Source organism: Coregonus clupeaformis, unplaced genomic scaffold (genome assembly GCF_020615455.1).
Source record: "Coregonus clupeaformis isolate EN_2021a unplaced genomic scaffold, ASM2061545v1 scaf0691, whole genome shotgun sequence".
Taxonomy (NCBI): Eukaryota; Metazoa; Chordata; class Actinopteri; order Salmoniformes; family Salmonidae; genus Coregonus; species Coregonus clupeaformis.
In genome coordinates this window covers 6,566-265,543 of record NW_025534146.1, presented here as the reverse complement: position 1 = coordinate 265,543, position 258,978 = coordinate 6,566, and the positions used below count along the sequence as shown (strand labels likewise).

The window sequence follows — 258,978 nt, the reverse complement described above, 5'->3', positions numbered from 1 at the left end:
TACTCCAGCCCAGTTTCTAGTCCATTACAGTTTAGTGACTTACTCCAGCCCAGTTATAGTCCATATACAGTTTAGTGACTTACTTCAGCCCAGTTCTAGTCTGTATACAGTTTAGTTTCTTACTCCAGCCCAGTTCTAGTCTGTATACAGTTTAGTGACTTACTCCAGCCAAGTTCTAGTCTGTATACAGTTTAGTGACTTACTCCAGCCCAGTTCTAGTCCATATACAGTTTAGTGACTTACTCCAGCCCAGTTATATTCTGTATACAGTTTAGTGACTTACTCCAGCCCAGTTCTAGTCTATATACATTTTAGTGACTTACTCCAGCCCAGTTCTAGTCCGTATACAGTTTAGTGACTTACTCCAGCCCAGTTCTAGTCCATATACAGTTTAGTGACTTACTCCAGCCCAGTTATATTCTGTATACAGTTTAGTGACTTACTCAAGCCCAGTTCTAGTCTATATACAGTTTAGTGACTTACTCCAGCCCAGTTCTAGTCTGTATACAGTTTAGTGACTTACTCCAGCCCAGTTCTAGTCTGTATACAGTTTAGTGACTTACTCCAGCCCAGTTCTAGTCTGTATACAGTTTAGTGACTTACTCCAGCCCAGTTCTAGTCTGTATACAGTTTAGTGACTTACTCCAGCCCAGTTCTAGTCTGTATACAGTTTTGTGACTTACTCCAGCCCAGTTATAGTCTGTATACAGTTTAGTGACTTACTCCAGCCCAGTTCTAGTCCATATACAGTTTAGTGACTTACTCCAGCCCAGTTCTAGTCCATATACAGTTTAGTGACTTACTCCAGCCCAGTTCTATTCTGTATACAGTTTAGTGACTTACTCCAGCCCAGTTCTAGTCTGTATACAGTTTAGTGACTTACTCCAGCCCAGTTCTAGTCTGTATACAGTTTAGTGACTTACTCCAGCCCAGTTATAGTCCATATACAGTTTAGTGACTTACTCCAGCCCAGTTCTAGTCTGTATACAGTTTAGTGACTTACTCCAGCCCAGTTCTAGTCTGTATACAGTTTAGTGACTTACTCCAGCCCAGTTCTAGTCTGTATACAGTTTAGTGACTTACTCCAGCCCAGTTCTAGTCTGTATACAGTTTAGTGACTTACTCCAGCCCAGTTCTAGTCTATATACAGGTTAGTGACTTACTCCAGCCCAGTTCTAGTCTATATACAGGTTTAGTGACTTACTCCAGCCCAGTTCTAGTCTGTATACAGGTTAGTGACTTACTCCAGCCCAGTTCTAGTCTGTATACAGTTTAGTGACCTACTCCAGCCCAGTTATAGTCTGTATACAGTTTAGTGACTTACTCCAGCCCAGTTATAGTCCATATACAGTTTAGTGACTTACTCCAGCCCAGTTCTAGTCTGAATACAGTTTAGTGAATTACTCCAGCCCAGTTCTAGTCTGAATACAGTTTAGTGACTTACTCCAGCCCAGTTCTAGTCTATATACAGTTTAGTGACTTACTCCAGCCCAGTTCTAGTCTGAATACAGTTTAGTGACTTACTCCAGCCCAGTTCTAGTCTGAATACAGTTTAGTGACTTACTCCAGCCCAGTTATAGTCCATATACAGTTTAGTGACTTACTCCAGCCCAGTTCTAGTCTGAATACAGTTTAGTGAATTACTCCAGCCCAGTTCTAGTCTGAATACAGTTTAGTGACTTACTCCAGCCCAGTTCTAGTCCATATACAGTTTAGTGACTTACTCCAGCCCAGTTATTGTCTGTATACAGTTTAGTGACTTACTCCAGCCCAGTTCTAGTCTGTATACAGTTTAGTGACTTACTCCAGCCCAGTTCTAGTCCATATACAGTTTAGTGACTTACTCCAGCCCAGTTCTATTCTATATACAGTTTAGTGACTTACTCCAGCCCAGTTCTAGTCTATATACAGTTTAGTGACTTACTCCAGCCCAGTTATAGTCTGTATACAGTTTAGTGACTTACTCCAGCCCAGTTCTAGTCCATATACAGTTTAGTGACTTACTCCAGCCCAGTTCTAGTCTGAATACAGTTTAGTGACTTACTCCAGCCCAGTTCTAGTCTGTATACAGTTTAGTGACTTACTCCAGCCCAGTTCTAGTCCATATACAGTTTAGTGACTTACTCCAGCCCAGTTCTAGTCTGAATACAGTTTAGTGACTTACTCCAGCCCAGTTCTAGTCTGAATACAGTTTAGTGACTTACTCCAGCCCAGTTCTAGTCCATATACAGTTTAGTGACTTACTCCAGCCCAGTTCTAGTCTGAATACAGTTTAGTGACTTACTCCAGCCCAGTTCTAGTCTGAATACAGTTTAGTGACTTACTCCAGCCCAGTTCTAGTCTGTATACAGTTTAGTGACTTACTCCAGCCCAGTTCTAGTCCATATACAGTTTAGTGACTTACTCCAGCCCAGTTCTAGTCTATATACAGTTTAGTGACTTACTCCAGCCCAGTTCTAGTCTGTATACAGTTTAGTGACTTACTCCAGCCCAGTTCTATTCTGTATACAGTTTAGTGACTTACTCCAGCCCAGTTATATTCTGTATACAGTTTAGTGACTTACTCCAGCCCAGTTCTAGTCTATATACATTTTAGTGACTTACTCCAGCCCAGTTCTAGTCCATATACAGTTTAGTGACTTACTCCAGCCCAGTTCTAGACCATATACAGTTTAGTGACTTACTCCAGCCCAGTTATATTCTGTATACAGTTTAGTGACTTACTCAAGCCCAGTTCTAGTCCATATACAGTTTAGTGACTTACTCCAGCCCAGTTCTAGTCTGTATACAGTTTAGTGACTTACTCCAGCCCAGTTCTAGTCTGTATACAGTTTAGTGACTTACTCCAGCCCAGTTCTAGTCTGTATACAGTTTAGTGACTTACTCCAGCCCAGTTATAGTCTGTATACAGTTTAGTGACTTACTCCAGCCCAGTTCTAGTCTGTATACAGTTTAGTGACTTACTCCAGCCCAGTTCTAGTCTGTATACAGTTTAGTGACTTACTCCAGCCCAGTTCTAGTCCATATACAGTTTAGTGACTTACTCCAGCCCAGTTCTAGTCCATATACAGTTTAGTGACTTACTCCAGCCCAGTTATATTCTGTATACAGTTTAGTGACTTACTCCAGCCCAGTTCTAGTCTGTATACAGTTTAGTGACTTACTCCAGCCCAGTTCTAGTCTGTATACAGTTTAGTGACTTATTCCAGCCCAGTTATAGTCCATATACAGTTTAGTGACTTACTCCAGCCCAGTTCTAGTCTGTATACAGTTTAGTGACTTACTCCAGCCCAGTTCTAGTCTGTATACAGTTTAGTGACTTACTCCAGCCCAGTTCTAGTCTGTATACAGTTTAGTGACTTACTCCAGCCCAGTTCTAGTCTGTATACAGTTTAGTGACTTACTCCAGCCCAGTTCTAGTCTATATACAGTTTAGTGACTTACTCCAGCCCAGTTCTAGTCTGTATACAGGTTAGTGACTTACTCCAGCCCAGTTCTAGTCTGTATACAGGTTAGTGACTTACTCCAGCCCAGTTCTAGTCTGTATACAGTTTAGTGACCTACTCCAGCCCAGTTATAGTCTGTATACAGTTTAGTGACTTACTCCAGCCCAGTTCTAGTCCGTATACAGTTTAGTGACTTACTCCAGCCCAGTTCTAGTCTGAATACAGTTTAGTGAATTACTCCAGCCCAGTTCTAGTCTGAATACAGTTTAGTGACTTACTCCAGCCCAGTTCTAGTCCATATACAGTTTAGTGACTTACTCCAGCCCAGTTCTAGTCTGAATACAGTTTAGTGACTTACTCCAGCCCAGTTCTAGTCTGAATACAGTTTAGTGACTTACTCCAGCCCAGTTCTAGTCCATATACAGTTTAGTGACTTACTCCAGCCCAGTTCTAGTCTGAATACAGTTTAGTGACTTACTCCAGCCCAGTTCTAGTCTGAATACAGTTTAGTGACTTACTCCAGCCCAGTTCTAGTCCATATACAGTTTAGTGACTTACTCCAGCCCAGTTATTGTCTGTATACAGTTTAGTGACTTACTCCAGCCCAGTTCTAGTCTGTATACAGTTTAGTGACTTACTCCAGCCCAGTTCTAGTCCATATACAGTTTAGTGACTTACTCCAGCCCAGTTCTATTCTATATACAGTTTAGTGACTTACTCCAGCCCAGTTCTAGTCTATATACAGTTTAGTGACTTACTCCAGCCCAGTTATAGTCTGTATACAGTTTAGTGACTTACTCCAGCCCAGTTCTAGTCCATATACAGTTTAGTGACTTACTCCAGCCCAGTTCTAGTCTGAATACAGTTTAGTGACTTACTCCAGCCCAGTTCTAGTCTGTATACAGTTTAGTGACTTACTCCAGCCCAGTTATAGTCCATATACAGTTTAGTGACTTACTCCAGCCCAGTTCTAGTCTGAATACAGTTTAGTGACTTACTCCAGCCCAGTTCTAGTCTGAATACAGTTTAGTGACTTACTCCAGCCCAGTTCTAGTCCATATACAGTTTAGTGACTTACTCCAGCCCAGTTCTAGTCTGAATACAGTTTAGTGACTTACTCCAGCCCAGTTCTAGTCTGAATACAGTTTAGTGACTTACTCCAGCCCAGTTCTAGTCTGTATACAGTTTAGTGACTTACTCCAGCCCAGTTCTAGTCCATATACAGTTTAGTGACTTACTCCAGCCCAGTTCTAGTCTATATACAGTTTAGTGACTTACTCCAGCCCAGTTCTAGTCTGTATACAGTTTAGTGACTTACTCCAGCCCAGTTCTAGTCTGTATACAGTTTAGTGACTTACTCCAGCCCAGTTCTATTCCGTATACAGTTTAGTGACTTACTCCAGCCCAGTTCTAGTCTGTATACAGTTTAGTGACTTACTCCAGCCCAGTTCTAGTCTGTATACAGTTTAGTGACTTACTCCAGCCCAGTTATAGTCTGTATACAGTTTAGTGACTTACTCCAGCCCAGTTCTAGTCCATATACAGTTTAGTGACTTACTCCAGCCCAGTTCTAGTCCATATACAGTTTATTGACTTACTCCAGCCCAGTTCTAGTCCATATACAGTTTTTGACTTACTCCAGCCCAGTTCTAGTCCATATACAGTTTAGTGACTTACTCCAGCCCAGTTCTAGTCTGTATACAGTTTAGTGACTTACTCCAGCCCAGTTCTAGTCTATATACAGGTTAGTGACTTACTCCAGCCCAGTTCTAGTCTATATACAGTTTAGTGACTTACTCCAGCCCAGTTCTAGTCTATATACAGTTTAGTGACTTACTCCAGCCCAGTTCTAGTCTGTATACAGTTTAGTGACTTACTCCAGCCCAGTTCTAGTCTGTATACAGTTTAGTGACTTACTCCAGCCCAGTTCTAGTCCATATACAGTTTAGTGACTTACTCCAGCCCAGTTATAGTCCATATACAGTTTAGTGACTTACTCCAGCCCAGTTCTAGTCTGTATACAGTTTAGTGACTTACTCCAGCCCAGTTATAGTCTATATACAGTTTAGTGACTTACTCCAGCCCAGTTATAGTCTATATACAGTTTAGTGACTTACTTCAGCCCAGTTCTAGTCTGTATACAGTTTAGTGACTTACTCCAGCCCAGTTATAGTCCATATACAGTTTAGTGACTTACTCCAGCCCAGTTCTAGTCCATATACAGTTTAGTGACTTACTCCAGCCCAGTTCTAGTCCATATACAGTTTAGTGACTTACTCCAGCCCAGTTATAGTCCATATACAGTTTAGTGACTTACTCCAGCCCAGTTCCAGTCTGTATACAGTTTAGTGACTTACTCCAGCCCAGTTATAGTCCATATACAGTTTAGTGACTTACTTCAGCCCAGTTATAGTCTGTATACAGTTTAATGACTTACTCCAGCCCAGTTATAGTCTGTATACAGTTTAGTGACTTACTCCAGCCCAGTTCTAGTCCATATACAGTTTAGTGACTTACTCCAGCCCAGTTCTAGTCTATATACAGTTTAGTGACTTACTCCAGCCCAGTTCTAGTCCATATACAGTTTAGTGACTTACTCCAGCCCAGTTCTAGTCCATATACAGTTTAGTGACTTACTCCAGCCCAGTTCTAGTCCATATACAGTTTAGTGACTTACTCCAGCCCAGTTCTAGTCCATATACAGTTTAGTGACTTACTCCAGCCCAGTTCTAGTCCATATACAGTTTAGTGACTTACTCCAGCCCAGTTCTAGTCCTTATACAGTTTAGTGACTTACTCCAGCCCAGTTCTAGTCTTTATACAGTTTAGTGACTTACTCCAGCCCACTTCTAGTCTGAATACAGTTTAGTGACTTACTCCAGCCCAGTTATAGTCTGTATACAGTTTAGTGACTTACTCCAGCCCAGTTCTAGTCTATATACATTTTAGTGACTTACTCCAGCCCAGTTCTAGTCCATATACAGTTTAGTGACTTACTCCAGCCCAGTTCTAGTCCATATACAGTTTAGTGACTTACTCCAGCCCAGTTATATTCTGTATACAGTTTAGTGACTTACTCCAGCCCAGTTCTAGTCCATATACAGTTTAGTGACTTACTCCAGCCCAGTTCTAGTCCGTATACAGTTTAGTGACTTACTCCAGCCCAGTTCTAGTCCATATACAGTTTAGTGACTTACTCCAGCCCAGTTCTAGTCTGAATACAGTTTAGTGACTTACTCCAGCCCAGTTCTAGTCTGTATACAGTTTAGTGACTTACTCCAGCCCAGTTATAGTCCATATACAGTTTAGTGACTTACTCCAGCCCAGTTCTAGTCTGAATACAGTTTAGTGACTTACTCCAGCCCAGTTCTAGTCTGTAACAGTTTAGTGACTTACTCCAGCCCAGTTCTAGTCCATATACAGTTTAGTGACTTACTCCAGCCCAGTTCTAGTCTGTATACAGTTTAGTGACTTACTCCAGCCCAGTTCTAGTCTGATACAGTTTAGTGACTTACTCCAGCCCAGTTCTAGTCTGTATACAGTTTAGTGACTTACTCCAGCCCAGTTCTAGTCCATATACAGTTTAGTGACTTACTCCAGCCCAGTTCTAGTCCATATACAGTTTAGTGACTTACTCCAGCCCAGTTCTAGTCTGTATACAGTTTAGTGACTTACTCCAGCCCAGTTCTATTCTGTATACAGTTTAGTGACTTACTCCAGCCCAGTTCTATTCTGTATACAGTTTAGTGACTTACTCCAGCCCAGTTCTAGTCTGTATACAGTTTAGTGACTTACTCCAGCCCAGTTCTAGTCTGTATACAGTTTAGTGACTTACTCCAGCCCAGTTATAGTCTGTATACAGTTTAGTGACTTACTCCAGCCCAGTTCTAGTCCATATACAGTTTAGTGACTTACTCCAGCCCAGTTCTAGTCCATATACAGTTTAGTGACTTACTCCAGCCCAGTTCTAGTCCATATACAGTTTTTGACTTACTCCAGCCCAGTTCTAGTCCATATACAGTTTAGTGACTTACTCCAGCCCAGTTCTAGTCTGTATACAGTTTAGTGACTTACTCCAGCCCAGTTCTAGTCTATATACAGTTAGTGACTTACTCCAGCCCAGTTCTAGTCCATATACAGTTTAGTGACTTACTCCAGCCCAGTTCTAGTCCATATACAGTTTAGTGACTTACTCCAGCCCAGTTATAGTCTGTATACAGTTTAGTGACTTACTCCAGCCCAGTTCTAGTCCATATACAGTTTAGTGACTTACTCCAGCCCAGTTCTAGTCTGAATACAGTTTAGTGACTTACTCCAGCCCAGTTCTAGTCTGTATACAGTTTAGTGACTTACTCCAGCCCAGTTCTAGTCCATATACAGTTTAGTGACTTACTCCAGCCCAGTTCTAGTCTGAATACAGTTTAGTGACTTACTCCAGCCCAGTTCTAGTCTGAATACAGTTTAGTGACTTACTCCAGCCCAGTTCTAGTCCATATACAGTTTAGTGACTTACTCCAGCCCAGTTCTAGTCTGTATACAGTTTAGTGACTTACTCCAGCCCAGTTCTAGTCTGAATACAGTTTAGTGACTTACTCCAGCCCAGTTCTAGTCTGTATACAGTTTAGTGACTTACTCCAGCCCAGTTCTAGTCCATATACAGTTTAGTGACTTACTCCAGCCCAGTTCTAGTCTATATACAGTTTAGTGACTTACTCCAGCCCAGTTCTAGTCTGTATACAGTTTAGTGACTTACTCCAGCCCAGTTCTATTCTGTATACAGTTTAGTGACTTACTCCAGCCCAGTTCTATTCTGTATACAGTTTAGTGACTTACTCCAGCCCAGTTCTAGTCTGTATACAGTTTAGTGACTTACTCCAGCCCAGTTCTAGTCTGTATACAGTTTAGTGACTTACTCCAGCCCAGTTATAGTCTGTATACAGTTTAGTGACTTACTCCAGCCCAGTTCTAGTCCATATACAGTTTAGTGACTTACTCCAGCCCAGTTCTAGTCCATATACAGTTTATTGACTTACTCCAGCCCAGTTCTAGTCCATATACAGTTTTGTGACTTACTCCAGCCCAGTTCTAGTCCATATACAGTTTAGTGACTTACTCCAGCCCAGTTCTAGTCTGTATACAGTTTAGTGACTTACTCCAGCCCAGTTCTAGTCTATATACAGTTAGTGACTTACTCCAGCCCAGTTCTAGTCTATATACAGTTTAGTGACTTACTCCAGCCCAGTTCTAGTCTATATACAGTTTAGTGACTTACTCCAGCCCAGTTCTAGTCTGTATACAGTTTAGTGACTTACTCCAGCCCAGTTCTAGTCTGTATACAGTTTAGTGACTTACTCCAGCCCAGTTCTAGTCCATATACAGTTTAGTGACTTACTCCAGCCCAGTTCTAGTCCATATACAGTTTAGTGACTTACTCCAGCCCAGTTCTAGTCTGTATACAGTTTAGTGACTTACTCCAGCCCAGTTCTAGTCTATATACAGTTTAGTGACTTACTCCAGCCCAGTTATAGTCTATATACAGTTTAGTGACTTACTTCAGCCCAGTTCTAGTCTGTATACAGTTTAGTGACTTACTCCAGCCCAGTTCTAGTCCATATACAGTTTAGTGACTTACTCCAGCCCAGTTCTAGTCCGTATACAGTTTAGTGACTTACTCCCAGCCCAGTTCTAGTCCATATACAGTTTAGTGACTTACTCCAGCCCAGTTCTAGTCCATATACAGTTTAGTGACTTATTCCAGCCCAGTTCCAGTCTGTATACAGTTTAGTGACTTACTCCAGCCCAGTTATAGTCCATATACAGTTTAGTGACTTACTTCAGCCCAGTTATAGTCTGTATACAGTTTAGTGACTTACTCCAGCCCAGTTCTAGTCTGTATACAGTTTAGTGACTTACTCCAGCCCAGTTCTAGTCCATATACAGTTTAGTGACTTACTCCAGCCCAGTTCTAGTCTATATACAGTTTAGTGACTTACTCCAGCCCAGTTCTAGTCCATATACAGTTTAGTGACTTACTCCAGCCCAGTTCTAGTCCATATACAGTTTAGTGACTTACTCCAGCCCAGTTATAGTCTATATACAGTTTAGTGACTTACTCCAGCCCAGTTCTAGTCCATATACAGTTTAGTGACTTACTCCAGCCCAGTTCTAGTCCATATACAGTTTAGTGACTTACTCCAGCCCAGTTATAGTCCATATACAGTTTAGTGACTTACTTCAGCCCAGTTCTAGTCTTTATACAGTTTAGTGACTTACTCCAGCCCACTTCTAGTCTGAATACAGTTTAGTAACTTACTCCAGCCAAGTTCTAGTCTGTATACAGTTTAGTGACTTACTCCAGCCCAGTTCTAGTCCATATACAGTTTAGTGACTTACTCCAGCCCAGTTCTAGTCTATATACAGTTTAGTGACTTACTCCAGCCCAGTTCTAGTCCATATACAGTTTAGTGACTTACTCCAGCCCAGTTATATTCTGTATACAGTTTAGTGACTTACTCCAGCCCAGTTCTAGTCCATATACAGTTTAGTGACTTACTCCAGCCCAGTTCTAGTCCATATACAGTTTAGTGACTTACTCCAGCCCAGTTCTAGTCCATATACAGTTTAGTGACTTACTCCAGCCCAGTTCTAGTCTGAATACAGTTTAGTGACTTACTCCAGCCCAGTTCTAGTCTGTATACAGTTTAGTGACTTACTCCAGCCCAGTTATAGTCCATATACAGTTTAGTGACTTACTCCAGCCCAGTTCTAGTCTGAATACAGTTTAGTGACTTACTCCAGCCCAGTTCTAGTCTGAAAACAGTTTAGTGACTTACTCCAGCCCAGTTCTAGTCCATATACAGTTTAGTGACTTACTCCAGCCCAGTTCTAGTCTGAATACAGTTTAGTGACTTACTCCAGCCCAGTTCTAGTCTGAATACAGTTTAGTGACTTACTCCAGCCCAGTTCTAGTCTGTATACAGTTTAGTGACTTACTCCAGCCCAGTTCTAGTCCATATACAGTTTAGTGACTTACTCCAGCCCAGTTCTAGTCTATATACAGTTTAGTGACTTACTCCAGCCCAGTTCTAGTCTGTATACAGTTTAGTGACTTACTCCAGCCCAGTTCTAGTCTGTATACAGTTTAGTGACTTACTCCAGCCCAGTTCTAGTCTGTATACAGTTTAGTGACTTACTCCAGCCCAGTTCTAGTCTGTATACAGTTTAGTGACTTACTCCAGCCCAGTTCTAGTCTGTATACAGTTTAGTGACTTACTCCAGCCCAGTTATAGTCTGTATACAGTTTAGTGACTTACTCCAGCCCAGTTCTAGTCCATATACAGTTTAGTGACTTACTCCAGCCCAGTTCTAGTCCATATACAGTTTATTGACTTACTCCAGCCCAGTTCTAGTCCATATACAGTTTTTGACTTACTCCAGCCCAGTTCTAGTCCATATACAGTTTAGTGACTTACTCCAGCCCAGTTCTAGTCTGTATACAGTTTAGTGACTTACTCCAGCCCAGTTCTAGTCTATATACAGGTTAGTGACTTACTCCAGCCCAGTTCTAGTCTATATACAGGTTAGTGACTTACTCCAGCCCAGTTCTAGTCTATATACAGTTTAGTGACTTACTCCAGCCCAGTTCTAGTCTGTATACAGTTTAGTGACTTACTCCAGCCCAGTTCTAGTCTGTATACAGTTTAGTGACTTACTCCAGCCCAGTTCTAGTCCATATACAGTTTAGTGACTTACTCCAGCCCAGTTATAGTCCATATACAGTTTAGTGACTTACTCCAGCCCAGTTCTAGTCTGTATACAGTTTAGTGACTTACTCCAGCCCAGTTATAGTCTATATACAGTTTAGTGACTTACTCCAGCCCAGTTATAGTCTATATACAGTTTAGTGACTTACTTCAGCCCAGTTCTAGTCTGTATACAGTTTAGTGACTTACTCCAGCCCAGTTATAGTCCATATACAGTTTAGTGACTTACTCCAGCCCAGTTCTAGTCCGTATACAGTTTAGTGACTTACTCCAGCCCAGTTCTAGTCCATATACAGTTTAGTGACTTACTCCAGCCCAGTTATAGTCCATATACAGTTTAGTGACTTATTCCAGCCCAGTTCCAGTCTGTATACAGTTTAGTGACTTACTCCAGCCCAGTTATAGTCCATATACAGTTTAGTGACTTACTTCAGCCCAGTTATAGTCTGTATACAGTTTAATGACTTACTCCAGCCCAGTTATAGTCTGTATACAGTTTAGTGACTTACTCCAGCCCAGTTCTAGTCCATATACAGTTTAGTGACTTACTCCAGCCCAGTTCTAGTCTATATACAGTTTAGTGACTTACTCCAGCCCAGTTCTAGTCCATATACAGTTTAGTGACTTACTCCAGCCCAGTTCTAGTCCATATACAGTTTAGTGACTTACTCCAGCCCAGTTATAGTCCATATACAGTTTAGTGACTTACTCCAGCCCAGTTCTAGTCTTTATACAGTTTAGTGACTTACTCCAGCCCACTTCTAGTCTGAATACAGTTTAGTAACTTACTCCAGCCAAGTTCTAGTCTGTATACAGTTTAGTGACTTACTCCAGCCCAGTTCTAGTCCATATACAGTTTTAGTGACTTACTCCAGCCCAGTTCTAGTCCATATACAGTTTAGTGACTTACTCCAGCCCAGTTCTAGTCCATATACAGTTTAGTGACTTACTCCAGCCCAGTTATATTCTGTATACAGTTTAGTGACTTACTCCAGCCCAGTTCTAGTCCATATACAGTTTAGTGACTTACTCCAGCCCAGTTCTAGTCCATATACAGTTTAGTGACTTACTCCAGCCCAGTTCTAGTCCATATACAGTTTAGTGACTTACTCCAGCCCAGTTATATTCTGTATACAGTTTAGTGACTTACTCCAGCCCAGTTCTAGTCCATATACAGTTTAGTGACTTACTCCAGCCCAGTTCTAGTCTTTATACAGTTTAGTGACTTACTCCAGCCCACTTCTAGTCTGAATACAGTTTAGTGACTTACTCCCAGCCAAGTTCTAGTCTGTATACAGTTTAGTGACTTACTGCAGCCCAGTTCTAGTCCATATACAGTTTTAGTGACTTACTCCAGCCCAGTTCTAGTCCATATACAGTTTAGTGACTTACTCCAGCCCAGTTCTAGTCCATATACAGTTTAGTGACTTACTCCAGCCCAGTTATATTCTGTATACAGTTTAGTGACTTACTCCAGCCCAGTTCTAGTCCATATACAGTTTAGTGACTTACTCCAGCCCAGTTCTAGTCCATATACAGTTTAGTGACTTACTCCAGCCCAGTTCTAGTCCATATACAGTTTAGTGACTTACTCCAGCCCAGTTATATTCTGTATACAGTTTAGTGACTTACTCCAGCCCAGTTCTAGTCCATATACAGTTTAGTGACTTACTCCAGCCCAGTTCTAGTCTGTATACAGTTTAGTGACTTACTCCAGCCCAGTTCTAGTCCATATACAGTTTAGTGACTTACTCCAGCCCAGTTCTAGTCTGAATACAGTTTAGTGACTTACTCCAGCCCAGTTCTAGTCTGAATACAGTTTAGTGACTTACTCCAGCCCAGTTCTAGTCTGTATACAGTTTAGTGACTTACTCCAGCCCAGTTCTAGTCCATATACAGTTTAGTGACTTACTCCAGCCCAGTTCTAGTCTATATACAGTTTAGTGACTTACTCCAGCCCAGTTCTAGTCTGTATACAGTTTAGTGACTTACTCCAGCCCAGTTCTATTCTGTATACAGTTTAGTGACTTACTCCAGCCCAGTTCTATTCTGTATACAGTTTAGTGACTTACTCCAGCCCAGTTCTAGTCTGTATACAGTTTAGTGACTTACTCCAGCCCAGTTCTAGTCTGTATACAGTTTAGTGACTTACTCCAGCCCAGTTATAGTCTGTATACAGTTTAGTGACTTACTCCAGCCCAGTTCTAGTCCATATACAGTTTAGTGACTTACTCCAGCCCAGTTCTAGTCCATATACAGTTTATTGACTTACTCCAGCCAGTTCTAGTCCATATACAGTTTATGACTTACTCCAGCCCAGTTCTAGTCCATATACAGTTTAGTGACTTACTCCAGCCCAGTTCTAGTCTGTATACAGTTTAGTGACTTACTCCAGCCCAGTTCTAGTCTATATACAGGTTAGTGACTTACTCCAGCCCAGTTCTAGTCTGTATACAGGTTAGTGACTTACTCCAGCCCAGTTCTAGTCTATATACAGTTTAGTGACTTACTCCAGCCCAGTTCTAGTCTGTATACAGTTTAGTGACTTACTCCAGCCCAGTTCTAGTCTGTATACAGTTTAGTGACTTACTCCAGCCCAGTTCTAGTCCATATACAGTTTAGTGACTTACTCCAGCCCAGTTATAGTCCATATACAGTTTAGTGACTTACTCCAGCCCAGTTCTAGTCTGTATACAGTTTAGTGACTTACTCCAGCCCAGTTCTAGTCTGTATACAGTTTAGTGACTTACTCCAGCCCAGTTCTAGTCCGTATACAGTTTAGTGACTTACTCCAGCCCAGTTCTAGTCCATATACAGTTTAGTGACTTACTCCAGCCCAGTTATAGTCCATATACAGTTTAGTGAATTATTCCAGCCCAGTTCCAGTCTGTATACAGTTTAGTGACTTACTCCAGCCCAGTTATAGTCCATATACAGTTTAGTGACTTACTTCAGCCCAGTTATAGTCTGTATACAGTTTAATGACTTACTCCAGCCCAGTTATAGTCTGTATACAGTTTAGTGACTTACTCCAGCCCAGTTCTAGTCCATATACAGTTTAGTGACTTACTCCAGCCCAGTTCTAGTCTATATACAGTTTAGTGACTTACTCCAGCCCAGTTCTAGTCCATATACAGTTTAGTGACTTACTCCAGCCCAGTTCTAGTCCATATACAGTTTAGTGACTTACTCCAGCCCAGTTATAGTCCATATACAGTTTAGTGACTTACTTCAGCCCAGTTCTAGTCTTTATACAGTTTAGTGACTTACTCCAGCCCACTTCTAGTCTGAATACAGTTTAGTGACTTACTCCAGCCAAGTTCTAGTCTGTATACAGTTTAGTGACTTACTGCAGCCCAGTTCTAGTCCATATACATTTAGTGACTTACTCCAGCCCAGTTCTAGTCCATATACAGTTTAGTGACTTACTCCAGCCCAGTTCTAGTCCATATACAGTTTAGTGACTTACTCCAGCCCAGTTATATTCTGTATACAGTTTAGTGACTTACTCCAGCCCAGTTCTAGTCCATATACAGTTTAGTGACTTACTCCAGCCCAGTTCTAGTCCATATACAGTTTAGTGACTTACTCCAGCCCAGTTCTAGTCCATATACAGTTTAGTGACTTACTCCAGCCCAGTTCTAGTCTGAATACAGTTTAGTGACTTACTCCAGCCCAGTTCTAGTCTGTATACAGTTTAGTGACTTACTCCAGCCCAGTTATAGTCCATATACAGTTTAGTGACTTACTCCAGCCCAGTTCTAGTCTGAATACAGTTTAGTGACTTACTCCAGCCCAGTTCTAGTCTGAATACAGTTTAGTGACTTACTCCAGCCCAGTTCTAGTCCATATACAGTTTAGTGACTTACTCCAGCCCAGTTCTAGTCTGAATACAGTTTAGTGACTTACTCCAGCCCAGTTCTAGTCTGAATACAGTTTAGTGACTTACTCCAGCCCAGTTCTAGTCTGTATACAGTTTAGTGACTTACTCCAGCCCAGTTCTAGTCCATATACAGTTTAGTGACTTACTCCAGCCCAGTTCTAGTCTGTATACAGTTTAGTGACTTACTCCAGCCCAGTTCTAGTCTGTATACAGTTTAGTGACTTACTCCAGCCCAGTTCTATTCTGTATACAGTTTAGTGACTTACTCCAGCCCAGTTCTATTCTGTATACAGTTTAGTGACTTACTCCAGCCCAGTTCTAGTCTGTATACAGTTTAGTGACTTACTCCAGCCCAGTTCTAGTCTGTATACAGTTTAGTGACTTACTCCAGCCCAGTTATAGTCTGTATACAGTTTAGTGACTTACTCCAGCCCAGTTCTAGTCCATATACAGTTTAGTGACTTACTCCAGCCCAGTTCTAGTCCATATACAGTTTATTGACTTACTCCAGCCCAGTTCTAGTCCATATACAGTTTTTGACTTACTCCAGCCCAGTTCTAGTCCATATACAGTTTAGTGACTTACTCCAGCCCAGTTCTAGTCTGTATACAGTTTAGTGACTTACTCCAGCCCAGTTCTAGTCTATATACAGGTTAGTGACTTACTCCAGCCCAGTTCTAGTCTATATACAGTTTAGTGACTTACTCCAGCCCAGTTCTAGTCTATATACAGTTTAGTGACTTACTCCAGCCCAGTTCTAGTCTGTATACAGTTTAGTGACTTACTCCAGCCCAGTTCTAGTCTGTATACAGTTTAGTGACTTACTCCAGCCCAGTTCTAGTCCATATACAGTTTAGTGACTTACTCCAGCCCAGTTATAGTCCATATACAGTTTAGTGACTTACTCCAGCCCAGTTCTAGTCTGTATACAGTTTAGTGACTTACTCCAGCCCAGTTATAGTCTATATACAGTTTAGTGACTTACTCCAGCCCAGTTATAGTCTATATACAGTTTAGTGACTTACTTCAGCCCAGTTCTAGTCTGTATACAGTTTAGTGACTTACTCCAGCCCAGTTATAGTCCATATACAGTTTAGTGACTTACTCCAGCCCAGTTCTAGTCCGTATACAGTTTAGTGACTTACTCCAGCCCAGTTCTAGTCCATATACAGTTTAGTGACTTACTCCAGCCCAGTTATAGTCCATATACAGTTTAGTGACTTATTCCAGCCCAGTTCCAGTCTGTATACAGTTTAGTGACTTACTCCAGCCCAGTTATAGTCCATATACAGTTTAGTGACTTACTTCAGCCCAGTTATAGTCTGTATACAGTTTAATGACTTACTCCAGCCCAGTTATAGTCTGTATACAGTTTAGTGACTTACTCCAGCCCAGTTCTAGTCCATATACAGTTTAGTGACTTACTCCAGCCCAGTTCTAGTCTATATACAGTTTAGTGACTTACTCCAGCCCAGTTCTAGTCCATATACAGTTTAGTGACTTACTCCAGCCCAGTTCTAGTCCATATACAGTTTAGTGACTTACTCCAGCCCAGGTATAGTCCATATACAGTTTAGTGACTTACTTCAGCCCAGTTCTAGTCTTTATACAGTTTAGTGACTTACTCCAGCCCACTTCTAGTCTGAATACAGTTTAGTAACTTACTCCAGCCAAGTTCTAGTCTGTATACAGTTTAGTGACTTACTGCAGCCCAGTTCTAGTCCATATACATTTTAGTGACTTACTCCAGCCCAGTTCTAGTCCATATACAGTTTAGTGACTTACTCCAGCCCAGTTCTAGTCCATATACAGTTTAGTGACTTACTCCAGCCCAGTTATATTCTGTATACAGTTTAGTGACTTACTCCAGCCCAGTTCTAGTCCATATACAGTTTAGTGACTTACTCCAGCCCAGTTCTAGTCCATATACAGTTTAGTGACTTACTCCAGCCCAGTTCTAGTCCATATACAGTTTAGTGACTTACTCCAGCCCAGTTATATTCTGTATACAGTTTAGTGACTTACTCCAGCCCAGTTCTAGTCCATATACAGTTTAGTGACTTACTCCAGCCCAGTTCTAGTCTGTATACAGTTTAGTGACTTACTCCAGCCCAGTTCTAGTCCATATACAGTTTAGTGACTTACTCCAGCCCAGTTCTAGTCTGAATACAGTTTAGTGACTTACTCCAGCCCAGTTCTAGTCTGAATACAGTTTAGTGACTTACTCCAGCCCAGTTCTAGTCTGTATACAGTTTAGTGACTTACTCCAGCCCAGTTCTATTCTGTATACAGTTTAGTGACTTACTCCAGCCCAGTTCTATTCTGTATACAGTTTAGTGACTTACTCCAGCCCAGTTCTAGTCTGTATACAGTTTAGTGACTTACTCCAGCCCAGTTCTAGTCTGTATACAGTTTAGTGACTTACTCCAGCCCAGTTATAGTCTGTATACAGTTTAGTGACTTACTCCAGCCCAGTTCTAGTCCATATACAGTTTAGTGACTTACTCCAGCCCAGTTCTAGTCCATATACAGTTTATTGACTTACTCCAGCCCAGTTCTAGTCCATATACAGTTTAGTGACTTACTCCAGCCCAGTTCTAGTCCATATACAGTTTAGTGACTTACTCCAGCCCAGTTCTAGTCTGTATACAGTTTAGTGACTTACTCCAGCCCAGTTCTAGTCTATATACAGGTTAGTGACTTACTCCAGCCCAGTTCTAGTCTATATACAGTTTAGTGACTTACTCCAGCCCAGTTCTAGTCTGTATACAGTTTAGTGACTTACTCCAGCCCAGTTCTAGTCTGTATACAGTTTAGTGACTTACTCCAGCCCAGTTCTAGTCCATATACAGTTTAGTGACTTACTCCAGCCCAGTTATAGTCCATATACAGTTTAGTGACTTACTCCAGCCCAGTTCTAGTCTGTATACAGTTTAGTGACTTACTCCAGCCCAGTTATAGTCTATATACAGTTTAGTGACTTACTCCAGCCCAGTTATAGTCTATATACAGTTTAGTGACTTACTTCAGCCCAGTTCTAGTCTGTATACAGTTTAGTGACTTACTCCAGCCCAGTTATAGTCCATATACAGTTTAGTGACTTACTCCAGCCCAGTTCTAGTCCATATACAGTTTAGTGACTTACTCCAGCCCAGTTCCAGTCCATATACAGTTTAGTGACTTACTCCAGCCCAGTTATAGTCCATATACAGTTTAGTGACTTACTCCAGCCCAGTTCCAGTCTGTATACAGTTTAGTGACTTACTCCAGCCCAGTTATAGTCCATATACAGTTGAGTGACTTACTTCAGCCCAGTTATAGTCTGTATACAGTTTAATGACTTACTCCAGCCCAGTTATAGTCTGTATACAGTTTAATGACTTACTCCAGCCCAGTTCTAGTCCATATACAGTTTAGTGACTTACTCCAGCCCAGTTCTAGTCCATATACAGTTTAGTGACTTACTCCAGCCCAGTTCTAGTCCATATACAGTTTAGTGACTTACTCCAGCCCAGTTCTAGTCCATATACAGTTTAGTGACTTACTCCAGCCCAGTTATAGTCCATATACAGTTTAGTGACTTACTTCAGCCCAGTTCTAGTCTTTATACAGTTTAGTGACTTACTCCAGCCCAGTTCTAGTCTGAATACAGTTTAGTGACTTACTCCAGCCAAGTTCTAGTCTGTATACAGTTTAGTGACTTACTCCTGCCCAGTTCTAGTCCATATACAGTTTAGTGACTTACTCCAGCCCAGTTATATTCTGTATACAGTTTAGTGACTTACTCCAGCCCAGTTCTAGTCTATATACATTTTAGTGACTTACTCCAGCCCAGTTCTAGTCCATATACAGTTTAGTGACTTACTCCAGCCCAGTTCTAGTCCATATACAGTTTAGTGACTTACTCCAGCCCAGTTATATTCTGTATACAGTTTAGTGACTTACTCCAGCCCAGTTCTAGTCCATATACAGTTTAGTGACTTACTCCAGCCCAGTTCTAGTCTGTATACAGTTTAGTGACTTACTCCAGCCCAGTTCTAGTCTGTATACAGTTTAGTGACTTACTCCAGCCCAGTTATAGTCTGTATACAGTTTAGTGACTTACTCCAGCCCAGTTCTAGTCTGTATACAGTTTAGTGACTTACTCCAGCCCAGTTATAGTCTGTATACAGTTTAGTGACTTACTCCAGCCCAGTTCTAGTCCACATACAGTTTAGTGACTTACTCCAGCCCAGTTCTAGTCCATATACAGTTTAGTGACTTACTCCAGCCCAGTTATATTCTGTATACAGTTTAGTGACTTACTCCATCCCAGTTCTAGTCCATATACAGTTTAGTGACTTACTCCAGCCCAGTTCTAGTCCATATACAGTTTAGTGACTTACTCCAGCCCAGTTCTAGTCCATATACAGTTTAGTGACTTACTCCAGCCCAGTTCTAGTCTGTATACAGTTTAGTGACTTACTCCAGCCCAGTTCTAGTCCATATAAACTATACAATAATAATATATGCCATTTAGCAGATGCTTTTATCCAAAGCGACTTACAGTCATGCGTGCATTTTGTTTTTATTTTTTATTTATTTATTTCACCTTTATTTAACCAGGTAAGCCAGTTGAGAACAGGTTCTCATTTACAACTGCGACCTGGCCAAGATAAAGCAAAGCAGTGCGATAAAAACAACACAGAGTTACATATGAGGAAAAAAAACATAAAGTCAAAAATACAACAGAAAATATATATACAGTGTGTGCAAATGTAGCAAGTTATGGAGGTAAGGCAATAAATAGGCTATAGTGCAAAATAATTACAATAGTATTAACACTGGAATGCTAGATGTGCAAGAGATTATGTGCAAATAGAGATACTGGGGTGCAAAAGAGCAAAATAAATAACAATATAGGGATAAGGTAGTTGGGTGGGCTAATTTCAGATGGGCAGTGTACAGGTGCAGTGATCGGTAAGGTGCTCTGATAACTGATGCTTAAAGTTAGTGAGGGAGATAAGAGTCTCCAGCTTCAGAGATTTTTGCAATTCGTTCCAGTCATTGGCAGAAGAACTGGAAGGAATGGCGGCCAAAGGAGGTGTTGGCTTTGGGAATGACCAGTGAGATATACCTGCTGGAGCGCAGACTACGGGTGGGTGCTGCTATGGTGACCAATGAGCTAAGATTTAGGGTTAGCAGTCATTTGAGAAACCAAGGCTATTTAGTCTGCCAATAAGAATGCGGTGGTTGACAGAGTCGAAAGCCTTGGCCAGGTCGATGAAGACGGCTGCACAGTACTGTTAGTATTTTTTGAATGGGGCATGTTTATTTAAGATTGAGAGGAAATTACTTTTAAGGAACAACCAGGCATCCTCTACTGACGGAATGAGATCTATATCCATCCAGGATACCTGGGCCAGGTCAATTAGGAAGGCCTGCTCGCTAAAGTGTTTTAGGGAGCGTTTGACAGTGATGAGGGGTGGTCGTCTGACCGCGGACCCGTTACGGGACGCAGGCAATAAGGCAGTGATCGCTGAGATCCTGGTTGAAGACAGCTGAGGTGTATTTAGAGGGTATGTTAGTCAGGATGATATCTATGAGGGTACCCATGTTTACAGATTTAGGGTTGTACCTGGTAGGTTCGTTGATCATTTGCGTGAGGTTGAGGGCATCTAGTTTGGATTGTAGGATGGCCGGTATTAAGCATATCCCAATTTAGGTCACCAAGCAGTACGAACTCTGAGGATAAATGGGGTCAATCAATTCACATATGGTGTCAGGGCACAGCTGGGGGCTGAGGGGGTCTGTAGCAAGCGGCAACAGTGAGAGACTTATTTCTGGAAAGGTGGATTTTTAGAAGTAGAAGCTCAAACTGTTTGGGCACAGACCTGGATAGTATGATAGAGCTCTACAGGCTATCTCTACAGTAGATTGCAACTCCACCCCCTTTGGCAGTTCTATCTAGATGGAAAATGTTATAGTTGGGGATGGAAATTTCAGAATTTTTGGTGGCCTTCCTGAGCCAGGATTCAGACACTGCTAGAACATCAGGGTTGGCGGAGTGTGCTAACGCTGTGAATAACTCAAACTTAGGAAGTAGATTTCTAATATTTACGTGCAAGAAACCAAGACTTTTGCGATTACAGAAGTCAGCAAATGATAGCGCCTGGGGAGTAGGAGTGATACTGAGGGCTGCAGGGCCTGGGTTAGCCTCTACATCACCAGAGGAACAGAGGAGGACTAGAATAAGGATACGGCTAAAGGCTTTAAGAACTGGTCTTCTAGTGCGTTGGGTACATAGAATAAAGGGGGCAGATTTCCGGGTGTTGTAGAAAAGATTCAGGGCATTATGTACAGACAAGGATATGGAAGGATATGAGTAAAGTGGAGGTAAACCTAAGCGTTGGGTAACAATGAAAGAGATAGCATCACTGGAGGCATCAATTGAGTCGGTCTCCGCGTGTATGGGGGGTGGGACAAAGGAGCTATCTAAGGCAGGTTTAGCTGGGCTGGGGGATCTACAGTGAAATAGTACAATTAGAAATAACCGAAACAACAATAAGCTAACCATGTTTGGGCTGAGGCTAAACATAAACAGGATGTAGTACCGTAAAAGGAACAGTCTAGCAGACATCAGCTGTATAGCTGAGTTATCATAAGGTCCGGTGAACAGCAATAGGATAGTTCGGAGGCTGCTAAAGCACTAGCGAGTAAGAGGCCACGGCTAGCGTGTGCTAGCGGGCGGGGGCTAGCAGATGGAATCTTCGTAGTCGACGTCGTAACCACATCAGACGATTTCGTCGGCAGACCAGTCGTGTAGGATCGGCGGGGGCTCCGTGTCAACACTAGGTGGTCCCGTCCGGTTGACAGAGGTAGATAGCGGAGATGGGCCTAGCTCAGGATGATTAGCCAGACCACAGCGTCCATTTTGTTGCAGCTAGCTGGTAGCGATGAACCCGGAGTTAAAGGTCCAGTGATTCAGTGATTCCGGCAGAAAACTGATATGTTCTGGGTCGATAACGCGCTGTGCAGACTGGCCGAATATCCGGTGATTAATGTCCAGTGATTAAATTAATCCCGCAGAAAAAAAAATCCAATGTTCTGGGTGAAATACCGCTAACTGTGGCTAATAGCAAGTAGCTAGTTAGCTGGCTAGCTAGTTTCAACTGGAGATTCTAGATAAAAGGTAAGTCAATAATAGAATCCGTTCCACATTGAGTGAGGCGGGTTACAGGAAAGTATATTTTGTAGAAGGATGAAAAGTCTGATAGGGAAATATGTACGAAAAATACAAAAAAAACAGGGTATTTACAGGCTATTTACAGACACACGACAAAAACAGGACGGCACTACTACGCCATCTTGGATAGGGGTAAAGGGACTATATACAGGGTCAGTTCCAATATCATGCGTGCATACAGTGGGGACGTATGTTGTTTATGTATGGGTGGTCCCAGGAATTGAACCCACTATCCTGGCATTGCAAGGCTCATGCTCTACCAACTGTGCTACAAAGGCCCACAGATAGGGACTTTACAGAACACTGAAAGGAGTTGTACTTGAATGTGGTGAGCAATGATATATTAGGTTGATAGTTGTGCAATTGGTTTCAATAGCCATGTCTGTTCTATAAATGCTATTTCTATGGATGCTTGAGGCTGCAGTCCATTGACATGGTTTCACTGGGCCTGTTCTTTGTGATATATCTAGTTCAGTTTAGTGCTGTTCTTTCAGCTTGGCCACTATAGCAGAGCAGGTTCACCGCTGAGTGCTTCCGTTCAGCACAGCAAAGAACTTCCCCCTCTTCCCGTAATAACACTAACCCTGAGGCCACAAGCACAGGGTCAGTCTAGTTACATTGGAACCAGGCTTAGTAACGTTGTCTTCAAGACTTCCTAGAGGGCCCGTCTTGCGTAAATACCAATACATTTACTGTACAAGAGCAAGTGGCCAAAACACATGCCTGAATATAATATACACGTATAATATACACATTAAAGAATTGACTTTAATGGTTGAGTTTGTTCTGATACAGAGGCAGACTCTGAGAACACTGGGGAGTGTTGTGTTGAACTGTAGTCAGGGTCAGGACAGGGAAGAGTGATATTGAGAGAGAGGTAGAGGGTTGGAGGGAGGGGGATGGAGGGAGGGGGGATGGAGGGATGTAGGGAGGGGGTGGAGGGATGGAGGGGAGGGGGGTGGGGGATGGAGGAGGTGGTTGGAGGGATGGAGGGAGGGGGGTGGAGGGATGGAGGGAGGGGGGTGGGGGGATGGAGGGAGGGGGTGGAGGGATGGAGGGGAGGGGGTGGGGGGATGGAGGGAGGTGGTTGGAGGGATGGAGGGAGGTGGTTGGAGGGATGGAGGGAGGTGGTTGGAGGGATGGAGGGAGGGGGATGGAGGAGGGGGTGGGGGATGGAGGGAGGGGGTGGAGGGGTGGGAGGATGGAGGAGGGGGTGGGGATGGAGGGAGGTGGTTGGAGGGATGGAGGAAGAGGGGGGTGGGGATGGAGGGAGGGGGGTGGGGGATGGGGGAGGGTGGGGATGGAGGGAGGTGGTTGGAGGGATGGAGGGAGGGGGTTGGAGGGATGGAGGGAGGGGGATGGAGGGAGGGGGTGGGGGATGGAGGGGGGGGGTGGAGGGATGGAGGGAGGGGTGGGGGGATGAGGGAGGTTGTTGGAGGGATGGAGGGAGGGGGATGGAGGGATGGAGGGAGGGGGTGGGGGATGGAGGGAGGTGGTTGGAGGGATGGAGGGAGGGGGTGGGGGATGGAGGGAGGTGGTTGGAGGGATGGAGGGAGGGGGGTGGGGGAATGCCATTTAGAATCTCCTCCTTAATGATGATCCTCCCTTTCCCTTCACCCCATATCTCTCTTCCCTCCCATCTCATCGGCCCGGTGTCTCTCTGGACGGAGGGGAGGAGGAGGAGAAGAGAGGAGATAGAGAGGAAGATATATCACTTTAGTTGATGAATGTGCAGTAATGCTGTGTGCTTGGCTGTGTGAGGGGAGCCGGTCCCTGCTAGGAGGTCAGCTATCTGAAGGATTGGCCATTAGAGGCAGTAGCAATCAGAAAGAGCCTGGGGCCGCCAACCTTGTTCAGGATTCTGACCCACTTTTTTAAAAAAATACCTTTGTTTGAGCTGTAGGGAGATGCTGTGGAAAGACACTCATCTAGCACCAGGGACTTAGAACTGGCCTTTCATTTTGCTCCTAAGATAGGACAATACATTTCTAATCAAGCAAATCAAATAAAAATCTAATTGTATTTGTCACATGCACCGAATACAACCTTACAATGAAATGCTTACTTTCAAGCCCTTAACCAACAATGCAGTTTTAAGAAAATAGAGTTAAGAAATATATTGAATATAATATCCTCAATGTGTTGGACGGTGGTACACCAGCAGGTATTGAATATAATATCCTCAATGTGTTGGACGGTGGTACACCGGCAGGTATTGAATATAATATCCTCAATGTGTTGGACGGTGGTACACCAGCAGGTATTGAATATATTACCCTCAATGTGTTGGACGGTGGTACACCAGCAGGTATTGAATATATTACCCTCAATGTGTTGGACGGTGGTACACCAGCAGGTATTGAATATATTACCCTCAATGTGTTGGACGGTGGTACACCAGCAGGTATTGAATATATTACCCTCAATGTGTTGGACGGTGGTACACCAGCAGGTATTGAATATATTACCCTCAATGTGTTGGACGGTGGTACACCAGCAGGTATTGAATATATTACCCTCAATGTGTTGGACGGTGGTACACCAGCAGGTATTGAATATATTACCCTCAATGTGTTGGATGGTTGTCAGTCCTTTCTGACTGTTGTTATGTTTGTTTCCAGTCTGTTGGACAAACAGTCAAAGTAGATGTCTCTCTCTTTCTGATAGTGAGCAGTCTAGGACAACATATCTACCTTGGCATAGTTTTAAAGCTGCTTTACAGTTCGTCTAACTACATCATATTTCAATCAGACTCATTTTGACAGTGGCCTGTGTCGCAGTGACGTCATGAACATTGTCCTTGATGTTACGAAGTGTAAATACAAAACCTGACCTCATCAGCCAGGTTTTCCTAATCAGCCAGGTTTTCCTCATCAGCCAGGTTTCCCTCATCAGCCAGGTTTTCCTAATCAGCCAGGTTTCCCTCATCAGCCAGGTTTTCCTAATCAGCCAGGTTTTCCTAATCAGCCAGGTTTCCCTAATCAGCCAGGTTTCCCTAATCAGCCAGGTTTTCCTAATAGCATACTTGTTCTCTTTTAACACCAATAAATCCATCTGTTGAAAAACTATATTTAGGATATGTCAATGTAGCAAGCCAGAAAACGTAAAGTAACTTTCTAAACAGTGTTATGGTTCGTTGCTAGCTTGTTAGCTATAGTGATATCTTCCTCTGCTCCTAACCCTGTTCTACCAGTGGTCTGAGGCTGTTATCTTCCTCTGCTCCTAACCCTGTTCTACGAGTGGTCTGAGGCTGTTATCTTCCTCTGCTCCTAACCCTGTTCTACGAGTGGTCTGAGGCTGTTCTACCAGTGGTCTGAGGCTGTTATCTCCCTCTGCTCCTCCCTCTCTCTAACAGAGTTGATCACATACAGCCAGATAGAGAGCGGTCTGCTGAAGGCGGAGCTAAAGGACAAGGTGATTTACACGTTGCTCCGGAAACATCGCCACCAGACGAAGAAGTCCAACCTGCGCTCGCTAGCTGACATCGGCAAGACGGTCTCCAGTGCAAGTAGGCTCTTTACCAACCTGGATCACGCTCATACAGGCTGTTTACCAACCTGGATCACGGGTCTAACATAACAGATCCAATGTAACTATAGTGGATTAACATAACAGATCCAATGTAACTATAGTGGATTAACATAACATATCCAATGTAACTATAGTGGATTAACATAACAGATCCAATGTAACTATAGTGGATTAACATAACAGATCCAATGTAACTATAGTGGATTAACATAACAGATCCAATGTAACTATAGTGCATTAACATAACAGATCCAATGTAACTATAGTGGATTAACATAACAGATCCAATGTAACTATAGTGGATTAACATAACAGATCCAATGTAACTATAGTGGATTAACATAACAGATCCAATGTAACTATAGTGGATTAACATAACAGATCCAATGTAACTAAGTATGTCCAAGCCTAAGCTCTGTTCTTTCCATATAACCATCTTTCCCTCTGCTTCACCAGTTAACCTTTCAGTCCCCGTTCTAACTTCTTCTCTTCTAACCCTCCCCCTTATTCATCAGATTCTGTCTGTTTAACAAACCCTCTATTATTCCACTGCTTCTGTCTGTCTAACTAACACTTGCTCTTGCTTAATCCACTCTTTTTCTCCTTCCTTCCTTCCTTCCTTCCTTCCTTCCTTCCTTCCTTCCTTCCTTCCTTCCTTCCTTCCTTCCTTCCTTCCTTCCTTCCTTCCTTCCTTCCTTCCTTCCTTCCTTCCTTCCTTCCTTCCTTCCTTCCTTCCTTCCTTCCTTCCTTCCTTCCTTCCTTCCTTCCTTCCTTCCTTTCTTCCTTCCTTCCTTCCTTCCTTCCGTTCCTCCTTCTCCCTTTGCTTCTGTCTTCTTTGGGTTGGGTTCTGCGCGCTTTGCCACTAAAGCCCGTAGTCCGCTTGAAAACTCAGTGCCTTGTCTAACAGTCCGTACCTCAATGGAGGAGCTGCAGACCCAGCGGAGCACCAGCATGGACTGGCTTAGTAAGTCATGCTACTGTATTGTGGACCTCCAGCACCACTGACTGGCCAAGTATGTTCTGATTCTAATTCTGTAGCTACTGTTGGCTCATTGAGCCAAACAACCAGCTGGCCCCTTCCCCCACTGTATCCTATCACACATAGACTAGTGATTTTCTTTCATGAGGAATCTGCCGCAACAGAGTGTCCTCCATGATAGATCTTAGATGACTGGAATTCAATTCTGACAGTTGTCATCCAAACTTAGTGAATTCACTCTACCCAGTCCACACTTCAGTCTACTAAATCCACACAGATTAACACCAAGTCTGACTGTGGTTCACACCTTACCTTTTGAGAAGTTATTTTCCCCCAGTGACAACATAGAAAAGGTCATTTTCCGCTGGCTGCATCAAACTGACTGTCATTACCCCATTATCTATCAAGAGGAATGAGGTAACAAACTGTTGAATCACTACAGGGACATCAGATTTACATTCACAGATGTATTGCCTTCAACAGTAATTTGAAGGGTAGGCTGGTACACTGTGTGTCCTGAGGTTCAGTCCAGTGTTTAACAGCAGAGTAGGTTGTTAACCTTCAAGGCTGTTGTTCTCTCATAGGCAGTCCAGCCACCACACATCGGAACCTGGCCTCAAGCAGCATGAACGACATCTCCGACAAACCAGACAAAGACCAGGTGAGTTTCTATTGGTTGACCTCTCTGTTCAATGTCTCAAAACAGTGTCAGTAACTGTGTTTTGTAGAAAATGTTAGCTGTTTCACTTTAGCTGTTTCATGTTAGCTATTTTAACTTGAATAGTTACCTAGTTGCCTAGGGAGAAACCAAACATTTTTATTAGCTAGGTTTCCATCCAATTGGCAACAGATTTTCATGCAAATATTCTAAAATCGGCATAAAGAAAATATTTTCAACGCTACCGATGGTTATGTCACAACAACTGTTGTGTTAAATAGCAACTGTGCCCACCCTGGTCTTGGCAGGTGCGCTCTAGCCAGCAGCTGGCAGATACAGTGCTGGTAGTTTAGTCTACATGATGGGATTATGATGGATAAGAGCGAGAATATTTATATTTGTCAAGTATGGATCATCATGTCACCAGTATAAGACCCTCCATATTTATTGGAAAGGAGCATCAGGCTCGTCACAGTGGTCTGGTAGAAGACCAGTTCTTAAAGCCTTTAGCCGTATCCTTATAGCATCAGGCTCGTCACAGTGGTCTGGTAGAAGACCAGTTCTTAAAGCCTTTAGCCGTATCCTAATAGCATCAGGCTCGTCACAGTGGTCTGGTAGAAGACCAGTTCTTAAAGCCTTTAGCCGTATCCTAATAGCATCAGGCTCGTCACAGTGGTCTGGTAGAAGACCAGTTCTTAAAAGCCTTTAGCCGTATCCTAATAGCATCAGGCTCGTCACAGTGGTCTGGTAGAAGACCAGTTCTTAAAGCCTTTAGCCGTATCCTAATAGCATCAGGCTCGTCACAGTGGTCTGGTAGAAGACCAGTTCTTAAAGCCTTTAGCCGTATCCTAATAGCATCAGGCTCGTCACAGTGGTCTGGTAGAAGACCAGTTCTTAAAGCCTTTAGCCGTATCCTAATAGCATCAGGCTCGTCACAGTGGTCTGGTAGAAGACCAGTTCTTAAAGCCTTTAGCCGTATCCTAATAGCATCAGGCTCGTCACAGTGGTCTGGTAGAAGACCAGTTCTTAAAGCCTTTAGCCGTATCCTAATAGCATCAGGCTCGTCACAGTGGTCTGGTAGAAGACCAGTTCTTAAAGCCTTTAGCCGTATCCTAATAGCATCAGGCTCGTCACAGTGGTCTGGTAGAAGACCAGTTCTTAAAGCCTTTAGCCGTATCCTAATAGCATCAGGCTCGTCACAGTGGTCTGGTAGAAGACCAGTTCTTAAAAGCCTTTAGCCGTATCCTAATAGCATCAGGCTCGTCACAGTGGTCTGGTAGAAGACCAGTTCTTAAAGCCTTTAGCCGTATCCCTAATAGCATCAGGCTCGTCACAGTGGTCTGGTAGAAGACCAGTTCTTAAAGCCTTTAGCCGTATCCTAATAGCATCAGGCTCGTCACAGTGGTCTGGTAGAAGACCAGTTCTTAAAGCCTTTAGCCGTATCCTTATAGCATCAGGCTCGTCACAGTGGTCTGGTAGAAGACCAGTTCTTAAAGCCTTTAGCCGTATCCTAATAGCATCAGGCTCGTCACAGTGGTCTGGTAGAAGACCAGTTCTTAAAGCCTTTAGCCGTATCCTAATAGCATCAGGCTCGTCACAGTGGTCTGGTAGAAGACCAGTTCTTAAAGCCTTTAGCCGTATCCTAATAGCATCAGGCTCGTCACAGTGGTCTGGTAGAAGACCAGTTCTTAAAGCCTTTAGCCGTATCCTAATAGCATCAGGCTCGTCACAGTGGTCTGGTAGAAGACCAGTTCTTAAAGCCTTTAGCCGTATCCTAATAGCATCAGGCTCGTCACAGTGGTCTGGTAGAAGACCAGTTCTTAAAGCCTTTAGCCGTATCCTAATAGCATCAGGCTCGTCACAGTGGTCTGGTAGAAGACCAGTTCTTAAAGCCTTTAGCCGTATCCTAATAGCATCAGGCTCGTCACAGTGGTCTGGTAGAAGACCAGTTCTTAAAGCCTTTAGCCGTATCCTAATAGCATCAGGCTCGTCACAGTGGTCTGGTAGAAGACCAGTTCTTAAAGCCTTTAGCCGTATCCTAATAGCATCAGGCTCGTCACAGTGGTCTGGTAGAAGACCAGTTCTTAAAAGCCTTTAGCCGTATCCTAATAGCATCAGGCTCGTCACAGTGGTCTGGTAGAAGACCAGTTCTTAAAGCCTTTAGCCGTATCCTAATAGCATCAGGCTCGTCACAGTGGTCTGGTAGAAGACCAGTTCTTAAAGCCTTTAGCTGTATCCTAATAGCATCAGGCTCGTCACAGTGGTCTGGTAGAAGACCAGTTCTTAAAGCCTTTAGCCGTATCCTAATAGCATCAGGCTCGTCACAGTGGTCTGGTAGAAGACCAGTTCTTAAAGCCTTTAGCCGTATCCTAATAGCATCAGGCTCGTCACAGTGGTCTGGTAGAAGACCAGTTCTTAAAGCCTTTAGCCGTATCCTAATAGCATCAGGCTCGTCACAGTGGTCTGGTAGAAGACCAGTTCTTAAAGCCTTTAGCCGTATCCTAATAGCATCAGGCTCGTCACAGTGGTCTGGTAGAAGACCAGTTCTTAAAGCCTTTAGCCGTATCCTAATAGCATCAGGCTCGTCACAGTGGTCTGGTAGAAGACCAGTTCTTAAAGCCTTTAGCCGTATCCTAATAGCATCAGGCTCGTCACAGTGGTCTGGTAGAAGACCAGTTCTTAAAGCCTTTAGCCGTATCCTAATAGCATCAGGCTCGTCACAGTGGTCTGGTAGAAGACCAGTTCTTAAAGCCTTTAGCCGTATCCTAATAGCATCAGGCTCGTCACAGTGGTCTGGTAGAAGACCAGTTCTTAAAGCCTTTAGCCGTACCCTAATAGACTAAACTACATGCAGTGGGAAAACGACACAACATATCATCATGTGAATCAGAGTTTACTCCATTTCTGAAATTGTAACGACCTTTCCTGTTTCCTGTTTCCTGTTTCCTGTTGCCCGGTTGGATAGAAACCTGGTTATTGATATGAAATAGATCAAATCGAATCAAATCAAATGTTATTTGTCACATGCACCAGTTGGTCAGTGCATGCTCAGACGTAGGTCGGGGTGCCTTGTAAGGATCCGACGGCGAGCGAGTAATCTGCCTCTACCATCAGTCCTATTAGCCAACGTACAATCATTGGAAAACAAAATAGATGACCTCCAATCCCAGATATCCTACCAACGGGACATTAAACACTGTAATATCTTATGTTTCGTAGCTGAACGGCGACATGGATAACATACAGCTGGCGGGATATACGCTACATCAGCAGTATAGAACGGCTGACTCCGGTACGACAAGGGGTGGCGGTCTGTGTACATTTGTAAACAACAGCTGGTGCACGAAATCTAATATTATGGAAGTCTCAAGGTTTTGCTCGCCTGAGGTAGAGTATCTTATGATAAGCTGTAGACCATAATATCTATCAAGAGAGTTTTCATCTATATTTTTCATAGCTGTCTATTTACCACCACAAACCAATGCTGGCACTAAGATTGCACTCAATGAGCTGTATAAGGCCATAAGCAAACAGGAAAATGATCATCCAGAGGCAGCGCTCCTAGTGGCCGGGGACTTTAATGCAGGGAAACTTAAATCCGTTCTACCTAATTTCTACCAGCATGTTAAATGTGCAACCAGAGGAAAAAAAACTCTAGACCACCTTTACTCCACACACAGAGACGCGTACAAAGCTCCCTCCTCGCCCTCCATTTCGCAAATCTGACCATAACTCTATCCTCCTGATTCCTGCTTATAAGTAAAAACTAATGCAGGAAGCACCAGTGACTCGGTTAATAAATAAGTGGTCAGATGACGGAGATGCTAAGCTACAGGACTGTTTTGCTAGCACAGACTGGGATATGTTCCGGGATTCTTCAGATAGCATTGAGGAGTACACCACATCAGTCACATCAGCTTCATCAATAAGTGCATCGATGATGTTGTCCCCACAGTGACTGTACGTACATACCCCAACCAGAAGCCATGGATTACAGGCAACATCCGCACTGAGCTAAATGGTAGAGATGCCTCTTTCAAGGAGCAGGACTCTAACCCGGACGCTTACAAGAAATCCTGCTATGCCCTCCGACAAACCATTAAACATGCAAAGAGTCAATACAGGACTAAGATTGTATCGTACTACACCGGCTCTGATGCTCGTCGGATGTGGCAGGGCTTGCAAATTATTACAGACTACAAAGGGAAGCACAGCTGCAAGCTGCCCAGTGATACGAGCCTACCAGACGGAGCTAAATAATTTATATGCTCGCTTCCAGGCAAGCAACACTGAAGCATGCATGAGAGCATCAGCTGATCTGGATGACTATGTGATCACGCTCTCCTTAGCCGATGTAAGACTTTTTAAGCAGGTCAACATTAACAAGGCCACAGGGCCAGACGGATTACCAGGACATGTACTCCGAGCATGCGCTGACCAACTGGCAATGACTTCACTGACATTTTCAACCTGTCCCTGACTAAGTCTGTAATATCAACATGTTTCAAGCATACCACCATAGTCCCTGTGCCCAAGAACACTAAGGTAACCTGCCTAAATGACTACCGACCCGTAGCACTGTCTGTAGCCATGAAGTGCTTTGAAAGGCTGGTCATGGCTCACATCAACACCATTATCCCAGAAACCCTAGACCCACTCCAATTTGCATATCATCCCAACAGATCCACAGATGATGCAGTCTCTATTGCACTCCACACTGCCCTTTCCCACCTGGACAAGAGGAACACCTACGTGAGAATGCTATTCATTGACTACAGCTCAGCGTTCAACACCATAGTGCCCTCAAAGCTCATCACTAAGCTAAGGACCATGGGACTAATCACCTCCCTCTGCAACTGGATCCTGGACTTCCTGACGGGCTGCCCCCAAGTGGTAAGGGTAGGTAACAACACATCTGCCACACTGATCCTCAACACGGGGGCCCCTCAGGGGTGCGTGCTCAGTCCCCCTCCTGTACTCCCTGTTCACCCATGACTGCATGGCCAGGCACAACTCCAACACCATCATTAAGTTTGCCGACAACACAACAGGGGTATTCCTGATCACAGACAATGATGAGACAGCCTATAGGGAGGAGGTCAGAGACCTGGTCGTGTGGTGCCAGGACAACAACCTCTCCCTCAACGTGATCAAGACAAAGGAGAAGATTGTGGACTACAGGAAAAAAAAGAGGACTGAGCACGCCCCCATTCTCATCGACAGGGCTGTAGTGGAGCAGGTTGAGAGCTTCAAGTTCCTTGGTGTCCACAACACCAACAAACTATCATGGTCCAAAAACACCAAGACAGTCGTGAAGAGGGCACGGCAAAGCCTATTCCCCTTCAGGGGACTGAAAATATTTGGAATGGGTCCTCAGATCCTCAAAAAATGATATACAGCTGCACCATCGAGAGCATCCTGACTGGTTGCATCACTGCCTGGTATGGCAACTGCTCGGCCTCCGACCGCAAGGCACTACAGAGGGTAGTGCGTACGGCCCAGTACATCACTGGGGCCAAGCTTCCTGCCATCCAGGATCTCTATACCATGCGGTGTCAGAGGAAGGCCCTCAAAATTGTCAAAGACTCCAGCCACCCTAGTCATAGACTGTTCTCTCTGCTACCGCACGGCAAGCGGTACCGGAGCGCCAAGTCTTGGTCCAAAAGGCTTCTTAACAGCTTCTACCCCCAAGCCATAAGACTCCTGAACAGCTAATTATGGCTACCCAGACTATTTGCATTGTCTCCCCACCCCACCCCCTTTTTTATGCTGCTACTACTCTCTGTTTATTATCTGTGCATAGTCACTTTAACTCTACCCACATGTACATATTACCTCAATTACCTCGACTAACCTGTGCCCCCGCACATTGACTCTGTAACGGTACCCTCTGTATATAGCCTCACTACTGTTATTTTATTTTACTGCTGCTCTTTAATGATTTTTACTTATCTATTTTTTACTTAACACTTATTTTTATTAAAACTGCATTGTTGGTTAAGGGCTTGTAAGTAACCTCTTGTATTCGGCTCATGTGGCAAATAAAATTTTATTTGAATCATTCAGTCTGGTTCAGTCCTAGTCAGTTCAGTTGAATCATTCATTCTGGCTCAGTCCAAGTCAGTTGAATCATTCATCTAGTTCAGTCCAACTGAGTTATAATAATAATAATAATACGCCATTTAGCAGACGCTTTTATCCAAAGCGACTTACAGTCATGCGTGCATACATTTTTGTGTATGGGTGGTCCCGGGGATCGAACCCACTACCTTGGCGTTACAAGCGCTGTGCTCTACCAGCTGAGCTACAGAGGACCACAGAGTTCAGTTGAGTAATTCCCCCTGACATCAAGGCCAGCTCCTCTGATATTCCACTGGCTTTCTTTCCATCTGAGATCATTAAGGAGAAACTGATAAGGACGTCTCATGTCATTTATCTGGAAGATGGATGTGATAAGGACAGTCTTTCTCACGCCTCCTCTCTGGACTTTAGGTACTTGTAAATGGCTTCTCAGTAGGTCAATGACATTGCAAATGAGTGAAGTGTGGAGTAGGAGGGGACTTTAATCTTCATGTCTCAACCAGAATGTTCAGGCTGTAATATACGTGTGGAGGTTCTGTCAGTGTAGAGTGTTCTATGTTCTGTCAGTGTAGAGTGTTCTATGTTCTGTCAGTGTAGAGTGTTCTATGTTCTGTCAGTGTAGAGTGTTCTATGTTCTGTCAGTGTAGAGTGTTCTATGTTCTGTCAGTGTAGAGTGTTCTATGTTCTGTCAGTGTAATGTGATATATGTTCTGTCAGTGTAGTGTGTTCTATGTTCTGTCAGTGTATTGTGATATATGTTCTGTCAGTGTAGTGTGTTCTATGTTCTGTCAGTGTAGTGTGTTCTATGTTCTGTCAGTGTAATGTGATCTATGTTCTGTCAGTGTAGTGTGTTCTATGTTCTGTCAGTGTAGTGTGTTCTATGTTCTGTCAGTGTAGTGTGTTCTATGTTCTGTCACTGTAGTGTCTTCTATGTTCTGTCACTGTGGTGTGTTCTATGTTCTGTCAGATTAGTGTGTTCTATGTTCTGTCAGTGTATAGGTTCTATGTTCTGTCATTGTAGTGTGTTCTATGTTCTGTCAGTGTAGTGTTTTCTATGTTCTGTCATTGTAGTGTGTTCTATGCTCTGTTAGTGTATTGTGTTTTATGTTATGTAAGTGTAGTTAATTTAATGTTCTGTAAGTGTAGTGTGTTCTATGTTCTGTCAGTGTAGTGTGTTCTATGTTCTGTCAGTGTAGAGATTCTATGTTCTGTCAGTTTAGTGGGTTCTATGTTCTGTCAGTGTATTGTGTTTTATGTTATGTCTGTGTAGTGTGTTCTATGTTCTGTCAGTATATTGTGTTCTATGTTCTGTAAGTGTAGTTAATTTAATGTTCTGTAAGTGTAGTGTGTTCTATGTTCTGTCAGTGTAGTGTGTTATATGTTCTGTCAGTGTAGAGATTCTATGTTCTGTCAGTTTAGTGGGTTCTATGTTCTGTCAGTGTATTGTGTTTTATGTTATGTCTGTGTAGTGTGTTCTATGTTCTGTCAGTATATTGTGTTCTATGTTCTGTAAGTGTAGTTAATTTAATGTTCTGTAAGTGTAGTGTGTTCTATGTTCTGTCAGTGTAGTGTGTTCTATGTTCTGTCAGTGTAGAGTGTTCTATGTTCTGTCAGTGTAATGTGATATATGTTCTGTCAGTGTAGAGTGTTCTATGTTCTGTCAGTGTATTGTGATATATGTTCTGTCAGTGTAGTGTGTTCTATGTTCTGTCAGTGTAGTGTGTTCTATGTTCTGTCAGTGTAATGTGATCTATGTTCTGTCAGTGTAGTGTGTTCTATGTTCTGTCAGTGTAGTGTGTTCTATGTTCTGTCAGTATATTGTGTTCTATGTTCTGTAAGTGTAGTTAATTTAATGTTCTGTAAGTGTAGTGTGTTCTATGTTCTGTCAGTGTAGTGTGTTCTATGTTCTGTCAGTGTAGAGATTCTATGTTCTGTCAGTTTAGTGTGTTCTATGTTCTGTCAGTGTATTGTGTTTTATGTTATGTCTGTGTAGTGTGTTCTAGGTTCTGTTAGTATAGAGGATTGATGTTCTGTCAGTGTAGATTGTTTTATGTTCTGTCAGTGAAGAGGTTCTATGTTCTGTCAGTGTAGTGTGTTCTGTGTTTCGTCAGTGTAGTGTGTTCTATGTTCTGTCAGTATAGATGTCCGATATTCTGTCAGTGTAGTGTGTTCTATGTTCTGTCAGTGTGGTGTGTTATGTTCTGTCAGTGTAGTTCGTTTTATATTCTGTCAGTGTAGTGTGTTCTATGTTCTGTCAGTGTAGTGTGTTATACAGTGGGGGAAAAACTTTCATCATAGGTACACGTCAACTATGACAGACAAACTGAGAAAGAAAAATCCAGAAAAACACATTGTAGGATTTTTAATTAATTTATTTGCAAATTATGGTGGAAAATAAGTATTTGGTCACCTACAAACAAGCAAGATTTCTGTCTCTCACAGACCTGTAACCTCTTCTTTAAGAGGCTTCTCTGTCCTCCACTCATTACCTGTATTAATGGCACCTGTTTGAACTTGTTATCAGTATAAAAGACACCTGTCCACAACCTCAAACAGTCACACTCCAAACTCCACTATGGCCAAGACCAAAGAGCTGTCAAAGGACACCAGAAACAAAATTGTAGACCTGCACCAGGCTGGGAAGAATGCATCTGCAATAGGTAAGCAGCTTGGTTTGAAGAAATCAACTGTGGGAGCAATTATTAGGAAATGGAAGACATGCAAGACCACTGATAATCTCCCTCGATCTGGGGCTCCACGCAAGATCTCACCCCGTGGGGTCAAAATGATCACAAGAACGGTGAGCAAAAATCCCAGAACCACACGGGGGGACCTAGTGAATGACCTGCAGAGAGCTGGGACCAAAGTAACAAAGCCTACCATCAGTAACACACTACGCCACCAGGGACTCAAATTCTGCAGTGCCAGACGTGTCCCCCTGCTTAAGCCAGTACATGTCCAGGCCCGTCTGAAGTTTGCTAGAGTGCATTTGGATGATCCAGAAGAGGATTGGGAGAATGTCATATGGTCAGATGAAACCAAAATATAACTTTTTTGGTAAAAACTCAACTCGTCGTGTTTGGAGGACAAAGAATGCTGAGTTGCATCCAAAGAACACCATACCTACTGTGAAGCATGGGGGGTGGAAACATCATGCTTTGGGGCTGTTTTTCTGCAAAGGGACCAGGACGACTGATCCGTGTAAAGGAAAGAATGAATGGGGCCATGTATCGTGAGATTTTGAGTGAAAACCTCCTTCCATCAGCAAGGGCATTGAAGATGAAACGTGGCTGGGTCTTTCAGCATGACAATGATCCCAAACACACCACCCGGGCAACGAAGGAGTGGCTTCGTAAGAAGCATTTTAAGGTCCTGGAGTGGCCTAGCCAGTCTCCAGATCTCAACCCCATAGAAAATCTTTGGAGGGAGTTGAAAGTCTGTGTTGCCCAGCAACAGCCCCAAAACATCACTGCTCTAGAGGAGATCTGCATGGAGGAATGGGCCAAAATACCAGCAACAGTGTGTGAAAACTGTAATGTGATCTATGTTCTGTCAATGTAGAGTGTTCTATGTTTTGTCAGTGTAATGTGATCTATGTTCTGTCAGTGTAGTGTGTTCTCTGTTCTGTCAGTGTAGAGTGTTCTATGTTCTGTCAGTGTGATGTGTTATATGTTCTGTCAGTGTAATGTGATCTATGTTCTGTCAGTGTAGAGTGTTCTATGTTTTGTCAGTGTAATGTGATCTATGTTCTGTCAGTGTAGTGTGTTCTCTGTTCTGTCAGTGTAGAGTGTTCTATGTTCTGTCAGTGTGATGTGTTATATGTTCTGTCAGTTTAATGTGATCTATGTTCTGTCAGTGTAGTGTGTTCTATGTTCTGTCAGTGTAGTGTGTTCTATGTTCTGTCAGTGTAATGTGTTCTATATTCTGTCAGTGTAGTGTGCTCTATGTTCTGTCAGTGTAATGTGATCTATGTTCTGTCAGTGTAGTGTGTTCTATGTTCTGTCAGTGTAATGTGATCTATGTTCTGTCAGTGTAGTGTGCGCTATGTTCTGTCAGTGTAGTGTGTTCTATGTTCTGTCAGTGTAGTGTGTTCTATATTCTGTCAGTGTAGTGTGCTCTATGTTCTGTCGTTGTAATGTGTTCTATGTTCTGTCAGTGTAGTGTGTTCTATGTTCTGGCAGTCTAACGTGTTCTATATTCTGTCAGTGTAGAGGTTCTATGTTTTGTCAGTGTAGTGTGTTCTATATTCTGTCAGTGTAGAGGTTCTATGTTTTGTCAGTGTAGTGTGTTCTATATTCTGTCCGTGTAGTGTGTTCTATGTTACGTCAGTGTGGTGTGTTCTGTGTTCTGTCAGTATAATGTGTTCTATGTTCTGTCAGTTTAGCGTGTTCTATGTTCTGTCAGTTTAGTGTGATCTATGTTATTTCAGTGTAGAGGATATGTGTTATTTCAGTGTAGTGTGTTCTATGTTGTGTCAGTTTAGGTCGTTTTATGTTCTGTCAGTGTAGTGTGTTCTATGTTCTGTCATTGTAGTGTGTTCTATGCTCTTTCAGTGTAGAGGTTCTGTGTTCTTTCAGTGTAGAGGTTCTATGTTCTGTCAGTGTAGAGGTTCTATGTTCTGTCAGCGTAGTGTGGTCTATGTTCTGGCAGTCTAATATGTTATATGCTCTGTCAGTGTAGAGGTTCTGTGTTCTTTCAGTGTAGAAGTTTTATATTCTGTCAGTTAAGTGTGGTCTTTGTTCTGGCAGTCTAATATGTTCTATATTCTGTCAGTGTAGTTTGTTCTCTGTTCCATCAGTGTGGTCTGTTCTGTGTTATGTCAGTATAGTGTGTTCTATGTTCCGTCAGTGTAGACATTATATGTTCTGTCAGTGTAGTGTGTTCTATGTTCTGTCAGTGTAGACATTCTATGTTCTGTCAGTGTTGTGTGTTCTATGTTCTGTCAGTGTAGACATTCTATGTTCTGTCAGTGTAGATGTTCTATGTTCTGTCAGTGTAGTGTGTTCAATGTTCAGCCAGAGTAGTATCTTCTTTGTTCTGTCAGTGTAGTGTGTTCTATGTTTTGTCAGTGTGGATTGTTTTATGTTCTGTCAGTGAAGAGGTTCTATGTTCTGCCAGTGTAGTTTTTCTATGTTCTGTCAGTGTAGTGTGTTCTATGTTCTGTCAGTATAGAGGTTTGATGTTCTTTCAGTGTAGTGTGTTCTATGTTCTGTCAGTGTAGTGTGTTCTATGTTCTGTCAGTGTAGTGTGTTCTATGTTCTGTCAGTATAGAGGTTTGATGTTCTTTCAGTGTAGTGTGTTCTATGTTCTGTCAGTGTAGTGTGTTCTATTTTCTGTCAGTGTAGTGTTCTTCTATGTTCTGTCAGTGTAGAGGTTCTATGTTCAGTCAGTGTAGTGTGTTTTATGTTCTGTCAGTGTAGAGGTTCTATGTTCTGTCAGTGTAGTGTGTTCGATGTTTTGTCAATGAGTGTGGTCTATGTTCTGTCAGTGTAGTGTGTTCTATGTTCTGTCACTGTAGTGTGTTCTATGTTTTGTCGGTATAGTGTGATCTATGTTCTGTCAGTGTAGAGGTTCTATGCTCAGTCAGTGTAGTGTGTTCTATATTCTGTCAGTGTAGAGGTTCTATGTTGTCAGTGTGTAGTGATTTCTATGTTCTGTCAGTGTAGAGGTTCTATGTTCTGTCAGTGTAGTGTGTTCGATGTTTTGTCAATGAGTGTGTTCTATGTTCTGTCAGTGTAGAGTGTTCTATGTTCTGTCACTGTAGAGTGTTCTATGTTCCTTCAGTGTAGTGTGTTCTATGTTCTGTCAGTGTAGAGGTTCTATGTTCCTTCAGTGTAGTGTGTTCTATGTTCTGTCAGTGTAGAGCGTTCAATGTTTTGTCAGTGTAGTGTGTTCTATGTTCTGTCATTGTAGTGTTTTCTATGTTCTGTAAGTGTAGTGTGTTCTATGTTCTATCAGTGTAGTGTGTTCTATGTTCCTTCAGTGTAGTGTGTTCTATGTTCTGTCAGTGTAGAGCGTTCAATGTTTTGTCAGTGTAGTGTGTTCTATGTTCTGTCATTGTAGTGTTTTCTATGTTCTGTAAGTGTAGTGTGTTCTATGTTCTGTCATTGTATAGGTTCTATGTTCTGTCAGTGTAGTGTGTTCTATGTTCTGTCAGTGTTGTGTGTTCTATGTTCTGTCAGCTTAGTGTGTTCTATGTTCTGTCAGTGTAGTGTGTTCTATGTTCTGTCACTGTAGTGTCTTCTATGTTCTGTCACTGTGGTGTGTTCTATGTTCTGTCAGATTAGTGTGTTCTATGTTCTGTCAGTGTATAGGTTCTATGTTCTGTCATTGTAGTGTGTTCTATGTTCTGTCAGTGTAGAGTGTTCTATGTTCTGTCAGTGTAGAGTGTTCTATGTTCCTTCAGTGTAGTGTGTTCTATGTTCTGTCAGTGTAGAGGTTCTATGTTCCTTCAGTGTAGTGTGTTCTATGTTCTGTCAGTGTAGAGCGTTCAATGTTTTGTCAGTGTAGTGTGTTCTATGTTCTGTCATTGTAGTGTTTTCTATGTTCTGTAAGTGTAGTGTGTTCTATGTTCTATCAGTGTAGTGTGTTCTATGTTCCTTCAGTGTAGTGTGTTCTATGTTCTGTCAGTGTAGAGCGTTCAATGTTTTGTCAGTGTAGTGTGTTCTATGTTCTGTCATTGTAGTGTTTTCTATGTTCTGTAAGTGTAGTGTGTTCTATGTTCTGTCATTGTATAGGTTCTATGTTCTGTCAGTGTAGTGTGTTCTATGTTCTGTCAGTGTTGTGTGTTCTATGTTCTGTCAGCTTAGTGTGTTCTATGTTCTGTCAGTGTAGTGTGTTCTATGTTCTGTCACTGTAGTGTCTTCTATGTTCTGTCACTGTGGTGTGTTCTATGTTCCTGTCAGATTAGTGTGTTCCTATGTTCTGTCAGTGTATAGGTTCTATGTTCTGTCATTGTAGTGTGTTCTATGTTCTGTCAGTGTAGTGTTTTCTATGTTCTGTCATTGTAGTGTGTTCTATGCTCTGTTAGTGTAGTGTGTTCTATGTTCTGTCAGTGTAGAGGTTATATGTTCTGTCATTGTAGTGTGTTCTATGTTCTGTCAGTGTAGTGTTTTCTATGTTCTGTCAGTGTAGTGTGTTCTATGTTCTGTTGATGTAGAGGTTCTATGTTCTGTCAGTGTAGAGGTTCTATGTTCTGTCAGTGTAGAGGTTATATGTTCTGTCAGTGTAGATGTTCTATTTTCTGTCAGTGTAGAGGTTCTCTGTTCTGTCAGTGTAGTGTGTTCTATTTTCTGTCAGTGTAGAGGTTCTCTGTTCTGTCAGTGTAGATGTTCTATTTTCTGTCAGTGTAGAGGTTCTCTGTTCTGTCAGTGTAGTGTGTTCTATTTTCTGTCAGTGTAGAGGTTATATGTTCTGTCAGTGTAGTGTGTTCTATTTTCTGTCAGTGTAGAGGTTATATGTTCTGTCAGTGTAGATGTTCTATTTTCTGTCAGTGTAGAGGTTCTCTGTTCTGTCAGTGTAGTGTGTTCTATTTTCTGTCAGTGTAGAGGTTCTCTGTTCTGTCAGTGTAGAGGTTCTATGTTCTGTCAGTGTAGAGGTCTCTGTTCTGTCAGTGTAGATGTTCTATGTTCTTTCTCTGTTGTTAGTGTGTTCTATGTTTTGTCTGTTTAGTGTGTTCTATGTTCTGTCAGTTTAGAGGTTCTATATTCTGTCACTGTAGTGTGTTCTTTCAGTGTAGTTATGTTATGTTCTGTCATGGCCCACATCTGTCACCAGGAAGTGGCTTGTACTCCTGGGAACAGGGAATTGGGTTGGTGGCCTAACAGGCGTTGCTTTGTGACAGATTTGGTTTCAGAGGCAGATTGGAGAGTGGGGGGGGTCATGTTTGGGATCTTTGCTGCTCCCTGGGGGATGACTTTGGGATGTGGGTCTCTGTCTTTCTGTCTTTCTGTCTGTCTGTCTGTCTGTCTGTCTGTCTGTCTGTCTGTCTGTCTGTCTGTCTGTCTGTCTGTCTGTCTGCCACAGCCATAGACAAATAGGCAGTCCAAATTTGACTAGTTTTGGTTTTAGTTTGTCTTGCCCTGTTGACTAACAGCATTATTACATTGTGATTATCTTAATAGGGAGGGTGGATATGACCAGGAGTATTTTTATTTGACATATTTTTCTGTGACATATGAATTTTGGCCAGAGCATGTTTGACCAATATGCACTCTGACCAATTGGTTGACTTCACTTACATAGTTGGTTGTCTTTCTGTCCAATGGGTTTACTTCTGTTTTATAGTTGGTTGACTTTGTGACGTCTCCTTCTCATTGGCTGCTGTTCACGTCACAGTGTATTTCATTGTGTATCTGAAAACGAAACTGTATTAGATGCACTTAGATTCACTGAATGTCTATTCTGAAGGTCTATTGGGTGAAATATAATGCACAGACAGCCTGAGAGGTGTTCTCTGATCTCAGATCATCTGATCTGACTAGATGTTAATGTCTGCTAGACAGTCTGAGAGGTGTTCTCTGATCTCAGATCATCTGATGTGACTAGATGTTAATGTCTGCTAGACAGTGTGAGAGGTGTTCTCTGATCTCAGATCATCTGATGTGACTAGATGTTAATGTCTGCTAGACAGTCTGAGAGGTGTTTTCTGATCTCAGATCATCTGATCTGACTAGATGTTAATGTCTGCTAGACAGTGTGAGAGGTGTTCTCTGATCTCAGATCATCTGATCTGACTAGATGTTAATGTCTTCTAGACAGTCTGAGAGGTGTTTTCTGATCTCAGATCATCTGATCTGACTAGATGTTAATGTCTACTAGACAGTCTGAGAGGTGCACTAGTCTCCATGAGAGAGTTGATCTTGCGTTAGAGTCAGATGTTTGATTGTATATAACTGATTTAATTTAGTTGGACCCCAGGAAGAGTAGCTGCTGCCTTGGCAGGAACTAATGGGGATCCATAATAAACCCCAGGAAGAGTAGCTGCTGCCTTGGCAGGAACTAATGGGGATCCATAATAAAGGACCCCAGGAAGAGTAGCTGCTGCCTTGGCAGGAACTAATGGGGATCCATAATAAACCCCAGGAAGAGTAGCTGCTGCCTTGGCAGGAACTAATGGGGATCCATAATAAACCCCAGGAAGAGTAGCTGCTGCCTTGGCAGGAACTAATGGGGATCCATAACAAATACAAATACACATGTGTACAGATCAGCTATAGGACAGGACATGTGGACAAATCAGCTATAGGACAAGACATGTGAACAGATCAGCTATAGGACAGAAATGTGGACAGGTCAGCTATAGGTCAACGATGGGACAGGACATGTGGACAGGTCAGCTATAGGTCAACGATAGGACAGGACATGTGGACAGGTCAGCTATAGGTCAACGATAGGACAGGACATGTGGACAGGTCAACGATAGGACAGGACATGTGGACAGGTCAACTATAGGACATTACATGTGGACAGGTCAGCTATAGAGTTGGCCCTTAGTCTCACTGTTGATTAACTCTCTCACTGCTCCTTGACCTCACATTGACATATCCTTGACCTCACTTTCTCCTTACCCACACTGTCCTCCAGAGGTCCCTCCCTCTCTCAGGGATGAATGGAGGTCAGTTAGCAGTGTGTGATAGCAGACAGAAACAGTAGTGACTGCTGGAGGACAGTTAGCAGTGTGTGATAGCAGACAGAAACAGTAGTGACTGCTGGAGGTCAGTTAGCAGTGTGTGATAGCAGACAGAAACAGTAGTGACTGCTGGAGGACAGTTAGCAGTGTGTGATAGCAGACAGAAACAGTAGTGACTGCTGGAGGTCAGTTAGCAGTGTGTGATAGCAGACAGAAACAGTAGTGACTGCTGGAGGTCAGTTAGCAGTGTGTGATAGCAGACAGAAACAGTAGTGACTGCTGGAGGTCAGTTAGCAGTGTGTGATAGCAGACAGAAACAGTAGTGTCTGCTGGAGGTCAGTTAGCAGTGTGTGATAGCAGACAGAAACAGTAGTGACTGCTGGAGGTCAGTTAGCAGTGTGTGATAGCAGACAGAAACAGTAGTGACTGCTGGAGGTCAGTTAGCAGTGTGTGATAGCAGACAGAAACAGTAGTGACTGCTGGAGGTCAGTTAGCAGTGTGTGATAGCAGACAGAAACAGTAGTGACTGCTGGAGGTCAGTTAGCAGTGTGTGATAGCAGACAGAAACAGTAGTGACTGCTGGAGGTCAGTTAGCAGTGTGTGATAGCAGACAGAAACAGTAGTGACTGCTGGAGGTCAGTTAGCAGTGTGTGATAGCAGACAGAAACAGTAGTGACTGCTGGAGGTCAGTTAGCAGTGTGTGATAGCAGACAGAAACAGTAGTGACTGCTGGAGGTCAGTTAGCAGTGTGTGATAGCAGACAGAAACAGTAGTGACTGCTGGAGGTCAGTTAGCAGTGTGTGATAGCAGACAGAAACAGTAGTGACTGCTGGAGGGCAGGTTAGACAGTGTCTGCAGATTAATCCTGTCATTTAGGAGATTAAGACACACGGAATGATCCAGATGTAGAAATTGAGAACTAATATTCTGTAATTTAATAATGCGGTCTGATGGGATAGAAAGTGGAATTTCAGATGTTGCTTACTGGACCTGATCTAGATTGTGTTACACCCAGATCAGATCAGACCAGTGATTTAATCAACTTTAATGCCTCAGCTTAATCACCCCCCTGCAACCTGCTGCCAAGACTGAAGACAACATGACAGTCTGTGATTGGGGAGAGGGGTTAGAGTTAGAGGTGTGGTCATTCAGAAACATGCCAGAATGTCTCCTAGATTTGGAATCTCACTGAGTTAAGAGGCTCTCCTTGCGTCACAGTGTTTTTGTAATTAGTTGCCACAATGTTTTTCGCTAAACCAACTAAATTGCTTCCAGTTAATTGGGAACTGGCGATCAGATTCAGATTCGTAGTAATTTGGCAACAATTACTGTGGCAGAAGCTAAGAAAGACTAGAAAAAAAAAGACAAGAGAAGGATTCTAGCACTGCTTGAAATGTTCTACACGTGTTCTGCAGTTAACATGTTACATGTTAACATGTTACATGGTGATGTAGCACAGCTTCAAGTGTTAACATGTTACATGGTGATGTACCACAGCTTCAAGTGTTAACATGTTACATGGTGATGTACCACAGCTTCAAGTGTTAACATGTTACATGGTGATGTACCACAGCTTCAATTGTTAACATGTTACATGGTTTTTCTCCAGGGTCGAAGGTTTATTACAGGGTGTGTTATGGGTACTCTATGATGCTTGCTTTATAAATTGCACGGATCGTTATCCAAGTGTACAGTCGTTTTTGGAAAGGAAATAACCGTAGCTTAAACAGTCAAGTATATGTGATAGCATTCATCAGGGTTTACATTAACATACCTGTATCTAGTGAATGCTCTGTAATTCAGTCTCAGACAAGGCAGTAGACCACCTGCAGCTTGAATAAGGATCCACTATTCAGGAGGATTCATTGTTGGACTTTTGTTAATACAGGGTAGGCCACAGTGTTAACTGATGGGTATTGTTAAAGGGTAGGCCACTGTGTTAACTGATGGGTATTGTTAAAGGGTAGGCCACAGTGTTAACTGATGGGTATTGTTAAAGGGTAGGCCACTGTGTTAACTGATGGGTATTGTTAAAGGGTAGGCCACTGTGTTAACTGATGGGTATTGTTAAAGGGTAGGCCACTGTGTTAACTGATGGGTATTGTTAAAGGGTAGGCCACTGTGTTAACTGCTGGGTATTGTTAAAGGGTAGGCCACTGTGTTAACTGCTGGGTATTGTTAAAGGGTAGGCCACTGTGTTAACTGATGGGTATTGTTAAAGGGTAGGCCACAGTGTTAACTGATGGGTATTGTTAAAGGGTAGGCCACAGTGTTAACTGATGGGTATTGTTAAAGGGTAGGCCACTGTGTTAACTGATGGGTATTGTTAAAGGGTAGGCCACTGTGTTAACTGATGGGTATTGTTAAAGGGTAGGCCACTGTGTTAACTGATGGGTATTGTTAAAGGGTAGGCCACTGTGTTAACTGCTGGGTATTGTTAAAGGGTAGGCCACTGTGTTAACTGATGGGTATTGTTAAATGGTAGGCCACAGTGTTAACTGATGGGTATTGTTAAAGGGTAGGCCACAGTGTTAACTGATGGGTATTGTTAAAGGGTAGGCCACTGTGTTAACTGATGGGTATTGTTAAAGGGTAGGCCACTGTGTTAACTGATGGGTATTGTTAAAGGGTAGGCCACTGTGTTAACTGATGGGTATTGTTAAAGGGTAGGCCACTGTGTTAACTGCTGGGTATTGTTAAAGGGTAGGCCACTGTGTTAACTGCTGGGTATTGTTAAAGGGTAGGCCACTGTGTTAACTGATGGGTATTGTTAAAGGGTAGGCCACTGTGTTAACTGATGGGTATTGTTACAGGCTAGGCCACTGTGTTAACTGTATGTGTATTGTTAAAGCGGTAGGCCACAGTGTTAACTGATGGGTATTGTTAGAGGGTAGGCCTGTGTTAACTGATGGGTATTGTTAAGGCAGTGCCACTGTGTTAACTGATGGGTATTGTTAAAGGGTAGGCCACAGTGTTAACTGATAGGTATTGTTAAAGGGATAGGCCACAGTGTTAACTGATGGGTATTGTTAAAGGGTAGGCCACTGTGTTAACTGATGGGTATTGTTAAAGGGTAGGCCACTGTGTTAACAGATTAGTATTGTTAAAGGGTAGGCCACTGTGTTAACTGATGGGTATTGTTAAAGGATAGGCCACAGTGTTAACTGATGGGTATTGTTAAATGGTAGGCCACAGTGTTAACTGATGGGTATTGTTAAAGGGTAGGCCACAGTGTTAACTGATGGGTATTGTTAAAGGGTAGGACACTGTGTTAACTGATGGGTATTGTTAAAGGATAGGCCACAGTGTTAACAGATTAGTATTGTTAAAGGGTAGGCCACAGTGTTAACTGATGGGTATTGTTAAAGGGTAGGCCACTGTGTTAACTGCTGGGTATTGTTAAAGGGTAGGCCACTGTGTTAACTGATGGGTATTGTTAAAGGGTAGGCCACTGTGTTAACTGATGGGTATTGTTAAAGGGTAGGCCACTGTGTTAACTGATGGGTATTGTTAAAGGGTAGGCCACTGTGTTAACTGATGGGTATTGTTAAAGGGGTAGGCCACAGTGTTAACTGATGGGTATTGTTAAAGGGTAGGCCACAGTGTTAACGATGGGTATTGTTAAAGGGTAGGCCACTGTGTTAACTGATGGGTATTGTTAAAGGGTAGGCCACAGTGTTAACTGATGGGTATTGTTAAAGGGTAGGCCACTGTGTTAACTGATGGGTATTGTTAAAGGGTAGGCCACTGTGTTAACTGATGGTATTGTTAAAGGGTAGGCCACAGTGTTAACTGATGGGTATTGTTAAAGGGTAGGCCACTGTGTTAACTGATGGGTATTGTTAAAGGGTAGGCCACAGTGTTAACTGATGGGTATTGTTAAAGGGTAGGCCACTGTGTTAACTGATGGGTATTGTTAAAGGGTAGGCCACTGTGTTAACTGCTGGGTATTGTTAAAGGGTAGGCCACTGTGTTAACAGATTAGTATTGTTAAAGGGTAGGCCACTGTGTTAACAGATTAGTATTGTTAAAGGGTAGGCCACTGTGTTAACTGATGGGTATTGTTAAAGAGTAGGCCACAGTGTTAACAGATTAGTATTGTTAAAGGGTAGGCCACTGTGTTAACTGATGGGTATTGTTAAAGGGTAGGCCACTGTGTTAACTGATGGGTATTGTTAAAGGGTAGGCCACTGTGTTAACTGATGGGTATTGTTAAAGGGTAGGCCACTGTGTTAACTGCTGGGTATTGTTAAAGGGTAGGCCACTGTGTTAACTGATGGGTATTGTTAAATGGTAGGCCACTGTGTTAACTGCTGGGTATTGTTAAAGGGTAGGCCACTGTGTTAACAGATTAGTATTGTTAAAGGGTAGGCCACTGTGTTAACTGATGGGTATTGTTAAAGGGTAGGCCACTGTGTTAACTGATGGGTATTGTTAAAGGGTAGGCCACTGTGTTAACTGCTGGGTATTGTTAAAGGGTAGGCCACTGTGTTAACAGATTAGTATTGTTAAAGGGTAGGCCACTGTGTTAACTGATGGGTATTGTTAAAGGGTAGGCCACTGTGTTAACTGATGGGTATTGTTAAAGGGTAGGCCACTGTGTTAACTGATGGGTATTGTTAAAGGGTAGGCCACTGTGTTAACAGATTAGTATTGTTAAAGGGTAGGCCACTGTGTTAACTGATGGGTATTTTTAAAGGGTAGGCCACAGTGTTAACAGATTAGTATTGTTAAAGGGTAGGCCACTGTGTTAACTGATGGGTATTGTTAAAGGGTAGGCCACAGTGTTAACTGATGGGTATTGTTAAAGGGTAGGCCACAGTGTTAACTGATGGGTATTGTTAAAGGGTAGGCCACTGTGTTAACTGATGGGTATTGTTAAAGGGTAGGCCACTGTGTTAACTGATGGGTATTGTTAAAGGATAGGCCACAGTGTTAACAGATTAGTATTGTTAAAGGGTAGGCCACTGTGTTAACTGCTGGGTATTGTTAAAGGGTAGGCCACTGTGTTAACTGATGGGTATTGTTAAAGGGTAGGCCACTGTGTTAACTGATGGGTATTGTTAAAGGGTGGGCCACTGTGTTAACTGATGGGTATTGTTAAAGGGTAGGCCACTGTGTTAACTGATGGGTATTGTTAAAGGGTAGGCCACTGTGTTAACTGATGGGTATTGTTAAAGGGTAGGCCACTGTGTTAACTGATGGGTATTGTTAAAGGGTGGGCCACTGTGTTAACTGATGGGTATTGTTAAAGGGTAGGCCACAGTGTTAACTGATGGGTATTGTTAAATGGTAGGCCACAGTGTTAACTGATGGGTATTGTTAAAGGGTAGGCCACAGTGTTAACTGATGGGTATTGTTAAAGGGTAGGCCACTGTGTTAATTGATGGGTATTGTTAAAGGATAGGCCACAGTGTTAACAGATTAGTATTGTTAAAGGGTAGGCCACAGTGTTAACTGATGGGTATTGTTAAAGGGTAGGCCACTGTGTTAACTGATGGGTATTGTTAAAGGGTAGGCCACTGTGTTAACTGATGGGTATTGTTAAAGGGTAGGCCACTGTGTTAACTGATGGGTATTGTTAAAGGGTAGGCCACTGTGTTAACTGATGGGTATTGTTAAAGGGTAGGCCACAGTGTTAACTGATGGGTATTGTTAAAGGGTAGGCCACAGTGTTAACTGTTAACTGATGGGTATTGTTAAAGGGTAGGCCACTGTGTTAACTGATAGGTATTGTTAAAGGGTAGGCCACTGTGTTAACTGATGGGTATTGTTAAAGGGTAGGCCACTGTGTTAACTGCTGGGTATTGTTAAAGGGTAGGCCACAGTGTTAACTGAGGGGTATTGTTAAAGGGTAGGCCACTGTGTTAACAGATTAGTATTGTTAAAGGGTAGGCCACTGTGTTAAATGATGGGTATTGTTAAAGGGTAGGCCACTGTGTTAACTGCTGGGTATTGTTAAAGGGTAGGCCACTGTGTTAACAGATTAGTATTGTTAAAGGGTAGGCCACTGTGTTAACAGATTAGTATTGTTAAAGGGTAGGCCACTGTGTTAACTGATGGGTATTTTTAAAGGGTAGGCCACAGTGTTAACAGATTAGTATTGTTAAAGGGTAGGCCACAGTGTTAACTGATGGGTATTGTTAAAGGGTAGGCCACTGTGTTAACTGCTGGGTATTGTTAAAGGGTAGGCCACTGTGTTAACTGATGGGTATTGTTAAAGGGTAGGCCACAGTGTTAACAGATTAGTATTGTTAAAGGGTAGGCCACAGTGTTAACTGATGGGTATTGTTAAAGGGTAGGCCACAGTGTTAACTGATGGGTATTGTTAAAGGGTAGGCCACTGTGTTAACTGATGGGTATTTTTAAAGGGTAGGCCACAGTGTTAACTGATGGGTATTGTTAAAGGGTAGGCCACTGTGTTAACTGATGGGTATTGTTAACAATAGAACTGCCATAGGCCAACTGCCACTGACGTTTGATTTTGTAAAAATCAGCCCCCCAAAAAAGCTATGTCCTGCTCCTTCCCTGACTTTTCCTAAATGTTTGTATTCCTGACTTAATCCGCCAAGACAATGTGCTGTAGGACGTTGGTACCCAGCCAAGACAATGTGCTGTAGGATGTTGGTACCCAGCCAAGACAATGTGCTGTAGGATGTTGGTACCCAGCCAAGACAATGTGCTGTAGGATGTTGGTACCCAGCCAAGACAATGTGCTGTAGGATGTTGGTACCCAGCCAAGACAATGTGCTGTAGGATGTTGGTACCCAGCCAAGACAATGTGCTGTAGGATGTTGGTACCCAGCCAGCCACTAATGAGTCTCTCTCTCCTCACTGAATGAATGACAAATGGATGAATGGGCGATAATTGTGCACCTTACTTCACAGTTGAATTTAAATTAGGCCTACCTGAATGATAAAGAGGGTGAAGAGGTTAATTAAGAAAGACAATAGTGTAATGATGAGTTTGTGTTATGCCTATTGATCAGCAGCAAATAATATGACCGAACACCTTGCAGGTTGAGACCATTCTCTTTTATGTTTTACTTGACTGTTTTATGTACTATAACTCTATTACTAATCAAATGTATTGTGGGAAACGAAACCATGCTACATGTTGCAGTAGGCCTTTAGAATAATGCAGAACATATCCCTTGACAGACAGACATTGGCGCCTTAGGAGATGGTTGCAGTTTTCGGGCTCTTAACCAATTCTGCTATTTTGTGTGTTTTTTCGCATTGTTTGTAACTTATTTTGTACATAATCTTCTGCCAGCATCTCTTATGACCTAAAAGAGCATTTGGATATCAGAACAGCAATTACTCACCTCGACTAAGATTTTTCTTTAACGAATCGGACGCGAAGGATTTACTGCTGACACCAGACCAGGCCCAAATCCCCGTCATTCGCATGAAGAAGAGAGGCCGATACAGGGGACACAGGTCCGGGTGCCTTGTGAGAATTCGTCGGAGAGTGGTTAACCCGCTTCTACCATCTGTCCTATTGGCCAACGTGCAATCATTGGAGAATAAACTGGATGAGCTCCGTTCAAGACTATCCTACCAACGGGACATTAAAACGATAATATCTTATGTTTCACCGAGTTGTGGCTGAACAACGAGATGGATAATATACAGTTGGCTGGGTTTTCCGTGCATCGGAAAGACAGAATATATGTATGTATGTGTATATGTATGTATATATATTTATATTTGCGAGAAGAAAAAAAAAACATATGGGGGATTGGAAGTGATGCAGACAATTACATTGATGGAAGTTACAATCTATCTGCAATATTAAAGCTGATCTACCCCCTAAAAAAATAATATATATATATATATATATATATATATATATATATATATATATATATATATATATATTGAGTCTTCTTGGGTATGACACTACAAGCTTGGCACACCTGTATTTGGGTAGTTTCTCCCATTCTTCTCTGCAGATCCTCTCAATCTCCATCAGGTTGAATGGGGAGCGTTGCTGCACAGCTATTTTCAGGTCTCTCCAGAGATGTTCGATCGCGTTCAAGTCCGGGCTCTGGCTGGGCCACTCAAGGTCATTCAGAGACTTGTCCCAAAGCCACTCCTGCGTTGTCTTGGCTGTGTGCATAGGGTCGTTGTCCTGTTGGAAGGTGAACCTTCGCCCCAGTCTGAGGTCCTGAGCGCTCTGGAGAAGGTTTTCATTGAGGATCTCTCTGTACTTTGTTCCGTTCATCTTTGCCTCGATCCTGACTAGTCTCCCAGTCCCTGCTGCTGAAAAACAATCTGAAAGCATGATTCTGCCACCACCATGCTTCACCGTAGGGATGGTGCCAGGTTTCCTCCAGACGTGACGCATGGCATTCAGGCCAAAGAGTTCAATCTTGGTTTCATCAGACCAGAGAATCTTGTTTCTCATGGTCTGAGAGTCTTTAGGTGCCTTTTGGCAAACTCCAAGTGGACTGTCATGTGCCTTTTACTGAGGAGTGGCTTTCGTCTGGCCACTCTACCATAAAGACCTGATTGGTGGAGTGCTGCAGAGATGGTTGTCCTTCTGGAAGGTTCTCCCATCTCCACAGAGGAACTCTAGAGCTCTGTCAGAGTGACCATCGGGTTCTTGGTCACCTCCCTGATCAAGGCCCTTCTCCCCCGATTGCTCAGTTTAGCTGGGCGGCCAGCGCTAGGAAGAGTCTTGGTGGTTCCAAACTTCTTCCATTTAAGAATGATGGAGGCCACTGAGTCCTTGGGGACCTTCAATGCCACAACCATTTTTGTGTAACCTTCCCCAGATCTCTGCCTCGACACAATCCTGTCTCGTAGCTCTGCAGACAATTCCTTCAACCTCATGGCTTGGTTTCTGCTCTGACATGCACTGTCAACTGTGGGACCTTATATAGACAGGTGTGTGCCTTTCCAAATCATGTCCAATCAATTGAATTTACCACAGGTGGACTCCAATCAAGTTGTAGAAACATCTCAAGGATGATCAATGGAAACATGATGCACCTGAGCTCAATTTTGAGTCACATAGCAAAGGGTCTGAATACTTATGTAAATAAGGTATTTCTGTTTTTGTTTTTTTTATAAATTTGCAAACAATTCTAAAAACCTGTTTTTGCGTTGTCATTATGGGGTAATGTGTTTAGATTGCTGAGGATTTTATTTTATTTAATCCATTTTAGAATAAGGTTGTAACGTAACAAAATGGGGTCTGAATACTTTCCGAAGACACTGTATGCATAGCCACTTTACCCCTACCTTCATGTACATATTACCTCAATTACCTCCGCTAACCTGTACCCCCACATTTACTCGTGCAGTACCCCCTGTATATAGCCTCATTATTACCTGGACTAACCTGTACCCCCACACATTGACTCGGTACCAGTACCTCCTGTATATAGCCTCATTATTACCTGGACTAACCTGTACCCCAGCACATTGACTCGGTACCAGTACCTCCTGTATATAGCCTCATTATTACCTGGACTAACCTGTACCCCAGCACATTGACTCGGTACCAGTACCTCCTGTATATAGCCTCGTTATTACCTGGACTAACCTGTACCCCTGCACATTGACTCGTACGTACCTCCTGTATATAGCCTCATTATTACCTGGACTAACCTGTACCCCAGCACTTGACTCGGTACCAGTACCTCCTGTATATAGCCTCGTTATTGTTATTTTATTGTGCGCTTAAATTTTTTTTACTTTAGTTGATTTAGTAAATATTTTCTTAACACTAATTTTTCTTAAAACTGCATTGTTGGTTAAGGGCTTTTAAGTAAGCATTTCACGGTAAGGTCTACACCTGTTGTATTCAGCGCATGTGACAAATACAGTTTGATTTGATTTGATTTTACTCTATCCAGCAACGCAAACGATGGCAGCCCACTGAATAAATTACAAATTGATAATTGTGCAAGTTACTTCACAATCAAATTTAAATTAGGCCTAACCGAATGATGAGGGTGAAGAGGTTGATTTAACTTAGAACAACAATAGTGAAATGATGAGTTTGTGTTATGCCTATTTATCAGTGTTGGCGCTCATTTTAATCATTTGACCGCGCTCCTTGCGCAGGTTGATACCATTCACTTTCCGTTTTACTTTGTAAAAATAAGCTGTTATGGGACTGATTTATTGACTATAACTCTATTACTAATCAAATGTATTGTGGGAAACGAAAACATGCTACATGTTGCAGTAGGCCTTTAGAATAATGCAAAACATATCCTTGACTGTCACGTTGTATAATGATTAGAAGACAGGCGCAGGAATACGTATTAGGGGATGTATTACTCCACCCAACACAAACACGTATATACAGTGGGGGAAAAAAGTATTTAGTCAGCCACCAATTGTGCAAGTTCTCCCACTTAAAAAGATGAGAGAGGCCTGTAATGTTCATCATAGGTACACGTCAACTATGACAGACAAAATGGAGAAAAAAAAATCCAGAAAATCACATTGTAGGATTTTTAATGAATTTATTTGCTAATTATGGTGGAAAATAAGTATTTGGTCAATAACAAAAGTTTCTCAATACTTTGTTATATACCCTTTGTTGGCAATGACACAGGTCAAACGTTTTCTGTAAGTCTTCACAAGGTTTTCACACATGTTGCTGGTATTTTGGCCCATTCCTCCATGAAGATCTCCTCTAGAGCAGTGATGTTTTGGGGCTGTCGCTGAGCAACACGGACTTTCAACTCCCTCCAAAGATTTTCTATGGGGTTGAGATCTGGAGACTGGCTAGGCCACTCCAGGACCTTGAAATGCTTCTCACTGAAGCCACTCCTTCGTTGCCCGGGCGGTGTGTTTGGGATCATTGTGATGCTGAAAGACCCAGCCACGTTTCATCTTCAATGCCCTTGCTGATGGAAGGAGGTTTTCACTCAAAATCTCACGTTACATGGCCCCATTCATTCTTTCCTTTACACGGATCAGTCGTCCTGGTCCCTTTGCAGAAAAACAGCCCCAAAGCATGATGTTTCCACCCCCCATGCTTCACAGTAGGTATGGTGTTCTTTGGATGCAACTCAGCATTCTTTGTCCTCCAAACACGACGAGTTGAGTTTTTACCAAAAAGTTATATTTTGGTTTCATCTGACCATATGACATTCTCCCCAACTCCTCTTCTGGATCATCCAAATGCACTCTAGCAAACTTCAGACGGGCCTGGACATGTACTGGCTTAAGCAGGGGGAGCCGTCTGGCACTACGTCCCTGGCGGCGTAGTGTGTTACTGATGGTAGGCTTTGTTACTTTGGTCCCAGCTCTCTGCAGGTCATTCACTAGGTCCCCCGTGTGGTTCTGGGATTTTTGCTCACCGTTCTTGTGATCATTTTGACCCCACGGGGTGAGATCTTGCGTGGAGCCCCAGATCGAGGGAGATTATCAGTGATCTTGTATGTCTTCCATTTCCTAATAATTGCTCCCACAGTTGATTTCTTCAAACCAAGCTGCTTACCTATTGCAGATTCAGTCTTCCCAGCCTGGTGCAGGTCTACAATTTTGTTTCTGGTGTCCTTTGACAGCTCTTTGGTCTTGGCCATAGTGGAGTTTGGAGTGTGACTGTTTGAGGTTGTGGACAGGTGTCTTTTATACTGATAACAAGTTCAAACAGGTGCCATTAATACAGGTAACGAGTGGAGGACAGAGGAGCCTCTAAAGAAGAAGTTACATGTCTGTGAGAGCCAGAAATCTTGCTTGTTTGTAGGTGACCAAATACTTATTTTCCACCATAATTTGCAAATAAATTCATTAAAAATCCTACAATGTGATTTTCTGGATTTTTTTCTCTCAATTTGTCTGTCATAGTTGACGTGTACCTATGATGAAAATTACAGGCCTCTCTCATCTTTTTAAGTGGGAGAACTTGCACAATTGGTGGCTGACTAAATACTTTTTTTCCCCACTGTATACAGTGAGGGAAAAAAGGATTTGATCCCCTGCTGATTTTGTACGTTTGCCCACTGACAAAGAAATGATCAGTCTATAATTTTAATGGTAGGTTTATTTGAACAGTGAGAGACAGAATAACAACAAAAAAATCCAGAAAAACGCATGTCAAAAATGTTATAAATTGATTTGCATTTTAATGAGGGAAAGTATTTGACCCCCTCTCAATCAGAAAGATTTCTGGCTCCCATGTGTCTTTTATACAGCTAACGAGCTGAGATTAGGAGCACACTCTTAAAGGGAGTGCTCCTAATCTCAGTTTGTTACCTGTATAAAATACACCTGTCCACAGAAGCAATCAATCAATCAGATTCCAAACTCTCCACCATGGCCAAGACCAAAGAGCTCTCCAAGGATGTCAGGGACAAGATTGTAGACCTACACAAGGCTGGAATGGGCTACAAGACCATCGCCAAGCAGCTTGGTGAGAAGGTGACAACAGTTGTTGTGATTATTCGCAAATGGAAGAAACACAAAATAACTGTCAATCTCCCTCGGCCTGGGGCTCCATGCAAGTTCTCACCACGTGGAGTTGCAATGTTCATGAGAACGGGTGAGGAATCAGCCCAGAACTACACGGGAGGATCTTGTCTGAAAGGACTGAAATCCTGCAGCGCCCGCAAGGTCCCCCTGCTCAAGAAAGCACATATACAGGCCCGTCTGAAGTTTGCCAATGAACATCTGAATGATTCTGAGGGAGAACTGGGTGAAAGTTTTGTGGTCAGATGAGACCAAAATCGAGCTCTTTGGCATCAACTCAACTCGCTGTGTTTGGAGGAGGAGGAATGCTGCCTATGACCCCAAGAACACCATCCCCACCGTCAAATATGAAGGTGGAAACATTATGCTTTGGGGGTGTTTTTCTGCAAAGGGGACAGGACAACTTCACCGCATCAAAGGGACGATGGACGGGGCCATGTACCGTCAAATCTTGGGTGAGAACCTCCTTCCCTCAGCCAGGGCATTGAAAATGGGTCGTGGATGGGTATTCCAGCATGACAATGACCCAAAACACACGGCCAAGGCAACAAAGGCCAAGGCAACAAAGAAGCACATGAATGTCCTGGAGTGGCCTAGCCAATCTCCAGACCTTAATCCCATAGAAAATCAGTGGAGGGAGCTGAAGGTTTGAGTTGCCAAACGTCAGCCTAGAAACCTTAATGACTTGGAGAAGATCTGCAAAGAGGAGTGGGACAAAATCCTTCCTGAGATGTGTGCAAACCTGGTGGCCAACTACAAGAAACGTCTGACCTCTGTAATTGCCAAAAAGGGTTTTGCCACCAAGTACTAAGTCATGTTTTGCAGAGGGGTCAAATACTTATTTCCCCTCATTAAAATGCAAATCAATTTATAACATTTTTGGCATGCGTTTTTCTGGATTTCTTTGTTGTTATTCTGTCTCTCACTGTTCAAATAAACCTACCATTAAAATTATAGACTGATAATGTCTTTGTCAGTGGGCAAACGTACAAAATCAGCAGGGGATCAAATACTTTTTTTCCCTCACTGTACATACACAAGGGATGTAACCCAAACAAAGAGTGAGGTGTAACCTCTACACAATACACAGGACGAGACCCTTAAACCACCAGAGCACAATACACGGTACTCATGAGACCAACGGACAAGGGACATATATACACATACTAATCAGGGGGAATGGGAACCAGGTGTGGTAATAAGACAAGACAGTCCGGGGTTGGTGGTAATGAACCAGATCAGTGACGCCTAGAAGACCGGTGACGTAGACCTCCGGAACTGGTGAACGGAATGAGCAGCAGTACCGGGGGGATCCGTGACATTGACGCTATCCAAGTTGATGAGCGGGAAACAAACAATGCTAGTCAACTTGCACAGCCGGCCCATCGTAACTACCCTAAACTATACCAATTCTAATTTCAAATGTAATAAGAGTTAGCCTATAGACAAGATGAATTGACAATAATCTGATGAGCGACAATGTTAGGCCTATCAGTTGTCAAATTGTACATGAAGAGATGGGCGAATCTTGTAATTGACAGATGCAGGGAAAGGAGCATCGGTTTAACAAATCATCCTTCAGAGTCACATGCAGGTAAAACATTGTGATTTCTATATAGAATCTGAAAGAGCATATTCTGCCGTTTCTATGACACTTACCTTTGTCAAATAACTCTCAAAATTCCCTTTTTACCAAATTGCACTTTTTCCAAGAATAACCGTGCTTTCCATGCATTCAACACATGACCATTCACACAGCAACATTGCTCTGGTTACATCCATGCATTCAACACATGACCATTCACACAGCAACATTGCTCTGGTTACATCCATGCATTCAACACATGACCATTCACACAGCAACATTGCTCTGGTTACATCCATGCATTCAACACATGACCATTCACACAGCAGCATTGCTCTGGTTACATCCATGCATTCAACACATGACCATTCACACAGCAACATTGCTCTGGTTACATCCATGCATTCAACACATGACCATTCACACAGCAGCATTGCTCTGGTTACATCCATGCATTCAACACATGACCATTCACACAGCAACATTGCTCTGGTTACATCCATGCATTCAACACATGACCATTCACACAGAAACATTGCTCTGGCTACTATGCAAAAACTAGTAACATAATAAACGTAAAATTAAAATATGCTATTCTGTCGTCAATGGATGAATGGATGAATGGATGAATGGATGAATGGATGCCAGCAACCAGATAGAAACTGATAATGGTGCATGTGACTTCAGTTACATTTTGGGAAGCCGCCGATGTCCAAACCAAGTAATTGCTCAATGGCTTTCCATATCTGTGGAAAGATGACACCAGGCCAGCGGGTGAGCGACTGTCTGAGACTGTTGTTTTGAGACTCGTTGAGCCTTACATGGGCAAAGGCAGAAATGTGACCATGGGCAACTTCTTCACATTCTTTCCCTGTCAGACAAGTTGATTGCAAAGAAGACTAGCCTGCTAGGAACAGTGAACAAACAAAGGCGGGAGCTGCCCCATTCTGCGCAAAACAACATACCAGTAGAGCTGTACTCCACATCAGTGATGGAGAGTGGTAAAGCAACACTCACGGTGTACAGATGTAAAATAAATAAGAACGTTTCATCCTCAGCACCATGCATCCCACTGGATCTGGCATGTGAGCTTCGTGAGAACCACATGAACGCCAAGAAAGAGGCTACAGCTGCCAAGCAGGCCGCCAAGGCAGCAGGTCCTGCTCTCCCTCTTCCCCAAGCACCACAGCTCCCACTGGGGAAAAATAAGACACAATGTCAAGTGGGCTGGTTTCACAGGAAACAAGGCCCATGAAAACTGTGTGCAGTGCAACTGATTTCTTTGTGGGGCTTGCTCACACAAAGCCCCAAGCTGTGTGCTGACTGTGGACCCCATAAAGAGAAGACTGAAGCTGTGTGCTGACTATGGACACCATAAAGAGAAGACTGAAGCTGTGTGCTGACTGTGGACCCCATAAAGAGAAGACTGAAGCTGTGTGATGACTGTGGACCCCATAAAGAGAAGACTGAAGCTGTGTGCTGACTGTGAACACCATAAAGAGAAGACTGAAGCTGTGTGCTGACTGTGGACCCCATAAAGAGAAGACTGAAGCTGTGTGATGACTGTGGACCCCATAAAGAGAAGACTGAAGCTGTGTGCTGACTGTGGACCCCATAAAGAGAAGACTGAAGCTGTGTGCTGACTGTGGACCCCAAGAATAAAGAGAAGACTGAAGCTGTGTGCTGACTGTGGACCCCATAAAGAGAAGACTGAAGCTGTGTGCTGACTGTGGACCCCATAAAGAGAAGAGTGAAGCTGTGTGCTGACTGTGGACCCCATAAAGAGAAGACTGAAGCTGTGTGCTGACTGTGGACCCCAAGAATAAAGAGAAGACTGAAGCTGTGTGCTGACTGTGGACCCCAAGAATAAAGAGAAGACTGAAGCTGTGTGCTGACTGTGGACCCCATAAAGAGAAGACTGAAGCTGTGTGCTGACTGTGGACCCCATAAAGAGAAGAGTGAAGCTGTGTGCTGACTGTGGACCCCATAAAGAGAAGACTGAAGCTGTGTGATGACTGTGGACCCCATAAAGAGAAGACTGAAGCTGTGTGATGACTGTGGACCCCATAAAGAGAAGACTGAAGCTGTGTGATGACTGTGGACCCCATAAAGAGAAGACTGAAGCTGTGTCCTGACTGTGGACCCCATAAAGAGAAGACTGAAGCTGTGTGCTGACTGTGGACACCATAAAGAGAAGACTGAAGCTGTGTGCTGACTGTGGACACCATAAAGAGAAGACTGAAGCTGTGTGCTGACTGTGGACCCCATAAAGAGAAGACTGAAGCTGTGTGATGACTGTGGACCCCATAAAGAGAAGACTGAAGCTGTGTGATGACTGTGGACCCCATAAAGAGAAGACTGAAGCTGTGTGCTGACTGTGGACCCCATAAAGAGAAGACTGAAGCTGTGTGCTGACTGTGGACACCATAAAGAGAAGACTGAAGCTGTGTGCTGACTGTGGACACCATAAAGAGAAGACTGAAGCTGTGTGCTGACTGTGGACCCCATAAAGAGAAGACTGAATCTGTATGCTGACTGTGGACCCCATAAAGAGAAGACTGAAGCTGTGTGCTGACTGTGGACACCATAAAGAGAAGACTGAAGCTGTGTGCTGACTGTGGACCCCATAAAGAGAAGACTGAAGCTGTATGCTGACTGTGGACCCCATAAAGAGAAGACTGAAGCTGTGTGCTGACTGTGGACACCATAAAGAGAAGACTGAAGCTGTGTGCTGACTGTGGACCCCATAAAGAGAAGACTGAAGCTGTGTGCTGACTGTGGACACCATAAAGAGAAGACTGAAGCTGTGTGCTGACTGTGGACCCAAAGCATAAAGAGAAGATTAAATTGATTCATGTGTAAAGGCATGGGTATAAGGGCTCAATACAGTGTCTGATACAATCAACAAATGACTGTTTTTATATCTTGTCATAAATATATTTCCACAAATATTAGAGAACAGGTTCCATGCTGGGTGGTACATCTTCCCAGGCTTGCTAGGAACAGGAGGGCTGGCTTCTGCTGATCATCCTGGTTTGGTATTTGGCTGGAATGGGATTTAATGATCCGGGGTCCCAGCTAATGTTGAACTCCCTCCCTGGGTTTCTGTTAGCTGGGCTGAAGGTGTCCTCTGTTATTATCTGTTTCAGCTGAAGAACAAGTTCATGAAGAAGCTTCCCCCAGACGCAGAGGCGTCCAACGTTCTCGTTGGAGAGGTGGACTTCCTGGACGCCCCCTTCGTGGCATTTGTCCGTCTACAGCAGGCTGTGATGCTGGGAGCCCTCACCGAAGTCCCCGTCCCCACCAGGTTAATATATAAATATATATTTTTAAATGTAAACTAGAGTTGTTGCGGTTTGACATCATAGTGTAATTTCTCTGGTCTTTCCTCCTCAGATTCCTTTTCATCCTTTTAGGACCCAAAGGAAAAGCCAAGTCCTATCATGAGATAGGAAGAGCTATCGCCACCCTCATGTCAGATGAGGTAAGCAGAGCAAGGTTTCAGAGCAAGGTATCAGCTATGATGTCAGATGAGGTAAGCAGCACAGAGCAAGGTGTCAGCTAAAGACATATCTGAGTCCTTACTGAATACTATGCTGCCTGTATAAGTCAGTCAGATGAATGCTGTACAGGTATATGCAGTCTACTAGTTGAACATTCACATTCAGTCCCTTTCCAAGCCAGCTGAGATGTACTTGTTCACAACTGCTTTGTTTTTCCCAGCTTTTTCTAACTAACTGAGAACTCACTGAGACCCCCTACAGGACAATAACTGCCAGCTCTAACTTCATATTTAATTTAATCAGTAGACAATTTGAACAATATCTTTCTACTTTACAAGAGACAAAACAAACTACGTAAATTTGTCAATAAAAAGCCAAATCAAATCCAAGTGTTGTTGAACTGACCGACTTTGTCTTGTGCAGGTGTTCCATGACATAGCGTACAAGGCGAAGGACAGAGAGGATCTGCTGGCTGGCATCGATGAGTTTCTGGATGAGGTGATCGTTCTACCCCCGGGGGAATGGGACCCGGCCATCAGGATAGAACCGCCCAAGTCTGTACCCTCTGCTGACAAGAGGTTAGCATCTATCTGCTGACATCATATGCTGTTTTATAGTCTCTATACTATAGTCCTCTATATTGTGCTTCTCAGGAAGAACATGTATGCAGGAGGCGACAGCGGCCATATGAACGGAGACACGCCCCATGATGGGGGAGGGGGGGGAGGGGGGCACGCAGTGGGAGACGAGCTCAAGAAGACAGGCAGGTGAGTCAACTAATAAAACACAATAAAACACTGTACTGATGAAGGCCATTGATGAAGGCTGATGAAGGCCATTGATGAAGGCTGAAACATCAAGCTTTTAATAGTTGCTTGAATAAAATAATATATTTTTTAAGGTGAGTGAGCGTTACACCTTATCCTTTTCAAAAAACAGGTAGTTACACCTCGACTCCTGTTTCTTGAGCGCCCAAAAACTTTATTTCTAAAACCAATAAAACTGAACCTCTGATCAACCAATGAAACACTTCAGAACCTCTGGAGTCTCAGGATAGGTAAGTGAGTCAGGACAGGACAGGACAACCAGAATGTTTTCCTTCATAATTTTCAGGTTTTGTGGCGGCCTCCTACTTGACATCAAAAGGAAAGCTCCATTCTTCGCCAGTGATTTCTACGATGCGTTCCACATCCAGGCGCTGTCGGCCATCCTGTTCATCTATCTAGGAACCGTAACTAATGCCATCACCTTCGGAGGGTTGCTAGGAGATGCCACCGACAACATGCAGGTCAGGCTATCTCTTCTGTCTGACAAGCATGTTGAGACCTTCGTTATGAACTGTATTAAAGGTGCACTCTTTGATTTCAGATACCCAGTAAAAATTAATAAAAACTATCAGGATGTAGATCAGGTGTGTTAAACTATCAGGATGTAGATCAGGGGTGTTAAACTATCAGGATGTAGATCAGGGGTGTTAAACTATCAGGATGTAGATCAGGTGTGTTAAACTATCAGGATGTAGATCAGGGGTGTTAAACTATCAGGATGTAGATCAGGGGTGTTAAACTATCAGGATGTAGATCAGGGGTGTTAAACTATCAGGATGTAGATCAGGGGTGTTAAACTATCAGGATGTAGATCAGGGGTGTTAAACTATCAGGATGTAGATCAGGGGTGTTAAACTATCAGGATGTACAGTTGAAGTCAGAAGTTTACATACACTTAGGTTGGAGTCATTAAAACTCGTTTTTCAACCACTCCACAAATGTCTTGTTAACAAACTATAGTTTTGGCAAGTCGTGAGGACATCTACTTTGTGCAGGACACAAGTAATTTTTTCCAAGAATTGTTTACAGACAGATTATTTCACTTATAATTCACTGTATCACAATTCGAGTGGGTCAGAAGTTTACATACACTAAGTTGACTGTGCCTTTACACAGCTTGGAAAATTCCAGAAAAATATATCATGGCTTTAGAAGCTTCTGATAGGCTAATTGACATAATTTGAGTCAATTGGAGGTGTACCTGTGGATGTATTTCAAGGCCTACCTTCAAACTCAGTACCTCTTTGCTTGACATCATTGGAAAATCTAAAGAAATCAGCCAAGACCTCAGAAAAGAAATTGTAGACCTCCACAAGTCTGGTTCATCCTTGGGAGCAATTTCCAAACGCCCGAAGGTACCACGTTCATCTGTACAAACAATAGTACGCAAGTATAAACACCATGGGACCAAGCAGCCGTCATACCGCTCAAGAAGGAGACGCGTTCTGTCTCCTAGAGATGAATGTACTTTGGGGAGAGAAGTGCAAATCAATCCCAGAACAACAGCAAAGGACCTTGTGAAGATGCTGGAGGAAATAGATACAAAAGTATCCATATCCACAGTAAAACGAGTCCTATATCGACATAACCTGAAAGGCCGCTCAGCAAGGAAGAAGCCACTGCTCCAAAACTGCTATAAAAAAGCCAGACTACGGTTTGCAACTGCACATTGGGACAAAGATCATACTTTTCTGAGAAATGTACTCTGGTCTGATGAAACAAAAATAGAACTGTTTGGCCATAATGACCATTGTTATGTTAGGAGGGAAAAGGGGGTGGCTTGCAAGCCGAAGAAAACCATCCCAACCGTGAAGCACGGAGGTGGCAGCATCATGCTGTGGTGGTGCTTTGCTGCAGGAGGGACTGGTACACTTCACAAAATAGATGGCATCATGAGGAAGGAAAATGATGTGGATATATTGAAGCAACGTCTCAAGACATCAGTCAGGAAGTTAAAGCTTGGTCACAAATGAGTCTTCCAAATGGACAATAACCCCAAGCATACTTCCAAAGTTGTGGCATCACAAAGCCCTGACCTGAAAAATGTGTGGGCAGAACTGAAAAGGCGTGTGCAAGCAAGGAGGCCTACAAACCTGACTCAGTTACACCAGCTATGTCAGGAGGAATGGGCCAAAATTCACCCAACTTATTGTGGGAAGCTTGTGGAAGGCTACCCGAAATGTTTGACCCAAGTTAAACAATTTAAAAGCAATGCTACCAAATACTAGTGTATGTAAACTTCTGACCCACTGGGAATATGATGAAAGAAATAAAAGCTGAAATAAATAATGCTCTACTATTATTCTGATATTTCATATTCTTAAAATAAAGTGGTGATCCTAACTGACCTAAGACAGGGAATTTTTACTAGGATTATGTATTTATTTATTTTATTTAACCTTTATTTAACCAGGTAAGCCAGTTGAGAACAAGTTCTCATTTACAACTGCGACCTGGCCAAGATAAAGCAAAGCAGTGCGATAAAAACAACACAGAGTTACATATGGGGTAAAACAAAACATAAAGTAAAAAATACAACAGTAAATATATATACAGTGTGTGCAAATGTAGTAAGTTATGGAGGTAAGGCAATAAATAGGCTATAGTGCAAAATAATTACAATTTAGTATTAACACTGGAGTGATAGATGTGCAGAAGATGATGTGCAAATAGAGATACTGGGTTGCAAATGAGCAAAATAAATAACAATGTAAATAACAATATGGGGATGAGGTAGTTGGGTGGGCTAATTACAGATGGGCTGTGTACAGGTGCAGTGATCGGTAAGCTGCTCTGACAACTGATGCTTAAAGTTAGTGAGGGAGATAAGTGTCTCCAGCTTCAGAGATTTTTGCAGTTCGTTCCAGTCATTTGCAGCAGAGAACTGGAAGGAATGGCGGCCAAAGGAGGTGTTGGCTTTGGGGATGACCAGTGAGATATACCTGCTGGAGCGCATACTACGGGTGGGTGTTGCTATGGTGACCAATGAGCTAAGATAAGGCGGGGATTTGCCTAGCAGTGATTTATAGATGGCCTGGTGCCAGTGGGTTTGGCGACGAATATGTAGTGAGGACCAGCCAACAAGAGCGTACAGGTCACAGTGGTGGGTAGTATATGGGGCTTTGGAGACAAAACGGTTGGCACTGTGATAGACTACATCCAATTTGCTGAGTAGAGTGTTGGAGGCTATTTTGTAAATGACATCGCCGAAGTCAAGGATCGGTAGGATAGTCAGTTTTACGAGGGCATGTTTAGCAGCATGAGTGAAGGAGGCTTTGTTGCGAAAATAGGAAGCCGATTCTAGATTTAACTTTGGATTGGAGATGCTTAATGTGAGTCTGGAAGGAGAGTTTACGGTCTAACCAGACGCCTAGGTATTTGTAGTTGTCCACATATTCTAAGTCAGACCCGCCGAGAGTAGTGATTCTAGTCGGGCGGTCGGGTGCAAGCAGCGTTCGATTGCCATTTAAGAGCAGTTGGAGGCCACAGAAGGAGTGTTGTATGGCATTGAAGCTCGTTTGGAGGTTTGTTAACACAGTGTCCAATGAAGGACCAGATGTATACAAAATGGTGTTGTCTGCATAGAGGTGGATCTGAGAGTCACCAGCAGCAAGAGCGACATCATTGATATACACAGAGAATAGAGTCGGCCCGAGAATTGAACCCTGTGGCACCCCCATAGAGACTGCCATAGGTCCAGACAACAGGCTCTCCGATTTGACACATTGAACTCTATCTGAGAAGTAGTTGGTGAACCAGGCGAGGCAGTCATTTGAGAAACCAAGGCTATTTAGTCTGCCAATAAGAATGCGGTGATTGACAGAGTCAAAAGCCTTGGCCAGGTTGATAAAGACTGCTGCACAGTAAAAAAAATTGTTTAAATGTATTTGGCTAAGGTGTATGTAAACTTCCGACTTCAACTGTAGATCAGGGGTGTTAGAATATCAGGATTTAGATCAGTGGTGAACTTTACTATCAGTGATAATATGTACATCAGTGGGGTTAAACTATCAGGTTGCAGATCAGGGTTGTTAAACTATCAGTCATATTATGTAGATCAGGGTCGTTAAACTATCCGGATGTAGATCAGGGGTGTTAAACTATCAGGATGTAGATCAGGGGTGTTAAAATATTAGGATGTAGATCAGGGGTGTTAAACTATCAGGATGTAGATCAGGGGTGTTAAACTATCAGGATGTAGATCAGGGGTGTTAAAATATTAGGATGTAGATCAGGGGTGTTAAACTATCCGGATGTAGATCAGGGGTGTTAAACTATCGGGACGTAGATCAGGGGTGTTAAACTATCAGGATGTAGATCAGGAGTGTTATACTAACAGGATGTAGATCAGGGGTATCAAACTCTTTTCCCCCAATTGGCAGCATTCAGTTTTCACTGTTGTCCAAAGATCGTTTTCCCCCGAAGACAGGAAATTTACTTTTGTATTTTTACTGAAACCTCCCGCCAGTGCCCCTCCCCTTCCCAGTTGGATGACAGTGAAGTTTCAGAGAGAGAACAGATATTTCCTGTCGGGCAGGAAGCCCCCTCCCCCCTCTCCTCTCCTCTGTAGCCCACCACCATGAGCACGGTTCATCTCCCGGTTGCACTCTTACACTCTGCTTCTGTGTTAGGGTTACACTCTACACTGTGTTCTAATGTATTAAAGATCTGTTCTACTGTGTTCTACTGTGTACTCCAGGGGGTGTTGGAGAGCTTCCTGGGCACGGCGGTATCTGGAGGGATCTTCTGTCTGCTGGCTGGCCAGCCTCTCACCATCCTCAGCAGCACTGGACCTGTCCTGGTCTTCGAAAGGCTCCTCTTCAACTTCAGCAAGTTAGTGTCTTTACTTTACTCCTCTATCATGGAGTTCTAACTAACCATGTGCAATGACTTTGACTACCTGGAGTTCTATCTAACCACGTTGAATTCTGGTCATGGTTACTGTTGTTACAGTAACTAACCATGGCCATTCCCTCTCTCCTCTCTCTGTCCCTCTCTTTCTCCTCTCTCCTCTAGAGACAATGACTTTGACTACCTGGAGTTCCGGCTGTGGATTGGTCTGTGGTCTGCGTTCTTTTGTCTGGTGCTGGTTGCTACTGACGCCAGCTATATGGTTCAGTACTTCACCCGATTCACAGAGGAGGGTTTTTCCTGCCTCATCTCCTTCATCTTCATCTATGATGCCTTCAAGAAGATGCTGAAGCTGGCTGACTACTACCCCATCAACTCTGACTACCAGATCGACTATGTCACCCAGTATGACTGTATGTGTATGGCCCCTACCATCTTAGGTAAGACCTACCTACCAACTTAAGCTTTCATGGCTGGGATACGTTCTTTCCGCCTCTGGCGCACAGCTTCAGAAAAGTCCTCAATGAGGAAGATGTTGGTTCCTCTGAAGTTCTTGGCTCTCTCCAGAACAGCCATCTTGTCCTTAAAACTCAGGAACTTGACCACTATCGGCCTGGGTCTGTCACCTGACCACTATCGGCCTGGGTCTGTCACCTGACCACTATCGGCCTGGGTCTGTCACCTGACCACTATCGGCCTGGGTCTGTCACCTGACCACTATCGGCCTGGGTCTGTCACCTGACCACTATCGGCCTGGGTCTGTCACCTGACCACTATCGGCCTGGGTCTGTCACCTGACCACTATCGGCCTGGGTCTGTCACCTGACCACTATCGGCCTGGGTCTGTCACCTGACCACTATCGGCCTGGGTCTGTCACCTGACCACTATCGGCCTGGGTCTGTCACCTGGGCTGGTTACATGTTTTCCAGACCTGTGGGTTAGGGTTAGGGCTCCAGACCTGTGGGTTAGGGTCAGGGCTCCAGACCTGTGGGTTAGGGTTAGGGCTCCAGACCTGTGGGTTAGGGTCAGGGCTCCAGACCTGTGGGTTAGGGTCAGGGCTCCAGACCTGTGGGTTAGGGTCAGGGCTCCAGACCTGTGGGTTAGGGTCAGGGCTCCAGACCTGTGGGTTAGGGTCAGGGCTCCAGACCTGTGGGTTAGGGTCAGGGCTCCAGACCTGTGGGTTAGGGTCAGGGCTCCAGACCTGTGGGTTAGGGTCAGGGCTCCAGACCTGTGGGTTAGGGTCAGGGCTCCACCTCAATCTTTGTATGATCCAGCTGCAGCTTTTCAGTGATAATTTTTCTCACTTTCTCCTCAGACTCGGCCCAGTTCTCATGTGAAGACTGGTATGCCATCCACAACAATGTTATTCCTCCTGGATTGTCCATCTAGATAGTCTGTTTTCCCAATAATCTGTAATAATGACTCACAGACAGTGCTGATGTCATCTCGCGTGGACTTACAGTTTGTTGTCATCTTGCTGCATTTCTATTTCAGGACATCCAACTCTCCTTGGGAGCAGTGCAAACATATATATTGTATTTTTGGTAGATTTTCTTTTGTATTTTTTCTTAAAACTGCATTGTTGGTTAAGGGCTTGTAAGTAAGCATTTCACTTTAAGGTCTACACCTGTTGTATTCGGCGCATGTGACAAATACAATTTGATTTGATTTGAAACTGTTCTTAAGGCCATATTGTCCATTCATCCACCTCTCCTTGGGAGCAGAGCAAACATTTCTTAATGACCTCACTGGCCAGATCGTCCATTATTTTGGTAGTTGATTCCATCAGTATTTGGACAAAGCTGTTAAAGCTATTTTCCTGTTGTTGTAACAACTGTTTCTAGAACCCTTTTTGTTTGTTTAAAAGATTATTCACCTTTGATAAAGAAACACTATCCTCTCCATTATTCCCGCCTCTGGCTTAGGATGCTATGGTAGCAACATAGGCTAACGCTGGTACTCCACGCAGTCCGTTCCAGACAGGGGAGGTCCCAGGGCAGATTTAAACAAACAGCAGGGCTTTAGACAGCCACAAGCCTGGTACCATCCATGGTCCCAGGGCAGATTTAAACAAACAGCAGGGCTTTAGACAGCCAGAAGCCTGGTACCATCCATGGTCCCAGGGCAGATTTAAACAAACAGCAGGGCTTTAGACAGCCAGAAGCCTGGTACCATCCATGGTCCCAGGGCAGATTTAAACAAACAGCAGGGCTTTAGACAGCCAGAAGCCTGGTACCATCCATGGTCCCAGGGCAGATTGAAACAAACAGCAGGGCTTTAGACAGCCAGAAGCCTGGTACCATCCATGGTCCCAGCCACAAGGGCTAACTGTGTCGCGGGCTGTGTTCAAGCTGTCAATGAAACCTGGCTAGCTTGATAGCTAGTTAGCAGTTAGGCTAGCTGCTACGCCAAGCAGCTCTTCACACTTTTGGTTGGCAGGATCCCTGGACAGATAGTAGCGGTCCCAGCAGCTATGGCTAACTGCGTCGCAGGATCCAAATTCAAAAGGTAGCTAGTAACCAAACTTTTTCAATAGAACACTTTTTCAGAGACATTCAAAACTTTCAAAACAACAAACCGAGCTCTCCCTTGTTCAAAGTGTGTGTGCGTGTGTCATAGTTAAGCTCCTATGCATGGCTGAGCTAGGAGGAGGAGGGGAAGGAGGAGGGGAAATGCAGACCAAGCAGGAAGCAAATGAACCAGTCAGTGTTTCAGAAGACTGATGCATGGTAGATTCTCACTGAAGCAAGCTGAAACATGTCAGCATTCTGCTGCTTTTCAAGGTTGTTGCTATAAACATATACAGATGCAATGTTCTGAAGAAAGGACAACATCAAGGAGACACTTATTGAATATATCTGATAGCTGTTGTTTTGTCCCATTAAGAAGAGGTTAGGGTTATGAGTTGTTTTTTTAAGGAGAATCAGGAGTTAGGACCACAGTCATGAGATCACATTACGTTCCTGAAAGGGCCTTAGCTTGCAGAATGCTTGTGTCCTGGTGTTCACCCTGCTGGTATAACCTTTAGACTATACACATCTCCTCTGGAGGGGAATAGTCACTAATATACTGCATTCAAACTGGTGAAATTGTCACAATACTCTAGTCAAAATGAAATAGTCAAAATGATACTGTAGTGAAACTAGTGAAAGTCAAAATGATACTGTAGTCACTACTATAACAAGTTAAATAGTCAAAAGGATACTGTAGTCTCTAGTGAAACAAGTGAATTTGTCCAAATGATACTGTAGTCTGTAGTGAAACAAGTGAAACAAGTGAAATAGTCAAAACGATGCTGTAGTCTGTAGAGAAACAATTCAAATAGTCAAAATGATGCTGTAGTCTCTAGTGAAACAAGTGAAATAGTCCAAATGATGCTGCAGTCTGTAGTGAAACAAGTGAAATAGTCAAAATGATGCTGTAGTCTCTAGTGAAACAAGTGAAATAGTCAAAATGATGCTGTAGTCGGTAGTGAAACAAGTGAAATAGTCAAAATGATGCTGTAGTCTCTAGTGAAACAAGTGAATTTGTCCAAATGATACTGTAGTCTGTAGTGAAACAAGTGAAATAGTCAAAACGATGCTGTAGTCTGTAGAGAAACAATTCAAATAGTCAAAATGATGCTGTAGTCTCTAGTGAAACAAGTAAAATAGTCCAAATGATGCTGCAGTCTTTAGTGAAACAAGTGAAATAGTCAAAATGATGCTGTAGTCTCTAGTGAAACAAGTGAAATAGTCAAAATGATGATGTAGTCTGTAGTGAAACAAGTGTAATAGTCAAAATGATGCTGTAGTCTCTAGTGAAACAAGTGAAATAATCAAAATGATGCTGTAGTCTCTAGTGAAACAAGTGAAATAGTCAAAATGATGCTGTAGTCTGTAGTGAAACAAGTGAAATAGTCAGAATGATGCTGTAGTCTGTAGTGAAACAAGTGAAATAATCAAAATGATAATGCAGTCTCCAGTGAAATAATCAAAATGATACTGTAGTGAAACTAGTGAAAGTCAAAATGATACTGTAGTCACTAGTATAACAAGTTAAATAGTCATAATGATTCTGTAGTCTGCAATGAAACAAGTAAAATAGTCATGATGATACTGTAGTCTCTAGTGAAACAAGTGAAATAGTCAAAATCATGCTGTAGTCTGTAGTGAAACAAGTCAAATAGTCAAAATGATGCTGTAGTCTGCAATAAAACAAGTCAAATAGTCATGATGATACTGTAGTCTCTAGTGAAACAAGTGAAATAGTCAAAATCATGCTGTAGTCTGTAGTGAAACAAGTCAAATAGTCAAAATGATAATGCAGTCTGAAGTGAAATAGGTGAAATATCTAAAAAGATTACGCATTTTTACAACATAGCCAATTTTGATTTTGTGGCTGTGGTAACTAGTGGAAACCGTTGTGCCTGTTGTACACGCATTCGGAAAGTATTCAGACCCCTCGACTTTTTCCACATTTTGTTACATTACAGCCTTATTCTAAAATGGATTACATTGTTTTTCCCCCTCATCAATCTACACACAATACCCCATAATGACAAAGCAAAAACAGGTTTTTATAAATTTTTACAAATGTATTAAAATAAAAAAAATGCAAATATCACATTTACATAAGTATTCAGAGCCTTTACTCAGTACTTTGATGAAGCACCTTTGGCAGCAATTACAGCCTCAAGTCTTTTTGTTTTTACAAATATTTCTAAAAACCTGTTTTCGCTTTGTCATTATGGGGTATTGTGTGAGGGGAAAAAAACAATTTAATCCATTTTAGAATAAGGCTGTAACTTAACAAAATGTGGAAAAAGTCTGAATACTTTCCGAATGCACTGTATCTGCCCTCTCATTGGCTAGAATGGTCCCACCTGATCTTGCCTCCTCCCGACTGCCTTCCATTTTTGAATACTTTTATTTTCATTGTTAGAGCAGCCACTAGAGTATCTGGTCAATATAATGGAGAATCTGTGGTGTTAGTCTGATCCTGAATGATTCATGTGACAGACATTACATTTATATTCTGTCCCATGGTGCTTTTCTCTGCTGTTGCTTGGGTTGTATCTATCACCCTGTCCTCCCCCTCCGCACCACCCCTGCCTTGACATCCTCCCCCTCCCCACCACCCCTGCCTTGACATCCTCCCCCTCCCCACCACCCCTGCCTTGACATCCTCCCCCCTCCCACCACCCCTGCCTTGACATCCTCCCCCTCCCCACCACCCCCTGCCTTGACATCCTCCCCCTCCCCACCACCCCTGCCTTGACATCCTCCCCCTCCCCACCACCCCTGCCTTGACATCCTCCCCCTCCCCACCACCCCTGCCTTGACATCCTCCCCCTCCCCACCACCCCTGCCTTGACATCCTCCCCCTCCCCACCACCCCCTGCCTTGACATCCTCCCCCTCCCCACCACCCCTGCCTTGACATCCTCCCCCTCCCCACCACCCCCTGCCTTGACATCCTCCCCCTCCCTTCCACCCCTGCCTTGACATCCTCCCCCCCCACCACCCCTGCCTTGACATCCTCCCCCTCCCCACCACCCCCTGCCTTGACATCCTCCCCCCTCCCTTCCACCCCCTGCCTTGACATCCTCCCCCCCACCACCCCTGCCTTGACATCCTTCCCCCTCCCCACCACCCCTGCCTTGACATCCTCCCCCCACCACCCCTGCCTTGACATCCTCCCCCTCCCCACCACCCCCTGCCTTGACATCCTCCCCCTCCCCCACCACCCCTGCCTTGACATCCTCCCCCCACCACCCCTGCCTTGACATCCTCCCCCCTCCCCACCACCCCCTGCCTTGACATCCTCCCCCCTCCCCACCACCCCCTGCCTTGACATCCTCCCCCCTCCCCACCACCCCTGCCTTGACATCCTCCCCCCACCACCCCCTGCCTTGACATCCTCCCCCTCCCCACCACCCCTGCCTTGACATCCTCCCCTCCCCCACCACCCCTGCCTTGACATCCTCCCCTCCCCACCACCCCTGCCTTGACATCCTCCCCCCTCCCCACCACCCCCTGCCTTGACATCCTCCCCCTCCCCACCACCCCTGCCTTGACAGCAACCACCTCTGCCTCCACCCCTGCCTTGACAGCAACCACCTCTGCCACCACCCCTGCCTTGACAGCAACCACCTCTGCCACCACCCCTGCCTTGACAGCAACCACCTCTGCCACCACCCCTGCCTTGACAGCAACCACCTCTGCCACCACCCCTGCCTTGACAGCAACCACCTCTGCCACCACCCCTGCCTTGACAGCAACCACCTCTGCCACCACCCCTGCCTTGACAGCAACCACCTCTGCCACCACCCCTGCCTTGACAGCAACCACCTCTGCCACCACCCCTGCCTTGACAGCAACCACCTCTGCCACCACCCCTCCCCACCACCCCTGCCTCCAGCTAAAGGCCAGGAATCTCCGGAGGGAAACAACAGATGTTTAAATGAGTTCCCAGTTGCTGCTGGCAGGGGTCATAGTGGGATGCCAGGTTGGTTGCTGCTGGCAGGGGTCATAGTGGGATGCCAGGTTGGTTGCTGTTGCAGGGGTCATGGTGGGATGCCAGGTTGGTTGCTGCTAGCAGGGGTCATGGTGGGATGCCAGGTTGGTTGCTGGCAGGGGTCATGGTGGGATGCCAGGTTGGTTGCTGTTGCAGGGGTCATGGTGGGATGCCAGGTTGGTTGCTGTTGCAGGGTCATGGTGGGATGCCAGGTTGGTTACTGTTGCAGGGGTCATGGTGGGATGCCAGGTCGGTTGCTGTTGCACGGGTCATGGTGGGATGCCAGGTCGGTTGCTGCTGGCAGGGGTCATGGTGGGATGCCAGGTCGGTTGCTGCTGGCAGGGGTCATGGTGGGAAGCCAGGTTGGTTGCTGTTGCAGGGGTCATGGTGGGATACCAGGTTGGTTGCTGCTGGCAGGGGTCATGGTGGGATGCCAGGTTGGTTGCTGCTGGCAGGGGTCATGGTGGGATGCCAGGTTGGTTGCTGTTGCAGGGGTCATGGTGGGATGCCAGGTCGGTTGCTGTTGCAGGGGTCGGTGGGATGCCAGGTCGGTTGCTGTTGCAGGGGTCATGGTGGGATTCCAGGTCGGTTGCTGCTGGCAGGGGTCATGGTGGGATGCCAGGTTGGTTGCTGTTGCAGGGGTCATGGTGGGATGCCAGGTTGTTTGCTGTTGCAGGGGTCATGGTGGGATGCCAGGTTGGTTGCTGTTGCAGGGGTCATTGTGGGATGCCAGGTTGGTTGCTGCTGGCAGGGGTCATGGTGGGATGCCAGGTCGGTTGCTGCTGGCAGGGGTCATGATGGGATGCCAGGTTTGTTGCTGCTGGCAGGGGTCATGGTGGGAAGCCAGGTTGGTTGCTGCTGGCAGGGGTCATGGTGGGATGCCAGGTTGGTTACTATTGCAGGGGGCATGGTGGGATGCCAGGTTGGTTGCTGTTGCAGGGGTCATGGTGGGATGCCAGGTCGGTTGCTGTTGCAGGGGTCATGGTGTGATGCCAGGTTGGTTGCTGTTGCAGGGGTCATGGTGGGATGCCAGGTTGGTTGCTGTTGCAGGGGTCATGGTGGGATACCAGGTTGGTTGCTGCTGGCAGGGGTCATGGTGGGATGCCAGGTTGGTTGCTGTTGCAGGGGTCATGGTGGGATGCCAGGTCGGTTGCTGCTGGCAGGGGTCATGGTGGGATGCCAGGTCGGTTGCTGCTGGCAGGGGTCATGGTGGGATGCCAGGTTGGTTGCTGTTGCAGGGGTCATGGTGGGATGCCAGGTTGGTTGCTGTTGCAGGGGTCATGGTGGGATACCAGGTTGGTTGCTGCTGGAAGGGGTCATGGTGGGATGCCAGGTTGGTTGCTGTTGCAGGGGTCATAGTGGGATGCCAGGTCGGTTGCTGTTGCAGGGGTCATGGTGGGATGCCAGGTTAGTTGCTGTTGCAGGGGTCATGGTGGGATGCCAGGTTGGTTGCTGTTGCAGGGGTCATGGTGGGATGTCACGTTTGGTGCTGCTGGCCGGGGTCATAGTGGGATACCAGGTTTGTTGCTGTTGCAGGGGGCATGGTGGGATGCCAGGTTGGTTGTTGTTGAAGGGGTCATGGTGGGATGCCAGGTTGGTTGCTGTTGAATAAGTCATGGTGGGATACCAGGTTGGTTGTTGTTGAAGGGGTCATGGTGGGATGCCAGGTTGGTTGCTGTTGAATAAGTCATGGTGGGATACCAGGTTTGTTGCTGTTGCAGGGGGCATGGTGGGATGCCAGGTTGGTTGTTGTTGAAGGGGTCATGGTGGGATGCCAGGTTGGTTACTGTTGCAGGGGGCATAGTGATATACCAGGTTGGTCGCTGTTGCAGGGGGCATGGTGGGATGCCAGGTTGGTTACTGTTGCAGGGGGCATGGTGGGATGTCAGGTTGGTTGCTGTTGCAAGGGTCATGGTGGGATGCCAGGTTGGTTGCTGTTGAAGGGGTCATGGTGGGATGCCAGGTTGGTTGCTGTTGAATAAGTCATGGTGGGATACCAGGTTTGTTGCTGTTGCAGGGGGCATGGTGGGATGCCAGGTTGGTTGTTGTTGAAGGGGTCATGGTGGGATGCCAGGTTGGTTACTGTTGCAGGGGGCATAGTGATATACCAGGTTGGTCGCTGTTGCAGGGGGCATGGTGGGATGCCAGGTTGGTTACTGTTGCAGGGGGCATGGTGGGATGTCAGGTTGGTTGCTGTTGCAAGGGTCATGGTGGGATGCCAGGTTGGTTGCTGTTGAATAAGTCATGGTGGGATACCAGGTTGGTTGTTGTTGAAGGGGTCATGGTGGGATGCCAGGTTGGTTGCTGTTGCAGGGGTCATGGTGGGATGCCAGGTTGGTTGCCTCTATTGGGGGTCATGGTGGGATGCCAGGTTGGTTGCATCTATTGGGGGTCATGGTGGGATGCCAGGTTGGTTGCTGTTGCAGGGGTCATGGTGGGATGCCAGGTTGGCTGCTGTTGCAGGGGTCATGATGGGATGCCAGGTTGGTTGCCTCTTTGGGGTCATGGTGGGATGCCAGGTTGGTTTCCTCTATTGGGGGACATGGTGGGATGCCATGTTGGTTTCCTCTATTGGGGGTCATGGCCTTTAACCCTTGAAGGAAAATCAATGTCTTAACATCTAGATTAATTCTGAAACTGATTTTTTTCTCTTGTTGTCATCCAGAAAACAGTACGGGGGTGTTCGGAGATCCTCTGGATGCTGATAGCACTGCTGTCTGGTACTTCAACAACACTGATCTAGTAAGTCCCCCAACCCTAACCCCTAACTCTAAACCCTCAGGATGCTGATAGCACTGCTGTCTGGTACTTCAATAACACTGATCTAGTAAGTACCCCAACCCAAACCCTGACCCCTAACCCCTAACCCCTAAAATGAAAAAGGGGGACAAAATACTAAGTCTGACGTGCATATTGTTTTGTCTCTTCATCCTCTCATATTGTTTTGTCTCTTCATCCTCTCATATTGTTTTGTCTCTTCATCCTCTCATATTGTTTTGTCTCTTCATCCTCTCATATTGTTTTGTCTCTTCAGCCTCTCATATTGTTTTGTCTCTTCAGCCTCTCATATTGTTTTGTCTCTTCATCCTCTCATATTGTTTTGTCTCTTCAGCCTCTCATATTGTTTTGTCTCTTCATCCTCTCATATTGTTTTGTCTCTTCAGCCTCTCATATTGTTTTGTCTCTTCATCCTCTCATATTGTTTTTTCTCTTCAGCCTCTCATATTGTTTTGTCTCTTCAGCCTCTCATATTGTTTTGTCTCTTCATCCTCTCATATTGTTTTGTCTCTTCAGCCTCTCATATTGTTTTGTCTCTTCAGCCTCTCATATTGTTTTGTCTCTTCAGCCTCTCATATTGTTTTGTCTCTTCAGCCTCTCATATTGTTTTGTCTCTTCAGCCTCTCATATTGTTTTGTCTCTTCATCCTCTCATATTGTTTTGTCTCTTCAGCCTCTCATATTGTTTTGTCTCTTCAGTCTCTCATATTATTTTGTCTCAACAAATCAAATCAAATCAAATTTTATTGGCCACATGCTCCGAATACAACAGGTGCAGACATTACAGTGAAATGCTTACTTACAGCCCTTAACCAACAGTGCATTTATTTTTAATAAAAAAGTAGAATAAAACAACAAAAAAGTGTTGAGAAAGTTGAGGTAGTTGAAGTAATATGTACATGTGGGTAGAGTGACAATGCATAAATACTTAACAGAGTAGCAGCAGCGTAAAAAGATGGGGTGGGGGGGCAGTGCAAATAGTCTGGGTAGCCATGATTAGCTGTTCAGGAGTCTTATGGCTTGGGGGTAGAAGCTGTTGAGAAGTCTTTTGGACCAAGACTTGGCGCTCCGGTACCGCTTGCCGTGCGGTAGCAGAGAGAACAGTCTATGACTAGGGTGGCTGGAGTCTTTGACAATTTTGAGGGCCTTCCTCTGACACCACCTGGTATAGAGGTTCTGGGTGGCAGGAAGCTTGGCCCCAGTGATGTACTGGGCCGTACGCACTACCCTCTGTAGTGCCTTGCGGTCGGAAGCCAAGCAGTTGCCATACCAGGCGGTGATGCAACCAGTCAGGATGCTCTCGATGGTGCAGCTGTAGAATCTTTTGAGGATCTGAGGACCCATGCCAAATCTTTTCAGTCTCCTGAGGGGGAATAGGCTTTGTCATGCCCTCTTCACGACTGTCTTGGTGTGTTTGGACCATGATAGTTTGTTGGTGATGTGGACACCAAGGAACTTGAAGCTCTTTACCTGTTCCAGGACAGCCCCGTTGATGAGAATGGGGGCGTGCTCAGTCCTCTTTTTTTCCCTGTAGTCCACAATCATCTCCTTTGTCTTGGTCACGTTGAGGGAGAGGTTGTTATCCTGGCACCACACGGCCAGGTCTCTGACCTCCTTTCTATAGGCTGTCTCATCGTTGTCGGTGATCAGGCCTACCACTGTTGTGTCGTCAACAAACTTAATGATGGTGTTGGAATCGTGCCAGGCCATGGGTGAACAGGGAGTACAGGAGGGGACTGAGCTCGCACCCCTGAGGGGCCCCCGTGTTGAGGATCAGTGTGGCAGATGTGTTGTTACCTACCCTTACCACCTGGGGACGGCCCGTCAGGAAGTCCAGGATCCAGTTGCAGAGGGAGGTGTTTAGTTTCAGGATCCTTAGCTTAGTGATGAGCTTTGAGGGCACTATGGTGTTGAATGCTGAGCTGTAGTCAATGAATAGTATTCTCTAGGGGTGTAACGATTCGTTTTAACAACGATTCGTTTTGTATCACGATTCGTGGTTGTCGATACGATTCAAGGACGATATTGGTTCATTTAGAACGATACGATCCGAAACGATTCAGTGACTTGAAATCGATTCAGTAACCTTTTAGCCAAAAATTCAACCAGTGTGACTGAAATAAATACCTGGATACTGGACAGTGCAGGTGAAGTTTCCTAGATTCCTGTTTCTTGTAAGGACCGCAATGGTGGCTTGATAATTTCTCGCTCGTCGGTTTCTCCTCTGTCGTCCGCCATGCTATGTTTTGTTGTCTTTGCGCCTTTGCGCTAGCTGCTGGCGCGGCGATGACGTCACAGATAGGCAGACTGAATCAAGTAATGTTTAAAGCCTTTATCATTAAAAGTGCTAAGAAAAAACATCCATATAAAGTCTGACGTGCTTAAATCCAATGGGTTATTTCCTAGTATCGATACAATCGATTTATTACATTTTAAAACGATGTTAGATTGATATATGTTGTCCAAAAGGCCAACTCGCCGAGCACAGATCGATGTAGTTGGATCATAGGAATATAAATCGATACATCGATGTAGTAGATGGATCGTTACACCCCTAGTATTCTCACGTAGGTGTTCCTCTTGTCCAGGTGGGAAAGGGCAGTGTGGAGTGCATTAAAGATTGCATAATCAGTGGATCTGTTGGGGTGGTATGCAAATTGGAGTGGGTCTAAGGTTTCTGGGATAATGGTGTTGATGTGAGCCATGACCAGCCTTTCAAAGCACTTCATGGCTACAGACGTCAGTGCTACGGGTCGGTAGTCATTTAGGCAGGTTATCTTAGTGTCCTTGGGCATGGGGATTATGGTGGTCTGCTTGAAACATGTTGGTATTACAGACTCAGCCAGGGACATGTTGAAAATGTCAGTGAAGACACTTGCCAGTTGGTCAGCACATGCTCGGAGTACACGTCCTGGTAATCCGTCTGGCCCTGCAGCCTTGTGAATGTTGATCTGCTTAAAAGTCTTACTCACATTGGCTACGGAGAGCGTGATCACATAGTCATCCGGAACAGCTGGTGCTCTCATGCATGCTTCAGTGTTGCTTGCCTCGAAGCGAGCATAGAAGTGGTTTAGCTCGTCTGGAAGTCTTGTGTCACTGGGCAACTCGTGGCTGTGCTTCCCTTTCTAGTCTGTAATAGTTTTCAAGCCCTGCCACATCCGACGAGCGTCAGAGCCGGTGTAGTACGATTCAATCTTAGTCCTGTACTGACTCTTTGCCTGTTTGATGGTTCGTTGGAGGGCATAGCGGGATTTCTTATAAGCGTCCGGGTTAGAGTCCCGCTCCTTGAAAGCGGCAGCTCTACCCTTTAGCTCAGTGCAGATGTTGTCTGTAATCCATGGCTTCTGGTTGGGGTATGTACGTACGGTCACTGTGGGGACGATGTCATCGATGCACTTATTGATGAAGCCAGTGACTGATGTGGTGTACTCCTCAATGCTATCTGAAGAATCCCGGAAAATGTTCCAGTCTGTGCTAGCAAAACAGTCCTGTAGCTTAGCATCTGCGTCATCTGACCACTTTTTTATTAACCGAGTCACTGGTGCTTCCTGCTTTAGTTTTTGCTTATAAGCAGGAATCAGGAGGATATAGTTATAGTCAGATTTGCCAAATGGAGGGCGAGGGAGACTTTGTATGCGTCTCTGTGTGTGGAGTAAAGGTGGTCTGGAGTTGTTTTCCTCTGGTTGCACATTTAACATGCATTTAAGTCCCCGGCCACTAGGAGTGCTGCCTCTGGATGAGCGTTTTCCTGTTCACTTATGGCCTTATACAGCTCATTCAGTGCAATCATAATGCCAGCATTGGTTTGTGGTGGTAAATAGACAGCTATGAAAAATATAGATGAAAACTCTCTTGGTAAATAGTGTGGTCTCCAGCTTATCATAAGATACTCTACCTCAGGCGAGCAAAACCTAGAGACTTCCTTAGTATTTGATTTTGTGCACCAGCTGTTGTTTACAAATATACACAGACTGCCACCCCTTGTCTTATCGGAGTCAGCCGTTCTATCCTGCCGATGTAGCGTATAGCCCGCTAGCTGTATGTTGTCCAGGTCGTCGTTCAGCCACGACTGTGAAACATAAGATATTACAGTTTTAATGTCCCGTTGGTAGGATAAGCGTAATCTTAGGCCATCTAATTTATTTTCAAATGATTGAACATTGGCTAATAGGATTGATGGGAGCGGCAGTTTACTCGCTCGCCGTCGGATCCTTACAAGGCACCCCGACCTACATCCACGATATCTCCGTCTCTTCCTCATGCGAATGACGGGGATTTGGGCCTTGTCGGGTGTCTGTACGATATCCTTCGCGTCCGACTTGTTGAAGAAAAAATCTTAGTCCAAGAAGAGGTGAGTAATCACTGTCCTGATATCCAGAAGCTCTTTTTGGTTATAAGAGACAATGGCAGAAACATTATGTACAGAATAAATTACAAATAACGCGGAAAAACACACATAATAGTACAATTGGTGAGAGAGCTGTAAAACGGCAGCCATCTTCTCCGGCGCCATTCTATCTTGTTTTGTCTCTACAGACTCTAAGTCATATTGTTTTGTCTCTACAGCCTCTCATATTGTTTTGTCTCTTCATCCTCTCATATTGTTTTGTCTCTACAGCCTCTCATATTGTTTTGTCTCTACAGCCTCTCATATTGTTTTGTCTCTTCAGCCTCTCATATTGTTTTGTCTCTTCATCCTCTCATATTGTTTTGTCTCTACAGCCTCTCATATTGTTTTGTCTCTACAGCCTCTCAGTCATATTGTTTTGTCTCTTCAGCCTCTCATATTATTTTGTCTCTTCAGCCTCTCATATTGTTTTGTCTCTTCATCCTCTCATATTGTTTTGTCTCTTCAGCCTCTCATATTGTTTTGTCTCTTCAGCCTCTCATATTGTTTTGTCTCTACAGCCTCTCATATTGTTTTGTCTCTTCAGCCTCTCATATTGTTTTGTCTCTTCATCCTCTCATATTGTTTTGTCTCTACAGCCTCTCATATTGTTTTGTCTCTACAGCCTCTCAGTCATATTGTTTTGTCTCTTCAGCCTCTCATATTGTTTTGTCTCTACAGCCTCTCATATTGTTTTGTCTCTTCATCCTCTCATATTGTTTTGTCTCTTCATCCTCTCATATTGTTTTGTCTCTACAGACTCTAAGTCATATTGTTTTGTCTCTTCAGCCTCTCATATTGTTTTGTCTCTTCAGCCTCTCATATTGTTTTGTCTCTTCAGCCTCTCATATTGTTTTGTCTCTTCAGCCTCTCATATTGTTTTGTCTCTTCAGCCTCTCATATGGTTTTGTCCCTTCAGCCTCTCATATTGTTTTGTCTCTTCATCCTCTCATATTGTTTTGTCTCTTCATCCTCTCATATTGTTTTGTCTCTTCAGTCTCTCATATTGTTTTGTCTCTTCAGCCTCTCATATTGTTTTGTCTCTTCAGCCTCTCATATTGTTTTGTCTCTTCAGCCTCTCATATTGTTTTGTCTCTTCAGCCTCTCATATTGTTTTGTCTCTTCATCCTCTCATATTGTTTTGTCTCTTCATCCTCTCATGTTGTTTTGTCTCTACAGACTCTAAGTCATATTGTTTTGTCTCGTCAGCCTCTCATATTGTTTTGTCTCTACAGACTCTAAGTCATATTGTTTTGTCTCTTCAGCCTCTCATATTGTTTTGTCTCTTCATCCTCTCATATTGTTTTGTCTCTACAGACTCTAAGTCATATTGTTTTGTCTCTTCATCCTCTCATATTGTTTTGTCTCTTCATCCTCTCATATTGTTTTGTCTCTTCAGCCTCTCATATTGTTTTGTCTCTACAGACTCTAAGTCATATTGTTTTGTCTCTTCATCCTCTCATATTGTTTTGTCTCTTCATCCTCTCATATTGTTTTGTCTCTTCAGCCTCTCATATTGTTTTGTCTCTTCATCCTCTCATATTGTTTTGTCTCTTCAGCCTCTCATATTGTTTTGTCTCTTCATCCTCTCATATTGTTTTGTCTCTTCATCCTCTCATATTGTTTTGTCTCTTCATCCTCTCATATTGTTTTGTCTCTACAGCCTCTCATATTGTTTTGTCTCTTCAGCCTCTCATATTGTTTTGTCTCTTCAGCCTCTCATATTGTTTTGTCTCTTCATCCTCTCATATTGTTTTGTCTCTTCAGCCTCTCATATTGTTTTGTCTCTTCAGCCTCTCATATTGTTTTGTCTCTTCAGCCTCTCAGTCATATTGTTTTGTCTCTTCAGCCTCTCATATTGTTTTGTCTCTTCAGCCTCTCATATTGTTTTGTCTCTTCATCCTCTCATATTGTTTTGTCTCTTCAGCCTCTCATATTGTTTTGTCTCTTCAGCCTCTCATATTGTTTTGTCTCTTCAGCCTCTCATATTGTTTTGTCTCTTCACCTCTCATATTGTTTTGTCTCTTCAGCCTCTCATATTGTTTTGTCTCTTCACCTCTCATATTGTTTTGTCTCTGCAGCCTCTGAATGCCACGTGGTCGTCCCTGTCTAAGAAGGATTGTCTGAAGTATGGAGGAGAGCTGGTGGGGAAGGCCTGTAAATATGTTCCTGACATCACTCTGATCTCCTTCATCCTTTTCCTGGGAACCTACACCACCTCCATGATGCTGAAGAAGTTCAAGGCCAGCCCCTTCTTTCCTACATGGGTCAGTACCTAACCCTAAACCTAAACCTAAACCTAAACCTAACCCTAACCCTAACCCTAACCCTAACCCTAACCCTTTCCTACATGGGTCAGTACCTAACCCTAACCCTAACCCTAACCCTAACCCTCCATGATGCTGAAGAAGTTCAACACCAGCCCTTTCTTCCCTACATGGGTCAGTACCTAACCCCTAAACCTAACCCTAACCCTACATGATGCTGAAGAAATTCAAAACCTTTCTTTCTAACCCTAACCCTAACCCTACAGGTGTCAGTATCTAACCCTAACCCTAACCGTACCCCTACTCTACACACCTAACCCTAACCCTACTGTACACACATTTACATTTACGTCATTTAGCAGACGCTCTTATCCAGAGCGACTTACAAATTGGTGCATTCACCTTATAGACAGTGGGATAACCACTTTACAATGTTATTTTTTTTGGGGGGGGGTGGGGTAAGGGGGGGGTAGGATTACTTTTTATCCTATCCCAGGTATTCCTTAAAGAGGTGGGGTTTCAAGTGTCTCCGGAAGGTGGTGAGTGACTCCGCTGTCCTGGCGTCGTGGGGGAGCTTGTTCCACCATTGGGGTGCCAGAGCAGCGAACAGTTTTGACTGGGCTGAGCGGGAACTGGTGTATAGCGAGAATAGGAGAGGGCCTATAACGGAGCCCTGGGGGACACCAGTGGTGAGAGCACGTGGTGCGGAGACAGATTCTCGCCACGCCACTTGGTAGGAGCGACCTGTCAGGTAGGATGCAATCCAAGAGTGAGCCGCGCCGGAGATGCCCAACTCGGAGAGGGTGGAGAGGAGGATCTGATGGTTCACAGTATCAAAGGCAGCAGACAGGTCTAGAAGGACATTTACATTTACATTTACATTTACATTTTAGTCATTTAGCAGACGCTCTTATCCAGAGCGACTTACAGGAGCAATTAGGGTTAGGTGCCTTGCTCAAGGGCACATTTACGTCATTTAGCAGACGCTCTTATCCAGAGCGACTCACCAATTGGTGCGTTCACCCCTATAGCCAGTGGGATAACCACTTTACAATTTTTGGGGGTAGAAGGATTACTTTATCCTATCCCAGGTATTCCTTAAAGAGGTGGGGTTTCAAATGCCTCCGGAAGGTGGTGAGTGACTCCGCTGTCCTGGCGTCGTGAGGGAGCTTGTTCCACCATTGGGGTGCCAAGAGCAGCGAACAGTTTTGACTGGGCTGAGCGGGAACTATGCTTCCGCAGAGGAAGGGGAGCCAGCAGGCCAGAGGTGGATGAACGCAATGCCCTCGTTTGGGTGTAGGGACTGATCAGAGCCCGAAGGTACAGAGGTGCCGTTCCCCCTCACTGCTCCATAGGCAAGCACCATGGTCTTGTAGCGGATGCGAAGCTTCAACTGGAAGCCAGTGGAGTGTGCGGAGGAGGGGGGTGACGTGAGAGAACTTGGGAAGGTTGAACACCAGACGGGCTGCGGCATTCTGGATGAGTTGTAGGGGTTTAAGGCACAGGCAGGGAGGCCAGCCAACAGCGAGTTGCAGTAGTCCAGACGGGAGATGACAAGTGCCTGGATTAGGACCTGTGCCGCTTCCTGTGTAAGGCAGGGTCGTACTCTCCGAATGTTGTAGAGCATGAACCTGCAGGAGGCGGGTCACCGCCTTGATGTTGGCGGAGAACGACAGGGTGTTGTCCAGGGTCACGCCTAGGCTCTTCGCACTCTGGGAGGAGGACACAGCGGAGTTGTCAACCGTGATGGCGAGATCATGGAACGGGCAGTCCTTCCCCGGGAGGAAGAGCAGCTCCGTCTTGCCAGGGTTCAGCTTGAGGTGGTGATCCGTCATCCATACTGATATGTCTGCCAGACATGCAGAGATGCGATTCGCCACCTGGTTATCAGAAGGGGGAAAGGAGAAGATTAGTTGTGTATCGTCAGCGTAGCAATGATAGGAGAGGCCATGTGAGGATATGACAGAGCCAAGTGACTTGGTGTATAGGGAGAAAAGGAGAGGGCCTAGAACTGAGCCCCTGGGGGACACCAGTGGTGAGAGCACGTGGTGCGGAGACAGCTTCTCGCCACGCCACTTGGTAGGAGCGACCGGTCAGGTAGGACGCAATCCAGGAGTGAGCCGCGCCGGAGATGCCCAGCTCGGAGAGGGTGGAGAGGAGGATCTGATGGACAAGAGCAGAGGAGAGAGAGTTAGCTTTAGCAGTGCGGAGAGCCTCCGTGACACAGAGAAGAGCAGTCTCAGTTGAATGACCAGTCTTGAAACCTGACTGGTTTGGATCAAGAAGGTAATTCTGAGAGAGATAGCAAAAGAGTTGGCTAAAGACGGCACACTCAAGAGTTTTGGAGAGAAAAGAAAGAAGGGATACTGGTCTGTAGTTGTTGACATCGGAGGGATCGAGTGTAGGTTTTTTGAGAAGGGGTGCAACTCTTGCTCTCTTGAAGACGGAAGGGACATAGCCAGCGGTCAAGGATGAGTTGATGAGCGAGGTGAGGTAAGGGAGAAGGTCTCCGGAAATGGTCTGGAGAAGAGAGGAGGGGATAGGGTCAAGCGGGCAAGTTGTTGGGCACACACACACCTAACCCTAACCCTACCCCTACTGTACATAGCTAATCATAACCCTAACCCTACCCCTACTGTACATAGCTAATCATAACCCTAACCCTACCCCTACTGTACATAGCTAATCATAACCCTAACCCTACCCCTACTGTACATAGCTAATCATAACCCTAACCCTACCCCTACTGTACATAGCTAATCACTAACCCCTAACCCTACCCCTACTGTACATAGCTAATCATAACCCTAACCCCTACCCCTACTGTACATAGCTAATCATAACCCTAACCCTACCCTACTGTACATAGCTAACCCTAACCCTACCCCCTACTGTACATAGCTAATCATAACCCTAACCCTACCCCTACTGTACATAGCTAATATAACCCTAACCCTACCCCCTACTGTACATAGCTAATCATAACCCTAACCCTACCCCTACTGACATAGCTAATCATAACCTAACCCTACCCCTACTGTACATAGCTAATCATAACCCTAACCCTACCCCCTACTGTACATAGCTAATCATAACCCTAACCCTACCCCTACTGTACATAGCTAATCATAACCCTAACCCTACCCCTACTGTACATAGCTAACCCTAACCCTACCCCTACTGTAAACACCTAACCCTACCCCTACTGTAAACACCTAACCCTACCCCCTACTGTAAACACCAATCCTACCCCTACTGTAAACGCCTAACCCTAACCCTACCCCTACTGTAAACACCTAACCCTACCCCTACTGTACATAGCTAATCATAACCCTAACCCTACCCCTACTGTAAACACCTAACCCTACCCCTACTGTAAACACCGAACCCTAGCCCTACTGTAAACACCTAACCCTAACCCTACTGTAAACACCTAACCCTAACCCTACCCCTACTGTAAACACCTAACCCTACCTCTACAGTAAACACCTAACCCTACCCCCTACTGAAACCCACCTAACCCTACCCCTACTGTAAACACCTAACCCTACCCCTACTGTAAACACCTAACCCTACCCCTACTGTAAACACCTAACCCTACCCCTACTGTAAACACCTAACCCTACCCCTACTGTAAACACCTAACCCTACCCCTACTGTAAACACCTAACCCTAACCCTACTGTAAACACCTAACCCTACCCCTACTGTAAACACCTAACCCTACCCCTACTGTAAACACCTAACCCTACCCCTTCTGTAAACACCTAACCCTACCCCTACTGTAAACACCTAACCCTAACCCTACCCCTACTGTAAACACCTAACCCTACCCCTACTGTAAACACCTAACCCTACCCCTACTGTAAACACCTAACCCTACCCCTACTGTAAACACCTAACCCTAACCCTACCCCTACTGTAAACACCTAACCCTACCCCTACTGTAAACACCTAATCCTACCCCTACTGTAAACACCTAACCCTACCCCTACTGTAAACACCTAACCCTACCCCCTGTAACACACCTAACCCTAACCCTCTGTAAACACCTAACCCTACCCCTACTGTAAACACCTAACCCTACCCTTCTGTGAACACCTAACCCTAACCCTACTGTAAACACCTAACCCTACCCCTACTGTAAACTGACCAACTCAACCCTAACCCTACTGAAAACACCTAACCCTAACCCTGCTGTAAACACCTAACCCTACCCCTACTGTAAACACCAACCCTAACCCTCTGTAAACACCAACCCTAACCCTACTGTAAACGCCTAACCCTAACCCTACTGTAAACGCCTAACCCTAACCCTACTGTAAACACTTAACCCTAACCCTACTGTAAACACCTAACCCTAACCCTACTGTAAACACCTAACCCTAACCCTACTGAAACACCTAACCCTAACCCTACTGTAAACACCTAACCCTACCCCTACTGTAAACACCTAACCCTACCCCTACTGTAAACACCTAACCTACCCTACTGTAAACACCTAACCCTAACCCTACCCCTACTGTAACACCTAACCCTACCCCTACTGAAACACCTAACCCTACCCCCTACTGTAAACACCTAACCCTACCCCCTACTGTAAACACCTAACTCTACCCCTACTGTAAACACCTAACCCTACCCTCACTGTAAACGCCTAACCCTAACCCTACTGTAAACACTAACCCTAACCCTACCCCTACTGTAAACACCTAACCCTACCCCTACTGTAAACACCCTAACCCTACCCCACTGTAAACACCAACCCTAACCCTACTGTAAACGCCTAACCTAACCCCTACTGTAAACACTTAACCCTAACCCTACTGAAACACCTAACCCTAACCCTACAAACACAACAACCCTACTGTAAACACCTAACCCAACTAAAACTAACACAAACCCTACCCCTACCGTAAACACCTAACCCTAACCCTACTGTAAACACCTCTAACCCTAACCCTGCTGTAAACGCCTAACCCTAACCCACTGTAAACACTTAACCCTAACCCTACTGTAAACACCTAACCCTAACCCTACTGTAAACACCTAACCCTAACCCTACTGTAAACACCTAACCCTAACCCTACTGTAAACACCTAACCCTACCCCTACTGTAAACACCTAACCCTACCCCTACTGTAAACACCTAACCCTAACCCTGCTGTAAACACCTAACCCTACCCCTACTGTAAACACCTAACCCTAACCCTACTGTAAACACCTAACCCTACCTGCCCTGAAACACCTAACCCTAACCCCTACTGTAAACACCTAACCCTACCCCTACTGTAAACACCTAACCCTACCCCTACTGTAAACACCCAACCTACCCCTACTGTAAACACCTAACCCTACCCCCTACTGTAAACACCTCCAACCCTACCCTACTGTAAACACCTAACCCAACCCTACCCCTACTGTAAACACCTCAACCCTACCCTGAACCCTACCCCTACTGTAAACACCTAACCCTACTACCCTACCCCTACTGTAAACACCTAATCCTACCCCTACTGTAAACACCTAACCCTACCCCTACTGTAAACACCTAACCCTACCCCTACTGTAAACACCTAACCCTACCCCCTGCTGTAAACACCTAACCCTACCCCTACTGTAAACACCTAACCCTACCCCCTACTGTAAACACTCTAACCCTAACCCTGCTGTAAACACCTAACCCCTACCCCCTACTGTAAACACACTACCCTAACCCTACTGTAAAACACCTAACCTACCCCCTACTGTAAACACCTCTTAACCCTACTACTGTAAACACCTAACCCTACCCTTACTGTAAACACCCTAACCCTACCCCTACTGTAAACACCTAACCCTACCCCCTACTGTAAACACCTAATCCTACCCCTACTGTAAACACCTAACCCACCCCTGTAAACACCCAACCCTACCCCTACTGTAAACACCTAACCCTAACCCTACCCCACTGAAACACCTAACCCTAACCCTACCCCCTACTGTAAACACCTAACCCTACCCCTACTGTAAACACCACCCTACCCCTGCTGTAAACACCTAACCCTACCCCCCCTACTGTAAACACCTAACCCTACCCCTACTGTAAACACCTAACCCTAACCCTGCTGTAAACACCTAACCCTAACCCACACCCTACTGTAAACACCTAACCCTAACCCTGCTGTAAACACCCTAACCCTAACCCTACCCCTACTGTAAACGCCTAACCCTAACCCTACTGTAAACACCTAACCCTACCCCCTACTGTAAACACCTAACCCTACCCCCTACTGTAAACACCTAACCCTACCCCTACTGTAAACACCTAACCCTACCCCACTGTAAACACCTAACCCTACCCCTACTGTAAACACCTACCCTACCCCTACTGTAAACACCTAACCCTACCCCTTCTGTAAACACCCAGCCCCTAACCCTACTGTAAACACCTACCCAACCCTACCCCTACTGTAAACACCTAACCCTAACCCCTACTGTAAACACCTAACCCTAACCCTGCTGTAAACACCTAACCCTACCCCTACTGTAAACACCTAACCCTAACCCTACTGTAAACACCTAACCCTAACCCTACTGTAAACGCCTAACCCTAACCCTACTGTAAACACTTAACCCTAACCCTACTGTAAACACCTAACCCTAACCCTACTGTAAACACCTAACCCTAACCCTACTGTAAACACCTAACCCTAACCCTACTGTGAACACCTAACCCTACCCCTACTGTAAACACCTAACCCTACCCCTACTGTAAACGCCTAACCCTAACCCTACTGTAAACACCTAACCCTAACCCTACCCCTACTGTAAACACCTAACCCTACCCCTACTGTAAACACCTAACCCTACCCCTACTGTAAACACCTAACCCTAACCCTACTGTAAACGCCTAACCCTAACCCTACTGTAAACACTTAACCCTAACCCTACTGTAAACACCTAACCCTAACCCTACTGTAAACACCTAACCCTACCCCTACTGTAAACACCTAACCCTAACCCTACTGTAAACACCTAACCCTAACCCTACTGTAAACACCTAACCCTAACCCTGCTGTAAACACCTAACCCTACCCCTACTGTAAACACCTAACCCTAACCCTACTGTAAACACCTAACCCTAACCCTACTGTAAACGCCTAACCCTAACCCTACTGTAAACACTTAACCCTAACCCTACTGTAAACACCTAACCCCAACCCTACTGTAAACACCTCCAACCCCTAACCCTACTGTAAACACCTGGCAACCCTGACCCTACTGTAAACACCTAACCCTACCCCTACTGTAAACACCTAACCCTACCCCTACTGTAAACACCTAACCCCTAACCCTACTGTAAACACCCTAACCCTACCCCTACTGTAAACACCTAACCCTACCCCTACTGTAAACACCTAACCCTACCCCTTCTGTAAACACCTAACCCTAACCCTACCCCTACTGTAAACACCTAATCCTACCCCTACTGTAAACACCTAACCCTAGCCCTACTGTAAACACCTAACCCTAACCCTACCCCTACTGTAAACACCTAACCCTAACCCTGCTGTAAACACCTAACCCTAACCCTACCCCCTACTGTAAACACCTAACCCTAACCCTGCTGTAAACACCTAACCCTAACCCTACCCCTACTGTAAACACCTAAGCCTAGCCCTACTGTAAACACCTAACCCTACCCCTACTGTAAACACCTAACCCTACCCCTACTGTAAACACCTAACCCTACCCCTACTGTAAACACCTAACCCTAACCCTACCCTACTGTAAACACCTAACCCTACCCCCTACTGTAAACACCTAACCCTACCCCTACCGTAAACACCTAACCCTACCCCCTACTGTAAACACCTAACCCTACCCCTACTGTAAACACCAACCCTAACCCTACCCCTACTGTAAACACCTAACCCTAACCCTACTGTAAACACCTAACCCTACCCCTACTGTAAACACCTAACCCTAACCCTACCCCTTCTGTAAACACCTAACCCTAACCCTACCCCTTCTGTAAACACCTAACCCTGCCCCTACTGTAAACACCTAACCCTAACCCTACTGTAAACACCTAACCCTACCCCTACTGTAAACACCTAACCCTAACCCTACCCCTTCTGTAAACACCTAACCCTAACCCTACCCCCTGAAACACCAAACCCTACCCCACTGTAAACACCAACCCTACCCCCTACTGTAAACACCTAACCCTACCCCTACTGTAAACACCTAACCCTACCCCCCCTACTGTAAACACCTAATCCTACCCCTACTGTAAACACCTAACCCTTTAACCCTAACCCCTACTGTAAACACCCTAACCCTACCCCTACTGTAAACACCTAACCCTAGCCCTACTGTAAACACCTAACCCTACCCCCCTACTGTAAACACCTAACCCAACCCTACCCCTACTGAAACACCTAATCCTACCCCTACTGTAAACACCTAACCCTACCCCTACTGTAAACACCTAACCCTAACCCTACCCCTACCGTAAAACACCAACCCTACCCCTACTGTAAACACCTAACCCTACCCCTACCCCTACTGTAAACACCTAACCCTACCCCTACTGTAAACACCTAACCCTACCCCTACTGTAAACACCTAACCCTACCCCTACTGTAAACACCTAACCCTAACCCTACTGTAAACACCTAATCCTACCCCTACTGTAAACACCTAACCCTAACCCTGCTGTAAACACCTAACCCTAACCCTACTGTAAACACCTAACCCTACCCCTACTGTAAACACCTAACCCTACCCCACTGTAAACACCTAACCCTACCCCTACGTAAACACCACCCTAACCCTACCCTACTGTAAACACCTAACCCTACCCCTACTGTAAACACCTAACCCCTAACCCTACTGTAAACACCTAATCCCTACCCCTACTGTAAACACCTAACCCTAACCCCGCTGTAAACACCTAACCCTACCCCCCACTGTAAACACCTAACCCTACCCCTACTGTAAACACCTAACCCTACCCCTACTGTAAACACCTAACCCTACCCCTTCTGTAAACACCTAACCCTACCCCTACTGTAAACACCTAACCCTACCCCTACTGTAAACACCTAACCCTACCCCTACTGTAAACACCTAACCCTAACCCTAGCCCTACTGTAAACACCTAACCCTACCCCTACTGAAACACCAACCATAACCCTACCCCCTACTGTAAACACCTAACCCTACCCCTACTGTAAACACCTAACCCTACCCCTACTGTAAACACCTAACCCTAACCCTACCCCTACTGTAAACACCTAACCCTACCCCTACTGTAAACACCTAACCCTAACCCTACCCCTACTGTAAACACCTAACCCTACCCCTACTGTAAACACCTAACCCTACCCCTACTGTAAACACCTAACCCTACCCCTACTGTAAACACCCCAACCCTACCCCTACTGTAAACACCTAACCTACCCCTTCTGTAAACACCTAACCTACCCACTGAAACACAACCCTACCCACTGTAAACACCCAACCCACCCCCACTAAACACCAACCCCAACCTAGCCCTACTGTAAACACCCAACCACCCCTACTGTAAACACCTAACCCAACCCACCCCCTACTGTAAACACCTAATCCCTACCCCTACTGAAAACACCTAACCCTAACCCCTACCCCTACTGTAAACACCTAATCCTACCCCTACTGTAAACACCCAACCCTAACCCCACCCCCTACTGTAAACACCTAACCACCCCCTACCCCCTACTGTAAACACCTAACCCACTCAACCCTACCCCCTACTGTAAACACCTCAACCCCAACCCTACCCCCTACTGTAAACACCTAACCCTACCCCTACTGTAAACACCTAATCCTACCCCTACTGTAAACACCTAACCCTAACCCTACTGTAAACGCTCTCAACCCTAACCCTACTGTAAACACTTAACCCTAACCCTACTGTAAACACCCAACCCTAACCCTACTGTAAACACCTAACCCCAACCCTGCTGAAACACCTAACCCTACCCCTACTGTAAACACCCAACCCTAACCCACTGTAAACACCTAACCCTACCCCCTACTGTAAACACGTAACCCCTAACCCTACCCCTACTGTAAACACCTAATCATAACCCTACTGTAAACACCTAACCCTACCCCCACTGTAAACACCCAATCCTACCCCACTGTAAACACCAACCCAACCCAACCCTACCCTACTGTAAACACCAACCCTACCCCTACTGTAAACACCTAATCCCTACCCCTACTGTAAACACCCCAACCCTACCCCTACTGTAAACACCCTAATCCTACCCCTACTGTAAACACCCCAACCCTACCCCTACTGTAAACACTCCAACCCTACCCCTACTGTAAACACCTAATCCTACCCCCTACTGTAAACACCCCAATCCTACCCCTACTGTAAAACACCTAACCCTACCCCCACTGTAAACACCTAACCCTACCCCTACTGTAAAACACCAACCCTACCCCTACTGTAAACACCTAACCCCAACCCTAACCCTACTGTAAACACCTAACCCTACCCCTACTGTAAACACCCTAACCCCACCCCCACTGTAAACACCTAACCCCAACCCTACCCCTACTGTAAACACCGAACCCTAACCCTGCTGTAAACACCCAACCCCACCCCCTACTGTAAACACCTAACCCCAACCCTAACCCCTACTGTAAACACCTAACCCTACCCCTACTGTAAACACCTAACCCTAACCCTACTGAAACACCTAACCCTAACCCTACTGTAAACACCTAACCCTACCTACTGTAAACCAACCCCCCCTCAAACACCACCCCACTGTAAACACGTAACCCTACACCCTACCCCCACTGTAAACACCTAACCCTACCCCTACTGTAAACACCTAACCCCACCCCTACCGTAAACACCCAACCCTACCCCTACCGTAAACACCTAACCCTAACCCACCTACTGTAAACACCTAACCCCACCCCCACTGTAAACACCCAATCCTACCCCTACTGTAAACACCCAACCCTACCCCTACCGTAAACACCTAATCCTACCCCTACTGTAAACACCTAATCCCTACCCCCTACCGTAAACACCCTAACCCCACCCCTACTGTAAACACCCCAATCCTTACTCCTACTGTAAACACCCAATCCTACCCCTACTGTAAACACCTAACCCTACCCCCTACTGTAAACACTCTAACCCTACCCCCTACTGTAAACACCTAACCCTAACCCCACCACTGTAAACCACTCCAACCCTACCCCTACTGTAAACACCTAACCCTAACCCTACCCCTACTGTAAACACCTAACCCTAACCCTGCTGTAAACACCCCAACCCCACCCCCACTGTAAACACCAACCCCTACCCCTACTGTAAACACTCCCTAACCCTAACCTACTGTAAACACCTAACAATAACCCTACCCCTACTGTAAACACTCTAACCCTACCCCTACTGTAAACACCTAACCCTAACCCTACCCCCTACTGTAAACACCCTAACCCCAACCCTACTGTAAACACCTAACCCCTAACCCTACCCCTACTGTAAACACCTAACCCTACCCCTACTGTAAACACCAACCCCAACCCTACCCCCTACTGTAAACACCTAACCCTAACCCTACTGTAAACCCAACCCCTAACCCTACCCCCTACTGTAAACACCCCAACCCCAACCCTACTGTAAACACCCTAATCCTACCCCTACTGTAAACACCCCAACCCTACCCCTACTGTAAACACCTAACCAACCCCTACCCTATGCCACCAACCCTACCCCTACTGTAAACACCCCAACCCTACCCCCTACTGTAAACACCTAACCCTCAACCAACCCCTACTGTAAACACCCAACCCTACCCTCTACTGTAAACACCCCAACCCTACCCCTACTGTAAACACCTCAACCCCACCCTACCCCTACTGTAAACACTCCAACCCTAACCCTACTGTAAACACCCAACCCTACCCCCTACTGTAAACACCTAACCCCAACCCCTACTGTAAACACCCAACCCCACCCCCTACTGTAAACACCTAACCCCAACCCCACCCCTACTGTAAACACCCAACCCTAACCCTACTGTAAACACCCAACCCCAACCCTAACCCTACTGTAAACACCCTAACCCAACCCTAACCCCACTGTAAACACCAACCCACCCCTATGAAACACCCAACCCTACCCCTACTGTAAACACCCAACCCTACCCCTACTGAAACACTAACCCTAACCCCACCCCTACTGTAAACACCCAACCCTACACTGTAAACACCTAACCTACCCCTACTGTAAACACCCAACCCCCATAACCCTACCCCACTGTAAACACCTAACCCAACCCTACCCCTACTGTAAACACCTAACCCTACCCCTACTGTAAAACACCTAACCCTAAACCCCACCCCTACCGTAAACACCCAACCCTACCCCCACTGTAAACACCCCAACCCTAACCCTACCCCTACTGTAAACACCTAATCCTACCCTACTGTAAACACTCCAACCCTACCCCTACTGTAAACACTCTCCAACCCTACCCCCTACTGTAAACACCTAACCCTAACCTACTGTAAACACAACTAACCCTAACCCTACTGTAAACACCAACCCTACCCCTACTGTAAACACCTAACCCTACCCCCTACTGTAAACACCCAACCCTACCCTCTACTGTAAACACCCAACCCTAACCCTACTGTAAACACTCTAACCCTACCCCACTGTAAACACCTAACCCTACCCCTACTGTAAACACCAACCCTAACCCTACCCCTACTGTAAACACCAACCCTAACCCTACTGTAAACACTTAACCCTACCCCCTACTGTAAACACCTAACCCTACCCCACAGTAAACACCCTAACCTACCCCACTAAACACCTAACCCGACCCCTACTGTAAACACCTAACCCTACCCCCTACTGTAAACACCCCAACCCTACCCACCCCACAGAAACACCTAACCCTAACCCTACCCCTACTGTAAACACCTAACCCTACCCCCTACTGTAAACACCTAACCTACCCCCTGTAAACACCCCAACCCTAACCCTACTGTAAACACCTAACCCACCCCACCCCCTACTGTAAACACCCAACCCTACCCCTAACTGTAAACACCCAACCCTACCTCTGTAAACACCCAACCCTACCCCCTACTGTAAACACCTAACCCTACCCCTTTGTAAACACCTAACCCTACCCCACCGTAAACACTCAACCCTACCCCCTACTGTAAACACCCTAACCCTAACCCTACTGTAAACACTCTAACCCTACCCCCTACTGTAAACACCCAACCCAACCTACTGTAAACACCTAACCCTACCTACTGTAAACACTCCAACCCTACCCCCTACTGTAAACACCTAATAACCCACCTAACACCTCCAAACACCCAACCCACTAAACACCTAACCCTACGAAACACCCACCCCCCCCACCCCTACTGTAAACACCTAACCCTACCCCCTACTGTAAACACACCTAACCCCAGCCCTACTGTAAACACCTAACCCTACCCCTACTGTAACACTACCTACTAACCCTACCCCTACTGTAAACACCCTAACCCTACCCCTACTGTAAACACCCTAACCCTGGCCCCCTACTGTAAACACCCCTAACCCTAACCCTACCCCCTACTGTAAACACCTAACCCTAACCCTACTGTAAACACCTAACCCTACCCCTACTGTAAACACCTAACCCTACCCTACTGAAACACCTAACCCTACTGTAAACACCTAACCCAACCCTACTGTAAACACCTAACCCTACCCCTACTGTAAACACCTAACCCTACTGTAAACACCTAACCCCTACCCCCTACTGTAAACACCAACTCCTACCCCTACTGTAAACACCTAACCCTAACCCTACCCCTACTGTAAACACCTAACCCTAACCCTGCTGTAAACGCCTAACCCTAACCCTGCTGTAAACACCTAACCCTAACCCTGATATTGTCATTGTGACTGTCATTGTACATGTATATCTCTGTGTAGTTAATATATGTAACCCTAATCTGTTCTTGGTTACATGTATGTCTCTCTCTTTGTAGGTGAGGAAACTCATCAGTGACTTTGCCATTATCTTGGCCATCCTGATCTTCTGTGGTGTGGACATGCTAGTAGGAGTGGACACTCCCAAGCTCATAGTCCCAACTGAGTTCAAGGTATGGCTAATTTCAGATGTATATCTACATTATTCATATACCACATATTTGTTTTAAATGTACATTAGATACACGTTCTAATATTGCATGGTATGTGTGTGTGTCTGGGTAAACATACAGTACATATGTGTGTTGTTACTTGTTGATGTGTGTTGTTACTGGTTGATGTGTGTTGTTACTGGTTGATGTGTGTTGTTACTTGTCGATGTGTGTTGTTACTTGTTGATGTGTGTTGTTACTTGTTGATGTGTGTTGTTACTTGTTGATGTGTGTTGTTACTTGTTGATGTGTGTTGTTACTTGTTGATGTGTGTTGTTACTTGTTGATGTGTGTTGTTACTTGTCGATGTGTGTTGTTACTTGTCGATGTGTGTTGTTACTTGTTGATGTGTGTTGTTACTTGTTGATGTGTGTTGTTACTTGTTGATGTGTGTTGTTACTTGTTGATGTGTGTTGTTACTTGTTGATGTGTGTTGTTACTTGTTAATGTGTGTTGTTACTTGTCTATGTGTGTTGTTACTTGTTGATGTGTGTTGTTACTGGTTGATTTGTGGTGTTACTTGTCGATGTGTGTTGTTACTTGTTGATGTGTGTTGTTACTTGTTGATGTGTGTTGTTACTTGTCGATGTGTTGTTACTTGCCTATGTGTGGTGTTACTTGTTGATGTGTGTTGTTACTGGTTGATGTGTGGTGTTACTTGTCGATGTGTGTTGTTACTTGTTGATGTGTGTTGTTACTTGTTGATGTGTGTTGTTACTTGTCGATGTGTTGTTACTTGCCTATGTGTGGTGTTACTTGTCGATGTGTTGTTACTTGCCTATGTGTGTTGTTACTTGCTTATGTGTGTTTTTGTAAACACTGCTCTCTGTTCCTCCACCTCCAGCCAACGAGCCCCAACCGTGGCTGGTTTGTTCCCCCTTTCGGAGGCAACCCGTGGTGGGTGTACGTGGTGTCAGCACTGCCTGCCCTGCTGGTCACCATCCTGCTCTTCATGGACCAGCAGATCACCGCTGTCATCGTCAACAGGAAGGAGCACATGCTGAAGGTTGGACAGGGCAGGGTCTCAATAGTCTGAAGTGACAACAAGGCAGGATCTCAATAGTCTGAAGGTAGGACAGGGCAGGATCTCAATAGTCTGAAGGTAGGACAGGTCAGGGTCTCAATAGTCTGAAGGTAGGACAGGGCAGGGTCTCAATAGTCTGAAGGTAGGACAGGCAGGGTCCTCAATAGTCGGAAGGTAGGACAGGGTCAGGGTCTCAATAGTCTGAAGGTAGGACAGGGCAGGGTCTCAATAGTCTGAAGGTAGGACAGGGCAGGGTCTCAATAGTCTGAAGATAGGACAGGTCAGGGCCTCAATAGTCTGAAGGTAGGACAGGTCAGGGTCTCAATAGTCATAGCGTATGACAGGTCAGGGCCTTATAGTCTGAAGGTAGGACAGGTCAGGGTCTCAATAGTCTGAAGGTAGGACAGGTCAGGGCCTTATAGTCTGAAGGTAGGACAGGTCAGGGTCTCAATAGTCTGAAGGTAGGACAGGTCAGGGTCTCAATAGTCTGAAGGTAGGACAGGTCAGGATCTCAATAGTCTGAAGGTAGGACAGGGTCAGGGTCCAAGTAGTCGGAAGGTAGGACAGGTCAGGGTCTCAATAGTCGGAAGGTAGGACAGGGCAGGGTCTCCAATAGTCTGGCGGAGACAGGCAGGGCCTCAATAGTCTGGAAGGTAGGGACAGGCAGGGCCTTATAGTCTGAAGGTAGGACAGGTCAGGGTCTCAATAGTCGGAAGGTAGGGACAGGGCAGGGTCTCAATAGTCTGGAAGGTAGGGACAGGGCAGGGTCTAATAGTCTGAAGGTAGGACAGGTCAGGGCCTCAATAGTCTGAAGGTAGGGACAGGTCAGGGTCTCAATAGTCGAATGACAGGTCAGGGTCTTATAGTCTGAAGGTAGGAAAGGCTGGGTCTCAATAGTCGGAAGTTAGGACAGGTCAGTCTCAATAGTCTGAACGTAGGACAGGGCAGGGCCTCAATAGTCTGAAGGTAGGACAGGCAGGGTCTCAATAGTCTGAAGGTAGGACAGACAGGGTCTCAATAGTCTGAAGGTAGGACAGGGCCGGGTCTCATTAGGCTGACGTGACAACAGGGCAGGGTCTCAATAGTGTGAATCTAGGGAAAGGTCAGTCTCAATAGTCTGAAGGTAGGACAGGTCAGTGCCTCAATAGTCTGAAGGTAGGACAGGGGCAGGGTATCAATAGTCTGAAGGTGGGACGGTGTCAGGGTCCACTAGTCTGAAGGTAGGACAGGGCAGGGTCTCAATAGTCTGAAGGTAGGACAGGGCAGGGTCTCAATAGTCTGAAGGTAGGACAGGTCAGGGTCTCAATAGTCTGGAAGGTAGGACAGGTCAGGATCTCAATAGTCTGGAAGGTAGGGACAGGGCAGGGCCTCAAAGTCTGAAGGTAGGACAGGTCAGGGTCTCAATAGTCTGAAGGTAGGACAGGGCAGGGTCTCAATAGTCTGAAGGTAGGACAGGGCAGGGCCTCAATAGTCTGAAGGTAGGACAGGGCAGGGTCTCAATAGTCTGAAGGTAGGACAGGGCAGGGTCTCAATAGTCTGAAGGTAGGACAGGGCAGGGTATCAATAGTCTGAAGGTAGGACAGGGCAGGGTCTCAATAGTCTGAAGGTAGGACAGGTCAGGGCCTCAATAGTCTGAAGGTAGGACAGGTCAGGGTCTCAATAGTCGTAGCGTATGACAGGTCAGGGCCTTATAGTCTGAAGGTAGGAAAGGTCAGGGTCTCAATAGTCTGAAGGTAGGACAGGTCAGGGTCTCAATAGTCTGAACGTAGGACAGGCAGGGCCTCAATAGTCTGAAGGTAGGACAGGTCAGGGTCTCAATAGTCTGAAGGTAGGACAGATCAGGGTCTCAATAGTCTGAAGGTAGGACAGGTCCGGGTCTCATTAGTCTGACGTACAACAGGGTCAGGGTCTCAATAGTTGAATGTAGGAAAGGCCAGGGTCTCAATAGTCTGAAGGTAGGACAGGTCAGGGTCTCAATAGTCTGAAGGTAGGACAGGGCAGGGTCTCAATAGTCTGAAGGTAGGACAGGGCAGGGTCTCAATAGTCTGAAGGTAGGACAGGTCAGGGTCTCAATAGTCTGAAGGTAGGACAGGTCAGGGTCTCAATAGTCGTAGCGTATGACAGGTCAGGGCCTTATAGTCTGAAGGTAGGAAAGGTCAGGGTCTCAATAGTCTGAAGGTAGGACAGGTCAGGGTCTCAATAGTCTGAAGGTAGGACAGATCAGGGTCTCAATAGTCTGAAGGTAGGACAGGGCCGGGTCTCATTAGGCTGACGTGACAACAGGGCAGGGTCTCAATAGTGTGAATCTAGGAAAGGTCAGGGTCTCAATAGTCTGAAGGTAGGACAGGTCAGTGTCTCAATAGTCTGAAGGTAGGACAGGGCAGGGTCTCAATAGTCTGAAGGTAGGACAGGGCAGGGTCTCAATAGTCTGAAGGTAGGACAGGGCAGGGTCTCAATAGTCTGAAGGTAGGACAGGGCAGGGTCTCAATAGTCTGAAGGTAGGACAGGGCAGGGTCTCAATAGTCTGAAGGTAGGACAGGTCAGGGTATCAATAGTCAGAAGGTAGGAAACGGCAGGGTCTCAATAGTCAGAAGGTAGGACAGGCCAGGGTCTCAATAGTCTGAATCTAGGACAGGCCAGGGTCTCAATAGTCTGAATCTAGGACAGGTCAGGGTCTCAATAGTCTGAAGTTAGGACAGGTCAGGGTCTCAGTAGTCTGAAGGTAGGACATGGCAGGTTCAAAATAGTCTGAAGATAGGACAGGTCAGGGTCTCAATAGTCTGAAGGTAGGACATGGCAGGGTCTCATTAGTCTGAAGGTAGGACAGGTCAGGGTCTCAATAGTCTGAAGATAGGACAGGTCAGGGTCTCAATAGTCTGAAGGTAGGACATGGCAGGTTCTCAATAGTCTGAAGCTAGGACAGGGCAGGGTCTCAACAGTCTGGAAGGTAGGACAGGGCAGGGTCTCACAGTCTGAAGGCGGGGACAGGGGCAGTGGGTCTCGGGTAGTCTGGAAGGTAGGACAGGGGCAGGGTATCAATAGTCTGGAAGGTAGGACAGGGCAGGGTATCAATAGTCTGAAGGGTAGGACAGGGCAGGGTCTCAAGAGTCGGGAAGTGACAAACAGGTCAGGGTCTCAATATTCTAAGGTAGGGACAGGTCAGGGTATCAGTAGTCTGGAATTAGGACAGGGCAGGGTCTCAATAGTCTGAAGGTAGGACAGGCAGGGTCTCAATAGTCTGAAGGTAGGACAGGGCAGGGTCTCAATAGTCTGAAGGTAGGACAGGCAGGGAGATCTAATAGTCTGAAAGGTAGGACAGGCAGGGTCTCAATAGTCTGAAGGTAGGACAGGGCAGGGTTCAATAGTCTGAAGGTAGGACAGGCCAGGTCTCAATAGTCTGAAGGTAGGACAGGTCAGGGTCTCAATAGTCTGAAGGTAGGACAGGTCAGGGTCTCAATAGTCTGAAGGTAGGACAGGGCAGGGTCTCAATAGTCTGAAGGTAGGACAGGGCAGGGTCTCAATAGTCTGAAGGTAGGACAGGTCAGGGCCTCAATAGTCTGAAGGTAGGACAGGTCAGGGTCTCAATAGTCGTAGCGTATGACAGGTCAGGGCCTTATAGTCTGAAGGTAGGAAAGGTCAGGGTCTCAATAGTCTGAAGGTAGGACAGGTCAGGGTCTCAATAGTCTGAACGTAGGACAGGGCAGGGCCTCAATAGTCTGAAGGTAGGACAGGTCAGGGTCTCAATAGTCTGAAGGTAGGACAGATCAGGGTCTCAATAGTCTGAAGGTAGGACAGGGCCGGGTCTCATTAGGCTGACGTGACAACAGGGCAGGGTCTCAATAGTGTGAATCTAGGAAAGGTCAGGGTCTCAATAGTCTGAAGGTAGGACAGGTCAGTGTCTCAATAGTCTGAAGGTAGGACAGGGCAGGGTCTCAATAGTCTGAAGGTAGGACAGGTCAGGGTCTCAATAGTCTGAAGGTAGGACAGGGCAGGGTCTCAATAGTCTGAAGGTAGGACAGGGCAGGGTCTCAATAGTCTGAAGGTAGGACAGGGCAGGGTCTCAATAGTCTGAAGGTAGGACAGGGCAGGGTCTCAATAGTCTGAAGGTAGGACAGGTCAGGGTATCAATAGTCAGAAGGTAGTAAACGGCAGGGTCTCAATAGTCAGAAGGTAGGACAGGCAGGGTTCAATAGTCTGAACAGGACAGGCCAGGGTCCCAATAGTCTGAATTAGGACAGGTCAGGGTCTCAATAGTCTGAAGTTAGGACAGGTCAGGGTCTCAGTAGTCTGAAGGTAGGACATGGCAGGTTCAAATTAGTCTGAAGATAGGGACAGGTCAGGGTCTCAATAGTCTGAAGGTAGGACATGGCAGGGTCTCATTAGTCTGAAGGTAGGACAGGTCAGGGTCTCAATAGTCTGAAGATAGGACAGGTCAGGGTCTCAATAGTCTGAAGGTAGGACATGGCAGGTTCTCAATAGTCTGAAGGTAGGACAGGGCAGGGTCTCAACAGTCTGAAGGTAGGACAGGGCAGGGTCTCAATAGTCTGAAGGTAGGACAGGGCAGGGTCTCAATAGTCTGAAGGTAGGACAGGGCAGGGTATCAATAGTCTGAAGGTAGGACAGGGCAGGGTATCAATAGTCTGAAGGTAGGACAGGGCAGGGTCTCAATAGTCTGAAGTGACAACAGGCCAGGGTCTCAATAGTCTGAATGTAGGACAGGTCAGGTCTCAATAGTCTGAATGTAGGACAGGGCAGGGTCTCAATAGTCTGAAGGTAGGACAGGGCAGGGTCTCAATAGTCTGAAGGTAGGACAGGTCAGGGTCTCAATAGTCTGAAGGTAGGACAGGGCAGGATCTCAATAGTCTGAAGGTAGGACAGGGCAGGGTCTCAATAGTCTGAAGGTAGGACAGGGCAGGGCCTCAATAGTCTGAAGGTAGGACAGGTCAGGGTCTCAATAGTCTGAAGGTAGGACAGGTCAGGGTCTCAATAGTCTGAAGGTAGGACAGGTCAGGGCCTCAATAGTCTGAAGGTAGGACAGGTCAGGGTCTCAATAGTCTGAAGGTAGGACAGGTCAGGGTCTCAATAGTCTGAAGTGACAACAGGGCAGGGTCTCAATAGTGTGAATCTAGGACAGGTCAGGGTCTCAATAGTCTGAAGGTAGGACAGGTCAGTGTCTCAATAGTCTGAAGGTAGGACAGGTCAGGGTATCAATAGTCTGAAGGTAGGACACGGCAGGGTCTCAATAGTCTGAAGGTAGGACAGGGCAGGGTCTCAATAGTCTGAAGGTAGGACAGGGCAGGGTCTCAATAGTCTGAAGGTAGGACAGGTCAGGGTCTCAATAGTCTGAAGGTAGGACAGGTCAGGGTCTCAATAGTCTGAAGGTAGGACAGGGCAGGGTCTCAATAGTCTGAAGGTAGGACAGGTCAGTGTCTCAATAGTCTGAAGTGACAACAGGGCAGGGTCACAATGGTGTGAATCTAGGACAGGTCAGGGTCTCAATAGTCTGAAGGTAGGACAGGTCAGGGTCTCAATAGTCTGAAGGTAGGACAGGGCAGGGCCTCAATAGTCTGAAGGTAGGACAGGGCAGGGCCTGAATAGTCTGAAGGTAGGACAGGGCAGGGTCTTATTAGTCTGAAGGTAGGACAGGGACAGGGTCTCAATAGTCTGAAGGTAGGACAGGTCAGGTCTCAATAGTCTGAAGGTGGACAGGTCAGGGTCTCAATAGTCTGAAGGTAGGACAGGCAGGGTCTCAATAGTCTGAAGTGACAACAGGCAGGGTCTCAATAGTGAATGTCAGGGACAGGTCAGGGTCTCAATAGTCTGAAGGTAGACAGGTCAGTGTCTCAATAGTCTGAAGGTAGGACAGGTCAGGGTCTCAATAGTCTGAAGGTAGGACACGGCAGGGTCTCAATAGTCTGAAGGTAGGACAGGGCAGGGTCTCAATAGTCTGAAGGTAGGACAGGGCAGGGTCTCAATAGTCTGAAGGTAGGACAGGACAGGGTCTTATTAGTCAGAAGGTAGTACAGGGAAGGGTCTCAATAGTCTGAAGGTAGGACAGGTCAGTGTCTCAATAGTCTGAAGTGACAACAGGGCAGGGTCACAATGGTGTGAATCAGGGACAGGTCAGGGTCTCACTAGTCTGAAGGTAGGACAGGTCCGGGTCTCAATAGTCTGAAGGTAGGACACGGTCAGGGCCTCAGTCTGAAGGTAGGACAGGTCAGGGTCTCAATAGTCTGAAGGTAGGACAGGTCAGGGTATCAGTAGTCTGAAGTTAGGACACGTCAGGGTCTCAATAGTCTGAAGGTAGGACACGGCAGGGTCTCAATAGTCTGAAGGTAGGACAGGGCAGGATCGCAATAGTCTGAAGGTAGGACAGGGCAGGGTCTCAATAGTCTGAAGGTAGGACAGGTCAGGGTCTCAATAGTCTGAAGGTAGGACAGATCAGGGCCTCAATAGTCTGAAGGTAGGACAGGTCAGGGTCTCAATAGTCTAAAGTGACAACAGGGCAGGGTCACAATGGTGTGAATCTAGGACAGGTCAGGGTCTCAATAGTCTGAAGGTAGGACAGGTCAGGGTCTCAATAGTCTGAAGGTAGGACAGGGCAGGGTCTCAATAGTCTGAAGTGACAACAGGGCAGGGTCTCAATAGTGTGAATCTAGGACAGGTCAGGGTCTCAATAGTCTGAAGGTAGGACAGGTCAGTGTCTCAATAGTCTGAAGGTAGGACAGGTCAGGGTCTCAATAGTCTGAAGGTAGGACACGGCAGGGTCTCAATAGTCTGAAGGTAGGACAGGGCAGGGTCTCAATAGTCTGAAGGTAGGACAGGGCAGGGTCTCAATAGTCTGAAGGTAGGACAGGTCAGGGTCTCAATAGTCTGAAGGTAGGACAGGGCAGGGTCTCATTAGTCTGAAGGTAGGACAGGGAAGGGTCTCAATAGTCTGAAGGTAGGACAGGTCAGTGTCTCAATAGTCTGAAGTGACAACAGGGCAGGGTCACAATGGTGTGAATCTAGGACAGGTCAGGGTCTCCAATAGTCTGAAGGTAGGACAGGTCAGGTCTCAATAGTCTGAATGTAGGACAGGTCAGGGCCTCACAATAGTCTGAAGGTAGGACAGGTCGGGGTCTCAATAGTCTGAAGGTAGGACAGGTCAGGGTATCAGTAGTCTGAAGTACACGCAGGGTCTCAATAGTTGAAGTAGGACAGGGCAGGGTCTCAATAGTCTGAAGGTAGGACAGGGCAGGGTCTCAATAGTCTGAAGGTAGGACAGGGCAGGGTCTTATTAGTCAGAAGGTAGTACAGGGAAGGGTCTCAATAGTCTGAAGGTAGGACAGGTCAGGGCCTCAATAGTCTGAAGGTAGGACAGGTCAGGGTCTCAATAGTCTGAATGTAGGACAGGTCAGGGCCTCAATAGTCTGAAGGTAGGACAGGTTAGGATCTCAATAGTCTGAAGGTAGGACAGGGCAGGGTGTCAATAGTCTGAAGGTAGGACAGGGCAGGGTCTTATTAGTCTGAAGGTAGTACAGGGAAGGATCTCAATAGTCTGAAGGTAGGACAGGTCAGTGTCTCAATAGTCTGAAGTGACAACAGGGCAGGGTCACAATGGTGTGAATCTAGGACAGGTCAGTGTCTCAATAGTCTGAAGGTAGGACAGGTCAGGGTCTCAATAGTCTGAAAGTACGACAGGGCAGGGCCTCAATAGTCTGAAGGTAGGACAGGGCAGGGCCTGAATAGTCTGAAGGTAGGACAGGGCAGGGTCTTATTAGTCAGAAGGTAGTACAGGGAAGGGTCTCAATAGTCTGAAGGTAGGACAGGTCAGGGTCTCAATAGTCTGAATGTAGGGACAGGTGGGCCTCACAGTCTGGAGGTAGGACAGGTCAGGGTTTCAATAGTCTGGAAGGTAGGGACAGGACAGGGTCTCAATAGTCTGGGGTGACAACAGGGCAGAGGTCTCAGTAGTGTGAATCTAGGGAGCAGGCAGGGTCTCAATAGTCTGAATGTAGGACAGGTCAGGGCCCTCACTAGTCTGGAAGGTAGGGACAGGTCAGTGGTCTCAGCCAGTCTGAAGGTAGGACAGGTCAGGGTCTCAAACAGTCTGGAAGTGACAACAGGGCAGGGTCTCAAGAGTGTGGAATCTAGGACCAGGCCAGGGTTCAATAGTCGAAGGTAGGACATGGCAGGGTCTCATTGGAGTCTGAAGGTGACAGGTCAGTGTCTCAAGAGCCTGAAGATAGGACAGGCCAGAGTCCCGATAGTCTCGAAGGTGGGACATGGCAGGTTCTAATAGATCTGAAGGTAGGGACAGGGCAGGGTCTTAACTCAGTGTGAAGGTAGGACAGGGCAGGGTCTAGCAATAGTCTGGGAAGGCAGGACAGGGCAGGGTCTTATTAGTCAGAAGGTAGAACATGGAAGGGTCTCAATGGAGATGAAGGTAGGGACGGGTAGGGGCCTCACTAGCCTGGAAGGTAGGGACAGGTCAGGCCCGCTAATAGTCTGAATGTAGACAGGTCAGGGTGTTCAAGAGTCTGGAAGGTAGAGACAGGTCAGGCTCCTCAATAGTCTGAAGGTAGGGACAGGGCAGGGTCTCGATAGTCTGAAGTGGAGACAACAGGGCAGGGTCACAATGGTGTGAATCTGGACAAGTCAGGGTCTCAAAAGTCTGGAAGGTAGGGACAGGTCAGGGCCTCACTAGTCTGGAAGGTAGGACAGGGGCAGGGTCTCAATGCTAGTCTGAAGTGACAACAAGGGCAGGGTCTCAACAGTCTGAAGGTAGGGAGCAGGTCAGGGGTCTTAATAGTTGGAAGTGTAGGACAGGTCGGGGTCTCAATAGTCTGGAAGTGACAACATGGGCAGTGTCTCAACAGTGCGAATTCAGGACAGAGCTCAGGGTCTCAATAGTCTGAAAGGTGTCACGACTCAGACAGACGACAGAGACCAGCAATGGCGCCACACTAGAAAGCTTATTAAACTTAAGGGAAAAGGGAAGTAGGGAGGATGAAGGTCTCCAGGGGTAACAGGGATCCCGGCCCAGAGCGCTGGGTCTGTGCCCCCCTAGTGGCAGCGATGGCGCCCTGAAGCCAGGTGGTGGGGTGGTCAGGTCGGGGATTGAAGAGGTAGTCAGGAGTCGTAATGGCAGAAGCAGGTCTGGATCTCCTAAGGCAGAAGAGTATCCAATAAACAGGCAGGTCCGGGGTCACAAAACCAGGGTGAGCCAGAAGCGCGAGCGGAACAGGCTCCGGTGTGAGCTTTGCAGGTACGATCTGACACCGGAGAGCTGGGAAAGACAGGGCCTTAAATACTGGGAGAGAGGTTAGTGTGGGGTGAATGCAGCGCAGCTGGGCAGAGTAATTAGAGTCGAGGCAGAGCAGGGACAGGTGGAGCTGAGGTTAGCTGAGTAGAGAGAGGGAGGTGAGCAGAGGAAGATAGTGGAAACCAAATTATGTGGTAACCGGTGGGAGTGAGAGGGCTCAGTGACAGAACCCCCAAGGGACGGCCCCAGAAGTCCCAAGAGCAACACCACGCCGGGCGGGAGGAGGGGAGTCGGAGGAGGGGCTAGAACTCCTCCGAACGGTCCGAGTGAACGTCCTCATCTCGGAGGAAGCCGGAGGGCCGTGGCGGGAGATGGGACAGGTCCCGAGACAGGATCAGGCACAGGGACAGGAAGCCGAGCGGGCCGGACGGATAGGGGACCTCTGGGGCGGCTCCCCGCGGATTTGCAGGGTTGATCAGGATGCCGCTGGTGGAAAGCGGTGATGAGAGTCCTATCCACAAACGACTAGCTGGCACCCAGGTCCTTCCTCAGGTCCATAGCCCTCCCAGTCAATGAGGTACTGGAGACCCCTACCCTCCGTCTGGACCGAAGCAGGCGGCGGACGGTACAACCAGACCACCAACGACGAGCCGGGGAGGAGGAGGACCAGGCGCAGCAGGGACCAGCGGATCTCGCGGATGGGCTTAATCTTAGACACATGGAAAGTGGGGGTGCACCTCAGGAATTAGGCAGTGTGGAGCCGACAGCAGTTGGGCTAATCACCTTATGATAGGAAATGGTGCCAAGAACCGAGAGTGCCAGCTTTCTGCGACTCCACCCTGAGTGGCAGGTTCTTCGATGACAACCACACCCTTGACCAACATGGTAGGTGGGAGCAGGAATTCTCCGACGGTTGGCCCCGCTAGTGTAGCTGGCTAACGGACCTGGAGGAGTGTGGCTCGGCTTGTGACCAGGTGGCGGCGAGCATCGACGGGCAAAAGCAAGTGCAGATGGGCAAGCAACCTCCTCCTCCTGGCTGGCAACAGAGGAGGCTGGTATCCATAAACACATTGGAAAGGGGACATACCGATGGCAGAGCAGGTCAGAGAATTGTGTGCGTACTCCACCCATGTCAATGCTGCGACTAGGAGTGGGGGGTTGCGTGAGTCATGCATCGCAGTGCTGAGCTCTGATTAGCCCGCGTGCCCATTGGGAGGGGATGGAATCCGGAAGTCAGGATGACTGTGGCTCCCAGCAGGTGACAGAACTCCTTCCAAAAAAGCGGAGGAGAATTGTGGGCCACGGTCAGAAACAACATCCCTTGGCAGTCCGTGGATCCGGAAGACGTGGTCCAGGACCACCTGGGCGGTCTCCTTGGCGGTTGGGAGCTGGGGAGGGGAAGGAAGTAAGCGCCATCTCTGAAACGGCCAACGATGGTGAGAATGACGGGCTCTGCCACTGAAGGGGGGCAGCCCCGCGACAAAGTCAAGGGCGGGAAGGTGAGACCAGGGACGCCTGGGCACAGGCAGGGGCTGCAGCAATCCGGCTGGGGGGCTGGCAGGACGACTTGTGTTGGCTGCAGATGGGGCAGGGCTTGGACGAACTCCCGTACATCCTTCCTCAGAGAGGGCCACCAGAACCCCTGGGCGAGCAGGCTGTGGGTGCGGTGGAGCCAGGGTGACAAGCTAGGCGGGAGTCATGTCCCCACTGAATGACCTGGGACCTCGGGTGTCGGGGACAAAAGGCCCGCTGGGCAAGTGCTGGGACCTGGCTGGTTATGAGAGCCTCCAGCACCTGTTCCCCAACAGCCCAGGTCAGAGCTGCAACGATGCAGGGACTTGGCAGAATCGACACGGTTTGGAGGGGGTGTCATCCTTCTGGAATTGACGGGAGAGGGCGTCTGGCTTGGTGTTGCGCGATCCAGGCCGGTATGACAGAGTGAAATTAAACCTGGTGAAGAACAGGGCCCAGCGGGACTGCCTGGAGTTCAACCGCTTGGCCGCATGGATGTACCCAAGTTTTAGATCGGGTCCAAACGAGAAATGGAATGGTGGACCCCCAGCCAGTGACGCCACTCCTCCAAGGCAAGCTTCACAGCCAGCAGCTCACGGTTCCATGTCGTAATTGCACCCAGAGGGGGGACAACCGACGTGAGAAAAAGGCACAGGGATGGAGCTTCCGATCCTCCGCAGCCCACTGAGAAATCACAGCACCAACTCCCACATCCGAGGCGCCACTCCACAATGAATTGCCGGTCCAGCATCAGGCATCTGGAGGATGGGAGCGGAGGTGAACCTCACTTGAGGGTATGGAAGGCTTTGTGTCGGGCTGCTGGGGTCAGGTGAAGGGTTGTTTGGTGCTGGTTAGAGCAGTGAGAGGGGGCAGCAACGGCACTGTAGTTCCGGATAAACTCCCTAAGAAGTTAGCAAACCCCAGAAACTGCTGCAGCTTCTTTCTGTTCTCCGAACTGGGCCACATGACTGCTGATACTTTGGCAGGATCCATTTGGATACTTCCCTTCTGCCACTATGTACCCCGGGAAGGCTACTGTCTTGACGTGAAACTCACATTTCTCTGCCTTGGCGTAAGGAGAGGAATTCTCCAGAAGACGATGAAGGACTTGCTGGACATGGCGGGTGTGTTCAGACAGGTTTCGGGAGTAAATTAAGATGTCATCCAGGTAAACGAAGACAAACTTGTTTAATATGTCCCAGCAGTACATCATTCACTAGAGCCTGGAACACAGCAGGAGGACATTGGTGAGGCCAAAAGGCATAACCAGATACTCGTAGTGGCCTGTTGGTGTATTGAATGCGGCTTTCCATTCATCTCCTCCCGGATGGCAAGTGGTAAGCGTTTTGAGATCCAACTTGGTAAAAACAGTGGCTCCCTGGAGCAAACTCAAAAGCAGAGGTGAGCAGAGGCAGAGGGTAACGGCTTTTTCACTGTGATGTCGTTGAGTCCCCTGTAGTCGATGAGGGGCGAAGAGATCCGCCTTCTTCCCCACAAAGAAGAAGCCAGCACCAGCAGGAGATGAAGATGAACGGATTAATCCGCGGACAGAGAGCCATTGATGTAGTCCTCCATGGACTTTCTTTCAGGAGCAGACAACCGAATAAAGACGACCCCCTTGGAGGAGACTGTTCGAGGGAGGAGGTCGATGGCACAGTCGCACGGTCGGTGAGGGGGGGCAGAGATGTGGCTTTTGCTTTGTTAAACACCCTCTGAGACCATGTTAGCATTTCATTGGAGAGGTCCGGAGCGGAGTTAGTAGGTACTGGCCGAGGGGTAGGGGCAGCAAGCAGGCAGGCTCGGGGCAGTCCTCCCCACTCCCCTGATCACCCCGGTCACCCAGCCGAGCTGAGGGCTGTGCCGGGCGGAGCCATGGGTAACCCAGGATGAGGGGTTGGCCGGGGAGAGGGGAGCAGGTGAAACTGGATGTTTTTGATGGTTTCCGGACAGACCCATCGAGACCGGGGCCGTGACATGAGTGACCGAAGTGTCCGGCCCAGTGCCCGGGCAGGAATAGGAGGTGTCAAACGGAGGTTCTCCAGTCCCAGCTGGCGTGCCAGCTTGACGCCCATTATGTGGGCTTCGCGCCAGAATCCACCAGAGCAGCCAGGGTGTGAGTTGAGTCAGAGAGGCGGAGGTGAACTTGCAGAGCAGGGCTTTGCGGTCGGAGGACTGGATGGTCATTGAACTCACCGGACTCCCTACGCCCGGTGAGCTTCGGCCCTTTAAAGGGCAGGTTACCACATCGATGTCCATCACCTCCACAATAGAGGCAGAGGCTTGAGGTAGCGGCGCTGGCGCTCTGCAGGAGTGAGGGAGGCTCGCCTACTCTCCAGAGGGCTCAGACTGACCGCTGACCTGGGTGAGTGGTGCAGTAGATGACAGGAGCCCGGCTCGGATCTCTCCGAATGCCGGTAGTAGGTGGGATGGCGCCCTCTCACGACGACGGGTCTGTATCCTTCTGTCGATCCTGACAGTCAGTGCGTATGGCTTCATCAAGAGTGGAAGGCAGTTCATGGGAGACCAACCCGGTCTGATATAGTCAGCCAAACTATGGAAGAACGCGCCCACCAACGGTGGTGTGTTCCAAGAACTTCGCTTAGCCAGGGTTCGGAAGTCGATGGAATGGTCTGCCACTGCACGCCTGCCTTGTCGAATACTGAACAGTTCACTTGAGACGCCTGCGGTGGGTGAATCCAGGTCAAACACCTTCAGCATCTCCTCAGCAAACAGGTCAAGGTTGCACATGCGGGGGTTTGACGTCAACTCTGCTGTTCCCAGAGTGAGTTCGCCCGGCCAGGTGAGTGATGGCATACCCAACTTAGCCCCTCCGTGGCGAAGGTCCTTGGCTGCAAGGAGAACTGAAGTCGGCAGCTAGTCAGGAATGGCCGGACCTGGGTTGAATCGCCGCTGAACCGCTCGGTTTCAATCTTGGGCTCACAGCGACTGCAATGACCGGCAGGTAACTCCCGGGGCTGGGCTGGCGGGCAGACTGGCTGGGGTAAGGTTGGTGAGGAGCTGAATGAGCTGGCAAGTAGTTGTTGTTGCTGCTGCTGGAACTGCTGCTCATGCTCATCGGCTTCCATGTCGGGGAAATGTCGCTGAGTCGATAATGGTCAGACCGCCGTCCGATTCAGACAGACGCACCGGAGGACCACAATTGCGCCACACCAGAAAAGTTTATTAAACTTAAGGGAAAAGGGAAGTAGGGAGGAATGAAGGCTCCAGGGGTAACAGGGATCCCGGCCCAGAGCGCTGGGTCTGTGCCCCCCCAGTGGAGCAGGATAAGGCGCCCATGAAGCCGGTGGTGGGTGGTCCAGAAGTCCGGGATTGAAGAGAGTCAGGAGTCGTAATGGCAGAAGCAGGTCTGGATCTCTGAGGCAGAAGAGGATCCAAAAACAGGCAGGTCCGGGTCACAAAACCAGGGGACCAGAAGCAGCAAACAGGTTCCGGGTGTGAGCTTTGCAGCGATCTGACACCGGAGAGCTGAAAGACAGGGCCTTAAATCTGGGAGAGGTTAGTGGGTAATGCAGCGCAGCTGGCAGAGTAATTAGAGCTCGAGCAGAGCAGGGACAGGTGGAGCTAGTTAGGCTGGAGTAGAGAGAGGGAGGTGAGCAGAGGGAAGATAGTGGAAACCACTTAAGGTGGTAACCCGGTGGAGTGAGAGGGCTCATGACAGAAGGTAGGACAGGTCAGTGTCTCAATAGTCTGAAGGTAGGACAGGTCAGGGTCTCAATAGTCTGAAGGTAGGACACGGCAGGGTCTCAATAGTCTGAAGGTAGGACAGGTCAGGATCTCAATAGTCTGAAGGTAGGACAGGGCAGGGTCTCAATAGTCTGAAGGTAGGACAGGGCAGGGTCTTATTAGTCAGAAGGTAGTACAGGGAAGGGTCTCAATAGTCTGAAGGTAGGACAGGTCAGGGTCTCAATAGTCTGAATGTAGGACAGGTCAGGGCCTCAATAGTCTGAAGGTAGGACAGGTCAGGGTCTCAATAGTCTGAAGGTAGGACAGGTCAGGGTCTCAATAGTCTGAAGGTAGGACACGGCAGGGTCTCAATAGTCTGAAGGTAGGACAGGGCAGGGTCTCAATAGTCTGAAGGTAGGACAGGGCAGGGCCTCAATAGTCTGAAGGTAGGACAGGTCAGGGTCTCAATAGTCTGAAGGTAGGACAGGGCAGGGTCTTATTAGTCAGAAGGTAGTACAGGGAAGGGTCTCAATAGTCTGAAGGTAGGACAGGTCAGTGTCTCAATAGTCTGAAGTGACAACAGGGCAGGGTCACAATGGTGTGAATCTAGGACAGGTCAGGGTCTCAATAGTCTGAAGGTAGGACAGGTCAGGGTCTCAATAGTCTGAATGTAGGACACGGCAGGGCCTCAATAGTCTGAAGGTAGGACAGGTCAGGGTCTCAATAGTCTGAAGGTAGGACAGGTCAGGGTATCAGTAGTCTGAAGTTAGGACACGTCAGGGTCTCAATAGTCTTAAGGTAGGACAGGGCAGGGTCTCAATAGTCTGAAGGTAGGACAGGTCAGTGTCTCAATAGTCTGAAGGTAGGACAGGTCAGGGTATCAATAGTCTGAAGGTAGGACACGGCAGGGTCTCAATAGTCTGAAGGTAGGACAGGGCAGGGTCTCAATAGTCTGAAGGTAGGACAGGGCAGGGCCTCAATAGTCTGAAGGTAGGACAGGTCAGGGTCTCAATAGTCTGAAGGTAGGACAGGGCAGGGTCTTATTAGTCAGAAGGTAGTACAGGGAAGGGTCTCAATAGTCTGAAGGTAGGACAGGTCAGTGTCTCAATAGTCTGAAGTGACAACAGGGCAGGGTCACAATGGTGTGAATCTAGGACAGGTCAGGGTCTCAATAGTCTGGAAGGTAGGCATGTCAGGGTCTCAATAGTCTGAAGTGGACACAGCAGGGCCTCAATAGTCTGAAGGTAGGACAGGTCAGGGTCTCAATAGTCTGAAGGTAGGACAGGTCAGGGTCTCACTAGTCTGAAGGTAGGACAGGGCAGGGCCTCAATAGTCTGAAGGTAGGACAGGTCAGGGTCTCAATAGTCTGAAGGTAGGACAGGTCAGGGTATCAGTAGTCTGAAGTTAGGACACGTCAGGGTCTCAATAGTCTGAAGGTAGGACACGGCAGGGTCTCAATAGTCTGAAGGTAGGACAGGGCAGGATCTCAATAGTCTGAAGGTAGGACAGGGTCTCAATAGTCTGAAGGTATTACAGGTCAGGGTCTCAATAGTCTGAAGGTAGGACAGATCAGGGCCTCAATAGTCTGAAGGTAGGACAGGTCAGGGTCTCGATAGTCTGAAGGTAGGACAGGTCAGGGTCTCAATAGTCTGAAGGTAGGACAGGGCAGGGTCTCAATAGTCTGAAGGTAGGACAGGGCAGGGTCTCAATAGTCTGAAGGTAGGACAGGGCAGGGTCTCTATAGTCTGAAGGTAGGACAGGGCAGGGTATCAATAGTCTGAAGGTAGGACAGGGCAGGGTCTCAATAGTCTGAAGGTAGGACAGGGCAGGGTCTTATTAGTCAGAAGGTAGTACAGGGCAGGGTTTGTGTGTGTGTTAACCTCTGCTCTCCTCTAACAGAAAGGCGCAGGCTACCACCTGGACCTGTTCTGGGTTGCAGTTCTGATGATTGTGTGTTCCTTCATGGGGTTGCCATGGTACGTGGCGGCGACGGTTATCTCAATCGCTCACATTGACAGTCTGAAGATGGAGACAGAGACATCCGCCCCTGGAGAAATGCCCAAGTTCCTGGGAGTGAGGTGAGCATGATGACGCACAAGCTCTCCACCACATATCATTTACAAAATCAAATCAAAATCAAATTAGATTTTTCACATGAGTCGTAAACAACAGGTGTAGACTAGTACCGAGTCGATGTGCAGGGGTACGAGGTAATTGAGGTAGATATGTACATATAGGTAGGTGTAAAGTGACTAGGCAACAGGATAGATAATAAACAGTAACAGCAGCGTATTTGTTCAGTCAAAAGGGTTAGTGCAAAAAGGGTCAATGCAGATATTCCAGGTTAACTATTTAGCAGTCTTATGGCTTGGGGGTAGAAGCTGTTCAGGGTCCTGTTGGTTCCAGACTTCGTGCATCGGTACCGCTTGCCGTGCGTTAGCAGAAAGAACAGTCTATGACTTGGGTGGCTCGAGTCTTTGACAGTTTTTAGGGCCTTCCTCTGACACCGCCTGGTATAGAGGTCCTGGATGGCAGGAAGCTTGGCCCAAGTGATGTACTGGGCCGTACGCACTACCCTCTGTAGCGCCTTGCAGTTGGATGCCAAGCAGTTGCCATACCAGGCGGTGATGCAGCCAGTCAAGATGCTCTCAATGGTGCAGCTGTAGAACTTTTTGAGGATCTGAGGGCCCATGCCAAATCTTTTCAGGTTCCTGAGGGGGAAGGGGCGTTGTCGTGCCCTCTTCATGACTGTGTTGGTGTGTTTGGACCATGATAATTCCTTAGTGATGTGGACACAAAGGAACTTGAAGCTCTCAACCTGCTCCACTACAGCCCTGTTGATGTGGATTGGGGCATGCTTGGCCCTCCGTTTCCTGTAGTCTACGATCAGCTCCTTTATCTTGCTGACGTTGAGGGAGAGGTTGTCTTGGCACCACACTGCCAGGTCTCTGACCACCTCCCTGTAGGCTGTCTCATTGTCACCGGTGATCAGGCCTACCACCGTCGTGTTGTCAGCAAACTTAATGATGGTGTTGGAGTCGAGCGCGGCCAAGCAGTCATGGGTGAACAGGGAATACAGGAGGGTACTAAGCACGCACCCCTGAGGAGCCCCCGTGTTGAGGGTCAGCGTGGTGGATGTGTTGTTGCCTACCCTCATCACCTGGGCCTGGCTCATCAGGAAGTCCAGGATCCAGTTGCAGAGGGAGGTGTTTAATCCCAGGGTCTTTAGCTTAGAGATGAGGGCACTATGATGTTGAACGCTGAGCTGTATTCAATGAACAGTATTCTCACATAGGTTTTTCTTTTGTCCAGGTAGGTGAGGGCAATGTGGAGTGCAGTAGAGTTTGAATCATCTGTGGATCTCTTGGGGTGGTATGCGAATTGGAGTGGGCCAGGGTGTCTGGGATGATGGTGTTGATGTGAGCCATGACCAGCCTTTCAAAGCATTTCATGGCTACAGGTGTGAGTGCTACGGGCGGTAATCATTAAGACAGGTTACCTTGGCGTTCTTGGGCACAGGGACTATGGTGGTCTGCTTGAAACATGTTGGTATTACAGACTGGGTCAGGGACAGGTTAAAAATGTCAGTGAAGACACTTGGCAATCTGGCCCTGAGACCTTGTGAATGTTGCCCTGTTTAAAAGTCTTACTGACATTGGCTACGGAGAGTGTGATCACACAATCGTCTGGAACATCTGGTGCTCTCATGCATGGTTCAGTGTTGCTAGCCTCGAAGCGAGCATAGAAGGTATTTAGCTTGTCTGGTAGGCTTGTGTCACTGGACAACTCGCGGCTGGGTTTCCCTTTGTAATCCATGATAGTTTGCAAGTCCTGACACATCTGACAAGCTTCAGAGCCGGTGTAGTAGGATTCGATCTTAGTCCTGTATTGACTCTTTGCCTGTTTGATGGCTCGTCGGAGGGCGTAGCAGGATTTCTTATAAACGTCTCAATTAGTGTCCCGCTCCTTGAAAGCGACAGCTTTATCATTTATCTCAGTGCGGATGTTGCCTGAAAATCCATGGCTTCTGGTTGGGATATGTGCGTACAGTCACTGTGGGGATGATGTCGTGGGGATGATGTCGTCGATGCACTTATTAATGAAGAAGTTGACTGATGTGGTAAACTCCTCAATGCCATCAGATGAATCCCTGAACATATTCCAGTCTGTGCTAGTGAAACAGTCCTGTAGCTTAGCATCCACTTCATTCGACCACGTCTGTATTGAGCACATCACTGATACTTCCTGGGTGAGCATTTTCTTGTTTCCTAATGGCCCTAAGACCGTTGAGTTCGGTCTTAGTGCCAGCATCGTTTTTTTGGTGGTAAATCGACAGCTACGAGAAATATAGATGAAAACTCTATTGGTTACCAAATGTGTGTGTGTGTGTGTGTGTGTATATATAACCAAAGCTGTGTGTGTATAACCAAAGCTGTGTGTGTATATAACCAAAGCTGTGTGTGTATAACCAAAGCTGTGTGTGTATAACCAAAGCTGTGTGTGTATAACCAAAGCTGTGTGTGTATAACCAAAGCTGTGTGTGTATAACCAAAGCTGTGTGTGTGTGTGTATAACCAAAGCTGTGTGTGTATAACCAAAGCTGTGTGTGTATAACCAAAGCTGTGTGTGTATAACCAAAGCTGTGTGTGTATAACCAAAGCTGTGTGTATAACCAAAGCTGTGTGTGTATAACCAAAGCTGTGTGTGTATAACCAAAGCTGTGTGTGTGTATATATAACCAAAGCTGTGTGTGTATAACCAAAGCTGTGTGTGTATAACCAAAGCTGTGTATGTATAACCAAAGCTGTGTGTGTATAACCAAAGCTGTGTGTATAACCAAAGCTGTGTGTGTATATATATAACCAAAGCTGTGTGTGTATAACCAAAGCTGTGTGTGTATAACCAAAGCTGTGTGTGTATAACCAAAGCTGTGTGTGTATAACCAAAGCTGTGTGTGTATAACCAAAGCTGTGTGTGTATAACCAAAGCTGTGTGTGTATAACCAAGTGTGTGTATAACCAAAGCTGTGTGTGTATAACCAAAGCTGTGTGTGTATAACCAAAGCTGTGTGTTTAACAAAGCGGTGTGTGTATAACCAAAGCTGTGTGTGTATAACCAAAGCTGTGTGTGTATAACCAAAGCGTGTGAGCTGTGTGTAACCGTGTGTATATATATAACCAAAAGCTGTGTGTGTATAACCAAAGCTGTGTGTGTTATAACCAAAGCTGTGTGTGGATAACCAAAGCTGTGTGTATAACCAAAGCTGTGTGTGTATATGTTGTGTATAACCAAAGCTGTGTGTGTATAACCAAAGCTGTGTGTGTATAACCAAAGCTGTGTGTGTATAACCAAAGCTGTGTATGTATAACCAAAGCTGTGTGTGTATAACCAAAGCTGTGTGTGTATAACCAAAGCTGTGTGTGTATAACCAAAGCTGTGTGTGTATAACCAAAGCTGTGTGTGTATAACCAAAGCTGTGTGTGTATAACCAAAGCTGTGTGTGTATAACCAAAGCTGTGTATATATAACCAAAGCTGTGTGTGTGTATAACCAAAGCTGTGTGTGTATAACCAAAGCTGTGTATGTATAACCAAAGCTGTGTGTGTATAACCAAAGCTGTGTGTATAACAAAGCTGTGTGTGTATATATATAACCAAAGCTGTGTGTGTATAACCAAAGCTGTGTGTATAACCAAAGCTGTGTGTGTATAACCAAAGCTGTGTGTGTATAACCAAAGCTGTGTGTGTATAACCAAAGCTGTGTGTGTAATAACCAAAGCTGTGTGTGTATAACTAAAGCTGTGTTGTATAACCAAAGCTGTGTGTGTATAACCAAAGCTGTGTGTGTAACCAAAGCTGTGTGTGTATAACCAAAGCTGTGTGTGTATAACAGCTGTGTTATAACCAAAGCTGTGTGTATAACCAAAGCTGTGTGTATGTGTGTGTGTATAACCAAAGCTGTGTGTATAACCAAAGCTGTGTGTATAACCAAAGCTGTGTGTGACCAAAGCTTGTGTATATATAACCAAAGCTGTGTGTGTGTATAACCAAAGCTGTGTGTGTATAACCAAAGCTGTGTATGTATAACCAAAGCTGTGTGTGTATAACCAAAGCTGTGTGTGTATAACCAAAGCTGTGTGTATAACCAAAGCTGTGTGTGTATAACCAAAGCTGTGTGTGTATATATATAACCAAAGCTGTGTGTGTATAACCAAAGCTGTGTGTGTATAACCAAAGCTGTGTGTGTATATATATAACCAAAGCTGTGTGTGTATAACCAAAGCTGTGTGTGTATAACCAAAGCTGTGTGTGTATAACCAAAGCTGTGTGTGTGTATAACCAAAGCTGTGTGTGTATAACCAAAGCTGTGTGTGTATAACCAAAGCTGTGTGTGTATAACCAAAGCTGTGTGTGTTATAACCAAAGCTGTGTGTGTATAACCAAAGCTGTGTGTGTATAACCAAAGCTGTGTGTGTATAACCAAAGCTGTGTGTGTATAACCAAAGCTGTGTGTGTATAACCAAAGCTGTGTGTGTATAAACAAAGTTGTGTGTGTATAACCAAGCTGTGTATGTATAACCAAAGCTGTGTGTATAACCAAAGCTGTGTGTGTATAACCAAAGCTGTGTGTGTATAACCAAAGCTGTGTTGTATAACCAAAGCTGTGTGTGTATAACCGAAGCTGTGTGTGTATAACCAAAGCTGTGTGTGTATAACCAAAGCTGTGTGTGTATAACCAAAGCTGTGTGTGTATAACCACAGCTGTGTGTGTATAACCAAAGCTGTGTATGTATGTGTGTATAACCAAAGCTGTGTGTGTACCAAAGCTGTGTGTTAAACCAAGCTGTGTGTGTATAACCAAAGCTGTGATGTGTATACCCAAAGCTGTGTGTGTATAGCACGCTGTGTGTGTATAACCAAAGCTGTGTGTGTGCTAGGCAACTGGTGTGTGTGTATAACCAAAGCTGTGTGTGTCAGAGCTGTGTGTGTATGTATATAACCAAAGCTGTGTGTGTTTAGACAGAGTTGTGTGTGTATAACCAAAGCTGTGTGTGTATAACCAAAGCTGTGTGTGTATAACCAAAGCTGTGTGTGTATAACCAAAGCTGTGTGTGTATAACCAAAGCTGTGTATGTGTTTTCCCCTAGGGAGCAGAGAGTCACTGGTGTGTGTGTGTATAACCAAAGCTGTGTATGTGTTTTCCCCTAGGGAGCAGAGAGTCACTGGTGTGTGTGTGTTCATTCTGACGGGACTGTCTGTCTTTATGTCTCCCATCCTCAAGGTATGTACCTACCTACTGTACGCTGTAGACTGTAGGCTGTAATGTAGACTACTGTAGACTGTAGACTGTAGGCTGTACTGTATACTACTGTAGACTGTAGGCTGTACTGTAGACTACTGTAGACTGTAGGCTGTACTGTAGACTACTGTAGACTGTAGACTGTAGGCTGTAATGTAGACTACTGTAGGCTGTAGACTGTACTGTAGACTACTGTAGACCATAGAATGTAGACTGTAATATAGACTACTATAGACCATAGACTGTTGACTGTAGACTGTAATGTAGACTACTGTAGATCATAGACTGTAGGCTGTACTGTATACTACTGTAGACTGTAGACTGTACTGTAGACTACTGTAGACCATAGAATGTAGACTGTTGACTGTAGGCTGTACTGTAGACTACTGTAGATCATAGACTGTAGGCTGTACTGTAGACTACTGTAGACTGTAGACTGTACTGTAGACTACTGTAGACCATAGAATGTAGACTGTAATATAGACTACTATAGACCATAGACTGTTGACTGTAGGCTGTAATGTAGACTACTGTAGATCATAGACTGTAGGCTGTACTGTATACTACTGTAGACTGTAGACTGTACTGTAGACTACTGTAGACCATAGAATGTAGACTGTAATATGACTACTATAGACCATAGACTGTTGACTGTAGGCTGTAATGTAGACTACTGTAGATCATAGACTGTAGGCTGTACTGTATACTACTGTAGACTGTAGACTGTACTGTAGACTACTGTAGACCATAGAATGTAGACTGTAATATAGACTACTATAGACCATAGACTGTTGACTGTAGGCTGTAATGTAGACTACTATAGACCATAGACTGTTGACTGTAGGCTGTACTGTAGACTACTGTAGACTGTAGACTGTAGACCGTACTGTAGACAATAGACTATAGACTGTAGACTATAGACTATAGACTGTAGACTGTATAACAATAATAATAACTCTGTTTGTCTTCAAGTTCATCCCCATGCCAGTGCTGTATGGAGTGTTCCTCTACATGGGCGTGGCCTCTCTTAATGGAGTGCAGGTATTGGCAGATCAGGACCTGAGGGAACCAATCCCTGCATGTCACATCTACAGTTAGATTAGTTACATGTAACAGAGGCTCTTACCCAGAATGATTACAATATGAACTAAACTGAAAATACGTAATATGAGCTTTCTGACTAGGCCTTTGGGTGTCTCTCTCCCACCTCCCCCTCCATCTCTCTCTCTCCCACCTCCCCCTCCATCTCTCTCTCTCACCTCCCCCTCCATCTCTCTCTCTCCCACCTCCCCCTCCATCTCTCTCTCTCTCCCACACTCCCCCTCCATCTCTCTCTCCCACCTCCTCCATCTCTCTCTCTCCCCACCTCCCCCTCCATCTCTCTCTCTCCCACCTCCTCCCTCCATCTCTCTCTCTCTCCCACCTCCCCCTCCATCTCTCTCCCACCTCCTCCATCTCTCTCTCTCCCCACCTCCCCTCCATCTCTCTCTCTCCCACCTCCCCCCATCTCTCTCTCTCTCCCACCTCCCCCCCCATCTCTCTCTCTCCCTCCACCTCTCTCTCTCACCTCCCCTCCATCTCTCTCTCCCACCTCCCCTCCATCTCTCTCTCTCCCACTTCCCCCTCCACTCTCTCTCTCCCACCTCCCCCTCCATCTCTCTCTCACCTCCCCCTCCATCTCTCTCTCTCTCCACCTCCCCTCCATCTCTCTCTCCCCACCTCCCCTCCATCTCTCTCTCTCCCACCTCCTCCCTCCATCTCTCTCTCTCCCTCCTCCCCTCCATCTCTCTCTCTCCCACCTCCCCCTCCATCTCTCTCTCTCCCACCTCCCCCTCCATCTCTCTCTCTCCCACCTCCCCCTCCATCTCTCTCTCTCCCACCTCCCCTCCATCTCTCTCTCTCCCACCTCCCTCCATCTCTCTCTCCCCCACCTCCCCCTCATCTCTCTCTCCCTCCCCCTCCATCTCTCTCTCTCCACCTCCTCCATCTCTCTCTCTCCTCCCACCTCCCCCTCCATCTCTCTCTCTCTCCTCCTATCCCTCCATCTCTCTCTCTCCCCACCTCCTCCATCTCTCTCTCCCACCTCCCCCTCCATCTCTCTCTCCTCCATCCCCTCCTTCTCTCTCCTCCATATCCCCTCCATCTCTCTCTCTCCCACCTCCCCCTCCATCTCTCTCTCTCCCACCTCCCCCTCCATCTCTCTCTCTCTCCTCCATATCCCCTCCATCTCTCTCTCTCCCCCCTCCCCCTCCATCTCTCTCTCCCACCTCCCCTCCATCTCTCTCCCACCTCCCCCTCCATCTCTCTCTCCCACCTCCCCTCCATCTCTCTCTCTCCATCATCCCTCCATCTCTCTCTCTCCCACCTCCCCCTCCATCTCTCTCTCCCTCACCTCCCCTCCATCTCTCTCTCCCCACCTCCTCCATCTCTCTCTCTCCCACCTCCCCCATCTCTCTCTCTCTCCCACCTCCCCCTCCATCTCTCTCTCTCCCACCTCCTCCATCTCTCTCTCTCTCCCACCTCCCCTCCATCTCTCTCTCCCACCTCCCTCCATCTCTCTCTCTCCCACCTCCCCTCCATCTCTCTCTCCCACCTCCCCTCCATCTCTCTCTTCTCCCACCTCCTCCATCTCTCTCTCTCCCACCTCCCCCTCCATCTCTCTCTCCTCCATATCCACCCTCCATCTCTCTCTCCCACCTCCCTCCATCTCTCTCTCTCCCCACCTCCCCCTCCATCTCTCTCTCTCTCCCACCTCCCCTCCATCTCTCTCTCTCCCACCTCCCCCATCTCTCTCTCTCCCACCTCCCCCTCCATCTCTCTCTCTCCCACCTCCTCCATCTCTCTCTCTCCCACCTCCCCTCCATCTCTCTCTCTCCCACCTCCCCCTCCATCTCTCTCTCTCCCACCTCCTCCATCTCTCTCTCCCACCTCCCCTCCATCTCTCTCTCTCCCACCTCCCCCTCCATCTCTCTCTCTCCTCATATCCCCTCCATCTCTCTCTCTCCCCCTCCCCTCCATCTCTCTCTCTCCCACCTCCCCCTCCATCTCTCTCTCTCCTCCACCTCCCCCTCCATCTCTCTCTCTCCTCCACCATCCCCTCCATCTCTCTCTCTCCTCCACCTCCCCTCCATCTCTCTCTCCCACCTCCCCTCCATCTCTCTCTCTCCCACCTCCCCTCCATCTCTCTCTCCCACCCTCCCTCCATCTCTCTCTCTCTCCATCTCCTCCATCTCTCTCTCTCCCACCTCCCCTCCATCTCTCTCTCACCTCCCCTCCATCTCTCTCCCACCTCCCCTCCATCTCTCTCTCTCCCACCTCCCCCTCCATCTCTCTCTCCCACCTCCCCTCCATCTCTCTCTCTCCACCTCCCTCCATCTCTCTCTCTCTCCCCCACCTCCTCCATCTCTCTCTCTCCCTACCTCCCCTCCATCTCTCTCTCTCCCACCTCCCCTCCATCTCTCTCTCTCCCACCTCCCCCTCCATCTCTCTCTCTCCCACCTCCCCTCCATCTCTCTCTCTCCTCCCATATCCCTCCATCTCTCTCTCCTCCATACCCCTCCATCTCTCTCTCCCACCTCCCCTCCATCTCTCTCTCCCACCTCCCTCCATCTCTCTCTCTCCCCACCTCCCTCCATCTCTCTCTCTCCCACCTCCCCCTCATCTCTCTCTCTCCCACCTCCCCCTCCATCTCTCTCTCTCCCACCTCCCCTCCATCTCTCTCTCTCCCACCTCCCCTCCATCTCTCTCTCCCACCTCCTCCATCTCTCTCTCTCCCACCTCCCCTCCATCTCTCTCTCTCCCACCTCCCCTCCATCTCTCTCTCTCCCTCCACCTCCCCCTCCATCTCTCTCTCCCCACATCCCCTCCATCTCTCTCTCCCCACCTCCCCCTCCATCTCTCTCTCTCCCACCTCCCCCTCCATCTCTCTCTCTCCTCACCTCCCCCTCCATCTCTCTCTCCTCCATATCCCTCCATCTCTCTCTCTCCACCTCCCTCCATCTCTCTCTCTCCTCCACCTCCCCCTCCATCTCTCTCTCCCCCACCTCCTCCATCTCTCTCTCTCCCCACCTCCCTCCATCTCTCTCTCTCCCACCTCCCCTCCATCTCTCTCTCTCCCACCTCCCCCTCCATCTCTCTCTCCCCACCTCCTCCATCTCTCTCTCCCACCTCCCCTCCATCTCTCTCTCTCCCACCTCCTCCATCTCGCTCTCTCCAACCTCCCCCTCCATCTCTCTCTCTCCCACCTCCCTCTCCATCTCTCTCTCTCCCACCTCCCCTCCATCTCTCTCTCTCCCACCTCCCCTCCATCTCTCTCTCCCCACCTCCCCTCCATCTCTCTCTCTCCTTCATATCCCTCCATCTCTCTCTCTCCCCACGTCCCCCTCAATCTCTCTCTCTCCTCCACCTCCCTCTCAATCTCTCTCTCCCCACATCCCCCTCATCTCTCTCACTATCCCCCTCCATCTCGCCTCTCCCCCACCTTCCCTCCATCTCTCTCTCCCCACCTCCCCTCCATCTCGCTCTCTCCCCACCTTCCCTCCATCTCTCTCTCCCTCACCCCCCCTCCATCTCTCTCTCCCCACCTCCCCTCCATCTCTCTCTCTCCCACCTCCCCCTCCATGTCTCTCTCTCCCTCCTCCACATCCCCTCCATCTCTCTCTCTCTCCCACGTCCCCCTCCATATCTCTCTCTCCCCACCTCCTCCATCTCTCTCTCTCCCACCTCCCTCCATCTCTCTCTCTCCCACCTCCCCCTCCATCTCTCTCTCTCCTCCACATCCCCTCCATCTCTGTCTCTCCCCACGGCCCTCTCCATCTCTCTCCTCCTCCCCTCCATCTATCTCTCTATCCCCTCCATCTCTCTCTCTCCCCTCCATCTATCTCTCATCCCCCCCTCCATCTCTCTCTCTATCCCCCTCCATCTCTCTCTCTCCCCCACCTCCCCCTCCATCTCTCTCTCTCTCATCCACATCCCCTCCATCTCTCTCTCCCCCCACGTCCCCCTCCATATCTCTCTCTCTCCCTCTCTGTCTCTCTTTAGTTTATGGACCGTCTACAGCTGCTCCTGATGCCAGCTAAGCACCAACCTGATCTTGTGTACCTGCGCCATGTTCCTCTGAGGAAGGTCCATCTGTTTACCTTCATCCAGATCCTGTGTCTGGCGCTGCTCTGGGTCCTCAAGTCCACCGTGGCCGCAATTATATTCCCTGTCATGGTGAGTCTCCTCTGATCGTAATGACCAGCTAGCTTCAGATCCTGGCCCTGGTAGTTCTGTTTATGTGCGTGTGTGTTAACGTCGTCTCCTGTGGTGTCAGATCCTGGCCCTGGTAGTTCTGTTTATGTGCGTGTGTGTTAACGTCGTCTCCTGTGGTGTCAGATCCTGGCCCTGGTAGTTCTGTTTATGTGCGTGTGTGTTAACGTCGTCTCCTGTGGTGTCAGATCCTGGCCCTGGTAGTTCTGTTTATGTGCGTGCGTGTTAACGTCGTCTCCTGTGGTGTCAGATCCTGGCCCTGGTAGTTCTGTTTATGTGCGTGTGTGTTAACGTCATCTCCTGTGGTGTCAGATCCTGGCCCTGGTAGTTCTGTTTAAGTGCGTGTGTGTTAACGTGCGTCTCCTGTGGTGTCAGATCCTGGCCCTGGTAGTTCTCGTTTATGTGCGTGTGTGTTAACGTCGTCTCCTGTGGTGTCAGATCCTGGCCCTGGTAGTTCTGTTTATGTGCGTGTGTGTTAACGTCGTCTCCTGTGGTGTCAGATCCTGGCCCTGGTAGTTCTGTTTATGTGCGTGTGTGTTAACGTCATCTCCTGTAGTGTCAGATCCTGGCCCTGGTAGTTCTGTTTATGTGCGTGCGTGTTAACGTTGTCTCCTGTGGTGTCAGATCCTGGCTCTGGTAGTTCTGTTTATGTGCGTGTGTGTTAACGTCGTCTCCTGTGGTGTCAGATCCTGGCTCTGGTAGTTCTGTTTATGTGCGTGTGTGTTAACGTCGTCTCCTGTGGTGTCAGATCCTGGCCCTGGTAGTTCTGTTTATGTGCGTGTGTGTTAACGTCATCTCCTGTGGTGTCAGATCCTGGCCCTGGTAGTTCTGTTTATGTGCGTGTGTGTTAACGTTGTCTCCTCTGGTGTCAGATCCTGGCCCTGGTAGTTCTGTTTATGTGCGTGTGTGTTAACGCTGCGCTCCTGTGGTGTCAGATCCTGGCCCTGGTAGTTCTGTTTGTGTGCGTGCGTGTTAACGTAATCTCCTGTGGTGTCAGATCCTGGCTCTGGTAGTTCTGTTTATGTGCGTGTGTGTTAACGCTCGTCTCCTGTGGTGTCAGATCCTGGCCCTGGTAGTTCTGTTTATGTGCGTGTGTGTTAACGCCGCCTCCTGGTGGTGTCAGATCCTGGCCCTGGTAGTTCTGTTTATGTGCGTGCGTGTTAACGTTGTCTCCTGTGGTGTCAGATCCTGGCCCTGGTAGTTCTGTTTATGTGCGTGTGTGTTAACGTCATCTCCTGTGGTGTCAGATCCTGGCCCTGGTAGTTCTGTTTATGTGCGTGCGTGTTAACGTTGTCTCCTGTGGTGTCAGATCCTGGCTCTGGTAGTTCTGTTTATGTGCGTGTGTGTTAACGTCGTCTCCTGTGGTGTCAGATCCTGGCCCTGGTAGTTCTGTTTATGTGCGTGTGTGTTAACGTCGTCTCCTGTGGTGTCAGATCCTGGCCCTGGTAGTTCTGTTTATGTGCGTGCGTGTTAACGTAATCTCCTGTGGTGTCAGATCCTGGCTCTGGTAGTTCTGTTTATGTGCATGCGTGTTAACGTCGTCTCCTGTGGTGTCAGATCCTGGCTCTGGTAGTTCTGTTTATGTGCGTGTGTGTTAACGTCGTCTCCTGTGGTGTCAGATCCTGGCCCTGGTAGTTCTGTTTATGTGCGTTTGTGTTAACGTCATCTCCTGTGGTGTCAGATCCTGGCCCTGGTAGTTCTGTTTATGTGCGTGTGTGTTAACGTCATCTCCTGTAGTGTCAGATCCTGGCCCTGGTAGTTCTGTTTATGTGCGTGTGTGTTAACGTTGCGTCCCTGTGGTGTCAGATCCTGGCTCTGGTAGTTCTGTTTATGTGCGTGTGTTAACGCTGTCTCCTGTGGTGTCAGATCCTGGCCCTGGTAGTTCTGTTTATGTGCGTGCGTGTTAACGTAATCTCCTGTGGTGTCAGATCCTGGCTCTGGTAGTTCTGTTTATGTGCGTGTGTGTTAACGTCGTCTCCTGTGGTGTCAGATCCTGGCCCTGGTAGTTCTGTTTATGTGCGTGTGTGTTAACGTCGTCTCCTGTGGTGTCAGATCCTGGCTCTGGTAGTTCTGTTTATGTGCGTGTGTGTTACGTTGCGTCTCCTGTGGTGTCAGATCCTGGCCCTGGTAGTTCTGTTTATGTGCGTGCGTGTTAACGTAATCTCCTGTGAGTGTCAGATCCTGGCTCTGGTAGTTCTGTTTATGTGCGTGTGTGTTAACGTCGTGCTCCTGTGGTGTCAGATCCTGGCCTGGTAGTTCTGTTTATGTGCGTGTGTGTTAACGTATGCTCTGTGGTGTCAGATCCTGGCCCTGGTAGTTCTGTTTATGTGCGTGTGTGTTAACGTCAATCTCCTGTAGTGTCAGATCCTGGCCCTGGTAGTTCTGTTTATGTGCGTACGTGTAACGTTGTCTCCTGTGGTGTCAGATCCTGGCTCTGGTAGTTCTGTTTCTATGTGCATGCGTGTAACGCTGCGTCTCCTGTGGTGTCAGATCCTGGCTCTGTAGTTCTCGTTTATGTGCGTGTGTGTTAACGTCGTCTCCTGTGGTGTCAGATCCTGGCCCTGGTAGTTCTGTTTATGTGCGTTTGTGTTAACGTCATCTCCTGTGGTGTCAGATCCTGGCCCTGTAGTTCTTTTTATGTGCGTGTGTGTTAACGTCATCTCCTGTAGTGTCAGATCCCCGGCCCTGGTAGTTCTGTTTATGTGCGTGTGTGTTAACGTCGTCTCCTGTGGTGTCAGATCCTGGCTCTGGTAGTTCTGTTTATGTGCGTGTGTGTTAACGTCGTCTCCTGTGGTGTCAGATCCTGGCCCTGGTAGTTCTGTTTATGTGCGTGCGTGTTAACGTAATCTCCTGTGGTGTCAGATCCTGGCTCTGGTAGTTCTGTTTATGTGCGTGTGTGTTAACGTGAGTGCTCCTGTGGTGTCAGATCCTGGCCCTGGTAGTTCTGTTTATGTGCGTGTGTGTTAACGCTGCTCTCCTGTGTTCTCAGATCCTGGCTCTGGTAGTTCTGTTTATGTGCGTGTGTGTTAACGTGCGTCTCCTGTGGTGTCAGATCCTGGCCTGGTAGTTCTGTTTATGTGCGTGCGTGTTAACGTAATCTCCTGTGGTGTCAGATCCTGGCTCTGGTAGTTCTGTTTATGTGCGTGTGTGTTAACGTGCGCTCCTGTGGTGTCAGATCCTGGCCCTGGTAGTTCTGTTTATGCGCGTGTGTGTTAACGTCGTCTCCTGTGGTGTCAGATCCTGGCCCTGGTAGTTCTGTTTATGTGCGTGTGTGTTAACGTCATCTCCTGTAGTGTCAGATCCTGGCCCTGGTAGTTCTGTTTATGTGCGTGCGTGTTAACGTTGTCTCCTGTGGTGTCAGATCCTGGCTCTGGTAGTTCTGTTTATGTGCGTGTGTGTTACGTCGTCTCCTGTGGTGTTCAGATCCTGGCCCTGGTAGTTCTGTTTATGTGCGTGTGTGTTAGACGTTGTCTCCTGTGGTGTCAGATCCTGGCCCTGGTAGTTCTGTTTATGTGCGTGCGTGTAACGTAATCTCCTGTGGTGTCAGATCCTGGCTCTGGTAGTTCTGTTTATGTGCGTGCGTGTTAACGCTGCGTCTCCTGTGGTGTCAGATCCTGGCTCTGGTAGTTCTGTTTATGTGCGTGTGTGTTAACGTCATCTCCTGTGGTGTCAGATCCTGGCCCTGGTAGTTCTGTTTATGTGCGTGTGTGTTAACGTCGTCTCCTGTGGTGTCAGATCCTGGCCCTGGTAGTTCTGTTTATGTGCGTGTGTGTTAACGTCGTCTCCTGTGGTGTCAGATCCTGGCCCTGGTCGCGGTGAGGAAGACGATGGACTACATGTTCTCTCAACACGAGCTGAGCTTCCTGGATGATGTCATCCCTGAGAAGGACAAGAAGAAGAAGGAGGACGCTAAGCAGAAGAAGAAGAGGAGGAGCATCGACAGTGACATTGAGGATGTGAGCATTTCAAAAACGTTCTAGATCAGCGTTAGATTCTACCAATGTTCTAGATCAGTGTTAGGTTCTACCAATGTTCTAGATCAGTGTTAGGTTCTACCAATGTTCTAGATCAGTGTTAGGTTCTACCAATGTTCTAGATAAGTGTTACATTCTACCAACATGCTAGATCAGCATTAGATTTGATAATTTTTCTAGATCAGGGTTATGTTCTATCATTGTTGTAGATCAGGGTTAGGTTCTATCATTAATATAGATCAACATTGGATTCTACCAACATTCTAGATCAGGGTTAGGTTGTATCATTGTTGTAGATCAGGATTAGGTTCTATCATTGTTCTAGATCAGGGTAAGGTTATATCATTAATATAGATCAACATTAGATTCTACTAACATTCTAGATCAACATTAGATTCTACTAACATTCTAGATCAGCATTAGATTCTACTAACATTCTAGATCAGCATTAGATTCTACTAACATTCTAGATCAGCATTAGATTCTACTAACATTCTAGATCAGCATTAGATTCTACTAACATTCTAGATCAGCATTAGATTCTACTAACATTCTAGATCAGCATTAGATTCTACTAACATTCTAGATCAGCATTAGATTCTACTAACATTCTAGATCAACATTAGATTCTACTAACATTCTAGATCAGCATTAGATTCACTGAACATTCTAGATCAGCATTAGATTCTACTAACATTCTAGATCAGCATTAGATTCTACTAACATTCTAGATCAGCATTAGATTCTACTAACATTCTAGATCAGCATTAGATTCTACTAACATTCTAGATCAGCATTAGATTCTACTAACATTCTAGATCAACATTAGATTCTACTAACATTCTAGATCAGCATTAGATTCTACTAACATTCTAGATCAACATTAGATTCTACTAACATTCTGTGCCAGATATGCTAAAATGTTAGCATGTGGAAACAGTGCCAGGGAAACTGAACAAAAGCATGGATTGCTGTCATACCTTGTCTATAGACTGCTGACATGATAAGGAAACAAATATGTAGTTTTCTCATTTGTTTGAACTATCCCTCAACAGAAATATAAACACAACATGTAAAGTGTTGGTCCCATGTTTCATGAGCTGAAATAAAAGATCTCAGAAATTTTACATACGCACAAATAGATTATTTATCTCAAATCTTGTGCACAAATTTGTTTACATCCCTGTTAGTGAGTATTTTTCCTTTGCCAAGATAATCCATCCACCTGACAGGTGTGGCATATCAATAATCAGATTAAACAGCATGATCATTACACAGGTGCATCTTGTGCTGGGGACAATAAATGGCCACTCTAAAATGTGAAGTTTTGTCACACAACACAATGTCACAGATGTATCAAGTTTTAAGGGAGCATGCAATTGCCATGCTGAGTGCAGGAATGTCCACCAGAGCTGTTGGAGAATTGTATGTACATTTCTCTACCATAAGCCACCTCCAACGTTGTTTTAGAAAATTTGACAGAACGTCCAAACGGCCTCACAACCGCAGACAACGTGTATGGGGTTGTGTGGGCGAGTGGTTTGCTGATGTAAACTTTGTGAACAGAATGCCCCATGGTGGCAGTGGGGTTATGGTATGGGCAGGCATAAGCTACGGACAACAAACACCATTGCATTTTATCGATGGCAATTTGAATGCACAAAGATACAGTGACGAGATCCTGAGGCCCATTGTCGTGCCATTCATCTGCCGCCATCACTTCATGTTTCAGCATGATAATGCACGGCCCCAATGTCGCAAGGATCTGTACAAAATTCCTGGAAGCTGAAAATGTCCCAGTTTTTCCATGGCCTGCATACTCACCAGACATGTCACCCATTGAGCATGTTTGGGATGCTCTGGATCGACGTGTACGACAGCGTATTCCAGTTTCCGCCAATATCCAGCAACTTCACACAGCCATTGAATAGTAGTGGGACAACATTCCACAGGCCACAATCAACAGCCTGATCAACTCTATGCGAAGGAGATGTGTCGCGTGGCATGAGGCAAATGGTGGTCACATCAGATACTGACTGGTTTTCTGATCCACGCCCCTACCTTGTTTTCAAGGTATCTGTGACCAACAGATGCATACTGTATCTGTATTCCCAGTCATGTGAAATCCATAGATTAGGGCCTAATGAATTTATTTCAATTGACTGATTTACTTAAATTAACTGTAACTCAGTAAAATCTTTGAAGTTGTTGCATGTTGCGTTTATATTTTTGTTCAGTATAGATCATCGGTAGATTTTTCCAAAGTTCTAGATCAGTGTTAGGTTCTACCACCGTTCTAGATGGTCAGCTTTCTCCTGGGTCTAATCCTTTTCTCTTATGTTTTACTGTGTTCTGATGTTCAGCTGAGTTAGACTGTATCATCACAGGACCAGAGAAACACAGTGATAATGTATCATCACAGGACCAGAGAAACACAGTTAGACTGTATCATCACAGGACCAGAGAAACACAGTTAGACTGTATCATCACAGGACCAGAGAAACACAGTTAGACTGTATCATCACAGGACCAGAGAAACACAGTTAGACTGTATTATCACAGGACCAGAGAAACACAGTTAGACTGTACATCACAGGACCAGAGAAACACAGTTAGACTGTATCATCACAGGACCAGAGAAACACAGTTAGACTGTATTATCACAGGACCAGAGAAACACAGTTAGACTGTATCATCACAGGACCAGAGAAACACAGTTAGACTGTATCACAATTACAGGACCAGAGAAACACAGTTAGACTGTATCACAGGACCAGAGAAACACAGTTAGACTGTATCACAAATACAGGACCAGAGAAACACAGTTATACAGTATCATCACAGGACCAGAGACACACAGTTAGACTGTATCACAATTACAGGACCAGAGAAACACAGTTAGACTGTATCACAGGACCAGAGAAACACAGTTAGACTGTATCACAGGACCAGAGAAACACAGTTAGACTGTATCATCACAGGACCAGAGAAACACAGTTAGACTGTATCATCACAGGACCAGAGAAACACAGTTAGACTGTATCACAAATACAGGACCAGAGAAACACAGTTATACAGTATCATCACAGGACCAGAGAAACACAGTTATACAGTATCATCACAGGACCAGAGAAACACAGTTATACAGTATCATCACAGGACCAGAGAAACACAGTTAGACTGTATCATCACAGGACCAGAGAAACACAGTTAGACTGTATCATCACAGGACCAGAAAAACACAGCTAGACTGTATCATCACAGGACCAGAGAAACACAGTTAGACTGTATCATCACAGGACCAGAGAAACACAGTTAGACTGTATCATCACAGGACCAGAGAAACCCATTTAGATTGTATCATCACAGGACCAGAGAAACACAGTTAGACTGTATCATCACAGGACCAGAGAAACACAGTTAGAATGTATCATCACAGGACCAGAGAAACACAGTTAGACTGTACATCACAGGACCAGAGAAACACAGTTATACAGTATTATCACAGGACCAGAGAAACACAGTTAGACTGTATCATCACAGGACCAGAGAAACACAGTTAGACTGTACATCACAGGACCAGAGAAACACAGCTAGACTGTATCATCACAGGACCAGAGAAACACAGTTAGACTGTACATCACAGGACCAGAGAAACACAGCTAGACTGTATCATCACAGGACCAGAGAAACACAGTTAGACTGTATCATCACAGGACCAGAGAAACACAGTTAGACTGTACATCACAGGACCAGAGAAACACAGTTATACAGTATTATCACAGGACCAGAGAAACATAGTTAGACTGTATCATCACAGGACCAGAGAAACACAGTTAGACTGTATCATCACAGGACCAGAGAAACACAGCTAGACTGTATCATCACAGGACCAGAGAAACACAGTTAGACTGTACATCACAGGACCAGAGAAACACAGTTAGACTGTATCATCACAGGACCAGAGAAACCCATTTAGATTGTATCATCACAGGACCAGAGACACACAGTTATACAGTATTATCACAGGACCAGAGAAACACAGTTAGACTGTATCACAGGACCAGAGAAACACAGTTAGACTGTATCATCACAGGACCAGAGAAACACAGTTAGACTGTACATCACAGGACCAGAGACACACAGTTAGACTGTATCATCACAGGACCAGAGAAACACAGTTAGACTGTATCATCACAGGACCAGAGAAACACAGTTAGACTGTATCACAGGACCAGAGAAACACAGTTAGACTGTATCATCACAGGACCAGAGAAACACAGTTAGACTGTATCACAGGACCAGAGAAACACAGTTAGACTGTATCATCACAGGACCAGAGAAACACAGTTAGACTGTATCATCACAGGACCAGAGAAACACAGTTAGAATGTATCATCACAGGACCAGAGAAACACAGTTAGACTGTATCATCACAGGACCAGAGAAACACAGCAGCCAAGCAGAACTGTCACTTTGAATTCAGTCAGATTGAAATGGGAAACACACAATTGCCTTACATGTCTGCTGATTGTTCACAAAACACCCGAGCAGGAAATTGATGTACAGGTCTTTAAATGTCCTCTCCTGAATGCTATTTACTCTAGAGCCAGACTACCTCTATAATGAGAAAGTTGCTATGTCCCCTACAGTCAGATTATCTGTTGCTATGTCCTGTACTGTCAGATTATTTATTGCTATGTCCCCTACAGTCAGAGTATATGTTGCTAGGTACAGTCAGACTCTGTTGCTATGTCCCCTACAGTCAGAGTATATGTTGCTAGGTACAGTCAGACTCTGTTGCTATGTCCCCTACAGTCAGAGTATATGTTGCTAGGTACAGTCAGACTCTGTTGCTATGTCCCCTACAGTCAGAGTATATGTTGCTAGGTACAGTCAGACTCTGTTGCTATGTCCCCTACAGTCAGAGTATATGTTGCTAGGTACAGTCAGACTCTGTTGCTATGTCCCCTACAGTCAGAGTATTTATTGCTATGTCCCCAACAGTCAGTGTTGCTATGCCCCCTACAGAGACTATGTTGCTATGTCCCCTACAGTCAGACTCTGTTGCTATGTCCCCTACAGTCAGAGTATATGTTGCTAGGTACAGTCAGACTCTGTTGCTATGTCCCCTACAGTCAGAGTATATGTTGCTAGGTACAGTCAGACTCTGTTGCTATGTCCCCTACAGTCAGAGTATATGTTGCTAGGTACAGTCAGACTCTGTTGCTATGTCCCCTACAGTCAGAGTATATGTTGCTAGGTACAGTCAGACTCTGTTGCTATGTCCCCTACAGTCAGAGTATATGTTGCTAGGTACAGTCAGACTCTGTTGCTATGTCCCCTACAGTCAGAGTATTTATTGCTATGTCCCCAACAGTCAGTGTTGCTATGTCCCCTACAGTCAGACTCTGTTGCTATGTCCCCTACAGTCTGATTATCTGTTACTATGTACAGTCAGAGTATATGTTGCTATGTACAGTCAGAAGGGGTGTAACGATTCGTTTTAACAACGATTCGATTTGTATCCCGATTCGTGGTTGTCGATACGATTCAAGGACGATATTGGTTCATTTAGAACGATACGATCCGAAACGATTCAGTGACTTGAAATTGATTCAGTAACCTTTTAGCCAAAAATTCAACCAGTGTGACTGAAATAAATACCTGGATACTGGACAGTGCAGGTGAAGTTTCCTAGATTCCTGTTTCTTGTAAGGACCGCAATGGTGGCTTGATAATTTCTCGCTCGTCGGCTTCTCCTCTGTCGTCCGCCATGCTATGTTTTGTTGTCTTTGCGCCTTTGCGCTGCTGCTGGCGCGGCGATGACGTCACGGATAGGCAGACTGAATCGAGGAATGTTTAAAGCCTTTATCATTAAAAGTGCTAAGAAAAACATCCATATAAAGTCTGACGTGCTTAAATCCAATGGGTTATTTCCCTAGTATCGATACAATCGATTTATTACATTTTAAAAACGATGTTAGATTGATATATGTTGTGCAAAAGGCCAACTCGCCGAGCACAGATCAATGTAGTTGGATCATAGGAATATAAATCGATACATCGATGTAGTAGATGGATCGTTACACCCTAACAGTCAGACTCTGTTGCTATGTCCCCTACAGTCACTATCTGTTGCTATGTCCCCTACAGTCAGACTCTGTAGCTATGTCCCCTACAGTCTGATTATCTGTTACTATGTACAGTCAGAGTATATGTTGCTATGTACAGTCAGAAGGAGTGTAACGATTCGTTTTAACAACGATTCGATTTGTATCCCGATTCGTGGTTGTCGATACGATTCAAGGACGATATTGGTTCATTTAGAACGATACGATCCGAAACGATTCAGTGACTTGAAATTGATTCAGTAACCTTTTAGCCAAAAATTCAACCAGTGTGACTGAAATAAATACCTGGATACTGGACAGTGCAGGTGAAGTTTCCTAGATTCCTGTTTCTTGTAAGGACCGCAATGGTGGCTTGATAATTTCTCGCTCGTCGGCTTCTCCTCTGTCGTCCGCCATGCTATGTTTTGTTGTCTTTGCGCCTTTGCGCTGCTGCTGTGCGGCGATGACGTCACGGATAGGCAGACTGAATCGAGGAATGTTTAAAGCCTTTATCATTAAAAGTGCTAAGAAAAAACATCCATATAAAGTCTGACGTGCTTAAATCCAATGGGTTATTTCCTAGTATCGATACAATCGATTTATTACATTTTAAAACGATGTTAGATTGATATATGTTGTGCAAAAGGCCAACTCGCCGAGCACAGATCGATGTAGTTGGATCATAGGAATATAAATCGATACATCGATGTAGTAGATGGATCGTTACACCCCTAACAGTCAGACTCTGTTGCTATGTCCCCTACAGTCACTATCTGTTGCTATGTCCCCTACAGTCAGACTCTGTAGCTATGTCCCCTACAGTCTGATTATCTGTTACTATGTACAGTCAGAGTATATGTTGCTATGTACAGTCAGACTATGTTGCTCTGTCCCCTACAGTCACTATCTGTTGCTATGTCCCCTACAGTCTGACTTCCCCTACACTGAGAATGTCCCCAGCATTAAGATCCCCATGGACATGATGGAGCAGGAACCTTTCTTAGGTGATAAAGCATCCGACAGTGAGTAGAGCTGTCCTGTCCTGTCCTGTCCTGTCCTGTCCTGTCCTGTCCTGTCCTGTCCTGTCTGACTGACTGACCGACCTTCACTGGACGGATGGAAGAACCTCCTCTTCTTTCACTCCTCCTCTCCTCTCCTCTGCAGTCTCTCTCTCTTTCTAGTGGGGGAGGTGTCCGTCTGTCACTTCCTGTTTCTCTCTCTGCATGACTCTAAAGTCTCTCTCTCTTTCTGCCTTCAGAGTTTTTAGTGGGGGAGGTGTCCGCCTGTCACTTCCTGTTTCTCTCTCTGCATGAATCTAAAGTCTCTCTCTCTCTCACTCTCTCTGTCTCTCTCTGTCCCCCCCCCCCCCCTCTCTCTCTCTCTCTCTCTCTCAGTTCAATTCAATATTAGTTTAAAGGGCTTTATTGGCATGGGAAACTTGTGTTTATATTGCTGAAGCAAGTGAAATAGATAATAAACAAAAGTGAAATAAACAATACAAAATTAGCAGTAAACATTACACACAAGTTCCAAAAGAATAAAGACATTTCAAATGTCATATTATGTATATATACAGTGTTGTAACGATGTTCAAATAGTTAAAGTACAAAAGGGAAATATATAAACATAAATATGGGTTGTATTTACAGTGGTGTTTGTTCTTCACTGGTTGCCCTTTTCTTGTGGCAACGGGTCACAAATCTTGCTGCTGTGATGGCACACTGTGGTATTTCACCCAGTAGAAATGGGAGTTTATCAAAATTGGATTTGTTTTCAAATTTTTGTTGGTCTGTGTAATGAGGGAAATATGTGTCTCTAATATGGTCATACATTTGGCAGGAGGTTAGGAAATGCAGCTCAGTTTCCTCCTCATTTTGTGGGCAGTGTGCACATAGCCTGTCTTCTCTTGAGAGCCAGGTCTGCCTACGGCGGCCTTTCTCAATAGCAAGGCTATGCTCACTGAGTCTGTACATAGTCAAAGCTTTCCTTAAGTTTGGGTCAGTCACAGTGGTCAATCAATCAATTTTATTTTATATAGCCCTTCTTACATCAGCTAATATCTCGAAGTGCTGTACAGAAACCCAGCCTAAAACCCCAAACAGCTAGTAATGCAGGTGTAGAAGCACGGTGGCTAGGAAAAACTCCCTAGAAAGGCGAAAACCTAGGAAGAAACCTAGAGAGGAACCAGGCTATGAGGGGTGGCCAGTCCTCTTCTGGCTGTGCCGGGTGAAGATTATAACAGAACCATGCCAAGATGTTCAAAAATGTTCATAAGTGACAAGCATGGTCAAATAATAATCAGGAATAAATCTCAGTTGGCTTTTCATAGCCGATCATTAAGAGTTGAAAACAGCAGGTCTGGGACAGGTAGGGGTTCCATAACCGCAGGCAGAACAGTTGAAACTGGAATAGCAGCAAGGCCAGGCGGACTGGGGACAGCAAGGAGTCACCACGGCCGGTAGTCCCGACGTATGGTCCTAGGTGCTCAGGTCTCTCAGTTGGCTTTTCATAGCCGATCATTAAGAGTTGAAAACAGCAGGTCTGGGACAGGTAGGGGTTTCGTAACCGCAGGCAGAACAGTTGAAACTGGAATAGCAGCAAGGCCAGGCGGACTGGGGACAGCAAGGTGTCATCATGCCCGGTAGTCCTGACGTATGGTCCTAGGGCTCAGGTTCTCAGAGAGAAAGAGAGAACGAGAGAATTAGAGAGAGCATACTTAAATTCACACAGGACACTGGATAAGACAGGAGAAGTACTCCAGGTATAACCAACTAACCCCAGCCCCCCGACACATAAACTACTGCAGCATAAATACTGGAGGCTGAGACAGGAGCGGTCCGAAGACACTGTGGCCCCATCCGAAGAAACCCCGGACAGGGCCAAACAGGAAGGATATAACCCCACCCACTCTGCCAAAGCACAGCCCCCCGCACCACTAGAGGGATATCCTCAACCACCAACTTACAATCCTGAGACAAGGCCGAGTATAGCCCACAGAGGTCTCCACCACAGCACAAACCAAGGGGGGGCGCCAACGCAGACAGGAAGATCACGTCAGTAACTCAACCCACTCAAGTGACGCACCCCTCCCAGGGACGGCATGAAAGAGCACCAGCAAGCCAGTGACTCAGCCCCTGCAACAGGGTTAGAGGCAGAGAACCCCAGTGGAGAGGGGAACCGGCCCGGCAGAGACAGCAAGGGCTGTTCGTTGCTCCAGAGCCTTTCCGTTCACCTTCACACTCCTGGGCCAGACTACACTCAATCATATGACCTACTGAAGAGATAAGTCTTCAGTAAAGACTTAAAGGTTGAGACCGAGTCTGCGTCTCTCACATGGGTAGGCAGACTGTTCCATAAAAATGGAGATCTATAGGAGAAAGCCCTGCCTCCCGCTGTTTGCTTAGAAATTCTAGGGACAATTAGGAGGCTCATGCGTCTTGTGACCGTAGCGTACGTATTGGTATGTACGGCAGGACCAACTCGGAAAGATAGGTAGGAGCAAGCCCATGTAACGCTTTATAGGTTAACAGTAAAACCTTGAAATCAGCCCTTGCCTTAACAGGAAGCCAGTGTAGGGAAGCTAGCACTGGAGTAATATGATCAAATTTCTTGGTTCTAGTCAGGATTCTAGCAGCCGTATTTAGCACTAACTGAAGTTTATTTAGTGCTTTATCCGGGTAGCCGGAAAATAGAGCATTGCAGTAGTCTAACCTAGAAGTAACAAATGCATGGTCAGGTATTCTGCCACTGTGTACTCTCTGTTTAGGGCAAAATAGCATTCCAGTTTGCTCTGTTTTTTGTTAATTCTTTCCAATGTGTCAAGTAATTCTCTTTTTGTTTTCTCATGATTTGGTTGGGTCCAGTTGTGTTGCTGTCCTGGGGCTCTGTGGGGTCTGTTTGTGTTTGTGAACAGAGCCCCAGGACCAGCTTACTTAGGGGACTCTTCTCCAGGTTCATCTCTCTGTAGGTGATGGTTTTGTTATGGAAGGTTTGGGAATCGCTTCCTTTTAGGTGGTTGTAGAATTTAACGGCTCTTTTCTGGATTTTGATAATTAGCGGGTATCGGCCTAATTCTGCTCTGCATGCATTATTTGGTGTTTTACGTTGTACACTGAGGATGTTTTTGCAGAATTCTGCATGCAGAGTCTCAATTTGGTGTTTGTCCCATTTTGTGAATTCTTGGTTGGTGAGCGGACCCCAGACCTCAGAACCATAAAGGGCAATGGGTTCTATAACTGATTCAAGTATTTTTTGCCAGATCCTAATTGGTATGTCAAATTTTATGTTCCTTTTGATGGCATAGAAGGCCCTTCTTGCCTTGTCTCTCAGATCGTTCACAGCTTTGTGGAAGTTACCTGTGGCGCTGATGTTTAGGCTGAGGAATGTATCGTTTTTTGTGTGCTCTAGGGCAATGGCGTCTAGATGAAATTTGTATTTGTGGTCCTGGCAACTGGACCTTTTTTGGAACACCATTATTTTTGTCTTACTGAGATTTACTGTCAGGGCCCAGGTCTGACAGAATCTGCGCAGAAGATCTAGGTGCTGCTGTAGGCCCTCCTTGGTTGGGGACAGAAGCACCAGATCATCAGCAAACAGCAAACAGTAGACATTTGACTTCAGATTCTAGTAGGGTGAGGCCGGGTGCTGCAGACTGTTCTAGTGCCCTCGCCAATTCGTTGATATATATGTTGAAGAGGGTAGGGCTTAAGCTGCACACTGTGGTAGTTCACGCAATAGATATCTCTATTGCTATCGCTATCTCTCTCTCTTCCCTTCTCGCTCTCTTCCTCCCTCCTTCTCTCTCACTCTCTCGCTCTCTCTCTTTCCTCTCTCTCTCCTCTCTCCTCTCTCTCTCTCGCTCTCTCTCTTCCTCCCTCCTCTCAATTAAATTAAATTCAAAAGGCTTTATTGGCTGGAATTGTTTTAAGCTGGTCAAACTATGGATTCATTTAGTTATTTGATTTAGAATTTAGGTCAAAAAAATAAATATATAAAAAAAGTATTTGATAAAATACTTCATTTGGCCTTTACTACTATAGCCCAGAGAAACACTTTGAATAACACATTCATAAATGGCAAAACTGACATTGAAAAAATAAATAATAAGAAACAAGGTTTTGAAGGCCGACATAGGCGGATGGTGGATTGAGACGCAGCCCATGCGGATGGTGGATTGAGACGCAGCCCATGCGGATGTGGTAGATTGAGACGCAGCCCATGCGGATGGTGGATTGAGACGCAGCCCATGCGGATGTGGTGGATTGAGACGCAGCCCATGCGGATGGTGGATTGAGACGCAGCCCATGCGGATGGTGGATTGAGACGCAGCCCATGCGGATGTGGTGGATTGAGACGCAGCCCATGCGGATGTGGTGGATTGAGACGCAGCCCATGCGGATGGTAGATTGAGACGCAGCCCATGCGGATGGTGGATTGAGACGCAGCCCATGCGGATGTGGTGGATTGAGACGCAGCCCATGCGGATGTTGTGGATTGAGACGCAGCCCATGCGGATGTGGTGGATTGAGACGCAGCCCATGCGGATGGTGGATTGAGACGCAGCCCATGCGGATGTGGTGGATTGAGACGCAGCACATGCGGATGGTGGATTGAGACGCAGCCCATGCGGATGTGGTGGATTGAGACGCAGCCCATGCGGATGTGGTAGATTGAGACGCAGCCCATGCGGATGTGATGGATTGAGACGCAGCCCATGCGGATGTGGTAGGTGAGACGCAGCCCATGCGGATGTGGTGGATTGAGACACAGCCCATGCGGATGTGGTGATTGAGACACAGCCCATGCGAAATGTGGTGGATTGAGACGCAGCCCATGCGGATGTGGTGGATTGAGCGCAGCCCATGCGGATGTGGTGGATTGAGACGCAGCCCATGCGGATGTGGTAGATTGAGACGCAGCCCATGCGGATGTGATGGATTGAGACGCAGCCCATGCGGATGTGGTAGATTGAGACGCAGCCCATGCGGATGTGGTGGATTGAGACACAGCCCATGCGGATGTGGTGATTGAGACGCAGCCCATGCGGATGTGGTGGATTGAGACGCAGCCCATGCGGATGTGGTGATTGAGACACAGCCCATGCGGATGTGGTGGATTGAGACGCAGCCCATGCGGATGTGGTGGATTGAGACGCAGCCCATGCGGATGTGGTGGATTGAGACGCAGCCCATGCGGATGTGGTAGATGAGACGAGCCCATGCGGATGTGATGGATTGAGACGTAGCCCATGCGGATGTGGTAGATTGAGACGCAGCCCATGCGGATGTGGTGGGATTGAGACACAGCCCATGCGGATGTGGTGATTGAGACGCAGCCCATGCGGATGTGGTGGATTGAGACGCAGCCCATGCGGATGTGGTAGAGTGAGACGCAGCCCATGTGGATGTGGTGGATTGAGACGCAGCCCATGTGGATGTGGTGGATTGAGACGCAGCCCATGTGGATGTGGTGGATTGAGACGCAGCCCATGCGGATGTGGTGGATTGAGACGCAGCCCATGCGGATTTGGTGGATTGAGACGCAGCCCATGCGGATGTGGTGGATTGAGACGCAGCCCATGTGGATGTGGTGGATTGAGACGCAGCCCATGTGGATGTGGTGGTTTGAGACGCAGCCCATGCAAAAAAACATGTCTCTAACTTAAACTGACAGATTTTGATGGGGATTTTTTTACTATGTTGCTTAGATTGACGCACCAGTGCATCAATAGACTCTAGGGGGTTAAAGAGTTCAAGTATAGCCAATTGGAGTTTGTGGTCTGTATATTTTATCATTTCATTTAGGATACTATCAACACGACAGGCCTTTTTGGGTTGGAGGGTTTGTATTTTGTCCTGTAGTTCATTCAATGTAATTGGAGAATCCAGTGGGTTCTGGTAGTCTTTAATAGCTGATTCTAAGATTTGTATTTGATCATGTATATGTTTTTGCTGTTTGATCTTTGTTATAGAGCCAAAAGGTTTGGAGAGTGGTTTGGATAGATAACTCTTCATGTTGTTTGTTTAGTGTGTTCCAATTTTCCCAGAAGTGGTTAGATTCTATGGATTCTTCAATTACATTGAGCTGATTTCTGACGTGCTGTTCTTTATTTTTCCGTAGTGTATTTCTGTACTGTTTTAGTGATTCACCATAGTGAAGGCGTAGGCTCAGGTTTTCTGGGTCTCTATGTTTTTGGTTAGATAGGTTCCTCAATGTCTTTCTTAGGTTTTTGAATTCTTCATCAAACCATTTGTCATTGTTGTTAATTTTCTTAAGTTGTCTGCTTTAAATGTTTAGATTTGATATGGAAGCTGAGAGGTCAAATATTCTGTTTAGGTTTTCTACTGCCAAGTTTACACCTTCACTATTTCAGTGAAATGTTTTGTCCAGGAAGTTGTCTAAACGGGATTGAATTTGTTGTTGGCTAATTGTTTTCTGTTAGGTTTCTACACTACCCTCGTTCCATCTAAAGCATTTCTTAATAGTATGCAGTTTGTTCGGCTTTGCCTCATGATTGGGTATTGCTCTTTCAAGTAGGCTGTGATTTTGCTGTGATCTGACAGGGGTGTCAGTGGGCTGACTGTGAACGCTCTGAGAGACTCTGGGTTGAGGTCAGTGATAAAGTAGTCTACAGTACTACTGCCAAGAGATGAGCTATAGGTGTACCTACCATAGGAGTCCCCTCGAAGCCTACCATTGACTATGTACATACCCAGCGTGCGACAGAGCTGCAGGAGTTGTGACCCGTTTTTGTTGGTTATGTTGTCATAGTTGTGTCTAGGGGGGCATATGGGGGAGGGAATGCTGTCACCTCCAGGTAGGTGTTTGTCCCCATGTGTGCTGAGGGTGTCAGGTTCTTGTCCAGTTCTGGCATTTAGGTCGCCACAGACTAGTACATGTCCCTGGGCCTGGAAATGATTGATCTCCCCCTCTAGGATGGAGAAGCTGTCTTCATTAAAGTATGGGGATTCTATTGGGGGGATATAGGTATCTCTGTTGAGATAATTTCTTTATTCATTTCTAGCCAGATGTATAATGTTCCTGTTTTAACTAATTTAATATTGTGGTTTAGGTCTGCTCTATACCAAATTAGCATACCCCCTGAGTCTCTTCCTTGTTTCACACCTGGTAGTTTGGTGGATGGGACTACCAGCTCTCTGTAACCTAGAGGGTAATCAGGTGGATGGGACTACCAGCTCTCTGGCACCTAGAGGGTAACCAGGTGGATGGGACTACCAGCTCTCTGGCACCTAGAGGGCAACCAGGTGGATGGGACTACCAGCTCTCTGTCACCTAGAGGGTAATCAGGTGGATGGGACTACCAGCTCTCTGTCACCTAGAGGGTAACCAGGTGGATGGGACTACCAGCTCTCTGGCACCTAGAGGGCAACCAGGTGGATGGGACTACCAGCTCTCTGGCACCTAGAGGGTAATCAGGTGGATGGGACTACCAGCTCTCTGTCACCTAGAGGGTAACCAGGTGGATGGGACTACCAGCTCTCTGTAACCTAGAGGGTAACCAGGTGGATGGGACTACCAGCTCTCTGTAACCTAGAGGGTAATCAGGTGGATGGGACTACCAGCTCTCTGGCACCTAGAGGGTAACCAGGTGGATGGGACTACCAGCTCTCTGTCACCTAGAGGGTAATCAGGTGGATGGGACTACCAGCTCTCTGTCACCTAGAGGGTAACCAGGTGGATGGGACTACCAGCTCTCTGGCACCTAGAGGGTAATCAGGTGGATGGGACTACCAGCTCTCTGGCACCTAGAGGGTAACCAGGTGGATGGGACTACCAGCTCTCTGGCACCTAGAGGGTAATCAGGTGGATGGGACTACCAGCTCTCTGGCACCTAGAGGGTAATCAGGTGGATGGGACTACCAGCTCTCTGTAACCTAGAGGGTAATCAGGTGGATGGGACTACCAGCTCTCTGGCACCTAGAGGGTAATCAGGTGGATGGGACTACCAGCTCTCTGGCACCTAGAGGGTAATCAGGTGGATGGGACTACCAGCTCTCTGTCACCTAGAGGGTAACCAGGTGGATGGGACTACCAGCTCTCTGTCACCTAGAGGGTAATCAGGTGGATGGGACTACCAGCTCTCTGGCACCTAGAGGGTAACCAGGTGGATGGGACTACCAGCTCTCTGTCACCTAGAGGGTAATCAGGTGGATGGGACTACCAGCTCTCTGGCACCTAGAGGGTAACCAGGTGGATGGGACTACCAGCTCTCTGGCACCTAGAGGGTAATCAGGTGGATGGGACTACCAGCTCTCTGGCACCTAGAGGGTAATCAGGTGGATGGGACTACCAGCTCTCTGTAACCTAGAGGGTAATCAGGTGGATGGGACTACCAGCTCTCTGGCACCTAGAGGGTAATCAGGTGGATGGGACTACCAGCTCTCTGGCACCTAGAGGGTAATCAGGTGGATGGGACTACCAGCTCTCTGTCACCTAGAGGGTAACCAGGTGGATGGGACTACCAGCTCTCTGTCACCTAGAGGGTAATCAGGTGGATGGGACTACCAGCTCTCTGGCACCTAGAGGGTAACCAGGTGGATGGGACTACCAGCTCTCTGTCACCTAGAGGGTAACCAGGTGGATGGGACTACCAGCTCTCTGGCACCTAGAGGGTAACCAGGTGGATGGGACTACCAGCTCTCTGTCACCTAGAGGGTAATCAGGTGGATGGGACTACCAGCTCTCTGGCACCTAGAGGGTAATCAGGTGGATGGGACTACCAGCTCTCTGTCACCTAGAGGGTAATCAGGTGGATGGGACTACCAGCTCTCTGTCACCTAGAGGGTAATCAGGTGGATGGGACTACCAGCTCTCTGGCACCTAGAGGGTAACCAGGTGGATGGGACTACCAGCTCTCTGGCACCTAGAGGGTAATCAGGTGGATGGGACTACCAGCTCTCTGTCACCTAGAGGGTAATCAGGTGGATGGGACTACCAGCTCTCTGGCACCTAGAGGGTAATCAGGTGGATGGGACTACCAGCTCTCTGTCACCTAGAGGGTAATCAGGTGGATGGGACTACCAGCTCTCTGTCACCCTAGAGGGTAACCAGGTGGATGGGACTACCAGCTCTCTGGCACCTAGAGGGTAATCAGGTGGATGGGACTACCAGCTCTCTGTCACCTAGAGGGTAATCAGGTGGATGGGACTACCAGCTCTCTGTCACCTAGAGGGTAATCAGGTGGATGGGACTACCAGCTCTCTGGCACCTAGAGGGTAATCAGGTGGATGGGACTACCAGCTCTCTGTCACCTAGAGGGTAACCAGGTGGATGGGACTACCAGCTCTCTGGCACCTAGAGGGCAACCAGGTGGATGGGACTACCAGCTCTCTGGCCCCTAGAGGGTAATCAGGTGGATGGGACTACCAGCTCTCTGTCACCTAGAGGGTAATCAGGTGGATGGGACTACCAGCTCTCTGGCACCTAGAGGGTAATCAGGTGGATGGGACTACCAGCTCTCTGGCACCTAGAGGGTAATCAGGTGGATGGGACTACCAGCGCTCTGGCACCTAGAGGGCAACCAGGTGGATGGGACTACCAGCTCTCTGTCACCTAGAGGGTAACCAGGTGGATGGGACTACCAGCTCTCTGTCACCTAGAGGGTAACCAGGTGGATGGGACTACCAGCTCTCTGGCACCTAGAGGGTAATCAGGTGGATGGGACTACCAGCGCTCTGGCACCTAGAGGGTAATCAGGTGGATGGGACTACCAGCTCTCTGTCACCTAGAGGGTAATCAGGTGGATGGGACTACCAGCTCTCTGGCACCTAGAGGGTAATCAGGTGGATGGGACTACCAGCTCTCTGGCACCTAGAGGGTAATCAGGTGGATGGGACTACCAGCTCTCTGGCACCTAGAGGGTAATCAGGTGGATGGGACTACCAGCTCTCTGGCACCTAGAGGGTAACCAGGTGGATGGGACTACCAGCTCTCTGTAACCTAGAGGGTAATCAGGTGGATGGGACTACCAGCGCTCTGGCACCTAGAGGGTAATCAGGTGGATGGGACTACCAGCGCTCTGGCACCTAGAGGGCAACCAGGTGGATGGGACTACCAGCTCTCTGGCACCTAGAGGGTAACCAGGTGGATGGGACTACCAGCTCTCTGGCACCTAGAGGGTAACCAGGTGGATGGGACTACCAGCGCTCTGGCACCTAGAGGGTAATCAGGTGGATGGGACTACCAGCTCTCTGGCACCTAGAGGGTAATCAGGTGGATGGGACTACCAGCTCTCTGGCACCTAGAGGGCAACCAGGTGGATGGGACTACCAGCTCTCTGGCACCTAGAGGGTAATCAGGTGGATGGGACTACCAGCTCTCTGGCACCTAGAGGGTAATCAGGTGGATGGGACTACCAGCTCTCTGGCACCTAGAGGGTAATCAGGTGGATGGGACTACCAGCTCTCTGGCACCTAGAGGGTAACCAGGTGGATGGGACTACCAGCTCTCTGGCACCTAGAGGGTAATCAGGTGGATGGGACTACCAGCTCTCTGGCACCTAGAGGGTAACCAGGTGGATGGGACTACCAGCTCTCTGTCACCTAGAGGGTAACCAGGTGGATGGGACTACCAGCTCTCTGGCACCTAGAGGGTAACCAGGTGGATGGGACTACCAGCTCTCTGTCACCTAGAGGGTAACCAGGTGGATGGGACTACCAGCTCTCTGGCACCTAGAGGGTAATCAGGTGGATGGGACTACCAGCGCTCTGGCACCCAGAGGGCAACCAGGTGGATGGGACTACCAGCTCTCTGTCACCTAGAGGGTAATCAGGTGGATGGGACTACCAGCTCTCTGGCACCTAGAGGGTAATCAGGTGGATGGGACTACCAGCTCTCTGGCACCTAGAGGGTAACCAGGTGGATGGGACTACCAGCTCTCTGGCACCTAGAGGGTAATCAGGTGGATGGGACTACCAGCTCTCTGTCACCCAGAGGGTAACCAGGTGGATGGGACTACCAGCTCTCTGGCACCTAGAGGGTAATCAGGTGGATGGGACTACCAGCGCTCTGGCACCTAGAGGGCAACCAGGTGGATGGGACTACCAGCGCTCTGGCACCTAGAGGGCAACCAGGTGGATGGGACTACCAGCTCTCTGGCACCTAGAGGGTAATCAGGTGGATGGGACTACCAGCTCTCTGGCACCTAGAGGGTAATCAGGTGGATGGGACTACCAGCTCTCTGGCACCTAGAGGGTAATCAGGTGGATGGGGACTACCAGCGCTCTGGCACCTAGAGGGTAACCATGTGGATGGGACTACCAGCTCTCTGTCACCTAGAGGGTAACCAGGTGGATGGGACTACCAGCTCTCTGGCACCCAGAGGGTAATCAGGTGGATGGGACTACCAGCTCTCTGTCACCTAGAGGGTAATCAGGTGGATGGGACTACCAGCTCTCTGGCACCTAGAGGGTAATCAGGTGGATGGGACTACCAGCTCTCTGGCACCCTAGAGGGTAACCAGGTGGATGGGACTACCAGCTCTCTGTCACCTAGAGGGTAATCAGGTGGATGGGACTACCAGCTCTCTGGCACCTAGAGGGTAATCAGGTGGATGGGACTACCAGCTCTCTGTCACCTAGAGGGTAACCAGGTGGATGGGGACTACCAGCTCTCTGGCACCTAGAGGGTAATCAGGTGGATGGGACTACCAGCTCTCTGTCACCTAGAGGGTAATCAGGTGGATGGGACTACCAGCTCTCTGTCACCTAGAGGGTAATCAGGTGGATGGGACTACCAGCTCTCTGTCACCTAGAGGGCAACCAGGTGGATGGGACTACCAGCTCTCTGGCACCCAGAGGGTAACCAGGTGGATGGGACTACCAGCTCTCTGTCACCTAGAGGGTAACCAGGTGGATGGGACTACCAGCTCTCTGGCACCTAGAGGGTAACCAGGTGGATGGGACTACCAGCTCTCTGGCACCTAGAGGGTAACCAGGTGGATGGGACTACCAGCTCTCTGGCACCTAGAGGGCAACCAGGTGGATGGGACTACCAGCTCTCTGGCACCCTAGAGGGTAATCAGGTGGATGGGACTACCAGCTCTCTGGCACCTAGAGGGTAATCAGGTGGATGGGACTACCAGCTCTCTGGCACCTAGAGGGTAATCAGGTGGATGGGACTACCAGCTCTCTGGCACCTAGAGGGTAATCAGGTGGATGGGACTACCAGCTCTCTGGCACCCTAGAGGGTAATCAGGTGGATGGGACTACCAGCTCTCTGTCACCTAGAGGGTAACCAGGTGGATGGGACTACCAGCTCTCTGTCACCTAGAGGGTAACCAGGTGGATGGGACTACCAGCTCTCTGGCACCTAGAGGGTAACCAGGTGGATGGGACTACCAGCTCTCTGGCACCTAGAGGGTAATCAGGTGGATGGGACTACCAGCTCTCTGTCACCTAGAGGGTAATCAGGTGGATGGGACTACCAGCTCTCTGTCACCTAGAGGGTAACCAGGTGGATGGGACTACCAGCTCTCTGGCACCTAGAGGGTAATCAGGTGGATGGGACTACCAGCTCTCTGGCACCCTAGAGGGTAATCAGGTGGATGGGACTACCAGCTCTCTGGCACCTAGAGGGTAATCAGGTGGATGGGACTACCAGCTCTCTGGCACCTAGAGGGTAATCAGGTGGATGGGACTACCAGCTCTCTGTAACCTAGAGGGTAATCAGGTGGATGGGACTACCAGCTCTCTGTCACCTAGAGGGTAATCAGGTGGATGGGACTACCAGCTCTCTGTCACCTAGAGGGTAATCAGGTGGATGGGACTACCAGCTCTCTGTCACCTAGAGGGTAACCAGGTGGATGGGACTACCAGCTCTCTGTCACCTAGAGGGCAACCAGGTGGATGGGACTACCAGCTCTCTGTCACCTAGAGGGTAATCAGGTGGATGGGACTACCAGCTCTCTGGCACCTAGAGGGTAACCAGGTGGATGGGACTACCAGCTCTCTGTCACCTAGAGGGTAACCAGGTGGATGGGACTACCAGCTCTCTGTCACCTAGAGGGTAATCAGGTGGATGGGACTACCAGCTCTCTGGCACCTAGAGGGTAATCAGGTGGATGGGACTACCAGCTCTCTGTCACCTAGAGGGTAATCAGGTGGATGGGACTACCAGCTCTCTGGCACCTAGAGGGTAATCAGGTGGATGGGACTACCAGCTCTCTGGCACCTAGAGGGTAATCAGGTGGATGGGACTACCAGCTCTCTGGCACCTAGAGGGTAATCAGGTGGATGGGACTACCAGCTCTCTGGCACCTAGAGGGTAATCAGGTGGATGGGACTACCAGCTCTCTGTCACCTAGAGGGTAATCAGGTGGATGGGACTACCAGCTCTCTGGCACCTAGAGGGTAACCAGGTGGATGGGACTACCAGCTCTCTGTCACCTAGAGGGTAACCAGGTGGATGGGACTACCAGCGCTCTGGCACCTAGAGGGTAATCAGGTGGATGGGACTACCAGCTCTCTGTCACCTAGAGGGTAATCAGGTGGATGGGACTACCAGCTCTCTGGCACCTAGAGGGTAATCAGGTGGATGGGACTACCAGCTCTCTGTCACCTAGAGGGTAATCAGGTGGATGGGACTACCAGCTCTCTGGCACCTAGAGGGCAACCAGGTGGATGGGACTACCAGCTCTCTGGCACCTAGAGGGTAACCAGGTGGATGGGACTACCAGCTCTCTGGCACCTAGAGGGTAATCAGGTGGATGGGACTACCAGCTCTCTGTCACCTAGAGGGTAACCAGGTGGATGGGACTACCAGCTCTCTGTCACCCTAGAGGGTAATCAGGTGGATGGGACTACCAGCTCTCTGTAACCTAGAGGGTAATCAGGTGGATGGGACTACCAGCTCTCTGGCACCTAGAGGGTAACCAGGTGGATGGGACTACCAGCTCTCTGGCACCTAGAGGGTAACCAGGTGGATGGGACTACCAGCTCTCTGTCACCTAGAGGGTAATCAGGTGGATGGGACTACCAGCTCTCTGTAACCTAGAGGGTAATCAGGTGGATGGGACTACCAGCTCTCTGGCACCTAGAGGGTAATCAGGTGGATGGGACTACCAGCTCTCTGGCACCTAGAGGGTAATCAGGTGGATGGGACTACCAGCTCTCTGGCACCTAGAGGGTAATCAGGTGGATGGGACTACCAGCTCTCTGTCACCTAGAGGGTAATCAGGTGGATGGGACTACCAGCTCTCTGTCACCTAGAGGGTAATCAGGTGGATGGGACTACCAGCTCTCTGGCACCTAGAGGGCAACCAGGTGGATGGGACTACCAGCTCTCTGTCACCTAGAGGGTAATCAGGTGGATGGGACTACCAGCTCTCTGGCACCTAGAGGGCAACCAGGTGGATGGGACTACCAGCTCTCTGGCACCTAGAGGGTAATCAGGTGGATGGGACTACCAGCTCTCTGGCACCTAGAGGGTAATCAGGTGGATGGGACTACCAGCGCTCTGGCACCTAGAGGGTAATCAGGTGGATGGGACTACCAGCTCTCTGTCACCTAGAGGGTAATCAGGTGGATGGGACTACCAGCTCTCTGTCACCTAGAGGGTAACCAGGTGGATGGGACTACCAGCTCTCTGTAACCTAGAGGGTAATCAGGTGGATGGGACTACCAGCTCTCTGGCACCTAGAGGGTAATCAGGTGGATGGGACTACCAGCTCTCTGGCACCTAGAGGGTAACCAGGTGGATGGGACTACCAGCTCTCTGTCACCTAGAGGGTAATCAGGTGGATGGGACTACCAGCTCTCTGTCACCTAGAGGGTAATCAGGTGGATGGGACTACCAGCTCTCTGGCACCCTAGAGGGTAATCAGGTGGATGGGACTACCAGCTCTCTGGCACCTAGAGGGTAACCAGGTGGATGGGACTACCAGCTCTCTGTCACCTAGAGGGTAATCAGGTGGATGGGACTACCAGCTCTCTGTCACCTAGAGGGTAACCAGGTGGATGGGACTACCAGCTCTCTGTCACCTAGAGGGTAATCAGGTGGATGGGACTACCAGCTCTCTGTCACCTAGAGGGTAACCAGGTGGATGGGACTACCAGCTCTCTGGCACCTAGAGGGTAATCAGGTGGATGGGACTACCAGCTCTCTGGCACCTAGAGGGTAATCAGGTGGATGGGACTACCAGCTCTCTGTCACCTAGAGGGTAACCAGGTGGATGGGACTACCAGCTCTCTGGCACCTAGAGGGGTAATCAGGTGGATGGGACTACCAGCTCTCTGTCACCTAGAGTGTAATCAGGTGGATGGGACTACCAGCTCTCTGGCACCTAGAGGGTAATCAGGTGGATGGGACTACCAGCTCTCTGTAACCTAGAGGGCAACCAGGTGGATGGGACTACCAGCTCTCTGGCACCTAGAGGGTAATCAGGTGGATGGGACTACCAGCTCTCTGTAACCTAGAGGGTAATCAGGTGGATGGGACTACCAGCTCTCTGGCACCTAGAGGGGTAATCAGGTGGATGGGACTACCAGCTCTCTGGCACCTAGGGGTAATCAGGTGGATGGGACTACCAGCTCTCTGGCACCTAGAGGGTAATCAGGTGGATGGGACTACCAGCTCTCTGGCACCTAGAGGGTAATCAGGTGGATGGGACTACCAGCGCTCTGGCACCTAGAGGGTAATCAGGTGGATGGGACTACCAGCTCTCTGGCACCTAGAGGGTAATCAGGTGGATGGGACTACCAGCTCTCTGGCACCTAGAGGGTAATCAGGTGGATGGGACTACCAGCTCTCTGTCACCTAGAGGGTAATCAGGTGGATGGGACTACCAGCGCTCTGGCACCTAGAGGGTAATCAGGTGGATGGGACTACCAGCTCTCTGGCACCTAGAGGGTAACCAGGTGGATGGGACTACCAGCTCTCTGTAACCTAGAGGGCAACCAGGTGGATGGGACTACCAGCGCTCTGGCACCTAGAGGGTAATCAGGTGGATGGGACTACCAGCTCTCTGGCACCTAGAGGGTAATCAGGTGGATGGGACTACCAGCTCTCTGTCACCTAGAGGGTAATCAGGTGGATGGGACTACCAGCTCTCTGGCACCTAGAGGGTAACCAGGTGGATGGGACTACCAGCTCTCTGTCACCTAGAGGGTAATCAGGTGGATGGGACTACCAGCTCTCTGTCACCTAGAGGGTAATCAGGTGGATGGGACTACCAGCTCTCTGTCACCTAGAGGGTAACCAGGTGGATGGGACTACCAGCTCTCTGGCACCTAGAGGGCAACCAGGTGGATGGGACTACCAGCTCTCTGGCACCTAGAGGGTAATCAGGTGGATGGGACTACCAGCTCTCTGGCACCTAGAGGGTAATCAGGTGGATGGGACTACCAGCTCTCTGTAACCTAGAGGGTAACCAGGTGGATGGGACTACCAGCTCTCTGGCACCTAGAGGGTAATCAGGTGGATGGGACTACCAGCTCTCTGTAACCTAGAGGGTAACCAGGTGGATGGGACTACCAGCTCTCTGGCACCTAGAGGGTAATCAGGTGGATGGGACTACCAGCTCTCTGGCACCTAGAGGGTAATCAGGTGGATGGGACTACCAGCTCTCTGTCACCTAGAGGGTAATCAGGTGGATGGGACTACCAGCTCTCTGGCACCTAGAGGGTAATCAGGTGGATGGGACTACCAGCTCTCTGTCACCTAGAGGGTAACCAGGTGGATGGGACTACCAGCTCTCTGGCACCTAGAGGGTAATCAGGTGGATGGGACTACCAGCTCTCTGGCACCTAGAGGGTAATCAGGTGGATGGGACTACCAGCTCTCTGTAACCTAGAGGGTAATCAGGTGGATGGGACTACCAGCTCTCTGTAACCTAGAGGGCAACCAGGTGGATGGGACTACCAGCTCTCTGTCACCTAGAGGGTAACCAGGTGGATGGGACTACCAGCTCTCTGTCACCTAGAGGGTAACCAGGTGGATGGGACTACCAGCTCTCTGTCACCTAGAGGGTAATCAGGTGGATGGGACTACCAGCTCTCTGTAACCTAGAGGGTAATCAGGTGGATGGGACTACCAGCTCTCTGTCACCTAGAGGGTAACCAGGTGGATGGGACTACCAGCTCTCTGGCACCTAGAGGGTAATCAGGTGGATGGGACTACCAGCTCTCTGTCACCTAGAGGGTAATCAGGTGGATGGGACTACCAGCTCTCTGTCACCTAGAGGGCAACCAGGTGGATGGGACTACCAGCTCTCTGTCACCTAGAGGGCAACCAGGTGGATGGGACTACCAGCTCTCTGGCACCTAGAGGGTAATCAGGTGGATGGGACTACCAGCTCTCTGGCACCTAGAGGGTAATCAGGTGGATGGGACTACCAGCTCTCTGGCACCTAGAGGGTAATCAGGTGGATGGGACTACCAGCTCTCTGGCACCTAGAGGGTAACCAGGTGGATGGGACTACCAGCTCTCTGGCACCTAGAGGGTAACCAGGTGGATGGGACTACCAGCTCTCTGGCACCTAGAGGGTAACCAGGTGGATGGGACTACCAGCTCTCTGTCACCTAGAGGGTAATCAGGTGGATGGGACTACCAGCTCTCTGTAACCTAGAGGGTAATCAGGTGGATGGGACTACCAGCTCTCTGTAACCTAGAGGGTAACCAGGTGGATGGGACTACCAGCTCTCTGGCACCTAGAGGGTAATCAGGTGGATGGGACTACCAGCTCTCTGTCACCTAGAGGGCAACCAGGTGGATGGGACTACCAGCTCTCTGTAACCTAGAGGGTAACCAGGTGGATGGGACTACCAGCTCTCTGGCACCTAGAGGGTAATCAGGTGGATGGGACTACCAGCTCTCTGGCACCTAGAGGGTAACCAGGTGGATGGGACTACCAGCTCTCTGGCACCTAGAGGGTAATCAGGTGGATGGGACTACCAGCTCTCTGTCACCTAGAGGGTAACCAGGTGGATGGGACTACCAGCTCTCTGGCACCTAGAGGGTAACCAGGTGGATGGGACTACCAGCTCTCTGGCACCTAGAGGGTAACCAGGTGGATGGGACTACCAGCTCTCTGGCACCTAGAGGGTAACCAGGTGGATGGGACTACCAGCTCTCTGGCACCTAGAGGGTAATCAGGTGGATGGGACTACCAGCTCTCTGGCACCTAGAGGGTAACCAGGTGGATGGGACTACCAGCTCTCTGGCACCTAGAGGGTAACCAGGTGGATGGGACTACCAGCTCTCTGGCACCTAGAGGGTAATCAGGTGGATGGGACTACCAGCTCTCTGTCACCTAGAGGGTAATCAGGTGGATGGGACTACCAGCTCTCTGTCACCTAGAGGGTAATCAGGTGGATGGGACTACCAGCTCTCTGGCACCTAGAGGGTAATCAGGTGGATGGGACTACCAGCTCTCTGGCACCTAGAGGGTAATCAGGTGGATGGGACTACCAGCTCTCTGTAACCTAGAGGGTAATCAGGTGGATGGGACTACCAGCTCTCTGGCACCTAGAGGGTAATCAGGTGGATGGGACTACCAGCTCTCTGTCACCTAGAGGGCAACCAGGTGGATGGGACTACCAGCTCTCTGGCACCTAGAGGGTAATCAGGTGGATGGGACTACCAGCTCTCTGGCACCTAGAGGGTAATCAGGTGGATGGGACTACCAGCTCTCTGTCACCTAGAGGGCAACCAGGTGGATGGGACTACCAGCGCTCTGGCACCTAGAGGGTAACCAGGTGGATGGGACTACCAGCTCTCTGGCACCTAGAGGGTAATCAGGTGGATGGGACTACCAGCTCTCTGTCACCTAGAGGGTAATCAGGTGGATGGGACTACCAGCTCTCTGGCACCTAGAGGGTAATCAGGTGGATGGGACTACCAGCTCTCTGTCACCTAGAGGGTAACCAGGTGGATGGGACTACCAGCTCTCTGTCACCTAGAGGGTAATCAGGTGGATGGGACTACCAGCTCTCTGTCACCTAGAGGGTAACCAGGTGGATGGGACTACCAGCTCTCTGTCACCTAGAGGGTAACCAGGTGGATGGGACTACCAGCTCTCTGGCACCTAGAGGGTAACCAGGTGGATGGGACTACCAGCTCTCTGTCACCTAGAGGGTAATCAGGTGGATGGGACTACCAGCTCTCTGGCACCTAGAGGGTAACCAGGTGGATGGGACTACCAGCTCTCTGTCACCTAGAGGGTAACCAGGTGGATGGGACTACCAGCTCTCTGGCACCTAGAGGGTAACCAGGTGGATGGGACTACCAGCTCTCTGGCACCTAGAGGGTAATCAGGTGGATGGGACTACCAGCTCTCTGGCACCTAGAGGGCAACCAGGTGGATGGGACTACCAGCTCTCTGTAACCTAGAGGGTAATCAGGTGGATGGGACTACCAGCTCTCTGTAACCTAGAGGGTAATCAGGTGGATGGGACTACCAGCTCTCTGGCACCTAGAGGGCAACCAGGTGGATGGGACTACCAGCTCTCTGGCACCTAGAGGGCAACCAGGTGGATGGGACTACCAGCTCTCTGGCACCTAGAGGGTAACCAGGTGGATGGGACTACCAGCTCTCTGGCACCTAGAGGGCAATCAGTGGGTCCATCTCCTCTATACCTCTTCACAATTACAGCACTTACAGTTGACCGGGGAAGCTCTAGCAGGGCAGAACTTTGACAAACTGACTTGTTGGAAAGGTGGCATCCTATGATGGTGCCATGTTGAAAGTCACTGAGCTCTTCAGTAAGGCCATTCTACAGCCAATATTTCTCTATGGAGATTGTATGGCTGTGTGCTTGATTTTATACACCTGTCAGCAACGGTTGAGGCTGAAATAACCAAATCTACTAATTTGAAGGGGTGTCCACATACTTTTGTATATATATATAGTGTATGTGTGAAATGCTTGATAATGTATGTGATCTCAACAGAGACGTATATTTTCTGGGTGACCTAAATATTGACTGGATTTCATCAAGCTGCCCACTCAAGAGAAAGTTTCCAACTGTAACCAGTGCCTGCAACCTGGTTCAGGTTATCAGTCAACCTACCAGGGTAGTTACAAACAGCACAGGAATCAAATCATCAACATGTATTGATCATATCGTTACTAATGATGCAGAAATATCCTCTAAAGCATCATCCACATCTAACGGCTGTAGTGATCACAATATAGTAGCCATATCTCGGAAAACCAAAGTTCCAAAGGCTGGGCCTAATATAGTGTATAAGAGGTCATATAAGCAGTTTTGTAGTGATTCCTATGTTGTTGATGTAAATAATATTTTCTGGTCTGTGGAGTGTAATGAGGAGCAACCAGACGCTGCACTTGACACATTTATGAAATTGCTTATTCCAGTTACTAGTAAGCATGCACCCATTAAGAAAATGACTGTACAAACTGTTACATCTCTGTGGATTAAACATTTTATGGTTGAGAGGGATGAATCAAAAGGAATGGCAAATACAAGAAGTCAGGCTGCACAGCCGATTGGCAAACGTACTTTCTAGTAAATCGAGAAATCATGTGACTAAACTGAATAAAAAGAAGCAGAAAATATACTATGAAACAAAGATAAATTATATAAAGAATGACAGTAAAAAGCTTTGGAGCACCTTAAATGACATTTTGGGCAAGAAGGCGAAATCCGCTCCATCATTCATTGAATCAGATGGTTCATTCATCCAAAACCCACTGATATTGCCAACTACTTTAATGATTTTTTTCATTGGCAAGATTAGCAAACTTAGGCGTGACATGCCAATAACAAATTCTGAACCTACACATCCATGCATAACTGACTAAATTTTGAAAGACAAGCATTGTAATTTTGAATTCCGTAAACTGAGTGTGGAAAAGGTGAAAAAAGTATTGTTGTCTATCAACAATGACAAGCCACTGGGGTTTGATAACTTGGATGGAAAATTACTGAGGATAATAGCGGACGATATTGCCACTCCTATTTTCCATATCTTCAATTTAAGCCTACTAGAAAGTGTGTGCCCTCAGGCCTGGAGGGAAACAAAAGTAATTCTGCTACCTAAGAATAGTAAAGCCCCCTTTACTGGCTCAAACAGCCGACCAATCAGCCTGTTACCAACCCTTAGTAAAGTTTTGGAAACTTTTGACCAGATACAATGCTATTTCCCAGAAACCAAATTAACAACAGATTTTCAGCACGCTTACAGGGAAGGGCATTCAACATGTACGGCACTTTCACAAATGACTGATGGTTGGCTGAGAGAAATTGATAATAAAAAGATTGTGGGAGCTCTTTTGTTAGACTACAGTGCAGCTTTTGACATTATCAATCATAATCTGCTGCTGGAAAAACGTATGCATTATTGCTTTACATCCACTGCTATAGTTTGGATCGAGAGTTACCTGTCTAACAGAACACAGAGGGTTTTCTTTAATGGAAGCCTCTCCAACATAATCCAGGTAGAGTCAGGCATTCCCCAGGGCAGCTGTCAAGGCCCATTACTTTTTTCAATCGTTAATAATGACCTGCCTCTGGCTCTGAGTAAAGCCAGAGTGGCTATGTATGCTGATCACTCAACACTATACATGTCAGCTACCACAGCAAGTGAAATCACTGCTACACTTAACAAAGCGCTGCAGTCAGTTTTAGAATGGGTTGCAAGAAATAAGTTAGTCCTAAATAATTCAAAAACCAAAAGCATTATATTTGGGACAAATCATTCACTAAACCTTAAACCTCAACTAAATCTTGTAATAAATAATGTGGAAATTGAGCAAGTTGAGGTGACTAAACTGCTTGGCGTATCCCTGGATTGTAAACTGTCATGGTCAAAACATATTGATGCAACAGTAGCTTAGATGGGGAGAGGTCTGTCCATAATAAAGCGCTACTCTGCTTTCTTAACATCGCTATCAACAAGGCAGGTCCTACAGGCCCTAGTTTTGTCACACCTGGACTACTGTTCAGTCGTGTAGTCAGGTGTCACAAAGAGGAACTTAGGAAAATTACAACTGGCTCAGAACAGGGCAGCACGGCTGGACCTTAAATGTACACTGGGAGCTAACATTAATAATATGCATGTCAATCTCTCCTGGCTCAAAGTAGAGGAGAGATTGATTTCATCACTACTTGTATTTTGTGAGAAGTATTGGCATTTGAATACACTGAGTTGTCTGTTTAAACTACTATCACACAGCTCAGACAACCATGCATACCCCACAAGACATGCCACCAGAGGTCTCTACACAGTCCCCAAGTCCAAAACAGACGATGAGAGGTGCAAAGTACTACATAGAGCCATGACTACATGGAACTCTATTCCACATCAGGTAACTGATGCAAGCAGTAGAATCAGATTTAAAAAACAGATAAAAATACACCTTATGGAACAGCGGGGACTGTGAAGAGACACACACACACACACATAGGTACAAACACACACACATGATAACATATGCACTATACACACACATACACATGGATTTTGTGTTATAGATATGTGGTAGTCTCCCGAGTGGCGCAGTGGTCTAAGGCACTGCATCGCAGTGCTAGCTGTGCCACTAGAGATCCTGGTTCGAATCCAGGCTCTGTCGTAGTCGGCCGCGAACGGGAGACCCATGGGGCGGCGCACAATTCGTCCAGGGTAGGGGAGGGAATGGCCGGCAGGGATGTAGCTCAATTGGTAGAGCATGGTGTTTGCAACGCCAGGGTTGTGGGTTTGATTCCCACGGGGGGGCAGTATGAAAAAATAATAATGTATGCACTCACTAACTGTAAGTCGCTCTGGATAAGAGCGTCTGCTAAATGACAAAAAATGTAAATGTAAAATTTTTTTGTAGAGTAGTGGCCTAAGGGCACACACTTAATGTGTTGTGAAATGTAATGTAATGTTTTTAATTATATATAACTCCTTTAATTTTGCTGAACCCCAGGAAGAGTAGCTGCTGCCTTGGCAGCTAATGGGGATCCATAATAAATACAAAAATACAAATATATTACCTGCTAATGTTCAGTCCCTGGACAATAAAGTAGACAAGCTGAGGGCGAGGATCTCCTTCCAGAGAGACATCAGGGACTGTAACATGCTCTGTTTCATGGAATCATGGCTCTCTCTGGATATACTGGCCCCGGGGTTCTCCGTTCATCGCGTGGACAGGAAGAAAGAACTCTCCGGGAAAAAGAAAGATGGAAGTGTGTGTTTCATGATTAACTACTCATGGTGTGATTGGGGTTACGTACAGGAACTCAAGTCCTTTTGTTCTCCTAATCTGGAATACCTCACCATCAAATGCCGACAGCAGAGAATTCTCTTTGGTCATCAACATGGCTGTGTATATTCCCCCCCAAGCCGACACCGCGACGGATCTCAAGGAACTCCATTGACTTTGTGCAAACTGGATTCCAGTCTTAGAGCCACAGAAACTGCCTCTAAGAATAGTATTGACGTATACACTGACTCGGTGACTGGTTTCATCAGGAAGTGCATAGAGGATGTTGTTCCCACTGTGACGAACTTATCCAAACCAAACACCGTGGATAGATGACAGCATTTGCGCAAAACTGAAAGTTCGAACCACCACAGTTAACCACGGCATGGTGACTGGGAACATGGATCTACCTCCTAAAAACAGTCCAGCTATGCCCTCCGTAAGCCAATCAAACAGGGCCAAAGTGGAGACATTAGACGGATGTTGCAGGGACTCCAGACAATCACAGATTATAAAGATAAAACACTCATGGACTGTTCACCTAAACACACTAAACACCTTCTTCGTGGAAAACACAGTCATCATGAAGTGCTTTGAGAGGCTAGTTAAGGATCATATCACCTCCACCTTACCCGACACCCCAGACCCACTACAATCTGCATACCGCCCCAATAGATCCACGGAGGACGCAACTGCCATCGCACTGCACACTGCCCTATTCCACATGGACAAGTGGAATACCTATGTAAGAATGCTGTTCATCGACTACAGCTCAGCCTTCAACACCATGGTGCCCTCCAAGCTCATCACTAAGCTCGGGACCCTGGGTCTGAACCCTGCCCTGTGCAACTGGTTGCTGGACTTCCTGACGGGCCTACCCCACTACGCTGATCCTCAACACGGGGGCCCTACAAGGGTGCATGCTCAGCCCCCTCCTGTACTCCCTGTTCATCCATGAATGTGTGGCCACGCATGTCTCCAACTCAATCATCAAGTTTGCAGATGACACAACAGCGTTAGGCCTGATTACCAACAATGACGAGACAGCTCACAGGAAGGAGGTGAGGGCCCTGGCGGAGTGGTTCCAGGAAAATAACCTCTCCCTCAACGTCAACAAAACAAAGGAGCTGATCGTGGACATCTGGCCCTTCATTGGACACTGTGTTAACAAACCTCCAAACGAGCTTCAATGCCATACAACACTCCTTCAGTAGCCTCCAACTGCTCTTAAACACTGGTAAAACTAAATGCATGCTCTAAATGCACGCTGCTGGCACCCGCCCACCCAACTAGAATCACCACTCTCGACGGGTCTGACCTAGAGTATGTGGACAACTACAAATACCTAGGTGTCTGGTTAGACTGTAAACTCTCCTTCCAGACTCACATTAAGAATCTCCAATCCAAAGTTAAATCTAGAATCGGCTTCCTATTTCGCAACAAACTTCTACAGATGCACCATTTAGAGCATCCTGTCGGGCTGTATCACCGCCTGGTACGGCAATTGCACCATCCGCAATCCCAGGGCTCTCCAGAGGGTGGTGCAGTCAGCCCAATGCATCACCGGGGGCACACTGCCTGGCCTCCAGGACATCTACAGCACCCGGTGTCACAGGAAGGCCAAGAAGATCCTTAAGAACCTCAGTCACCCGAGCCACAGCCTGTTCACCCCGCTATCATCTAGAAGGTGGAGACAGTACAGGTGCATCAAAGCTGGGACCAAGAGACTGAAAATTTGCTTTTATCTCCAGGCCATCAGACTGCTAAATAGTCACCACTAGCCGGCCTCCACCCAGTACCCTGCCCTGAACGTAGTCACTGTCACTAGCTGGCTACCACCCGGTACTCTACCCTGCCCCTTAGAGACTGCTGCCCTATGGACAGTATATAGAGTCACCACCCAGTACTCTACCCTGCCCCTTAGAGACTGCTGCCCTATGGACAGTATATAGAGTCACCACCCAGTACTCTACCCTGCACCTTAGAGACTGCTGCCCTATGTACAGTATATAGAGTCACCACCCGGTACTCTACCCTGCACCTTAGAGACTGCTGCCCTATGGACAGTATATAGAGTCACCACCCGGTACTCTACCCTGCACCTTAGAGACTGCTGCCCTATGTACAGTATATAGAGTCACCACCCGGTACTCTACCCTGCACCTTAGAGACTGCTGCCCTATGTACAGTATATAGAGTCACCACCCGGTACTCTACCCTGCCCCTTAGAGACTGCTGCCCTATGTACAGTATATAGAGTCACCACCCGGTACTCTACCCTGCACCTTAGAGACTGCTGCCCTATGCTGTACATTGAGTCATTGAACACTGGTCACTTTAACAATGTTTACATGCTGTTTTACCCACTTTATTAAGTGCATTCAGAAAGTATTCAGACCCCTTGACTTTTTCCACATTTTGTTGCGTTACAGCCTTATTCTAAAATTGATTAAGTTGTTTTTCCCCCTCATCAATCTACACACAATACCCAATAATGACAAAGCAAAAACAGGTTTTAGAAAAAAAGTGCACATTTATTACAATTAAAAACTGAAATATCACATTTACTTCTTGGGCATGACACTACAAGCTTGGCACACCTGTATTTGGGGAGTTTCTCCCATTCTTCTCTGCAGCTCCTCTCAAGCTCTGTCAGGTTGGATGGGGAGCGTCGCTGCACAGCTATTTTCAGGTCTCTCCAGAGATGTTAGATCGGGTTCAAGTCCGGGCTCTGGCTGGGCCACTCAAGGACATTCAGAGACTTGTCCCAAAGCCACTCCTGTGTTGTCTTGGCTGTGTGCTTACGGTCGTTGTCCTGTTGGAAGGTGAACCTTCGCCCCAGTCTGAGGTCCTGAGCGCTCTGGAGCAGGTTTTCATCAAGGATCTCTCTGTACTTTGTTCCGTTCATCTTTCCCTCGATCCTGACTAGTCTCCCAGTCCCTGCCGCTGAAAAACATCCCCACAGCTTGATGCTACCACCACCATGCTTCACCGTAGGGATGGTGCCAGGTTTCCTCCAGACGTGATGCTTTGCATTCACGCCAAAGAGTTCAATCTTGGTTTCATCAGACCAGAGAATCTTGTTTCTCATGCTCTGAGAGTCCTTTAGGTGCCTTTGGCAAACTCCGTCTGGCCACTCTAACATAAAGGCCTGATTGGTGGAGTGCTGCAGAGATGGATGTCCTTCTGGAAGGTTCTCCCATCTCCACAGAGGAACTCTGGAGCTCTGTCAGAGTGACCATCGGATTATTGGTCACCCTGACTAAGGCCCTTCTCCCTCAATTGCTCAACTTGGCCGGGCGGCCAGCTCTAGTAAGAGTCTTAGTGGTTCCAAACTCCTTCCATTTAAGAATGATGGAATGATGGAAGCCACTGTGTTCTTGGGGACCTTCAAGGCTGCAGAAATATTTTGGTTACCCTTCCCCAGATCTGTGCCTCAACACAATCCTGTCTCGGAGCTTTACGGACAATTCCTTCGACCTCATGGCTTGGTTTCTGCTCTGACATGCACTGTCAACTGTGGGACCTTATATAGACAGGTGTGTGCCTTTCCAAATCATGTCCAATCAATTGAATTTACCAGAGGTGGACTCCAATCAAGTTGTAGAAACATCTCAAGGATTATCAGTGGAAACATGATGCACCTGAGCTCGATTTCGAGTCTCATAGCAAATGTTCTGATGACTTATGTAAATAAGGTATCTGTTTTTTATTTGTAATACATTTTCAAACATTTCTAAAAACTGTTTTCACTTTGTCAGTATGGGGTATTGTGTTTAGATTGATGAGGAAATTAATTAATGTAATCAATTTTAGAATATGGCTGTAACGTAACAAAATGTGGGAAAAGTCAAGGGGTCTGAATACTTTCCGAATGCACTGTATGTATATGCTGTATTCTAGTCAAGGCTTATCCATCCTATATATGGTAAATACACAGCTTTTCTATTCATATACTGTCCATACTGTTCTGATATTTCTTAATTACTATAATTTTGGGATTTGTGTGTATTGTTAGGTATTACTGCAACGTTGGAGCTAGAAACATATGCATTTCGCTGCACCTGCGATAACATCTGCAAAATATGTGTACGCGACCAATTACATTTAATTTCATTTGGTCATAGAGTCAGGTCAAGTCCAGGTTGGTGGGCCTGGTAGATAGGTGTTGTTGTGCTGGTCTGTTTTGTGGGTTAGGGTTAGGGTTCAAGTCCAGGGTGGTGGGCCTGGTAGATAGGTGTTGTTGTGCTGGTCTGTTTCAGCCCTCTGGGTATTGTAGGGGGGGTGGGGGTGTGCTGGTCTGTTTTGTGGGTTAGGGTTAGGGTTCAAGTCCAGGGTGGTGGGCCTGGTAGATAGGTGTTGTTGTGCTGGTCTGTTTTGTGGGTTAGGGTTAGGGTTCAAGTCCAGGGTGGTGGGCCTGGTAGATAGGTGTTGTTGTGCTGGTCTGTTTTGTGTGTCTGTTCTGTCTGGAGTGTGTGGACCAGCTCTCTGAGCTCCACCATGTCTCTCTCCAGCTCTGTGAATGTATCCCTCTCAGTGATGGAGGAGCAGTGCAGTTCTGGGTGTGTTCAGTGTCTGGGGGGGTGACTCTCCTCGTCTGCAGGGCAGTTTGAAGAGGGGGTATGATCAGACTCCCTCGGGGTGGGGTAGAGCTGCTCCTGCTCTCTGGAAGTCCTGCTGAAAGTGGATGAAGTTGCCACTGTTCCATTCTACAGGTTGACAGAGGGATGTATGAAGTTGCCCTGCACCACCACTGTTCCATTCTACAGGTTGACAGAGGGATGTATGAAGTTGCCCTGCACCACCACTGTTCCATTCTTGTACAGGTTGACAGAGGCTGTCTCAGTCTCAGGGTCCTCGTTTTCCAGTATTCTGATGTTCCACCCTCCTCCAATACCCTCTCTATTAAAAGAGGGGTAGTGTGATCTTATAGCAGTGTGCCATGCCCAGGGGTAGTGTGATCTTATAGCAGTGTGCCATGCCCAGGGGTAGTGTGATCTTACAGCAGTGTGCCATGCCCAGGGGTAGTGTGATCTTATAGCAGTGTGCCATGCCCAGGGGTAGTGTGATCTTATAGCAGTGTGCCATGCCCAGGGGTAGTGTGATCTAATAGCAGTGTGCCATGCCCAGGGGTAGTGTGATCTTATAGCAGTGTGCCATGCCCAGGGGTAGTGTGATCTTATAGCAGTGTGCCATGCCCAGGGGTAGTGTGATCTCATACTAAACATTACATACTCAGTTCCAGGTTGGATGATATTTTCAGGTTTCTGTTGTTTTAATAGGCTGGTTGTTGGTTTGTCTGACAGTTTGCTGGATAGTCCTTGGCTTTAAGAATCCTTGGTAGTAAGAATCCTTCCAGAATCCTTCCAAGTATTTTGTTCAAAATCAGATTTTGAGTTTTGATTTGTAGTGAAGGTTATGTCGTGCAGGGTAGTATCCTGTATATTTCCTTGTAAAAAAAAAAAGGCACGTTTATCCAACTCTAAATCTATCTTTTTGTAGAAAAACACTAAAAGATTCAGGAGCTCATCTGCTCATGACCTGCTCTCTCTCTCTCTTTCTCTCTCTCTCTCCTCCCTTCCATCTCGTATAACACAAGTGAACAGCAAACCTGGTTTCAAAAAACTAATAAAGCAACACCTCATGCACCACGCCTCTCCCCCATGTGACCTACTTGTTGTGTGTATGTACTGACATGTATGTGGAACTGATAGATGCACACACACACTACATGTTAATGTTTTTAAATTTATGTAAATTGTAAAGTATTTAGTCTGTAATGTCTTTTTCATTATGTGTTGGACTCCTGTAAGACTAGCTGTTGCCATTGGCGTCGGCTAATGGGGATCCTAATAAATGAAATAAAAAATCTCTCACTCTCTTCCGTTCTCTCTCACTCACTCACTACTCACTCACTCCTCCAACTGTCTCACGCTAGTCCTCTGCGGTCTCTGCTGCTCTTATTAACCAGTGTTTGATCTTTACTTCTCTCTGTCGGTTCATCTCACCCTGTTCACCATCACATGTGCCTGTATGGTGCTTCTGATGTTTCAAAGGCTTTGGGATATTTCCACCTTTTCTTCCTGCTTGGTCTAATACACTGTTTAAAAGCTGGCATATTGGTGATGCTGGGGTGTTGTGTATAGAGAACTGTGCTTTCATGTTGATAAGCCGACCTCCTTCATACAAACCATATTTGATGTTTTGGCAATGTTGGAATACCGGCCAGGATTCAATCAAAGGCACATCGTCGACAAGCGCACCTCATTTTACTTTTAAAGGTAATTTATGCTGGAACCGAGATCTGCAGCATTTACAGTGAACGCGATCTCCGAGAACGTAAGGTACATTGCATATGAAAGGTGCATTGTCGACAAGGCAGTGGGCCTTTGATTGAATCCTGGCTATCCTCTTGAAATGCACTGCGTATTTCAGCATCTACCCAAACATCACTATGTTTGTGGTAGCAACAGAAAAGCTCATATTGGGATTAGCATCACTAAACTCAAAGCATGCAATATTACAAAAATGCACTCTTCACAATGATAATGATGTTTTCAACTAAAATAATCCTAGAAGAAATAGTCAGAAGCTCCCCTTTGTCAGTTATACTAGTAGTGATGTGAAGCTATGTATGTTATAATGACTGATATGGGATAATGTCTCTCTCTCTCTCTCTCTCTCTCTCTCTCTCTCTCTCTCTCTCTCTCTCTCTCTCTCTCTCTCTGTCTCTGTCTCTGTCTCTGTCTCTGTCTCTGTCTCTGTCTGTCTGTCTGTCTGTCTGTCTGTCTGTCTGTCTGTCTGTCTGTCCGTCCGTCCCAGGAGATAAATCCTCATCATTCCTGGATCGACACTCATCGTGCTGAGCAGCTGCTCTTCTACCAGGCCAACTGTCAGTCAAGGTGAGACCTCATTAACAGAGGGCTGTATGTGTGTGTGTGTGTTCATGCATAGTGGTTGGATGGTGGATGCTGAGGTCACATGGTTAGGGTCACATCGTATCTGTACCATTACGGCATCTGTGAGAGGATGGGCAGCGCCATTGAGGTAAACAAACTGAAAGGGTGCATACTGCCACCTGGAGGGTGTTGTCTGAACTGGTATAAAGCCAAGGTTGGTGATTTACTGCCCCCTGGAGGGTGTTGTCTGAACAGGTATAAAGCCAAGGTTGGTGATTACTGCCACCTGGAGGGTGTAGTCTGAACTGGTATAAAGCCAACGTTGGTGTTTACTGCCCCCTGGAGGGTGTTGTCTGAACAGGTATAAAGCCAAGGTTGGTGATTTACTGCCCCCTGGAGGGTGTAGTCTGAACTGGTATAAAGCCAAGGTTGGTGATTTACTGCCACCTGGAGGGTGTTGTCTGAACTGGTATAAAGCCAAGGTTGGTGTTTACTGCCCCCTGGAGGGTGTTGTCTGAACTGGTATAAAGCCAAGGTTGGTGATTTACTGCCCCCTGGAGGGTGTTGTCTGAACTGGTATAAAGCCAAGGTTGGTGATTTACTGCCACCTGGAGGGTGTTGTCTGAACAGGTATAAAGCCAATGTTGGTGATTACTGCCCCCTGGAGGGTGTTGTCTGAACAGGTATAAAGCCAAGGTTGGTGCTTTACTGCACCCTGGAGGGTGTTGTCTGAACAGGTATAAAGCCAAGGTTGGTGCTTTACTGCCCCCTGGAGGGTGTTGTCTGAACAGGTATAAAGCCAAGGTTGGTGATTTACTGCCCCCTGGAGGGTGTTGTCTGAACTGGTTTGAATTGGTTTCTCAAATGACTGCCTCGCGCTGGTTCACCAACTACTTCTCAGATAGAGTTCAGTGTGTCAAATCGGAGGGCCTGTTGTCTGGACCTATGGCAGTCTCTATGGGGGTGCCACAGGGTTCAATTCTTGGGCCGACACTTTTCTCCGTGTATATCAATGATGTCGCTCTTGCTGCTGGTGACTCTCAGATCCACCTCTACGCAGACGACACCATTTTGTATACATCTGGCCCTTCATTGGACACTGTGTTAACAAACCTCCAAACGAGCTTCAATGCCATACAACAATCCTTCAGTAGCCTCCAACTGCTCTTAAACACTAGTAAAACTAAATGCATGCTTTTCAATCGAACGCTGCTGGCACCCGCCCACCCGACTAGAATCACCACTCTCGACGGGTCTGACCTAGAGTATGTGGACAACTACAAATACCTAGGTGTCTGGTTAGACTGTAAACTCAACTTCCAGACTCACATAAAGAATCTCCAATCCAAAGTTAAATCTAGAATCGAAGCTTCCTATTTCGCAACAAAGCCTCCTTCACACATGCTGCCAAACATGCCCTCGTAAAACTGACTATCCTACCGATCCTTGACTTCGACGATGTCATTTACAAAATAGCCTCCAACACTCTACTCAGCAAATTGGATGTAGTCTATCACAGTGCCATCCGTTTTGTCTCCAAAGCCCCCATACACTACCCACCACTGTGACCTGTACGCTCTTGTTGGCTGGTCCTCACTACATGTTCGTCGTCAAACCCACTGGCTCCAGGCCATCTATAAATCACTGCTAGGCAAATCCCCGCCTTATCTTAGCTCATTGGTCACCATAGCAGCACCCACCCGTAGTCTGCGCTCCAGCAGGTATATCTCACTGGTCATTCCCAAAGCCAACACCTCCTTTGGCCGCCATTCCTTCCAGTTCTCTGCTGCCAATGACTGGAACAATTGCAAAAATCTCTGAAGCTGAGACTCTTATCTCCCTCAATAACTTTAAGCATCAGTTGTCAGAGCACCTTACCGATCATTGCACCTGTACACAGCCCATCTGAAATTAGCCCACCCAACTACCTCATCCCTATATTGTTATTTATTTTGTTATTTTGCACCCCAGTATCTCTATTTGCACATAATCTCTTGCACATCTAACATTCCAGTGTTAATACTATTGCAATTATTCTGCACTATAGCCTATTTATTGCCTTACCTCCATAACTTGCTACATTTGCACACACTGTATATATATTTTCTGTTGTATTTTTGACTTTATGTTTTTTTACCCCATATGTAACTCTGTGTTGTTTTTATTGCACTGCTTTGCTTTATCTTGGCCAGGTCGCAGTTGTAAATGAGAACCTGTTCTCAACTGGTTTACCTGGTTAAATAAAGGTGAAATAAAAAAATAAAATAAAAATAAAGCCAAGGTTGGTGATTTACTGCCACCTGGAGTAATGGAATGTTTTCTCACCAGTATAATTCATTGGCTGATCCCTCCTGATGACCTGGATGGAATCATGTGGTCCTTTGTTAACCCATAGGAAGTCCCACCCAGTTGACCACTTAAAAATGGTGAATTGATGAGTTAATGTGATGTTATTTAAAAAAAGTTGTATCTGTCTGTCTGTCCGTTTGTGTGTCACAGTCCAGAGATGAGTCCACTCAACGTGCCTCAGATTAGGATTGAGATGGACCCTGATGACAACGGTTACCACTGGAAGAGCCGAGGGTCTGCGACCTCTCTGTAGCCCCTACATCTCAACAGCCCCAAGACCCTCCTCCATGCCCCAAGACCCTCCTCCATGCCCCAAGCCTCTCCTCCATGCCCCAAGCCTCTCCTCCATGCCCCAAGACCCTCCTCCATGCCCCAAGACCCTGCCCATGCCCCAAGCCTCTCCTCCATGCCCCAAGCCTCTCCTCCATGCCCCAAGCCTCTCCTCCATGCCCCAAGCCTCTCCTCCATGCCCCAAGCCCCCATGCCCCAAGCCTCTCCTCCATGCCCCAAGACCCTCGTCCATGCCCCAAGCCTCTCCTCCATGCCCCCTCCTCCATGCCCCAAGCCTCTCCTCCATGCCCCAAGACCCAAGACCCCGGTCCATGCCCCAAGCCTCTCCTCCATGCCCCAAGCCTCTCCTCCATGCCCCAAGCCTCTCCTCCATGCCCCAAGCCTCTCCTCCATGCCCAAGACCCTCCTCCATGCCCCAAGGCCCTCGTCCAAGCCCCAAGACCTTCCTCCATGCCCCAAGACCCTCCTCCATGCCCCAAGACCCTCATCCATGCCCCAAGACCCTCGTCCAAGCCCCAAGACCCTCCACCATGCCCCAAGCCTCTCCTCCATGCCCCAAGCCTCTCCTCCATGCCCCAAGCCTCTCCTCCATGCCCAAGACCCTCCTCCATGCCCCAAGACCCTCGTCCAAGCCCCAAGACCTTCCTCCATGCCCCAAGACCTTCCTCCATGCCCCAAGACCCTCGTCCAAGCCCCAAGACCCTCCTCCATGCCCCAAGACCCTCCTCCATGCCCCAAGACCCTCGTCCAAGCCCCAAGACCCTCATCCATGCCCCAAGACCCTCATCCATGCCCCAAGCCTCTCATCCATGCCCAAGCCCCTCTCCATGCCCAAGAACCTCCTCACACAAACACTCAGCACCAACAATACTCACACTTGATTTGTTTTAAACAATTATTATTTGCTTTCTGTTTTCCAAAAACCAATAATGAAAACTAGTGATTATCTGAAACTTGACCTGGTGAAGGGAGGAGTTGAGCCTCCCAGGGATCAACCAATAGGAAGAGGACAACATGGTTTCATCGCTAGATCCTAACCAATAGGAAGAGGAGAACATGGTTTCATCAGTAGATCTTTCAGTTTTTTCAGCTACTGCTGTAGGTTTGTCTGTCTTCCTCATTCTGAAACACTGTGTCTGACACGCCTAACTCCTTTCTACTGTTCTACTGTTCTATGGCTCTACTGTTCTATGGTTCTACTGTTCTATGGTTCTACTATTCTACGGTTCTACTGTTCTATGGTTCTACTGTTCTTCTACTATTCTATGGTTCTACTATTATGTGGTTCTACTGTTCTATGGTTCTACTGTTCTACTGTTCTTCTACTGTGCTATGGTTCTACGGTTCTTCGGTTATTCTGTTCTACGGTGTGACACGCCTAACTCCTTTCTACTGTTCTACTGTTCTATGGTTCTACTATTCTATGGTTCTACGGTTCTACTATTCTACTGTTCTACTGTTCTATGGTCCTACTATTCTACTGTTCTATGGTTCTACTCTTCTACGGTGATACTGTTCTATGGTTCTACTCTTCTACGATTCTACTGTTCTATGGTTCTACTATTCTACGGTTCTATGGTTCTACTCTTCTACGGTTCTACTGTTCTATGGTTCTACTATTCTACGGTTCTATGGTTCTACTCTTCTACGGTTCTACCGTTCTATGGTTCTACTATTCTACAGTTCTTCTACTGTGCTATGGTTCTTCGGTTCCACTGTTCTATGGTGTTACTGTTCTACGGTTCTACTGTTCTATGGTTTTACGGTTCTACTGTTCTACTGTTCCACTGTTCCACTGTTCTACTGTTCCACTGTTCTAGGGTTCTACGGGTCTACTGTTCTATGGTTCTGCTGTTCTTCATAATTCATCCACAGTTGTGTTCTCATTATTAGAGAAGCAGCAGCATGTAGAACCACTTCTGCTCTTTTTATATATATAGTTCTTCGTCTCAATTATTAGAAGTATAAAAGGAATTGCGGAAAACAATATTTTGATTGATTTTGTAGCTCTGCCTCTGATTTTAGCTGGCAGATGGTGTGTGTTAATTTCTCTAGTTGGACACAGCATGGAATATAGTTCATATGTCTTCTGTTCTTTTACTTCTTGTACAAATTATTCAAGAGATGAAATATAATATAACATCAGAGAAATACCATGTGACATAGAGATATAATATAAATATTACTAAATAAGTTCACTTTTAAACAATGTTTGGTATTTTGTTTGTCTAGATGCAGATTTGAATTCACTGGAGTTGTGATTGCAACACTTTACTGTTAACTGTAATGACCACCTGTAAGACACACGGGTGCTGCAGCACTCAGACACACCACTTCATTTCAATATCCTATCTCATTGGTCAGACTGAGGACTCTGCAACATGTGAGGTCCATCCAAACTGAAGCCATTTTTCCTTTATTTTGAACAATTATTATTTTGTACTGGTGTAAGAATTAAATATCCACCATAATGTATGTTTGATAAGGGGAAGAGGTTTCAGAATGCAGTCTCCCCAATGTAACCTACATGTCAAACTAAGACCTGGTCCACTCAAGACTTCCCAATGTAACCTGCATGTTGTACTAAGACCTCCATCACAGAGTCTGAGTTTGGACAGCGGTTCAGCCGACACAGTGATTGTGTTTCAGAACACCACCCATTCATAATGATGGTTGTTTTATCTAATAGCATCATAATGTTGACTGATTGTTTAAATGACTGACTGACTGTCTAAATGACTGTCTGTCTGACTGTCTGACTGACTGTCTAAATTACTGTCTAAATTACTGTCTGACTGACTGACTGTCTAAATGACTGTCTGTCTGACTGTCTGACTGACTGTCTAAATTACTGTCTAAATTACTGTCTGACTGACTGACTGTCTAAATGACTGACTGACTGTCTAAATGACTGTCTGTCTGGTTGACTGACTATCTAAATGACTGACAGACTGTCTAAATGACTGTCTGACTGACTGTCTAAATGACTGTCTGACTGACTGATTGACTGTCTGTCTAACTGTCTAAATGACTGTGCACATTCAAGCGGTTAATTTTTGTCAAGTCTTCCAAAGTGTGTTGTATCATGAGGAAAGAAATTGTCCGACTTGCGCCTACATAACGACTGAATGAACTTTACAAAACCATGTGATCAAAGGTCATGAAGATTTGACTGCAGTCGACAGCAAGCTTCTGTAGTTGCTCTGTACCAACTTGATCCTGCAGCCATCACCTGTATTGAGGGAGACTCTATTGTCAACCAATCATTAGGGTGTTTTTGTTTGACCCACTCGAACGTGATAAAGGACGTGACTGAAACATGAACCAACTTTGCCACGATTCATGTATATAGTGGATATTTAAGTGATAATGCCATCGAAGCCGGTGTTTGAAGGATGTATTGGCATGAGTGTTAGGCCCGAGACGAAGTCGAGGGCCGGTAAACCGTGCCAATATATCGTCCGAACACCGGCTTCGATGGCATTATCACTTTTATACAACAGGTTACCAACATATTCAAATAATGATTGACATATTTTAATTAAAAACTTTATTTTGATGAATTTATTCATACTATTTCATCCTTCCACGAGATATAGTCCCGACACAAATCTAGGGTTGCTACCCAAGCCGTCTGGTCGTTCGTTCTATCGGTTCGGTTGCCAGAGACGCGACCCAGTCGTTCAGTCTTTTTGTTCTGTATCTATGGATGCGACTCAGTCGTTAAGTCTTTTTGTTCTGTATCTATGGATGCGACCCAATAGTTCGTTCTAAATGTTACATTGCCATACTGGTTGGCAACGTTCTTATCCCTTGCTTGCTAGCTAGCCAACTACGGATAACTCACAGTTACATCAAACAGTGCAGCCAGAATAACAACAGTAGCTGCATTTGCATTTGTTTAAGCTGTTTTCTAGTGACATTTATTTGGACACATCCATAACAATGAGCTAATGGTGAGCGATTTCGCCTGGCATAGAGAATGTGCTCTCTCGTTAGGACACTGTTGTTCAGAAGAGCTAGCCAACAACACAGCTAACACAATCAATTCAAACTAAAGCTGGAAAGACCACAAACGAGTTGCATTTCGTTTCGTTTTACCTGTTTTCTACTGACATTTCTCTGTATACAGTTGAAGTCGGAAATGTACATACACTTAGGTTGGAGTCATTAAAACTCGTTTTTCAACCACTCCACAAATGTCTTGTTAACAAACTATAGTTTTGGCAAGTCGGTTAGGACATCTACTTTGTGCATGACACAAGTAATTTTTCCAAGAATTGTTTACAGACAGATTATTTCACCTATAATTCACTGTATTACAATTCCAGCGGGTCAGAAGTTTACATACACTAAGTTGACTGTGCCTTTAAACAGCTTGGAAAATTCCATAAAATAATGTCATGGCTTTAGAAGCTTCTGATAGGCTAATTGACATCATTTGAGTCAATTGGAGGTGTACCTGTGGATGTATTTCAAGGCCTACCTTAAAACTCAGTGCCACTTAGCTTGACATCATGGGAAAATCAAAAGAAATCAGCCAAGATCTCAGATATCTTTTTTTTGACCTCCACAAGTCTGGTTCATCTTTGGGAGCAATTTCCAAACACCTGAAGGTACCACGTTCATCTGTACAAACAACAGTACGCAAAAAGATCGTACTTTTTGGAGAAATGTCCACTGGTCTGATGAAACAAAAATAGAACTGTTTGGCCATAATGACCATCGTTATGTTTGGAGGAAAAAGGGGAAGGCTTGCAAGCCGAAGAAAACCATCCCAACCGTGAAGCACGGAGGTGGCAGCATCATGCTGTGAGGATGCTTTGCTGCAGGAGGGACTGGTGCACTTCACAAAATAGATGGCATCATGAGGAAGGAAAATTATGTGGATATATTGAAGCAACATCTCAAGACATCAGTCAGGAAGGGTTAAAGCTTGATCGCAAATGGGTCTTCCAAATGGACAATGACCCCAAGCATAATTCCAAAGTTGTGGCAAAATGGCTTAAGCACAACAAAGTCAAGGTATTGGAGTGGCCATCACAAAGCCCTGACCTCAATCCTATAGAACATTTGTGGGCAGAACTGAAAAAGCGTGTGCGAGCAAGGAGGCCTACAAACCTGACTCAGTTACACCAGCTCTGTCAGGAGGAATGGGCCAAAATTCACCCAATTTATTGTGGGAAGCTTGTGGAAGGCTACCCGAAATGTTTGACACAAGTTAAACAATTTAAAGGCAATGCTACCAAATACTAATTGACTGTATGTAAACTTCTGACCCACTGGGAATGTGATGAAATAAATAAAAGCTGAAATAAATCATTCTCTACTATTATTCTGACATTTCAAAATAAACTTAATAAAGTGGTGATTCTAACTGACCTAAGACAGGGAATTTTTACTAGGATTAAATGTCAGGAATTGTGAAAAACTGAGTTTAAATGTATTTGGCTAAGGTGTATGTAAACTTCCGACTTCAACTGTATATCCATAAAATGATGCCAGCTGATTCATGATTTCGACTGGCTGAGAAATGCTGCCTGCCTGTCTGTCTCGTCCCGACTCCCGACCCTGACACGTTCATTACTGTGGGACAGCTGGAGATTGAATTTAAATATTGAAACAATGTTGCAAATGTCCCACCCGTTGTACAATTTAATATATTTCAGGCTCTCTTTCACCAATTGTTAGTACAATGTAAACACATATATTTACAGTTTGAGTGTGTGATATAGGGGTTGGAGAAATGTTCATTTCAATATTATAAAGAACAACTTTTATAAACAATGGCAACACTGCCATGTTGCACTGAGCTTCGCTGTCCAAACACCACATCAGTGTCCGAGTCCAACTTCACTCCTCGACGTTCGTCTACAGTCGGTTGCTTTCACCTGGCTGACTGACTATATTCCTTTCTGGCTGACTGACTATATTCCTTTCTGGCTGACTGACTATATTCCTTTCTGGCTGACTGACTATATTCCTTTCTGGCTGACTGACTATATTCCTTTCTGACTGACTGACAAGGCTGGCTGACTGACTGACTAAATGACTGGCTGACTGGCTGACTGACTCCACTGCTCAACCTCTCTCTGTATCCAGTCAGTCTTGACCAGCGTCTCAGAGTAGGACTGCGGATCTAGGATCAGGTCCTTCCAGTTTATGTTATTTTATCCTATTAATTATGATGGACAAACTGATCCCAGATCAGCAGTCCTACTCTGAGATCCTTTATGAATACGGCCCAGGTTTCTCCTCTGTATATCTGTACATAATAACCGCATGTTGGAACACCAAGATGCAATAGGTAACCTTTTATCTTTGTTATTGTGTTAATTTGTTTCTTTCCAGATATCTGTATATCAACACATAACAGTATGCTTTATATTGTATTTTCAGAATCAATGTTTTAACCATATTCAGTGAAAATGAGTGTAACTTATGTCTGGGACATATCATGGAGGTAGTTATTCAACTCGATTGAAGTACATTAAGCATGTTGGACTGATTCTAAAACATGTAACATGCAAAAAACTAAATTTTAGATTATTACATACTAACCCTTTTTAATTGATTTTTGTGTCTTTTAGGACAAAACAGGTGAAATGATTAATTTTAGAATTTATATTTTTCAAATGAAATGCATAATAAAAATAAACTGACTTTATCAAATGAGCATGGTATATTTTCTTAAATCGTTACGAAAGCAATGCTACAACAATGTGTACATATTTGTTCCAATCCAGCGCTACCACACCTAATTCAACAACTAGCCAGCAAGGCCTTGATTAGATGAATCACGTGTGCAACTGCTGGGCTGGAACAAAAACATGCACTCTCATGGTTGGATTGAGAAAACCTAGTTACATAACACTAATAGGACTTTTAACGCCACACAGTACAATACATACTAGTGCATACTATACACTACACTACATACTAGTGCATACTATACACTACACTACACTACATACTAGTGCATACTATACTATACACTACAATACAATACTAGTGTATACTATACACTACACTACACTACATACTAGTGCATACTATACACTACACTACACTACATACTAGTGCATACTATACACCACACTACACTACATACTAGTGCATACTATACACTACACTACACTACATACTAGTGCATACTATACTATACACTACAATACAATACTAGTGCATACTATACACTACACTACACTACATACTAGTGCATACTATACACTACACTACACTACATACTAGTGCATACTATACACTACACTACACTACATACTAGTGCATACTATACACTACACTACACTACATACTAGTGCATACTATACACTACACTACACTACATACTAGTGCATACTATACATATACTACAATACATACTAGTGCATACTATACACTACACTACACTACATACTAGTGCATACTATACACTACACTACACTACATACTAGTGCATACTATACACTACACTACACTACATACTAGTGCATACTATACACTACACTACACTACATACTAGTGCATACTATACACTACACTACACTACATACTAGTGCATACTACACACTACACTACATACTAGTGCATACACTACACTACATACTAGTGCATACTATACACTACAATACAATACATACTAGTGCATACTATACACTACACTACACTACATACTAGTGCATACTATTTACCACACTACATACTAGTGCATACTATACAATACAATACATACTAGTGCATACTATTTACTACACTACATACTAGTGCATACTAGTAAATACACTACAATACACTACTTACTAGGGCATACTATACACTACACTACACTACATACTAGTGCATACTATACACTACACTACACTACATACTAGTGCATACTATACACTACACTACACTACATACTAGTGCATACTATACACTACACTACATACTAGTGCATACTATACACACACTACACTACACTACTTACTAGTGCATACTATACGTGAAACTACATACTAGTGCATACTATACATATACTACAATACATACTAGTGCATACTATTTACTATACTACATACTAGTGCAAACTATACACACACACACTAAAATACATACCAGTGCATACTATTTACTATACTACATACTAGTGCATACTATACATACACTAAAATACATACTAGTGCATACCATACACTACACTACATATTAGTGCATACAATACACTAAACTACATACTAGTAAATAATATACACTACACAAATTATTATTGCATACTATACACTACACTACATACTAGTGCATACTATACTCAACACTACACTACACTACATACTAGTGCATACTATACACTACACTACATACTAGTGCATACTATACACTACACTACACTACATACTAGTGCATACTATACACTACACTACACTACATACTAGTGCATACTATACACTACACTACACTACATACTAGTGCATACTATACACTACACTACAATACTAGTGCATACTATACACTACACTACACTACATACTAGAGTGCATACTATACACTACACTACACTACATACTAGTGCATACTATACACTACACTACACTACATACTAGTGCATACTATACACTACACTACACTACATACTAGTGCATACTATACACTACACTACACTACATACTAGTGCATACTATACACTACACTACACTACATACTAGTGCATACTATACACTACATACTAGTGCATACTATACACTACACTACACTACATACTAGTGCATACTATACACTACACTACACTACATACTAGTGCATACTATACACTACACACACTACATACTAGTGCATACTATACACTACATACTAGTGCATACTATACACTACACTACACTACATACTAGTGCATACTATACACTACACTACACTACATACTAGTGCATACTATACACTACACTACACTACATACTAGTGCATACTATACACTACACTACACTACATACTAGTGCATACTATACACTACACTACACTACATACTAGTGCATACTATACACTACACTACACTACATACTAGTGCATACTATACACTACACTACACTACATACTAGTGCATACTATACACTACACTACACTACATACTAGTGCATACTATACACTACACTACACTACATACTAGTGCATACTATACACTACACTACACTACATACTAGTGCATACTATACACTACACTACATACCAGTGCATACTATACACTACACTACACTACATACTAGTGCATACTATACACTACACTACACTACATACTAGTGCATACTATACACTACACTACACTACATACTAGTGCATACTATACACTACACTACACTACATACTAGTGCGTGCCATACACTACATTACATACTATTACACACTAGACATTACACTACATACTAGTGCATACTATACACTACACTACATACTAGTGCATACTATACACTACACTACACTACATACTAGTGCATACTATACACTACACTACACTACATACCAGTGCATACTATACACTACACTACACTACATACCAGTGCATACTATACACTACACTACACTACATACCAGTGCATACTATACACTACACTACACTACATACTAGTGCATACTATACACTACACTACACTACATACTAGTGCATACTATACACTACACTACATACTAGTGCATACTATACACTACACTACACACATACTAGTGCATACTATACACACACTACACTACATACTAGTGCATACTATACACACACTACACTACATACTAGTGCATACTATACACTACACTACACTACATACTAGTGCATACTATACACTACACTACACTACATACTAGTGCATACTATACACTACACTACACTACATACTAGTGCATACTATACACTACACTACACTACATACTAGTGCATACTATACACTACACTACACTACATACTAGTGCATACTATACACTGTATACTACACTACATACTAGTGCATACTATACACTACACTACACTACATACTAGTGCATACTATACACTACACTACACTACATACTAGTGCATACTATACACTACACTACACTACATACTAGTGCATACTATACACTACACTACACTACATACTAGTGCATACTATACACTACACTACACTACATACTAGTGCATACTATACACTACACTACACTACATACTAGTGCATACTATACACTACACTACACTACATACTAGTGCATACTATACACTACACTACACTACATACTAGTGCATACTATACACTACACTACACTACATACTAGTGCATACTATACACTACACTACACTACATACTAGTGCATACTATACACTACACTACACTACATACTAGTGCATACTATACTCACTACACTACACTACATACTAGTGCATACTATACACTACACTACACTACATACTAGTGCATACTATACACTACACTACACTACATACTAGTGCATACTATACACTACACTACACTACATACTAGTGCATACTATACACTACACTACACTACATACTAGTGCATACTATACACTACACTACACTACATACCAGTGCATACTATACACTACACTACACTACATACTAGTGCATACTATACACTACACTACACTACATACTAGTGCATACTATACACTACACTACACTACATACTAGTGCATACTATACACTACACTACACTACATACTAGTGCATACTATACACTACACTACACTACATACTAGTGCATACTATACACTACACTACACTACATACTAGTGCATACTATACACTACACTACACTACATACTAGTGCATACTATACACTACACTACACTACATACTAGTGCATACTATACACTACACTACACTACATACTAGTGCATACTATACACTACACTACACTACATACTAGTGCATACTATACACTACACTACACTACATACTAGTGCATACTATACACTACACTACACTACATACTAGTGCATACTATACACTACACTACACTACATACTAGTGCATACTATACACTACACTACACTACATACTAGTGCATACTATACACTACACTACACTACATACTAGTGCATACTATACACTACACTACACTACATACTAGTGCATACTATACACTACACTACACTACATACTAGTGCATACTATACACTACACTACACTACATACTAGTGCATACTATACACTACACTACACTACATACTAGTGCATACTATACACTACACTACACTACATACTAGTGCATACTATACACTACACTACACTACATACTAGTGCATACTATACACTACACTACACTACATACTAGTGCATACTATACACTACACTACACTACATACTAGTGCATACTATACACTACACTACACTACATACTAGTGCATACTATACACTACATACTAGTGCATACTATACACTACACTACACTACATACTAGTGCATACTATACACTACACTACACTACATACTAGTGCATACTATACACTACACTACACTACATACTAGTGCATACTATACACTACACTACACTACATACCAGTGCATACTATACACTACACTACACTACATACTAGTGCATACTATACACTACACTACACTACATACTAGTGCATACTATACACTACACTACACTACATACCAGTGCATACTATACACTACACTACACTACATACTAGTGCATACTATACACTACACTACACTACATACTAGTGCATACTATACACTACACTACACTACATACTAGTGCATACTATACACTACACTACACTACATACTAGTGCATACTATACACTACACTACACTACATACTAGTGCATACTATACACTACACTACACTACATACTAGTGCATACTATACACTACACTACACTACATACTAGTGCATACTATACACTACACTACACTACATACTAGTGCATACTATACACTACACTACACTACATACTAGTGCATACTATACACTACACTACACTACATACCAGTGCATACTATACACTACACTACACTACATACTAGTGCATACTATACACTACACTACACTACATACTAGTGCATACTATACACATACACTACACTAGTGCATACTATACACTACACTACACTACATACTAGTGCATACTATACACTACACTACATACTAGTGCATACTATACACTACACTACATACCAGTGCATACTATACACTACACTACACTACATACTAGTGCATACTATACACTACACTACACTACATACTAGTGCATACTATACACTACACTACACTACATACTAGTGCATACTATACACTACACTACACTACATACTAGTGCATACTATACACTATACTACACTACATACTAGTGCATACTATACACTACACTACACTACATACTAGTGCATACTATACACTACACTACACTACATACTAGTGCATACTATACACTACACTACACTACATACTAGTGCATACTATACACTACACTACACTACATACTAGTGCATACTATACACTACACTACACTACATACTAGTGCATACTATACACTACACTACACTACATACTAGTGCATACTATACACTACACTACACTACATACTAGTGCATACTATACACTACACTACACTACATACTAGTGCATACTATACACTACACTACACTACATACTAGTGCATACTATACACTACACTACACTACATACTAGTGCATACTATACACTACACTACACTACATACTAGTGCATACTATACACTACACTACACTACATACTAGTGCATACTATACACTACACTACACTACATACTAGTGCATACTATACACTACACTACACTACATACTAGTGCATACTATACACTACACTACACTACATACTAGTGCATACTATACACTACACTACACTACATACTAGTGCATACTATACACTACACTACACTACATACTAGTGCATACTATACACTACACTACACTACATACTAGTGCATACTATACACTACACTACACTACATACTAGTGCATACTATACACTACACTACACTACATACTAGTGCATACTATACACTACACTACACTACATACTAGTGCATACTATACACTACACTACACTACATACTAGTGCATACTATACACTACACTACACTACATACTAGTGCATACTATACACTACACTACACTACATACTAGTGCATACTATACACTACACTACACTACATACTAGTGCATACTATACACTACACTACACTACATACTAGTGCATACTATACACTACACTACACTACATACTAGTGCATACTATACACTACACTACACTACATACTAGTGCATACTATACACTACACTACACTACATACTAGTGCATACTATACACTACACTACACTACATACTAGTGCATACTATACACTACACTACACTACATACCAGTGCATACTATACACTACACTACATACTAGTGCATACTATACACTACACTACACTACATACTAGTGCATACTATACACTACACTACACTACATACTAGTGCATACTATACACTACACTACACTACATACTAGTGCATACTATACACTACACTACACTACATACTAGTGCATACTATACACTACACTACACTACATACTAGTGCATACTATACACTACACTACACTACATACTAGTGCATACTATACACTACACTACACTACATACTAGTGCATACTATACACTACACTACACTACATACTAGTGCATACTATACACTACACTACACTACATACTAGTGCATACTATACACTACACTACACTACATACTAGTGCATACTATACACTACACTACACTAACATACTAGTGCATACTATACACTACACTACACTACATACTAGTGCATACTATACACTACACTACACTACATACTAGTGCATACTATACACTACACTACACTACATACTAGTGCATACTATACACTACACTACACTACATACTAGTGCATACTATACACTACACTACACTACATACTAGTGCATACTATACACTACACTACACTACATACTAGTGCATACTATACACTACACTACACTACATACTAGTGCATACTATACACTACACTACACTACATACTAGTGCATACTATACACTACACTACACTACATACTAGTGCATACTATACACTACACTACACTACATACTAGTGCATACTATACACTACACTACACTACATACTAGTGCATACTATACACTACACTACACTACATACTAGTGCATACTATACACTACACTACACTACATACTAGTGCATACTATACACTACACTACACTACATACTAGTGCATACTATACACTACACTACACTACATACTAGTGCATACTATACACTACACTACACTACATACTAGTGCATACTATACACTACACTACACTACATACTAGTGCATACTATACACTACACTACACTACATACTAGTGCATACTATACACTACACTACACTACATACTAGTGCATACTATACACTACACTACACTACATACTAGTGCATACTATACACTACACTACACTACATACTAGTGCATACTATACACTACACTACACCACATACTAGTGCATACTATACACTACACTACACTACATACTAGTGCATACTATACACTACACTACACTACATACTAGTGCATACTATACACTACACTACACTACATACTAGTGCATACTATACACTACACTACACTACATACTAGTGCATACTATACACTACACTACACTACATACTAGTGCATACTATACACTACACTACACTACATACTAGTGCATACTATACACTACACTACACTACATACTAGTGCATACTATACACTACACTACACTACATACTAGTGCATACTATACACTACACTACACTACATACTAGTGCATACTATACACTACACTACACTACATACTAGTGCATACTATACACTACACTACACTACATACTAGTGCATACTATACACTACACTACACTACATACTAGTGCATACTATACACTACACTACACTACATACTAGTGCATACTATACACTACACTACACTACATACTAGTGCATACTATACACTACACTACACTACATACTAGTGCATACTATACACTACACTACACTACATACTAGTGCATACTATACACTACACTACACTACATACTAGTGCATACTATACACTACACTACACTACATACTAGTGCATACTATACACTACACTACACTACATACTAGTGCATACTATACACTACACTACACTACATACTAGTGCATACTATACACTACACTACACTACATACTAGTGCATACTATACACTACACTACACTACACTACATACTAGTGCATACTATACACTACACTACACTACATACTAGTGCATACTATACACTACACTACACTACATACTAGTGCATACTATACACTACACTACACTACATACTAGTGCATACTATACACTACACTACACTACATACTAGTGCATACTATACACTACACTACACTACATACTAGTGCATACTATACACTACACTACACTACATACTAGTGCATACTATACACTACACTACACTACATACTAGTGCATACTATACACTACACTACACTACATACTAGTGCATACTATACACTACACTACACTACATACTAGTGCATACTATACACTACACTACACTACATACTAGTGCATACTATACACTACACTACACTACATACTAGTGCATACTATACACTACACTACACTACATACTAGTGCATACTATACACTACACTACACTACATACTAGTGCATACTATACACTACACTACACTACATACTAGTGCATACTATACACTACACTACACTACATACTAGTGCATACTATACACTACACTACACTACATACTAGTGCATACTATACACTACACTACACTACATACTAGTGCATACTATACACTACACTACACTACATACTAGTGCATACTATACACTACACTACACTACATACTAGTGCATACTATACACTACACTACACTACATACTAGTGCATACTATACACTACACTACACTACATACTAGTGCATACTATACACTACACTACACTACATACTAGTGCATACTATACACTACACTACACTACATACTAGTGCATACTATACACTACACTACACTACATACTAGTGCATACTATACACTACACTACACTACATACTAGTGCATACTATACACTACACTACACTACATACTAGTGCATACTATACACTACACTACACTACATACTAGTGCATACTATACACTACACTACACTACATACTAGTGCATACTATACACTACACTACACTACATACTAGTGCATACTATACACTACACTACACTACATACTAGTGCATACTATACACTACACTACACTACATACTAGTGCATACTATACACTACACTACACTACATACTAGTGCATACTATACACTACACTACACTACATACTAGTGCATACTATACACTACACTACACTACATACTAGTGCATACTATACACTACACTACACTACATACTAGTGCATACTATACACTACACTACACTACATACTAGTGCATACTATACACTACACTACACTACATACTAGTGCATACTATACACTACACTACACTACATACTAGTGCATACTATACACTACACTACATACTAGTGCATACTATACACTACACTACACTACATACTAGTGCATACTATACACTACACTACACTACATACTAGTGCATACTATACACTACACTACACTACATACTAGTGCATACTATACACTACACTACACTACATACTAGTGCATACTATACACTACACTACACTACATACTAGTGCATACTATACACTACACTACACTACATACTAGTGCATACTATACACTACACTACACTACATACTAGTGCATACTATACACTACACTACACTACATACTAGTGCATACTATACACTACACTACACTACATACCAGTGCATACTATACACTACACTACACTACAACTAGTGCATACTATACACTACACTACACTATCATACTAGTGCATACTATACACTACACTACACTGCATACTAGTGCATACTATACACTACACTACACTACATACTAGTGCATACTATACACTACACTACACTACATACTAGTGCATACTATACACTACACTACACTACATACTAGTGCGTACTATACACTACACTACACTACATACTAGTGCATACTATACACTACACTACACTACATACTAGTGCATACTATACACTACACTACACTACATACTAGTGCGTACTATACACTACACTACACTACATACTAGTGCATACTATACACTACACTACACTCACATACTAGTGCATACTATACACTACACTACACTACATACTAGTGCATACTATACACTACACTACACTACATACTAGTGCATACTATACACTACACTACACTACATACTAGTGCATACTATACACTACACTACACTACATACTAGTGCATACTATACACTACACTACACTACATACTAGTGCATACTATACACTACACTACACTACATACTAGTGCATACTATACACTACACTACACTACATACTAGTGCATACTATACACTACACTACACTACATACTAGTGCATACTATACACTACACTACACTACATACTAGTGCATACTATACACTACACTACACTACATACTAGTGCATACTATACACTACACTACACTACATACTAGTGCATACTATACACTACACTACACTACATACTAGTGCATACTATACACTACACTACACTACATACTAGTGCATACTATACACTACACTACACTACATACTAGTGCATACTATACACTACACTACACTACATACTAGTGCATACTATACACTACACTACACTACATACTAGTGCATACTATACACTACACTACACTACATACTAGTGCATACTATACACTACACTACACTACATACTAGTGCATACTATACACTACACTACACTACATACTAGTGCATACTATACACTACACTACACTACATACTAGTGCATACTATACACAACACTACATACTAGTGCATACTATACACTACACAACACTACATACTAGTGCATACTATACACTACACTACACTACATACTAGTGCATACTATACACTACACTACACTACATACTAGTGCATACTATACACTACACTACACTACATACTAGTGCATACTATACACTACACTACACTACATACTAGTGCATACTATACACTACACTACACTACATACTAGTGCATACTATACACTACACTACACTACATACTAGTGCATACTATACACTACACTACACTACATACTAGTGCATACTATACACTACACTACACTACATACTAGTGCATACTATACACTACACTACACTACATACTAGTGCATACTATACACTACACTACACTACATACTAGTGCATACTATACACTACACTACACTACATACTAGTGCATACTATACACTACACTACACTACATACTAGTGCATACTATACTATACACTACACTACATACTAGTGCATACTATACACTACACTACACTACATACTAGTGCATACTATACACTACACTACACTACATACTAGTGCATACTATACACTACACTACACTACATACTAGTGAATATTAAACACTACAATGCATACTAGTGCATACTATACACTACACTACACTACATACTAGTGCATACTATACACTACACTACACTACATACTAGTGCATACTATACACTACACTACACTACATACTAGTGCATACTATACACTACACTACACTACATACTAGTGCATACTATACACTACACTACACTACATACTAGTGCATACTATACACTACACTACACTACATACTAGTGCATACTATACACTACACTACACTACATACTAGTGCATACTATACACTACACTACACTACATACTAGTGCATACTATACACTACACTACACTACATACTTCAGTGCATACTATACACTACACTACACTACATACTAGTGCATACTATACACTACACTACACTACATACTAGTGCATACTATACACTACACTACACTACATACTAGTGCATACTATACACTACACTACACTACATACTAGTGCATACTATACACTACACTACACTACATACCAGTGCATACTATACACTACACTACACTACATACTAGTGCATACTATACACTACACTACACTACATACTAGTGCATACTATACACTACACTACACTACATACTAGTGCATACTATACACTACACTACACTACAACTAGTGCATACTATACACTACACTACACTACATACTAGTGCATACTATACACTACACTACACTACATACTAGTGCATACTATACACTACACTACACTACATACTAGTGCATACTATACACTACACTACACTACACACTAGTGCATACTATACACTACACTACACTACATACTAGTGCATACTATACACTACACTACACTACATACTAGTGCATACTATACACTACACTACACTACATACCAGTGCATACTATACACTACACTACACTACATACTAGTGCATACTATACACTACACTACACTACATACTAGTGCATACTATACACTACACTACACTACATACTAGTGCATACTATACACTACACTACACTACATACTAGTGCATACTATACACTACACTACACTACATACTAGTGCATACTATACACTACACTACACTACATACTAGTGCATACTATACACTACACTACACTACATACTAGTGCATACTATACACTACACTACACTACATACTAGTGCATACTATACACTACACTACACTACATACTAGTGCATACTATACACTACACTACACTACATACTAGTGCATACTATACACTACACTACACTACATACTAGTGCATACTATACACTACACTACACTACATACTAGTGCATACTATACACTACACTACACACCATACTAGTGCATACTATACACTACACTACACTACATACTAGTGCATACTATACACTACACTACACTACATACTAGTGCATACTATACACTACACTACACTACATACTAGTGCATACTATACACTACACTACACTACATACTAGTGCATACTATACACTACACTACACTACATACTAGTGCATACTATACACTACACTACACTACATACTAGTGCATACTATACACTACACTACACTACATACTAGTGCATACTATACACTACACTACATACTAGTGCATACTATACACTACACTACACTACATACTAGTGCATACTATACACTACACTACACTACATACTAGTGCATACTATACACTACACTACACTAAATACTAGTGCATACTATACACTACACTACACTACATACTAGTGCGTATTATACACAACACTACACTATATACTAGTGCATACTATACACTACACTACACTACATACTAGTGCATACTATACACTACACTACACTACATACTAGTGCATACTATACACTACACTACACTACATACTAGTGCATACTATACACTACACTACACTACATACCAGTGCATACTATACACTACACTACACTACATACTAGTGCATACTATACACTACACTACACTACATACTAGTGCATACTATACACTACACTACACTACATACTAGTGCATACTATACACTACACTACACTACATACCAGTGCATACTATACACTACACTACACTACATACTAGTGCATACTATACACTACACTACACTACATACCAGTGCATACTATACACTACACTACACTACATACTAGTGTGTATTATACACAACACTACACTATATACTAGTGCATACTATACACTACACTACACTACATACTAGTGCATACTATACACTACACTACACTACATACTAGTGCATACTATACACTACACTACACTACATACTAGTGCATACTATACACTACACTACACTACATACTAGTGCATACTATACACTACACTACACTACATACTAGTGCATACTATACACTACACTACACTACATACTAGTGCATACTATACACTACACTACACTACATACTAGTGCATACTATACACTACACTACACTACATACTAGTGCATACTATACACTACACTACACTACATACTAGTGCATACTATACACTACACTACACTACATACTAGTGCATACTATACACTACACTACACTACATACTAGTGCATACTATACACTACACTACACTACATACTAGTGCATACTATACACTACACTACACTACATACTAGTGCATACTATACACTACACTACACTACATACTAGTGCATACTATACACTACACTACACTACATACTAGTGCATACTATACACTACACTACACTACATACTAGTGCATACTATACACTACACTACACTACATACTAGTGCATACTATACACTACACTACACTACATACTAGTGCATACTATACACACACTACACTACATACTAGTGCATACTATACACACACACACTACATACTAGTGCATACTATACAATACAATACACTACATACTAGTGCATACTATACACTACACTACATGCTAGTGCATACTATACACTACACTACACTACATACTAGTGCATACTATACACTACACTACACTACATACTAGTGCATACTATACACTACACTACACTACATACTAGTGCATACTATACACTACACTACACTACATACTAGTGCATACTATACACCACACTACACTACATACCAGTGCATACTATACACTACACTACACTACATACTAGTGCATACTATACACTACACTACACTACATACTAGTGCATACTATACACTACACTACACTACATACTAGTGCATACACACTACACTACACTACATAGTAGTGCATACTATACACTACACCACATGCTAGTGCATACTATTTATTACACTACAATATATGCTAGTCCATACTACACACTACACTACATGTTAGTGCACACTATACACTACACATTAGTAGATACTATAAACTACATTACACACTAGTACATGCTATATACTACAATACACTACATACTAGTGCATACTATAAACTACACTACACTACATACTAGTGCATACTATACACTACACTACACTACATACTAGTGCATACATACACTACACTACACTACATACTAGTGCATACTAACACTACACTACACTACATACCAGTGCATACTATACACTACACTACACTACATACCAGTGCATACTATACACTACACTACACTACATACTAGTGCATACTATACACACACTACACTACATACTAGTGCCTATACTCACACCTACATACTAGTGCATACTATACACTACACTACACTACATACTAGTGCATACTATACACCACACTACCTACATACCAGTGCATACTATACACTACACTACACCACATACTAGTCATACTATACACTACACTACACTACAACTAGTGCATACTATACACTACACTACACTACATACTAGTGCATACTATACACTACACTACACACATACTAGTGCATACTAACACACACTACACTACATACTAGTGCATACTATACACACACTACACTCACATACTAGTGCATACTATACACTACACTACACTGCATACTAGTGCATACTATCACTACACTACACTACTACTAGTGCATACTATACACTACACTACACTACATACTAGTGCATACTATACACTACACTACACTACATACTAGTGCATACTATACACTACACTACACTACATACTAGTGCATACTATACACACACTACACTACATACTAGTGCATACTCACTACACTACACTACATACTAGTGCATACTATTCACTACACTACACTACATACTAGTGCATACTATACACTACACTACACTACATACTAGTGCATACTATACACTACACTACACTACATACCAGTGCATACTATACACTACACTACACTACATACTAGTGCAACTATACACTACACTACACACATACTAGTGCATCTATACACACACTACACTCACATACTAGTGCATACTATAACACTACACCACACTACATACTAGTGCATACTATACACTACACTACACTACATACTAGTGCATACGATACACTACACTACACTACATACTAGTGCATACTATACACTACACTACACTACATACTAGTGCATACTATACACTACACTACACACATACTATGCATACTATACTACACTACACTACATACTAGTGCATACTATCCTACACTACACTACATACTAGTGCATACTATACACACACTACACTACATACCAGTGCATACTATACACTACACTACACACATACTAGTGCATACTATACACTACACTACACTACATACTAGTGCATACTATACACTACACTACACTACATACTAGTGCATACTATACACTACACTACACTACATACCAGTGCAACTATACACACACGACACTACTACTAGTGCATACTATACACTACACTACACTACATACTAGTGCATACTATACACTACACTACACTACATACCAGTGCATACTATACACTACACTACACTACATACTAGTGCATACTATACACACACTACACTACATACTGTGCATACTATACACTACACTACACTACATACTAGTGCATACATACACTACACTACACTACATACCAGTGCAACTATACACTACACTACACTACATACTATGCATACTAACACTACACGACACTACATACCAGTGCATACTATACACACACTACACTACATACCAGTGCATACTATACACTACACTACACTACATACTAGTGCATACTATACACTACACTACACTACATACTAGTGCATACTATACACTACACTACACCACATACTAGTGCATACATACACTACACTACACACATACTAGTGCATACTATACACTACACTACACTACATACTAGTGCATACTATACACTACACACACTACATACTAGTGCATACTATACACTACACTACACTACATACCAGTGCATACTATACACTACACTACACTACAACTAGGCATACTATACACTACACACACTACATACTAGTGCATACTATACACTACACTACACTACATACTAGTGCATACTATACACTACACTACACTACATACTAGTGCATACTATAGACTACACAACACTACATACCAGTGCATACTATACACTACACTACACTACATAACAGTGCATACTATACACTACACAACATACCAGTGCATACTATACACTACACTACACTACATACTAGTGTATACTATACACTACACTACACTACACACTAGTGCATACTATACACTACACTACAACATACAGTGCATACTATACACTACACTACACTACATACTAGTGCATACTATACACTACACACACTACATACTAGTGCATACTATACACTACATACACACATACAGTCATACACCACTATACTAGTGCATACTATACCTACACTACACTACATCTAGTGCATACTATACACCACACTACACTACATACTAGTGCATACTATAACTACACACTACATACCAGTGCATACTATACACTACACTACACTACATACTAGTGCATACTATACCCTACACTACACTACATACTAGTGCATACTATACACTACACTACACCATACTAGTGCATACTATACACTACACTACACTACATACAGTGCATACTATACCTACACTACACTACATACTAGTGCATACTATACACTACACTACACTACATACTAGTGCATACTATACACTACACTACACTACATACTAGTGCATACTATACACTACACTACACTACATACTAGTGCATACTATACACTACACTACACTACATACTAGTGCATACTATACACTACACTACACTACATACTAGTGCATACTATACACACACTACACTACACACTAGTGCATACTATACACTACCTACACTACATACTAGTGCATACCATACACTACACTACACTACATACTAGTGCATACTATACACTACACTACACACATACTAGGCATACTATACACTACACTACACTACATACTAGTGCATACTATACACTACACTACACGACATACTAGTGCATACTATACACTACACTACACTACATACTAGTGCATACTATACACTACACTACACTACATACTAGTGCATACTATACACTACACTACACTACAATACCAGTGCATACTATACACTACACTACCTCACATACTAGTGCATACTATACACTACACTACACTACATACTAGTGCATACTATACACTACACTACACTACATACCAGTGCATACTATACACTACACTACACTACATACCAGTGCATACTATACACTACACTACACTACATACTAGTGCATACATACACTACACTACACTACATACGTGTGCATACTATACACTACACTACACTACACACTAGTGCATACTATACACTACAATACACTAGACTAAACTGCATACTAGTGCATACTATACACTACACTACACTACATACTAGTGCATACTATACACTACACTACACTCACATACTAGTGCATACTATACACTACACTACACTACATACTAGTGCATACTATACACTACACTACACTACATACTAGTGCATACTATACACTACACTACAATACTAGTGCATACTATACACTACACACATACATACCAGTGCATACTAACCTACACTACACTACATACTAGTGCATACTATACACTACACACACTACAACCAGTGCATACTATACACTACACTACACTACATACCAGTGCATACTATACACTACACTACACTACATACTAGTGCATACTAACACTACACTACACTACACACTAGTGCATACTATACACTACACTACACTACATACTAGTGCATACTATACACTACACTACACACATACTAGTGCATACTATACACTACACTACACTACATACTAGTGCATACTATACACACACTACACTACATACTAGTGCATACGAACACTACACACACTACCAGTGCATACTATACACACACTACATACTAGTGCATACTATACACTACACTACACTACATACAGTGCATACTCACACCTAACTACATACTATGCATACACTACCACACTACATACTAGTGCATACTATACCACACTACACTACACACTAGTGCATACATACACTACTACCTACATCTAGTGCATACTATACTACACTACACTACATACTAGTGCTACTATACACTACACTACACTACACACTAGTGCATACTATACCTACACTCACACATACTAGTGCATACTATACACTACACTACACACATACTATGCAACTTACACTACACTACACTACATACTAGGCATACTATACACACACTACACTACATACTAGTGCATACTATACACTACACTACACTACATACTAGCATACTATCTACACACACTACATACTAGTGCATACTATACACTACACTACACTACATACTAGTGATACTATACCTCCTACACTACATACCAGTGCATACTATACACTACACTACACTACATACTAGTGCATACTTACACTACACTACACTACATACCAGTGCATACTATACACTACACTACACTACAACTAGTGCATACTATACACACACACACAATACTAGTGCATACATACACTACACTACACTACATACTAGTGCAACTATACAACTACACTACACTAGCATACTAGTGCATACTATACACTACACTACACTACATACTAGAACTTACCCCAATACTAGTGCATACTATACACACACTACACTACATACTAGTGCATACTATACACAACACTACACTACATACTAGTGCATACTATAACTACACTACACTACATACTATGCATACTATACACTACACTACACTACATACTAGTGCATATATACACTACACTACACTACATACAGCACTACACTACACCATTATCATACATACACTACCTACACCACATACCAGTGCATACTAACACTACACTACACAGCATACTGTGCAACTATAACTACACTACACTACATACCAGTGCATACTATACACTACACTACACTACATACCAGTGCATACTATACACTACACTACACTACATACAGTGCATACATACACACTACACTACAACAGGGCATACTATACACTACACTACACTACATACTAGTGCATACTATACACTACACTACACTAAGCACTAGTGCATACTATACACACACTACATACATACTATGCATACTATACACTAACACTACACTACATACTAGTGCATACATACACTACACTACACTACATACTAGTGCATACATACACTACACTACACTACATACTAGTGCATACTATACACTACAGCTACACTACATACTAGTGCATACTATACACTACACTACACTACATACCAGTGCATACTATACACTACACTACACTACATACTAGTGCATACTATACACTACACTACACTACATACTAGTGCATACATACACTACACTACACTACATACTAGTGCATACTATACACTACACTACACTACATACCAGTGCATACTATACATACACTACACTACATACTAGTGCATACTATACACTACACTACACTCACATACCAGTGCATACTATACACTACACACACCTAGTGCAACTATACACACACTACACTACATACTAGTGCATACTATACACTACACTACACTACATACTAGTGCATACTATACACTACACTACACTACATACTACGTGCAATACTATACACTACACTACACTCACATACTAGTGCATACTATACACTACACTACACTACACACCAGTGCATACTATACACTACACTACACAAGCATACTAGTGCATACTATACACTACACTACACTACATACTAGTGCATACTATACACTACACTACACTACATAGTAGTGCATACTATACACTACACCACACTACATACTAGTGCATACTATACACTACACTCACACACATACCAGTGCATACTATTACACTACACTACATACAGTGCATACTATATCACTACACTACACTACACTACTAGTGCATACTATACACTACACTACACCACATACTAGTGCATACTATACACTACATACCCATACTATGCATACTATACACTACACTACACTACATACCAGTGTACTATACACTACACTACACTACATACTAGTGCATACTATCACTACACTCACTACATATAGTGCAACTATACACTACACTACACTACATACTAGTGCATACTATACACTACACTACACTACATACTAGTGCGTACTATACACTACACTACACTACATACTAGTGCGTACTATACACTACACACATACTAGTGCATACTATACACTACACTAACACACTACATACCAGTGCATACTATACACTACACTACACTAACACATACTAGTGCATACTATACACTACACTACACTACATACTGTCATACATACATCTACACTACATACTAGTGCATACTGTACACACACTATCATACTATTGCATTCTATACACTTCCCCCACCCTAGGATACTTCAAATGTTCCCAGCTGCGTTTGCAACTTCTGTAAGCGCCTCTACTCTACTGCTTAAGCCACTACGCCGATGATAGTGGCGATATGGCGATGATAGGCGATGATATGGCGATATGAGATGATAATGAGATGATTGCGGCGGAAGATATGCGATGATAGTGCGAGATATGGGGATATGCGATGATATGAGATGATATGTGATGATATGTGATGATATGTGATGATAGATATGAGATGATATGTGATGATATGCGATGATATGTGGCGATATGTGCGATGGCTTTATTATAAAGGAGATGCTTTTTCTCCGCTGCCCTTCGGATATTCCGCTCGCTCCACCAAATGAAGCCTGCTCGCCTCGCTAACGCATAGCTAGGATCTGTATAGTAATATTATTCTAATCAGAAACTCAATAGCATTGGTGTTAAAGCCCAATGTTAGTTAGCTAACATTTAACCTAGTTCGTTAGCTTTAGCTACCTGCAGATCTGTACGCACATCTATGACAATATTTGTATTGGTAGTAGTATGAGCTGGGATTATGGCTGGTTCATTGCTTAGCTAGCTAGCTAGCATGTCTGTCAAACAAAATACTAATTTAGGCCGGATTATTACATGACTCATCAGGTTAGCCAGGGTACAGCGAGGGAAAAAGTAGTTGATCCCTGCTGATTTTTACGCTTTGCCCACTGACAAAGACATATAGTCTATAATTTTAATGGTAGGCTTATTTGAACAGTGAGAAACACAACAACAACAACAGAAAATCCAGAAAATGCATGTCAAAAATGTTATAAATTGATTTGCATTTTAATGAGGGAAATAAGTACGACTCTCTGCATAACAGCTCAGTACTTGGTGGCAAACCCTTTGTTGGCAGCCACAGAGGTCAGACGTTTTTGTAGTTGGCCACCAGGTTTGTACACATCTCAGGAGGGATTTTGTCCCACTCCTCTTGTAGATCTCTCTCCAAGTCATTAAAGGTTTTGAGGCTGACGCTTGGCAACCCGGGAACCTTCAGCCCCTCCACAAATGTTCTATGGGATTAAGGTCTGGAGACTGGGCTAGGCCACTCCAGGGACCTTAATGTGCTTCTTCTTGAGCCACTCATTTTGTTGCCTTGGCTGTAGTGTTTAGAGTCATTGTCGTGCTAGAATACTCCATCCCCAACCCATTTCCAATGCCCTGGCTGAGGGAAGGAGGTTTTCACTCAAGATTTGACAGCACATGGCCCTGTCCATCGTCCCTTTGATGCGGTGAAGTTGTCCTGTCCCCTTAGCAGAAAAAACACCCCGGAAGATAATGTGTCCACCTCATGTTTTACGTAGGGATGGTGTTCTTGGGGTCATAGGCAGCATTCCTCCCCTCCAAACACGGCGTAGTGTGAGTTGATGCCAAAGAGCCCGATTTTGGTCTCATCTGACCACACCACTTTCACCCAGTTCTCCTCTGAATCATTCAGATGTTCATTGGCAAACTCCCAGACGGCCCTGTATATGTGTTTTTTGAGCAGGGGGACTCTTGCGGGCGCTGCAGATTTCAGATCCTTTCGGACAAGATCCCCCATGTAGTTTGGGCTGATTCCTCACCGTCTATGATGGGGCTGCAACTCCACGAGGTGAGAACTTGCATGGAGCCCCGGGCCGAGGGAGATTGACAGTTATTTTGTGTTTCTTCCATTTGCGAATAATCACACCAACTATTGTCACCTTCTCACCAAGTTGTGGCGATGGACTTGTAGCCCATTCCAGCCTTGTGTAGGTCTACAATCTTGTCCCTTGACATCCTTGGAGAGCTCTTTGGTCTTGGCCATGGTGGGAGAGTTTGGAATCTGATTGATTGATTGCTTCTGGGGACAGGTGTCTTTTATACAGGGAAAAGCTGAAAGATTAGGAGCACCCCTTTAAGAGTATACGTATACTGTATAAAAGACACCTGGGAGACAGAAATCTTTCTGATTGAGAGGGGTCAAATACTTATTTCCTCATTAAAATGCAAATCAATTTATAACATTTTTGACATGCGTTTTTCTGGATTTTTTTGTTGTTATTCTGTCTCTCACTCTTCAAATAAACCTACTATTAAAATTATAGACTGGATCATTTTTTGTCGGTGGGTAAACGTGACAAAATCAGCAGAGGGGATCAAATACTTTTTTCCCTCACTGTAAAAGGTGTCTGGGGGTGATTAAGGTCACCTATTATACACTGCTCAAAAAATAAAGGGGAACACTAAACAACACAATGTAACCCAAGTCAATCACACTTCTGTGAAATCAAACTGTCCACTTAGGAAGCAACACTGATTGGACAATACATTTCCCATGCTGTTGTGCAAATGAAATAGACAACAGTGGAAATTATAGGAAATTAGCAAGACACCCCCAATAAAGAAGTGGTTCTGCAGGTGGTGACCACAGACCACTTCTCAGTTCCTATGCTTCCTGGGGCTGATGTTTTGGTCACTTTTGAATGCTGGCGTGTGCTTTCACTCTAGTGGTAGTGCATGAGATGGAGTCTACAACCCACACAAGTGGCTCAGTAGTGTCAGCTCATCCAGGATGGCACATCAACGCGAGCTGTGGCAAGAAGGTTTGCTGTGTCTGCAGCGTAGTGTCCAGAGCATGGAGGCGCTACCAGGAGACAGCCTTTCAGGAGCGTGGAGGAGGGCCCTGAGGGCAACAACCCAGCAGCGGAGCTGCTACCCGCCTTTGGCAAGGAGGAGCAGGAGGAGCACTGCCAGAGCCCTGCAAAAATGACTCCAGCAGGCCACAAATGTGCATGTGTCTGCTCAAACGGTCAGAAACAGACTCATGAGGGTGGTCTGAGGGCCCGACGTCCACGAGGGTGGGGGTTGTGCTTACAGCCCAACCTGTGCAGGACGTTTGGCATTTGCCAGAGAACACGCAAGATTGGCACCTCCGGCCACTGGCGTCGCTGTGCTCTTCACAGATGAAAGCAGGTTCACACTGAGCACGTGATAGACGTGACAGAGTCTGGAGACGCCGTGGGAGAACGCTCTGCTGCCTGCAACATCCTCCAGCATGACCGGTTGCGTGTCATGGTGTGGGGTGGTATTTCTTTTGGGGGGCCGACAGCCCTCCATGTGCTCGACAGAGTGTAGCCTGACTGCCAATAGTACCGAGATGAGTCCCCAGACCCCTTGTGAGACCATAATGCTGGGCGCTTGGCTCCTGGGTTCCTCCGAATGCAAGACAATGCTAAACCTCATGTGGCTGGAGGCAGCAAGTTCGCAAGAGGAAGGCATTGATGCTATGGACTGGGCCCGCCGTCTCTCTCTGACCTGAATCCAATTGAGCACATCTGGGACATCATGTCCCGCCCATCCACCAACGCCGCGTTGCACCATCAGACTGTCCAGGAGTTGGCGGATGCTTTAGTCCATGTCTGGGAGGAGATCCTCAGAGACCACCCGGCCACCTCATCAGGAGCATGCCCAGGCGTTTTAGGGAGGCCATACAGGCACGTGGAGGCCACACACACTACTGAGCCTCATTTTGACTTGTTTTAAGGATATTATGCATCAAAGTTGGATCAGCCTGTAGTGTGGTTTTCCACTTTAATTTTGAGGGTGACTCCAAATCCAGACCTACATGGGTTGATACATTTGATTTCCATTGATCATTTCTGTGTGATTTTGTTGTCAGCACATTCAACTATGTAAAGAAAAAAGTATTTAATAAGATCATTTCATTCATTCAGATCTAGGATGTGTTGTTTAAGTGTTCCCTTAATTTTTTTGAGCAGTGTATTTCATGAACATGTGTCCATGTCTAGACAATAGTGACCCATCCACTTAGCTAGATGGGCTGGGGGGGGTGGTTATAGCATTTCCTTCACATTCAATTTAGACAAGTTTGTCAGGTAAGCATCATCTAATAATGATAAAAATATTTTTATCTTGACACTTTCTGTTTTTGATATTGCTACTATGCAAATATGCAAGTAACTATTTCTGTACCGCTTACACCTTCTCTATGCTGTGCAAGGGACGAATAAACGTAGATTTTATTTGATATAGTGACACTACACTACCTTACTCACTCTGTTTAGCACATGGCCTCATGTCAATCCTAAAGAGATGGGTGGGAGCAAGGCTAAAGAGGGTGTGAACGATGCTGAATGGGTGTAGACAAAGAAGAGCCTCTACAGTAGGTTACCAAAACATCTAAGGGCACATTTTTCCCAAAGTGGGAGTTACAAGTTTAAAGCAGAATTACTTTCCCATTGTTCCTCAACTGTAGTGTATGATGTACCAGCTGTAGTGTATGATATACCAGCTGTAGTGTATGATATACCAGCTGTAGTGTATGATATACCAGCTGTAGTGTATGATATACCAGCTGTAGTGATATACCAGCTGTAGTGATATACCAGCTGTAGTGATATACCAGCTGTAGTGATATACCAGCTGTAGTGATATACCAGCTGTAGGTGATATACCGGCTGTAGGGTATGATATACCAGCTGTAGTGTATGATATACCAGCTGTAGTGATATACCAGCTGTAGTGTATGATATACCAGAGCTGTAGTGATATACCAGCTGTAGTGTATGATATACCAGCTGTAGTGATATACCAGCTGTAGTGATATACCAGCTGTAGTGTATGATATACCAGCTGTAGTGATATACCAGCTGTAGTGTGGGGATATACCAGCTGTAGTGATATACCATTTCAGCCCTGAGTCTCTACCTTATCCAATGTAAAAAACACTATTTCATATTTTGCTACATAAAACCGAATCATGACATATTAATTACAGTTAACTTCATGACATAAATATAATATAACATTATAGCTTCAGGACATAAATGTAATTGACCCTTAGTTTCATGACATAGGGTTAGGGTATATATGACATACATATAATGTACTGTTAACTTCATGATATATAAACTACCGTTATCTTCATGACATACATATAATGTACTGTTAACTTCATGATATATAAATTACCGTTATCTTCATGACATACAGTGCTTTGAAAAAGTATTCATCCCCCTTGCCAATTTTTCCTATTTTGTTGCATTACAACCTGTAATTTGAATGGATTTTATTTGGATTTCATGAAATGGACATACACAAAATAGTCCAAATTGGTGAAGTGAAATGAAAAATAAATAACGGAAAAGTGGTGGCGTGCATATGTATTCACCCCCTTTAGCTAGGAAGCCCCTAAATAAGATCTGGTGCAACAAATTACCTTTAGAAGTCACATAATTAGTTAAATAAAGTCCACCTGTGTGCAATCTAAGTGTCACATGATCTCAGTGTATATATACACCTGTTCTGAAAGGCCCCAGAGCCTACAACACCACTAAGCAAGGGGCACACCAACAAGCGCCACCATGAAGACCAAGGAGCTCTCCAAACAGGTCAAGGACAAAGTTGGGGAGAAGTACAGATCGGGGTTGGGTTATAAAAAAAATCAGACACTTTGAACATCCCACGGAGCACCATTAAATCCATTATTAAAAAATTGAAAGAATATGGCAGCACAACAAACCTGCCAACAGAGGGCCGCCCACCAAAACTCACGGACCAGGCAAGGAGGGCATTAATCAGGAGGCAACAAAGAGACCAAAGATAAACCTGAAGGAGCTGCAAAGCTCCACAGCAGAGATTGGAGTATCTGTCCATAGGACCACTTTAAGCCGCACACTCCACAGAGCTGGGCTTTAAGGAAGAGTTGACAGAAAAAAGCCATTGCTAAAAAGAAAAAAAATAAGCAAACACGCTTGGTGTTCGCGAAAAGGCATGTGGGAGACTCCTCAAACATATGGAAGAAGGTACTCTGGTCAGATGAGACTAAAATAGAGCTTTTGGCCATCAAGGAAAAAAACACGCTATGGCTGGCGCAAACCCAACACCTCCATCACCCCGAGAACACCATCCCACAGTGAAGCATGGTGGTGGCAGCATCATGCTGTGGGGATGTTTTTCATCGGCAGGGACTGGGAAACTGGTCAGAATTGAAGGAATGATGGATGGCGCTAAATACAGGAAAATTCTGAGGGAAACCTGTTTCAGTCTTCCAGAGATTTGAGACTGGGACGGAGGTTCACCTTCCAGCAGGACAATGACCCTAAGCATACTGCTAAAGCAACACTCTAGTGGTTTAAGGGGGAAACATTTAAATGTCTAGGAATGACCTAGTCAAAGCCCAGACCTCAATCCAATTGAGAATTTGTGGTATGACTTAAAGATTGCTGTACACCAGCGGAACCCATCCAACTTGAAGGAGCTGGAGCAGTTTTGCCTTGAAGAATGGGCAAAATTCCAGTGGCTAGATGTGCCAAGCTTATAGAGACATACCCCAAGAGACTTGCATCTGTAATTGCTGCAAAACGTGGCTCTACGAAGTATTGACTTTGGGGTGGGTGAATAGTTATGCACGCTCAAGTTTTCTGTTTTTCTGTCTTATTTCTTGTTTGTTTCACAATAAAAAATATTTTGAATCTTCAAATGTTGTGTAAATCAAATGATACAAACCCCCAAAAATATCCATTTTTATTTCAGGTTGTAAGGCAACAAAATAGGAAAAATGCCAATGGCCGTGAATACTTTCGCAAGCCACTGTATCTATCAGAGCAGACAGAGGGAGAGATCATAGAAAGTGAATCTCATTCTAGTTCTGTGAGAGATACAGGCGCGCTTCTCACACTGCCACGGCCATGCGTTGGTCTCAAACACAGGTTGTAATGTTACGCAAACCATAAGCCCAGCACAACCCGAATAAACTCTGAGACTATCAGGCTGGGGTTATTATTATCTCTTTAATTAGAATTTTTACACTCCAAAAAGTTTTGGGACACTGTAAAGTCCATGGAGAATAAGAGCACTTCCTCCCAGCTGCCCACTGCACTGAGGCTAGGAAACACTATCACCAGATAAATCTACAATAATCGAGAATTTCAACAAACATTTTGCTACGGCTGGCCATGCTTTCCACCTGGCTACCACTACCCCGGCCACCAGCTCTTCACCTCCGCTGCAACTTGCCCATGCCCCCCGCTTCTCCTTCACACAAATCCAGACAGCTGATGTTCTGAAAGAGCTGCAAAATCTGGACCCCTACAAATCATCTGGGCTAGACAATCTGGACCCTTTCTTTCTAAAACTAGCTGCCGAAATTGTCGCAACCCCCTATTACTAGCCTGTTCAAACCTCTCTTCGTAACGCCTGAGAACCCCAGAGATTGGAAAGCTGCCGCGGTCATCCCCCTCTTCAAAGGGGGGTGACACACTAGATCCAAACTGTTACAGACCCATATCCATCCTGCCCTGCCTTTCAAACGTTTTTGAAAGCCAAGTTAACAAACAGATCACCGACCATTTCGAATCCCACTGTACCTTCTCCGCTATGCAATCCGGTTTCCGAGCTGGTCATGGGTGCACTTCAGCCACGCTCAAGGTCCTAAACGATATTATAACCGCGATCGATAATAGACAGTACTGTGCAGCCGTCTTCATCGACCTGGCCAAGGCTTTCGACTCTGTCAACCACCGCATTCTTATTGGCAGACTAAATAGCCTTGGTTTCTCAAATGACTGCCTCGCCTGGTTCACCAACTACTTCTCAGATAGAGTTCAATGTGCCAAATCGGAGGGCCTGTTGTCTGAACTATGGCAGTCTTAGGGGGGTGCCACAGGGTTCATTCTTGGGCCGACTCTTTCTCTGTGTATATCAATGATGTCGCTCTTGCTGCTGGTGACTCTCAGATCCACCCTACGCAGACGACACCATTTTGTATACATCTGGCCCTTCATTGGACACTGTGTTAACAAACCTTCAAACGAGCTTCAATGCCATACAACACTCCTTCAGTAGCCTCCAACTGCTCTTAAACACTAGTAAAACTAAATGCATGCTCTTCAACCGAACGCTGCTTGCACCCGCCCACCCGACTAGAATCACTACTCTGACGGGTCTGACCTAGAGTATGTGGACAACTACAAATACCTAGGTGTCTGGTTAGACTGTAAACTCTCCTTCCAGACTCACATTAAGAATCTCCAATCCAAAGTTAAATCTAGAATCGGTTTCTATTTCGCAACAAAAGCCTCCTTCACTCATGCTGCCAAACATGCCCTCGTAAAACTGACTATCCTACCGATCCTTGACTTCGGCGATGTCATTTACAAAATAGCCTCCAACACTCTACTCAGCAAATTGGATGTAGTCTATCACAGTGCCATCCGTTTGTCTCCAAAGCCCCATATACTACCCACCACTGTGACCTGTACGCTCTTGTTGGCTGGGTCCCTCACTACATATTCGTCGCCAAACCCACTGGCTCCAGGCCATCTATAAATCACTGCTAGGCAAATCCCCGCCTTATCTTAGCTCATTGGTCACCATAGCAACACCCACCCGTAGTATGCACTCCAGCAGGTATATCTCACTGGTCATCCCCAAAGCCAACACCTTCTTTGGCCGCCATTCCTTCCAGTTCTCTGCTCCAATGACTGGAACAAATTGCAAAAATCTCTGAAGCTGGAGACACTTATCTCCCTCACTAACTTTAAGCATCAGTTGTCAGAGCACCTTACCGATCACTGCACCTGTACACAGCCCATCTGAAATTAGCCCACCGAACTACCTCATCCCTATATTGTTATTTATTTTGCTATTTTGCACCCCAGTATCTCTATTTGCACATCATCTCTTGCACATATATCATTCCAGTGTTAATACTAATTGTAATTATTTTGCACTATAGCCTATTTTTTGCCTTACCTCCATAACTTGCTACATTTGCACACACTGTATATAGATTATCTACTGTGTTATTGACTGTACGTTTTTGTTTACCCCATATGTAACTCTGTGTTGTTGTTTTTATCGCACTGCTTTGCTTTATCTTGGCCAGGTCGCAGTTGTAAATGAGAACTTGTTCTCAACTGGCTTCTTACCTGGTTAAATAAAGGTTAAATAAAAAATTAATAAAAATATCCAACGCTTGGACCGGAAATGGAGAGGAGAGCGGGTATGATGTGATCTCTGCAGAGAGGAGGCAAGGGCCTGGTCAATAAAATTCCACGCAGCATCGGAATCCACTAGAGCTGTAGAAACAATAGATGAGGGACAGCCAGCTAGTGAAAAAAATATATATTGTAAAGTGGTTGTCCCACTGGCTATCATTTTTTTATTTATTTTTTATTTCACCTTTAGTTAACCAGGTAAGCTAGTTGAGTACAGGTTCTCATTTACAACTGCGACCTGGCCCAAGATAAAGCAAAGCAGTGCGATAAAAACAACAGAGTTACATGGGGTAAAAAAACATAAAGTCAAAAATACAACAGAAAATATATATACAGTGTGTGCAAATGTAGCAAGTTATGGAGGTAAGGCAATAAATAGGCTATAGTGCAAAATAATTACAATAGTATTAACACTGGAATGCTAGATGTGCAAGAGATTATGTGCAAATAGAGATACTGGGGTGCAAAAGAGCAAAATAAATAATAATATAGGGATGAGGTAGTTGGGTGGGCTAATTTCAGATGGGCTGTGTACAGGTGCAGTGATCGGTAAGGTGCTCTGACATCATAAGGTGAATGCACCAATTTGTAAGTCGCTCTGGGATAAGAGTGTCTACTAAATGATGAAAATGTAAATGTAATGTAAATGCTATCTATATTAAAAAGGGATTGGAGGAAAGTGATGATGATGGATTACTCATGCCTAACCCAGGAGACGGATGATCACGGGGCCGTCCCTCTGCTCTCCTAGACCCCGGGTTGGGACGCACCGGACACCGTTGAAGCTGGTGTCCCTCCTGGCCACAATAGGAACAGAGCCCCAACTGTCTCTGACGGCGTCGCTCTGCCGCGGGGAGGAATGTGGCCCCTACCTCCATGGGTTCAGGCTCTGACTCAGAACGGTCAACGAAGGAGGGAGAGAGGCGATGGGGGTGCCGACGCTCCCAAAGAAGGTTATCCAGACAGCTGGCCATCGCGAAGGCAAGTGTGTCCAAGGTTAGATTGTCGTCTCGGCATGCCAACTCCGTCTGGACCTCTTTGCGCAATCCTCTTCTGAATAGGGTGCAGAGCGCCGGCTCATTCCATCCACTGGATGCTGCCACTGTCCGAAAGGTGAGCGTGTACTTCTGTCTGAAAGGTGAGCGTGTACTACTGTCTGAAAGGTGAGCGCGTGTACTACTGTCTGAAAGGTGAGCGTGTACTACTGTCTGAAAGTGAGCGTGTAGCTACTGTCTGAAAGGTGAGCGTGTACTACTGTCTGAAAGGTGGCGAGGGTACTACATGTCTGAAAGGTGAGCGTGTACTACTGTCTGAAAGGTGAGCGTGTACTACTGTCTGAAAGGTGAGCGTGTACTTCTGTCCGAAAGGTGAGCGTGTACTACTGTCTGAAAGGTGAGCGTGTACTACTGTCTGAAAGGTGAGCGTGTACTTCTGTCTGAAAGGTGAGCGTGTACTACTGTCTGAAAGGTGAGCGTGTACTACTGTCTGAAAGGTGAGCGTGTACTACTGTCTGAAAGGTGAGCGTGTACTACTGTCTGAAAGGTGAGCGTGTACTACTGTCTGAAAGGTGAGCGTGTACCACTGTCTGAAAGGTGAGCGTGGTACTACTGTCTGAAAGGTGAGCGATGTACTACTGTCTGAAAGGTGAGCGTGTACTTCTGTCCGAAAGGTGAGCGTGTACTACTGTCTGAAAGGTGAGCTGTACTACTGTCTGAAAGGTGAGCGGTACTACTGTCTGAAAGGTGACGCGTGTACTACTGTCTGAAAGGTGAGCGTGTACCACTGTCTGAAAGGTGAGCGTGTGCTACTGTCTGAAAGGGTGAGCTGTACTACTGTCTGAAAGGTGAGCGTGTACTTCTGTCCGAAAGGTGAGCGTGTACTACTGTCTGAAAGGTGAGCGTGTACTACTGTCTGAAAGGTGAGCGTGTACTACTGTCTGAAAGGTGAGTGTGTACTTCTGTCCGAAAGGTGAGCGTGTACTTCTGTCTGAAAGGTGAGCGTGTACTACTGTCTGAAAGGTGAGTGTGTACTACTGTCTGAAAGGTGAGCGTGTACTTCTGTCTGAAAGGTGAGCGTGTACTTCTGTCCGAAAGGTGAGCGTGTACTACTGTCTGAAAGGTGAGCATGTACACTGTCTGAAAGGTGAGCGGTACTTCTGTCCGAAAGGTGGTCTGGCCATCCTGCCGTAGTTGGAGCAGGCGCTCACCTCCTCTCTGCCCTCTGGGTGGATGATCCAAGACCCCCTGAACAGAGCCATGGAACCCCCATAGGAACCCAGATGGTCCAAGACCCCCCTGAACAGAGCCATGAACCCCCATAGGAACCCAGATGGTCCAAGACCCCTGAACAGAGCCATGAACCCCCACAGGAACCCAAATGGTCCAAGACCCCTCTGAACAGAGCCATGAACACCCCATAGAACCCAGATGGTCCAAGACCCCTGAACAGAGCCATGAACCCCCCATAGGAACCCAGATGGTCCAAGACCCCCTGAACAGAGCCATGAACCCCCCATAGGAACCCAGATGGTCCAAGACCCCCCTGAACAGAGCCATGAACCCCCCATAGGAACCATGCTCCTCCTCTCCTCTCTCCCAGACGGCCGTAGCCCACTCCAACGCCCGTCCGGTCATCAGGGAAATAACTGTGGCAACCTTGGACCTCTCGGTGGTAGGGGCGCCCATCTGATGAGGGAAATAGAGGGAGCACTGGAGTAGGAAGCAACGGCATTTGGATGGAGACCCGTCATATTTGTCCGGGAGGGACAAACGGGCATCGCTGACCTGGGCGGACTGGGCGGACTGCTGGCTCGCTGGGTCAACTTGTGGTAGAGAATCCTCCGCTTGTTTGAGGTGATGCCCATCGGGGAATGTCGAGACGTTGAAGAACGCAGAGGACCTCATCCATAGCCTTTCCCAGTTGTGGTCGTGGTGTTGGCGAACAAGGTGTTCCTGTTCGCTGACCATCTGGGAGATGGTTAACTGATTAACTGCTGTTTCCATTTGGTGAGGCAGTATTCTGTGACGTTGAAGCAGGTGCAGTTAGTGAGTTTAATAATAATTAACGTAGAACGATGCAAAACAAGAGAAACGTCTGACAAGGAAACAACCAATACTGAACCATTTGTTTGGTAAAAACATCAGGATGAACACATTCACAGGGAGAGTAATCAGGGAAGTAATGGAGCCCAGGTGTGCCTCATGATGGGGCGCAGCTGTGTGTAATGAGGGTTGCCAGGTGTGTGTAATGATGGGTTGCCAGGTCCGGTGGTTAGTAGACCGCGACGTTGAGCGCCAGAGAGGGGGAGCGGGAGTGTGACACATTTACACTATAAATGTATTGGTATACTTATTACGAAAGCCCCTGATAATTATATTTCAGTCTTTACATTCTTCTGCTGTTGTTTCTAGTTGTAAGGGACTGGACATTATTTATAATAAGGGTTACTTGGAGAAAATCGAACCTCTCAGAAATGGAAATGGATGACCTTTCCGTAAAGCCTACATAGCCCAAGGTTCAAGTATTTGATTAATGAGGAAATTAATGCAATTATGTGGCCAATGGTCATTCCAGAACAACTTTAGTAATAGACCTAGTGTCTGATTATCAAGTGTTGAGTTTTTTGTGAATTGAAAAAAGAGAATGTCTATAGCCGGTAGTTTTTCTTGTCTGTAATAAGATAAAACCAGTGACTGACTGTAGATTAGCAAAAGAGTTGGAAGTCTAGGTGAAATTACAGTATACCGGTAGCTCTACCATATTACACCACTAGAGGGCAGCCATGGATAACGTTTAACTCCATCCACAGTATTGGAAGCATTGCATACAAGGCTACAACAGGCTATGAGGGAATCTCCCCAATTACAACAAGTAGCCACCATTAACAGCCTGTTCAATGTCCACCTGCTGCCTGCCATGCTAACCCTAACCTTACCTGCCTGCCTACCTGTCCACCTGCTGCCTGCCATGCTAACCCTAACCTTGCCTGCCTGCCTACCTGTCTGTCTGCCTGCCTGCCATGCTAACCCTAACCTTGCCTGCCTGCCTACCTGTCTGTCTGCCTGCCTGCCATGCTAACCCTAACCTTGCCTGCCTACCTGTCTGTCTACCTGCCCTGCCATGCTAACCCTAACCTTGCCTGTCTGCCTACCTGTCTGTCTGCCTGCCATGCTAACCCTAATCTTGCCTGCCGCCTGCCTACCTGTCTGCCTACCTGTCTGCCTACCTGTCTGCCTGCCTACCTGACTGCCTGCCTACCTAACTGCCTACCTGTCTGCCTGCCTACACCTGTCTGCCTACCTGTCTGCCTGCCTACACCTGTCTGCCTACCTCTCTGCCTACCTGTCATGCTAGACAGCCAGCAGAGAGCACCCAAAGAGCTGTAAGCTCTAAACCAACATGTCATGTTTAGAGTGATGTATTGAAACCACCATTTAAATCTCCTTCAGCCTAATGAAAAGCTAAAAGGCAGGACATGCAAATATCCCATCAACAGGGTCGCTCACATTTGCATTCCCTGATATCAGAACCTTTGTTGATGATGTCATACTAACACACAGCTGTCTTCACAGGTCCTTTATTTGGTTAAACATGAAAAGCATACACAAACAATTTTCAAATCAAATCAAATGTTGTTTGTCACATGTGCCGAATACAACGGGTATAAACTTTACCGTGAAATGCTTGCTTACGAGTCCTTCCCATCGATGCAGAGTTAAACTCTGTAGCTCAGCTGGTAGAGCACGGCGCTTGTAACGCCAAGGTAGTGGGTTCGATCCCCGGGACCACCCATACACTAAAATGTATGCACGCATGACTGTAAGTCGCTTTGGATAAAAGCGTCTGCTAAATGGCATATTATTATATTATAAACAATTCTAATAAAAATAGTAACACAAGAGGACTAAAATACACAAGAATTAAGCTATATACAGGAAGTACCAGTACCAGATCAATGTGGAGCTATATACAGGAAGTACCAGATCAATGTGGAGCTATATACAGGAAGTACCAGTACCAGATCAATGTGCAGAGGTAGTAGGTATTTGAGGTAGATATGTCCATGAAGGCAGGGTAAAGTGACTAGGCATCAGGATAGATAATAATAAGGTATTTGAGGTAGATATGTACATGAAGGCAGGGTAAAGTGACTAGGCATCAGGATAGATAATAATAAGGTATTTGAGGTAGATATGTACATGAAGGCAGGGTAAAGTGACTAGGCATCAGGATAGATAATAATAAGGTATTTGAGGTAGATATGTCCATGAAGGCAGGGTAAAGTGACTAGGCATCAGGATAGATAATAATAAGGTATTTGAGGTAGATATGTCCATGAAGGCAGGGTAAAGTGACTAGGCATCAGGATAGATAATAATAAGGTATTTGAGGTAGATATGTACATGAAGGCAGGGTAAAGTGACTAGGCATCAGGATAGATAATAATAAGGTATTTGAGGTAGATATGTACATGAAAGCAGGGTAAAGTGACTAGGCATCAGGATAGATAATAATAAGGTATTTGAGGTAGATATGTACATGAAGGCAGGGTAAAGTGACTAGGCATCAGGAAAGATAATAATAAGGTATTTGAGGTAGATATGTACATGAAGGCAGGGTAAAGTGACTAGGCATCAGGATAGATAATAATAAGGTATTTGAGGTAGATATGTACATGAAGGCAGGGTAAAGTGACTAGGCATCAGGATAGATAATAATAAGGTATTTGAGGTAGATACAGTGGGGAGAACAAGTATTTGATACACTGCCGATTTTGCAGGTTTTCCTACTTACAAAGCATGTAGAGGTCTGTAATTTTTATCATAGGTACACTTCAACTGTGAGAGACGAAATCTAAAACACAAATCCAGAAAATCACATTGTATGATTTTTAAGAAATTAATTTGCATTTTAGTGCATGACATAAGTATTTCATCACCTACCAACCAGTAAGAATTCCGGCTCTCACAGACCTGTTAGTTTTTCTTTAAGAAGCCCTCCTGTTCTCCACTCATTACCTGTATTAACTGCACCTGTTTGAACTCGTTACCTGTATAAAAGACACCTGTCCACACACTCAATCAAACAGACTCCAACCTCTCCACAATGGCCAAGACCAGAGAGCTGTGTAAGGACATCAGGAATAAAATTGTAGACCTGCACAAGGCTGGGATGGGCTACAGGACAATAGGCAAGCAGCTTGGTGAGAAGGCAACAACTGTTGGCGCAATTATTAGAAAATGGAAGAAGTTCAAGATGACGAGTCAATCACCCTCGGTCTGGGGCTCCATGCAAGATCTCACCTCGTGGGGCATCAATGATCATGAGGAAGGTGAGGGATCAGCCCAGAACTACACGGCAGGACCTGGTCAATGACCTGGAAGAGAGCTGGGACCACAGTCTCAAAGAAAACCATTAGTAACACACTACGCCGTCATGGATTAAAATCCTGCAGCGCACATAAGGTCCCCCTGCTCAAGCCAGCGCATGTCCAGGGCCCGTCTGAAGTTTGCCAATGACCATCTGGATGATCCAGAGGAGGAATGGGAGAAGGTCATGTGGTCTGATGAGACAAAAATAGAGCTTTTGGTCTAAACTCCACTCGCCGTGTTTGGAGGAAGAAGAAGGATGAGTACAACCCCAAGAACACCATCCCAACCGTGAAGCATGCAGGTGGAAACATCATTCTTTGGGGATGATTTTCTGCAAAGGGGACAGGACGACTGCACCGTATTGAGGGGAGGATGGATGGGGCCGTGTATTGCGAGATCTTGGCCAACAACCTCCTTCCCTCAGTAAGAGCATTGAAGATGGGTCGTGGCTGGGTCTTCCAGCATGACAATGACCCGAAACACACAGCCAGGGCAACTAAGTTGTGGCTCCGTAAGAAGCATCTCAAGGTCCTGGAGTGGCCTAGCCAGTCTCCAGACCTGAACCCAATAGAAAATCTTTGGAGGGAGCTGAAAGTCCGTATTGCCCAGCGACAGCCCCGAAACCTGAAGGATCTGGAGAAGGTCTGTATGGAGGAGTGGGCCAAAATCCCTGCTGCAGTGTGTGCAAACCTGGTCAAGACCTACAGGAAACGTATGACTCTGTAATTGCAAACAAAGGTTTCTGTACCAAATATTAAGTTCTGCTTTTCTGATGTATCAAATACTTATGTCATGCAATAATATGCAAATTAATTACTTAAAAATCATACAATGTGATTTTCTGGATTTGTGTTTTAGATTTCGTCTCTCACAGTTGAAGTGTACCTATGATAAAAATTACAGACCTCTACATGCTTTGTAAGTAGGAAAACCTGCAAAATCGGCAGTGTATCAAATACTTGTTCTCCCCACTGTATGTACAAGAAGGCAGGGTAAAGTGACTAGGCATCAGGATAGATAATAATAAGGTATTTGAGGTAGATATGTCCATGAAGGCAGGGTGAAGTGACTAGGCATCAGGATAGATAATAAGGTATTTGAGGTAGATATGTATATGAAGGCAGGGTAAAGTGACTAGGCACCAGGATAGATAATAATAAGGTATTTGAGGTAGATATGTACATGAAGGCAGGGGTAAAGAGACTAGGCGTCAGGATAGATAATAATAAGGTATTTGAGGTAGATATGTACATGAAGGCAGGGTAAAGTGACTAGGCATCAGGATAGATAATAATAAGGTATTTGAGGTAGATATGTACATGAAGGCAGGGTAAAGTGACTAGGCATCAGGATAGATAATAATAAGGTATTTGAGGTAGATATGTCCATGAAGGCAGGGTAAAGGGACTAGGCATCAGGATAGATAATAATAAGGTATTTGAGGTAGATATGTACATGAAGGCAGGGTAAAGTGACTAGGCATCAGGATAGATAATAATAAGGTATTTGAGGTAGATATGTACATGAAGGCAGGGTAAAGTGACTAGGCATCAGGATAGATAATAAAAGGTATTTGAGGTAGATATGTACAAGAAGGCAGGGTAAAGTGACTAGGCATCAGGATAGATAATAATAAGGTATTTGAGGTAGATATGTCCATGAAGGCAGGGTGAAGTGACTAGGCATCAGGATAGATAATAATAAGGTATTTGAGGTAGATATGTATATGAAGGCAGGGTAAAGTGACTAGGCATCAGGATAGATAATAATAAGGTATTTGAGGTAGATATGTCCATGAAGGCAGGGTAAAGGGACTAGGCATCAGGATAGATAATAATAAGGTATTTGAGGTAGATATGTACATGAAGGCAGGGTAAAGTGACTAGGCATCAGGATAGATAATAATAAGGTATTTGAGGTAGATATGTACATGAAGGCAGGGTAAAGTGACAAGGCATCAGGATAGATAATAATACGGTATTTGAGGTAGATATGTACATGAGGGCAGGGTAAAGTTGCCATCTGTTACAAGACCATGGTGCTTGCCTATGGAGCTGTGAGGGGAACGGCACCTCCGTACCTTCAGGCTCTGATCAGTCCCTACACCCAAACGAGGGCATTGCGTTCATCCACCTCTGGCCTGCTGGCTCCCTTCCCTCTGCGGAAGCATAGTTCCCGCTCAGCCCAGTCAAAACTGTTCGCTGCTCTGGCACCCCCAATGGTGGAACAAGCTCCCTCACGACGCCAGGACAGCGGAGTCACTCATCACCTTCCCGGAGACATTTGAAACCCCACCTCTTTAAGGAATACCTGGGATAGGGATAAAGGAATCCATTGGCACACAGCAAAAATATGACATTTCTCGAACGCAATTTTCTTGTTATCTGCTTGTTTAAGTCAATTACAAAACTACATTTAAGGAAACTACAACATGTCTAAAGATTACTTTTCAACATCGCCTGCTCCCGAGCGTTCTCACTACTACGGAATATTCTAGGGCTCATGCCCCTTTAGGATAGGGTTAGGGTTAACCCTCATGCCCCTTTAGGGTTAGGTTAGGTTAACCCTCATGCCCCTTTAGGGTTAGGGTTAGGGTTAACCCTCATGCCCCTTTAGGGTTAGGTTAGGTTAAACCTCATGCCCCTTTAGGGTTAGGTTAGGTTAAACCTCATGCCCCTTTAGGGGTTTGGTTAGGGTTAAACCTCATGCCCCTTTAGGGTTAGGTTAGGGTTAACCCTCATGCCTCTTTAGGGTTAGGTTAGGGTTAACCCTCATGCCCCCTTTAGGGTTGGTTAGGGTTAACCCTCATGCCCCTTTAGGGTTAGGTTAGGGTTAACCCTCATGCCCCTTTAGGGTTAGGGTTAGGGTTAACCCTCATGCCCCTTTAGGGTTAGGTTAGGGTTAAACCCATGCCCCTTTAGGGTTAGGTTAGGTTAACCCTCATGCCCCTTTAGGGTTAGGTTAGGTTAACCCTCATGCCCCTTTGGGGTTAGGTTAGGGTTAACCCTCATGCCCCTTTAGGGTTAGGTTAGGGTTAACCCTCATGCCCCTTAGGGTTAGGTTAGGTTAACCCTCATGCCCCTTTAGGGTTAGGTTAGGTTAACCCTCATGCCCCTTTAGGTTAGGTTAGGGTTAACCCTCATGCCCCTTTAGGGTTAGGTTAGGTTAACCCTCATGCCCCTTTAGGGTTAGGTTAGGTTAACCCTCATGCCCCTTTAGGGTTAGGTTAGGGTTAACCCTCATGCCTCTTTAGGGTTAGGTTAGGGTTAACCCTCATGCCCCTTTAGGTTAGGTTAGGGTTAACCCTCATGCCCCTTTAGGGTTAGGTTAGGGTTAAACCTCATGCCCCTTTAGGGTTAGGTTAGGTTAACCCTCATGCCTCTTTAGGTTGGGTTAGGGTTAACCCTCATGCCCCTTTAGGGTTAGGTTAGGTTAAACCTCATGCCCCTTTAGGGTTAGGTTAGGGTTAACCCTCATGCCCCTTTAGGGTTAGGTTAGGGTTAACCCTCATGCCCCTTTAGGGTTAGGTTAGGTTAACCCTCATGCCCCTTTAGGGTTAGGTTAGGGTTAACCCTCATGCCTCTTTAGGGTTAGGTTAGGGTTAAACCTCATGCCCCTTTAGGGGTTAGGTTAGGGTTAACCCTCATGCCCCTTTAGGGTTAGGTTAGGGTTAACCCTAATGCCCGTTAGGATTAGGTTAGGTTAACCCTCATGCCTCTTTAGGGTTAGGTTAGGGTTAACCCCTCATGCCTCTTTAGGGTTAGGTTAGGTTAACCCTCATGCCCCTTAGGGTTAGGTTAGGGTTAAACCTCATGCCCCTTTAGGGTTAGGTTAGGGTTAACCCTCATGCCCCTTTAGGGTTAGGTTAGGGTTAACCCTCATGCCCCCTTTAGGGTTAGGTTAGGGTTAAACCTCATGCCCCTTTAGGGTTAGGTTAGGGTTAACCCTCATGCCCCTTTAGGGTTAGGTTAGGGTTAACCCTCATGCCCCTTTAGGGTTAGGTTAGGGTTAACCCTCATGCCCCTTTAGGATAGGGTTAGGGTTAACCCTCATGCCCCTTTAGGGTTGGGTTAGGGTTAACCCTCATGCCCCTTTAGGGTTAGGTTAGGTTTAAACCTCATGCCCCTTTAGGGTTAGGTTAGGGTTAACCCTCATGCCCCTTTAGGGTTAGGTTAGGTTAACCCCTCATGCCCCTTTAGGGTTAGGTTAGGGTTAACCCTCATGCCCCTTTAGGGTTAGGTTAGGGTTAACCCTCATGCCCCTTTAGGGTTAGGTTAGGGTTAACCCTCATGCCCCTTTAGGGTTAGGTTAGGGTTAACCCTCATGCCCCTTTAGGGTTAGGTTAGGGTTAACCCTCATGCCCCTTTAGGGTTAGGTTAGGGTTAACCCTCATGCCCCTTTAGGGTTAGGATAGGGTTAACCCTCATGCCCCTTTAGGATAGGGTTAGGGTTAACCCTCATGCCCCTTTAGGGTTAGGTTAGGGTTAACCCTCATGCCCCTTTAGGGTTAGGTTAGGGTTAACCCTCATGCCCCTTTAGGTTAGGTTAGGGTTAAACCTCATGCCCCTTTAGGGTTAGGTTAGGGTTAACCCTCATGCCCCTTTAGGTTAGGTTAGGGTTAACCCTCATGCCCCCTTTAGGGTTAGGTTAGGGTTAACCCTCATGCCCCTTTAGGGTTAGGTTAGGGTTAACCCTCATGCCCCTTTAGGATAGGGTTAGGGTTAACCCTCATGCCCCTTTAGGGTTAGGTTAGGTTAACCCTCATGCCCCTTTAGGGTTAGGTTAGGTTAACCCTCATGCCCCTTTAGGGTTAGGTTAGGGTTAACCCTCATGCCCTTTTCATGACGGTGCTAGCAACCACGTGAGTGAGTGCTACTGACTGGAACATTAAGATAGCCAAGACCAACAACACAAACAAACCGATTATACAGCTACAAGTAGTGAGTGGAGTTATAAACAGACTGTACTAAACAAGTTAAATTGTCTTACCTGTGATGAAATGTTTTCCCACACGCATAGCTACGTGTAGCCTACTTGGAAACCGGGTCCCCACAATTTCCCCGCGCCGAATAGCCTGAAGCCACAGGAATCTTCTTGCAGGCTTTATTTCCCTACGTGGGAGCATTGGGAACCAGGCTTTATTTCCCTACGTGGGAGCATTGGGAACCAGGCTTTATTTCCCTACGTGGGAGCATTGGGAACCAGGCTTTATTTCCCTACGTGGGAGCATTGGGAACCAGGCTTTATTTCCCTACGTGGGAGCATTGGGAACCAGGCTTTATTTCCCTACGTGGGAGCATTGGGAACCAGGCTTTATTTCCCTACGTGGGAGCATTGGGAACCAGGCTTTATTTCCCTACGTGGGAGCATTGTGAACCATATGTCGAGACTTTTGACCTGGTTACATGTACATTGGACAACACAGCAGCTTTTCAGCATGTTTTGTTATTTCTGTATAACAAAAACATCTACGACTTAAGTTGGCTCTTTTACACTGTGGGTCAATGGGAAAGAATGTTTGCTTTTCCCAATTAGTTTTTGCCTTTTTCTTCAGGCTGTTTCTGCCTTAGGGCAGTGGGGATCACAACCGTTTAAGATGAGGAAGGACGATCATTTCTTTGATGAGCCTTATTTCTGTTACTGTCATTCATATTCCATTCACCCAGCTCAATGGTTTAGGCTACTACACATTGTACTCAAATTTTCCCTTTACCCATAATGAGGTTGCTACAACTTAGCCTATGAATGAAAGTTTACAACGTAGGGGCACAGGTCGAGGGAAAAATTTTAGTAATCAAGGTGACAGACAGTGAACATTTAATACCGCCTCACACACTCTTGCATGCATCTAGCTGGTCTAGGAAGTAATCATTAGACCAACAGTTGTAAGAGAGAGTTTCTATTGGATAAATTCAGGTATGTTATCCCTGTTTCGTTTCCATTTGCTTCCGTTTTAAGAAAAGTTTTTCAACAGAATCAGCGGAATGAACATGATCTCAGTATATACAGTATATACACCTGTTCTGAAAGGCCCCAGAGTCTGCAACACCACTAAGCAAGGGGCAGCACCAAGCAAGCGGTACCATGAAGACCAAAGAGCTTTCCAAACAGGTCAGGGACAAAGTTGTGGAGAAGTACAGATCAGGGTTTGGTTATAAAAAATATCAGAAACTTTGAACATCCCACGGAGCACCATTAAATCCATTATTAAATAATATAAAATAATTATAAAAAAATGGAAAGAATATGGCACCACAACAAACCTGCCAAGAGAGGGCTGCCCACCAAAACTCTCAGACCAGGCAAGGAGGGCATTAATCAGAGAGGCAACAAAGAGACCAAAGATAACCCTGAAGGAGCTGCAAAGCTCCACAGCGGAGATTGGAGTATCTGTCCATAGGACCACTTTAAGCCATACACTCCACAGAGCTGGGCTTTACAGAAGAGTGGCCAGAAAAAATGTAGAAAACCAAAAGCTTACCTTGACTTGGATGAGTTCCAGTGTTGGATAGCCGTAGCTAGCTAGCTAACATCCCTCTCTGTTTGAGCCGGGTGTTTGAGTAGGCTAAACTAGTTAGCTGCCGCTGGCTAAGAAAGTGAAAGTGAAAAAAATGTGCAAAATATAGCTAGCGCTCTCTCTCACTCTCTTGCTTCTCCTTCATTTTTTGAAGAAATGTATTTGTTGAAACTGTTAACTCAGAGTGAGAAAGACAATAGTTTAACTACTCACCACATTTTATGCACTGCAGTGCTAGCTAGCTGCAGCTTATATGCTTTCAGTACTAGATTCATTCTCTGATCCTTTGATTGGGAGGATAACATGACAGTTCATGCTCTTATAGGTTGGAGGATGTCCTCCGAAAGTTGTCATAATTACTGTGTAAGTCTATGGAAGGGGGTGAGAATCAAGAGACTCCTAGGCTTTGTATTGAAGTCAGTGTACCAAGAGGAGGACGGAAGATAGCTGTCCTCCGGCTACACCATGGTGCTACCCTACATAGTGCTGTTGAGGCTACTGTAGACCTTCATAGCAAAACAGTGTTTTTTTAATCTAAAAACGATAACTTTTTAAATGTTTCACTATTTTTATTTTTATGAAATTGACCGAGGATGGTTCTCCCTTTCCTCCTCCGAGGAGCCTCCACTGCACTACACAGCTGATTCAAATAATCAACTAATCATCAAGCTTCAGAATATTTATATTAGATATTATAAACAGGTTAGTTTGGCTCCTGGATGTGGATTGGCTGAAAACTGTGGTATTTCAGACCATATACCACAGCTATGGTAGAAAAGTGTGGCCATACACACATCCTGGGCTAATAAAGAATACGTGTAAAGAACAGGAAGGCTCGCACACTGTCTATGGTAAGGTCTACACCTGTCTATGCCCCCAATTCACACACCTGTCTATGCTGCCAATTCACACACTGTCTATGCCCCCAATTCACACACTGTCTATGCTCCCAACACACTGTCTATGCCCCCAATTCACACACTGTCTATGCCCCAAATTCACACACTGTCTATGCTCCCAATTCACACACTGTCTATGCCCCAAATTCACACACTGTCTATGCTCCCAATTCACACACTGTCTATGCCCCCAATTCACACACTGTCTATGCTCCCAATTCACACACTGTCTATGCTCCAAATTCACACACTGTCTATGCCCCCAATTCACACACTGTCTATGCTCCTAATTCACACACTGTCTATGCCCCCAATACACACACTGTCTATGCCCCAAATTCACACACTGTCTATGCCCCCAATTCACACACTGTCTATGCTCCCAATTCACACACTGTCTATGCTCCCAATTCACACACTGTCTATGCCCCCAATTCACACACTCTCTATGCCCCCAATTCACACACTGTCTATGCCCCCAATTCACACACACGTCTATGGTAAGGTCCACCTGTTGTGTCTATGCTCCCTAATTCACACACTGTCTATGCTCCCAACACACTGTCTATGCTCCCAATTCACACACTGTCTATGCTCCCAATTCACACACTGTCTATGCTCCCAATTCACACACTGTCTATGCCCCCAATTCACACACTCTCTATGCCCCCAATTCACACACTGTCTATGCCCCCAATTCACACACAGTCTATGGTAAGGTCTACACCTGTTGTGTCTATGCCCCCAATTCACACACTGTCTATGCTCCCAATTCACACACTGTCTATGCCCCCAATTCACACACTGTCTATGCTCCCAATTCACACACTGTCTATGCTCCCAATTCACACACTGTCTATGCTCCCAATTCACACACTGTCTATGCCCCCAATTCACACACTGTCTATGCTCCCAATTCACACACTGTCTATGCCCCAAATTCACACACTGTCTATGCTCCCAATTCACACACTGTCTATGCTCCCAATTCACACACTGTCTATGCTCCCAATTCACACACTGTCTATGCCCTTCCCAATTCACACACTGTCTATGCTCCCAATTCACACACTGTCTGTGCCCCCAAATTCACACACTCCTACTGCCAATTCACACACTGTCTATGCCCCCCAATTCACACACTGTCTATGCCCCCAATTCACACTGTCTATTCCCCCAATTCACACACTGTCTATGCTCCCAACACACTGTCTATGCTCCCACAATTCACACTGTCTATTCCCCCAATTCACACACTGTCTATGTCCCCAATTCACAAGCTGTCTATGCTCCCAATTCACACTCTCTATGCCCCCAATTCACACACTGTCTATGCCCCCAATTCACACACTGTCTATGCCCCCAATTCACACTGTCTATGCCCCCAATTCACCACTGTCTATGCCCCCAATTCACCACTCTATGCCCCCAGTTCACACACTGTCTATGCCCCCAATTCACACCTGTCTATGGTCCCAATTCACACACTGTCTATGCTCCCAATTCACACACTGTCTATGCTCCCAATTCACACACTGTCTATGCTCCCAATTCACACCTGTCTATGCCTTCCAATTCACACACTCTCTATGCCCCCCAATTCACACCTGCACTGTCTATGGTCCCAATTCACACACTGTCATGCTCCCAATTCAGACACTGTCTATGCTCCCAACACACTGTCTATGCCCCCAATTCACACACTGTCTATGCTCCCAATTCACACACTGTCTATGCCCTAATTCACACACTGTCTATGCTCCCAATTCACACACTCTATGCCCCTCAATTCACACATGTCTATGCTTTGCCCCCCCCAATTCACACACTGTCTATGCTCCCAATTCACACACTCTCTATGCACCCAATTCACACACTGTCTATGCCCCCAATTCACACACTGTCTATGCCCCCAATTCACACACTGTCTATGCTCCCAACACACTGTCTATGCCCCCAATTCACACACTGTCTATGGTCCCAATTCACACACTGTCTATGCTCCCAATTCACACACTGTCTATGGTCCCAATTCACACACTGTCTATGCTCCCAATTCACACACTGTCTATGCTGCCAATTCACACACTGTCTATGCCCCCAATTCACACACTGTCTATGCCCCCAATTCACACACTGTCTATGCCCCCAATTCACACACTGTCTATGCCCCCAATTCACACACTGTCTATGCCCCCAATTCACACACTGTCTATGCCCCCAATTCACACACTGTCTATGCCTCCAATTCACACACTGTCTATGCCCCCAATTCACACACTGTCAATTCTGCCAATTCACACACTGTCTATGCCCCCAATTCACACACTGTCTATGCTCCCAACACACTGTCTATGCTCCCAATTCACACACTGTCTATGCTCCCAATTCACACACTGTCTATGCTCCCAATTCACACACTGTCTATGCTCCCAATTCACACACTCTCTATGCCCCCAATTCACACACTGTCTATGCCCCCAATTCACACACTGTCTATGCCCCCAATTCACACACTGTCTATGCCCCCAATTCACACACTGTCTATGCCCCGAATTCACACACTCTCTATGCCCCCAATTCACACACTCTCTATGCCCCCAATTCACACACTGTCTATGCTCCCAATTCACACACTGTCTATGCTCCCAATTCACACATGTCTATGCTACCAATTCACACACTGTCTATGCCCCCAATTCACACACTGTCTATGGTCCCAATTCACACACTGTCTATGCTCCCAATTCACACATCTCTATGCCCCCCCAATTCACACACTGTCTATGCCCCCAATTCACACACTGTCTATGCCCCCAATTCACACTGTCTATGCTCCCAATTCACACACTGTCTATGCTGCCTAATTCACACACTGTCTATGCCCCCAATTCACACACTGTCTATGGTCCCAATTCACACACTGTCTATGCTCCCAATTCACACACTCTCTATGCCCCCAATTCACACACTGTCTATGCCCCCAATTCACACACTGTCTATGCCCCCAATTCACACACTGTCTATGCCTCAATTCACACACTGTCTATGCCCGAATTCACACACTCTCTATGCCCCCAATTCACACACTCTCTATGCCCCCAATTCACACACTGTCTATGCTCCCAATTCACACACTGTCTATGGTCCCAATTCACACACTGTCTATGCTCCCAATTCACACACTGTCTATGCTGCCAATTCACACACTGTCTATGCCCCCAATTCACACCTGTCTATGGTCCCAATTCACACTGTCTATGCCCCCAATTCACACACTGTCTATAACCCCTAATTCACACACTGTCTATGCCCCCAATTCACACACTGTCTATGCCCCATTTCACACACTGTCTATGCCCCCAATTCACACACTATCTATGCCCCCAATTCACACACTGTCTATGCCCCCAATTCACACACTATCTATGCCCTAATTCACACACTATCTATGCCCCCAATTCACACACTGTCTATGCCCCCAATTCACACACTGTCTATGATCCCAATTCACACACTGTCTATGCCCTCAATTCACACTGTCTATGCCCCCAATTCACACACTGTCTATGCCCCCAATTCACACACTGTCTATGCCCCCAATTCACACACTGTCTATGCTCCCAATTCACACACTGTCTATGCCCCTAATTCACACACTGTCTATGGTAAGGTCTACACCTGTCTATGCTCCCATTTCACACACTGTCTATGCTCCCAATTCACACACTATCTATGCCCCCAATTCACACACTGTCTATGCTCCCAATTCACACACTGTCTATGCTCCCAATTCACACACTGTCTATGCTCCAAATTCACACACTGTCTATGCTCCCAATTCACACACTGTCTATGCCCCCAATTCACACACTGTCTATGCTCCCATTTCACACACTGTCTATGCCCCCAATTCACACACATGTCAATTCTGCCAATTCACACCTGTCTATGCCTCAATTCACACACTGTCAATTCTGTCAATTCACACACTGTCTATGCCCCTAATTCACACACTGTCAATTCTGTAGTTCACACTGTCTATGCCCCCAATTCACACACTGTCTATGCCCCCAATTCACACACTGTCAATTCTGCCAATTCACACACTGTCTATGTTCCCAATTCACACACTGTCTATGCTCCCAATTCACACACTGTCTATGCCCCCAATTCACACACTGTCAATTCTGCCAATTCACACACTGTCTATGCCCCCAATTCACACACTGTCAATTCTGCCAATTCACACACTGTCTATGCCCCCAATTCACACACTGTCTATGCTCCCAACACACTGTCTATGTCCCCAATTCACACACTGTCTATGCTCCCAATTCACACATGTCTATGCTCCCAATTCAACACTGTCTATGCCCTAATTCACACACTGTCTATGCCCCAATTCACACTGTCTATGCTCCCAATTCACACTGTCTATGCCCCCAATTCACACACTGTCTATGCCTCCAATTCACACACTGTCTATGCCCCCAATTCACACACTGTCAATTCTGTCAATTCACACACTGTCTATGCCCCCAATTCACCACACACTGTCTATGCTCCCAACACACTGTCTATGCTCCCAATTCACACAACTGTCTATGCTCCCAATTCACACACTGTCTATGCTCCCCAATTCACACACTGTCTATGCTCCCAATTCACACTCTCTATGCCCCCAATTCACACACTGTCTATGCCCCCTAATTCACACACTGTCTGTGCCCCTCAATTCACACACTGTCTATGCCCCCAATTCACACCTGTCTATGCCCCCAATTCACACACTCTCTATGCCCCCAATTCACACACTCTCTATGCCCCCAATTCACACACTGTCTATGCTCCCAATTCACACACTCTCTATGCTGCCAATTCACCGCTTTATTGACTACATTTAGATCCAAAACTGATCTTCGTCAGGTCAAACAGACTGAGTGCTCACATCCCAAAATATACTTGCCCGAAAAGAAAACCTGACTTAAAATAATGATTGTGCCATTATACAATACAGAGCCTACCACATATTATACAATACATAGCCTACCACATATTATACAATACATAGCCTACCACATATTACACAATACATAGCCTACCACATATTATACAATACATAGCCTACCACATATTATACAATACATAGCCTACCACATATTACACAATACATAGCCTACCACATATTATACAATACATAGCCTACCACATATTACACAATACATAGCCTACCACATATTATACAATACATAGCCTACCACATATTATACAATACATAGCCTACCACATATTATACAATACATAGCCTACCACATATTACACAATACATAGCCTACCACATATTACACAGTACATAGCCTACCACATATTACACAATACATAGCCTACCACATATTATACAATACATAGCCTACTACATATTATACAATACATAGCCTACCACATATTACACAATACATAGCCTACCACATATTACACAGTACATAGCCTACCACATATTATACAATACATAGCCTACCACATATTATACAATACATAGTCACCACATATTACACAATACATAGCCTACCACATATTACACAATACATAGCCTACCACATATTACACAATACATAGCCTACCACATATTATACAATACATAGCCTACCACATATTATACAGTACATAGCCTACCACATATTATACAGTACATAGCCTACCACATATTACACAATACATAGCCTACCACATATTATACAGTACATAGCCTACCACATATTACACAATACATAGCCTACCACATATTATACAATACATAGCCTACCACATATTACACAATACATAGCCTACCACATATTACACAATACATAGCCTACCATATTATACAATACATAGCCTACCACATATTACACAATACATAGCCTACTACATATTATACAATACATAGCCTACCACATATTACACAATAGCATAACACAACTACACATATTACACAATACATAGCCTACCACATATTACACAATACATGACTACTACATATTACACAATACATAGCCTACCACATATTACACAATACATAGCCTACCACATATTACACAATACATAGCCTACCACATATTACACAATACATAGCCTACCACATATTATACAATACATAGCCTACCACATATTACACAATACATAGCCTACCACATATTACACAATACATAGCCTACCACATATTATACAATACATAGCCTACTACATATTATACAATACATAGCCTACCACATATTACACAATACATAGCCTACCACATATTACACAATACATAGCCTACCACATATTATACAATACATAGCCTACCACATATTATACAATACATAGCCTACCACATATTACACAATACATAGCCTACACTACATATTACACAATACATAGCCTACCACATATTATAAGCAATACATAGCCTACCACATATTATACAATACATAGCCTACCACATATTACACAATACATAGCCTACCACATATTATACAATACATAGCCTACCACATATTATACAATACATAGCCTACCACATATTACACAATACATAGCCTACCACATATTACACAATACATAGCCTACCACATATTACACAATACATAGCCTACACATATTATACAATACATAGCCTACCACATATTATACAATACATAGCCTACCACATATTACACAATACATAGCCTACCACATATTACACAATACATAGCCTACCACATATTATACAATACATAGCCTACCACATATTATACAATACATAGCCTACCACATATTATACAATACATAGCCTACCACATATTACACAATACATAGCCTACCACATATTATACAATACATAGCCTACCACATATTACACAATACATAGCCTACCACATATTACACAATACATAGCCTACCACATATTACACATGGCAGAATATTATTTATTTTTTAAACGGATGTAAGATGTCTTTGGTTAATAATTGGTCGAGCCTAAATTCTAGTAATTGCCTTTGGGTGTGGACTGTATTATTATGCAATCTGGATGGACAGGTTACCTTATGCTATGCTCCAAAATGTCTGTCCATGAGTCTGGGAGAGAACGTAATGCCCTAGGTGACGCTGTTGGTTTCATTGATTGTGCAGGGCAGCTTACAGGTAGCCTACAATTATAATTTATTTGTATTTGATTTTGAATATACTAGTAATAGGGCATTTTTTTTATTTTCATAAATAATTGTGTGGAATATTACATTTAGCTACAAAATATCTCACCACTGTGCGTTTCCATCTCCTCCTCTCTCCTTTATTCCTTTCTTGGGCTGTCCGCAGTTTAGTGAAATATGTTTCATTGCGAAAAACATGTTACTATTGATGTTCCTGAATAGATTTCACTTGGTTTCCCAAATTAAGCACTGGGTAGCTGCCGGAACAGGGATGGAGAGCCCATGGCATACAGAGTTTGGGTGGAATATCCCCTGTCGGGCAGCGAGAGGCTGCTCCTCAGACAGTGGTTGATGCATGGAGTGAAATAAGTCTTCTTATATTTATTTCTCAGCTGCTCGTATTATATATACTACTACTAATACTTATATATACTCATATAAGCACAGCTCTGCTATAAAACTGAAGTGGCCTACTTGGCATTACTGAAAAATGGACCGGCGGAAAGTGCGCTGCTTCCATTTGCTATTTGAGTACAAATGACGTTTTTTTTCCCCCGCCGCTGTTCCTGCCCCATTTGATAATGGGCCATTCTAAATCAAAACTAATTTTAAATAAAGACAAGATTAAATTGAGAATAGTGTGATGGGGTGAAAATATGATCACTTGATGAGAGGCAAGGAACAGAGCACAAGTTTTTTAGCGACTTCCTCAAATAATCAATAGCCTATATTCACATCATGCAGCCCATATAGGCTTTGATTTCTAAGACATTCTAAGGTTTGTATCGTTCACAACTAAAGTTGCCAAATAACTCTGAATCTAGTTTATAGGACCTGTTTCAAATGATCACTTTTACGCTCAACAGAGACACTTTATATGCAACCTCGCTCCGGAATGGGAAAAATATCCTTTCTATTTTATTCAGCTAAGTTCAATTACATTCTTCTTACTATAAAATCATATAATATAAAATAATGGCACGGGACTTATGAGCATATCTTGTCTGCTAAATGAACAAGCCTACAGCCTATGGCATGGAGCACAGCCAGATAACATACAGTCGGCCAACTCATATTCTGTTCTTCTGAAATACATTTTCTTCATATCATAATGTTTCTTTGGACCTGACTAAAATAGATAATGGATTTATTGTGATGGTGTATATTAAATTGATTTATTCAACTTTTTTTAATGTAGATGTTCCAAAGGCGTGCATCAGGTTCTTGGAGAATGGCGCCAGAGGGGATGGCTGCCGTTTTACAGGTTCCTAACCAATTGTGCTACTCTGTGTGTTTTTTTGCGTTGTTTGTAACTTTTTTGGTCCTCTGTAGCTCAGCTGGTAGAGTACGGCGCTTGTAACGCCAAGGTAGTGGGTTCGATCCCCGGGACCACCCATACACAAAAAAATGTATGCACGCATGACTGTAAGTCGCTTTGGATAAAAGCGTCTGCTAAATGGCATATTATTGTTATTATTATTATTATTATTTATTTTTTATATATAATGTTTCTGCCACCGTTTCTTATGACCGAAAAGAGCTTCTGGACATCAGAACAGCGATTACTCACATCGGACTGGACAAAGATTTTTTCTTTAACGAATGGGAGGCGAAAGATTTAGGCTCCTCCCAGACCAGGCCCAAATCCCGTCATTCACATCAAGAGGAGACGCCGATACAGGGGGCACATATCCGGGTGCTTGGTAAGAATTAATCGGCGAGTGGATAATCCTCCTTTACCATCCGAGCGCCGAAGCCCCAACAAGGAGAGGAGGCAGCTTCGGAGGAAGTCGTGACAGGTCCAAACACACCAAGACAGTCGTGAAGAGGGCATGACAACACCTATTCCCCCTCAGGAGACTGAAAAGATTTGGCATGGGTCCCCAGATCCTCAAAAAGTTCTACAGCTTCACCATCGAGAGCATCCTGTCTGGTTGCATCACCGCCTGGTATGGCAACTGCTCGGCCTCCAACCGCAAGGCACTACAGAGGGTAGTGCGTACGGCCCAGTACATCACTGGGGCCAACCTTCCTGCCATCCGGGACCTCTATACCAGGCGGTGTCAGAGGAAGGCCCTAAAAATTGTCAAAGACTCCAGCCACCCTAGTCATAGACTGTTCTCTCTGCTTCCGCACGGCATGCGGTCCCGGAGCGCCAAGTATAGGTTCAAAAAGCTTCTTAACAGCTTCTACCCCCAAGCCATAATCAAATGGCCACCCAGACTGTTTACATTGCACCCCTTTTCCATTGCCCCCACCCCACCCCCCTTTCCATTGCCCCCTTTCCATTGCCCCCCACCCCACCCCCTTTACATTGCCCCCCTTTCCATTGCCCCCACCCCCTTTGTTTTACACTGCTGCTCTCTCTGTTTCTTGTCTATGCATAGTCACTTTAACACTACCGACATTTACAAATTACCTCAATTGCCTCGACTAACCTGGACCCCCTCACATTGACTCGGTACCGGTACGCCCTGTATATATAGCTTCGTTATTGTTATTTTAGTGTGTTACTATTTTTTTTAGCAATTATTTTCTGCATTGTTGGTTAAGGGCTTGTTAGTAAGCATTTCACTGTAAGGTCTACACCTGTTGTATTTGGCGCATGTGACAAATAACAATTGATTTGATTTGATTCAGCGGCTTGTATGCAGCTTATATGCCTGGATGCCTGGAGATGCTAATCATGTTTATGTTAATTAACGGGTCAACTACCGTGAGACCGGCAGACTTTTGCATGACAATAACTGGCTGACACGATTTCATGACTCACAACCCTAACCCTAACCTGATCCTTTCTCATATTTAACTCTAACCCATCGTATCTCATATTTAACCCTAACCTGATCCTTTCTCATATTTAACTCTAACCCATCGTTTCTCATATTTAACCCATTCTTTCTCATATTTAACCCTAACCCATTCTTTCTCTGATTTAAACCCATCTTTTTATATTTAACCCTAACCCATTCTTTCTCTGATTTAAACAAATTTTTCTCATATTTAACCCCATCCTTTCTTCTTATTGATCTAATAGACCAGGATGTGTACCAGGTTCCTGAATGTAAATTCAATCAAATAAACAGGCTTGTGAATATGTTAAAACCACCGCTTTAGATGTCGGGTCCAAGGCCAACCAGGAAGAACTCACCCACAGTCGTTTGACAGTAAAAAGATTAGTGGTTGTGGTTACCATTCACCTTGAAACCTGGTGAAGGGCTGGGGGCATGGCATGACACTATTCAAAGTCCATTGACCCTATTAAAATGAATGGGGCAAGCGATGGAAGACCAAAGAGGACAGATCTATAGCCCTACATGTCCCTAGGGCTGTTTAGAGAGGTCAAGCTATCTATTAGCTCGCCGTGTCCCAGGCATGCCAATTACTTTTTATATTTAGATGCTACACTTTTGAATATTGTTGTAATTAATGTTGAATCTATTCTTATTCATAGTTCAATGACAGACAGACATCCTGGCTAGATTAACAGTTCAACAACAGACAGCCATCCTGGCTAGATTAACAGTTCAACGACAGACAGCCATCCTGGCTAGATTAACAGTTCAACGACAGACAGCCATCCTGGCTAGATTAACAGTTCAACGACAGACAGCCATCCTGGCTAGATTAACAGTTCAACGACAGACAGCCATCCTGGCTAGATTAACAGTTCAACGACAGACAGACATCCTGGCTAGATTAACAGTTCAACGACAGACAGCCATCCTGGCTAGATTAACAGTTCAACGACAGACAGCCATCCTGGCTAGATTAACAGTTCAACAACAGACAGCCATCCTGGCTAGATTAACAGTTCAATGACAGACAGCCATCCTGGCTAGATTAACAGTTCAACGACAGACAGCCATCCTGGCTAGATTAATGTAGACTACTCTTTGAATTAGAGTGCTGATAGTCCTAAATTAAAACTATTGACTTAAACAGGTTGTTTTTCAATTTGAGAATTGTCCAAGACAATAACAATCCCCCTGTATTGAAATATACTACTATATGCTAATATACTATTCATGTATTTAGTGTTTCTAAGATATAACTATTTATTTTCCACTATTCGGGTTTCTGTCGATGATGATGATGATGAAGACTTGTAGGCCGTGATTGAAGCGGCAGGTGTGTATCCTTCAGAACGTTTTAATCCCTGTCAAGCCCAGCAGCAGTACACTAAAACGGCTGACGGTTTAGTAATAGTTTTATCCCTGTCAAGCCCAGCAGCAGTACACTAAAACGGCTGACGGTTTAGTAACAGTTTTATCCCTGTCAAGCCCAGCAGCAGTACACTAAAACGGCTGGACGGTTTAGTAACAGTTTTATCCCTGTCAAGCCCAGCAGCAGTACACTAAAAACGGCTGACGGTTTAGTAATAGTTTTATCCCTGTCAAGCCCAGCAGCAGTACACTAAAACGGCTGACGGTTTAGTAATAGTTTTATCCCTGTCAAGCCCAGCAGCAGTACACTAAAACGGCTGACGGTTTAGTAATAGTTTTATCCCTGTCAAGCCCAGCAGCAGTACACTAAAACGGCTGACGGTTTAGTAATAGTTTAATCCCTGTCAAGCCCAGCAGCAGTACACTAAAACGGCTGACGGTTTAGTAATAGTTTTATCCCTGTCAAGCCCAGCAGCAGTACACTAAAACCGGCTGACGGTTTAGTAATAGTTTTATCCCTGTCAAGCCCAGCAGCAGTACACTAAAACGGCTGACGGTTTAGTAATAGTTTTATCCCTGTCAAGCCCAGCAGCAGTACACTAAAACGGCTGACGGTTTAGTAATAGTTTTATCCCTGTCAAGCCCAGCAGCAGTACACTAAAAACGGCTGACGGTTTAGTAATAGTTTTATCCCTGTCAAGCCCAGCAGCAGTACACTAAAACGGCTGACGGTTTAGTAATAGTTTTATCCCTGTCAAGCCCAGGAGCAGTACACTAAAAGCGGCTGACGGTTTAGTAATAGTTTTATCCCTGTCAAGCCCAGCAGCAGTACACTAAAACCGGCTGACGGTTTAGTAATAGTTTTATCCCTGTCAAGCCCAGCAGCAGTACACTAAAACGGCTGACAGTTTAGTAATAGTTTTATCCCTGTCAAGCCCAGCAGCAGTACACTAAAACGGCTGACCGGTTTAGTAATAGTTTTATCCCTGTCAAGCCCAGCAGCAGTACACTAAAACGGCTGACGGTTTAGTAATAGTTTTATCCCTGTCAAGCCCAGCAGCAGTACACTAAAAGCGGCTGACGGTTTTAGTAATAGTTTTATCCCTGTCAAGCCCAGCAGCAGTACACTAAAACGGCTGACGGTTTAGTAATAGTTTTATCCCTGCTCAAGCCCAGCAGCGGTACACTAAAAGCGGCTGACGGTTTAGTAACAGTTTTATCCCTGTCAAGCCCAGCAGCAGTACACTAAAACGGCTGACGGTTTAGTAATAGTTTTATCCCTGTCAAGCCCAGCAGCAGTACACTAAAACGGCTGACGGTTTAGTAATAGTTTTATCCCTGTCAAGCCCAGCAGCAGTACACTAAAACGGCTGACGGTTTAGTAATAGTTTTATCCCTGTCAAGCCCAGCAGCAGTACACTAAAACGGCTGACGGTTTAGTAACAGCTTTGCACCATGACAGTATAATAGGAAATGTCATTCTTTAATATTTCAGTCCTGAAATCAATCAATAATTTAGTATTTTTCTATAATGTGTTCCAAAATGTTTTTTATTTTAGTTGTCTATTTTGATCAGAGGGCCGATATCGAGAGAGGAGAGGACACGGTCTGTCTCTCTGTGTGTCCGTGAATAGCTACTCCAGGTGTGCACAAACAAAAGGCATGTTATATTTAGTTTTACATGAGACACATTTGGATATGCCTTGTTTACTTAACAACAGTGTTGGTTTGGATATGTCTTGTTTACTTTAACGGTTATTCTACACGCGACATTAAGAATAGCCTTAAAATAACAACAGGACAAGTCATAGGTGGATATGTAAAACACAAACAAATAGGCCTACACAGATCATCATCATCATCATCATCTCAATGAAATAATAATAAAATAGCATGAATCATAATTGGGCCTTGTAATAACATGATAATCCACCTGCTATTATCATGTAACATAGGCTAACACTTGTATCATGGAACAACATACTAAAACATGCAGGATCAGTCTTTATAGAATTAATAATATTAGGTTTATTTGTCTTCTCTTCATAATATTGCTAAGGCAGTCACCATAGGTCCGCTTATAAGGCAATAACCTATTGGAGCATATAAAGGAAACCAAAGCCACGAAGTCACCCGTTCAGTATGATACAGTGCATGACCAAAAGTATGTGGACACCTTCTCGTTGAACATCGCATTCCAAAATCATGGGCATTAATATGGAGTTGGTCCCCCCTTTGCTGCTATAACAGCCTCCACTCTTCTGGGAAGGCTTTCCACTAGATGTTGGAACATTGCTGCAGGGACTTGCTTCCATTCAGCCAGAAGAGCATTAGTGAGGTCGGGCACTGATGTTGGGCGATTAGGCCTGGCTCGTAGTCGGCGGTCCAATTCATCCCAAAGGTGTTCGATGGGGTTGAGGTACTGCTGTGCTGTTTGTTGCTACTTGGCTACCTGCCAAACTATTCACGTTTTACTTTTAATAAACGTTTAATCAATCTCTGTGTTCAACAAATTTACCAACTTTTTAGTTTTGTCCTCACTCATCTTTTTTCGTTAAACTTTTTTCACCCGGACGTTTATCCCGAGACAGAAGAGTCATTTTCCTGTGCGTTTTAGCTGCCAACTTTACGTTATTTTCCTTTTTTTCCATCGCAACTTTTTTCCCTTATTCAACTTTTTCACTCCGGACGCTTTATCTGGACATGGTTCATCAACATCTTCAACAGCCGAAGCTAAGTAGTAACATTAACATGATGTCTTCTAATTGCAGTCGCTGTACTCATAATATACAGGAGAATTCTCGCCTTACGGCGAGAATAGCTGTGCTACAAGCCCAGCTTCAGACGCAATCGTTAGGCAAGGGTAATATCAGTGTAGGAAAGGAAGAAACAGCGTCTGTGCCACCAGTAAGTACAGACAGTAACGTTAGTATAAATCCCCCGCACAGTCCCCCGAGGGACAACTTTCTCATGGCTTCTGGAGGGGAAATACTGTTGGAATGCTCAACCCGTGTCGCTCATTCAGCCGACAGAAACCTTCAACCGGTTTTCCCCATTATGTAGCGAGTCGGAGTCTGAGTCTGAGTCTTCTCTAGTCTCTACTCCTCCCGTTACGGGGTCTGAGACTCCGAAGGCTCCCACCATTAGCTCTGACAAATTGAAAACCCTAGTCATTGGCGACTCCATTACCCGCAGTATTAGGACTTAAAACGAATCACCCAGCGATCATACACTGTTTACCAGGGGGCAGGGCTACCGACGTTAAGGCTAATCTAAAGATGGTGCTGGCTAAAGCTAAAACTGGCGAGTGTAGAGAGTATAGAGATATTGTTATCCACGTCGCACCAACGATGTTAGGATGAAACAGTCAGAGGTCACCAAGTGCAACATAGCTTCAGCGTGTAAATCAGCTAGAAAGATGTGTCGGCATCGAGTAATTGTCTCTGGCCCCCTCCCAGTTAGGGAAGTGACGAGCTCTACAGCAGAGTCTCAGCACTTAATCGCTGGTTGAAAACTGTTTTCTGCCCCTCCCAAAAGATAACATTTGTGGATAATTGGCCCTCTTTCTGGGACTCACCCACAAACAGGACCAAGCCTGACCTGCTGAGGAGTGACGGACTCCATCCTAGCTGGAGGGTGCTCTCCTCTTATCTACCAACATAGATAGGGCTCTAACTCCTCTAGCCCCACAGTGAAATAGGGTGCAGGCCAGGCAGCAGGCTGTTAGCCAACCTGCCAGCTTAGTGGAGTCTGCCAATAGCACAGTCAGTGTAGTCAGCTCAGCCATACCCATTGAGACTGTGTCTGTGCCTCGATCTAGGTTGGGCAAAACTAAACATGGCGGTGTTCACCCTAGCAATCTTATTAGGATAAAGACCTCCTCCATTCCTGCCATTATTGAAAGAGATCGTGATACCTCACATCTCAAAATAGGGTTACTTAATGTTAGATCCCTCACTTCAAAGGCAGTCATAGTCAATGAACTAATCACTGATCATAATCTTGATGTGATTGGCCTGACTGAAACATGGCTTAAGCCTGATGAATTTGCTGTGTTAAATGAGGCCTCACCTCCTGGTTACACTAGTGACCATATTCCCCGTGCATCCCAGTTGAGGCGGAGGTGTTGCTAACATTTACGATAGCAAATTTCAATTTACAAAAAAAAATGGCGTTTTCATCTTTTGAGCTTCTAGTCATGAAATCTATGCAGCCTACTCAATCACTTTTTATAGCTACTGTTTACAGGCCTCCTGGGCCATATACAGCGTTCTCTCTGAGTTTCCTGAATTCCTATCAGACCTTGTAGTCATAGCAGATCATATTCTAATTTTTTGGTGATTTTAATATTCACATGGAGAAGTCCACAGACCCACTCCAAAAGTCTTTCGGAGCCATTATCGACTCAGTGGGTTTTGTCCAACATGTCTCTGGACCTACTCACTGCCACAGTCATACTCTGGACCTAGTTTTGTCCCATGGAATAAATGTTGTAGATCTTAATGTTTTTCCACAAAATCCTGGACTATCGGACCACCATTTTATTACGTTTGCAATCGCAACAAATAATCTGCTCAGACCCCAACCAAGGAGCATCAAAAGTCGTGCTATAAATTCTCAGACAACACAAAAATTCATTGATGCCCTTCCAGACTCCTTCTGCCTACCCAAGGACGTCAGAGGACAAAAATCAGTTAACCACTTAACTGAGGAACTCAATTTAACCTTGCGCAATACCCTAGATGCAGTTGCACCCCTAAAAACGAAAAACATTTGTCATAAGAAACTAGCTCCCTGGTATACAGAAAATACCCGAGCTTTGAAGCAAGCTTCCAGGAAATTGGAACGGAAATGGCGCCACACCAAACTGGAAGTCTTCCGACTAGCTTGGAAAGACAGTACCGTGCAGTACCGAAGAGCCCTCACTGCTGCTCGATCATCCTACTTTTCCAACTTAATCGAGGGAAAATAAGAACAATCCAAAATTTCTTTTTGATACTGTTGCAAAGCTAACTAAAAAGCAGCATTCCCCAAGAGAGGATGGCTTTCACTTCAGCAGTGATAAATTCATGAACTTCTTTGAGGAAAAGATCATGACCATTAGAAAGCAAATTACGGACTCCTCTTTGAATCTGCGTATTCCTCCAGGGCTTAGCTGTCCTGGATCTGCACAGCTCTGCGAGGGCCTGGGATCGGGAGAGACACTTAAGTGTTTTAGTACTATATCTCTTGACACAATGATGAAAATAATCATGGCCTCTAAACCTTCAAGCTGCATACTGGATCCTATTCCTACTAAACTGCTGAAGGAGCTGCTTCCTGTGCTTGGCCCTCCTATGTTGAACATAATAAACAGCTCTCTATCCACCGGATGTGTACCAAACTCACTAAAAGTGGCAGTGATAAAGCCTCTCTTGAAAAAGCCAAACCTTGACCCGGAAAATATAAAAAACTATCGGCCTATATCGAATCTTCCATTCCTCTCAAAAATTTTAGAAAAGCTGTTGCGCAGCAACTCACTGCCTTTCTGAAGACAAACAATGTATACGAAATGCTTCAGTCTGGTTTTAGACCCCATCATAGCACTGAGACTGCACTTGTGAAGGTGGTAAATGACCTTTTAATGGCGTCAGACCGAGGCTCTGCATCTTTCCTCGTGCTACTAGACCTTAGTGCTGCCTTTGACACCATCGATCACCACATTCTTTTGGAGAGACTGGAAACCCAAATTGGTCTACACGGACAAGTTCTGGCCTGGTTTAGATCCTACCTGTCGGAAAGATATCAGTTTGTCTCTGTGAATGGTCTGTCCTCCGACAAATCAACTGTACATTTCGGTGTTCCTCAAGGTTCCGTTTTAGGACCACTATTGTTTTCACTATATATTTTACCTCTTGGGGATGTTATTCGAAAACATAATGTTAACTTTCACTGCTATGCGGATGACACACAGCTGTACATTTCAATGAAGCATGGTGAAGCCCCAAAATTGCCCTCGCTAGAAGCCTGTGTTTCAGACATAAGGAAGTGGATGGCTGAAAACTTTTTACTTTTAAACTCGGACAAAACAGAGATGCTTGTTCTAGGTCCCAAGAAACAAAGAGATCTTCTGTTAAATCTGACAATTAATCTTGATGGTTGTAAAGTCGTCTCAAATAAAACTGTGAAGGACCTAGGCGTTACTCTTGACCCTGATCTCTCTTTTGACGAACATATCAAGACTGTTTCAAGGACAGCTTTTTTCCATCTACGTAACATTGCAAAAATCAGAAATTTTCTGTCCAAAAATGATGCAGAAAAATTAATCCATGCATTTGTTACTTCTAGGTTAGACTACTGCAATGCTCTATTTTCCGGCTACCGGATAAAGCACTAAATAAACTTCAGTTAGTGCTAAATACGGCTGCTAGAATCCTGACTAGAACCAAGAAATTTGATCATATTACTCCAGTGCTAGCTTCCCTACACTGGCTTCCTGTTAAGGCAAGGGCTGATTTCAAGGTTTTACTGTTAACCTATAAAGCGTTACATGGGCTTGCTCCTACCTATCTTTCCGAGTTGGTCCTGCCGCACATACCAATACGTACGCTACGGTCACAAGACGCAGGCCTCCTAATTGTCCCTAGAATTTCTAAGCAAACAGCGGGAGGCAGGGCTTTCTCCTATAGATCTCCATTTTTATGGAACAGTCTGCCTACCCATGTGAGAGACGCAGACTCGGTCTCAACCTTTAAGTCTTTACTGAAGACTTATCTCTTCAGTAGGTCATATGATTGAGTGTAGTCTGGCCCAGGAGTGTGAAGGTGAACGGAAAGGCTGGAGCAACGAACAGCCCTTGCTGTCTCTGCCAGGCCGGTTCCCTCTCCACTGGGGTTCTCTGCCTCTAACCCTGTTGCAGGGGCTGAGTCACTGGCTTGCTGGTGCTCTTTCATGCCGTCCCCTGGGAGGGGTGCGTCACTTGAGTGGGGTTGAGTTACTGACGTGATCTTCCTGTCTGGGTTGGCGCCCCCCTTGGTTTGTGCTGTGGTGGAGACCTCTGTGGGCTATACTCGGCCTTGTCTCAGGATTGTAAGTTGGTGGTTGGGGATATCCCTCTAGTGGTGCGGGGGCTGTGCTTTGGCGGAGTGGGTGGGGTTATATCCTTCCTGTTTGGCCCTGTCCGGGGTTTCTTCGGATGGGGCCACAGTGTCTCGGACCGCTCCTGTCTCAGCCTCCAGTATTTATGCTGCAGTAGTTTATGTGTCGGGGGCTGGGGTTAGTTGGTTATACCTGGAGTACTTCTCCTGTCTTATCCAGTGTCCTGTGTGAATTTAAGTATGCTCTCTCTAATTCTCTCGTTCTCTCTTTCTCTCTGAGAACCTGAGCCCTAGGACCATACGTCAGGACTACCGGGCATGATGACACCTTGCTGTCCCCAGTCCGCCTGGCCTTGCTGCTATTCCAGTTTCAACTGTTCTGCCTGCGGCTACGAAACCCCCTACCTGTCCCAGACCTGCTATTTTCAACTCTTAATGATCGGCTATGAAAAGCCAACTGAGAGACCTGAGCCCTAGGACCATACGTCGGGACTACCGGCCGTGGTGACTCCTTGCTGTCCCCAGTCCGCCTGGCCTTGCTGCTATTCCAGTTTCAACTGTTCTGCCTGCGGTTATGGAACCCCTACCTGTCCCAGACCTGCTGTTTTCAACTCTTAATGATCGGCTATGAAAAGCCAACTGAGATTTATTCCTGATTATTATTTGACCATGCTTGTCACTTATGAACATTTTTGAACATCTTGGCATGGTTCTGTTATAATCTCCACCCGGCACAGCCAGAAGAGGACTGGCCACCCCTCATAGCCTGGTTCCTCTCTAGGTTTCTTCCTAGGTTTTGCCTTTCTAGGGAGTTTTTCCTAGCCACCGTGCTTCTACACCTGCATTACTAGCTGTTTGGGGTTTTAGGCTGGGTTTCTGTACAGCACTTCGAGATATTAGCTGATGTAAGAAGGGCTATATAAAATAAAATTGATTGATTGATTGATTGGTTGAGGTCAGGGCTATGTGCAGGCCAGTCAAGTTCTTCCACACCGATCTCGACAAACCATTTCTGTATGGACCTCGTTTTGTGCACGGGGGCATTGTCATGCTGAAACAGGAAAGGGCCTTCCCCAAACTGTTGCCACAAAGTTGGAAGCACAGAATCGTCTAAAATGTAATTGTATGCTGTAGCATTAATATTTCCCTTCACTGGAACCAAGGGGCCTAGCCCGAACCGTGAAAAACAGCCCCAGACCATTATTCCTCCTCCACCAAACTTTACAGTTTGCACTATGCATTTGGGCTGGTAGCGTTCTCCTGGCATCTGCCAAACCCAGATTTGTTCGTTGGATGGTGAAGTGTTATTCATCACTCCACAGTACGTGTTTCCACTGCTCCAGAGTCCAATGGCGGCGAGCTTTACACCCCTCCAGCCGACGCTTGGCGTTGCACATGGTGATCTTAGGCTTGTGTGCGGCTGCTCGGCCATGGAAACCCATTTCGTGAAGCTCCCAACGAACAGTTCTTGTGCTGACGTTGCTTCCAGAGGCAGTTTGGAACTCGGTTGTGAGTGTTACAACCGAGGACAGACGATTTTACACGCTAGGCGTGGCCAACCACTTCGCGGCTGAGCCGTTGTTGCTCCTAGACATTTCCACTTCACAATAGACCCTTTTCCAGTACACGACACACAGATACGCACGACTCTTGGCGGCAGTAAGAAAGCCATCGCCATCTGAGCCCATTCAACAGCCTAGATTAACTTTTTTATTACTTCTACTTCTCTTACAACTATGTTTTGATTCTTGCTTGAACACTCGCTAAGATTACATTATATAAATAACTATTTTGGATGCAGTAGTTGTTAGCTAGAATGCTAACGCTCATTGACATACTGTAGGCTGTAGCTAAAGCTAGCCAAAGAGCCATTTTACAGATTGCAGTTGAAGTGTTTAAGGATGATGCAGTTGATTGTCAGAAGAACCGATGTGGATGTGGTGGAGGAGTCAGGCGCAGGACACAGAGGCTTCGTCCAACAGACTTTACTAGTCCAAAGTACAAAAGTACAATACACGACCTCGAACAAAAACAGAGGCGAGGGAATTACGCAAACATGCGTAAACACTAAACAAAACAAACAGAGCGCAAACACGCAGCTCCGAACGACAGGCAGACAACAACACACAATCTAACCAATACAAAACAGGGAACTTATAGGACACGTAATCAGAACACAAACAGACACAGGTGTACAAGACAGACCAAAGCAATCACGCCACGAAACATTCAACGGTGGCAGCTAGTACTCCGGGGACGGCGAACGCCGAAGCCTGCCCGAACCAGGAGGAGGAGCAGTCTCGGCCGAAACCGTGACATTGATTTGTGATAATGACACAGACATGATATTAAGCAGGACATTCAGACGAGCCAAAAGTAGTGTGAAATGCACTCATAAGCAACATGTAAATAGAGGCTGTTCTATAAGAACTCCCTGTTGTTCTACCCTGGTGTAATATTTGTAAACACAGGGTCTATAACAGCACTTACAGTTGACCGGGGCAGCTCTAGCAGGCTAGAAATTTGACGAACTGACTTATTGGAAAGGTGGCATCCTATGACGGTGCCACGTTGGAAGTCACTGAACTCTTCAATAAGGCCATTCTACTGCCAATGTTTGTCTATGGAGATTGCATGGCTGTGTGCTCAATTCTATACACCTGTCAGCAACAGGTGTGACTGAAATTGAATCCACTAATTTGAAGGGGTGTCCATATACTACTGTATATATAGTGGAGCCCTGCTTGCGTTGTCTTTCAGTTCATTCACGGCCATTTTGAAGTTCCTTGTGGAGCTCATGTTTTGGCCCAAATAGGTGTCTGTGTGTTCTATGCTGCTGGCCGCCGGTGTCCGCGCGGCTTTCCGTTGCAATAAAGAGTTTCCTAAACGTCCCTGACGGCCAATCCGCTACTCCCTGTCCCTCTCATCCTGTTAATCCCTGTCTCAACCCGTCTCACCCTGTTTAATCCTGTCTCATCCTGTTTAATCCCGTCTCATCCTGTTTAATCCTGTCTCACCCTGTTTAATCCTGTCTCATCCTGTTTAATCCCGTCTCACCCTGTTTAATCCCGTCTCACCCTGTTGAATCCCGTCTCATCCTGTTTAATCCCGTCTAATCCTGTTTAATCCCGTCTGATCCTGTTTAATCCCGTCTCACCTGGTTTAATCCCGTTTTACCCTTTTTAATCCCGTCTCATCCTGTTTAATCCCGTCTCGTCCTGTTTAATCCCGTCTCGTCCTGTTTAATCACGTCTCATCCTGTTTAATCCCGTCTCACCCTGTTTAATCCCGTCTCACCCTGTTTAATCCAATCTCACCCTGTTGAATCCCGTCTCACCCTGTTTAATTCCGTCTTATCCTGTTTAAACCCGTCTCACCCTGTTTAATCCCGTCTCACCCTGTTTAATCCCGTCTCATCCTGTTTAATCCCGTCTCACCCTGTTTAATCCCATCTCACCCTGTTTAATCCAGTCTCATCCTGTTTAATCCCGTCTCACCCTGTTTAATCCCGTCTCACCCTGTTTAATCCCGTCTCACCCTGTTTAATCCTGTCTCATCCTGTTTAATCCCGTCTCATCCTGTTTAATCCCATCTCACCCTGTTTAATCCCGTCTCACCCTGTTTAATCCAGTCTCACCCTGTTTAATCCCATCTCACCCTGTTTAATCCCATCTCACCCTGTTTAATCCCGTCTCACCCTGTTTAATCCCATCTCACCCTGTTTAATCCCATCTCACCCTGTTTAATCCCATCTCACCCTGTTTAATCCCGTCTCAACCTGTTTAATCCTGTCTCATCCTGTTTAATCCCGTCTCATCCTGTTTAATCCCGTCTCACCCTGTTTAATCCCGTCTCATCCTGTTTAATCCCGTCTCACCCTGTTTAATCCCGTCTCATCCTGTTTAATCCCGTCTCATCCTGTTTAATCCCGTCTCATCCTGTTTAATCCAGTCTCAACCTGTTTAATCCCGTCTCAACCTGTTTAATCCCGTCTCATCCTGTTTAATCCCGTCTCACCCCATCTCACCCTGTTTAATCCCATCTCATCCTGTTTAATCCCGTCTCAACCTGTTTAATCCTTGTCTCATCCTGTTTAATCCCGTCTCACCCCTGTTTAATCCCGTCTCCCCCCTGTTTAATCCCGTCTCATCCTGTTTAATCCCGTCTCATCCTGTTTAATCCCGTCTCATCCTGTTTAATCCAGTCTCAACCTGTTTAATCCCGTCTCAACCTGTTTAATCCCGTCTCATCCTGTTTAATCCCGTCTCACCCCATCTCACCCTGTTTAATCCCATCTCATCCTGTTTAATCCCGTCTCAACCTGTTTAATCCCGTCTCATCCTGTTTAATCCCGTCTCACCCTGTTTAATCCCGTCTCCCCCTGTTTAATCCCGTCTCACCCTGTTTAATCCCATCTCACCCTGTTTAATCCCATCTCACCCTGTTTAATCCCGTCTCAACATGTTTAATCCTGTCTCACCCTGTTTAATCCCGTCTCATCCTGTTTAATCCAGTCTCAACCTGTTTAATCCCGTCTCAACCTGTTTAATCCCGTCTCATCCTGTTTAATCCCGTCTCACCCCCATCTCACCCTGTTTAATCCCATCTCATCCTGTTTAATCCCGTCTCAACCTGTTTAATCCCGTCTCATCCTGTTTAATCCCGTCTCATCCTGTTTAATCCCGTCTCAACCTGTTTAATCCCATCTCACCCTGTTTAATCCCATCTCACCCTGTTTAATCCCATCTCATCCTGTTTAATCCCGTCTCAACCTGTTTAATCCCGTCTCATCCTGTTTAATCCCGTCTCAACCTGTTTAATCCCGTCTCAACCTGTTTAATCCCGTCTCATCCTGTTTAATCACATCTCACCCTGTTTAATCCCGTTTCACCCTGTGTCCCACTGTTTATTATTTATCTCCGCTCTTCAAGTCTTCCCCATGAAAGGAGAACTCTCTGTGATTTACGGGCAGGTGCGCCTTGCCCTCCACCACTTGACCCGCCAATGCTCAATTTGCAAGAGGCTCTTTTCACCGGTCTCCCGGGAGCGCAATCTGATCGAGACAAGCGGTACAGAATATTTTTCCAAGATGGTGCGGGGTCACGGAGGAGGCTGGGGGAGCGGGCGGGAGAGGAAGCGCTGTCAGGGAACCGCTTTGTAGTCGTCTTTGTTGCAGATGCTCTGCCACTCACTGTTAAACTGGCTGCTCTCTCTGCTCAATATTACTACCTGACATCTGGAGGCACACTACATGCCAGAGCTATAGTTAGAGTTAGACTAGGACCAGAGCTATAGGGAGAATATAACTAGACTAGGACCAGAGCTATAGGGAGAATATAACTAGACCAGGACCAGAGCTATAGGGAGAATATAACTAGACCAGGACCAGAGCTATAGGGAGAATATAACTAGACCAGGACCAGAGCTATGGGGAGAATATAACTAGACCAGGACCAGAGCTACGGGGAGAATATAACTAGACCAGGACCAGAGCTATAGGGAGAATATAACTAGACTAGGACCAGAGCTATAGGGAGAATATAACTAGACCAGGACCAGAGCTATAGGGAGAATATAAGGATTGTGAAGGATTGTGGGTGGTTTGCATGTGTTGAAGTCAAGGCTTGTGGGTGGTTTGAGTGTGTTGAAGTGAAGCTTGTGGGTGGTTTTAATATGTTAAAATTAAGGATCGTGCGTGGTTTCAATGTGTTGAAGTGAATGATTGTGGGTGGTTAGAACAGTGTTAAAGTGAAGGATTGTGGATGGTTTGAGTGTGTTGAAGTGAAGGATTGTGGGTGGTTTGAGTGTGTTGAAGTGAAGGATTGTGGGTGGTTTGCATGTGTTAAAGTGAAGGATTGTGGATGGTTTGAGTGTGTTGAAGTGAAATATTGTGGGTGGTTTGAGAAGGTGTTTTCCAGACCCTAGGTCTGAGTTGTAACAGAAGCTCAGCACCCCTCAATGTGTTTCCAACTTGTCACAGTGAATAGTCTCTACTCCTCTCTAAATCCCTCCATTCTCATCAGAAGGCCTTCTCTCTCTCTCTCCCTCTGACGTCAGGCTGGAGACATGCTGCTGTCCAACCCAACACCAAGTCCATCTGGGAAGACTCTGTTTTTACCACCTCCATCAGACAGTCACGCAGGCTATAGTAATGGATACACTATACTATACACGCAGTCTTATAGTTAGGGCCCAAACAATACTATACTATACTATACTATACTATACTATACTGTAGTGCTACTATACTATACTGTAGTGATACTATACTATACTGTAATATTAATATACTATACTATACTGTAGTGCTACTATACTATACTGTAGTGCTACTATACTATACTGTAGTGATACTATACTATACTGTAATATTAATATACTATACTATACTGTAGTGCTACTATACTATACTGTAGTGCTACTATACTATACTGTAGTGCTACTATACTATACTGTAGTTCTACTATACTATACTGTAGTGCTACTATACTATACTGTAGTGCTACTATACTATACTGTAGTGATACTATACTATACTGTAGTGCTACTATACTATACTGTAGTGCTACTATACTATACTATAGTACTACTATACTATACTGTAGTGCTACTATACTATACTGTAGTGATACTATACTATACTGTAGTGCTACTATACTATACTGTAGTGCTACTATACTATACTGTAGTACTACTATACTATACTGTAGTTCTACTATACTATACTGTAGTGATACTATACTATACTGTAATATTAATATACTATACTATACTGTAGTGCTACTATACTATACTGTAGTGATACTATACTATACTGTAGTGCTACTATACTATACTGTAGTGATACTATACTATACTGTAGTGCTACTATACTGTAGTGCTACTATACTATACTGTAGTGCTACTATACTATACTGTAGTGCTACTATACTGTAGTGCTACTATACTATACTGTAGTGCTACTATACTATACTGTAGTGCTACTGTAATATACTATACTGTAGTGCTACTATACTATACTGTAGTGCTACTATACTATACTGTAGTGCTACTATACTATACTATACTGTAGTGCTACTATACTATACTGTAGTGCTACTATACTATACTGTAGTGCTACTATACTATAGTGCTACTGTACTATACTATACTGTAGTGCTACTATACTATACTGTAGTGCTACTATACTATACTATACTGTAGTGCTACTATACTATACTGTAGTGCTACTGTACTATACTATACTGTAGTGCTACTATACTATACTGTAGTGCTACTATACTATACTATACTGTAGTGCTACTATACTATACTGTAGTGCTACTATACTATACTGTAGTGATACTATACTATACTGTAATATTAATATACTATACTATACTGTAGTGCTACTATACTATACTGTAGTGCTACTGTACTATACTGTAGTGCTACTATACTATAGTGCTACTGTACTATACTATACTGTAGTGCTACTATACTATAGTGCTACTGTACTATACTATACTGTAGTGCTACTATACTATACTGTAGTGCTACTATACTATACTGTAGTGCTACTGTACTATACTATACTGTAGTGCTACTATACTATACTGTAGTGCTACTATACTATACTGTAGTGCTACTATACTATACTGTAGTGCTACTATACTATACTGTAGTGCTACTATACTATCTGTAGTGCTACTGTACTATACTGTAGTGCTACTATACTATACTGTAGTGCTACTATACTATACTGTAGTGCTACTGTACTATACTATACTGTAGTGCTACTATACTATACTGTAGTGCTACTATACTATACTGTAGTGCTACTATACTATACTGTAGTGCTACTGTACTATACTATACTGTAGTGCTACTATACTATACTGTAGTGCTACTATACTATACTGTAGTGCTACTATACTATACTGTAGTGATACTATACTATACTGTAGTGCTACTATACTATACTGTAGTGCTACTGTACTATACTGTATTGCTACTATACTATACTGTAGTGCTACTATACTATACTGTAGTGCTACTATACTATACTGTAGTGCTACTATACTATACTGTAGTGCTACTGTACTATACTATACTGTAGTGCTACTATACTATACTTTAGTGCTACTGTACTATACTGTAGTGCTACTATACTATACTGTAGTGCTACTATACTATACTGTAGTGCTACTATACTATACTGTAGTGCTACTGTACTGTACTGTAGTGCTACTATACTATACTGTAGTGCTACTATACTATAATGTAGTGCTACTATACTATACTGTAGTGCTACAATACTATACTGTAGTGCTACTGTACTATACTGTAGTGCTACTATACTATACTGTAGTGCTACTATACTATACTGTAGTGCTACTATACTATACTGTAGTGCTACTATACTATACTGTAGTGCTACTGTACTATACTGTAGTGCTACTGTACTATACTGTAGTGCTACTATACTATACTGTAGTGCTACTATACTATACTGTAGTGCTACTATACTATACTGTAGTGCTACTATACTATACTGTAGTGCTACTATACTATACTGTAGTGCTACTGTACTATACTATACTGTAGTGCTACTATACTATACTGTAGTGCTACTATACTATACTGTAGTGCTACTATACTATACTGTAGTGCTACTATACTATACTGTAGTGCTACTATACTATACTGTAGTGCTACTGTACTATACTGTAGTGCTACTATACTATACTGTAGTGATACTATACTATACTGTAATATTAATATACTATACTATACTGTAGTGCTACTATACTATACTGTAGTGCTACTGTACTATACTGTAGTGCTACTATACTATAGTGCTACTGTACTATACTATACTGTAGTGCTACTATACTATAGTGCTACTGTACTATACTATACTGTAGTGCTACTATACTATACTGTAGTGCTACTATACTATACTGTAGTGCTACTATACTATACTATACTGTAGTGCTACTATACTATACTGTAGTGCTACTATACTATACTGTAGTGCTACTATACTATACTGTAGTGCTACTATACTATACTGTAGTGCTACTATACTATACTGTAGTGCTACTGTACTGTACTGTAGTGCTGCTATACTATACTGTAGTGCTACTGTACTATATCTGTAGTGCTACTATACTATACTGTAGTGCTACTATAACTGTAGTGCTACTATACTATACTGTAGTGCTACTATACTATACTGTAGTGCTACTGTACTATACTGTAGTGCTACTATACTATACTGTAGTGCTACTATACTATACTGTGTGCTACTGTACTATACTGTAGTGCTACTATACTATACTGTAGTGCTACTATACTATACTGTAGTGCTACTATACTATACTGTAGTGCTACTATACTATACTGTAGTGCTACTATACTATACTGTAGTGCTACTATACTATACTGTAGTGCTACTATACTATACTGTAGTGCTACTATACTATACTGTAGTGCTACTATACTATACTGTGGTGCTGCACTATACTATACTGTAGTGCTACTATACTATACTGTAGTGCTACTATACTATACTGTAGTGCTACTATACTATACTGTAGTGCTACTATACTATACTGTAGTGCTACTATACTATACTGTAGTGCTACTATACTATACTGTAGTGCTACTATACTATACTGTAGTGCTACTATACTATACTGTAGTGCTACTGTACTATACTGTAGTGCTACTATACTATACTGTAGTGCTACTATACTATACTGTAGTGCTACTATACTATACTGTAGTGCTACTCATACTATACTGTAGTGCTACTATACTATACTGTAGTGCTACTATACTATACTGTAGTGCTACTATACTATACTGTAGTTGCTACTATACTATACTGTAGTGCTACTATACTATACTGTAGTGCTACTGTACTATACTGTAGTGCTACTATACTATACTGTAGTGCTTGTACTACTATACTATACTGTAGTGCTACTATACTATACTGTAGTGCTACTATACTATACTGTAGTGCTACTATACTATACTGTAGTGCTACTATACTATGCTGTAGTGCTGCTATACTATACTGTAGTGCTACTATACTATACTGTAGTGCTGCTATAGCTATACTGTAGTGCTACTATACTATACTGTAGTGCTACTATACTATACTGTCAGTGCTACTATACTATACTGTGGTGCTGCTATACTATACTGTAGTGCTACTGTACTTCTGTAGTGCTACTATACTATACTGTGCTGCTATCTGTAGTGCTACTATCTATACTGTAGTGCTACTATACTATACTGTAGTGCTACTATACTATACTGTAGTGCTACTATACTATACTGTATTGCTACTATACTATACTGTAGTGCTACTATACTATACTGTAGTGCTACTATACTATACTGTAGTGCTACTATACTATACTGTAGTGCTGACTTTATACTATACTGTAGTGCTACTATACTATACTGTAGTGCTACTGTACTATACTGTAGTGCTACTATACTATGCTGTAGTGCTACTATATGCTATACTGTAGTGCTACTTTATACTATACTGTAGTGTGCTACTATACTATACTGTAGTGCTACTATACTATACTGTAGTTGTACTATACTATACTGTAGTGCTACTATACTATACTGTAGTGCTACTATACTATACTGTGGTGCTACTATACTATACTGTAGTGCTACTATACTATACTGTAGTGCTACTATACTATACTGTAGTGCTACTATACTATACTGTAGTGCTACTATACTATACTGTAGTGCTACTATACTATACTGTAGTGCTACTATACTATACTGTAGTGACTGTACTATACTATACTGTAGTGCTACTATACTATACTGTAGTGCTACTATACTATACTGTGTGCTACTATACTATGCTGTAGTGCTACTATACTATACTGTAGTGCTACTGTACTATACTATACTGTAGTGCTACTATACTATACTGTAGTGCTACTGTACTATACTGTAGTGCTGCTATACTATACTGTAGTGCTACTATACTATACTGTAGTGCTACTATACTATACTGTAGTGCTACTATACTATACTGTAGTGCTACTATACTATACTGTGGTGCTACTATACTATACTGTAGTGCTACTATACTATACTGTAGTGCTACTATACTATACTGTAGTGCTACTATACTATACTGTAGTGCTACTGCTACTATACTATACTGTAGTGCTACTGTACTATACTATACTGTAGTGCTAGCTATACTATACTGTAGTGCTACTATACTATACTGTAGTGCTACTATACTATACTGTAGTGCTACTGTACCTATACTGTAGTGCTTACTATACTATACTGTAGTGCTACTATACTATACTGTAGTGCTACTATCTATACTGTAGTGCTACTATACTATACTGTAGTGCTACTATATCTATACTGTAGTGCTACTATACTATACTGTAGTTACTATACTATACTGTAGTGCTACTATACTATACTGTAGTGACTACTATACTATACTGTAGTGCTACTTATACTATACTGTAGTGCTACTATACTATACTGTAGTGCTACTATACTATACTGTAGTGCTACTATACTATACTGTAGTGCTACTGTACTATACTGTAGTGCTACTATACTATACTGTAGTGCTACTATACTATACTGTAGTGCTACTATACTATACTGTAGTGCTACTATACTATACTGTAGTGCTACTATACTATACTGTAGTGCTACTATACTATACTGTAGTGCTACTATACTATACTGTAGTGCTACTATACTATACTGTAGTGCTACTGTACTATACTATACTGTAGTGCTACTATACTATACTGTGGTGCTACTATACTATACTGTAGTGCTACTATACTATACTGTAGTGCTACTATACTATACTGTAGTGCTACTATACTATACTGTAGTGCTACTGTACTATACTGTAGTGCTACTATATCTATACTGTAATAGTGCTATACTATACTGTGGTGCTACTATACTATACTGTAGTGCTACTATACTATACTGTAGTGCTACTATACTATACTGTAGTGCTACTATACTATACTGTAGTGCTACTATACTATGTGCTCTGTACTATACTATCTGTGTGCTACTTACTATCTGTAGTGCTACTATGGTGCTACTATACTATACTGTAGTGCTACTATACTATACTGTCACTACTGTAGTGCTACTATACTTCTTTTATCTGCCATGTATGCTATACTGTAGTGCTACTATACTATGTAGTGCTACTATACTATACTGTAGTGCTACTATACTATACTGTAGTGCTACTATACTATACTGTAGTGCTACTATACTATAGTGCTACTGTACTATACTATACTGTAGTGCTACTATACTATACTGTAGTGCTACTATACTATACTGTAGTGCTACTATAGTATACTATACTTTACATTAGTGCCATGGTACTATACTATATTTCACTATACCGTAGTGCTACTATACTATCTGTGTCTACTATCACTATTACTGTAGTGCTATACTATACTGTAGTGCTACTATACTATAGTGCTACTTACTATACTATACTGTATTGCTACTATACTATACTGTAGTGCTACTATATTATACTATACTTTACATTAGTGCCATGGTACTATCTATATTTCACTATACCGTGAGTGCTACTATACTATACTAAATTATACTGTTTTGTTACTATACTGTAGTGCTACTATACTATAGTGCTACTATACTATACTATACTGTAGTGCGACTATACTATACTGTAGTGCTACTATACTATACTGTAGTGCTACTATACTATAGTGCTACTGTACTATACTATACTGTATTGCTACTATACTATACTGTAGTGCTACTATATTATACTATACTTTACATTAGTGCCATGGTACTATACTATATTTCACTATACCGTAGTGCTACTATACTATACTAAATTATACTGTTTTGTTACTATACTGTAGTGCTACTATACTATAGTGCTACTATACTATACTATACTGTAGTGCTACTATACTATACTGTGGTGCTACTATATTATACTATACTGTAGTGCTACTATACTATACTGTAGTGCTACTATGCTATACTGTAGTGCTACTATACTATACTGTGGTGCTACTATACTATACGTGTGCTACTGTACTATACTACACTGTATTGCTACTATACTATACTGTAGTGCTACTATATTATACTACTACTATCTATACTTAGTGCTACTGGTACTATACTATATTTACACTATACTGTGTAGTGCTACTATACTATACTGATAGTGCTGCTTATGTACTATACTGTAGTGCTACTATACTATAGTGCTACTGTACCATACTATACTGTAGTGCTACTATACTATACTGTAGTGCTACTATACTATAGTGCTACTGTACTATACTATACTGTAGTGCTACTATACTATACTGTGCGCTACTATATCTATACTTAGTGCTCTATACTATACTGTAGTGATACTATACTATACTGTGGTGCTACTGTACTATAGTGCTACTGTACTATACTACTACTGTAGTGCTACTATACTATGCTGTGGTGCTACTATACTATGCTGTAGTGCTACTATACTATACTGTAGTGCTGCTATACTATACTGTAGTGCTACTATACTATACTGTAGTGCTACTATACTATACTGTGGTGCTACTATACTATACTGTAGTGCTACTATACTATACTGTAGTGCTACTATACTATACTGTAGTGCTACTATACTATGCTGTAGTGCTACTATACTATGCTGATGCTGTACTATGCTATACTGTAGTGCTTCTATACTATGCTGTAGTGATACTATACTATACTGTAGTGCTACTATACTATACTGTAGTGCGTACTATACTACATACTACTGTGCTATACTATACTGTAGTGCTACATACTGTAGTGCTACTGTTACTATACTATGCTGTAGTGCTACTATACTAACTGTAGTGCTGCTGTGCTATACTATACTGTAGTGCTACTATACTATACTGTAGTGCTACTATACTATACTGTAGTGATACTATACTATACTGTAGTGCTAACTGCTATACTATACTGTGGTGCTGCTATACTGATACTGTAGTGCTACTTATACTATACTGTAGTGCTACTGTACTATGCTGTAGTGATACTATACTATACTGTGGTGCTACTATACTATACTGTGGTGCTGCTATACTATACTGTAGTGCTACTATCTATCTGTGGTGCTGCTATACTATACTGTGGTGCTGCTATACTATACTGTAGTGCTACTATGCTATGCTGTAGTGCTACTATACTATGCTGTAGTTAGTACTATACTATAGAGTGCTACTATACTATACTGTGGTGCTACTATCTATAGTGTGCTACTATACTATACTGTAGTGCTACTATACTATACTGTGGTGCTACTATACTATACTGTAGTGCTACTGTACTATACTGTAGTGCTACTATACTATACTGTAGTGCTACTATGCTATACTGTAGTGCTACTATACTATACTGTAGTGCTACTGTACTATACTGTAGTGCTGCTATGTCCTATACTGTAGTGCTACTTATACTATACTGTGAGTGCTGCTATGCTATGGTGCTACTGCACTTTATACTATGCTGTGGTGCTACTATACTATACTGCTGGTGTGCTATGCTATACTGTGGTGCTACTGTACTATACTATCTGTGTGCTTGTACTATACTATATGTGGTGCTGCTATGCTATACTTTAGTGCTACTATACTATGCTGGTGGTACTGCACTGTACTATACTGTAGTGGCTACTATACTATACTAGTAGTATACTATACTATACTGTAGTGCTACTATGCTATGCTGTAAGTGCTACTATACTATACTGCTACGTGTACTATACTATACTGTAGTGCTACTATACTATACTGTGGTGCTACTGTACTATACTATACTGTAGTGCTACTATACTATACTGTAGTGACTACTATGCTATGATGTGCTGAAAAGCTATACTATGCTGTAGTGCTACTATGCTATGGTGCTACTGCTATATGCTATCTTGGTGCTACTATACTATCTTAGTGCTCTTGCTATATACTGTAGTGCTACTATACTATACTGTAGTGCTACTATGCTACTGTATAGCTACTGTATCTATACTGTGGTGCTGCTATACTATACTTGGTGCTACTATACTACTGTGCTTCACTATGCTATACTGTGGTGCTGCTATCATACTATACTGTAGTGCTACTATGCTATACTGTGGTGCTGCTATGCTATGCTTGGTATACTGTGCTATGCTATGCTGTAGTGCTACTATACTATACTGTAGTGCTACTATACTAGTACTGTAGTGCTACTATACTATTGGTGCTTCTCAAATATGCTATTTGAGTGCTGCTATGCTATGCTGTAGTGCTACTATACTATACTGTGGTGATACTATAACTATACTGTGAGTGCTCTACTTATAGCTATCTTATACTGTAGTGCTACTATACTATGCTGTAGTACTCACTATACTAGTGCTACTATGCTGCACTATCTGAAAGCCTACTATGCTTGCGTGCTACTATGCTATACTGTAGTCCTACTATGCTATGCTGCTGCTGCTACTATGCTATACTGTAAACTATGCTATACTGTAGTATACTATGCTATCTGTGGTGCTACTATATACTATACTGTGGTGCTACTATCTGTCTATACTGTAGTGCTTACTATACTATAGTTACTACTTTCTATATACTGTAGTCATACTATACTATACTGTAGTGCTACTATACTATTACTGTAGTCTACTACTATACTATACTGTAGTGCTACTATACTATGCTTAGTGCTACTATACTATGCTGTGGTGATACTATACTTCTGCAGTGCTACTATACTATACTGTAGTGCTACTATACTATACCGTGGTGCTACTATACATGATCTACTGTCTATACTATCTGTGTCTACTATACTATACTGTAGTGCTACTATACTATACTGTAGTGCTACTATACTATATGTACTGCTACTATACTATACTGTAGTGCTACTATACTATACTGTAGTGCTACTATACTATGGACTCTGTACCGTGCTACTATACTATACTGTAGTGCTACTATACTATACTGTGGTGCTACTATACTATACTGTAGTGCTGCTATACTATCTAGTGTATACGCTGAGTGCTACTATTAATACTATATTACTATACTGTAGTGTTACTGTACTATTACTGGTCCTCTGTAGCTCAGCTGGTAGAGCGTGGCACTTGTAACGCCAGGGTAGTGGGTTCGATCCCCCAGGACCACCCATACGTAAAATGTATGCGCATGACTGTAAGTCGCTTTGGATAAAAGCGTCTGCTAAATGGCATATTATTATTATTATTATTATTATTATCTGTACTATACTGTAGTAGTACTATACTATACTATACCGTAGTGATAATGTACTATATTGTAGTAATGACAATCGCATGGCAATGACATTGGTCTTTAAATAGATTAAGATAGACTACATGATGTATGAAAAAATATATATAATAATGTATGCACTCACTAACTGTAAGTCGCTCTGGATAAGAGTGTCTGCTAAATGACTAAAATTTAAAATGTAAAATGATCATAGGTATGCGGACACCTGCTCATCAAACATCTCATTCCAAAATCATGGGCATTAATATGGAGTTGGTCCCCCCTTTGCTGCTATAACAGCCTCCACTCTTCTGGGAAGGCTTTCCCACTAGATGTTGGAACATTGCTGAGGGGACTTGCTTCCATTCAGCCACAAGAACATTAGTGAGGTCGGGCACTGATGTTGGGCGATTAGGCCTGGCACGCAGTTGGCGTTCCAATTCATCCCAAAGGTGTTCAATGGGGTTGAGGTCAGGGCTCTGTGCAGGCCAGTCAAGTTCTTTCACACCGATCTCGACAAACCATTTCTGTATGGACCTCGCTTTGTGCTCTTCATGCTGAAACAGGAACGGGCCTTCCCCAAACTGTTGCCACAAAGTTGGAAGCACAGAATCATCTAGAATGTCATTGCATGCTGTAACATTAAGATTTCCCTTCACTGGAACTAAGGAGCCTAGCCTGAACCATGAAAAACAGCCCCAGACCATTATTCCTCCTCCACCAAACTTTACAGTTGGCACTATGCATTGGGCAGGTAGCGTTCTCATGGCGTCCGTCGGACTGACATATGGTGAAAGCGTGATTCATCCTCCAGAGAACGCGTTTCCACTTCTCCAGAGTCCAATGGCTTTACACCACTCCAGCAGACGCTTGGCATTGCGCATGGTGATCTTAGGCTTGTGTGCGGTCTGCTCGGCCATGGAAACCCATTTCATGAAAATCCCAACGAACAGTTATTGCGTTGACGTTGCTTCCAGAGGCAGTTTGGAAACTCGGTAGTGAGTGTTGCAAACCGAGGACAGACGATTTTTTACACGCTAGGCGCTTCAGCACTCGGCGGTCCTGTTCTGTGAGCTTGTGTGGCCTTCCACTTCGGCGGCTGAGCCGTTGTTGCTCCTAGACGTTTCCACTTCACAATAACAGCACTTACAGTTGACCGGGCAGCTCTAGCAGGGCAGACATTTGATGAACTGGCTTGTTGGAAAGGTGGCATGTTGAAAGTCACTGAGCTCTTCAGTAAGGCCATTGTACTGCAAATGTTTGTGAATGGAGATTGCATGGCTGTGTGCTCGATTTTATACACCTGTCAGTGTGGCTGAAATAGCCAAATACACCTACTTTTGTATATATAGTGTACTAATGGCCTGTCGTTCTTCTATGATGTATATGTTGTGGTGGGTTAGGGTTAGGGTCCTGAGATCTCTGACCTGTAACAAAAGTGGTTAGGGTGAGGTAGGATTAGGGTGCGGCATCAGGCCCATTAGTCTGACCATGGTGGGTCTGAGTTTAGAAACCAGTTGGAGGCCTCAGACGCTCCAGCACCATGTGTGGAACTAACTAAAGGTTTAAAATGCTCAGGTTGTTAGATCAGTGACCTAGCACTGAGTCACTATGGTAACAGATTGTTGTATTGAACTATAGGTTAACTATAAGGGTCTGGTTACAGGGTACCAGAGAACATCTGGAAGATTATAGCTGCCTTCAGAAAGTATTCACACCTCCAGACTTTTTCCACATTTTGTTTTGTAACAGACTGAACTTATAATGAATTAAATTGAGATTATTTGTCATTTGGCCTACCTAACCCTACACACAAAACCCCATAATGTCAAAGTGGAATTATGTTTCTGAATTTAGATGAAATATAATGTAGATACAGATACATTACATAGATACAGATACATTAAATACTGTGGACACAGATAAATTACATACTGTAGATACAGATACATTACATACTGTAGATACAGATACATTACATACTGTAGATACAGATACATTACATACTGTAGACACAGATACATTACATACTGTAGACACAGATACATTACATACTGTAGACGCAGATACATTACATACTGTAGACGCAGATACATTACATACTGTAGACGCAGATACATTACATACTGTAGATACAGATACATTACATACTGTAGATACAGATACATTACATAGATACAGATACATTACGTACTGTAGATACAGATACATTACATACTGTAGATACAGATACATTACATACTGTAGATACAGATACATTACATACTGTAGATACAGATACAGTGGGGGAAAAAAAGTATTTAGTCAGCCACCAATTGTGGCATATTCTCCCACTTAAAAGATGAGAGAGGCCTGTAATTTTCATCATAGGTACATGTCAACTATGACAGACAGATTGAGAAAAAAATTTTCCAAAATCACATTGTAGGATTTTAATTTATTTATTTGCAAATTATGGTGGAAAATAAGTATTTGGTCAATAACAAAGTTTCTCAATACTTTGTTATATACCCTTTGTTGGCAATGACACATGTCAAACGTTTTCTAAAAAATCTTCACAAGGTTTTCACACACTGTTGCTGGTATTTTGGCCCATTCCTCCATGCAGATCTCCTCTAGAGCAGTGATATTTTAGGGCTGTCACTGGAGCAACACGGACTTTTCAACTCCCTCCTAAGATTTTCTATGGGGTTGGATCTGGAGACTGGCTAGGCCACTCCAGGACCTTGAAATGCTTCTTCTGAACGGCCACTCCTTCGTTGCCCGGGCGGTGTATTTGGGATCATTGTCATGCTGAAAAGACCCAGCCATCGTTTCATCTTCAATGCCCTTGCTGATGGAAGGAGGTTTTTCACTCAAAATCTCCACGATACATGGCCCATTCATTATTTCCTTTACGCGATCAGTCATCCTGGTCCCTTTGCAGAAAAAACAGCCGCCAAACATGATGTTTCCCCCCCCACTGCTTCACAGTAGGTATGGTGTTCTTTGGATGCAACTCACCATTCTTTTTGTCCTCCAAACCTTAACGATGAGTTGAGTTTTTACCAAAAAAGTTATATTTTGGTTTCATCTGACCATATGACATTCTCCCAATCCTCTTCTGGATCATCCAAATGCACTCTAGCAAACTTCAGACGGGCCTGGACATGTACTGGCTTAAGCAGGACCACGTCTGGCACTGCAGGATTTGAGTCCCTGACGGCGTAGTGTGTTACTGATGGTAGCCTTTGTTACTTTGGTCCCAGCTCTCTACAGGTCATTCACTAGGTCCCCCGTGTGGTTCTGGGATTTTTGCTCACCGTTCTTGTGATCATTTTGACCCCACGGGGTGAGATCTTGCGTGGAGCCCCAGATCGAGGGAGATTCATATCTTGTATGTCTTCTATTTCCTAATAATTGCTCCCACAGTTGATTTCTTCAAACCAAGCTGCTTACCTATTGCAGATTCAGTCTTCCCAGCCTGGTGCAGGTCTAGAATTTTGTTTTCTGGTGTCCTTTGACAGCTCTTTAGTCTTGGCCATAGTGGATTTTGGAGTGCTGACTGTTTGGAGGTTGTCGGACAGGTGTCTTTTATACTGAGTTAACAAGTTCAAACAGGTGCCATTAATACAGGGAACGAGTGGAGGACAGAGGAGCCTCTCTTTAAGAAGAAGTTACAGGTCTGTGAGAGCCAGAAATCTTGCTTGTTTGTAGGTGACCAAATACTTATTTTCCACCATAATTTGCAAATAATTCATTAAATTCTACAATGTGATTTTCTGGATTTTTTCTCAATTTGTCTGTCATAAGTTGACGTGTACCTATGATAGAAAATTACAGGCCACTCTCATCTTTTTAAGTGGGAGAACTTGCACAATTGGTGGCTGACTAAATACTTTTTTCCCCACTGTATGTTGTATATGTATATATATACAGTGGGGAGAACAAGCATTTGATACACTGCCGATTTTGCAGGTTTTCCTACTTACAAAGCATGTAGAGGTCTGTAATTTTTATTATAGGTACACTTCAACTGTGAGAGACGGAATCTAAAACAAAATCCAGAGAATCACATTGTATGATTTTTTAAGTAATTAATTTGCATTTGTCTATTGCATGACATTAAGTATTTGATCACCTACCAACCAGTAAGAATTCCGGCTCTCACAGACCTGTTAGTTTTTTCTTTACAGAAGCCCTCCTGTTCTCCACTCATTACCTACATTAACTGCACCTGTTCTGAACTCGTTACCTGTATAAAAAGACACCTGTCCACACACTCAATCAAACAGACTCCAACCTTTCCACAATGGCCAAGACCAGAAGCGTGTAAGGACATCAGGGATAAAATTGTAGACCTGCACAAGGCTGGGATGGCTACAGGACAATAGGCAAGCAGCGAGTGAGACGCAACAACTGTTGGTGCAATTATGACAGAAAATGGAAGAAGTTCCAAGATGACGGTCAATCACCCTCCGGTCTGGGGCTCCATGCAAGATCTCACCTCGTGGGCATCAATGATCATGAGGAAGGTGAGGATCAGCCAGAACTACACGGCAGGATCTGGTCAACTGACCTGAAGAGAGACTGGGACCTAACAGTCTCAAAGAAAACCATTAGTAACACAATACGCACATCGATTAAAATCCTGCAGCGCAATCGCATAGGTCCCCCTGCTCAAGCCAGCGCGATGTCCAGGCCCGTCTGAAGTT

The 258,978-nt window shown here is 44.7% G+C and overlaps 2 protein-coding genes across 2 annotated transcripts; both read left to right on the top strand.

Annotated features, from left to right (window-relative positions):
• Nucleotides 1-25,659: 25,659 nt before the first annotated feature.
• LOC121584346 (electrogenic sodium bicarbonate cotransporter 1) lies at nucleotides 25,660-168,484 on the top strand (the record flags this gene model as incomplete). The annotated part of the gene is made up of 21 exons (XM_045216356.1): nucleotides 25,660-25,825; nucleotides 26,717-26,812; nucleotides 27,412-27,488; nucleotides 60,373-60,530; nucleotides 60,620-60,707; nucleotides 61,150-61,304; nucleotides 61,380-61,493; nucleotides 61,840-62,014; nucleotides 66,253-66,386; nucleotides 66,570-66,844; nucleotides 75,568-75,644; nucleotides 82,148-82,333; nucleotides 96,400-96,513; nucleotides 97,397-97,558; nucleotides 113,919-114,097; nucleotides 119,228-119,300; nucleotides 120,291-120,359; nucleotides 124,359-124,532; nucleotides 128,366-128,524; nucleotides 165,644-165,723; nucleotides 168,220-168,484. Coding segments are annotated over 21 exons (2,814 nt in total), but the record flags the coding sequence as incomplete, so codon positions are not given.
• On the top strand, nucleotides 168,357-169,241 carry LOC121584269 (extensin-like). Its single transcript, XM_041900097.2, has one exon. The coding sequence runs from the start codon at nucleotides 168,357-168,359 to the stop codon at nucleotides 169,239-169,241; it is 885 nt and encodes a 294-aa protein (XP_041756031.2).
• The last annotated feature ends 89,737 nt before the right edge of the window (nucleotides 169,242-258,978 follow it).

What these genes read in the sequence shown, in the direction of transcription:
- LOC121584269 (XM_041900097.2), top strand. Translation starts at nt 168,357, where the DNA reads ATGCCCCAAGACCCTCCTCCATGCCCCAAGCCTCTCCTCCATGCCCCA.